Raw genomic sequence first — 267,590 nt, forward strand, 5'->3', positions numbered from 1 at the left:
CTCCTTGGAGGATGAGGGATTTGAGAAGGATGGAGAAGGTGTTTCAGGAGAAGGGGTAGCAAGAGGCAAGCGCTTAGGGGAGAGAGGGCTGGGGAAGGCACAGAGCAAAGGAGTGGGGGTGGAACTGGGACTTGAGGGAAGTTTGGGGGTCTCAGAAGAGCCATTGCAGAGAAGATGTTAGGAAGAGGCAATAAAGCACAGGAGCTGTGAGTGTAGACTCAAGAGCCATGCTGTCTTGGTTTGAATCCAGCTCTACCACCTAGTACCTGTGTGAATCGGTGCGGGGGGGGGGCATCCTTTAACATTTCTATGCCTCAGTTTCCTCATCTGTAAAGTGGGGGTAATGATAAAACCTGTGTCTTAGGCTTATTTGAAGATTAAGTGAGCTCCTACATATAAAGGATTTAGAATAGTGTCTGGCGCACAGTAGGTCCTGTTAATATGACGTCTTCCTCCCCCAGAAGCAGCCCCGGGACAAGGATTCAAGTGCACATAGTGCATTTGGGAAGCACTCCCAGGAAACATGGGTAGAGGAGTGGGAATGTGGGATAGGGAAGGAAGGCAACCAATGAAGTGTGTGTTATCAAGCGAACTTACCATTGCGAGTGAGTGGAGATTAGTCCCACTCAGGAACCCTGGAGTCGTGCAAAATATCAGAGTTATCCTGTGGTGGGAGCGAGCAGGCTGGGATATTTATATACCCATTCCAAGCAGTCACAGACTGAGGGCTGCTTTCAGGGAGCCTTAATTCTTTGGCATTTCCAGCTTTCTGTGCACACGTGGGATAGGACACCGGAGAAACCCTCAGGCAAAGAGATAGAGATGTTGCTATCGGAGGGCCGAGGCACAACCCAATGGTGAGGCCCAAGGGATGTGAGTGGGGCAAGGATGGATCCACTACAAACACAGAGAGGCTTGTTGAGTAACACTGAATCCTCAGCAGCAGGCTTTGAACCAGGCCAGGTCAGCCTAGTTTCCCAAACTGGGGGTTGATCTGGAAATGGGACTCAGCCCTGCAGTTGCCATGGGAGGTTGAGGGTGGCAGATCCTGGGAGGTCAAGTCCATGTCTAAGTGTCCATACTGGACAAGGAGTAGACTGTGACCAAGCAGAGACTATACTACCGTAGCTCTGCCTGTCTTAATGACCAACCACTTCTCCTAATGAAATTTTCAGCTTCGAGGCACTGAGCTCCCCATGGGAGTAGTAAGGCATCCTGAGAGGCTATCACGCCATCGTTTCCTTTTTCTAACCTGTGAATAGCAGATGAGTTGCAGAATGTGGACGTTGCTTTCTTCTCTTTGGAATTGGTCTCCTGGAAGTAAATATTAGAAGCCTTGAACTGATAAGAAGAAATTTGGACGAGAGGGAAGAAGCTGGCAGGAATGGAAGGTCTGTCATTTTAGGCATTATTTACCTTCCTCCTTCCATCTGGAGTGAAAATACAGGCTGCATTTGCCAGACTTTTTAATGGGGCAAAAAAATAGATAAGCCACCTTCACCTAATGGGGGTCTACTGAAAATCTACTTGGGAGCCTAGAGAGGGGAATAAAGATCTAGTGTCTTTAGCCCCAGAGTCTCTCAGGTCATGGCCCTTCCACATTGGACTGAGCCCCATGGAGAACTGGACCAGTGGACCAACTCTGGTGACTCACTTTCCCTTTGTTCACCTTGATTTGCCACCGTGCAATGTGATGCTCCCTTGGACAGTTTCCCATCAAAGTTGACCTCCTCTTGCACATTGCTTGTTGTCTTCCCAAATCCATTCTCTTCTTATATAGTATCAGAGTTCTAGTTGAGCTCATGATAGACAAACTAGAGACCACATTTCCCAGCCTCCCCTTTAACCAAGTTTTTGGCAACAGAATGTGAGTGGAAGAGTTCAGTGAATTTCCATGTCGTTACTTGCCCCCTGCTTCTTCTTTCATGACACTTCCTTGGGACTGGAATGCAGACTTGATGGAAACGTGTTTCAACCACGCAGACAAGGACAATTATCAATGGTTATGGCAAAGCCACAAGATGGAAGGACCCCTGGGGTCTTGAATGATGCTGATGAGCAACACTGCCCTTGCAGCCAGGGCCACCCTTTGCCATGTCAGCCCTGTCTGCTTACACTGAGGCTCTTATTTGAGAGAGAAGTAAACGTCTATCTTATTTTCTTTTTAAGATTTTTTTTGATGTGGACCATTTTTATAGTCTTTATTGGATTTGTTACAATATTGCTTCTGTTTTATGTTTTGGTTTTTTGGCCGTGAGGCATGTGGGATCTTAGCTCCCCAACCAGGGATAGAACCCGCACCCCCTGCATTGGAAGGCGAAGTCTTAACCACTGGATCGCCAGGGAAGTCCCCTATCTTATTTAAGTCACTATATATTGGGTTCTCTTTACTGCAGCAGTTTATTTATTTATTTTTAATTTATTTATTTAGGCTGTGCCAGGTCTTAGTTGCAGCATGCAGGATCTTTAGTTGCAGCACGCAGACTCTTAGTTGTGGTATGCATGTGGGATCTAGTTCCCCGACCAGGTATAGAACCCAGGCCCCCTGCATTGGGAGCGCGGAGTCTTACCCACTGGATCACCAGGGAAGTCCCTACTGCAGCAGTTTAGATTATACCCTGATAAACACATGTCTCTGGGTGTTTCCTTTGGCTCCCATGTTGATTTCTGGCTAAGAATATTAGATAAAGGTTTGGCTGCTAAAACAAAGGCTAGAATAACAATGGCTTAAATGGTCTGAGCATAATAGTTCCGGGGCATTTATGAGAGCTCTAGAGGACTGGGGAGCAGGGCTTCTGGAACTTTGTTGTTTGTCATTATCAACATGACTTCCACCTTGTTGTCTGGGGTGGCTGTTCCAGCTTCCACCAGTCGTCTGTATTCCAGCCAGTGGGAAGGGGAGAAGAAAAATTGAGGAGCACACCCCTTTCTCAAGAGCATACTCCATGGGTCCAGCAAAAAACTTGAGAGTTTTATTACTTAAGAAAGAAGGGAGGGACTTCCCTGGCAGTCCAGTGGTTAGGACTTCGCCTTCCAATGCAGGGGGTGTGGGTTCGATCCCTGGTCGGGGAGCTGGAATCCCACATACCTCGCGCCCAAAAAACCAAGACATAAAACAGAAGCAATATTGTGGCAAATTCAATAAAGACTTTAGAAATGGTCCACATCAAAAAAATCTTAAAAAAAAAAAAAGAAGGGAGAGTGGATTCTGACATGCTCTGCAGAGTTTATTTAACTCAACCAATATTGGGAGAAATTCATGAATTTCTGGCCCTTTCTTTTCAAGGCAGCTATTAGATATGAGCTGGGCAGACGTATTATTCTGCTTGGGCTGCCATTTAAAAAAAAAAAAAAAAAAGACTTCCCTGGTGGTTCAGTGGTTAAGAATCTGCCTACCAATGCAGGGGACACGGGTTCAAGCCGTGGTCCGGGAAGATCCCACATGCCACGGAGCAACTAAGCCCGTGTGCCACAACTACTCAGCCTGCCCTCTAGAGCTCGTGAGCCACAACTACCGAGCCTGCGTGCCACAACTACTGAAGCCCGTGTGCCTAGAGCCCATGCTCCACAACAAGAGAAGCCACTGAAATGAGAAGCCCGCACACCGCAACGAAGAGTAGCCCCCGCTCGCCACAACTAGAGAAAACCTGCACGCAGCAACGAAGACCCAACGCAGCCAAAAATAAATAAATAAATAAATAAATAAATTTAAAAAAAGAAGCACACCACAGACTGGGTGGCTTAAACAGAAATTTATCTTCTCATAGTTCTGGAGGCTGGAAGGAGGAGATCAAGGTGCCATTGTGGTCAGTTTCTGGTAAGAGCTCTCTTCCTGGCTTGCAGGCAATCCTCTGCATGGGGGCAGGCGGGATGTTATGTGTGTGGAGAGAGAGAGAGAGAGACAGGAAAGGAGGAAGGGCGAGAGGAAGAAAGAGGGAGGGAGAGAAATCTCTCTGGTATCTCTTAAAGGACATTTAGCCTATTAGATCAGGACCCCACCCTTATGACCTCATTTAAGGTTAATTACCCCTTTACAGGCTGTGCTATCTCCAAATATAGTCACATTGGGGGTTAGGTGTTCAACATACAAATTTTGGGGGGATACAATTCAGTCCATAGCAGCAGCTTTAAGAGGCACCCAAAATTCAGCGGTTTAAGTATTCAGTCAGGTGAGGATTCATTATGTCCTGATGACAACCCTCCAATCTTGGTTGCCATAGTGCCTTGAAAAATATGGCCATAAATCTCTCCTATTCTGGTGTGCATGCCTCTTTGCAACGTGACTTTGCCACTCCTCCCATCAAGAGGTAAAGTTTCCCCCACCCTTAAATCTGGGCTGTGACCAATAGGATGTGGTGGAAGTGATGTCATGTGACTTCTGAGGACAGGCCTCAAGAGACCTTGCACCTTATGCTTTGGATTTCATAGGATGCTGTCCTGAGACTGCCATGCTGTGAGGGGCTATGGGTGATAGACCATGGGTCCTCCTGTTCCCACTGCACTCAGCCCTCAGCTGACTGTAGCCGCATGGGTGAACCCAGCCCAGAACTGCCTGGCCAACCCACAGAATCATGAGAAAGGATAAATCATTTTTTTAAGCCCCTAAATTTGGGGTGGTATTTTTTTTCCTACAGCAGTGGTAATGCAGCAGATTAAAACAACAAAGGTTTATTTTTTGCTCACATTGCATATCTGCTGAGGGTCAGCAAGGGTTCTGCTTCTGGTGTCACCCAGGGCTGATAGAGCAGCCACCATCTCACACGTGCCGTAAAGAGGGAAAGAGAGCATGAGGAAGACTGCATTGGCTCATAAAGCTTCCATCTAGAAGTAGTCCATGTCGCTTACAGTCACATTTCATTGGCCAAAGCAAGTGGATGGGGAAGTTCAAACCTACTATGTGATTGAAAGGAGATGAAGCCAGAACGTCTCTAATGCTCACCACTCTGAAGGTAGTTTCTTTCTTTCTTGTAAAAATCCGAGCAGGTGGGCGGGGCTGGTATGACATCAACACAGTGTCAGGGACCCAGGCTCCTCTGTCTCTTTGCTCTATCATCCCCAGGATATTGCTCTTGAGTCACCATCAGATTTATATTCCAGCCCATGGGAGTGTGTGTTGGGGGGAAGTTACTTTACTTACCTTACTTGTAAGTTACACACATCAGTTCTACTCACATTCTATTGGCCAGAGTCTTGTCACCTGGCCATTAGCTGCAAGGGAAGCTGGAAAATGTAGTCTTTAGCTGGGTGACTGTGTGTTCTGCTAAACATCTCTTACTGTAGAAGGAGGGAGAACAGATACTGGGTGCAGGGGAGGCACCAGCAGCTCAGTTGCAGCGGCAGCTTTGGGACCCCCAACACCAGGGGTGTCATGGTCTTCCTGCATTCAGTTGATTCTGTCCAAGGAACTGACTTTGTGTATGTTCACTTTGTGTATGTGCGTTTCTGAGAAGTTATTTGTAAATCAAAAGAGTTTTCATAAACGTAACTGATCACTTCAGAGACGTTTCATCTTCATCTTTGATTGATCTTATTTACTTACACCCCACATTGTTTGACAAATATTAAAGAGACTTCTGTGGGATGGGGAGGCTAACACACTAGCTTAGAGTTTCTTTGCTTTCTGCATTTCATACAAAAGGCAAGTTGTAATTTAAAGGCACATCCCAAATCCAAAAATACTTTCATTCCTTTGAATAACCAACCCCAGATTTATTTATTTTATAAGTTGGGGATTTTATCTACTGGACTTCCCGTAAAAACATTCTCAATATTTTTCCAGTCTCTAAAACTAAATATTGATTTCATTTTTCTCCCTAGATTCTCTCTGCGGAAGGACTGCAGGGAAGAAAAAGATAGTGAATCCTCCTAAGTATCAAGAATTTCTAAGAATTTCTAGTTTAATCCCTTGGGGGTTTATGTTCAAGAAGACAGTACTACTCTAGACTTAGAGGAAGTAAAATCCACTTGGGAAAACCCAAAAGAAAACTGAAACTTTACTTAAATAAAATGTTTTGCAATATCTCGGTTGGTTGTGGGTTTGTGTGCTTTAGGCTGTTCATGTGAGAGCATGCGTGCACTTGTGTCTGTGAGGCGGTGGAAGTGGGGAGCAGTGTGCAGAGCCTGTGGTGCAGATCAACCGACTCTATGGATGTGTCAGGATTAGGGAGACAGACCGAAAGTTTCACCCCCTCAGCTCAGTCCCCAGTCCCTGATTATTTTTTCTCCTAATGAGAGAACATCCCCCCTACCTTCTGCCACTCCCTAGTTTTCTTTCTCTGGCAGCAGGCAAAGCAGCTGCTGAGCCAGCTCTGGTTTTCGGGAAGTCAGATGACCTTTTCCCTCTCCCGGCTCTCTGCCTCTCCGTGCCCTTAAGGCAGACACCATGGACCCACTGATGGCCGTCCTTTGCCTGCTGCCCCTGTACCCAGGTAGGAGCAGGGGAGGGGGGATGCAGGGGTCCTGTGGGGCAAGGCCAGTGCTACCCAGATTGAGTTTCCATGTGTGAAATGGACAGTCTCTTCTGCTTTCCTTTTCTTATCCATGCCTTCCTTCTTTTCTCCATTTCTGTGTCGTGTCCCCATGCTCACAGGCTTGGCTACGACCACTCCCTCCTGCCCTCAGAACGTGAATATCTCCGGGGGCACTTTCACCCTCAGCAACGGCTGGGCCCCTGGGAGTATCCTCACCTACTCCTGCCCCCTGGGCCGTTACCCATACCCGGTGGCGACAAGCCTATGCAAGAGCAATGGACTGTGGCATTTCCCGAGATCCACCCAGCGGACAAAGGCGGTCTGCAAACGTGAGGCTCCCCGCCAGCGGCCACCCCAGGACTTCTATTTAGTCTGCTCAGGGTGGGGCTTAATATGACTAGATGGGGTGGCAAAGCTTCTTTTCCACAGGGCTTTTCAAAATAGTGGGAAAATGTCAACTGCCCAATAGCAAGGCATCAGAGGCAGGCTCTGATGTAGATTGTGGGGTACCAAAGCCAGGGATGATTTTTTTAAAATAAATTTATTTATTTATTTATTTTTGACTGAGTTGGGTCTTAGTTGCTGCACGCGGGCTTTCTCTAGTCGTGGCGAGCGGGGGCTGCTCTTCGTTGTGGTGCGCGGGCTTCTAACTGCGGTGGCTTGTTGCGGAGCACGGGCTCTAGGCTCATGGGCTTCAGTAGTTGTGGCACACGGGCTCAGTAGTTGTAGCTCGCAGGCTTTAGAGCACAGGCTCAGTAGTTGTGGTGCACGGGCTTAGTTGCTCTGCAGCATGTGGGATCTTCCCAGACCAGGGATGGAACACGTGTCCCCTGCATTGGCAGGCAAATTCTTTTTTTTTTTTTAATAAATTTATTTATTTATTTTTGGCTGCATTGGGTCTTAGTTGCTGCACGCGGGCTTTTCTCTAGTTGCAGCAAGCGGGGGCTACTCTTCTTTGCGGTGCGCGGGCTTCTCATTGCAGTGGCTTCTCTTGTGGCAGAGCACAGGCTATAGGCACACGGGCTTCAGTAGTTGTGGCTCGCGGCTCCAGAGCGCAGGCTCAGTAGTTGTGACGCACGGGCTTAGTTGCTCCGTGGTATGTGGGATCTTCCCGGACCAGGGCTTGAACCCGTGTCCCCTGCATTGGCAGGCGGATTCTCAGCCACTGTGCCACCAGGGAAGCCCAGGGATGATTTTTAGAATACTGAACAATTAACTGCACAGTACTGACCATTCTGGATGGATGCTGAATGGTCCTGGCATCCCCTGTTGTACCAGGAGTCACCCCTCTAGTTATCCACTCATGGGACGTCTGAGGACCCCAGGGGAGGGGCTGGGGTCGACATGGCCCTCAGGGGGCTGAGAGAAGTGGCTGTTTCTCAATCTATTAGGTTCAACTGTGTGAAACTGCCAATATTCAACCAACTGCCAAAAGTAGCAATTTCACAGGCATCAACCTAATATTTTGACAACCAGATGGCTCTTCCCATGCATCCAAGCTGAACTTCACCCAGTTGGTGTCCAGCCCAGGTGTTATCCCTCCATCCTTATATTCTCATGCCCTTCTCTCCCTCCAGCTGTTCGCTGTCCGGCCCCTGTTACCTTTGAGAACGGCGTATACACCCCACGGCTGGGGTCCCACCCTGTGGGCGGCAACCTGAGCTTCGAGTGTGAGGATGGCTTCACACTGCGGGGCTCGCCCGTGCGGCACTGTCGCCCCAATGGCATGTGGGATGGGGAGACAGCTGTGTGTGACAATGGCGGTGAGTGCCCTGACAGATGGCTGCATGGGGGCAGGGGTCTCCTAGGAGGCCTGGAGCCAGATATGTGTGCAGGGAGCCTCTGTGGGGACAGGGGCCTGGTGTTTCTGGTGCCAAAATCATATTCCTAGATTTTGGTCAGTTGAGGTCTATAATCACACATCTCTGGCCTGTGGGGATCCTGGCTCAAGGAAGTTGGTGCTAAGCTTCAGATCCAACATAAAGGCTCCAAACACTCAGTCCAGCTTTTCCAAATGCCTCAAAGCTAGATTGGTATTTGGACGCCCTGGGCTATTGTAGGGAAGATATGATGAAGGGAATCAAGTGTTGCGCTTAGGTGCCTTGCCTCGAGAGCAAGTTTGGGTTCCAAGCCCGGCTCTGATTTTGACAGCCTTTGGGCAGGTTATTTAACCTCTCTGTGCCTCAGTCTTCACATCTGTAAAATGGGGATGGTAAGAGTAGTGACTGATGGGGTTGCCATGTGGATCAAGTGAGTTGCATCTGGACCAGCCCCTGGAATGTGCTAAGTGCCACATATACTTTTGTCATGGTCATTACTGCCCCTGTGAAAGATGGGGGGGCTCTGCTTGACAGAAGTGGGGTTCCTGGGATTCCCTGGAGCCACATTTGCCTGTGGGCTTTGGAAGCTTCCTGGATCACAGCTCTAAATACATAATACAGAAGATTCAGAGTCCACGAGATGGCAGGACCATACCCTCACCTGGTGCCCAGCTGTTGGCTCCCTATTTATGTCCTTGATTCTTTGACAATAGCCATTTATTCAAACATAAATATAATTCATTTGAAAATTGAGGTTTAAACTACCTAAAGCGTACAAATCTTAAGTATTCAGCTTGATGAACTTTTATACCCTCAAGTATCCTTTTATGTGTATCCACCCACGTAATCACCACCCAAGACCGAGGGTCCATTATCTCAGGAGGTTCCTTCCTGTCCCCTCCCACAAGGTAACCACTCTTCGGACTTCTGTCTCCACAGATTCGTTTAGCTTATTCTTACACCTCATAGAAGTGGAATCATACAAAATGTGCTCTTTTGCATCTGTCTTCCTTTATTCAGCATTCTGCCTGTGAGATGTATCCATGTTTTCCTGTGTATCAGCAGTTTGTTATTTTTTATTGCTTTGTAGTTCCATGACATATTACACTTTATCTATGCATTCTCCTGTTGATGGGCATTTGGGTTATTTCCAGTTTTTGGTTATTATAAGTAAAACTCTATGAACATCCTTATGTGTGATTGGGTGCACTAGACACTTATTTCTCTTGAGCATATTATCTAGGAGTGGAATTACTGGGTCACACGCTGGCATATGTTTTCTTTCAGAAGAGGCTGCAAACAGCTTCCTGATTGACACTCCAGCAACGTAACAGTTCTGGTTGTCCCACATCGTCTCTGACACTTGGAATTACCCATCTTTTCAGTTTTAGCTGTTCTGGCGGGTGTGTAGTGATGTCTCATTGTTTGCAGATATTCTCTGTGGAGTGGTAGGACTCCTTCCCTGAGGAAGCCAGCATCTTCCCTGAGGCTCTGGGACGGATACAGGCAGAGTCCCTGGGTTGGGATTGGTATGCTTTAGCTGGCAACTGGGCCACTGAGTTCTAAATCTTTTTCCCTACTTCAGGTTTTCTATCCACACACCTGGGAAGCACAGCTGTGGTGTCTCCCAAGGGAGAGGCCAAGGGACCCGCAGAGGCTCTGAGGGTCTGTAGAGGAGGAAGAGCCTGGTGGGAGAGGGTGTGTGAGCAGCACCCAGAGGCTGAGGAGGCGGGTCCCTGCTCACCTCCATCTTCCTTTGCTCCTCACAGCCAGCCACTGCCCCAACCCGGGCATTGCCGTGGGTGCAGTGCGGACGGGGTCTCGCTTCGGCCTTGGGGACAAGGTCAGCTACCGCTGCTCCTCGAATCTGGTGCTGACGGGGTCTGCGGAGCGAGAGTGCCAGGATGATGGGGTCTGGAGTGGGATGGAGCCCATCTGCCGCCGTGAGTAGCTGCTCTGACCCTCCTGAGACTCCTGGGCCCCCACCCCTCGCCCCAGCTGACCCCAGTGGCTCTCCCCACAGAGCCCTACTCTTACGACTTTCCCGAGGATGTGGCCCCTGCCCTGGGCACCTCCTTGTCCCACCTACTTGGAACTACCAATCCCACCCAGAAGAAGAAGGGTGAGTGCTTGAAGTGGGGGTGGCAGGGTGCTGGGCAGGAGCAGGGGAGGGGCAAGCTTCCGAGGGGCCAGGAGCCTCCGGTGGGCTCAGCGGGGCTGAGATGACTGGAGGGGAGGTAGAGGGGCCTGATTGCCTTGGCAAGAGAGTGGGTAGGAGGTGGGGTCTGAATCTTCCCCTTCCACATTTCTTCCAGAAAACGTGGGCCGCAAAATACAAATCCAGCGCTCCGGTCACCTGAACCTCTACGTGCTCCTGGACACATCTCAGAGTGTGAAGGAAGAGGACTTTGAAATCTTCAAGAAGAGCGCCTCCCACCTGGTGGACAGGGTCAGGAAATAGGAGCTCGCACATACCAGCAGCCTTCCTGCACTCACGGTCTCTGTCTCCTTCCCCTCCTCAGAATACCAATCACAGCCCACCTCCTCCAAGAAGTCTTCCCAGATTACACACATGCCATGCAGGAATCACGGATTTAATTTAGAGGATCCTATTTTTCATTCCACAAACACTGTTGGGGTAGCTACTCTATGTCAGGCACTGTTCTGGGTGTGGGGGGACCCCAAAGATGAACAAGGCTGAGACCCCACTTTCCAGGAATTCATCATCTAGAACAGTGGTCTTCACAGAGGGGTACCCAAAATAATCCTCTGGCGTGTGGCAGGAAAATACTGGTATCCATGGTGAATGATTGTAATTTAAATTAAGACCTTAATATTTAATAATTTCCTTTTAAAATTTCAATATTTTCTATATGTTTTAAAATGTGTACAATATATTTAAATAGTGATACACTTTATAAGTATGAGTATACTTTATAAATACATATACCTATATTGAGGTACGTGCTCAGAATGTTTCGACTGACGAGGTGCATGAACAGAAGAGTTTGGAAACACTTGGTTCAGATTCCTTGCCAGGACTTTGCTTGGTAGTTATGCTTTTCACAATAGTTTGTGTAGATATATGTTTTCCCTCCCAGCTACATTTGAAAGAAGGCAGCTTTTGTGCTCCTTAGTGTCTCTCTTAAGACGTAAAGTTAAGTAACTCACTAAGCCGTGAGGCTGCAAAACTCGACAGACAAGGGCCGATACGTTTGAATTCTACCTCCACCTCTTACCAGTGGTGTGATCTGGGGCAAGGTAACAAGCCTCAGCTTCCTCATCTATATAATAGGGACCATCACGACCCTTCACAGCATTGAGGTGAGGATTAAATGAAGAGTGAGCCAGTCAAAGAGAGGAGAGGACCAACAAGTGTCACCTTCCTGGCTTCTTCAAGCAACCGTTTCCCAGGAAGGGACTCTCCAAGGGCCTTGCATCTGTCAGACTCTGTCCAGGCTCTCTGCCTCCTCCAGGGCCTTTTGCTGGCTCCCTTACCAACTCCCCTTTGGTTTGGGAGCCTTTCATACTACCTCTCACTTGCCCTTCACAGATCTTCAGCTTTGAGATCAAGGTTAGTGTCGCCATCATCACTTTTGCATCAAAGCCCAAAGTTATCATGTCTGTCCTGGACGACAAATCCAGGGATGTGACTGAAGTGGCCCACAGTCTGGAAAACACCCACTATAAAGGTATGATGTCATCAAATGAAGGTGATGGAAGTGGGGGCAGGGGATGAGCTCTCTGTGCCTGCAGAGATACTGGACAAGTTTGAGAGAGAGTGAGGCTTCTTGGTGGCACTCAAGTCCCAGGGCTCTGGGACTAAGGTTCCTTAGGTGGGGTGGCTTCCAAGTCAGGTTCATGGTCGGGGAGTCCCAGCTCCTACCAACTCCGGGCTTACTCGCATGTGCTACATGTCCAAATGCATCATGCAGGTCTTTGGCTCCTCCCTGAAGCCAGAACCACATGGTCTGGTTTCCATAGTCTCCTCATGTCATTAGGAAACTACCTGGGTGGTAGGTAGCAGATGGCTGAAACAACCCACTTTCTTTGGAAACCCCATCTTTGAATCTTGGGATTTTAGGATGGCCTTTAGTGGGGTTATGCAATGAGCATTTCTAAAGGGAAATTAAGTCTGAACGGGCAATGATGCCAAATCTCTAACCGGATATCAAAAGTCTGTGTTTATCAAATCTATTGATAAATGCATTTCCAGTGTTTGGGGAAAATAGAGTGATTTCCTTCTCCCAGGTGGTAGGTGGGAAGTTTCTAAGAGAGTTTTTCGCCTTCACATATTCCAGACCATGAAAATGGAACCGGGACCAACATCTACGAGGCCCTAAATTGTGTCTATATCATGATGAATAACCAAATGCAACGGCTCAGTATGAACACGGCGGCCTGGCAGGAAATCCGACATGCCATCATCCTTCTGACAGATGGTGGGTATCGTCGTCTCTGTGAGTGAGTCTGGCATAGTAGAAGGAGCAGCAATGTGGGGTCAGAGACCTGCATTCTGGTTCTCTCCCTGCCACTTCGGGCCTTGGTTTCTTATTTATAAAGTAGAAATAGTGTCGATGATGACGGTAATGACAACCACAGCAATTATTGATAATGGAAGCTGCCCTCCTTTCCGTACACAGTTTTGTTGTTGTTTATTTTTAAAAATTTTTTTGGCCGCACCGCACGGCATGTGGGATCTTAGTTCCCTGACCAGGGATTGAACCCTCGCCCCCTGCAGTGGAAGCGCGGAGTCTTAACCACTGGTCTGCCAGGGAAGTCCCCTTACACAGTTTTTATGAAGAGCAATTTAAGTACTTTGTGTAAAAGTGCTTTATGATTATAAGTGTTAGTTATTGTTATTACCTGGGAGGTCACATAGAGGGAGCTGGATGGGGAGGCGTGGCTCTGGACCAGTGATGTCGAGGTCCACCGATGGAAGGGCAGACTGGCTAGTGGATCTGGGCTCTGCCATTTATCTCTTGATTTTGTCCAAATTACATGGCTCCTCTAGAAATCAGATTTCTTGTCTATAAAATGAGTAGACCCACACTTACTGGGGCTTCATGAGAATCAAATGAGATAAAGTGTAGGATGCCCCCGGCCCAGTGCCAAAGAACTTCAGTAAATAATGTATCTTGAAACTCGAGTAGGGAGTGTAGGTGTTGAGTTTCCCAGGATGAATGCTTCCCTTCTCCTCCAGGGCTGGGGGAAATCGTGATACATCACCCAGATGGACAATTCTTTTCCTTCCTTGTTCTAGGAAAGTCCAACATGGGTGGCTCTCCCAAGGTGGCTGTTGACAATATCAAGGAGGTCTTGAACATCAACCAGAAGAGGAAAGACTATCTGGGTGAGCCTCCGTCCCAGCCCCATCTGTGCTGCCCTGCAGGGGGCCCAGGGCCCACAGCCAGGGTTTCTAGCATCTTGGCTGTATTTCTATCGCGACCCCAGTCTGTATTGTTCTGTATGAAGGCAGCCGAGTGTCACACTGGAGAGTAGTCAAACTGCCCGTGGTTTCAAACTTGGGTTCATCTTTGATTGGCTGTGGCCATGGGTTGTTTCCTTACTTGTAAGGATATAGTACAAGGACCTACCTCACTGGCCGATAAGGGCAAATGCTCAAACATTGCTTGGCACAGACAAACACAGTGTGCGGTAGCGGCCACCACCATCGTCATCGTCTTTTTCATTTACCATCTTACGTTCCACAAACCTCTCCAGGAAGAAAAGGTCTGGATTCCTTATAGGGACTGTTCCTGGCCTTTCTTCCCTTAGCAGTGCAGATAACTAAGCCTCTGGCAGTTGCAGTCTCTGAAAGTACAGTTCCTCTAATTCAGACTAAACAAAAATGGCACTGACCTTTGACCGGAAAAGAACTTCAAAGAGAAATGCTCCAGATAAGGGAGGGCAGTTGGTTTTGAGGCCCCAAGTTTTACTTTACCCCTGGGTCCTCTCATTTCTGTTCATGCCACCCACTTCACCTGCCCCTTGGAGGTAAGCGTATTCCTCTTGAAAACTCTGGCCTAAGGAAGGCAAAACACAAACTCCACTCCCTAACTCCTTAGCGTCACTGGGCCAGAGTTAAATGCTTGAACACACCTCATGAAAAAGAGGCAGGAACTGCAGGGAAATAGAGAAAACACGTGGGGCGTGATAACTGTCCAGTTCCCATCATAACTGCAAAAAAGGCCCATGAGGGGTACAAAGGGTGGGAGAAGACCAGACTCTGTGGTCCACCCCAGGGCAGTTCTGACTGGCACCCACGCTGGCTCAGAGGCTGGTGTGGATGGCTGTGTGGGCCCAGGTTCTCCTGTGGGAAGAGATGGCTCCAGGACCCTCTCCTAGAGCCGACATTTTGCAGAGGAAGACCAGATCTGAAGTTTTGCCTCCATGCTACATCATGAGTTCCTCTTATTCATTTAGTCATTTGAAAGTACTCACTGAGAGCCTCTCCTGGGCCAGGCATCACTCTAAGAATACAGCTGTAAACAAAACAGAGGAAAATGCCTGTTACATGGGGATGTCATTCTGGAAGGGGGCAATGTATTAGTTTCCTAGGGCTGTGGCAACAAATTATACAAATTTGGGTGGCTTGAAACAACAGATATTTATTCTCTCATGTTCGGGAGGCCAGAAGTCCAAAATCAAGGTATCAGCCAGGCTATGCTCCCTCTGGAGGCTCTAGGGAAGACTCCTTCCTTACCATGTCCAGCTTCTGGTGGCCCCAGGCACTCCTTGGCTTGTTGTAGGATCACTCAATCTTTCCTTTTTTTTAAAATAAATTTATTTATTTTATTTATTTTTGGCTGCATTGGGTCTTCATTGCTGCGCGCGGGCTTTCTCTAGTTGCGGCGAGCGGGGGCTCCTCTTCGTTGCAGTGCGCGGGCTTCTCATTGCGGTGGCTTCTCTTGTTGTGGAGCACGGGCTCTAGGTGCGCGGGCTCAGTAGTTGTGGCACACGGGCTTAGTTGCTCCGCAGCATGTGGGATCTTCCCAGACCAGGGCTCGAACCCATGTCCCTTGCATCGGTAGGCGGATTCTTAACCACAGCACCACCAGGGAAGTCCCGGATCACTCAATCTTTGCCTCTGTCTTCACATCACCTTCTTTCCTGAGTGTATCTCTGTGTTGTCACACGGTTTTCTCTCTCTCTGTGTTTGTGTCCAGATTCCTCTATTGTTATAAAGGCATCAGATTATCCACCCCTCCCCACCCCTGCCTCCATCCAGTGTGACCTCATTTTAACTGATTATATCCACAAAGACACTATATCCAAACAAGGGCATATTCACAGGTCCTGGGGGTTAGGACTTGAACATATCTTTTGGGGAGACACAATTCTATCCACACTAGGCATCAAACAAAATAAATGAGGAAACCATATGGCACGGTAGATAGTGACACGTGCTAAGGTATAAAATGAAGCAGGGAAGGAATCGAAGTGTCTGGGGCATTGCAGTTTTACACAAGGAGGGCAGGGAAGGCCTCCCTGAGATGGTGACATTTGAGTCAAAACTTAAAAAGGTAAGAAAGTGAGGCATGTAGAAGTCTGGGAGGAGGAGTGAACCAGGCAGAGACACAGTTCATGCAAAGGCCCTGAGGTGGGAGTGTGCCTGTCAATTTGAGGAACTTCAGGGAGGCCATGTGGCTGGAAGAGAGTGAAGGGGGAGGAGCGGTAGGGAATGAGGTAGGTAGTGGGGGGAGGGAGGGGGATCCCGCTCATGTAGGGCTTTGTAGGATGCAGCGAGTTCAAAATTACAGTCTTCTGTCACGGAGTAGCCCCTCAGCCACAAGATTCCGGTGATTTCCTCTCCATCAGACATCTATGCCATCGGCGTGGGCAACCTGGATGTGGACTGGAGAGAACTGAACGAGCTGGGGTCCAAGAAGGATGGCGAGAGGCACGCCTTCATTCTGAAGGACGTGAAGGCTCTGAGCCAGGTCTTTGAGCACATGCTGGGTGAGTGTGCTTCGCCCCCTCCAGAGCGCTGTGGCCAGTGTGGAGCCGGCCAAGGGCACCGCTCACAGTGTCCCTCCCCAGCCTCCTTCACCATCTGCTCCTCACACCCACAGATGTCTCCCAGCTCACGGACACCATCTGTGGGGTAGGGAACATGTCTGCCAATGCCTCTGCCCAGGAGAGGACACCCTGGCATGTCACTATTAAGGTACCAGGAAGGAGGGATGGGGCTTGGATCCCAGAGGTGACAGCGGCCATGAGCCAGAGACACAGCAGTGCCTGAAGATCACCTGTTCCCCTGCAGCCCAAGAGCCAGGAGACCTGCCGAGGGGCCCTCATCTCGGACCAGTGGGTCCTGACAGCCGCTCACTGCTTCCGCAACGCCGAGGACCACTCCCTGTGGAGGGTCAGCGTGGGTAAGGAAGGGCCTGCACCCGCTTCCCGACCCCGTGGGCAGAGCTCCCACCTCTTGTCCCTAGCCTCTGGCCCCTTCAGCAGCCCTGGTCCAGCCTAATCTGCCACATTGTTTCCAGGGGATCCCAACTCCCAGTGGGGCAAAGAATTCCAAATTGAGAAGGCGGTGATCTCCTCGGGGTTCAATGTCTTTGCCAAGAAGAATCAGGGAATCCCGGAGTTCTATGGCGATGACATAGCTCTGCTAAAGCTGGCCCAGAAAGTGAAGATGTCCACCCACGCCAGGTGCCGGAGTCTGGGATGGGAGGGTGCCCTCTGGATGAGAGTGCTCTGGGGAGCGCTGGAGGAGGGGACACCAAGGATGGGCCTCTGTGACCCTTGTCCTTCTCCTCAGGCCTATCTGCCTTCCCTGCACGGTGGGGGCCAATCTGGCTCTGCGGAGACTTCCAGGCAGCACCTGCAGAGACCATGGTGAGCGCTGGGCTTAGGGTGCATGAAGAACTGGGATCAGGGCTTGGGGGTTGATGACGTGGGCTGTGCTGCAGTTCCCAAGTCGGGAGTCTGGATGCTGGGTAAAGGGACCAGCACTAACATCCTTTTCCTTGACTGTAGAGAGTGAACTTCTGAACAAATTGAGCATTCCTGCTCATTTCGTGGCTTTGAATGGGAACAAGCTGAAGGTTAACCTCAAGACAGGGTCGGAGGTGAGGGTCTCGGGTCCAGTATGCTGTGGGGGGATGGGATCCCCCTGTGGCAACTCCTGGAACATCTCTCTTCATCCCCTAGCTCTGACTGCTTTCTCCATCTGACTCCAAGTCACCCCTCCTCCCGGCCGAGCTGCACTGCCAGGTGTCCCCTGGGCCTGCTCACTCCATCCTTCTGTCCTATTCCACCCCTACTGCAGTGGACAAACTGTGTCAAGGTCGTCTCCCAAGACAAAACCACGTTCCCCAACTTGACAGATGTCAGAGAGGTGGTGACAGACCAGTTCCTATGCAGTGGGATGCAGGGGGATGACAATCCCTGCAAGGGTGAGCCCCCCCACCCACTTCTCACCCCCAGTCCCCACCCTGGAGTCTGGACTCCTGAGGGGAAGGCCACCTGTGTCCCTCTGGCCGGCTTGCATGCCAGGACACCGGTGCACCGCCCTGATGCAGTGATGAGAGTCAGGATGACAGTCTCTTGTCCCTCCTTTCTGGCAGGAGAATCTGGGGGAGCAGTTTTCCTTGAGCGGAGATTCAGGTTTTTTCAGGTGAGGAGAGAGGGGGGAAGCTCACAGGACTGGAGTTACATGATCTTGGCCTTGTGGAGGCACGAGGCAGGCCTTGGAAGGAACTAAGGAGGTTGGGGCTTGGGGCTGGGACCGGGGCAGCGTCCCCACCCCAACCTCTCCTTCTTCCAGGTGGGCCTGGTGAGCTGGGGTCTCTACAACCCCTGTGGCAGCTCTGACAAGAACTCCCGCAAAAGCGCGCCCCGTGGCAGGGTCCCACCACCACGAGATTTCCACATCAGTCTCTTCCACCTGCAGCCCTGGCTGAGACAGCACCTGGAGGGCGTCCTGAACTTTTTGCCCCTCTGATCATGGCCACTGAGCCCTTTGCTGTCCCGCCAGGACCTGCCATCTCTCCCGTCTCCTACCACCGAATGTCCACCCTCAGCCTACATGACCCATCCGCACGCCTTGCTCTGAGCGCATCCCTGCTTCCAGGATCCCGAAGCAGCGGCACATCCACGCTGGGGAACCCCTGGTTCTCCTGCCAGTGAGGACCCCACCCTCTGCTTTACTTACCTCCCTCTCCTTCCACTTTCACAGGGAATTACCCGGTTATGAAATTAATAAAAATCAATGATTTCCACATCTGTCTGTGCCTCTGCCTGGGGGCTGGCCTGGGGGGAGAGAGAGGCCAGAATGATTCCAGGAACGGCAAGAAGGCAGGTCAGAGACCCTGCTGGACAAACAATGGCTGGACTCTGCTCCATAACAGAGTCAACAGGGGAGCCCGTGAGGGCCTTATATCTAGTCCCCAAGGGGGAGGTCTGGGCTTGTTGGGGAGGAACTGGAGCTGAGAGGAGGTGTTGACAGGCAGAGTCCTGGACCTTGGGCAGCAAAAGGTGGGGTTTTGCAGTTTCTGTTTCCTTGATTGGCAGCTCAGTGGGGCCCTCCCGCTTGGACATTCCGGGAAGTGATGTGGGTAGGGTGCGTGGTGCGAACAGCAGGTGCCAGAACACAGATTGCATAAAAGGCTGGAGGCTGTGGGGGCAGGGGAAGGGAGCGTGACCAGGCTCAGGTCTGGAGTTTCAGCTTGGACATCGAGCCAAGCAGACACGCAGCAGAAGCCAGGAGAGGCCATCCTGCCACCAGCCCCAGTTTCTCTCCTGTCTTCCGTCACCATGGGGAGCAATTGCAGCCCCCAACTCTGCCTGGTACCCTTGATCCTGGGTCTCTTGTGTGTAGGTAAGTGAGGTCACAGCCCCCCTCCCCCCACCCTTGCTGCCCCCAGGATCCGTCCTTGGCCTTGTGAGGCTGGGCTTCACCAGCCTTTCTCTTTAGGTGTGAGCATGACGCCATTGCCTGAGGCCGGGCCCCAAAGCCCCTGCTCTCTGGAGGGAGTAGAGATCAAAGGTGGCTCCTTCCGGCTTCTCAAGGCGGGCCAGTCACTGGAGTACTTGTGTCCTTCTGGCTTCTACCCATACCCTGTGCAGATTCGTACCTGCAGATCCACGGGATCCTGGAGCACCCTGCAGACCCAAGACAAAAAGATTGTCAAGAGGGCCGAATGCAAAGGTTGGAGGGCAGTGAGGATGGGCACGGGCCAGCAGAGGGACGGAGCAGGTGGTGGCCAAGGTCCAGACTTGGATAAGATTAGACTTGTGTGGAGACCAGGCAGGCTGACAAGTTGGGCTGAGCAAGGGTAGGAGATGAGCAAGGGCTGGAGGTGGGATGGAGGGAGAATGAAGGGGAGCTAACCTTTACTAAGCGTTTACCCCGTGTCAGGCAGCCCTGGCAGTTCAAGGAACACTCAGAAATGGGGAGGGGGGAGTGGCAGGATTCCTCATGGGTTGAGGTACCCTCCAGGGGTCAAGGGTAGTAGCCGATCCTGTAGGACCGAGAAGGCGCTGTTTCTCAGTGACAGGGTCCCTGAGACCAGGAGGGATATCCTAAAGGGCAGCCCTTCCGTCTCAGTAACTTCTACTTGTTCTCCTCCCCCAAAGCAATTCGCTGTCCCAGACCACAGGACTTTGAGAACGGGGAGTACTGGCCCCGGGCCCCCTACTACAATTTGAGTGATGAGATCTCTTTCCGCTGTTATGATGGTTACAATCTCCGGGGCTCTGTCAATCGCACCTGCCAAGTGACTGGTCGGTGGGATGGGGAAACGGCCATCTGCGATGACGGAGGTGAGAAGCATCCCCTTTTCCCACGACAGTACCTTCTTCCTGACCACCCTCAGCCTGAGGAACTGGCACCATAGCCCTTGTGCTCTACCTTGCCCTTCGGGCCTCAGGCTTTGGCCCTTACCTCCATGTCTCATGCTTCTGCAGCGGGGTACTGCCTGAACCCGGGCATCCCCATTGGCACAAGGAAGGTGGGCAGCCAGTACCGCCTTGAAGACAGTGTCACCTACTACTGCAGCCGGGGGCTCACTCTACGTGGCTCCCAGCGGCGAACATGTCAGGAAGGTGGCTCTTGGAGTGGAACGGAGCCTTCTTGCCAAGGTGACCCTTCATCTGTACCCTCACGTCAGATCCTGCTCTCCCATCCTCACATCCCCACACCAGAGCACTGCCTTCTCCCCCTACTGCAACCCAGCTCCTTCCTCACTTCTAAACCTCCCCGAAGAACTTCTGAGCCCTTCCCACCCTGGAAACCCACCATCTCTCATCACTGTGTCCCTGACCCTCCCAGACATTTGACCTGCTTTCTGACTTCTCCCAGACTCCTTTATGTACGATACCCCTGCAGAGGTGGCCGAAGCCTTCCTGTCTTCTCTGACAGAGACCATAGAAGGAGTTGATGCTGAGGATGGGCACAGCCCAGGTTTGAAGACAGAGAGGGGAGGCAGGGTGGGGAATTGGGGGTGGGGGGAGGATGGAGAAGGGGCAGGAGAACCATGCATCCTGGAGCCTGAGTCTCTCTGGTGGCACCCAGGGGAACAACAGAAGAGGAAGATTATCCTGGACCCCTCGGGCTCCATGAACATCTACCTGGTGCTGGATGGATCAGACAGCATTGGGTCCCGCAACTTCACAGGGGCCAAGAATTGTCTCAGCAACTTCATTGAGAAGGTGGGGCCCCCTCCCCCTGAATGTGGGGACCCTGGATGGACCTCACTGCCCTGCCAGGACTAGCTCCCTGGTGCTCCCAGCCCCTCTGAGCCACAGGGTCCCAGAAAATCTCCAGGTCCTATTCTGTCTTCTTTTCCTTTTACTTGAAGCGCTTCCTTGATCTTTAACCCAGACTCCTCCATGAACCCCAGGGTGATGAGTCAGTCCTTGAGCCCTTCCCTGTCTGTCCCAGCAAAGCTGCTGAATTCTCCCAGCCATATATTCTACTTTCAATGCCATGACCCCTTGCTCCCCTCACCCACAGGTGGCAAGTTATGGGGTGAGGCCAAAATATGGTCTAGTGACATATGCCACAGACCCCAAAGTTTTGATCAGAGTGTCTAACCAAAAGAGCAGCGATGCAGACTGGGTCACAGAGCAGCTCAACCAAATCAACTACGAAGGTCAGAAGTCAGGGAAGGGAATGGTGGGAGGTTCACTCTGGGGTCAGAGGGGTCCGAAGTTTCAGGAGCGTTGTGGGGAGGGCAGTGAGACAAGGAGGACTACTTTTTAATCCACGGATGGGCGGCAGGGTCATTGGAAAATGGGGGTTGGTGGGAACCCTTTGGAACTGAGATGGTCACTTTGTTGTCAAAGGGAAGTCAGTGGGGTGACAGTTAACTCAAAAAGCTGACAGATGTGGATCTCAGTTGCTGCTAGGCCTCTGGGGTCAAGGATGGCTTGGAAGTCCAGGTGAGGTGATGATTTCTTCCCTTTCCACAGACCACAAGTTGAAGGCAGGGACTAACACCAAGAAGGCTCTCCTGGAAGTATACAACATGATGAGCAGGGAAGTGCACAACCTCCCTGAAGCCTGGAACCGCACCCGCCACGTCATCATCCTCATGACTGATGGTCAGAGGGACCTTTCTCCTGCCTCTGACTCCCCACCCTCTCAAACCAGCGTGTGGCCCTGAAGTCCACGTGTAACACTGGACTCATGGTTGGGGGCCTGAGTGCTGCTCTTCCTGTGAACCTTTATGAGGAGGGACCCTTCTCTACACCGTCTCTCATGTCCATCTCCTCCCCACCCTGCTCACTCAGCCATATATGTCACTCCTTCCAGCCAGTTTATCTTCCTTGACCCTCTTCCTTCCTTGTCTCCCACCTTCATGGTCCTGGTCTCTCCTGCAGGCTTGCACAACATGGGTGGGGATCCAGTCTCTGTCATTCACGATATCCGGGACTTGCTGGACATTGGTAGAAATCGCAAAAACCCCAGGGAGGATTATCTGGGTGAGTTTTGTTGCCTAGGACTCAGCACCCCACTTTCTTAGCTCCTGCCCCCCAGGGCCTGGACCCTCACGCTCCCTTTTTCTCTCTCAGACATCTATGTGTTCGGGGTTGGGCCTCTGGTGGACCAAGACAACATCAATGCTTTGGCTTCCAAGAAGGATAAAGAGCAACACGTGTTCAAACTCAAGGACATAGATAACCTGGAGGATGTTTTCATACAAATGCTTGGTAGGAAGATATCAGAAGGGTATAAGGAGATGGTCAGGAAGCTCAGCTCTCCCCAGACCCCTCAAGGTCACTCATTCTTCCACCCCTCCTGAAGCCCTGGCAGTCTGGAAGTCCTTTCTCATTCCTCCTTCTCTACCTCCGTGTCACTATTCTTGCTTCCTGGTACTGCCCACTCCCTGATCTTAGAATCACAGACTTCTGAATGATGCAGAGATCTTTCTTAAGTCCCTCGTTTTACAGATGTGGAAACTAGGGCCAAGAGAGGTCAAGGAATGGCAAGTTAGCAAGAGTTGGGCCTGAAAACATCCAGGTCTCTGATCTTTGTCCCCTGTTCTTTTCACGATACCACAGTGGTTCCCTGCCCTCAATGTAAGGAAACAAGTGCCCCTGCCTTCCCTTTCCTCCTATGGGCATCTGGTCCCCATAGACATGTAGGTGTCCCTCCCCAAAAGGCTGCTGCCATTTGGAAGTGAAGTGTTCCAGCTTTCAGTACAATCTCCTTTCTTGCCAGATGAAACCCGGACTCTGGGTCTTTGTGGCATGGTTTGGGAGCACAAGAAAGGTACTGACTATCACAAGCAACCATGGCAGGCCAAGATCTCAGTCACTGTGAGTGCAGTGTCCTGGTGGCGGGGACTTATGGGAGGGGAGGTCGGGGCGAAACGAAGGTCGGGGGAAGGGCAAAGTGTTCATAGATGTTGTTGTTTGTGAAAGCCGAGCTTTCCCTCTGCCGCTCTCTTCCCAGCGTCCTTTGAAGGGACATGAGAGCTGTATGGGTGCTGTGGTGTCTGAGTACTTTGTGCTGACAGCGGCACACTGTTTCACTGTGGATGACGAGAGACACTCAATCAAGGTCAGCATGGGTAAGGATGCAACCAGTCAATCCTGAGCTTCAGCCATGCCCTCTGGGCAGTACCTCCCACTCTTCAAGAGCCCACACTCCACCTGACCTCAACGCAGCCCCTTCCCTTGCACGCTGGACCAGTTAGGGATGGGGAAGACTTGAGTTAGGGATGACATGGAGGCAGCAGACTGCCTACAGAGAAGTGGGTGGTCTAGAGGTACCCATTCTCCTACTTCAGGAGGGAAGAAGCAGGAGTGGGAGATAGAAGAAGTCCTATTTCACCCAAACTACGACCTCAATGCGAAAAAAGCAAAAGGTATTCCTGAATTTTATGACTATGATGTGGCCCTGATCAAGCTCAAGAAGAAGCTCAAGTATGATGAGACCATCAGGTGAGCCATGTGGGTTCCCAAAGAGAAAAGGCTGGGAGAGGTAGGGCTGGAAGACTGGGGCAGGTCCAGAGTTCACCATCCCTGAATTTCCCCGTCTCTCCTCAACAGGCCCATTTGTCTCCCCTGCACTGAGGGATCGAATCAAGCTTTGAGGCTTCCACAGTCAACCACGTGCCGGCAACAGAGTAAGACATATTCAGGGAGAGTAGCATAAGGGTGAGGTTCTGAGAGACAAGGGGGGCATGAGAGGGAGCTGCACGAAGAGGAGGTGATGCCCAGCCCAGTCTCTAGCTCACAGGAAGGGGTGGAGGAACATATGCTGAGTGACAAAGGACAAGGACAATGGGGGAAGGGAGAGTGCTGAAATGACCCAGTCTGTCCATTTGTCCAGTGCAAGAGCTGCTCCCGGCAAAGGATATCAAAGCTCTGTTTGTGTCTGAGTTGTCTAAGGATCATAGGAAGACACTGATTCGGAAGGAGGTCTACATCAAGAATGGGGAAAAGGTGAGGAACGTGGGATCCTGAGGCCCTTTACGCCCCAATTCTTCCTAAGCAAGCTTTGTTCATCACTCCTCTCCTGCGTGCATCCCCACCTCACCTACAGAAAACTGGCTGTGAGAGGGATGCTCTACATGCCACAGGCTATGACAAAGTCAAGGACGTCTCTGAGGTAGTCACCCCCAGGTTCCTTTGCACCGGAGGGGTGGCTCCCTATGCTGACCCCAACACTTGCAAAGGTGAGAGAAGGCTCTTTGGTTGTGATCTAAGTTCCTGAGGCCCAAGAGTCTTTTCCCCTACAGCTTCTCCCTCCCTGTAGGTGATTCTGGTGGTCCCCTGATTATTCACAAGAAGAGTCGCTTCATTCAAGTGAGTTTCCCCTTTCCTCTCTGTGGGGAGATGCCAAGTGGTCAGCATGGCCCCCGAAGCAGGAAAGCTCACTGCATGTGGCTGGAAAGGGGAGGGTGGAGCCTGCCTCACCTTTGGACTTCTCCTTGAACTGGCCAACTTAGGGCTGTGTGTCTGATCTGTGTGCCAGGGTAAAGGACTGAGCTGGGCCCCTAGTCTAATCCTCCCAGGTCAGCTCAGATGCAGCTGGGAGTAGCTGTGCTCCCTGGGATTAGGAAGGAATTCTACCAAATGGTTCCTGGGACCCCCTCGCCCTCTCCAGGTTGGTGTGATCAGCTGGGGCGTTGTGGATGTCTGCAAGCGGCAGCAACAGGTACCTGCTTACGCCCGAGACTTTCACATCAACCTCTACCAAGTGCTGCCCTGGCTCAAGGAAAAACTCCAAGATGAGGATCTGGGTTTTCTATAAGGGGTTTCCTGTTGGAAAGGGGCATGAGAGCAAATTAAAACAACTACGACAACACCTGTGTTCAAGATCCTTTTGGGGTAAAGGAGCAGGGAGCGTGCACTGACCATGTTGTTACAACTGAGATCAAATCTAACAGCCGTTTTTAAAGGCTCAACCCCAATCCCAAGTGCTGAAAAACCAGAGGCTGAGGGAGATGTGTGAGCTTCCACCTCAGTGTTTTACTGAGACCAGCGTTGGGGCAGATGAGGCACACGGAATCCAGCTCCACTCCCTAGAAGCCGTCCACAAGGTTTTCCTTATAGACGTCATCACTGTAGACAATCTGGGTCCTCTTGTCCCGGTGGCAACCCTTAGGGCTATTCTGGACAGCTAGGGAGGGAGGAGAGTATTCATTAAGGTCTGAAGGAGGGCACTGATGAGACCTGAGGCCCAGAGTTTGACCACCTCAACTCTAGCCTCTGGCCCTTGGATGCCCAGTTTCCATGCTGCCCTCTGGTGGCCGGGATGGCCTTTCTATTAATACCTTTAGCCCCCTTAGGCCAGTGGCTACCAACCCATGGCCCCAGCAAAAAAGAGTGTACACTGTTATCATGGCACATGCAAATACCGTAATGAGTGTTTTGTTCTTAGAAAAACCCCATATGTTATTGTTGAGACGTGTAAATAATGTTAACCCACAACTTTCAGTCAGTACACCAAAAATTAAAAAATTAGAAAATCTCTATAGTCCTTTGTTAACGTGCTGGTCCTTTTTGGTTCCTTCTTGTACAGAGGGCCACGCTTGCTCTGAACTCCCTTGTGCCCACTCCTTTACACGAAAATCTATTTCAGGTAAAACGGGTTATTCACTCCATCAGGAGAACTCATTCTGGGTGTAGCTTTGGCCCTCAGCATTCTCCCTCGAGCCGTCTCTTCCCCTTCCTCTTTCCTCCCTACCCCTGGTGTGTCCCTCTCTTCACCCCACCTCCAAGGATTCCATCCCTGCCACTCTGGGCCTGGAGTGAACCCCCCATACAAGCCCCCATTCTCTTGGAGCTTTGTATCTTGACTCCGCTGATCACTTCCTCTTTCTCAAAGCTTGTATCCTTTGGCTGCAATGACCCAGGCCCCTCGGGTGCTGCTCCCGGCCCCATGACCTCTCCTTCTGTCTCCTTTGCAGCATCCTCAACTTCAGCCTAACAAGTCAGGATGGCTGGGGACGTGTGGGGCATGAGGAACGCAGCCCAGCTTCCCATCATATCCTCTAACTATTCCTCAAGCCCAGTCCCGGTTCATTTTCTCTTGAAATTCAGTCTCCCCTGCCAACACTATCGTTTTGCAGCTACCCCATGATACAGATGACTCTAGTCTACACTTTCATGCCTTACCTCACACCTGAGTTCCATATCCCTAATTTCAAAGGCTTACTTTATAAAACCAACTATACTGTATCTCAAAATGAATAAGGCCGCATGAGATGCTCACCTTCTTCACCAACCTCAGTCACTTCCACTTTTTCCCCGTTCCAGTCAGTGCCTTGGAAATTGTTTTCAATACTTTTCTCTCCTTCTCCTACTTCTAACTGACAGAAGGCCTGACGATTCTCCTTCCAATCCCCACAGCTGTCACACAAATCCAGACCTCTGTCACCTCTACAGAACCCAGGGGCATGCAGGGGAACAAAAAGGGGTGAGCTGTAGGGGACAGAATGAGAGAGGAAGAATCCCATTCTTACCCAGGGAGCCCCAGACAGACTTGCCAGTGGCAGCGTCCAGCATGGGCTGTTTTCGGGCAATGCTGACTTTGAGCTGTACGGACTCCACTTGGGTCCCGTTGAGCTGGGGCAGAAGAGGGGAGGGGGCAGAGGATGGGGGGAAACATTATAGACAAACCAAAGGAGAATTTCCAGGAGTTGCCATCCTAGGAACAGACTAAGTAGGGACTTGAGAATGCAAGGTTTCCTGCGTAAATAGGGAGAGACTGTCTCTGTCAAGAGGAAATGACTTCCTCCTGGCTCCCAGTATTTTAGAAAGAAAATATAAGGATGGCAGGAGGGATGGGAAGAACACATCTGGGAAGTCCCAACCTCAGCAACGGCCTGATCTGCTGACTCCATCTTTTCATAGGTGACGAAGGCACAGCTGGGATGAGAAAACACAGGGTCAGTAGAGGGCCTATGGGCTCCTCGGGACCCAATCAAACCCAGTGTTATAGGCTGTGGAGACAGGCTAGCTTCCGCCCTCAGGTCTCATACCCCAGGTCCTCCAAGGACTATCATCCTGCCCCACTGTCATCCTTACTTTCTGGGTGGGTCCATGGAGAGGTCAATGATGTTTCCAAAGGGAGAGAAGGCCCCACGGAGGAGGGTGGGTGTCATGTCTTCCCCATACACATAGAGAGTGTTCCCCTTCCGAGGGGCCCGGCGTTCAGGGAACGAGTCCGACCCTACAGGACAGAAATCAGTAACGAGACATAGTCTAGCTCACCCTCCACTTTAAGAGTCCAGTTTAGTAGGACCCACCTAAACCTCATCTGAAGTCACTTTCCCACCAGCCAAGCTCACTCACTGCGGAAAGGGCCCTCTCGGTCCCGGTCCCTGTCCCGGTCTCGGTCCCGGTCCCTGTCCCGGTCTCGATCGCGGTCTCTGTCCCGCTCCCGCTCCCGGTCTCGGTCTCGATCCCGTTCCCGGTCTCTGTCCCGGTTCCGCTCACGGCTGCGGTCCCGGCTGCGGCTTCGGGGAGGGGAGGCTGAGGAGCGGGCACCGCCACGTTCTTCGTAGCCCCAGTCAAAGCTTCGAGGGGGGGCATCACCAGCCCCTGGGCCCTCTGCCTCTTCTCCATCTGGCCCCAGTTCCCGAAGCCGATCACTGGAAGACACAAAGCTGGGGAGAGGTAGACAATGAGGATCAAAGGGGGCCTCTACCTTGTCTTCCCAGAGCCTGGGGAGACTCAACAATCCCTCTGTAGCCCCAGCTCCTCCCACTCCAGTCCCAAACCTCCTAAGGACCCAGGCAATCCCCTCGCCCCCGCCCCCCGCCAATGGGACCCAGTCCTATCTTTCTCTAACCTCTCATACAGAGATTTCCTCTGTGGACGTCTAGACGACTGAAAAGGAAACCAAGGACAGTTAAGATGAGTCCTAGTTGCTGGCATGTGGTCCCAAATATGTGGGTTTCTCATTTTTCTCAATCCCCAGCCCCTCAGAGACAGACAACTGGAAACCATTACCTCCTGCAGATCATCATCGGCAGATATGCTCCTCTGGAACGGTTGGAAAGTGGGGACTGGCCCCTTCTCAGGGTCCTGGGAAGACGGGAGAGACCCACCTCAGTGGGGGAGCAGGAGGCTGCCTAACCACAGGGCAGAAGGAGTTCCTCTTCCCTCGCCCTCTTCTTGGCTCCCCTAGCCTATCTTTTTTTTCTTTTATTTCCTTTCACATAAAAGATTTAATACACACTTAAAGCAGTTAGTTTACTTAAAGATGTCTTAAACCTGATGACATCCTCAGCCTGTTCAACTCCTCAGAGCAACACAATCCAGGAGCTCTTCTATATGATGGATTAGAGTCACAGAATGCGTAAAACGGAGGAGAATCTAGGAGTCATCCAGTTTCTTCATTTTACAGATAAGAAACCTGAAGCTCAGAATGGTATAGCAACTTACCCATGATTAAACTGGCGTTACTTTCCCCCTAAACTTACCTCCATTCCAACTTGGAAGGATGCCCTCTGAAGTCAAGGAGTCCCTGAACAATCTTTCTGCCTGTGCTCACCTTTAACTTCCCCTCTAGGGTCCGAGAACGTTTGAAGCCTGAGTTCTTGGTCTCAGCCTTGATGGCACTGATGGCTCCTGACTTCACCAGCTGCTTTGCCTGCTCTGTTGCCGTGGCTGTGTCCACCACAGGCTGCTCTGACAGTGCTGGAGTGGCGAGGGAAAGAGGCATTATGTTGGCCAGGCTGTGACAGAGGTCAGCCCGTGCTGCTCAGTTCCAGTCTATCCCCGCTTCCCCTGTCACTCACAGCGTTTGACACCGCCTTGGCTGGCTGTGCTGCTGCTGCTTTGCTTCTTCAGAGCCAGCAATGCCTTTTTCTGAGAACAAGAGTGAGAAGAGAGGAGTTGGTGAGGGCCAATCCCTGGCCAGGTCCTCTCCCAAGGCCCCTGGGCACATCACTCCGGGGACACCTTTCTGAGAGAAAATAATGCAAATGGTGCCCCTGGAGTGGTACATTGAGGCTGCCCTGCCTCTCACATAGTCCTCCAGATCATCTACAAAGCCAGCCATACCTAATCTATCCAAACCATGGCCTCCAGAGGCTTTCCACAGTCTCATGTTTTTCAAATTGAAAACAAGGCATTCAATCATAGACCAGAGCCCCCGGATATAAGCTGCACTTAAGTATAAGCCTCCGTGCCTTCTTAGAGACTTCATCCATCCACCCCTATATGTTTAATAAGAACACACCATTGCTTTGAAACAGGGATATGCAAAACTATGAGACATAGATCCTTCCCTCAAGAAGCTTACAGTCTGAGAAATAAGATGACTAGGTTGAATTTTCAAGACTGATCATAAGTGCAGATTGTAGCTGAGAGCAAGGAAGATTTTTCTGATGCCAAATGGTTATTTAACTGGGTCCTGGATACAATCTGCATAACACAGACTGAGAGGAAAGGGCATTTTAGACAAAGAAAACAGGGTGGCAAAGATGCAGAGATAAGAAAGCTCTGGGAATGCATGTTTTGGGATCAAGGAATAGTTCTATAGAAAGGGATGCCTGATTAAGGCTTTGTTTTATAGACAACGTGAAACCACTGGGTTTTGAGAAAAAGAAGGACAGTGTTTTGTGTTTTCAATGCACCATTTTAATAGGAGTGAAGAAGTCTGTCCAAAAAAAGAAACTTGTTGAGAGACCATTACGACAGGCTAGGTGAGCATCAGCAAAGACCTGATCTAGGGAATACAGAGGAAAAAGTAAACGGAAGAAATTACTTCAAGGGAAGAATCAAGACGACTTGGCAAATGTTTGGCTATGCAAATTGAGCAGACGACAGAGATAAGATTTTCATTCCAAACACGTGGGAGAAGTAAATGTCGTCAGCCCTATTTGGAAGACCAAGTTTAGAACAGACAAGATGATAGCTTCAATTTTGGATATGTGAAAGTTATCAGTAAAACACTAGATGGAACTGGAAAAACCAAGCTTGGGATCGCCAGCTCTTAGGTGGTACTAAAAGCCACGGAAAAGGAAGACAACTCCATGGCAGACTGCATAGAAAAGAGAGAAAAGAAAGTACACACTTGAGAAGGTCCATTCCTGAAGCTACACTGAGAGGTGGTATGTGTCCAGGTATGAGCTAGCTGAATCCCCACCCACCCCCCCCATCCCCTCACACTCACCCCAGGTGTTCTCAGTGTAGAGTCTTTGAAAGTTTGGGTCATACCCGCACACACTCCCTCACCTTTTTCTTGAGTTTGTTGAATTTCTTCTGCAGAGCCTCCTCCTCCTCGCTCAGTCCGGGGGGTATCACCAACATGGTGGCTCCTGGTTCAGGGGCAGGGCCCAAGACATCTTTCTCCACTGTCACCGCCCAGGGTTCACACGCCGTGCACACTGACCCCAGCCCCACCCCTCCAGGCCTGCCTACTCCTGTCTTCTGCCTCTCCCTACCCCTTGCTTAAACCAGGCTGCCGTCCAAACCCCCGCTCGTCGGGATCAACCAGCATTCCCTTCTCTCTTCAGGAATCACGGATACCAGCGCCTAGGCTGGCACCACGTGGCCCAGGAAGGGAGAAACACCTCCTCCGTCGCCAAGACGATGGCACCAGACCCCCCCTACCTCGCTGGGGTTAGTATGGCAATCGCGGGGTCCGAAAAGCAGAGGAGGCAGTGGAACCCGCGCAGCGCTTTCAGAGCAACCAAAGGGGCAAGAAGACAGAAGGAGCTCGGAAAAAAGGGACGAAGGCTGAGGAAAAGGCCTTACCTGAGGGGGCGGCAACCGGAGCCCCACGGTCTCGGGCGGCGCCCAAGCGGGCAGCGGATCGCGGGCTCGGAGCGATGACGTAGCGAAGGGCGGAGAACGCGGTAACCAAGGCGGCCCGCGGCGCACACACTTCCGCCCGGCATCCCACCAGTTTGGGCCCGCCCCTCGGCAGCGCTCATCCCCGCCCCCGGAGGGGTTGTGCCGGAAGTCGCTTCTACTTCCGCCGTTTCGGCTCCTCCCTACACTTCCGGGCTGCCGGGTAGCTGCCGTGGCTCCAGGATGATGGAGACGGAGCGAATCGGTGAGGGGCAGGGGGTGGAAAGAAGGAGTAGACAGGGAATGACCCTTGATCCCTGACCTGTGACCTTTCCCCCGTAGTGCTACCTCCCCCAGATCCTCTGGACCTGCCCCTTCGGGCAGTAGAGCTGGGATGCACAGGGCGTTGGGAGCTGCTGAATGTGCCTGGGGCTCCAGAGACCACCGTGAGTGACTTTTGACCCTAACCCTCATTGAACTTAAAACCTCCTTCACCCTCCTCACAGTAGGATGTAACTTGACCTGGCTCTCCTGTCTCTGGACGCCTGTCATCCGGGCCTAGACTGGTGCTGGACAGACTCCCAACCCAGTGGACCTGCTGTGGGTCAGAGCCCATGAGAAGACAGAGCTGGAAGCCCTGGGGATACCTTAACTCTGAGAACTGCTCTTTCAAATGTGTCTTTTCTCCTTGGAGTCTTTTTCTCTCTCCAGGGCACTTGTTGGTGGCTGAGATGCTAGCCTTTGAGCACCTGGCTCTTCATCCTTAGGTCTGGGACCCCTTTTCCTAAAACTAGTTATTCTGAAATATCAGTGTGCCTCATGATTAGTAGGGGACCTTTTTCATTTTTTATTTTTTTTATTGGAATATAATTGCTTTACAATGTTGGGTTAGTTTCTGCTGTACCACGAAGTGAATCAGCTATATGTATACATATAACCCCTCCCTCTTGGACCTCTCTCCCATCCCCCCCCCCGCCATTACGGCCATCTAGGTCATCACAGAGCACCGAGCTGAGTGGGGGAGCTTTTTTTAAAATACAAATTCTTAGGTCCATAGGTTCTGAAATCCAAAATCTGTATTATTAACCAGCACCCCAGGTAATTCAGTTTGCAGGCCGTTTGTCCTGTAAAGCAGAACCACCTTTGGAAGATAGTCCTTCAGCCTGATTGTCCTAGTCTGTCTGGGACATCTCCCATTTCTGATCTAAGTATGAATCTTATCACCTTCTCTTTGCTGTGTCTTACTCTCTTCTCTTACCTCATGTGTCTCATCTTGCCCTTGTTCCAGCTTCCCCACGGCCTCCCTCCCTGTGCCCCAGATCTGCAGCAAGAAGCAGAGCAGTTGTTTCTGTCATCGCCAGGCTGGCTGCCTCTGCACGGTGTGGAGCACTCAGCCCGGTGAGGGGTCTAGAGGGGCCTGGACTAGGGAGATGGGTCCCTGAAGAAAGCTGGGACAGAGGAGAAAGAAGACCTGAAAATTACTTTCCTTCTGTCCAGAAAATGGCAGAGGAAGATGGATCCTTGGTCTCTCCTGGCCACACTGGGGGCCCCAGTCCCCTCCGACCTACAGGCCCAAAGACACCCAACCACAGGCCAGATACTAGGCTACAAGGAGGTAAGAGGTCACGGGCCACGAGAAGCAGGGTTGGGAAAAGGGGAGTCAGGCAAGCTCAGCCTCACTGGTGCTCTGATCTCTTGCGTCAGGTTCTGCTAGAGAATACAAACCTGTCAGCCACTACCTCCTTGTCTCTTCGCCGGCCACCCGGGCCCATCTCCCAGTCCCTGTGGGGGAATCCAACACAGTACCCTTTCTGGCCAGGTGACTCTTGTGGAAATGGGATGGTAGGGAAGGAAGCCCTTAGTCTCCACCCCTCCTGTGTCACTCCCACCCCATGAATCCCTGTTTGTCCAACCTCTCCCCAGGTGGAATGGATGAGCCCACCATAACAGATCTGAGCACTCGGGAGGAGGCTGAGGAGGAGATAGACTTTGAGAAAGGTGAGGTGGTGCCAGGATGGACCCTTGGGAGGTAGGGCTCTGAGTCTGGGCCCTGAGGAAGAGGGGCCCGAGGCTGTCACTGGGTCCTTGCTAGCTCTTCCATTTCTCTGAGCAAATCAGGAAAAGGTACCCGTTCCATAACAACCTTTACTGTCATCTGTTGGAAAATTGTCACAATAAATATCCGCAACTGCAACGTCTATGCTGTGAAGGACGTCCTTTAGGTTCATGTACCATGTGACTTATACCAGCAGTGTGCAAGAGCCCAGATTCTCTCTCTCTGTCCCTGTCCTCCAGGTCTTCTTACTGTTCCACCTGGCTTCAAGAAAGGCGTGGACTTTGCACCAGAGGGTGAGTTTTCGTTTTGAGATGGGGGCATAGGGGAAGTGGTGCCCTTCTTCTTCAGAGCAGAGGTGGACATGACCAGGTCTCCGTTTTTGCCTTGCTCCTCAGATCACCCAGCTCCAGCTCCTGGCTTGCTCAGCCTCAGCTGTCTGCTGGAACCCCTGGATTTGGGCGGGGGTGATGAGGATGAGAGTGAGGCAGTGGGACAACCAGGCGGTCCCAGACGGGACACTGTTTCAGCCTCTCCCTGCAGTGCTCCCCTGGCCCGAGCAAGCAGCTTGGAGAACCTAGTGTTGCAGGTTGGTGGTTCTGGGCGGTTGAGGCAGGAAAGAAGGGTCTTGTCACAGACAGGGTGGGCTGGCCTGGTTGGGTCCAAGGGGAAGACTGAAGCATCTTTTGGGAGGAGTGGTAACAGACAGCTTTCTGACTGTATCTTTATTGACCCTACACCCCTTTCCCCTTCCAGGAAGCGTCCACAGCTGTAGCTCCCCCAGAGCCTCCCAAGCCCCCCCCTCAGGAGCAGTGGGCCATTCCCGTGGATGTCACCTCCCCTGTTGATGATTTCTACCGACTCATTCCCCAGCCAGCCTTCCGGGTAGTGTGGCCCAGTCCTCACATGCTCCCCCACCTCCTCCCAGCCCACTCCCTGTCTCCTCTCCCTACCAGAGGCCAGATGCCTTCAGGCCAGCTTGGACCTCAGTCCCAGACTTGCCTCACTCTGGCCTTCTCCCCGCTGCCCTGAATGTCCCATGAGCTGGAGGCAGGAAGACCCCTCTCCCTTCTCCAGCCCCCATCTATTTCTCTCTCCCACAGTGGGCGTTTGAGCCAGATGTGTTTCAGAAACAGGCCATCCTGCACTTGGAACGGCATGACTCGGTCTTTGTCGCGGCTCACACGTCCGCGGGGAAGACGGTTGTGGCTGAATACGCCATTGCCCTTGCCCAGAAACACATGACGCGGTACAGTCCCGTCCACAGCTTCCCCTTCACCAGCCCTGTTCTCTCCTGCAAACTTTCTAAGTCTCATTTCTTCTCTACCTCCCTACTTCATCCTTTCGATGAGAGTTTTGGGGGAGAAACTGAGGCAGGGGTCCAGAGGGAAATGAGAAAGTGGGGGGAGTTTAGTTAGTTTCGGAAGGGACTGGGGGACAGAATTTTTCCTGGGTAATTCCATGAAGGGGAACATGAGGGAAGTTAGGGTGAAGGGGGGCGCCTGAGCTCTGTGGCATGCTTCTGGGAAGGCTCAGGGTGGGAGAGGAGGTGCTGACCACGAGTCAGTGTGGAGGGACCGGCTAACTTCATGCTCTTCTCCCAGCACCATCTATACTTCGCCCATCAAGGCTCTGAGCAACCAGAAGTTCCGGGACTTCCGAAACACATTTGGGGATGTGGGACTTCTCACCGGGGACGTGCAGCTGCACCCAGAGGCCTCTTGCCTCATTATGACAACAGAGATCCTTCGGTGAGAGACGGGCACTCAACACGGGTGGATTTTTGGTCAGGAAGGTGAGGCTGCTCTGGAGAGCATGCTGGCTGAGTTGAGGGTAGAGACAGGAGCCACTGGGAAGTCAGCCTCGGGTCTCTTTCTTCCAGCTCCATGCTGTACAGTGGCTCGGATGTCATCCGAGACCTGGAGTGGGTCATCTTTGATGAGGTTCATTACATCAACGATGCTGAGGTAAGGGGACGGGGTCCCCAGGTCCTGGCAGTCCTCTCCCGTGGGGCTGGTTCAGCAGCTCCTCTATTCCACACACCCCGCGAACCTCACTGCCTCCTTTGCCCCGACACGGAACCCTGTGCCGCTTCCCAGGGGCAGAAGGGCAGCCCCCTCTGAGCTTGTCTGCCCTCCCTGTGCGCAGCGCGGGGTCGTGTGGGAGGAGGTGCTTATCATGCTCCCTGACCACGTCTCCATCATCCTGCTGAGTGCTACTGTCCCCAACGCCCTTGAATTTGCTGACTGGATTGGGTGAGACGTGTGTCCTGGGGTGCTTGGGTGAAGGGGGCTGTAGCATTCCTCAGTCGGGGCGGGGGGCGTAGACTATCACAGCAGGGCAAGTGGTCAGGCCTTGGGAGTGGGGATGAGAAAGGGGTGCGGCCGGGGAAACATGTCCAGCTTGGGAGGCTGAGGGATCCCACCTGGGTCCAGATCACTTTGCAAGTTGAGAGACAGGATGACGGAGACAGCCTTCCAGTCCGGCTCCCAGAAAAGACTGGGTGAAGCCAGAGTGGCGGAAGATGGTGGGGATGTGGGTTCCTTCCCGCACTCCCACCCCTGATCTTCTCTGTCTTCTCCTCCTCACTCAGGCGGCTGAAGCGTCGCCAGATCTATGTGATCAGCACTGTTGCTCGCCCAGTCCCCCTGGAGCATTATCTCTTCACGGGGAACAGCTCCAAGACCCAGGGGGAGCTCTTCCTGTTGCTGGACTCCCGAGGCACCTTCCACACAAAGGGGTAAGCCTGAGTCGGGAAGAGGCAGGGCCGGGCCCAGCTGGGTGTGACTGATCGCTGCCCCTCCCCTGCCCCAGGTACTATGCGGCTGTGGAGGCCAAGAAGGAGCGGATGAGCAAACACGCCCAGACCTTTGGGGCCAAGCAGCCCACGCATCAGGGGGGGCCTGCACAGGTGAGAGCTGGCAGGCTTTGTACCTGCCACCACCTGTTTCTCCCGTGTCCTTTCTTCCCTCATCCCCCAGGTGTTTGGAGTTGAGCTTTGAGCACTGCCCGCTTTGACTCGGCTTCAGTGCCCGCCACTTCGGCCCCCACTGGTTCAGGGACTCAGTCTCCACTCCCTTCTCCCCACTTCCCAGGACCGTGGTGTGTACCTGTCCCTCCTGGCCTCCCTCCGCGCCCGTGCGCAGCTGCCCGTGGTGGTGTTCACCTTCTCCCGTGGCCGCTGTGATGAGCAGGCCTCGGGCCTCACCTCCCTTGACCTCACCACGAGTTCAGAGAAGAGTGAGATTCACCTCTTCCTGCAGCGCTGCCTCGCTCGCCTCCGAGGCTCTGACCGCCAGCTGCCCCAGGTATGGAGGGGGGACTCAGAGACTGGTGGCGACTGGGTGTTCCATGACCCCATCCCTGATCTCGGGCCTCGGCCCCCAACAGGTTCTGCACATGTCCGAACTCCTGCACCGCGGCCTGGGTGTGCACCACAGCGGTATCCTGCCCATCCTCAAGGAGATCGTGGAGATGCTTTTCAGCCGTGGCCTGGTCAAGGTGCATATGCTGGTGGGAGAGGGACTCCCCAAGGCATTCGTTGCCCACTTAGGGGAGGGGCAAGCTTTTAGGCAGGACAGTGCAGTGGTTAAGAACTTGGGCTCTGGATCCAGGCTGCCTGGGTGTGAATCCCAGCTCCACCACTTACTCACTGTGTGACCCTGGGCAAATTACTTAAACCTCCCTGAACTGTAGATTTCACATTTTAAGACGGAGGTGTATGAGGTATGAACACACAGTATTCAGAAGAGAAACCCAAAAAGCTAGCAAACTTACGAAGGTCATTAGTCATCAGAAGAATGCAAATTGAAATACTCGCAAGATAGGACTTTACAGTTATTAGACTGGTAAAATATAGGAAAGTGGGTAATGCCAAGTGTTGCCCAAGACGTAGGAGACTGCAGGATTACAGGAACCCTTGTACAGGTGTGGCCAGTCTGAAGTGCATCCTGGCACTCTGGAGGCAAAAATAAGTATATACATACTCTTTGTCCCTAAATTCCACTCCTGAGTGTAAATCACAATGAAATTCTCACCCTGGTCATTGAGGGAACACGCCTGCTCTTCCTTTGTTGGCTGTAGTCTTGTGGCAGGGTGTTGGTGGTACCCCTTCACTGGGAGAGCCGGTAGGTAGATGTACAACACGCACCCCACAAAGTGTTCTGCAGCAGTTGGAAGCAGTGGATTAGATATAACCACAGGAACATGGATGGATGTTGAAAACACTACATGGAAGAAAAGAAGAAAACAGAAGGAGACACGTAATCGCCTTTACGGCAAATTGTAAATTATACATAAAACAAGACACATTTTATAAAACACGTTCATGCAAAAACGTACGCGTTAAATACAGCGGGATGATTGATAGTGGGGGGATGGGAGTGGGATATAGGGGTAAAAGGAAAGGGATAGGTAGCTAAATAAATACAACAAAGAAAACGATAGTACATACTGTAGATTTGCCTTGAGAGTTAAATGCGGTCCTGTGAGTTAACCGTCTGGGACTGTGCCCGGTGCCTTCTTAGCCTTGGCTACAAAGTGAGGTGGGCTTGGCCAGGGCTGGGTCACAGCTGCGTGTAGCCCCCTTGCTGATCCTCTCCCCCGTCCCAGGTCTTGTTTGCCACGGAGACCTTCGCCATGGGTGTAAATATGCCAGCCCGGACAGTGGTGTTTGACTCCACGCGTAAGCACGATGGCTCCACCTTCCGGGACCTGCTCCCTGGGGAGTATGTGCAGATGGCAGGCCGGGCGGGCCGGAGGGGCCTGGACCCCACAGGCACTGTCATCCTGCTCTGCAAGGGCCGTGTGCCCGAGATGGCGGACCTGCACCACATGATGATGGTGAGCCGGGGCAGCGCGAGGCCAGCTCTGGGCACCTGCTAGATTCTGCCGACCCTCTTCCCTTCTCCCCTCTTTCTACTTTCCTTTTGCCTGGGAGAAGCCAAGGTAGGAGTGAGCAAATCCAAGGATGAGATTGGATCTCCTCTTCTCTAGTCTTTTTCCACTGTGAATATGGAGCTAGGTGGGACCTTGGAGAGTCTATTTACTTAGTGTCGCTCCCTTGTTCTGCAGAGGTGAGCGAGCAGTTTAGGGCCCCGTGGTTGCGGAGCTGGGACTAGAGCTGCTGAGCAGCGAGAGCAGAGCAGCCGAGCAGCGGGTCTCCCCTCGCCTCACTGGCTTCTGTGGCCCGGCCCAGGGGAAGCCGTCCCAGCTGCAGTCCCAGTTCCGCCTCACGTACACCATGATCCTCAACCTGCTGCGGGTGGATGCCCTCAGGGTGGAGGACATGATGAAGAGGAGCTTCTCTGAGTTTCCATCCCGCAAGGACAGCAAGGTGAGGAGGTGGGCGTGACCAGGCTGCTGCAAAGGATGTGGACAAGGGAAGCCAGGCCTGGATGAGATGGGCATCCAGAGGCCGGTGGGTGAAAGTGGAGGGTTCTGGGCCTGGAGACTCTTGCTGCACACCCACACTGGCTTCTCCCAGGCCCATGAACAGACTCTGGCTGAACTGACCAAGCGGCTGGGGGACTTGGAGGAGCCTGATGTAACTGGCCAACTCGTTGACCTGCCTGAGTATTACAGCTGCGGGGAGGAACTGACAGAGACCCGGGGCCTGATCCAGGTAAGTGCGTGTGAGTGTTGGGGGCAGGGGTGGCAGACAGGGAGGAAGAGACTGTGACACTTTGGGTACTCCTGAACTTAGTCCTAGTGTCTCTGTGACACTTCCTCCCTTATCCCCTCTCTTCACGTCCCTGCCCTTCAGCGACGCATCATGGAGTCTGTGAATGGGCTGAAATCTCTCTCAGTGGGAAGGGTGGTGATTGTGAAGAATCAGAAGCATCACAACGCACTGGGTGTGATCCTTCAGGTGAGGGCAATGGGAATTTGAAGCCCAGAGGCAGGGAGGGAGGGGCGAGCCCTATCTCCATCTTCCCCACTTGGCGAGGGGCCGGTTGTATTCACCAGTGCTCTCATTTTCCCCTCGAGCCCTCCTTTCCATCCCATCCCCACCACTTTCTGCTCACCTCCTTGTCCTTCCCCCAAGCTCTGCCCCCAGAGTCTGCTCCGACCGCTTGACTTGGTTACCAGTCCATACTGGTGGGCTTTGCATGGCTGCACCACAATCCCTGCCTGAGGTTGGTGATCTGGTCTCTACCTTTGATGTCCACTCCTCACACTGCCCTGTCCTCGCCTCCCCGCCTCCCCTAGGTCTCCTCGAGCTCCACCAGCAGAGTATTCACGACTCTGGTCTTGTGTGATAAGCCCATGTCTGAGGACCCGAAGGAGAGGGGGCCAGCCTCCCCCGATGTGCCCTACCCAGATGACCTCGTGGGATTCAAGCTGTTCCTGCCTGAAGGTGAGAGTGGGACAGACGGCCGAGTTCCTGACAGCAGCACCGTTGGGACGCCTGGGCCCACGGCAAATTCTGACCCTGCTCTCCCCTTTTCACAGGGCCCTGTGACCACACTGTGGCCAAGCTCCAGCCAGGAGATGTGGCTGCCATCACCACCAAGGTGCTCCGGCTGAATGGGGAGAAGATCTTGGAGGACTTCAGCAAGAGGCAGCAACCAAAATTCAAGTCAGAGATGCTGGGGAGGGACCATGTGATGGGGGGTGGGGAGGTGTGGTTGGGCAGGCTCCCGCAGCCTGAGGAAGAGAAGCCTCTGCCCCAGGTCCCAAGACCTGCTCCTTTCTCAGGAAGGAGCCTCCCTCTGCGGCCGCGACAACTGCTGTCCAGGAACTACTACGTCTGGCTCAGGCCCACCCAGCAGGACCCCCTACCCTTGACCCTGTCAATGACCTGCAGCTCAAGGATGTGTCGGTGGTAGAGGCGGGGCTCCAGGTCCGGAAGCTGGAGGAGCTGATCCGGGGGGCTCAGTGTGTACACAGTCCCCGTTTCCCTGCCCAGGTAGGTCCCTGGATGCTAGCTTCCAAGCTGGGAGGGGGACTTTTCCTCTCGTCCCCTGTAGACTGGCCATGCCCATCGCAGCCCTTGTCCTCAGTGCACCCCTGCTGAGGGCGAGGAGGCTAACACGCTCCTGCCGGTGGTTCCCTGTAGTACCTGAAGCTGCGGGAGCGGATGCAGATACAGAAGGAGATGGAGCGGCTGCGCTTCCTGCTGTCGGATCAGTCGCTGCTGCTGCTCCCTGAGTACCACCAGCGAGTAGAGGTGGGAGGGCACAGATGGGGCTGGGGAGCTAGTGAGGAGGAGGTCTGCAGGCTCCCAACACCCACCATCCTTCCAGGTGCTCCGAACCCTGGGGTACGTAGATGAAGCGGGCACCGTGAAGCTGGCAGGGCGGGTGGCTTGTGCCATGAGCAGCCATGAGCTGCTCCTCACTGAACTCATGTTTGACAACGCACTGAGCGCCCTTCGGCCCGAGGAGATCGCGGCCCTGCTCTCCGGCCTGGTCTGCCAGAGCTCCGGGGACCCTAGTGATCAGCTCCCAAGCACCCTCAAACAGGTAGGGGACGCCCACCCCCGTCCCACCCTCGGCCGTGGCACTCCCAGTCCCCATGTATTCCCCACGTGCCCCATCCAGCCCTGTAAGTGCCCCTAAGAGCTGGAATTGTTTCTTCCTTGATCTGGGTCTCCTTCCTGGAGTAGGAAGGCAGGGCTTAACCTCTCCTCCCCATCTGCAGGGGGTGGAATGTGTCCGGGCTGTGGCCAAGCGGATCGGTGAGGTGCAGATGGCCTGTGGCTTGAACCAGACAGTGGAGGAATTTGTGGGAGAGCTGAATTTTGGCCTGGTCGAGGTTGTGTACGAGTGGGCCCGGGGCATGGTGAGTAGCTGGGGTTTGGGGCTTTGCGGACAGCTGACTGGGGAGAGGCTGCCCAGGCCCTACCATATTCAGTCCCCACCCTACTTCCCCCACAGCCCTTCTCTGAGTTGGCAGGGCTGTCGGGGACCCCCGAGGGCCTGGTGGTCCGCTGCATCCAACGCCTGGCCGAGATGTGTCGCTCGCTTCGGGGGGCGGCCCGCCTGGTGGGCGAGCCTGTGCTAGGTGCCAAGATGGAGACGGCAGCCACCCTGCTACGGAGGGACATCGTCTTTGCGGCCAGCCTCTACACCCAGTGAATGACCCCTGTGTAATAACGTAACAATAAAACAGCAAACCACCTGTGTGAACCTGAGGTGTTGGGCAGGGATGACTCAGCTCAAAAGACAGCAGGGAGAACCACCTAGAAATATGCCTTTATCTGTGCACACAGAAACAGGACCAGCCCCTGCGAAGCATCAGTCCTTGGGGGAGGGTGTCTTGGGGGGTGACAGGAGGTCCTGGGTCATGGCTTCCACGTACCACGTAGGCAGGAAGGCATGGGGTGCATCTCGATGTTCAGACACTGTGACCGGGCTGCCAGGCTCCCAGGAGAAGAGGTAGACGAGCCTGCGGGGCAGATGGAGTCCCGAGCTGAGGGCTGGAGGCCGAGCTTCTGGGACCCAGAGGGGAGGGGCAGAGCTGAATGCCTCACCTGGGGTCATCCTGGACAACTGTGTTCTGGGCAAAGCTAAGGAAGGCAGCACAGAAGTTCATGCACACGGAGGGATTCCAGCCATCACGGTCATTCTGGAGAAAGCCCAGGAGGAGGTGGAAGACTGGCAGTGAGGGCGAGGGTGGGAGAAGGGGAAGGGGGACTACAGGTCCCTGGACACTGGACCTGTGGTCTTGGCACAGGGGGATACAGGTGGGAGCTGTGACACCATTGCCTTACCCTGACGTATTCAAACATCTCCATGGTACGAAAGGTCTTGAGGGAACAGACAAAACCCTCTGGGTTACGGAAGCCAGCAACAACGTTTGGGACCCCTGGAAGGAACGACTGAGCCCACCATTTCAGGAGCTTCCGTCTGTCAGGAAAGGTGAGGGGTCAGTGGGACCCCTCCACCACCCTCCAGCCTCCTCCTCTTCCCCCAAGTCCCTTTCCCAGCTGTCAATCCTAGGCTCTCAACCTGCCCACCCCCATCCTGAACCTGTAGAAGCTCTTCCGTTGGCCAGGGCTGTGCATCTCCTTGGAGGTCTTGAGCTCCACATAGCAGCTGGGGGGCTGTGCAGTTGGGGCCTGGGGGTCTATGCAGTCTACCTCCCCGGAGAAGAGCAGAGGATGGTTTCCCAGGCGGCTGCGTAGCACAGAGCAGAAAGCCACGTTGGTGTTGACCTCCCCAGAGGGATCTGTGGAGCCTCCAGGTTTGTCTGCACAAGGGGAGAAAGAGCAGCAGGGCTGGGGTCTCAATCTCTGGGGAAGGGGGAGTGGGCCACAGAGCTGGGGGCAATTCTCACCTGCACACATGTACTGCTCGAACTTGTACCCCATGTACATAAGCTCCTGGAGGAGGGGTGGCCGGGTAAGCCTCTGATCCCGAGCAGCCGGCGTCTCTACCTCACTCAAGTACAGCGTCCCCTGGAACCGGGAGGCCGCCAGCTGCCAGCCTTCCTGCCGCTCATATGGTGTCGTCAGCAATTTTGTCAGGTGCCCCCGCCACGTCACTATGGCCCCTGCCAGCCAGCCTGGACCCCTGAGAGGGAGGAGTTACGGGCTGAAGGTCTGACACAAGCATTAGCGCACACGGCTCCCCCAAAGAATAGCACAAGGGCTGACCCCACTCCCGCTTCGGCTCTCCTAATTTTAGAGGGTAGGTGTAGGTCTCTAGAGCTACTTGTGTGCTATGCTTTGCTCACCCCTCTAGCCGGCCTCGGTGCTCCAGGACCCAGCATAGCAGGTGGTCCAGCCTCTCTTGGACCTCTTCATCCCGGGGCCGGTATCGCTCAGGGTATCCGTCTCTGAGGTCAAAGTTGGGGCTTTGACCATTAGTGGGAGGTGGGCAGTAGTACCGCAAGGCTCGAGCATCTCCATGGTACTGACGTTGTGCATCCAGGGAAAAGCAGCCCAGTTCAGAAGGGCGCCGGTAGAAAGGAAATGGTCCAGCGTAGAGGGCAGGGTTTGTGGGCAGTGAGGGTGCTAGGAGGGGGAGCTTGTTCCAAGGCTCAGCTACCTCTATCTTACCGGCTCCTCTCTTGGTCCCTCTGGACTCCATGAGGTCCTGAGAGACGACGGGGAAGTTCCCTTTTTAAAGAGAAGGGCTGGAGAAGAGAGACTTCTCGTCAGGACTAAGCGAGCCTCCTGATGGCCAGGCTCTGGCTTTGAATCATGCAGGCCCCATTTCCTCAAACAGAACCATGGCCAGGTGCACATCACACCTTTTCCCTTGACCTATTACCCTCACCCCCAGTTCCTCCAAACGCAGTGAGGTTAGGAAGGATGTTTCTCAGATCAAGGATCTGGTTACCTCAAATCCCGCCAAACTCGACTTCCACCTTCACAGAGCTATGACGTCATGGCAGGTACGTCACATGTCGAAGAAGGACGCAAAGGTAGTCCGCCCCCCGACCACCCCGCTCTCGATGACGCAATCACTCAGCGACAGTGGCGGCCTAGCCCTTCTGGGGGTTGGGGGGTCCTGTGCGCTTTACACCAGGAGGGAGATCACAGCGTGGCCACCGGCGCCCCTCCGCACCTCCCAGGCCTCCCCGGACGTGAGGCTCTCAGAGGAAGCCAATCAGCAGCGGACGTGGGGCCTCAGCCAATGAGGGTGGCGCTGGTATCTGCATTGGCACCGCCCCTCCTAGCAAGGGCCAAAGGGATGACAAGTTAACGCCCCTTTCGTAACCACGTCGGCCTACTAAGACCGGGCTGACTGGTCTCTAAGGAGGGACGCCCGGGGAGCCCGTGCGTCACTGCTCTGCGCCGGATGACTATTTTCGTGTTCTCTTCCTTCAATATCTATCTACCTCTTCCCCGCATCCATAGGATCCCGGGATATGAGCCGGAAGAGGCATCGCTTGGTCCCGGAGGCCTTCGGACAGAAGCGGCGGCGGGAAGGAGGGGATGTAGAGGCAGATCCTTTGAGGGGAGAGTCAGGTAACTATGACAACCCCGGGGCGAGGCTAAAGACCCCCAGCTGGGAGCGGGCCTCGCCTCTGGTAACCCTGTATGTTGGGACAACAGCGCCCCCAGAGTCGTACCCCCGCTTCTCCCCGCCCCCGTTCACGTCTCAGTGACCCGGTCTCTCCTCCCAGGGTCTGCGCGCGCGGCAGTTGCGGAGCTAGTGCAGCTGTTCCCGCGAGTCCTGTTTGAGGATGCGCTACCGCCCATCGCGCTGAGGAGCCAGGTGTACAGCCTAGTGCCCGACCGGACGGTGGCTGACCGGCAGCTGGTGAGGGGCGTCAGAGCGACCGACCGAAGGCGCTTCCGTGCCTTGCGGGCACTTACGAGGTTCTCCCCATCACTCACTCGGTCCAACAGCTATTCTGCCATTCAGCAAGCGTTGGGTCTTTCTGGGCCAGGCATTGTGCCAGGCACTGCGGTGCCAAGGAGAATGCTACAGAGAGCATGCCAAATCATGAAGGTGGAAGAGCGAAGCTTTTGGGGAAACTGAGTTACCGGGCGTGGTTCGAGGCTACAGCGCTGGGAATGCAGGCAGACGTCAGATTAGGACAGGCCTTGTACATCAGTATTTCTATCTTCCATTGAAGGCGGTGAGCTGGTAGAGAATGTTCAACAGGAGAGAGAACGGTGTTTTGCATGGATTGGAAGCAGTGAGATGAGGTAGGGAGATCAATTAGGAAGATATTGCAGCTGAGAACAGATGAAGGCCTAAATTAGGGCAGTGTATAGGGAGGGAGAGGATGGGTGAGGAATGTGGAGAGTGGGAAGAGGGAGGAATCCAGAATAACTTTCGGATTTTCTGGATGACTGAGTAGTTGGTGGAGTGAATAGAGTAGGAGAACATTGAATTGTTGGGGGCAGATGATGTGTTTGATTTTGCACAAGTTGAGTTGGAGGTGCTTGTGGGGCATCCAAAGGCAACTGTGCAGTAGACAGCTGGGTGAGGGTTTGGAGAATTCTGGGCCACTGATACAGAACTGGAAGTCATCGAGATGTGAGTAGTTGTTCAGTCTGTGGATGTGGGTGAGATTGGTAGGAAGAGGGAGGAGAGGAGCGGTTTTTAACCTTTTCACAAACTTGAGAAGATAATGAAAGCTATGGCTCTCTCTCCAGAAAAATGCATATATGCCATATATATATATGGTATATGTACAATTTGGGGGAGGGCAGGGGGTTGTTTCACAGATCATCTGAGGCCAAAGGTTAAGGACCCCAGGTTTGCAGTGACAGATAATAGAGCCAAATTCCCAATGCTGGGAGATACCAGCATTTAAGGCACTGTTTCTCAAAGTATGTCCTGAGTTCTACATGTACCAAATTACCTGGACTGCTTATTCAAAACTACGGGTTCCTGGGACTGTCTCAGTGCGAATGAATTAAGATTTCTTGAGGCAGGACCTTGGAATCTACATTTTAAAGCTACTGCCCCAAGTGATTCTTAATGTGCCTTAAAATCTGTGGTTCAGTGGCAGTGTTACAACCTGTGATTCAAGGCGGTGGTCTGTGATGAGGTCAAGTAAAATAATATCCAGTTGGATTTAGCAATTGGCAACCTGTCAGGAAGAAAGAAGAGAAGAAAAGGAAGATGGAGACTAGCTCCAATCTCTTAAGGAAGCAAGTCAGAACCACTCCTTATAGAGTATTTGTTGTTTTTAACCTATTGGTGTTAGCTTAAATTTTAGAGAAGCTTTAAAATTGTACAAAAGAAAATATAAACACACACAATTTAAAGAATGTTTATAAAGCAAATACTCACTTAACCATCACCCTAGTCAGACTGTACAACACAGCAAACAACCCGCATATATCGTTCTCTGATCAAAATGTCTTAAGTCCCTGGGAGGTGACATACTTGACTGGCATGATAATCATTCCCTTAGTTTTCCTTATACCATCTATATGTTTATCCATAAACAATATAGCTTAGTTACCTACTTTTGAACTTGATATAAACAAAATCATACCATATGTATTTATTTACATCTTGTTTCATTAGATGAATATTTTTGAGATTCATCCAAGTTGTTACATGTAGCTATAGTTAATTCATTTTCATAGATTTCCATTTTATGAATATATCCCATTTTGTCCACTCTAGTGGAAGAAATTGCATTTTTTAAGAATTTGTCAATTTCATCTAAATTTTCAAATTTATTGGCATAAAGTTTGTAATCTCATTTTATTGTCTGTAGAATCTTGAGTGATGATCCTTTTTCATTCTTTATATTGGTTATCTGCTTTTTCTAGGTTCCCCTTTCCCCCTTTTTTCTTGGTCAGTCTCACTAGGGTTTATCAATTTTAATAGTCTTTTAAAGAATTATCATTTAGCTTTGTTGCTCTCTCTTGCATGTATGTTTTCCATTTCATTTATGTTTCCCCTCTACTGTTGGGTTTATTTTACTTTTTTTCCCCATTAATTTTTATCCTCTATTCTTTTCTAATAGATGCATGTCAGGCTGTAGTTTCCCCCTAAGTACTGAAATATATCTATATCGTCTGTCAAGTTTTGGTATATGTTTTCATTATCATTCATTTCAAAATATCTTCTAATTTCCTTTGTGACTTTTTTCTTTGACTTACTGGGTTGATTAGAAATGTATGTCTTACTTCCTAAACATTTTCTAATTACCTTGCTGTTAATGATTTCTGGCATAAATGATATTATGGCCAGAGAACGTACACAATATGATTTCAGTCATTTGAAGCTTATTGAGACATGCTTTGCGCTATGTGGTCAGTTTTGCTACATATTCTATGTATTTGAAAAGAATATGCATTATTCAGTTACTAATTTCTTAGTAACTAAAGTTATTGAAATCTTTCATTTCCTCACTGATTACTATTTTGTCTGTTCTATGAGTTTATACGAGTTGGATTAATGTACTTTTGTGATTGTGGTTTTGTTATTGGCTCTTCAAATATTTCCCATACCTTATTATCTCTTTTCTTTTATTTTTTTAAAGTTTTGTTAATTTATTTATTTATTTTAGGCTGCGTTGGGTCTTCGTTGCTGTGTGCAGGCTTTCTCTAGTTGCTGCGAGCGGGGGCTACTCTTCATTGTGGGCTTCTCATTGCGATGGCTTCTCTTGTTGTGGAGCACGGGCTCTAGGCGCGCGGGCTTCAGTAGTTGTGGCTCGAGGGCTCTAGAGTGCAGGCTCGATAGTTGTGGTGCATGGGCTTAGTTGCTCCGCGGCATGTGGGATCTTCCCGGACCAGGACTCGAACCCGTGTCCCCTGCATTGGCAGGCGGATTCTTTTTTTTTTTATTTATTTATTTATTTATTTATTTATTTATTTATTTATTTATTTATTTATTTATTTATTTTTGGCTGTGTTGGGTCTTCAGTTCGTGCGAGGGCTTTCTCTAGTTGCGGCAAGCGGGGGCCACTCTTCATCGCGGTGCGGGGACCGCTCTTCATCGCGGTGCGCGGGCCTTTCACTATCGCGGCCCCTCCCGTTGCGGGGCACAGGCTCCAGATGCGCAGGCTCAGTAGTTGTGGCTCACGGGCCTAGTTGCTCCGCGGCATGTGGGATCTTCCCAGACCAGGGCTCGAACCCGTGTCCCCTGCATTAGCAGGCAGATTCTCAACCACTGCGCCACCAGGGAAGCCGGCAGGCGGATTCTTAACCACCGTGCCACCAGGGAAGTCCCCTAATTACTTCTGTGAGATCTTGTTTTCACTTAGATATTATATTAGTCTGGTAATTCCTTATTATCTTGTGAGCTCTTTAATGTTTAAACAATTTTTAAATAATATTTTATGCAGCATTTTACTTAATTTTCAGTGGGTGAGTTAGTCTTGCTATATTCCTGGAAACACAAGTCCTGGTTTATTTTTATTTGTTTTAAACATTTTATCCCATATTCCTCTCCACCTTCTCCACCCAAAATCTAGACTGTTAATCCTTGAGGGCAGGGCCCATGTCTTAATCACTATTTTATCTTAGTGTCTGCTTATGATTGGTCTTAGAAAATATGTATTGATTGTTTAACAGATAACTGATATGGTGGGTGGGTGAAAGACTAATTGGAAGAGACTATTTGGTGATCCACTTGATTCTATCCCCATAATTTTTCCTTTACTTAGAGAAAAAACTCCCCAATACTTGCAAACAAAATCTCCCTGCACAGAAGTGTCCAGAGTATGCTATAGCATCTGCTAGAGCATCTTACCCTGACACGCTTCTTTTCATTGTCATCTCTGTGGAGACAGAAGGCGCTTCAAGAGCAGGGGGAGATCAGAATCATCCAACTAGGCTTCGACTTGGACGCCCAAGGAATCATCTTCACTGAGGACTATAGGACCAGAGTGCGTGTGACTGTGTGTGTGTCATGGGGGCCGGGGAGGGGGTGCAGGGAAATTAGGGAATGGAAATAAAAAGAAGAGAGACAAGTCCCCCGCCTCACATCTCACAGAGAGGGCACAGGTCTCTGGTAAGTATTGGTATGAGGGAGAGGAAGAAGAGGAAGAGGAAAAGCATGAGAGGTAGAAGGACCTGAGCAGAAGGAAAAACATAGGAAGAGAAATGTTGTCTTGGGGATAGAGGTCAGTGGGGGGTGAAGGTGGGACCAGACCTTGTGTCTCATTTCTGGTTCCAGGTCCTCAAGGCTTGTGATGGCCGCCCATACGCTGGCGCAGTGCAGAAGTTTCTGGCTTCAGTACTTCCAGCCTGTAGTGACCTTAGCTTCCAGCAGGACCAAATGACACAGACCTTTGGCTTCAGGGACCCAGAAATCACGTGAGACCTGCGGGACCAACAGAATCAGGCATCTGGCTCCTCCCTACCTCCCTCCAGTCCCATCCAGCCTTGTCCTCTTTCTTTTGGTGAACCTGTTAAAAACGCTGACTCTTCTTTTTAATAAAATGACCTAAATTTGTGCTCCGCCCCCAAGAGCAGAGGCCTATCCCATCTAGGGCCTTGGAAAGAGCCCTGGACTAAAATTTAAGAGATCTGGGTGGCTAATCAAACAGAGAGAGAGGCCTGGCAGGAGCCATAAATGCCTGATGGGAATCACGCTGAGACCAAGGGAATAGAGAATGGTAGGAGCTGTGATGGCCCAAAGCATTCACGTTCAAAGGAACAACAACCGGGCAAGGGCTAAATAAAAATATCGTTTCAGGCGGCTGGGTCTGGCTCCAGCTCCCTACTTTGTAACCCATGGTATACATGAAAGCATTTTATAAACTTTTTGTCGGTGAGATGTGGGAAGAGCTATGGTGAGGTGTGCGTAGGTAGTGGCAGGAGCTTGGGAGAAAGGCCTCTGTTTCTCCCCTGGTGGCGGGACTGAGAGAGTGTCAGGGCACGTGGTCAAGGAGGGCTTCGGAGAGAAGGAGCTGTTTTAGTGAACACGTAATAATAACAGGAAAAGAAAGAGTCGGGGGAGGGCAGTCAGGTAGGAGAACAGAGCAAGCAAGGGCACGGGGCACTGAGCAGCGTGGTGTGAGCAGAGAACCGCTCCAGGCTGGGCTTCCGTCATCCAGTCCCTTTGCCTGGGTGCCCAGGCTTCTGGAGACTCAGTGTCCACACATTAGTGGGTGGGAGGAGAGAGGGTTCTCAGAGCCAATGCCTCATCTCCCCCTTCTTAGGCAGCTGGTGAATGCCGGGGTCCTCACTGTCCGAGATGCTGGAAGTTGGTGGCTAGCCGTGCCTGGAGCTGGGAGATTCATCAAATATTTTGTTAAAGGTATCCTGTCTGCAGCTCAGGCCCGCAGCCCCTCGAGAACACATTTTGGTGACTCCTCAGGCCTCCAGGCCTTACTCACCTTTCCCCTCTCCCATGCCCCCTCTCCTCCAGGGCGCCAGGCTGTACTCGGCATGGTCCGGAAGGCCAAGTACCGGGAGCTACTCCTTTCAGAGCTCCTGGGCCGGCGGGCACCTGCCGCAGCGCGACTCGGCCTCGCTTACCATGTGCATGACCTCATTGGGGCCCAGCTGGTGGACTGGTGAGTCTTGCCCCCCAGCCTCTGGCAGATGACAACGCAATGACCCAAGGTTGGATTTTCTTCCCGCTCGTGCTTCATTCACTAGCAAAGCCCAGCTCCTCTCTCGTTCTCCAGAACCCGGGAACATCCTCGGCCAGATTCTGAGTTCTCCTCAGACCTTAGGCCTAGGTATCTGGCTCCAGCCTTGTCTTTCTCTTGCACAGTGTCTCCACCACTTCTGGAACCCTCCTCCGCCTGCCAGAGACATGAGGATTCTGCTCGTCGTTGCATAGCTCCCCAGAGTGGGGAGCAAGGGGCCCAGGAGTGCTGGCCGCCCTGGCTGAGACAGGGTCACCTTGGGAAGGCTTGGGAGCCAGGATGAGTGTTGGGCTCGCGTCTGTGCAGAGGGTCAGGTGTGACTGCTGCTGTTTACCTGGGCTCTGACCCAGTGTGGGGTTTGGGCAATGCTTCTCTGCCCTTTCATGGAAGTGGAGCCAGAAATGGTGCCAAGGCCATGGCTGCTGCCTTTCATGCAGCAAGGTGCTGCCACTATCCTGTCTTGGGATAGGAAGGAGGGGTTTCTGGTGAGGCTGCCGAAGGAGGACAGGGTTCTTTTCCCTACATGTTGGGTTGAAACTGCCAAATAAAGTACTTCTGCCTGTGATATTTTCTGGATGTCTTTTGTTTAATGTGACACGTGTGTTCAGGCACCTCGTTTTGGGGGTAGAGGTAAAGCCAAAGGGGGGGCCTGAGCTTTGCCTCATTGTTCAGAGATTAAAAGGGACACTGAGGTCAATTCCCCCTCTGGGGTGCTGAGGATGTGCCTGATCTCCTAAAGTACAGAATTTCTGTTAGAGGCTTACAAAAAGCAAAAACCCAGCGTAGTTCAGTTTTTATGGGGGTTATAGTAAGAGGCAAGTCTCTTAGTACCTTGTTTGGTGGGACCAACAAAGGAGCCACGTGTCTCCAGCCGCTTGCTGAGCCATGTGGGGCCCTCCTGCACCTATGTACGTGTGTATATGCTATATGCATACACACGCCCAGATACATGCAGTAGGTGGAGGTGCCCAGGGCATTGGGATGAGAGGGGTTAACAGGCAAGGACTGAGTCTCTGGGCCATGATTTCTTCAGATTCCCTCAGAGACCCAGGTGTCCAGGGTGCCCCCCTCCCAATACTGGGCCTGGGGCCAGTTGCAATTCTTGGTTGTCACGTGGTTTCCCAGCTTAGCTGGGCCAGGGGAGGGGCAAGGTCCAGAGTCAACTCTGCTCCAAGCCCTAAGTTTACCAGAAAGGAGCAGGCGGACAGACGGGTCTGATCCCTCTTGGGTCCTCCAGCCATGAGGCTCCTCTGGGGGCTGATCTGGGCATCTGGCTTCTTCGCCTTGTCTCTGCAGAAGCCCAGGTCCTGGACACAGGGTGCTGGAGAGCTCGAGCTGGGCCAGGGCTGGCGAGGGGAGAGGAGGCGCAGAGGGACCTGATTCAGGGGTGGTGGTGGAGGGGCCTGAGGGGAGGCCGGCCGCTGACCCTCACCTGTTCTTCCCAGGTTGCTCCTGTTTTCTCCTTCTGTGGTTCACCTAGGGGTCCCCCTGTCAGTCGGGGTGAAGCTCCAGGATGCTCCTTCGGGACAGGTAGTGAGAGGATCAGTGTTCCTGAGAAACCCATCCACAGTTCATGAGCTCTGCTCCCCAAAGGTGGATTTCAGCCTCAGCTCAGACAAAGACTTCATACTTCTCAGCCTCCCGGTAACTGGCCGCCACTGCCTCCTGCTGCTGCCCAGCGCCTCCCCGCTCTCTTCTCCTCTGTCTTCTTGTAAACATCTTTGTCTTTTCACCGGTCCCTCTCCCTTCCCCTCCTCCCACCCCAGTTGTCTTTCCTGTTTCTATCTCAGTCTCTGTCTTTTTCCTTCTGCTCTGTCTCTGACCCACTCCTGCTCCCTCTCCTGACAGACCTCCCTGAAAGGCGCGGAGGACTGTCGCCTCCATCTCCTCCACAGAGCCCCCGAGGTCCAGCTGGTTGCCCAGTCGCCATGGCTAACAAACAGACAGACAAACAGGCAGGGTGTCAACCTGTTATTCTCCTCTCGCCGGGGACACCTCTTTCTGCAGACTGACCAGCCTGTTTATAACCCTGGCCAGCGGGGTGAGTCTCAGCCCCAGGGCCCTCACCTTTCACTTCTTCCCAGCCCCTTGAGTGAGAAAACCCGAAGGAAGCAGCAGAAAGGCTGCTTTGCAAATATTTGTTCTCTTCCCCATCGCTTCCTGGGAGGGATGGGGGGCCCAGGACCCCCCATCCCTCCCTTGGCCCATGGCCTCCTATTCATCTCCTCGCCCTCCATTTCCAGTTCGATACCGAATCTTTGCTCTGGATCAGAAAATGCGCCCGTCCACTGATACCCTCACGGTCACGGTGGAGGTGAGTCCCTGACCTCTGACCTTCCTGATCGGCGAGGGCTGCTGATCTGACCTCTGACCGTGACCCCTTCTACTCCCATCGCAGAACTCTCATGGCTTCCGCGTGCGGAAGAAGGAGGTGTATGTCCCCTCCTCCATCTTCCAGGATGACTTTGTGATCCCAGACATCTCAGAGTGAGCTCCCCACTCCTGCAGATCGCCCCCACCTACACCTCCCCAACTCCCACTTCCCCCAGCTGTCTGCCTCCAACACACGGTCCAATCCTGAGCTCCCTGAGCCTCTGGTTCACCCCCGCAGTCCTCTTCCTAGGGACCTGGGTCACTGACTCTCAGTGAGCCTCCTGCACAAGTGGGCTGAGTCCCTCCCTTGTCTGTCCTCAGGCCAGGGACTTGGAAGATCTCAGCCCGATTCTCAGATAGCCTGGATTCCAACAGCAGCACCCAGTTTGAGGTGAAGAAATATGGTGAGAACTGGAGACACGAGGGATAAGCAGCCTCTTTCCTGCAAGGAATAAGGGGTGGGAGGAGAGGAGGGGGGCTTGCAGGGCAGGGGCAGGGCGATGCGGCTGCCACAGCCCAAAGGGGAGGGGAGTTTTAAAGGGTCCTTTCACGAGAGTCTGACCTGCCCTCCATTTGTCCTGGGTCAGTCCTTCCCAACTTTGAGGTGAAGATCATTCCGGAAAAGCCCTACATCCTGACAACGCCTGGCTTTCTTAGTGAAATCCAAGTAGTCATCCAGGCCAGGTAACTCCTCCTCCGGTCCCTCACGCTGGGCCCTGCTCGCAGGGCTCCCCATTCAGTATGAACGTGCTGTGGAGCCCCACTTCCCTCCCTTGCCCCAGGCCTCCTCCCTCTATTCCATTATTTCCTCCAGCCCTCAGCCCAGCCTCCTCCAAATCTCTCTGTGGTGACAGGTACATCTACGGGAAGCCAGTGCAGGGGGTGGCATATGTGCGCTTTGGGCTCCTGGGTGAGGACGGTAAAAAGACTTTCCTTCGGGGGCTGGAGAGTCAGACCAAGGTAGGAAGGAGGGTGGAGGGTGCATGGGGTAGGTGAGGAGAGTGAGGGAGGGTGAGGAGGTGAGGTGGGAGATTCAAGTCTCATTCCCTGTCCTGTCTTCTTCTTTGCCCCAGCTGGTAGATGGCCAGTGCCGAATTTCCCTCCCAAAGGCTGAGTTTCAGGGTGTGCTGGAGAAGCTTAATATTAATATTAACGACCTCCCAGGGCTGCACCTCTATGTTGCAGCAGCGATCATTGAGTCTCCGGGTGAGTGGCTTCCCCTGATTATAACCCCAGACCCTCACCTCTGACCTCTGAGCTGACCCTCTGTTCTCCAGCACCAACACCACCCTTCTTCCCTTCATCTGAGACCCAAAGCCAGGAAAGACCTAGGAGACTATCTCTCTACAACTGATTTCTGGGTGGTTTCTGGGGAAGGGGGAGCTTCCCCCGTCTCAATGTATTTTTTTTCACCCATCCATCTATCCACCCAACCACCCATCCATCCATCATCCATCCATCATCCACCCATCCATCCCTCCATCCATCATCCATCCATCCATCCACCCATCCATCCCTCCATCCATCCACCATCCAACCATCCATCCATCCATCATCCACCCATCCATCCATCCATCATCCATCCATCATCCATCCATCATCCACCCATCCATCCACCCATCCATCCCTCCATCCATCCACCATCCAACCATCCATCCATCCATCATCCAACCATCCATCCATCCATCATCCATCCATCATCCATCCATCATCCACCCATCCATCCACCCATCCATCCACCCATCCATCCACCCATCCATCCATCCATCCACCCATCCATCCATCCATCCACCCATCCATCCATCCATCCATCCATCCATCCATCCATCCACCCATCCATCCATCCATCCATCCATCCATCCACCCATCCATCCCTCCATCCACCCATCCATCCATCCATCCACCCATCCATCCCTCCATCCATCCATCCATCCCTCCATCCATCCATCCATCCACCCATCCATCCACCCATCCATCCACCCATCCATCCATCCATCCATCCATCCACCCACCCATCCATCCACCCATCCATCCACTCATCCATCCATCCATCCATCCACCCATCCATCCCTCCATCCATCCACCCATCCATCCATCCATCCATCCATCCATCCATCCATCCATCCATCCACCCATCCATCCATCCATCCAGCAGACGCATGTTATGCACCATCTGTGTGCTGCGTCCTGTGTTGGCCTCAGCAAACATAGAGATGGATAGGAGGCGGCTTGTGCCCTGAAGAGTTCAGCCTTGTGGGCGGGAAACACTTGAGTGGCAACCCCCGCCCCGGGCTCTCCTTTTCCTGTCTCCCCAGGTCTCTGTCTCCACCTCTGTCCGCCCTGTGTCTTGCAGGAGGGGAGTTGGAGGAGGCAGAGCTCACATCCTGGCGTTTCGTGTCATCTCCCTTCTCTTTGGATCTAAGCAAAACCAAGCGACACCTTGTGCCTGGGGCCCCCTTCCTGCTGCAGGTTTCTTCTGGAAGGGGGAGGATGAGCAGTGGGGGGGAGGGAGCGGGGGTGGTCAGGAGGGCACAGGGTCTCACTGACTGTGCTCTTCCCATCGCCCCTCCCACCTACCTAGGCCCTGGTCCGTGACATGTCAGGCTCCCCAGCCTCTGGCATTCCTGTCAAAGTTTCTGCTACGTTGTCTTCTGGATCTACTTCTAAAAACTTTCAACAGAACACAGACGAGAGCGGCCAAGTCGTTGTTCCCATTATTGTCCCTCAGACCACCTCAGAAGTGCAGCTCTTGGTAGGATTCCCCGTCAAGGGAGAGGGTGGGCTAGGAGAGAGGGTTCCCAGGCTGGAGGGAGAAGCTGGGTGCCTGGGTCCTTGCCACTGACCCTGCCACCCCTGCCCCTCTTTCCAGGTGTCTGCAGGCTCCCCCTATTCTGCCATAGGCAGGCTCACCGTGAAAGCCCCCCTGTCCAGAAGATCCGGGTTTCTGTCCATTGAGAGGCTGGATCATCGACCCCCTAAAGTCAGGGACACTCTTAACCTAAACCTGCGAGCCGTGGGCATCAGTGGGAGCTTCTCTCACTTCTACTACATGGTGTGCATGAGCTGGGTTGCGGAGGAGGACAGGGGCGCAGGAGGGTCTCAGGCAGGAAAGAACCCTTGGCGTGGGGTAGCGGTTTCAGGGCTGAGGATGTGCAGTGAAGAAGACACTGCTCTCGCCCCAGATCCTATCCCGGGGCCAGATCGTGTCTGTACATCGAGAGCCCAGGAGGGACCTGACCTCTGTCTCCGTGTTTGTGGACCATCACCTGGCGCCCTCCTTCCACTTTGTGGCCTTCTACTATCATGAGGGTGTCCCGGTGGCCAACTCCCTGCGAGTGGACGTCCAGGCTGGGGGCTGTGAGGGCAAGGTAACTGGCATCGGGAGAGAGGTTGTGTGTATATGCTAGGGGGGTTAAGAGAGAAGGAAGACAGGGTGATTGCAAACAGGGCGTGGATTTAGTTTGGGGTACACTGAAGTTGCACGAGACCGAAAGATGTTCTCCCCACTCTGCCCCCCACCTCCTGCCTCTGCCAGCTGGAGCTGAACGTGGATGGTAGCAAGGAGTATCGTCCTGGGGACACTGTAAAGCTCAACCTGCAAACAGATTCTCCAGCCCTGGTGGCCCTGGGAGCTGTGGACACAGCTCTGTATGCTGTGGGTGGCAAGTCCCACAAACCCCTCGACATGGTCAAGGTTTGTCAAGCCCCTCTCCCTAATCCTCCCTCCCCTCCATGGCTCACCCTCCTGCTGCCCTGAGCCCTGGGCCCTGGGCCAGCAGGTCGATCTCACTCATGGACTCCTCCCAGTCCCCCCCTGAAGCCTTGGCCCCCGTGGCCTCTGTCTCCCCACTCTCTGTGTCTCTCGTACTTGTCCGTACCCTGCCCTCTCACCTGCAGCTGAGCGGCCAATCGTGCCCACAGCTACTCTTGTCTCTGCAACATCTCTGCCTTTTCTCGCCAGGTCTTCGAAGCTATGAACAGCTATGACCTTGGCTGTGGTCCTGGGGGTGGGGACAGTGCCCTTCAGACGTTCGAGGCAGCTGGTCTGGCCTTTTCTGATGGAGACCAACTGACCCCAGTCAGAAAGAGTGAGAACAGAGGAGGAAGGGGAGCGGGTGGTGGGAAGATGAAGAAGAAGGAGGGGCCTGAGGGGGTAAGACGGGAAGAGGAGGGGTGGGAAGGGCTGGGCCGGGAGAGGGGAACAAGGAGGGGAGGTGGGAGGCCCTGCACCCCACACCTGGCTGCAGTCCTGCTCTCCACCAGGTCTGAGATGTCCCAAGGAGAGAAAGGCCCGGAAAAAGAGAAACGTGAACTTCCAAAAGGCGATTAATGAGAAGCGTGAGTTGTGGGTGCCTGTGAAGCTCTCCCCTTGGGCCCAAGGGTCAGGATGCGGGTCTGCCTTTTGGCTCCTCTGCTCCTGAGAGAGCCAGGATATGGTGTCGGGGCCAGAGATCCAAGTTCTGGGGTTGACGGTGGGTGGGCCGGAGGCTCTCTCCTTTGGCCTCTCTCGAGTTCCCAGTCTCTCGGAGTGAGTCCTTGTGTATGTAGAGGTCAGGCTGGGCGAAGAGGTGTGTCTCGTTTTTGTTTCCTTGTGCCCACCCTCACCTGGCCCTGCAGTGGGCCAGTACGCTTCCCCCACAGCCAAGCGCTGCTGCCAGGACGGGCTGACACGGCTGCCCATGGCGCGCACCTGTGAGCAGCGGGTGGCCCGCGTGCAGCAGCCGGCCTGCCGGGAGCCCTTCCTGTCCTGCTGCCAGCTTGCTGAGGCCCTGCGCAAGAAGGCCCGGGCCAGGGGCCAGGTGGGCCTTGCTCGAGGTGAGGGGCTGAGTGGGGCCGGGGGGCTGGCAGGGGCACCTGGAGGGGCAGAGCGGCCCCCTCCTCATCGCCCTCCACTGTGCTCCCTAGCCATGGAGCTCCTGCAGGAGGAGGACCTGATCGATGAGGATGACATCCCCGTGCGCAGCTTCTTCCCTGAGAACTGGCTTTGGAAAGTGGAAGCAGTGGACCGCTTCTCCCAGTGAGGGCGTGTGGCGGGCCTGGCCTTGTCTCTGGGCTGTGTCTGGGGCAGCTCAGCGTGTGACAGGGCTTCTCACCTTTCCCACCACGCAGATTGAGACAGCTGCTCCCGGACTCTCTGACCACGTGGGAAATCCATGGCGTGAGCCTGTCCAAAAGCACAGGTGCGGTCACCCTGCCTGGGCCTATGGCCTCCCTCTTCCGTGCCCCCTTGACCCAGGCTCCCTGCTTAGTCCTTTGCTCTTAGTACAGGAAGGAGGAGCAGAGACCTGGAGAAGTCTGCACCCCATGCGCCGGGGCTGCGAGGCCAGAGTGCAGGGGCGGGCGGGGGTGGGGTGAGGGGGCCGGGGGGAGCTGGGGCAGCTCCTGGCCCTCACTCCTGGGATCCCGCGGCCGGGATGCCCCCAGGCCTCTCATATGTGCCCCCTCTCTCCATCAGGCTTGTGTGTGGCCACCCCGGCCCGGCTCCGAGTGTTCCGTGAATTCCACATGCACCTCCGCCTGCCTGTCTCCGTCCGCCGCTTTGAGCAGCTCGAGCTGCGGCCTGTCCTCTACAACTACCTGGATACAGATATGACCGTGAGGCCCCTCAGGGGCTGAGCACACGGTGTTGGTGGAGGTGGGCCTGGGGCAGGGGAAGGGTGGGGAGCCTAACTGGGCTGGCCCTTCCTGTCTTCCTGCCCCCAGGTGAGCGTCCATGTGTCCCCAGTGGAGGGGCTGTGCTTGGCTGGGGGCGGAGGGCTCGCCCAGCAGGTGCTGGTCCCTGCGGGCTCTGCCCGGCCCGTTGGCTTCTCTGTGGTGCCCATAGCGGCCGCTGCTGTGTCTCTGAAAGTGGTGGCTCGAGGATCTTTGGACTTCCCTGTGGGGGACGCAGTATCCAAGGTCCTACAAATTGAGGTGAATGGAACACCCCTGACCCAGGTCCCCGGGCTCCCAGACTTATCCCCCACTCTGGCACCCTCCCTGCTGGCCAGACCAGAGGCTCAACACCCAAACCCAATGCTTTGGTCTGTTTGCACCTTCTACAATTCTGATCCAACTCGGCCCCTGAAGTTCAAACTCTAAGTCCTGAGAGTCTGCACTGGGAGGGGCAGGCTGTAGCCTGTGTGATCTCTCACAGCTATGTTTCCCCCGAGACAGAATGAAGGGGCCATTCACAGGGAGGAGATGGTCTATGAACTCAACCCCCTGGGTGAGTGACACCCACGCCCAGCCATCAGTGTCCTAAGGGAGTTGTAGGGGGCAGGGGATATGGACAGCAGGACAGACTGCCAACTTCCCTCATCTCCCCAGACCCCCGAGGCCGGACCTTGGAAATTCCTGGCATCTCTGATCCCAATATTATCCCTGATGGAGATTTCAGGAGCTTTGTTAGAGTCACAGGTGGGAGTGTCCTCCAATCCCTTCCCAGTGGCCACCCTTGGATTCATGTGAAACCTGTGGACCCCTGTTAGATCCCATGACTCCATGACCCTCTGACCCTGGGCCCCCAGACCTGCTCTCTGATCCTTAACCCTCTCCCTCCCTTACAGCCTCAGATCCATTGGACACTTTGGGCTCTGAGGGGGCCTTGTCACCGGGAGGCTTGGCCTCCCTCCTGAGGCTTCCCCAGGGCTGCGGGGAACAAACCATGGTCCTCTTGGCTCCAACACTGGCTGCTTCCCGCTACCTGGACAAGACAGAGCAGTGGAGCATGCTGCCCCCTGAGATGAAGGACCACGCAGTGGATCTGATCCAGAAAGGTTCTGGGTGCAGCGGCAAGCAGGAATGGGGGCCAGGAGAGGGCGATTAATGGAAGATGGGCAGCCTAGGTGGCTAGAGTGGGGAAGGGAGGGGCTACCCAGTGGAAATGGGGAGCGTGGCTTCGGCACAAGTAGCGGGAGAGTCAGTGTCACCTCAGCAGCTGCCTCTCCTCTCCAAGGCTACACGCGGATCCAGGAGTTTCGAAAACCAGATGGTTCCTATGGGGCTTGGTTAAAGCGGGACAGCAGCACCTGGTGAGGTTGGGAGAGAGGTTCTGGGTATCTGAGAGGGGCCAGGGCTGGTGGGGGCAGAGGTAGGTACTATGGGGGGGGATAGGTAAATAACCAGGTGCCTGGGGGAGCGGGGCCATGTCCCCTACAGGGACCAGTCCCTATTCTTAGCCCTCCCTTCCTCCCCTCTAGGCTCACGGCCTTTGTGCTGAAGATCCTGAGTTTGGCCCAGGAACAGGTGGGCGGCTCACCTGAAAAGCTGCAGGAGACGGCCAAGTGGCTGCTCTTGCAGCAGCTGGCTGATGGGTCATTCCACGACCCCCATCCAGTTATACACAGGGGCATGCAGGTACAGGGCTGGGAGGCTGGGCCACGGAGCACGGGAGGGAAGGCGCTCACTGCCCCTCCCCCTCCTGGTTGACGTCTCCTTTTCTCCCCCCTTCAACCAGGGTGGCTTAGTGGGAAGTGACGAGACTGTGGCGCTCACAGCTTTTGTGGTCATCGCCCTTCATCACGGGCTGGCTGTCTTCCCGGACAACAATTCAGAGCAGTTGGAGAAAGTGGTAAGGCCCCCAACGTGTGTGCCCTTTGCTGATCCCCTTTCTCCTCAGGAACCCAGGTGTCCAGGCCGCAGACCTTCCTCCCCACTTTCTTCTAGGAAAACTCCATCTCAAGCGCAAACACCTTCTTGGGGGCAAAAGTAAGTTCTGGGCTCCTGGGGTCCCACGCAGCCGCCATCACAGCCTACGCCCTGTCGCTGACTGAGGCCCCTGAGGACCTGCGGGATGTTGCCCACAACAACCTCATGGCCATGGCCCAGGAGACTGGCGGTGAGGGGGCCTTGGCAGTGAGCCTGGGGCTCGGAGAACCTTGAGACCCCTGAGTGTGTCCAAAGGGAGAAACTGAATGAGTGAAGACGCCCGGAGGGAATCGGAGCATAAGCAGGGATGGCTGGGGTAGAATCAGGCGAGCCTGATGGGGGGAGCGTCAAAGGGCCAGGCAACTAACATCCTCCCCCTGTTCACCTGTGGGTCTCCTTTCACTCCCAGATAACCTGTACTGGGGCTCAGTCACCAGTTCTCAGAGCAATGTCCTGTCACCCACCCTGGCTCCTCAAAGCCCTGCAGACCCCGTGCCCCAGGCCCCGGCCCTGTGGATTGAAACTACAGCCTACGGCCTGCTACACCTGCTGCTTCGGGAGGGCAAGGGCGAGTTGGCCGACCAGGCTGCATCCTGGCTCACCCTCCAGGGCAGCTTCCAAGGCGGATTCCGCAGCACCCAGGTAGGGGCTGCCCTGGGGCTCTGGGGGTGGGTGGTCCTGAGACCAAGTGCCTGAGTCCTGGCCCATCCTCCCCAGGACACGGTGATGGCCCTGGACGCCCTGTCTGCGTACTGGATCGCGTCCCACACCACCGAGGAGAAGGGGCTCAACGTGACCCTCAACTCCATGGGCCGCAGTGGACTCAAGTCCCACGTGCTGCAGCTGACCAACCACCAAGTTCAGGGGCTGGAGGAGGAGCTGCAGGTGAACCATTCCCTCACCTGGATTGCCAGGACACCTGCGCCTACCTCGGCCAGATCAGAAGCCATCCCCTGTCCCCCACCCCTGCAGAATCCCCACGGCACCTCTTTCTGATATCTTTGTGGGAAGACTTACTGGCTCTGCTACCTGTAGAAAGTCACCTAGCCTCTGCGCTTCATTTTTCTGATCCGAAAATGAAACATGCAGAGTCTACCCAACAGGGGTTTTTAGGAGATGGCAGTGAGATAATGCAGGTGAAGGTCAAACTTTGTGGAAAAGCGAGCTGGGGAGAGGAGGTGGGGTTGTTTTTAGGGAGGAGATAAGTTGGAACAACAGGGTGCCATTCTGACATCTCTTTCCCTTTTCTGTTTCCAAAAGCTTTCCTTGGGCAGCAAGATTAATGTGAAGGTGGGAGGAAACAGCAAAGGAACCTTGAAGGTGAGAGCTGGCAGCACTGGCCGCCCGGGCCCAGCAGGGTGAAGCTGGGCTGTTCAGTGGGAGACCTACCGGCAGACCTCACGGCTGGGGAAGGAGGAAGAGACACCTGGGCTGGCGTTCCCTGTGCTCCGTCCTGGGCATGTCCCTCTCACTCTGGTCTCCACCCTCTCTGGGTGCCTGTCGTCGCCTTCACCCCCTCAATGCTGATGCTTGAACACCTGATGCCTCAGCCCAAGCCTCTCCCCTGAGCTCTGGGCCCCTGTGTCCCACAGCACCTCACACATGGTTGTGCCCCAAACTCCTTCTTCCTCCTGGGGTCCCTTCCCTGCAGGAGCCCAGCTGCCACTCTGGGGGCCATCTTAGTGCCCCCGCCATCCCGAGCCTCTCCTTATGACCCCACTAGCTCCTCCTCTGCTTTCACCCCAGCCCTGCCCACCTCCCCAGCCAGCCAGATCCACCCGTCTACACAGGTCTCCCGGCCTTGAATGTGCTTCCCCTGCTTCTTGTCCCACGTGACAAACTCATCCTCCTCCTTCAAGCCTCGGTTGGAAGCCTTTCCTGAACTTTCCATTCCAGCCTCCTCTGTGCACCACATACCGTGCTCATCCCCAGGCCAGGTCCCCGCTCCCCACTCTGTCTCACCGTCTAACCCAACACCTGGGCCCACTCGTATTTCTGGACTGGTCTGGGATGGGGATGAGAAGGGGCTGAGGGCCTCAAATCCCTTAGCCCAGGGAGGTGCCCTTCGGTGTGGCTGTGGAGAGAGGTCTGTGGCCCCAGCTGTCCCGTGTCCTCCCCCGACCCCTTGCTGAGCCAGGTCCTTCATACCTACAATGTCATGGACATGAAGAACACGACCTGCCAGGATCTTCAGATTGAAGTGACGGTCGTGGGCCACGTGGAGTACACAAGTGAGTGTCGGGGTCAGAGGCCGTGGGTCCCTGAGGGGCCGGTGCCAGGCCTGAGCCACAGTGCTGTCCCCGCGCAGTGGAAGCAAATGAGGACTACGAGGACTATGAGTACGAGGACCTTCCAGCCAGGGATGAGCCGGGGGCCCGTTCCCAGCCCGTGACGCCCCTGCAGCTCTTCAATGGACGGAGGAGCCGCCGCAGGAGGGAGGCCCCCAAGGTGGCTGAAGAGCAGGAATCCAGGGTGCAGTACACCGTGTGCATCTGGTGAGCTCTGGGGGCCGCACTGGGCGAGTGCGGTGCTGTGGGCTGGCCCAAGGCTGGGGCCGGGTGTCTGCAGCCCGACACAGGGCGACCCGGACGACAGGGCATGTGTCTCCACAGGCGGAATGGCAAGGTGGGGCTGTCGGGCATGGCCATTGCAGACATCACCCTCCTGAGTGGATTCCACGCCCTGCGGGCGGACCTGGAGAAGGTGTGGCCAGACACCCAGAGGCGCCTGTGCCCTCAGGAGCCCCGCCCCATCCCCGCAGCACCCCGGCTGCTGAGCCCCCTCAGTGCAGGGGGGCCCAGGGCTACCTCCCTGTGACCAGCTCCCCTTCCCCACAGTTGACCTCCCTCTCTGACCGTTACGTGAGTCACTTTGAGACCGAGGGGCCCCACGTCGTGCTGTACTTCGACTCGGTGAGCAAGGAGGGTGACAGAGGGGGGCACATACGGCACCGGGTTTTCTGAGCTTGCGTTAAGAGGTTTCCCAGGAGGCAGCTGTATCAGCGTCTAGTGCGCTTAGAGAGAACTTGTGATGTGAGCAGGGAGACAGGACAGGCGTGGGCCAGAGCAGAGGCCGGGGAGGCTCCCTGCTGCCTGTCGGCGGGCAGGGGCTGAGCCCCCTATGGCTTGGGGGCCAGTGCCAGTGCTTGGGGCTGAGCCTTTTGTAAAGCTGAACTTATTCAACTTGAGGGGCTGCTTTTGTTTTTTTGTGGTTGTTGTCTCCCTTCCCGGTTTTTGTGTTTGTTTTGTTTTTGATATTAAAGTGTATTCTGTTTTTTAAAATGATGGTGGTCCTAGACGAGTTGTTTTTGTTTTTCCACGGCCTTATTTGGCTAACACGAAGTTATCAACCCTCTGACGGCCCTCAAAAATTTTTTTTGAACATTTACTGTAACGTCTTGGAGAAAATGTGAAAGAGGCGTGTTAATGCTGTGATACCATTAGCCAAGTGTTTGTGGGTCAGGGGAGACCCTCCCTGCCCTGTGTGTGCAGAGGGGACAGACCCTATCAGCTTGAGAAGCCAGGCAGAGGAGTCTGGTTGAACACAATGGAAAATGAGGAACCAGGAGGATTTCAAGTCAGGGAGCTGACCATGCAGCTTAGGAGGGAAACCCGCGGTATACCAGGCTGGACTGGACCAGTGTGGGCATGAAGAGAGGGGTCTGGGCCTGGACATGAATGGCTGGGCCGCGGAGGACGGGCGGAGTGGTAGCACCTGCTGTCAGGTTATGGCAGATAAGGCAGGCCTCAGTTGTATCAGTGAAGGGAGGCTGTCAAGAGGGTGAGTGGGTTTGGAGGGCAGGCAGAGGGAATTTGGAGAATTTAATACATCCTGCAAAAATCCCAGTGCAAGAGTAAGGCTGAAAGTTTGGTTCGGGATTCGCCAGTCTGAAGGGTTTGGGGGAGAGCCAGGGAGTGGCGAGGCCTCCAAAGGGGAGCGCAGAGGAGGGGAAGGGCCAGGGCTGGGGACTGTGCTTCTGGCAGGGAGGGAGAGGGGCGTCCGAAGTGACCAGGTCAGAATCAGGGCTGGTCCGGAAGCTAACCCCGAGCTTAGGGAGCATTTCATGGAGAATGTGTCCGTGATGTGAGACTCTGCAGAGGGGCCCAGGGCTCTGGAGACTGGGATGAGGTCACCACGTGGGCAGTGAAGTCACCAGAGACCTTGGGGAGCAGTTTTTAGAAATCCGGAGGCCGGAAGGTAACAAAATGTGAAGGACACTGATGATAAGATCAACCGGAACTGAACAGGCCAAGGAAATACATCAGAGCAGCCTGCAGGGCCCAGAGGTGGGTGCCTGACGTCTCCCCCCTCCCCCCGCCCATGCCAGGTCCCCATGTCCCGGGAGTGCGTGGGCTTCGGAGCTGTGCAGGACGTGGCCGTGGGGCTGGTGCAGCCAGCCAGCGCCATCCTGTATGACTACTACAACCCTGGTGAGCACACCGGGGACACTCGGGAGGTTTGGGATAGGTGGCAGGGAAGTCCTGCGGCTCCATGGGACTGGAGAGCAGAGAGGGGGGCCTGCGCCCTAACGCCCCGGTCTGCTTTTTCTCCAGAGCACAAATGTTCTGTGTTTTACGGGGCACCAACTAAGAGCAAACTGTTGTCCACTTTGTGCTCCGGTGACGTCTGCCAGTGTGCTGAGGGTGAGACCCAGGGCCCAGGGGCAGGGGTGGGAGGACGGCGTGGTTGGGGGCTGCACTCGCTCATCTGGGCCCCTGACTTCAGGGAAGTGCCCTCGACAGCGCCGGGCCCTGGAGCAGGGGCGGCAGGACATGGATGGTTACAGGATGAAGTTCGCCTGCTACTTCCCCCGAGTGGACTACGGTCAGTCTCCCCGCCTGGGCCCCGGCCCTGACCCTGACCCACCCTCAGGGTCTCTGTGGTTGTGCGTGCTCCTCTCAGGCCCATGGGCAGCCTTTTTGCTCTGCACTGACTTACAGCCCTCTCAGCCTCGGGCTAACTAACCTTCCCTCCCTTCTCCTAAACCCCCATAGGCTTCCAGGTTAAGGTTCTCCGAGAAGACAGCAGAGCTGCTTTCCGCCTCTTTGAGACCAGTATCACCCAAGTCCTGCACTTCAGTAAGAAGGAGACAGATAAGTGGGCAGGGCTGGAGGGATACAGAAGAGCTGAGCTCTGGCTTTGGGGCCTTCGCGCCTGGAATAGTGAGAATTCAGTCATTCTGAGCTCAAATCCCCTCAGCCTCTTAGAAGTTCTGGGCTTGTCCATGAACAGGAAAGCAGTCGCACCTCCCCATTGGGAGAGGTGAGGGTCAAATGAGAGGCTCGGCGCAAAGCCCTTGGCCCCAGTGCTGTCTAACCCCTTCTCTTCCCCTCTGACAACTCTTGTGGACGCTTTCCCCTCAGCCAAGGATACCAAGGCCACTGCTGGTCAGACCAGAAACTTCCTGGTTCGAGCCTCTTGCCGCCTTCACTTGGAACCTGGGAAAAAATATCTGATCATGGGTCTGGACGGGACCACCCATGACCTCAATGGAGAGTGAGTTCTCTGGGCCCCTCGGTCTCTTGCTCTCCTCACACCTCACGAGGGAACTGATCCCCTGTCCACTCAGAAGCCAGGTGCCTCGGGCTCTTCCGCCTGACCATCCTCTTGACCCCTGCTGCCTGCCCCTTCGCCCCTGCAGCCCCCAGTACCTGCTGGACTCGAACAGCTGGATCGAGGAGATGCCCTCGGAGCGCCTGTGCCAGAGCACCCGCCAGCGGGCAGCCTGCGCCCAGCTCAGCAGCTTCCTCCAGGAGTACGGCACGCAGGGCTGCCAGGTGTAAGGGCTGCTCTCCCATCTTCCCCGGAGGAGCCGGAGCCAGGGAAGGATCACGCCTGGATCACTGCCGTGCCCGGCCCCCCACACACAGCCCCAGGCAGCGCCAGGGACTCAATAAAGGCCTTTGGCAGCAAAGTGTCAGTGTGTAGCTCCGGGACTGAGACCAGCGTCCCCACTGCCCCTTCCAGGGTCTGGGGGGCCCAGGCCAGGGTTTGTATAATCTTAGGCTCTCAGAGCCTGGGTGACCCTTGCAGTGTCCAGCTCTGCGTGAATCTCCCCCTCCCCCAGATGACCCCCTGGGAGCTCAGTCCCTCATAGTGACCGCCCCAGGCAGATCACCCTGCACTCCGAGGATCCAGTGCCCGCACCAAAGCCTCCCTTTCACTGTGCCTGCCGGCCACTCCCCGCGCCCATGCAGCCGTCACTGTGGCCTCAGGTGGGGCTGGTGCTCAGCCAGCACCTCAGCTCTTCTGCTTCGTGAGCAGCTATCCAGCTACATGTCTCCCACTCTGTCCTCATGCAGCTGGCAGTTCTGGGGTCTTGCTTTTAGCTGAGACCTGGTCTGTTGAAAGCCCGTTTGACACTTGATCCCTTTATCAGCGGTATTAGGTAACTTTCCCAGAATTGTGCAATCCTCACATCTGATGATGTCTTCGTCAAAAGGCCGACTGCTGTACTGGGGTCAACCCTCCCCACCCGCCTGCCTCGCTCTCCCCCTTTGGCAGCACCCCTTCGGTCTGCAGGGCTGACCTAGAAATTCATCTAGAGAAATTTGCTGGGATGAGTTTTGAGGAAAACTGAGACAGGTCAGCAGCCTGCCATTCAATCATTCAACAGAAATTTGTGGAACTCTCACTCTGTGCCATGCCCTGTGCCAGGCCCCCATCCTCTGTGAAAGGTGTGAAGATGGGGAGCTACATGGTCCTGTGGGGCACATAGTTTGGGCATCTGGCCCAGTCTGGGGGAATGTGAGAAGTGGGCAGGGGAGGCTTCCTGGAGGAGGTGACATCTAAGTGGGATTCTGAAGGCTGAGGAGTCAAGCAAAGAGAGTAGGGGTAGATGAGGGTGTTTGAGGTAGAAGAAAGCATATAAAAGACCCAGAGGCTGGCGGCAGGACAGAGCACATTCGGGGGCACTGCATGTCATTCATCATGTCTGGAATTTGGATTTGGAGGTGGTGTGGAAAAGATGGGGCTGGCAAGGTAAATGGTGTCAGTTTACGAAGGGACATTCACAGGCATGCCAGCATTCCAGGTCACTCTCCTTTTGAATGGATCCCCTCCTATTCCATGCAACTTTGAGAAGTTCTGACCTTCCCCAGTATTTCAGAGGCTTCCGAGGGCTACTGTCTACATGCCCTGGTCGTTGCCCATCAGATCTCTCCCAAAAGCTGGTCAGCATGGCGGTGGCATAAACCCACCTATGAGAGCCAGAGAGTCAGCTATAGTTGTCAACTATGAGGAAGGTGCCAGCTGTTGCTGCCCAATCCCAGAAGTCCCATGTTTTCTCCTTCCCAGTCCTGGGCATGGATCCAGGCTGAGCCTGAGCCTCCTCCATCAGGACCCCATCAGAAGTTAACTCTTCAAGCTAGTGGGTAGCACAGCTGGAATCTCGACTCAGGCGCTCTGGCAGCACAGCCTTGCTCTGGTTAAAGCTCTGAGGTTGGTTCACAGAGCCAAGGATGGGGAATTGGGGGATGCGTGGACCTCAGGTCATCTGCCAGCCCTCACCCCATCCCCTAGGTGCCCCAACCTCTCACGGAGCCCTGCCTCCCCTCTTTAGCATGACCTCTCCTAAGCCCCTCAACTGCCTCCTCACCCATAAAAGTGGCCCCTGATAGCCCTACTTGGTCCACTAGGACCCCACCCCTTGTGGCAACGGCTCCCAGAATAGGGCTGGACCCCTGATCCCGGCTGTGGCTATCAAGTTCCTTCCTGCGGACTTTGGAATCTATGGGGGGCATGTTCAATCATGCCGGGAAACCCCACTTGTCCTGGGGCTAAACCTGTAATCTGTGGACCCTAACCCGGAAGGCAGTCCTGTTCTGCCTGCACCTGGGAGCACAGTCAGCTTGACTTCAGAGTGGGAGGAGACAGCAGACTAAGAGGACGGAGGAACGAAGAGTGAGGAAGCAGTCCCGTCTCTAGGGCTTCTTTGTTCCCTATCCCTGGCCTTCCAAGGCCAGCGAGGTCCCTTCTACTTTCCTGCTCTTGGGTTCCGTGAGATACCCCTGTATTTGTATAACAATTCTTAATTTTGGCTCAAGCCAGCTCAAGTGGGTCTCTTTTCCTTGCAACCAAAGAGCATCAGGTACATGGTAAGAGCTCCAAATTAAGGGACCATTTACTCCTTCATCTTCAACTTTTGAGAGTGAAATGAGGCGCTGTTAGTGATTACACTGGGACTACAGGTATAAACTGGGATAACGCAGGCAAACCAGGACATCTGGTTCCCCTACCTGTAAGTGAAAAGAAAAACACACAGACCACTTTCATCTCCTTTTGTTCTTCAGGCAATCTGGGAGGGCGTATTAAGCAGGGGTTGTCACTTTTCTCTCCGAGACAAACTCCGTGGCAGTAAGCTGGTCTGAGGTGGCAGGGTTGGGGGGTGCGGTGGGGATCGGGAGAGGGCTCAGGCCCAAGAGTGGACATGTTTTCTTTCTTGCGTGGTTGATGTGGAGGCAGAAAGCTGGTTCTGGCTGTTGGAAGAAGGTCAGGGCTGTGTTTCCCTTCCTTTCTTCTTGACAGATGAATGGGAAAAGGCCTGCTCTTTGATATGTGGATTTTCGAAGGCCAAGAGGGCTGGTGCCATTCCAGGAATATACTATTTTGTGGGCGGGACAGTGGGCAAGGACCTGAGGGAAGGGGTCAAGGGAGGCCTCAGAACAGCCCAAGTAGCCAGATGGCTGGAGGTCTCAAGAGCTCTAAGCGGCCAGGCCTGGGCCCCTGCCTGCGTCTCCAGCCATGGTACCCGCGGGGCTGCTACTGCTGCTGCTGCTGCTGCCCCTGCTAGTCGGCACGCGCCTGCTGTGGGGCCGGTGGAAGCTCAGGAGCCTCCACCTCCCACCTCTTGTCCCCGGCTTCCTGCACCTGCTGCAGCCCAACCTCCCCATGTATCTGCTTAGCCTGGCTCAGAAACTCGGGCCCATCTACAGGCTCCGCCTCGGCCTGCAAGGTGAGAGTCCGCTCCCTCCCTCGCCCCACAGCGGTGTGGAGGTGGGGTCCTCTCCCTGCTGACACCCTGCTTTTCCTCTCCCCCAGATGTGGTGGTGCTGAACTCCAAGAGGACCATTGAGGAGGCCCTGATCAGGAAGTGGGTGGACTTTGCCGGCAGACCCCAGATACCGTCCTGTAAGGGATGGGGGGCATTGCTTGATGCAAGAAGCAGGGGCTATGGGAGGCAGGGAAGGTCAGGCCCGTGGCTTCCTTGGTCAGTTCGACCCCCTGCCCCCAACCCCTACTCACAGACCGGCTGGTGTCTCAGCACTGCCAGGACATCTCAGTAGGGGACTACTCCCTGCTCTGGAAGGCCCACAAGAAACTCACGCGCTCGGCCCTGCTGCTGGGCGTCCGCGGCTCCCTGGAGCCCCGGGTGGAGCAGCTGACCCAGGAGTTCTGTGAGGTGAGGCTCGACTCCCACAGTTGGCCCAGGTCAGCTTCACCCCTCCTGGCAGCCTCCCTATTTAGTTCATGCTCCTTCTCCTCAGCGCATGAAAGCCCAGGCTGGTGCCCCCGTGACCATCCAGAAGGAATTCTCTCTCCTCACCTGCAGCATCATCTGTTACCTCACCTTTGGAGACAAGGTCAAGGCTCTCTTGCCCTCACATAGGCTTGGCCCACCCCCCCCCCCCCAGCCCCTCCCTGACCCTCTCCTGGTCCTGAACCGAAAGGATTCCCTCCTTTTCCGGCAGGAGGACACCTTAGTACATGCCTTTCACGACTGTGTCCAGGACTTGATGAAAACCTGGGACCACTGGTCCATCCAAATTTTGGACATGGTTCCCTTTCTCAGGGTGAGGAGGTGGAGCCCCGACACACCTGGTCCTGGGAGACAGGGTGGAGGCGGGGACGAGGCTCCCTTCCCAGCAGCTACACTCTCTTGCTGTCTGCCCCAGTTCTTCCCCAACCCCGGGCTCTGGAGGCTGAAGCAGGCCATGGAGAACAGGGACCACATTGTAGAGAAGCAGCTGAGGCAGCACAAGGTGGGAACCGTGCGTGCACCGGGCTCCTCCTCAGCTCACAGCAGTCGTGCTGCTGCCCCCGAGCTAGGCAGCTTCTTTGGCATCCCACCAGTCCTGGACCTGTCGCCACCCGCTGAACCCCGGCCCCAAGCCAGGCGCTCAGGCTGGCTCCTCCTCCCCTCTCCAGGAGAGCATGGTGGCCGGCCAGTGGAGGGACATGACAGACTACATGCTCCAGGGGATGGGGAAGCAAAGAGTGGAAGAGGGCCCCGGACAGCTCCTTGAAGGGCACGTGCGTATGTCTGTGGTGGACCTTTTCATCGGTGGCACTGAGACCACGGCAAACACCCTTTCCTGGGCGGTGGCGTTCCTGCTTCACCACCCTGAGGTATGCCCTGGAGGCAGGCGAAAGGCTCCTTCCTGGCAGCCTGGCCAGGGCAGCGGGAACCCAGCTCGCTGAACCCGACGCAGGCTGTGTTGGGAGGGGGTTGGGGGGGAGTGAGTCTGGGGTGGGCTGGGAGGGGGTTCTCCTACTTGGCACAAAGTCTCCGGTGAGTTGCTCCAGAGAATGGTGGGAGGCTGGGCAGCTGTGGGTCGGCTAGCGGCAGGGCTTGGACCCCGGACCTCGGGCTTGCCCCCCTTTCCCAGATTCAGCGGCGACTGCAGGAGGAGTTGGATCGCGAGCTGGGCCCCGGAGCCTCGGGCTCCCGAGTCCCATACAAGGACCGCGCTCGGCTGCCCTTGCTCAACGCCACCATCGCTGAGGTGCTGCGCCTGCGGCCCATCGTGCCCCTGGCCTTGCCGCACCGCGCCACGCGGGCGAGCAGGTGACTCCCGAGGGGGGGAGGGCCGAGTGGCAAAGGCCCCAGCGGGGTCCTGGCGGGCCTCTAACTCAACCCTACCCCTCAGCATCTTCGGCTACGACATCCCCGAGGGCATGGTTGTCATCCCCAACCTCCAAGGTGCCCACCTGGACGAGACTGTGTGGGAGCGGCCGCACGAGTTCCGGCCCGGTGCGTGGCGGGGCGGGTGCCCGCGGCGCGGGGGCGGCGGAGGCCGAGGGCCGGCGGCCGCTGAACCCCGGGTCCGTCCTTCCGCCCGCCCGCAGACCGCTTCCTGGCCCCGGGCGCGAACCCCAGCGCGCTGGCCTTTGGCTGCGGGGCGCGCGTGTGCCTGGGCGAGCCGCTGGCGCGCCTCGAGCTCTTCGCGGTGCTGCGGCAACTGCTGCAGGCCTTCACGCTGCTGAGCCCCGCGGGCGCCCTGCCCTCGCTGCAGCCCCACCCCCACTGCGGCGTCAACCTCAAGATTCAGCCTTTCCAGGTGCGGCTGCAGCCCCGGGGCAGCGGAGGCCGGGGCGTGGGCGAGCGCCAGTGACCGGTGACGGGGCCGGGACTCACTGGCCTCGGTTTCTCCCTTTATTGCTCCCGTACAAACCCCTTCCCTCCCCCCTGTAAACATGGTGCTGTGAGATCGCGGGTGGAGAAGGCTTCCTCCGGTGGCTGGATGGTGAAGGTGGCCCCCGGCTCTTCTCTGAGCGCAACCCCTCAGTGCTCGGCAGTCATAGTAGGGCGCTGGAGGGGTGAGCAGCGGCTCAGCCTCCCCTGCCCGGGGGCCGGTAGCTTCTTGGTCTCAGCTTCATTTCCGTGAAGGGCACGGAGAAGTCAAAGCCCTTCCAGTAGTACCAGCTCACTCCCTGGGAAGGGGGTGTTGAGAGAGAGTCAAAGCCTGACATCCCATCTGCTCCCACCTCTGTTCCCCTCTGGCGAGATGGCTCCCAGAAATCAATCAAGTATCCTCCCTCCCCTTATCCTTCTTAAACCCTCAGCTACAAAGGACTGAGGCTGAATCCTGAGCTGTCCCTTTACATCCAATAAATCATCTTCTCCTCGAGAAAACTTGTAGAGATTGGCATTACTGTTCCATTTCACAGACGAGGGCCCTGGGGCGCTGGGCGGCTCAGTAACTTGTCACACTGTGCGTCACAAACACCCAGGCAGGCTGAGCCCCGCCAGCCCCAGCTCCGTGCTGCCTCCTGGACCTCTCACCTGGTGGTCCACTGTGCTCCCGTAGAGCCCGTTGAGGTTGGCATAGTGGCAGTTCCTATACCACCAGGCCCCTCGGTAAGAGACGGCACAGGAGATGAGCAAGTTGTTGGGGTCTCGGTCACGGGCAGAGAAGACACTGCCGCTGTGGTAGCTCATGGAGTCCCCTGGGCAGGGCGTGGAAGGAGCAGTGAGGGCCTCTCCTCCCCATTCCCACCCCGTCCCTGCCCTTCCCCCACCAGGCCCACCCCTCACCTGCGGTGCCATGGTAGCCTTCCAGGTGGAGGCGGTAGAACTCATCAGCCGAGCCTACTTGGAAGGAGTCGTACTGGGCAAACACGGCCTCGTCCCCATCCCGCAGGTCCACACGCAAGGAGTAGTCGCCGGCTTTGGTCAGGCCGTGCAGGGCCTCGTTGCCTGGGGGTGGGGAATGTGTGCTCATCAGGGTCCTTGTGTCCACAGGGCCCCCATCCCTCCCCTGGTCCCGCAATCCCTGGGAGGCACTAACCCAGCCAGAACTCCTCGGAGATGTTCCCAAAACCGTGGGCATAGTCCTCCCAGTCCCTCCAGAAGTCAGTTTTTCCATCCATGCGGCGCTGGAACACCTGGAAGCAGGTGGGGGCACCATCAGCCTACGGCCCCGGGCACAGCAACCCTGCCCTGTGCAGACCCCTGGGCTTCTGACTGCCACCCACCAGCCAGCCACCCCCATCGGTCTCCATGTCACAAAAGACGTTCAGGGGCCGCTCGCGGTTGCCGTTGAGGAAGACGGTGGTGGTCCTTGAGGTGCTGACCCCGTTCTGCACCTCCTCCCCACAGTCCCGGGGGAAGGGGATCCGAAGTCCACCTGGGGAGAGGAGAGTGAGGGGCCGGTCCTTTTTCCAGATTATAGACGCCCACTACACACTCAGCCCCCAACCTCAGGTCCCAGCGCCTGAGTACCAGTGGTGAAGGAAGTGGACACGGGTGGAGTGAAGCTGTGGTCCCACATGGCCCGGAGCCACGCGCTATAGGGGGTGGAGGGAAAGAGGCCGTGAAGCTGGTGAGAGGTGACCCCTCCTGGGAGCAGGATCTCCTGTGGAACAGACAAGGGGCAGGTCAGGGGAGAGAGAGGTGGGCCCCAGCTGGGAGGCAGAGGCAGCACTTCCCGGACTGGAGCCCAGGGAGGGAGCTGGCCGGAGTGGCAGGGGTGAGGGCACCTGGGTCTGTCCATCGGGGGTGTTGAAGCTGAGCAGGTAGCCAGTTGGGGGGACTTGGGGCGCAGTCCAAGTGAGCAGGGCTGTGCGGGGGGTCACCTCCTTGGCCTCCAAGTCCTGGGGGGCCTCCAACCCTGGGAGGGGGAGGAAGAGAAGATGGAGATGAGGCCCATCCTGGCTCTCTCGCTCCTTCCCCCCCCCCCCGCCCCCCAATGCACCTCACAGACCGTACCTGTGGTGAAGGTGATGCTGGCTGGGGAGGTGAGGTTGCGGCCCCGAAGGCCATGCAGGGTCGCCGTGTAGTTGGTGTGGAGCACAAGGCCTTGCAGGGGGTACTCCACGGCGCTGCCAGGGGCTGAGTCCTGTAGCGAGGGGGCTGGGAGAGGGCGTGGGGCATCAGCGGCTGCCCTGCCGGAGCCCAGCCTGCCCTCTGCTCTCCCACCCTGACCAGTCCCCTCCAGAGCCCTCAGCCCTGCTCACCTCCTGGGGCTGTGACCTTGATGTCATAGGTATCCACCGGGGCCTGGGGGGGCTGCCAAAGCAGCAGGGCGGATCCTTCCGTCAAGTTCAGTGCACGCAGCTGGGTGGGGCCGTCAGGAACTGGGAGAAGGGAGGGGGCCCAGAGCTGTTCCCTGCTGCTCTCCCCACTCCTCGCCTTCCCAAACTCTGCTGGACCTCTCGTCTGCCATTGGCGCCTCCAACACCCCCTTTCCCTTTCCCCATTCACTCTCAACTCCCACCGGCGCCCGCATTTTCTCCCCCTACTTCCTGCCCGGGTCCCAGACTGTCTCACCTGTGGTAAGGAAGCCTGTGAGAGGCTCACTCTCCTCAAAGCCACGGACGGAGACCACGGTCACGTCGTAGTGAGCGCCTGGGACGAGCCCCTCGAGTTTCTGGGTCCGGGTTCGGCCATCCACCTGAACGCTCTGTGGCTCCCCTGAAAACACACCGGGCTGGGGAGGCGGCCAGGGAAGCGAGGAGGAGCTGCTGGGTGGGCAGAGCGCAGGGCGCCGGAGGCATGGAGCAAGTGACACACGGGCAAGAGGGTATCACCTCCATCTGCCAGTTGGTAGGAAACTTTGAAGCTGTCCACCCTGGACGGCGGGGGCATCCAGCTGACCTTGGCTGACGTCTCCCCGATCTCGCTGAACTGGAGGTCACGGGGGCGCTCCAGAGCTGACGGGACAGATGAGCCAAGGAATCATGGTGAGGGCAGAGGGCAGGGAGGCTCCTGCCCCGGGCTTCCCACCCTCTTTCTTCTCCCTGGGCCCTGCGGCCTCCGGACGTGCTCACCACCCCGCCTCTCCTCTAGGCCTAGAAATGGAAGCCGCTCCGCAGACTCCAAGCTCGCCACCACTCACCAACTTCCCCTCTGGCTGAGGCACTAGGTGCCACCCTAGGGAGTACAGAGACCCCCACTTTGGGGCAGCACGTGTATGTGCCCAGCATGGGGCCTTACCGGGGCTGAGGGTCCGGGCTGTGCCCTGGACGCCGTCGGCCTTGTGAGGCCCGCGCAGCCCATACAACGTAAGGGTGTACAGGGTCCCTGGACTCAGGTCCCAGAGCACGGCCGAGCGCCGTGTCCCTGGCACCGTCAGCTCCCGCTGCAGCGGGGAACGCGGATGCAGCTCCAGAGCGCTCGGTGACGGGACCCCAAAGCGGAGCAGGAAGGAGTCAAAGGCCTTGGGTGGGGCCTCCCAGTTGAGCCGCAGCGAGTTGGTGGTCACGTCAGTCACCGACAGGTGGGATAGGCGGGGCCCTGGCTCTCCGGGTGTCTGACCAGCAGGAGCTGGCCCTGCAGAGTAGGTGGGAAAGAAGGGTTTGGAGACAGAAGCACACCAGCTAGGTGACCTGGGGCTGGATCCCTTCCACCACCCCACCCTGGCCCTCATTTCCTCATCTGTAAAATGGAGCTAATGAGGGGCTGGCACCCACGGGTCGGACATAATGACAACATGTATGTGTAGAGCCGAAGGCTGTGCACGCGCCCCTTCCTCCCTCCATGGCGCCCTCGCGGTGTTCTTTCCCTATGGTCACCGCTTCTGGGTACCCCCTTTCGCCTCTTCAGTCCCAGACTAGAGGCAGGCAAGGCCAGGCCCTACCCTGACGGTACCTGTGGTGCCCTCGGCTGAGACGGGCCCCAGGCGCTTCCCTTCACGCAAGCCGTAGAGGAAGAACTTGTAGGAGGTGCTGGGCTCCAGGGCTGACACAAGGACCTTGTTCTGGTCGCCACCCACGAGCAAGGCCTGGGGCTCCCCACCTGTGCTCTGATACTGGACCACGAAGGAGTCAAAGGGGCCCTGGGCCACGCTCCATGAGAGGCGCAGGGAATCCGGGGACACGTCCTTCACTGCCAGTGCCCCTAGGCGGGGCCCTTCAGGGGGCTCGGGGGCCTCCGTGGCCAGGTGCCAGGATGCTGGCATGTCCTCTTCTGGGGCTGCGTGGGAGAAGCCCAGAGAGCAGCTGAGCGGGGTTGAGGGGGGTGGGGTGGCGGGGCCCTCCCACTCCATCTCACCCTCCAGAGAGGGGATCGGGGCTGGCCGAGGTGGGGGACCTCACGGTCCCGGCCACGGCAGCGTGGAGAGAAGACAGGGACTGAGGCTCTCCTAGCGCCTTCCTTCTCTTGAATCTGCCGCATCCTTGCTTGGGCACTGACTCCTGCCACCCCTCGGCCTCTCTCTGAGTGCCAGCCCAGTGGCCCCAGGACCTCTCTGTGGGGCTCCTTTGCTGTCTGAATCCGGTGCTTGCTCTCTCCTTCTTCACCCCGATGTCTCAGCACGCCCCACTCTAGATGTCTGCACGGGCCCTGTTCCCTCCCCAACCTTCCAGGGCGCCTGCTGCCATGGCTTGAGGCAGGACTAACTCAGTCCCTCCCTGAGCTCAGGGCACGTGGTCCTCCCTGCTGAGAAGAGCTGAGGATGGAACTGGCTGGTGAACTCGAAGGGCGCATCCTGCCAGCCAGGTCGGCCCCGCCACCGCCAGGCTGATTTGAGGCGGGTGTTAGGAAATCTGGAAGGGGAACTCCATCAGTGCAGCCACTCCTGTTGGTTTCTATGCCCCTGGCCTGCTTTGTTTTCCAGTAATTTTCCATTTGAGAAAATGCTCCTGACTCATCCACGGGAGGGGGTTTGCCCTCATCTGGGCAAGGCCAGCGTGCCAGGAGGTAAGAGCCGCCCCAGTAGAGTAACGGGGAGCAGCTGGCAGCATTGGGGCTGGGCGAGGGTCGCAGATCAGGGACCGCTGCCAGGGCTTTGCCTCGCCACCTGTCCTGGCTCCTGCTTCTGACCGACCCCGCGATCACGCTGGTTCCGAGGCTCTTCCTCCCCTGAGCCCTGTGCAGGGCCCCCTTGCCGCTCTACCTCGTCCACTCCTGCCAGACCTTCAGCACAGAGCTGCGAGGACACCCACTCAGGCCGGCTGGCTAGGACCGAGCAGGACAGCCTCCCGCTCACCTGTCGTTCCCAGGACAGAGACGGGGCCCAGGTGCTGTCCTCTGAGGAGCCCGTAGAGCAGAAACTTGTATTTCCTGCCAGGCTCCAGGCCCTCTATGGTGACCTCCCTCTGGTCTGCGGCCACAGGCACCACCGAGGGCTGCCCATCTGTGTCCCTGTACTGGACCACAAAGGAGTCAAAGGGGCCCTGGGCCACTGTCCACAAGAGGCGCAGGGAATCCGAGGTCTCATCTGTCACTGTCAGCTCCCCCAGGCGGGGTGGGCGCTGCCTCTCCTTCTTCAGGGGAGCTGTAGGGAGAGCGGGGGCGGAGGGAGAAAACCTTAGTTAAGAGCTGCCTTTACCTCAGCCCTGGCAACTTCTGGAAGGAGGGAGGGTCAGCCACCTGGGGAGACAGGCAGGCTGCTCCAGCCCTGCCTTGTACGAAGGAGCCCAGTTTCCTCCTCTGGAGGTCGCTGCCCAAACTCCTTCCTGCCCCCACTCCCCCACTCTGAGATCAGGGTGCAGTAAATGCATAAAAGAGCACCTCATGAGACAGTTGTGGCTGGGATTGCAGGAAGGGCCTCAGTTTCCCTCTGACCCCCAGCCCCCCAGAGCAGGAGTGTGGCCAGAGCTGAGAAAGGGTCCCAGAGGGTGTCTGGGTCGTCAGGGAGATGCCCCCAGATAGTCAGAGCTGGGCGGGACAGCCAGCCAAGCTCACGGGCTCCCATTGCCCAGCCATAAACTCGCCCTCACTCACCGTCAGCCTGGGCCCTCCTTTCTACCTGCTTCCCCAGCCCTGCGCTAACACCACGAGACCAGGGCGGCTGGGTCAGGCACGGGGAGAAGCCAGGGGCAGAGCTGAGCGGACAAAGGGCAGAGCAGAGCACAAAAGAGACTTGTCTAGGTGGGTGTGGGTACTGACTGATGGGGGTTGGAGAAGCCTGTATCCAGTCTCCACAATGAAGGTCTAGGGAAGAGAATTACAGAGTCTGAGAGCCCCCAGGTCCCAACTGGCCGTGCGCCCCATCCTTGTCTGGCCAGGGTGACTCATGGTCCTGGAGGTGGAGTAAGGGTCAGTGACCCACCTCCACCCCTTCCTCGGGGGCTGAGTCATGGGCACAAGACACCAGATTTTTCCATAGTCTTTTTGCAGCCAAACCCTCCCATATTTTCCACTTCTTGCCATAGAGCTGGAATGAAGGGAGGAGGATGTGAACATTTATTGAACCCCAGTAGATTTTAGTCATAACCGTCATGCAGGTGTGGAAACTGAGGTTCAAGGAAAAGAAGTGGCCTGTTGAAGGCCACACAGCTGGCAATCAGAATTTGAACACAGGTCTGCTTGGCTCCAAAGTCTGAGTTCTTTTTATTACACTGCCAATCAGTGAATGAAGGAAATAAATGCTTGGAACAGTGCCTGGCATTCAGTAGGGACTCAATAAATATTTGCTTTTGGTGTTAGGATTGTCATGCCAAGGCTGAAGAGAGGAGAATAAACTTTGCGGGAAGGCCCCGGGGCCAACTCTGGGGGCTCAGATGAAAGGAAGCTCTGGAAAAGGCGGGGGGTGGGGTGGGGGGGGGGTGGGGGCGGAGTGGGGTGGAGGCAGGGCCAGGGCTCACCCGTGCTGCCTTCAGCAGAGATGGGGCCCAGTCGTTTCCTGCCTGCCAGCCCATAGAGCAGAAACTTGTATTTGCTATTGGGCTCCAGGCCGGGGATGGTGATCTCACGCTGGTCCGAGGCCACAGGCACCACGTGGGGCTGCCCGTCCCTGTCCTTGTACTGAACCACGAAGGAGTCAAATTCGCCCTCGGGGACCGTCCAGGAGAGGCCCACGGAGTCTGGGGTCACGTCTGTCACTGTCAGCTCCCCGAGGCGGAGAGAAGGTTTAGTGTCTGGGACTGGAAAAGAGAGAGGTGCATGGAACGTGACAGAAATGAAGCCGACAGAGCCTCCTCGGGGTGCTAGGGTTCTGGGCGCTGGTTCCGGGTGCTGGGAGGGGGTGACCAGGTCACATGTCAGGAAGAGGGAAGGCAGAGGAGTAGGGATAAAAGAGGAGCCAGGCAAGAAAGCAAGTGTCCCTCGGGATGTAGGAGGAGTAGGATGGGAATGAGGGGCTAACGGGCGTACTCAGGACCTGGATTTCACTGGACCCAGTAAATAAATGGGTCTGGAGTGTGGAGCACAGAAACGTGAAATTCCACAAGGGAGTGGAGGATGGTCAGGGGACTCCAGGGTTAAAGGCGGCCTCCAGCCCTCACTCACGGGTCTTTGCGTCTGCAGAGACTGGACCGTGTTGTTTCTCATCCTGGAGTCCGAAGAGTAGGAACTTGTACTTGTGGCCCGGGGCCAGACCCGAAACCGAGACCTCTCGGAGGTGTCCACCCACGGACACTGCCTGGGGCTGCCCCTGCACATCCCTGTATTGGACCAGGAAGGAGTCGAAGGGGCCCTGGTCCACTGTCCAGGAGAGGCGCACTGTGTCTGAGGTCACGGCTGCCACAGCCAGCTCCCCCAGGCGGGGTGCCACGGGGGGCTCTGTATTCAGGGAGGCTGGAACAGAGCAGAGGAGGCTGAGGTCAATGGCAGGACCCTGGGCCAGAGAGGGAGGGCTGTCCCCTGGCTATGGAATGAACATTTGTAGCAAACTCTTCTAACTGCTTAACATGTCCCAGGCATTGCTGTAAGCAGTTCACAAACAGTACACTTAATCCTCACACAACAGATGAAGTAGATGCTTTTATCCTTATCACCCTCATTTGACGGGCATCTGTGGCACAGAGAGGTTAAGAAACATTTGAAAAACACACAGTGCCTTCAGAGCAGGATTCAAACCTAGAGAACCTGATTCTGCAGCCACGCTCCGAGCCACTAAAATGCTTGGTTAGGGAGACTGAGGAAGCCACACATGAACAATTGAGCAAGTTTGAGCTGCCAGATCATGAAGACAGGAAGAAAGCTGAAACGTATGAGGCACAGGCTACTTGCCCAGCTGACCCTGAACACACTGTCCATCAGCCCTCACTCAATTCAAGGATGAGGCGGGATCGTCAGCAACACGTGAGAAAAGAAAGGGACCCAGAGGCCCATTTGTGAGGAGTGCTAAGATCCAAAGGGGGAAACAAGAGAGCAACAGAGGGAAACCTGGGAGTCAGGGCCTGCCCCCTCACTCACCGGTCACGCCCACGGTGGACACGGGGCCCACACGCCGCCCCCCGTGCAGGCCGTACAGGTGCATCTTGTACTTGCGCCCGGGCTCCAGGCCCCCAGCGGTCACCTCACTCTCCTCGCCCCCGACACGCACCACCTGGGGCCCGTCCCTGCCCTTGTACTGGACGGTGAAGGAGTCGAAGCGGCCCTGGGGGACGGTCCAGGAGAGGCTCAGCGAGTCCGGCGAGGATCCTGTCACCGTCAGCTCCCCCAGGAGGGGCTCCTCGGGGGCCTCCGAGGCCTCTGTGCTGGGCTCTGTGGGGCTGGGGGTCTCCTCCATCTCTGTGGGGCTGGGGGTGTCTTCCTCTGCAGCTGAGAAGGAGAGACACAGACAGGGTGAGGCAGGGACCCCAGGTGATGTCCTTGGGTCTCCTCCCAAGCCTTGGCCCCGGCTCCGGGCCCTAAAGTCAGTTCAGAGAAGCCCGTCCTTGGGGCTGGGTGGTCCTGCTCAGCTGACATCTCATAAACATGCCTGGAGCCTCCGGGGTCAGCTGTGGGGGACCAGGGCAGCCACCAGCATGGCTCACGGAGGCCCTTCTCTGCCCAGGGGGACACACTGGTCCTCAGGGAGCCTGGAGGAGGCACAAAGGGCACCATGGCTCAGCCTCGAGTAGAGGGGCCTCCTGCACCCCACTCACCCATCACCTGAGAGGGGGGTGATCCTCCCACTAGGTCCCACCCTGGGGCTTCCACCGTCCACTCACTTGTCACCCCGATGACAGAGACGGGGCCCACGCGCTGGCCGCTGTGGAAGCCGTACAGGTTCATCTTGTACTTGTGGTCTGGCTCCAGGCCCGAGACGGTGACCCCGTCCTCGTACCCCGGCACCCTCACTGCCTTGGGCTGCCCGTCCCCGTTCTTGTACTGGATCAGGAAGTGGTCAAACGGGCCCTCGGGGATGGTCCAGGAGAGGCTCAGGGATTCGGGGGTGGCGTCTGTCACTGCCAGCTGCCCCAGGCGAGGCTTGACAGCAGTCTCGGGGGCCGCAGTGGACGGGGCTTGGGTGGTCATGGCTTTGTAGTCTGGATCTGGACAGAGACATACAGGACAGGTGAGGTCTCCTCAGTCCTCAGTTCAGCATATGAAGTGGTGTATTACAAAAATAAAATAATAAGGAACAGGATGTGTCCACAGTAGCTCTAACTCTTATTCTTTCTGGTCCCTATAATGTCGGCCTTCCTGTCACCGTACCCTCATCCGCCCTGCCCTCACCCCCTACCTACCAGCACCCCTCCTAGGACACAGGCTCACATGGCCGCTGTGCTCTGGGCCTCCCTCCACCGGGGTCTCGTTGGCATCTTACTCCCTTTGGCTAATGTCTTGCCTCCCAAACAGCTCAGAACCCCTGCCCCACTTCTCCAATCAGAAACCTGGAGTCTTCCTGGATCTGTTCCTGTCCCCAGCTGCCATCAGACTCAGAGCGTCCAATTCTCTCTCCCAAGTTCCTCCTGTGTCTCCTCACTCTCCACACCCGCAGCCCCACCGTCCCTGTCTGGGCCGCCCTTACCTGTCACCTGGGTTATCGCCTCCCCATGGGTCTGCCTCCCTCCTCCAACTGTTCTTCACAGGAAGCCAGAATGAGCCTTTAGATGCACATCTGATGGTGTCAGTCTCAGCTTAAAACTGTGCAGCAACCCTCTTTATCCCCTGGAGAAATCCCTGGCTTCCTGAGCTCTCCACCGCATCTCTTCCTACCTCTCCACCCCCATCTCAGGACTATCTCCCCCACTCAGAGGATTTCATACAAAATCCTCTCATGTGCCGTGATGTTCCTAGTTTCCAGGCTTTGTACCAGCTGTGATGTTGATCTGATGCACCCTTCATCTTATCTCTAGGTGTCACCAGGCAACGCCTGTGCGACCTCAGGTCTCAGCTGTCCCGTGGGGACCCGTGGGCGGGCAGGTGGGCGTAGGCATCGCTGCCCAGTCTTGGCCTGGCCGCGGGGCTTCCTGTCATACACGCATCCCCCTTTGCTCCATTTGCTGGTTCACAGCCTGTCTGTGAGCCCCAAAGGATAAGAACTGGTTTCTCTGCCGTATCCAAGGTTTCTCTCAGTGAACTTCCTCAGTACTTGGCTCAGGCCACCCACATCTTTGCTGAACCATAGGCGTCATAAGTCTGTTAATACCCAAACGATGAGGCCAGGGGGCGCTTCAGTCAAGACACTGCATTCTGAGCATGCTCTGTCTTCCTCCACAGCCTCCAGTCAACTACATAGAGGCTGAGCCTCTGAGAGGACTCAGGGATGCAAGTCTGATTCTGTTCAATAGATTCTAAGAAAGTGTCCAATTCCTTCGTTGTGAGGAGCTTTAGCAAAGTGTGGTCCTTGGACCAGCACCATCAGCATCATGGAGGATTTTATTTGCTTTTTTTTGGCTGCATCGGGTCTTAGCTCTGGCACGTGGGATCTCGTTGCGGCATGTGGCATCTTTCATCGTGGCACACGGGTTTCTCTCTCTAGTTGTGGGGCGCGGTCTCAGTAGTTGTGGCACGCGGGCTCTCTAGTTGTGGCTCGTGTGCTCGGTAGTTGCAGCACGCGGGCTTACTTGCCCTGCGGCATGTGGGATCTTAGTTCCCTGACCAGGGATTGAACCTGCGTCCCCTGCATTGGAAGGCACATTCTTAACCCCTGGACCACCAAGGAAGTCCCTCACGGAAGATTTTAGAAATGCAGAATCTCTGGCCCCAGCCCAAATCTGAATCTGAATCTGCCCTTTAACAAGATCCCCAGGCCATCTGATGTCCTAAAGAAGACGTGCTGTCTAGAATATTTATGTTTTCACAAAGATGGTAATAAAGGGAAACTCTTCCAGGACCTGTCTTCCCCACCCTGCATCCCACTCCCCCAAATTCACTTACCAGTCACGCCCACGGCGGACATGGGGCCCACACGCTGCCCCCCGTGCAGGCCGTACAGGTGCATCTTGTACTTGCGCCCGGGATCCAGGCCCCCAATGGTCACCTCACTCTCTTCGCCCCCGACACGCACCACCTGGGGCCGCCCATCCTTATCCTTGTACTGGACGGTGAAGGAGTCGAAGCGGCCCTTGGGGACAGTCCAGGAGAGGCTCAGCGAGTCTGGGGAGGATCCTGTCACCGTCAGTTCCCCCAGGAGAGGCTCTCTGGGGGGCTCTGGGGCCTCTGTGCTGGGTTCTGTGGGGCTGGGGGTCTCCTCCACAACCTCCTGGAGGGCTGAGAAGAGAGATTGGGGGTAGAGGCTTAGATGGTGACTTGCTTTGCTGGTGATGTCAACAGGGACAACCAGGTGCATCCAGCAAAATACTCCTCAAGCTGTAGGACTGGAGGCTTGCTCAGCCTCTGGGTGCGCCATTTGGTGACTCCATGCTAGAGAGACTGAGACGGGCTTGACCCCATCACATACTGGCTGGCAGGCACCATGAACCTTCAGAAGGCAATTCGGACATACATGTCAGGAGCCAAAATACTGCTCATTTCCTTCGACCCAATAATCTCATTTCTGGGCAGCTATCCTAAGAAAATTATTAAAAAGCAGGAAAAGTTGTATCACAGGAGTTCATTTTGGGATTATTCATGACAGCAAAATGTGTCAGGGCTCCAAAGGAACCACAGAAGAAGATTAATTTTGTTATGGCACTTTCACCATGAAGCATCAAATAACCATTAAAATGATGATTAATGCAGGTTGTGTAGCCACAGGATAAATGCTCTCAGTGTAACTTGCGTACAAAAAAAGTAAGAGCCAAGAATTATATGAATACTCTGCAATCTTAAAACATGCGCTGCATGGAAAATGCAGAAAGAGAGGATGTGTTACGTCCATTGTTATGAATGGTGGTTCTTGGGTCAGAAGGTGGTCCAGTAAGAGATTTTTTTCCCTACCTTCCAAACTTTCCATCATGTTGCTATATTCTTTTCACAGAAAAATACAGACTTAAAAAGAAACCCTGGGGCTTCCCTGGTGGCACAGTGGTTGAGAATCTGCCTGCCAATGCAGGGGACACGGGTTCGAGCCCTGGTCTGGGAAGATCCCACATGCCGCGGAGCAACTAGGCCCGTGAGCCACAACTACTGAGCCTGCGCGTCTGGAGCCTGTGTTCTGCAACAAGAGAGGCTGCGATAGTGAGAGGCCCCCGCACCACGATGAAGAGTGGCCCCCACTTGCTGCAACCAGAGAAAGCCCTCGCATAGAAACGAAGACCCAACACAGCCAAAAATAAATAAATAAATAGAGAAATTTAAAAAAAAAAAAAAAAGAAATCCTGAGTTATAAAAATTAGTAAGCTGGTGGAAGATGTGGAGTGGGGACATGGGTCCCTCTGTACTTTGCATGTGCTTGTGATTTGCACGATAGAGGGTTCCTCTGTCTGGAGTATCTTCAGGAGAGGAGAATGAACCTCACAGAGGCAGCGACTCCCCCCACAAAAGACTGACTCACAGAGGGGCTGTGTTCTTCCACATGCAGAGGAACTCTGGTGAAATACTGTCACCAGGCATAAGAATCTGGCTGACAGTGACTTAGAGAAGCCGACCTGACTGCAATTTTGGAATTTAATTAACCTTGTGATTTTTTTCTCCTAATTTCTTAGAGACTAGAAACTGTAACTTTTTCATAATCAGAAATGAAATAAGTTGCAAGAATGATGAGGGGGAAAGACAGAAGGAATACAAGAGAGGAGAAGACATTTTGAAAATTTTTTTTTCCTGATTATAAAAGAAACGCTTGTCATTTAAGAAAATGTAAATGACACATAATGGAATAAAACAGAGAAAACAGTACTGGAACATTCTATCCTGTCTCACAAACCATGCATCCCACGGGTGTTTCCTTCCAGTTGTCTTACCATGCAAGTTATTTTCAAGTGGTTGTGATTAGCCTCCTTACAAAAATTTTAAACTCTTTCTTCATTGTAATAATATAAAGTAATTGTCTTATGTTGAAACATTTCAATGATGCCATAATACGTCATTTTAGAGATGTTGTCTAATTAATCATCTCAATGTGGTTCGATGTTGGGTTGTTTTTTCTTCCTTTTTTTTTGGTTATAACAAAGAATGCTGTGATTTGTGATTAAGATGGAAAGAAAAGAAAACTCTAGTAACGTCACGCTTGGTCTGTGCCTGACACATTTCACCCTTGGAGGGAGCCAGTGATTGACCATCAGAGGAGGCCGCATTACTGTGAACAATGAGGCTGTAGGTTGGCAAAGGCCAGGGCACTACACAAGGGTCATGGCCCAGGGCCATGGAGGGAGGGCATAAAAGGGGACCAGAGGCTGGTGAAAGAGCAGAACAGTCAACCAGCTCACCCATGAGGAAAAGGTAGTTCTACCCCGAGACCGCCTGAGCCCCGCCCTCACTCACCGGTCACGCCCACGGTGGACACGGGGCCCACACGCCGCCCCCCGTGCAGGCCGTACAGGTGCATCTTGTACTTGCGCCCGGGCTCCAGGCCCCCAGCGGTCACCTCACTCTCCTCGCCCCCGACACGCACCACCTGGGGCCCGTCCCTGCCCTTGTACTGGATGGTGAAGGAGTCGAAGCGGCCCTGGGGGACGGTCCAGGAGAGGCTCAGCGAGTCCGGTGAGGATCCTGTCACCGTCAGCTCCCCCAGGAGGGGCTCCTCGGGGGCCTCCGAGGCCTCTGTGCTGGGCTCTGTGGGGCTGGGGGTCTCCTCCATCTCTGTGGGGCTGCGGGTGTCTTCCTCTGCAGCTGAGGAGAGACACAGAGAGGGTGAGGCAGGGACCCCAGGTGATGTCCTTGGGTCTCCTCCCAAGCCTTGGCCCTCCTCCCAAGCCTTGGCCCCGGCTCCGGGCCCTAAAGTCAGTTCAGAGAAGCCCGTCCTTGGGGCTGGGTGGTCCTGCTCAGCTGACATCTCATAAACATGCCTGGAGCCTCTGGGGTCAGCTGTGGGGGACCAGGGCAGCCACCAGCATGGCTCACGGAGGCCCTTCTCTGCCCAGGGGGACACACTGGTCCTCAGGGAGCCTGGAGGAGGCACAAAGGGCACCATGGCTCAGCCTCGAGTAGAGGGGCCTCCTGCACCCCACTCACCCATCACCTGAGAGAGGGTGATCCTCCCACTAGGTCCCACCCTGGGGCTTCCACCGTCCACTCACTTGTCACCCCGATGACAGAGACGGGGCCCACGCGCTGGCCGCTGTGGAAGCCGTACAGGTTCATCTTGTACTTGTGGTCTGGCTCCAGGCCCGAGATGGTGACTCCGTCCTCGTACCCCGGCACCCTCACTGCCTTGGGCTGTCCGTCCCCGTTCTTGTACTGGATCAGGAAGTGGTCAAACGGGCCCTCGGGGATGGTCCAGGAGAGGCTCAGGGATTCGGGGGTGGCGTCTGTCACTGCCAGCTCCCCCAGGCGAGGCTTGACGGGAGGCTCAGGGGCTGTGGTGGGCAGGTCTGTTGGCGCTGGGGTCATTTCTTGGTCTTTTTCTGAGGCTGGATCAAGAGACAAAGAGAATGGGTGGACATGCTTTGTGGGTTCCCTCCTAACAGGGGATGGATTTCTCCCAGACACACCAGGGCCCCTGCAGCCTGGAAGCCAGTGCCCCAGGATTAAGATATCATTTCCAGGACTTCCCTGGTGGCACAGTTGTTAAGAATCCACCTGCCAATGCAGGGGACACGGGTTCGAGCCCTGGTCTGGGAAGATCCCACATGCCGTGGAGCAACTAAGCCCGTGCGCCACAACTACTGAGCCTGCACTCTACAGCCCACGAGCCACAACTACTGAGCCCGTGTGCCACAACTACTGAAGCCTGTGTGCCTAGAGCCCGCGCTCCTCAACAAGAGAAGCCACCGCAATGAGAAGCCCGCACACCGCAACAAAGAGTAGCCCCCGCTCGCCACCACTAGAGAAAGCCTGCGCGCAGCAACGAAGACCCAACGCAGCCAAACAAATAAATTAATAATTAATTAATAATTAATTAATTTTTAAAAAAGGACATCATTTCCCTGGTTTGAATGTTCAGTTTCTAGGGGACAGAGCACACACTTGTGGAGACGTCAAAATGGTAGGGTGGGACCCCCATGACCTCAACATGTGCAGCATGGAACCTGTAGGAGCTGCTGAGTAAATTCATTTAGTGGGACAGGACTAATGCTTTGTAATAGCACCACACCTAACCGACACGTCGCATCAGGAGGTACATGTGCTCAGGTTCCTATTTTCCTTTAACACCTCCTCTGGTTTAGAAGGCTTTTCTGAGCATTTGAGAAACTAATTTAGATTTCACAGTTGAGGGCAAAGAGGTGAGACCACACGAGATCATCTTTGTAGTTGGGTTGCTTTTGGACCTTGTATTAATTCTCTTGCCATCTTACAGCAGGGATGACCCATCACGCCCGCAGATTTTTTTTTGTCTTTTCTGTTCTGCATAGGGTTTTATTCTGCCTTAATAGCTGAATTACAAAATCATCGTGTTTCACATCTCCACTGTGTTTGGGAACCAGGTTTTAAGCATGTAGGGGGTAACAGCTACAAAAGAGCTTAACAAAAGCAACCAACAGCCATGTTAGGGAGTAATTAATGAAGAGAAAATGCCTTGTTAAGTTGCACATATGACTAATATTAACTATTGAAGTAATAGTATCCACGTTAGCAGGATTCCATGTTGATACAGCATACATGGGTGTCAGTTTGGGAGTTGGGGAACAAATACAATTGTACCCACTGAAATCAATGATAATTATAAGAATTCACCCCAAGGGTTTTCAAGAACTAATCTTCCTCCTCAGAAGGGGGAGCCTGTAGTTACCAAACATTGTGTGTGAGACAAGCCACATTCATGCCCACCCTGCCAGACAGGTGTGGTTATTCCTTCTGTATGGATAAGGAAAGGGAGGCACAGAGAGGTTGAGTGACTCCCTCGAGGTCACACAGCTCTAACGGGCTGAGGCTAGGGCCAGCCCCAGGTCTGCCTGAGTCTGTGCTATTTCTCTGGCACCCTGCCTCTTCAAGGACTCAAAAAGCCCACCTGTAAAGGGTGAGACAGCTAAGGTGACACCAAAGGCTTGGAGTGCAGACAGGCACAGAACTGCTCCCAGAAGCCTGGGAGGCTCAGTCTCAAGAACAGTGGGAGAAAAACACCTGAGTACTGGCAATAAAAGGGAAACTGAGTCCAGCTCAGGGCAGGGCCAGTGTCCTATTGTACACTCACCAGTTAAACCGACAGTGGAGACGGGGCCCACGCGCTGGCCGCTGTGGAAGCCGTACAGGTTCATCTTGTACTTGTGGTCTGGCTCCAGGCCCGAGATGGTGACCCCGTCCTGGTGCCCCGGCACCCTCACTGCCTTGGGCTGCCCGTCCCCGTTCTTGTACTGGATCAGGAAGTGGTCAAACTGGCCCTCGGGGACGTTCCAGAAGAGGCTCAGGGAGTCGGGGGTGGCGTCCGTCACAGTCAGCTCTCCCAGCTGTGGCTTCAAAGGGGGGCTGGCAGGGGGCTCCTCTTTAGGGGCTGGGAAGAGATGCAAACAGAATCGTTCCTATTGCTGGAAGGAACTGTTGAGGCCCTGCTCTCCTGGATTCAGGCCAGAAGGTGGGCCAGCTCTGTGGGCCTAACTTAAGATGCATTTCTGCTTATGAGCATCAGAATCTCTTTGTGGCCTCCTTATGGTCCATCAAATGTGCCAGGCAGCTTCTTGCCTCAAGGCATTTGCACTGACTGTTCCCTCTTCCTGAATGTTCTTTCCCCAGATGTCTGCACGGCTCATGTTCACACTTCCTTTCATTCAAATGTCTCCTTCCCTTTAGGGCCTTCCCTGACCACCCTATTTAAAATCCCAGTTCTCCCAATTGCATCCTATCTTTCTTACTTGGACCTGACTCCAACAACAAATTGCAAAACAACAATTATGACACAATCAGGAAACTGTAGCACTATCTGGATATCTGATTTTTAAAGGTACAATCATTGTATCACGGTTATTTCTAAATAGTCTTTTTGAAAAGAGCAGTACACTTAAATATGTAATAATGGGGACTTCCCTGGTGGCGCAGCGGTTAAGAATCCACCTGCCAATGCAGGGGACACGGGTTCGATCCCTGGTCCGGGGAGATCCCACATGCCGCGGAGCAACTCAGCCCCTGTGCCACAACTACTGAGCCCGCGTGCCACAACTACTGAAGCCCATGTGCCTAGAGTCCCTGCTCTGCAACAAGAGAAGCCACTGCAATGAGAAGCCCATGCACCACAACAAAGCCCCCTCACTGCAACTAGAGAAAGCCCACGCGCAGCAGCGAAGACCCAACGCATCCAAAAAAAAAAAAAAAAATGTAATGATGAAGTAAAGAGTGTATGGAGTAAGTTTTAAAATATTGCAGCAGTATATCCATACAATGGAATATTATTTGGCTATAAAGGAATGAAGTACTGCTACACGCTACAACATGGATCAACCTCAGAAACGTGCTTGGTAAAAGAAGCCAGACACAAAAGAACACGTATTGTATGATTCTAGTTATATGATGCATCCAGAAAAGGCAAATCTACAGAGACAAAAAGTAGATTAGTGGGGACTGGAACTGGGCATGGGAATGGGTCTGGACACCAGGTTTCTTCTTGAGGTGATGGAAAAGTTCTAAAATTAGTTAGTGATGCTGGTTGTACAACTCTGTAAATGCACTAAAATTGGTAAGTTGTATACTTAAAACAGGTGAATTTTATGGTATGTAAATTATACCTCAATAAAGCTGTTAATAAAGAAAACATTCTAGTCGGGGAGGGTGGGAAGTGAGTGGGGTCTGGATGAGCTAGACTGGCCAGGAGTTGATTTTTGGTTGAGGCAGGGTGATTGACACATGGCAGTTCATTATGCTATTCTTCCTCTTTGGGTATACGTTTGAAATTTTATGTAATAAATACTGGTTGAGAATTAGCATTTCATGGCATTTGTCCCAACACCCAAAAAGAGCTCTTTTCAGAGTTCCAGGCAAAGCAGAGAGCCACAGACAGGTCAGTGCGTGACTGACTTGGAGGCCTCAGTCGCCAGTGGCCTCTCTCAAATGGGCAAAGCACTTCCCTGGAACTCGTTCTTCCTGCCTCCAGATCACACCTGTCCTGAGGTGTTGAATGGACAATGGATAGGTTAGAGGTTCAGGAGTTTTAGGGTCCTGGGTCTTCAGTGGAAGACACTCAAGAGGCTCTACTATCAGACCTTTTCTGAGACCTCATCCGGAGGGCCCTCACTCACCAGTCACGCCCACGGTGGACATGGGGCCCACACGCCGCCCCCCGTGCAGGCCGTACAGGTGCATCTTGTACTTGCGCCCAGGCTCCAGGCTCCCAACAGTCACCTTACTCTCCTCGCCCCCGACACGCACCACCTGGGGCCCGTCCCTGCCCTTGTACTGGACGGTGAAGGAGTCGAAGCGGCCCTGGGGGACAGTCCAGGAGAGGCTCAGCGAGTCCGGCGAGGATCCTGTCACCGTCAGCTCCCCCAGGAGGGGCTCCTCGGGGCCCTCCGAGGCCTCTGTGCTGGGCTCTGTGGGGCTGGGGGTCTCCTCCGTCTCTGTGGGGCTGGGGGTGTCTTCCTCTGCAGCTGAGAAGGAGAGACTCAGAGAGGGTGAGGCAGGGACCCCAGGTGATGTCCTTGGGTCTCCTCCCAAGCCTTGGCCCCGGCTCTGGGCCCTGAAGTCACTTCAGAGAAGCCCGTCCTTGGGGCTGGGTGGTCCTGCTCAGCTGACATCTCATAAACATGCCTGGAGCCTCCGGGGTCAGCTGTGGGGGACCAGGGCAGCCACCAGCATGGCTCACGGAGGCCCTTCTCTGCCCAAGAGGACCTGCTGGTCCTCAGGGAGCCTGGAGGCGAGGGGTGGCGGGGAGGCACAAAGGGCACCATGGCTCAGCCTCGAGTAGAGGGGCCTCCTGCACCCCACTCACCCATCACCTGAGAGAGGGTGATCCTCCCACTAGGTCCCACCCTGGGGCTTCCACCGTCCACTCACTTGTCACCCCGATGACAGAGACGGGGCCCACGCGCTGGCCGCTGTGGAAGCCGTACAGGTTCATCTTGTACTTGTGGTCTGGCTCCAGGCCCGAGATGGTGACCCCGTCCTCGTATCCCGGCACCCTCACTGCCTTGGGCTGTCCGTCCCCGTTCTTGTACTGGATCAGGAAGTGGTCAAACGGGCCCTCGGGGATGGTCCAGGAGAGGCTCAGGGATTCGGGGGTGGCATCTGTCACTGCCAGCTCCCCCAGGCGAGGCGTGACCTGAGGCTCAGGGTTGGTAGAGGGAGATTCTGAAGGTTCATCCTCTTCCTCATTTTGGGCTGAACACAGACACGGAGAGAGAAGGACCTGAGAGAGGGGCACGGTGTCCACGGGAACTCTGCCCTCCTCTGGGCCCTCACAGCCACCTGGAAGGAAGCCGAGTGGGCAGAGTTATTTTGCTCACCTGTCAGGGCCTCGACGTGCGCAGGACCCACACGCTGCCCATCGTGGAGACCGTACAGGCTCACCAGGTATCTGTGGTCGGATTCCAGGCCAGAGAGGGTGATGTCATTCTGGTTGCCCCCTAAATGGACTACTTGGAGTTGCCCATCCTCGTCTGTGTACTGGACCTCGAAGGAGTCAAATTCTCCCTCAATCACGGTCCAGGAGAGATGCAGGGTGTGTGGGGTGCCCTCCTCCACAGTCACCTCCCCCAGACGGGGCTCAGATGCTGGAGGGCTGGGGGCCTCAGTCTCGGCTTCGATTTCTTCCCTGGGGGCTGGTTCAGAGAGACAGGTAGAGATGGGTGACTGGTTTGTCACTGCACCAAGACTCTCCAAGAGGATGGAAGGAGGGGAGGAGGTGAACACAAGAGGTCAGTAATAAGAAGGACCAACTACTGATACACAGTGATGAATTTCAAAAGCATTAAGTGCAAGAAAAACACAAAAAACTGTGTACTGTATGATTCTGTTAAATGAAAAGCTTAAAAAGGAAAAACTATAATGATAGAAAGCAATTAGTGATTGTCAGAAGCTGCGGGTGGGGAAACTGACTGCAAATGAGAATAGGGAAACTTCTGGAGTCAATGTTTTATATCTTTGTTGTGGTAATGGTTTCATGGCTTATACATCTGCCCAAACTCATTGAATTATGAGCTTAAAATGGGTGAATTTTATTGTATGTAAAGTATGCCTCTATGAAGTTGATCCCTTCCCCCAAAAGAAGGAGTGTAGGAAGCTCTGAATTCGTGTGGCTCCACCAGACCAGGAGAGCCAGGCGGGCAGGAGGGACAGTGTGTTCCCCCCAGCTGCACTCACCGGTCATGGCGATGGTGGAGATGGGACCCACACGCTTGCCCTCGTATAGCCCGTAGAGCAGCAGCTTGTACCTGCGGGCAGGGTCCAGGCCTGGGACACTGACCTCCCTGAGGCTGCCCTCCACGGGCACCACCTGGGGTTGCCCATCTCTGTCCTTGTACTGGACCACGAAGGAGTCAAACTGGCCCTCGGGGACCGTCCATGAGAGGCCCACGGAGTCTGATGTCATGCTGGTCACCTGCACCTCCTCCCCCAGACGTGGTTTTGTTCCAGCCTCGTCCACAGCTCTCCGGGTCTCTGAGATGGAAACACAGAGAGCAAATGGTTGCGTTGTTTCTGGAAGGCTGGGTGACGCTGAAGGGAAGGACTGAGAGACCTATGGACAGGGCTGTGCCATGGCTGCACCCTGCAGGGCTGGATCTTTGGGCTTGTGCAAGGAGAGGGGGCGCTGGAGCCCAGCCACAACAGCTGGAGCCAAACAACAATCCTGATGGCAGCCACCACAACTGACCGCAAGGACCTTCCCCGGGGGAGCCTCCAGATCAGAGATGCCCGCCCGCAGGGGCTGCCCTCACCTGTGGTGCCCTCGGCGGTGAGGGGGCCATGGCGCCTCTTGCCCAGGAGGCCGTAGAGGAGGAATCTGTACTTGCGGCTGGCGTCCAGAGGGCCGATGGTGACTGAGCGCTCGTGGCCCTCTGCAGGCACCACCCGGGGCCCGTCCCTGTCCTTGAACTGGACCACAAAGGAGTCAAAGTGGCCCTCGGGGACTGTCCAGGAGAGGCGCAGTGAGTCTGGGGTGGGGTCTGTCACCCACAGCTCCCCGAGGCGGGGTGGGGCTCCTGGGCTGGTGTCACCTCGAGCAACTGACAGAGAGAAAAGGTTCTTGTGTTTATTTTTTTTTCCAAAACGACTCCTTGACTGCCTCCCACTTGAGAATGGAAAAACCCAGAACTGCCCAAACGATCAGTGCTTCCCCCAAATATTTCCAGCACCCTCCCATGCCTGCCAGCATCCCCAACTGGCCATGCCTCTGTCCACTTAACCAGCGCAGGGAGGGGTCTTCTGTCCTGAGACATCTCTGGGAGAAGAGATTCCCTAGCTACCTATTTATCTTATTCCTCTTGCTGTCCAGGCTCTAACCACCTAGTAGAGACTATTTCCTTAGCAGGGTGCAGCTTATCACAGACTTGGTCTGCTTATTTCCTATGACCAAGGAACCCACTCTTTGTGATCTGACTGGTCCCTGGGGAAATCCAAGGGTCCTGGGGATGTCAGAGGGGGCACAGGATCCCTGATGGGGGCAGACAGCTGGTGGGGAGGTAGGATATTATGATGGAGGTGACCCTCATAGGACCCAGTGGAGGAGTGGGGGCTGCCTATGTGTGAGGGGGGTATGGGGAGAAGAAGGGGAGCTCAGACGGGAGAAGGATCTGGTGTCTGCCCAAGAAGCCATCCCGAGGCCTGAGAAGGAGCTGGCCTTCTGCATTCTTGGACAGCAAGGATGCTGACGGCATTGTTATTGTGAGAGTTTTCTGGCAACAGGGAGCCCCCAGGGGCAGGGGAGTGCCTGGACCAAAACCCAGGAAAGGGGCACAGCTGGGCTGGGCCTGACTGGGCAGCCAGTCTTGGGCTCCTCTGGTCCCCAGTTTCTGAGGCTCCAGGAAGAGGGCAGAGGAGGAAAGGGGTCCCTCTGGGGAGGCAGATATGGGACCCAGTGTGTCTGGGCCAGTAGGTGGGAAACTGGGTGAGAGTCAGAGGGAAGACTCCTCAGGAGGTGATGGCTACACAGGGCTGAGGACTCACAGGCCAAGGGAGGTGGAACGGCTCCTGGCTCCCTCCCCCGCACCTAGCCCTGCTGTTTCTCCTGCTCCACCTTCCAGGAAGGGGTCTGAAGGAGGCTCCCCCGTTCAACAGAAGGAGGAATTATGAGAAGAGGGGAAAAGTCAGCAGGGGAAACTGACCCAGGAACTGGCCCCATTTTCCTGGTTCTCATCTGCCTGGGATCGGGGCAGGCAGTGTGGCTTTTCAAATAAAACAGAAGAGGTGGATGAAGCGGAGACCGGGCGGAAGGGAGAGGTGATAGGGCAGCGTGAGGAAGGGCAGCAGGGCTGGGGCCTCAGGCTCAGCTTCGTGGGGGTCCCTCTCACCTGTCTTTGCCTCCACAGAGACGGGGCTGTGGCGTTTCCCGTCCTGGATCCCAAAGAGCAGGAACTTGTATTTCCTATTGGGCTCCAGGCCGGGGATGGTGACCTCACGCTGGTCTGCAGCCACAGGCACCGCCTGGGGCTGCCTGTCCCTGTCCTTGTACTGGACCACGAAGGAGTCAAATTCACCCTCGGGGACTGTCCAGGAGAGGCCCATGGAATCCGGGGTCACGTCCATCACTGTCAGCTCCCCCAGACGTGGCTCAAGGCGGGGTTCTGTGCCTGGGGCTGGAGAGAGGGGATCTAGGATCCAGGAGGACAAAGAACATGGCTGAGACCTCTGGCGGGAGAAATTCCCCCTCACAGGGCTCCTGGGCTCCAAGGGCCTTACAGGGCTTTGAACTGAGATGGGAAACAGTTACATCTCTTTTGCACTGATCTCTAAGTGAAATGTAGCATTTCTTTCAATGATGAATATAGGAAACCAACCACGGTGGTACTAGCAGTGCTTGTAACCCTGTCACCAATAGGAATCACAGAGATTGTCACATCACCTTAGAATTACTGCAGAAACTTCAAAATACTTTTTACAGAGATTGGTTCAAGATGGCGGAGGAGAAGGACATGCGCTCACTCCCTCTTGCGAGAGCACCAGAATCACAACTAACTGCTGAACAATCATCAACAGGAAGACACTGGAACTCACCAGAAAAGATACCCCACATCCAAAGACAAAGGAGAAGCCACAGTGAGACGGTAGGAAGGGCGCAATCACAATAAAATCAAATCCCATAACTGCTGGGTGGGTGGCTCACAAACTGGAGAACACTTATACCACAGAAGTCCACCCACTGGAGTGAAGGTTCTGAGCCCAATGTCAGGCTTCCCAAACTGGGGGTCCGGCAATGGGAGGAGGAATTCCCAGAGAATCAGACTTTGAAGCCTAGTGGGAATTGATTGCAGGACTTCGGCAGGACTGGGGGAAACAGAGACCCCACTCTTGGAGGGCATGCACAAAGTAGTGTGTGCATCGGGACACAGGGGAAGGAGCAGTGACCCCATAGGAGGCTGAAACAGACCTACCTGCTAGTGTTGGAGGGTCTCCTGCAGAGGTGGGGGGTGGCTGTGGCTCATCATGAGGACAAGGACACTGGCAGCAGAAGTTCTGGGAAGTACTCCTTGGCATGAGCCCTCCCAGAGTCCTCCATTAGCCCCACCAAAGAGCCCGGTAGTGTCCAGTGCTGGGCTGCCTCAGGCCAAACAATCAACAGGGAGGGAACCCAGCCCCACCCATCAGCAGACAAGTGGATTAAAGTTTTACTGAGCTCTGCCCACCAGAGCAACACCCAGCTCTACCCACCACCAGTCCCTCCCATCAGGAAACCTGAACAAGCCTCTTAGATAGCCTCATCCACCAGAGGGCAGACAGCAGAAGCAAGAAGAACTACAATCCTGCAGCCTGTGGAACAAAAACCACATTCACAGAAAGATAGAGGAGATGAAAAGGCAGAGGGCTATGTACCAGATGAAGGAACAAGATAAAGCCCCAGAAAAACAACTAAATGAAGTGGAGATAGGCAACCTTCCAGAAAAAGAATTCAGAATAATGATAGTGAAGATGATCCAGGACCTCGGGAAAAGAATGGAGGCAAAGATCAAGAAGATGCAAGAAATGTTTAACAAAGACCTAGAAGAATTAAAGAACAAACAGAGATGAACAATACAATAACTGAAATGAAAGGTACACTAGAAGGAATCAATAGCAGAATAACTGAGGCAAAAGAACGGATAAGTGACCTGGAAGACAGAATGGTGGAATTTACTGCTGCAGAACAGAATAAAGAAAAAAGAACGAAAAGAAATGAAGACAGCTTAAGAGACCTCTGGGACAACATTAAACGCAACAACATTCGCATTATAGGAGTCCCAGAAGGAGAAGAGAGAGAGAAAGGACCAGAGAAAATATTTGAAGAGATTATAGTTGAAAACTTCCCTAACATGGGAAAGGAAAGAGCCACCCAAGTCCAGGAAGTGCAGACAGTCCCATACAGGATAAACCCAAGGAGAAACACGCCAAGACACATAGTAATCAAATTGGCAAAACTTAAAGACAAAGAAAAATTATTGAAAGCAGCAAGGGAAAAACGACAAATAACATACAAAGGAACTCCCATAAGGTTCACAGCTGATTTCTCAGCAGAAACTCTACAAGCCAGAAGGGGGTGGTATGACATATTTAAAGTGATGAAAGGGAAGAACCTACAACAAAGATTACTCTACCCAGCAAGGATCTCATTTAGATTCGATGGAGAAATCAAAAGCTTTACAGACAAGCAAAAGCTAAGAGAATTCAGCACCACCAAACCAGCTCTACAACAAATGCTAAAGGAACTTCTCTAAGTGGGAAACACAAGAGAAGAAAAGGACCAACAAAAACAAACCCAAAACAATTAAGAAAATGGTCATAGGAACATACATATCAATAATTACCTTAAATGTGAATGGATTAAATGCTCCAACCAAAAGACACAGGCTCGCTGAATGGATACAAAAACAAGACCCATATATATGCTGTCTACAAGAGACCCACTTCAGACCTAGGGACACATTCAGACTGAAAGTGAGGGGATGGAAAAAGATATTCCATGCAAATGGAAATCAAAAGAAAGCTGGAGTAGCAATACTCCTATCAGAAAAAATAGACTTTAAAATAAAGAATGTTACAAGAGACAAGGAAGGACACTACATAATGATCAAGGGATCAATCCAAGAAGAAGATATAACAATTATAAATATATATGCACCCAACACAGGAGCACCTCAATACATAAGGCAACTGCTAACAGCTATAAAAGAGGAAATCAACAGTAACACAATAATAGTGGGGGGCTTTTACACCTCACTTACACCAATGGACAGATCATCCAAATAGAAAATTAGTAAGGAAACACAAGCTTTAAATGGCACAATAGACCAGATAGATTTAGTTGATATTTATAGGACATTCCATCCAAAAACAGCAGATTACACTTTCTTCTCAAGTGCACACGGAACCTTCTCCAGGATAGATCACATCTTGGGTCACAAATCAAGCCTCAGTAAATTTAAGAAAATTGAAATCATATCAAGCATTTTTTCTGACCACAACACTATGAGATTAGAAATCAATTACAGGGAAAAAAACATAAAAAACACAAACACATGGAGGCTAAACAGTACGTTACTAAATAACCAAGAGATCACTGAAGAAATCAAAAAATACCCAGAGACAAATGACAATGAAAACACGATGATCCAAAACCTGTGGGATGCAGCAAAAGCAGTTCTAAGAGGGAAGTTTATAGCTATACAAGCCTACCTCAAGAAACAGGAAAAATCTCAAGTAAACAATCTAACCTTACACCTGAAGGAACTAGAGAAAGAAGAACAAACAAAACCCAAAGTTAGTAGAAGGAAAGAAATCATAAAGATCAGAGCAGAAATAAATGAAATAGAAACAAAGAAAACAATAGCAAAGATCAATAAAACTAAAAGCTGGTTCTTTGAGAAGATAAACAAAATTGACAAACCATTAGCCAGACTCATCAAGAAAAAGAGGGAGAGGACTCAAATCAATAAAATTAGAAATGAAAAAGGAGAAGTTACAACAGACACCACAGAAATACAAAGCATCTTAAGAAACTACTACAAGCAACTCTATGCCAATAAAATGGACAACCTGGAAGAAATGGACAAATTCTTAGAAAGGTATAACCTTCCAAGACTGAACCAGGAAGAAACAGAAAATATGAACAGACCAATCACAAGTAATGAAATTGAAACTGTGATTAAAAATCTTCCAACAAACAGAAGTCCAGGACCAGATGGCTTCACATGTGAATTCTATCAAACATTTAGAGAAGAGCTAACACCCACCCTTCTCAAACTCTTCCAAAAATCTGCAGAGGAAGGAACACTCCCAAACTCATTCTATGAGGCCACCATCACCCTGATACCAAAACCAGACAAAGATGCTACAAAAAAGAAAATTACAGACCAATATCACTGATGAATATAGATGCAAAAATCCTCAACAAAATACTAGCAAACAGAATCCAACAACACATTAAAAGGATGGTACACCATGATCAAGTGGGATTTATCCCAGGGCTGCCAGGATTCTTCAGTATATGCAAATCAATCAATGTGATACACCGTATTAACAAACTGAAGAATAAAAACCATATGATCCTCTCAATAGATGCAGAAAAAGCTTTTGACAAAATTCAACACCCATTTATGATAAAAACTCTCCAGAAAGTGGGCAGAGAGGGAACCTACCTCAACATAATAAAGGCCATATACGACAAACCCACAGCAAACATCATTCTCAATGGTGAACAACTGAAAGCATTTCCTCTAAGATCAGGAACAAGACAAGGATGTCCACTCTCACCACTGTTATTCAACATAGTTTTGGAAGTCCTAGCCATGGCCATCAGAGAAGAAAAAGAAATAAAAGGAATACACATTGGAAAAGAAGAAGTACAACTGTCACTGTTTGCAGATGACATGATACCATACATAGAGAATCCTAAAACTGCCACCAGAAAACTACTAGAGCTAATTAATGAATTTGGTAAAGATGCAGGATACAAAATTAATGCACAGAAATCTCTTGCATTCCTATACACTAATGATAAAAAATCTGAAAGAGAAATTAAGGAAGCACTCCCATTTACCATTGCAACAAAAAGAATAAAACACCTAGGAATAAACCTACCTAGGGAGACAAAAGACCTGTATGCAGAAAACTATAAGACACTGATGAAAGAAATTAAAGATGATACAAACAGATGGAGAGATATACCATGTTATTGGATTGGAAGAATCAATATTGTGAAAATGACTATACTACCCAAAGCAATCTACAGATTCAGTGCAATCCCTATCAAATTACCAATGGCATTTTTTACAGAACTAGAACAAAAAATCTTAAAATTTGTATGGAGACACAAAAGACCCCAAATAGCCAAAGCAGTCTTGAGGGAAAAAAACATAACTGGAGGAATCAGACTCCCTGACTTCAGACTATACTACAAAGCTACAGTAATCAAGACAATATGGTACTGGCACAAAAACAGAAATATAGATCAATGGAACAGGATAGAAAGCACAGAGATAAACTCACACACCTATGGTCAACTAATCTATGACAAAGGAGGCAAGGATATAAAATGGAGAAAAGACAGTCTCTTCAATAAGTGGTGCTGGGAAAACTGGACAGCTACATGTAAAAGAATGGAATTAGAACACTCCCTAACACCATACACAAAAATAAACTCAAAATGGATTAGAGACCTAAATGTAAGACTGGACACTATAAAACTCTTAGAGGAAAACACTCTTTGACATAAATCACAGCAAGATCTTTTTTGATCCACCTCCTAGAGTAATGGAAATAAAAACAAAAATAAACAAATGGGACCTAATGAAACTTAAAAGCTTTTGCAAAGCAAAGAAAACTACAAACAAGACGAAAAGACAACCCTCAGAATGGGAGAAAATATTTGCAAACGAATCAACGGACAAAGGATTAATCTCCAAAATATACAAACAGCTCATGCAGCTCAATATTAAAGAAACAAACAACCCAGTCCAAAAACGGGCAGAAGACCTAAATAGACATTTCTCCAAAGAAGACATACAGATGGCCAAGAAGCACATGAAAAGCTGCTCAACATCACTAATTATTAGAGAAATGCAAATCAAAACTACAATGAGGTATCACCTCACACCATTTAGAATGGGCATCTTCAGAAAATCTACAAACAACAAATGCTGGAAAGGGTGTGGAGAAAAGGCAACCCTCTTGCATTGTTGGTGGAAATGTAAATTGATACAGCCACTATGGAGAACAGTATGGAGGTTCCTTAAAAAACTAAAAATAGAATTACCATATGACCCAGAAATCCCACTACTGGGCATATACCCAGAGAAAACCATAATTCAAAAAGACACATGCACCCCAGTGTTCACTGCAGCACTATTTACAATAGCCAGGTCATGGAAGCAACCTCAAGGCCCATCAACAGATGAATGGATAAAGAAGATGTGGTACATATATACAATGGAATATTACTCAGCTGTAAGAAAGAACGAAATTGGGTGATTTGTGGAGACGTGGATGGACCTAGAGTCTGTCATACAGAGTGAAGTAAGTCAGAAAGAGAAAAACAAATATTGTATATTAACGCATATATGTGGAACCTAGAAAAATGGTGCAGATGAACTGGTTTGCAGGGCAGAAATAGAGACACGGATGTAGAGAACAAAGGTGTGGACACCAAGGGGGGAAAGTGGCAGGGGGAGCGGGTGGTGGTGGTGGGATGAACTGGGAGATTGGGATTGACATGTATACACTAATATGTATAAAATGGATAACTAATAAGAACCTGCTGTATAAAAAGATAAATAAAATAAAATTCAAAAATTCAAAAAAAAAATACTCTTTACACTCATCACTGCTTCCAAATGTGGGTAGGTTATTAAACATGCCACTAAGTCTTGCTATTTAATGAACTAATTATGAAGTTCCTGTATTACTGAATCATAAATTCGAGTTTTAAAATATTTTTGATAATTGGTTAATCAATAGAATTGGTTACCTTTGTAATCCTATGCATTTTACTTTATGGATTTTAAGACATTGCTCTGAAAGGGGTTCACTGGTTTCACCAGGCACCATAGCACAAAACTGGTGGCAACCTGTGCCCAGGAAGCATGAGGGGTGGGAGAGGCTGAGAGCCACGAGCAAGGGCCAGTCCCCTGAGGGAGGAAGATTCTGGCTTGGCCAGAAGGGAACACAGCTCAGGCCAGGGGGCTGAGGGCCCCTGAGAAGAGATTCAAGGGATGTGTGTTGTTTAACCCCAATGAAAAAGGGCAGCAGGGGGAGGTGGTAGCTGGGTCCAAGTCACAGCAGGGTTGTAAAGAGAGGGAAGGAAACAGCTGTGGACAGTCAGAGAGATAGCGTTCGGCTAGACTCAGGTCAGATGGGAGGAAGACAATCCTGCCTGGGGGAGGAGACAGAGTGGAGATGGAGACTGGAGGGTAGGGAAGGTTACAGCTCAGGAGAGGAGCCAAGGGCTCCGGTAATAGACTGGGGAGGACCTGCGGGGGCCACTGAGGCAGGACCTGAGAGAGAGGCTAGGGGAGGGGGTGGCCCCGGGTAACCAGGGATGGGAACTACCTTTACCCACGCTCACTCACCGGTCATGGCTACCACAGCGAGGGGGCCCACGCGCTGCCCACCATGTAGCCCGTAGAAGTTCAGCTTGTATTTGCGTGCAGGCTCCAGGCCGGGGACCGTGGCCTCTCGCTGGTCTGCGGCCACAGGCACCGCCTGGGGCTGCCCGTCCCTGTCCTTGTACTGGACCACGAAGGAGTCAAACTGGCCCTCAGGGACTGTCCACGCAAGGCCCACGGAGTTGGGGGTCACATCTGTCACTGTCAGCTCCCCGAGGCGCGGCTCCATGGGGGACTCGGTGGCTGGAGGAGTCTCTTCTGGTTGTGGAGCTGAGATAGAAACGGTGGGAGGCTGTTAGGAAAAGCCCCTCTTCCCCTTGTAGTAATTATGTGCGTTATTTTTGTGGTGCCCACCGGGTGGTTCTGATGTAAGACCACACTGATTGGCGACATCTGTCTGGCCAACAAGCCTTCACTAAGTCCCTGCCAGAATCCGGGGCTGTGCTTGCGGGGAGGGGCGTCAGCCACCACTGAGACCCTGGGAAAGTGGCTGAAGTTCCATCTGTGCATCTCTGGCTCCAAAGGCCTCCCATCCAGACCTCCCTGCTGACCCCCAGACTTGTGTTTGCTCAGCATCTTCCTTGGGTGCCTAATTGATGTCTCAAACTCAACAAGTCCAAAACCGAGCTCAGGGGCTGCTCCCACACCTGCTCCCTCCCCAGCTTTCCCACCTCAGCAAAACCACAGCTTCATTCTCCGAGTCATCCCTGGGTCCTCTCTTCCACCCCTCAGCCGGCCTGTGAGGAAATCCTGTCTGCACTATCTTCAGAAGCTGACCCCCTTCCCCCTGCCCAACTCCACCGCCACCATCTCTAAGCACAAGTGCTCTTACTGGATTATAGCACAGTCTCCTAAATCCCCTCCCTCCTCCACCCTCAACCCCTTTGCTCTGTTCCCCACTGTTAACACATTAGTCAGAGTCTGTTCCTGCAATGGCTTCCATCTCACTCAGAGAAAAAACCAGGTCCTTACAATGATCTCCAAGGCCCCACCTGTTTATCTCTCATGTCACCCTCCCCATTCCAAAACACTTCTCACTGGTCGACAGACATTCAGGCACCTTCCCTCTGCTCCGGATGCTCTTCCCCAGAGGCCTGCGTGGCTTGTCCTCTCCCTCCTGCGGATCCTTTTCTCAGGGAGGCCCTTTCCTGCCTGCTTCCCGCCCACTCACCATCTCACCTACTGGGCTTTGCTTTTCTCCCCAGCTCTTGTCACTGTCACATACGGTCCCACTGACATATTTGTGCAATTTGGTGCCTGTCTCCCTCTGACAGAATGTGAGCTCTCAGCAGGAGCTTTGCCTTGTTCACTGCTGTGTCCCCAGCACTGGCACCCAGTGGGTGCTCCACAAATATTTGTTACATTAATGAATGGTCTGCACGTCTGGAAAAGGCCAAGCTCAGGACCTGCTGGTCCCCATTGCCCCAGAATGAGCTGAGTCTGGGAAGCCCTGCTCATTAGTGACCAGCCTGGAAGGTGGTCCCAAGAGGCAACTGGCAGAGGGGTAGCTGGGTGGGTGGGGTTCCCAAGAGCTTGTTTCTTTGGCTCCTGTGGGAGGACAAAACTAGGCTCTGTACTGATAAAACGTGCTTTAAAAACAGGCTGGCATGGGACTTCCCTGGTGGTCCAGTGGTTAGGGCTCCACGCTTCCACTGTAGGGGGCACAGGTTCAATCCCTGGTCAGGGAACTAAGATCCCACCAGCCGTGTGGTGTGGCCAGGCTGGAGATGAGGCCTCAGGAGGACAGAAATAAGTCTGAGTGGGGAGGGCAGGGATGCAGGCAGCTGAAGGCGGGCCAGAGCAACCATCACGTACTGAGCTTCTCCCAGGTACAGGTGCCAGGCCACGCACTGTGTTCCATTTCATTTGCCTTCTAGCTCTGCTGGTTCCTTTAGCATCCGTTTCCTGCGTCTCTGTACTTCTTTCCATGAGAGAGAGAAACTGTCCCTCACCATCAAGCCTTATCATTGGTGGTTTGACTTAACTGGGAAAGGTGGAATGATAACTACCCATGAGTACCGCAGGCCCTATGCTGCATTTGGCATAATCCTTTCCCAAGTTAGCCATGTTTCTAAAGCTGCACGTTAGTTCTTCTCCTAGCAACGGTTCACCACACGCTGTGTGCCAGGGACCGGCCCTGGGTCAGCTCAGCGGGCTCCAGCTGCCTATCACCTTCCTGCTCGGATGATAAGCGCCATCGCACAGCTAAGAACTGAGAAGCCGGGAATGGAACTCAGTTTCTCCGATTCCAGGATTCAATTTTCCTCTACTGCACCACCTCAGTCAGCGCCCGACACTGTCCATCCTTACCCAGGGACCAGTGTGGCTGCCCCGGACAGATGGACGGACTGAGGGTGACTCCAGGAGAAACCTCGGCCACATTTTCTGGGCCTGGCACGAGGCTCCATCCTGCTACTTCAGGCCTGCAGGACAGGAACTCAGGGAGGATTTCCCCTCTCCCTACTCTCTGTGCTGACTAAAGAAAGAAGAGAAATCGGGAGTGGAAGCTTCTGGAAACTAAGTCAACCAAGTCCCTTTGAGAAGTACAGAAACCATGCTCTGGAAACCTGTTTCTCTGCTTTTTAAAATCTTTCCCTTTATATTAAAAGTTGCTTTTGAAAAAGCTGTGTCTTTGTTTCAGTGAACACAGGGGAAAAGGGATGCCCCTTGCTGGGGCCAAGCTGGGCGGATTAGCAGGAGGGTCCCAGAGGCCTGTCTGTGATCTGGCCCCTCACGCTGGGGCTCTGGACAGTAGGTGCCCAGGCTGGTCCTCTGTGGTGGCTGAGTGGCCCTGTACCCGGGTGGAAGGGACATTCTTCCTTGCTATAACCACTCACTGGATGAGTAGTAAAGAAAGTTTCCAGCTGCACTGGTGAAGAGGGCAATGTCTCATGCACATTCTGAACATCTAAGCTGAACCAGCCAAAGGGGACAGAGAAGACCCCAGGGTAAGGACAAATATAGTAACCATAGCAGCAAACACTGCCAGCATGTTTACTTGGTGCCAGACCCATTCTTAGGTCTGTTAACTCATTTAATCTCACAACAGTTCTGTGAGGTAGGTGTTACTATCCCCATTTTACAGCTGAGGAAACAGGCACAGAAAGTTTAAGACTTGCTCAAAGTCGTGCAGCTGGTTGTAGCCCAGTCCCCCATGAACTGTTCTTTCTAGGTCTTCCCCAGGCAGGTGGGGAAGGCAAGGGAGGGCAATGCCACAGGGAGGCTGGGGGCCACCGGTGGGAGGAAAACAAACAAGGCCCCCGCCCTCACTCACCGGTCACGCCCACGGTGGACACGGGGCCCACACGCCGCCCCCCGTGCAGGCCGTACAGGTGCATCTTGTACTTGCGCCCGGGCTCCAGGCCCCCAGCGGTCACCTCACTCTCCTCGCCCCCGACACGCACCACCTGGGGCCCGTCCCTGCCCTTGTACTGGACGGTGAAGGAGTCGAAGCGGCCCTGGGGGACGGTCCAGGAGAGGCTCAGCGAGTCCGGCGAGGATCCTGTCACCGTCAGCTCCCCCAGGAGGGGCTCCTCGGGGGCCTCCGAGGCCTCTGTGCTGGGCTCTGTGGGGCTGGGCGTCTCCTCCATCTCTGTGGGGCTGGGGGTGTCTTCCTCTGCAGCTGAGAAGGAGAGACACAGAGAGGGTGAGGCAGGGACCCCAGGTGATGTCCTTGGGTCTCCTCCCAAGCCTTGGCCCCGGCTCTGGGCCCTGAAGTCACTTCAGAGAAGCCCGTCCTTGGGGCTGGGTGGTCCTGCTCAGCTGACATCTCATAAACATGCCTGGAGCCTCCGGGGTCAGCTGTGGGGGACCAGGGCAGCCACCAGCACAGCTCACAGAGGCCCTTCTCTGCCCAGGGGGACACACTGGTCCTCAGGGAGCCTGGAGGAGGCACAAAGGGCACCATGGCTCAGCCTCGAGTAGAGGGGCCTCCTGCACCCCACTCACCCATCACCTGAGAGGGGGTGATCCTCCCACTAGGTCCCACCCTGGGGCTTCCACCGTCCACTCACTTGTCACCCCGATGACAGAGACGGGGCCCACGCGCTGGCCGCTGTGGAAGCCGTACAGGTTCATCTTGTACTTGTGGTCTGGCTCCAGGCCCGAGATGGTGACCCCGTCCTGGTGCCCTGGCACCCGCATCACCTTGGGCTGCCCGTCCCTGTCTCTATACTGGACGGTGAAAGAGTCGAAGTGGCCCTGGGGGACGGTCCAGGAGAGGCTCAGCGAGTCCGGGGAGGATCCTATCACCGTCAGCTCCCCCAGGAGGGGCTCCTCGGGGGGCTCTGGTGCCTCTGTGCTGGGCTCTGTGGGGCTGGGGGTCTCATCCACGCCTTCCTGCGGGGCTGAGAGAAGAGATTAGGCTTTACAGGTGATGTGCTTTGTGGTGATGTTAATCGTGACAATAAAGTACATTTGGCAAATATACTCTTCAAGCTGTCAGCTTAGGGGTTCCTGTAGCCTTTGTATTAGCCATTCAGTAACCCATCAAAGGAGACAGGGCTGAGACAGGCCCCTAAACCTCGTCAGTGCTGGACGACTGCTCTGTGGGGGTAGGGGGCCGCCTCTCACGTCTGAGAAAGGAGACGAGATGGGAAGAGAGGGAACACTGAGGGATGCTTCTCTGCTGTGTTCATGGACAGTGCTGACCACAGGAGAGCGAGGGGGCAGTAAGGCTTCTTCCCACTGTGTTCCTCCCTTTCAGCTCCTGCCCCTCCCCAGGGCTTTCCAGCTTCCCCCACCCCACTGACCAGGACAGGAAATGGGATGTGCTCCGCTAAGGCTTCCCGAGACAACCCTGCCCCTCCCTCCACTTCAGACAAGAGTGGGGGGTTGGGGGGTGGGCGGGGGAGATGTTGCGGATGGCGCTGGGGGCTGTGGAGGGCCGTGCTCTTGCCCGGCCTGGGCTAGAGTCACAGCCCCGAGGCATCTGCCCACCGTCTGCAGCAGCTGGGTCTTTGCTGAGGCTCCATGGGGCGGGGAGACTGGCACAGGGAAGCCAGCCCTTCTGTGACCCACTCCACGGTCCATGGGGGACTGCTTAGGAGACAGGAGATTGAGGAGGCAGCAGGCAAGAATGATAACCCAGGCAAGGATGGGGAAGGTGGGGAGGTGAGGAGAGAAAAAGGATACTGGGAAGTGAGAGGGTCAGGGAGAAATAGTAGCTCACTCTTCAGTAGCAGTTTTGATGTGCCAGGCACTGTTCTAGGTGCCATATGTATATTAACTCATTTAATTCTAACAACTCTGTGAAGCTGTTACCATTATCATCCCCATTTGACAGATGAGAAAGCTGAGGCCCAGAGAGGTTCAGTAACTTGCACAAGATCCCAGAGCTAGGATTAAAATCCAAGCAGTTGGCTCTAGAACCCATGCTCCCAACCGCGATGCTACACAGCCATGGAAATGGTGCTGGATGGGGGAGGCTGGGCCCTTGGAGGAATGCAGGGCAGGGGGCTGAAAGTGAGCCCTTTGCCCTGCTCCAAGCTGGATGGGAGTCAGGCAGTCAGGGGGCTGGGAGGAGGCTGGGGAAACGTGGAGCTCATGTCCCTTGGATTTGCCAGCTCTGAACAGAGCAGCTATGGTGGGAGGGTGTGGGCAGCAGGCAACAGAAGCTCAGAAATGACCACAGCCTGAGCCAGGGGAAGAAGGCCAGCAAAGACCGCGGGGAAAGAACACAGTGGCTGAGGACATCCATGGGGAGGACAGCCCGGGACGAAGGGGTGATTCCCAGTGCTCAGAATGTGGGAAATGGGGTCTGTTCTTGGAGATGGAGAAGCAGGGCCAAGAAAGTTTGGTCAGGGGCTGGCGGCTGGATGCAAAGTCCTGGGATGTCGGGAAGTAGACTGTGGAGGTTTGGCAGAACTGGAGCCGAGAAAGAGAAGGTGGAGGGAAGTGTGAAGGATCCCGGGTCAGGTCCTGCTCACAGGGCTGGGTGTTGGCCAGGGAGGGAGCCCCGTGCAGCCCTGACTCACCTGTGGTGGCCACCACGGACACAGGCCCCACGCGCTGCCTGCCATGAAGCCCGTAGAGGTTCATCTTATACTTCCGGTCGGACTCCAGGCCGGGGATGGTGACCTCATTCTCATGCCCCCTGATGGGCACTGCCTGGGCCCGCCCCTGCGCATCCTTGTACTGGACCATGAAGGAGTCAAAAGAGCCCTGGGCCACCGTCCAGGACAGGCGCAGGGAGTCTGGGGTGGTGCCGGCCACTGTCAGCTCCCCCAGCAGGGGCTGCTCAGGGGACTCTGGGTGGCGGGGCTCCTCTCTCTTCTCTGGGGCTGTAAATAAGAGGATCCAGGCAGGGCTGAACTGGCAGAACCCAGGATTGGGGCCTGGGGTTTGGACAGGTTGTCACACCTGTGCGAGTCTCTACGCAATTAGCATGAGTTCATCACTGAACTCTGAGAAATCTGGCACAGCCAGGGTATGACACACCTTCTGGGCCTTGGGGAGCAGCTGAACAGGATGAAAGGGTCCCAGCAGTGCGGGGGAGGCTGGCTGGCCCTGAGCCCAAAAGCAGGGCCAGGATTCAGAGTCAGCCATCTCGCTGGGAGGCCCCAGCTGGTTCATGGCTGGGGGCAAGCATGTGGAAGACTGGGAGGGGTCACATGGGGGCTTAGGTGGCTGCTACTCACCAGTGGTGCCATCGGCCGTGAGGGGGCCATGCCGCTTCTTGTTGGCAATCCCAAACAGAGTGAATCTGTACTTGTGGTCAGGGTCCAGCGGGGAGACAATGACCGAGCGCTCGGGAGCTTCCACGGGCACCACCTGGGGCCGTCCATCCCTGTCCCTGTATTGGACCACGAAGGAGTCAAACTGGCCCTCAGGGACAGTCCAGGAGAGGTGCAGCGAATCTGGGGTGGGATCTGTCACCCACAGCTTTCCCAGGCGGGGTGGAGTCACTGAGGTGGAATCAGTCGGAGGCACTAGGAAGAGCAGGTAGAGAGAAGGGAGGGACACAGGTCAAAGGATAAGGAGGAATCCATCTCCCACCTGGGGATGCTGTGTGAGGTTGTGCAGGCTGTTCACTACACGAAAGGTGCACGGTGGAGGGAGCACTGAGGGACTGAAATCCAGCCAGCACTCTGCTTGCCAAGCTGTGTATCCTGGCAAAGGGCTATGCCCACCTGGAAGAAGGGGTGCTTTCTTTGATGGGGCACAAAAGCACCGTATGGACTAGTGTGGCCCTGACTCATTCTGCAGCCTGGAAAGGGCTTCAGAGAGAAGGGAGCCCAGCCAGTCCCTTCCACATCTCCATGGCCAGGGAAGTCTTCCAGGACAGCCTCTACTGTTTCCAGGCCTAACAACTAGTTGGTATCTTCTCCAAGAGAGGGAAGCTTAGTCCTTGGCGCGTTTTAACGTGGGAGAGCCCCCCACACCTGTGCTCTGGGCCCCACTTCCTCTTCTCCTACCCTCACTCCCTCGGCTGTGCCATGAGCATTTACACAAGCTCCTCCACTCAGCTGCATTGCCCTCTAGCCTCCACCCTCCCTCTTTGCTCTCTAGTCCCAGCCCAAATTCCAGAAGATGTCTACACTGCTTGTAGTCATGTCCTCACCTACATCACCCTCCCAACCCAGCTCCACCCTCCACCAGCCGCTCTCACCAGGGTGAGTGGTGACCTCGCCATTGCTAAGTTCTGTGGACACTCTGTAGCCTTGAATCACTCTTACGGAATCTGACATGTCTGACCGCGCCCTTCATTTTGGCATCCCTCTCCCCAATTCACCCTGCAGGCACCCCTTCCTCTGCTCTTGTCCTGAGAGTTAGCCATCTCCAGGGTTCCAGTGGCCATGTCTCTTCTCCCTGCCCCCCATCCTGGCTTCTGCCTGTTGGGACACCCACACCCTCTTCAGGCCTTTCCTCTGCTCTCCAGGCCCATGAGGGCAGCAGGATGACCCTATGGCCCCATCACTTTCTGCTTGAGTGACCTCGCCCTCTCTGCGCCTCAGTTCTCCTCATCTGTGAAATGAGCATGCCTCACAGGGCTGCTTATGAGGATTAAGTGCGACGATACACTTAGAACATCTTGACCACATTTGACACTTAACGAATGCTCGAAAGATGTTTAACTAAGTGTCCCCCGCTGCACTGCTCCTCACATCCGTTGCTCCTTGCCTCAGGGAATAGGACTGCCTTCTCCAACTATTCTCTGCAGCAGTCTCAGTGTTATTTGTAAGATAAATATTGAATTATGTCATTCTCTCATGTAAAGCCCTTTGGCGGCCCCCTAGGGTCCTCAGGTGAGGTCCAAGTGACTCAGTCGGACACATGAGATCAGTGAGATCAGTGCCCTCAGCTCCCAGGTGCCCTGACCCTCGCCCAGAGGAAAGAGACTTTGATTCTCTTACAGGGCCACACTCTCTCCTGCCTCACTCTCCCTCTGTTTGCTCTACTCTCCTGCCTCACTCTCCCTCTGTTTGCTCTACCCTCCTCAACCTCCCTGCCTGACCACCACAATTTTCCCTTCGGGATTCATCTCCGGCACCACTGCCTCCAGGGAGTCTTCCTGGAGTTGCGGAAGCACTGGGCAGACCCCCTTCAGGACTGTGCAGAGGGCAGAGGCAGGGGTGTGTGTGAACCCTCTCACTTACAGATCTTGGCTTCAGCCACCAGGGGGCCATGCCTCTTCTTGCCCACAAGCCCGTACAGAACGAATTTGTACTTGTGGCCGACGTCCAGGTTGGAGATGAGGGCTGAGCGCTGGGGTCCCTCTACAGGCACCACCTGGGGCCTGTCCCTGTCTTTGTATTGGATCACGAAGGAGTCAAACTCGCCCTCAGGGACCGTCCAGTGCAGAAGCAGGGAGTTGGAAGTCATGTCCGTCACTGTCAGCTTGCCCAGGCGTGGCGGGGCCGAGGGCTGCCCAGGCTTCTCCCCATCCCTGTCTGGGGTGTGGGGCAAAGCAAAGCACGTGGGCTCAAGCACTGCCTTGTCCCCAGTCTCCTTCCCTCTCCTCTGCCCACTGGCGCACTCCATCCTGGACAGCTCCTTTCCTGGAAGCCTCCATTCCCCGCCCTCTGTTCTCCGGGACCAGCCTTTCTAAGAAGGTGGGCATTTCTCCCCAATCTCTGGTTTGGAGTGAGAGCTTTGGCTCTTCCCTTGCGATAACTTCCTCCCCACTCACAAAGGTCCCAGTCCCTCTTCACACCAAGGTCTCTGGGGGAGTTTCAGGTCCCCTGTGGTTTTCCCTGAGAGTTCAGAACCTTGCCATTGCTGTTTCAGAGCAGTCTGAAGGCGCCTCGGTCCACCTGAACTTCTCTCTCCCTTATCGCCCTCTCCCCAGTGGTGAGCTTGATCTGGAATTGCAGGGGGAGCTGGCTACCCTAGTCCCATAAAGAGGGACCAGGAGGAAATGTGAGAGCCAGGAAGCCCAGGCTCCTACGCTGGTTCCACAAACCTCACCCGTCTCTGAAGTCCTGATGCCCGTGGAGCGCCCTACCACAAGGAACCTCCACCCCTAGTGGAAATGGCTAATGGGACCATGGGGTGCTGTCCACTGCAGGCTGGGCTCGCAGGGTGAGGGGCAGCACCACTGTCCCAGCCTGTCCAGTGAGGGGATGGCAGGGGCTTGGGAGAAGGGAAAGGGAGGAGAGGGCTGAGGGTCAGGATCCTCAGGGCCAGAGGCCTTCCCACACCCACCCTGAGAGACATAGTGGGCGGGCTGGGGCAGAGGAGTAACCAGGAAGTGGGGGCAGGGCGATTCTGCACAAAGAAAGCTGTAAGCGGAGAGCCAGGGGGCCAACAGCCTCTCTCCTTGAATCCTTGTCCCATCCTTTGACTTTTGCCCTCTCATCTACTTTGCCTGGAGTACTCCCCTCCCCGGCCCACCCGACCATTGTGCTAAGACCCCCTCCATCCCTCTTGCCTCTGAACCCTCAACTCCTTTTCTCTCCTTGTTCCTCCTACCACCCTGACCGAAACACCAGCCCTGCCCTTCAATCTCCACCCCACCTCTGAAATCCTAATGGCCCAGCCCCTCCCCCAACCTCAGGACATTGGTCTTGAGCAGAATCCAGGATGTACCCATAATGCCTTGGTAGATGAGAGGGGCAGAGGGCTCGCCCCCGGTAGGGACCCCACGAAGTGACAGCTCATAGGGGGATCCAGGAGGGGGTGAGGGCACCAGAGCCTGACGGACATCCCCTGGCAGTAGTTCCTCATGTGCCCCAGGCCCTTCGGGCACCCGTAGGCGCAGCTGGAAGTGGGCAAAGGTGTCAGGCTGGGCGGTCCAGGCCACGCGGAGGTGCCCTGTCTTGTCTCTGCCCAGCACCCTCAACTCTGCCAGCTCCTGGGGTCGCTGCTGCAGGACAGGGGCCTGAGCCCCTTGGGTCGTCGAAGGGCCTGAGGGAGGAGGCTCATCAGTGGCCCCCAGGAGGTCTGAGGGGGAGGACCCTGGGAAGAAGCAGGGGGAGAAAAACAGGAGAGTGGAGTATGAGAGTCAGAAAGGAAACCCTGGCCCCCAGGCTCTGCCCTCTAGCCTCTAAGAGCCTACAGACCCTCCCTTTTCTGCTCCCGGATCACCCCCTGCGTCACCTCATCGTCCCAAAGGTGCACCACAGTCCTGCACAGACAGGCCCGCAGGTAATAAAGAAAAGAAATAAAGTCTGCCATTCCTCCTCCCACAAGGCTCCTGTGACCTCCAGCCCCGACAGACTACCATGTCCCTCCCCACAGGAACCCCTTCCCCACTGGGTGGTGGTCGTGACTTCCAATAGTGCTGCAGGGACAAGCCTGGAAGAAAGGAGGAGACGGTGGTGTTAGGGGAGGAGGGTACAGAGAGAGTGGGTAGTGAGAAGAGAGAGATGAGGGGATGGGGGGGTGGACATCCAGCTCAGGTGGCATCTGGGCCCTATGGGGGAAGAAGAGGTCCAGAACCCTCCCCATGACAGCCACAGAGCGCCCCTTCCCCGAGCCAGGACATCGTTCCTGTGGGAGAGACAAGTGTGAAGTGAGCCAGGAGGTCTGGAAAGGCAGCTCAAGAAGCAGTGGTTTCACCTCTCACACACACATGCTGCCTGATGGCTTCAAGGCCACCTGCAAGCAGTTCCGATGTGTCCCTTTGAGGTTGGGGCCAAATTGTGGAAAATAGTAACCACTGACCACAGTCTTCAGCCACTCTCACCACAGTGAGTCAGAGTGGGGAACCACTAGTTTCTCTCCCTACCCCACCCAAACTGCTCCAGACACTGCCCCTCCCACCAGATGCCCCTTCTGTTGCCTAGAACAGGATTCCTGGCAGAAGTGTCCTAGGAACCCAAGTGAAAATCAGACAGTCCCAAAGAACAGGTCTCCTTGACCTTGGGTATCCACCAGGACCCTGAGGGTGGAGGTGGCGTCTAGGGACACGAGAAAGTGCGCTTTGTTGGGGGGTTCTCTTGGAGCCTGGGCCAGGTAGGGCTTGAAGACAGAGCGTGCGGTGGGGTGGCAGCCTGAGCAGTGAGGCAGCGGGAGGAACTCATGGATGCTGACTCCAGTGGCAGGTGAGACTGGGCAGGAGATGGGTGGTCCCGCGGCCCCACCCACACTACCTGTGGTGGTGATGAAGGCGTAGGACTTGGAGGTCTGCCCTGCCCGCACCCCGTGGACCTCCACGTGGTAGGTGGTGCCGGGCTTGAGATCTGGCAGGCTGACGGTGCGCGTGGTGCCCGGCACGGTCAGCTCCCCGCCGGGGCCCTCTGCGGGCGGCTGGGGCCGCCAGCGTAGCACCACGCGCTCGAAGTGGCCGCGGAGCCCGTCGAGGGACACGAGAAGTGCGCCGTCGGCGGAACTGCCCAGCACCTCGGGCTTGGGGTGGCGGGGAGCAGCTACCCGGTCGACGCCTTCGGGCGAGAGGCCGTAGGTGCCCTGGTTGGAGTCCCGCTTCCAGGTGCCCGAGTCGGGGCTGGAGGTGGGGTGGGGGCGACGGGCCGGGGGTGCGGGGGAGCTGGTGGGGACGGCCGCCGCCAGGCGACGCCGCTGCAAGTATTCGTGGATGTGGCGCGCCACCGACGTGTAGGTCTGGTTGGCCCGCAGTGGGTAGCCGTGAGCCCGCAGGTGGTGCTCCAGGTCCTGCGCGGTGCCGCGGAAGCGGCCCAGCTCGGCCGTCAGGTTGCCCCACGCCCGCCGAGGGGGCTGGGGTAGGTTCGGCCCGGGCCGAGACTCCGCCTCCCCCTCCTCCGCCGGCCGCGAGGGCCGAGGGGGGACGGGTGGACGCGGGGGCCGCGGGGGCCGCGGGGCCGGGACCGGCCGGGGCCGGGGCTTGGGGGACGGGGCTGGGGCGTGCGCCTCCGGGTGACTGTAGTGGCCTGGTGCTGCCGGGGCGGAAAAAGGGGGAGGGGGAGAGCCGGTCAGTGGCAGCCCCCCACCAATCCCTGCACTCCTCCCCGTGGCAGTTCCTCCCACCGTCCCTCCCACCGGAGCCAGAGGCCTCTTCCTGCGCCCCAGCCCCACCTGGAAAGAGAATCGAGAGAAAGGAGTTAGTGTCCCAGGATTCCCTCACCCCTTGCCCTCCAAGCCCGCCACTGTTGGTGCCCTAGAGAGAAGAAACCAGCGGGAGGGGCCCTGTGTCTGAAGGAGAGAAAGGGGCGTGGGAGGAGAGACTGTGAGCTACAGCGAGGTGGGCGTCCCTCTGTCACAGGAAAAGAAATCCAAAGCATCTGTTAAGAGACCTTGAGGGTTAGTGGAAAATTACTGCTGAGACCTAAGTCCCCCAATCCCCAATCCTAAAGTCAACAGGAGTGCCGATCTCTAATCTGCCTAATTCCAATCTCTCCAAGATCTGACCACTGACTGAGCTCAAGGGCTGTCCCTGTGTCCAAGTTTGGATCAGAACCCCCCCCATCTGGGTGGGTCGGACAGCACCTCCTATTTACTGCTTCTCTCCATGAGGCAGCTCCTCCCAAACTCCAGCCCACAGCCTTCCTACAGTACTCCAAGCACCTGAGAACTCCATCTCTGCAGAGCCCTTGGTGCACAGCAAGGCCCCCCAGCAGGTGCTTTGGGACTGCCACACGCCCTGTCAAGTGCGTTCAGAGCAGCCTGTGAGCCGGACATGTGGGCTCCCTAGGAAGTGGCTCCTACGCTCAGAAACTTCCCTAACCCTTGGCCAGCCATACCTGTGTTGGCCCTGACAGAAGCCGGGTAGCTTACTGCCCGGCCCCGCTCGGCAGTGACGGTCACCACGTATTCTACGCCTGGCATCAGGCCAGTCAGCAGCGTCCCGTCTGCCTCAGAGGGCACTTCCAGCCGCACCCTCTGGTTGCCGGCACTGACGTAGGACACCACGAACTGGTCCACCTCGGCCTGGGGACGCAGCCAGTTGAGCTCCAGCGTGGTTGGTGTCACAGCTGCCACTCGGAGGTCCTGGGGGCCGTCGATCACTAGCCAGGTCAGAGAGAGGAGGGATCAGGTGGGAGTCTGGATCTGCAGTCACCAGCTTTCCTTCTACGATCCTTGCCCCCAGCCAATCCCTCCCCTCTGCCCTCTTGGAGGGCATATTCCCAGCCACCCCTCTCAGATCCAAATCTCCACCCAGGACCCCACCCCACAGCCCCAGCTCTCACTGGTGGTGATGGTCTTGGAGGCAGGAGGGCCCCAGCTAGTCCCTCGAAGGGCACGGACAGTGACCTGGTACTCCTGACCGGGGGCCAGTCCTCTCTGGTCATAGGCTGAGGCAGAGCTGGGCACTCGTGCTGTGAATGGGGGGCTCGGCCCCTCTGTCTGCAAGAGAGAAAGCACCAGGTAGATCAGGGCTGCCACTCTCACCCCTGCCGCTGAAGCCCCCTTATCCCTTCTTTCTCCAGTTCCAGGCAGGGTCAACATGGGACTGTGTAGAACTGGGCCCTATACAGCTGGGGAGCGTGGGTGGTATCAGCAAACACATCTAGAACACCTACTCCATGCCACGTACTGTTCAAGGCGATTTATATATATGAACTCACTTAATCTGCTTAAGAATCTGATGAGGTGGGTCGTATTATTCCCAACGGACAGATGAGGAAACTGAGGTACAGAAGGATTAAGTGGCTTGCCCAAGGTCACCAACACCAAGAAAGTGGCAGGGATTTAAACCCAGGCAGTGTGACCTCAGAGTCCCCTCTCATGGGCACTACCTTTTTTAGCCTGTTCATCAGCTGTCTGCCAGAATTCTGACACATGCCAGGACTCTTCTTCTGGCTTCCCCCCGGCAACCCTGACTCCCTGGGCACGAGGAGGCTTCTCCTAAGCCCATTCCTGTCATAACAGATGAAGTAGATGAGGGATGCCACTTCAAGTCTCACTTCCTCCTTAAAGCAGCTGTCCCAGCCTGAGCCTCCCCACAGACACCTGCCCCTGTGACCCACGTCATGACATTTCCTTTCAGGTACTTTTCTTGGGTGTGACCCATGTCATGGCATTTCCTTTTAGGTACTTTTCTTGTATCCTCAGAAGGGTTGTAGGTCCCTCAAAAACAAGGCCCACCTGCTCAAAGTTCCACAAATATGTTCCCTGATTTTGTGCCTGGCATCATTCTGGGCACTGGAGACATAAAAATAAAAGATATGATCCCTGTCCTCAGATAGCTCATGCCCTAGTAGCTAAATGTGTGGCCATGTCTTAAGTTTTATTAGATCCCTAACCCAAATCTCTATGTGTAGTACCTGCCTGTGAGAAAACAACCCTCCTTCAAGTATACATGTAAAGTATTATGATTATTTGTGGTGACCCCATAGAAAATCTGCCAGCCCCTGCTCCAGGCAGGGTCTCCTGGAGTGCCAGCCACTGGGGAAACAGGAGGAATGGACATTTGTGAGCAGTCTAACAGCCCAGCATTTCGCCGGGCTGTCCATCTAGGACAGCTAATAAAGACGTTCTGTTCTGTTTAGCTATGTTGGCAGTTATGGGGACACCTCCATTCAGCCAAGTAGGATTGGAAATTTCAAAAGGTACTCTCCTAAACCAAGAGAATTGTGGGGAAATCGGCATAGTAAACACCAAAGTATAAAACCAGATGAGAGTCCACGTAGAGACTTCTGGGTTGAGGATGAAGTAAAGCTTTGTCAGAGTTTTCTTGGCTGAAAAGTTTTCCTGGGCACACAGGATCCCCGTCCCTCTCCTACTCACTCTGCCCTAGGATACCCCATCCTGGGAGGCCTTGGACTGGTCTCAACTCAAGACCTGTGTGCTCCTCCTCCTTCCCAGAACTTATTCTCTGTCCCCTTATTCCCCCAACACACACACACACACACACACGAATACACGTACACACACTCACGTACACTTTGAGTGCTCCCTGATGATGTCTGGTCCTTTCAGCAAGACAAGCCCATCCCCAGAGTCCTCCTTCTCCCTTCAGACCACCTACATGAACCTTTTAAACGCTTTGTAGTCCCTCCTGAGATCCATTTGGGAACAGTCCCCTGAAAAGTCCCACTGTCAGTCTAACCCACATCTCTCAGCACCATCTGTCTGGTCTGAGGCAGGCTCTCTAGCCAGATGCTAGCAGCTGGTTCTGCCCCTCGGTGAGAGTTTTGGCTGCTTCACTGATGTCCTTGGCAAGATTCTAACTCTATTCTCGATACCCCAGAGAATAACCTCATGGCCCCAGGTGGGCGACTCCACTTTGGCTGGTCCCTGGAGCTTACCTCATCCTCACCCTGCTTTTCAGACCAGACCAAACAAACTTTTCTCAGGCTGCAAGGGCCTGTGTCCCAATGAAAACGTGGCATAGCCCCAGTTTCCAGGCTGCAGAATACACCCAGACAGGGAATACTTGAACGTCTTTCTGTTCGGGGGTTCACCTCCCTCAGTTTCTTCATGCTTTCTCTCACATTCATAGAAGACCTTGCCTTTTGCAAAATAGCAACATTTCTTAAGTTAGTGGTCCTTGGGCTTGGGGTGCATCAGAATCACCTGGAGGGCTTGTTACAACACAGCTTACTGGGCTCTACCCCCTAGAGCTTCTGAGTCAGTAGATCTGGGGGTAGAGTCTGACAATTAGCATGTCTAGTGCTCCAGGTGACGCTGATGCTGGAGGTCCAGGGAACACACTTTGAGAACCACTGAGTCAGAGGAACAATGCCACATATGCAGGGAAAGCAGGAATGTTCCTCTTCTGTGTTCTGAAAATCATTCCAATAGCTAGGCGTGTCCCTTAGCCAGGAATAGTAGAGTCTGGGCTTTGAGAGAGAAGTGGATCTAGAAAAGGGGTGGGGATAAGGTAGAGAGAGGCTTCTAGGAAGATGGCAGTGGCCAGAGGACAGCCAGCTACTGAATGTACTCTGTGCCAACAGAAATGGATAGAGAGTACTGGCCAAGGCAAGAGGCACAATCGCAGGGGCCAGCCACAAAAAGCATAGAAAGCACAGTCAGAGGGCCAGTAGCACAGGCTGATGTGGAGTCCAAGGGAGGTGTCTGGGGACCAATCTTACGGGAGCATTTTCCACACCCAGGCTCACAGAGAACCCAGAATGTGACAGAGGCCCATACCCAGAGCAAAGCAGATGAGCTAAGAGCATGGCCAAGCTAGACCCAGGCCAGCTCAACACCACCCCGGCCCCACGGAGAGGGAGAAAGCCTAGGGCCTCAGCTGGGAGGCTGCACCCCCTGAGAACACCAAGGATAAGTTCATATTTACTAAGAGCGGGAGACGATGCTACCCTGTAAGCTCCTTCTATCTCAAGTGTTTATTTTACTTCTTCTTTCCCTGAAGTTCCTTAGGAAAGTTCTGTTTAAAAGTCCTACCCTCTCAAGATTAAAACGATGCAAATAATATACACACTCTCCACAGAGAGTGGGAGAAACACTTTACAACGTTAACAGTGCTTGTTTTAGTGCGAAACAGCCAAGGATTATTTGTTTTTTTCTCTAGTTGCCAAATTCTTGTCTTGTGATTACATTATTTTTATAACTGAAAATAATTTTTTTTTAAACAGAAGAAAAATCCAAGCTCTCTTGGTTGTGCAGCAAAGTAGGGATTTCTGCCTCTGCTTCTACCAGGGCGTAAGGAGAGACAGAACATGGCAGGGGTCTGGCCTTGAGGGGATAATAAGAAGACTTAGAACGACTAGGCCAGTTGGGGTGGGGGTGACAGCCAGCATCTCTGAGCTGTCCCTTCTGTCCTAGAGGCTTCCTATGTTTAGGCCCTGGGACTTACTTATTTTTCCAGAGTCCTGACTGGGTAGAGATGAGAATGACATGGCCTACCCACCAACGGCATTTGTGGGATGATGCAGGAAAACATTTGGACAGTAGAAATGTCAGATGATTTGAAACTAGGAGACCAAACACATCATAAAAGCCCGATCTGCATAAAGGGAAATCTTTAATGAGAGGCCACAGTCTTTGTCCTTAGGGTGCCCCCAAATATTTTAAGAGTGAGTTGGAAGGAGACAGAGAAAGGAGGCTTTGCAATGCACCGATGACACGGAGGTAGGGGAACCAGCTCACAGACTCAGAGTGTTGCAACAGCCTGGACAGGTTGGCCCAAAGCAAAAATGATAACACTGAAGAGAGCCAGATGCAAAGGCTTATATTTAGGCTTAAAAAAAGGGTATGTAGTTGAATGTCTTCTTTTTTCCTTCCTTCCTTCTTTTTTCCTTGTTTATATTTTCTAAAGTTTCTACACTGAGCCTATATGACTTTTATCATTAAAAGTTACTTAAAAAATCAAATGTGATCAAAATAACTGACAGTTTGTCAGTTATGAACTGACCACAAGTTCCTATATGTCAACTCTGAGAAAAGTGCCAGGGTAGCCAGAGTTAGCCAGGGGAACGACTGGGCTCCTCTTTGCTCCCACATTTTGATGGGGGGGGGGCACATGCAAAAAGCAGGAGGCATTAGAGGAGGAAAACCAAAAAGTGAAGGATTCAGAGAACAAAGCATTAAGGAAAAGGGGAGAAGAAACCGGTGGGTTTGGCCTGGAGGGAATGAAGGGTGACGTGATGGCTGATGTCTCCAAATAGTTTAAAGCCTATGGTGTAAGACGCAGGGAAAGCAAAAAACACGTTCTGACGGCTGGCGAAGGCCCAGCTAGGGCCGAGGGATGGATGTCAGAATGGGGCAGATTTGGATCCAGCAATAACAAAAAGAATTGACTACAGTGATGGACAAAAATGGAGTTGGCAGCCTGAGCTGCCAGCAGCAGTGGGCCAATGCTGCAAAGGCTTCTGCACCGGGGGTGGGGCAGAATGAGCAGGCCTTTAGAACAGCTTCGGGAATCAGCCAGCTGGACGCAACCACTGGTTACCTGGGACTCCTGCTTGAGGTGAGCAGGAGGGACCCCCCTCCCCGCAGTCCTGCCCACTCAGCCCCCTCTTGGAGCTTGGCTCTCACCGTGGGGATGAACTGAATTTCGTAGGCATCCACGTTGCCAGGAGCCCGGGTCCACTCTGTCCGAACCATTGTCTCCTCCAGGAGGTGCATCCTCATGCCCTCAACGGCTGGCACCTCTGCCCAGGAGAATAGGATATGAGAAGCTGCTTAGCCCAAGGCACCCCGACCTTCACCATCACAGGCTCCTCCTACTCAGGGCCGCTCTGAGAGATCCACCCAAGCTCCGACTCCTCTCTGGGGGTGGGGCAAAGCCGGCAGCGGCCTGAACAGACCTTGGGTCTCCTTTACTGCCCCCCATCTCCAGGAACACGAAATCTCCCTAAAAGCAACTAAAGGGGCCCCCAATCGGCTCATCAGAGACCTGAAGGCAGGTACCGCCTGCAGGCATGGCCCCCGCGGTTCTGCAGCCCCTGGTGGACACTGGCTCCCTGGCTCCTCCGACTGCCCCGCCCCCCACCCCAATATATGACCCCCCCCCTTCACTCTTCCTCCAATTCCCTGGGCTCCTAGGCCTCAGACTCAGGCTTTCCCACTGGCTCCAGTTTTCCAGTCCCTGACCCAGCACTTCGGGAGAGGCTGCCCGCTCACCTTCCCCGCAGTCCTCCCCTGCATAGCCATCTTGGCAGACGCAGCTGCCCTCACGACACTCTCCCCGACCGCGGCAGTCCCCGGGGCACGTCTGGATGGCGCAGTCGGGGCCTCGGAAGCCCTCGACGCATACACACTGGCCTGCGCGGCACAGTTCCCGAGGCCCGCAGCCCCCGGGGCAGGCGCTGGCGGGAGGCTCTTCCTGCCCACAGTCCTCGCCGCTATAGCCCGCGTGGCACACGCACACGCCCTGCACACAACGTCCACGGCCCCGGCAGTCCGCCGGGCAGGTTCGGGTGGCGCAGTAGGGGCCGGTGTAGCCGGAGTCGCACACGCAGCGCCCGTCCTCACAGCGGCCGCGCCGGTGACAGTTGGAGGGGCAGGTACGGAGGCTGCAGTCCTCGCCCGTGTAGCCCTCCCAACAGGCGCACACACCGTCCTGGCACACGCCGCGCTGGCTGCAGTCGCGCGGGCACCGTCTCACGCCGCAGTCCTCACCCTCGTAGCCGTCGTCGCACACGCATCGCCCCTCCAGGCACTGGCCGCGACCTTGGCAACCCCTGGGGCAGCTGCGCCCGCCGCAGTCTTCGCCCTCGTAGCCCACGTCGCACAAGCACACGCCATCCTCGCAGCGGCCGCGACCGCGGCAGTCCCCGGGACACCGTCGGCTCCCGCAGTCCTCGCCTGTGAAGCCCGGGTTACACACGCAGCGGCCGTCCACGCAGCGCCCGCGACAGTCGCCAGGGCAGGCGCGCGTGCCGCAGTCCCGGCCTGTGTACCCGGGCCAACACACGCAGCGGCCGCTCTCGCAACGGCCCCGGCCGCGACAGTCCCCGGGACAGCTGCGCACGCCGCAGTCCTCGCCGCTGTAGCCCGCGTTGCACACGCACACGCCGTTCTCGCAGCGCCCGCGGCCCCGACAGTCGCGCGGGCAAGCGCGGGCGCCGCAGTCGGGCCCCGAGTACCCAGGCCAGCACACGCAGCGGCCGTCCTCGCAGCGGCCCCTTTGGTTGCAGTCGCCCGGGCAGCTGCGCACTCCGCAATCGTCCCCGCTGTAGCCTGGGTCGCAGATGCATTCGCCTTCCTCGCAGCGCCCTCGGCCCCGACAGTCGCGGGGACAGGTCCGCGTGCTGCAGTCCTCGCCCGCGTACCCGGGCCAGCACACGCAGCGGCCGTCCACACAGCGCCCGCCCTCACCACAGTCCCACGGGCAGCTCCGAGAGCCGCAGTCCTCGCCAGCGTAGCCAGGGTCACAGACGCAGCGCCCGTCCTCGCAGCGCCCCTTCTGGCTGCAACCTCGGGGGCAGCTCCGCACCCCACAGTCCTCGCCAGTGTAGCCTGGGTTGCACACGCAGCGCCCGTTCTCGCAGCGTCCCCTCTGGCTGCAGCCCCGAGGGCAGGAGCGCAGGCTGCAGTCGTCCCCGGAGAAGCCCGCGCGGCACACGCACACGCCCTGCACGCAGCGCCCGCGGCCGTGGCAGTCCCCCGGGCAGGAGGGCCAGCTACAGCTGGGGCCGGTGTAGCCAGGGAAGCACACGCAGCGACCACGGACGCAGCGACCCTGATCATTGCAGTCATCTGGGCAGGACCGGGAAGCTGAGGGGGGAGGGGAGGGGGGCGCCGCGGCATCTGTGGGGTCTGAGCAGGTGGGCCCACCCCAGCCTGGCTCGCAGGAGCAGGCACAGCGGCTCAGGTCAAACACGCCATGGAGACTGCAGAGGCTCCGCACGTCCGTCTGGCCTGGAGTAAGAGCAAGAGGTGGGCCTCAGTCTCTCTGGGGGAGCAGCTGACCCTGTATAATGCTTCCTCTGAGTCAGCTTCTCCAGCAGAGCCAGCCTCATTTCCTAAGGCCATCTTAGTTTCCAGCTGCAACTTGTCAATATATGTGGCCTCCCAGTGCCCTAACATATGCTGGGGAGGAGAGGGCTGACATCTAGTCACGTGGCTCCTCTCTCAGAGTTGTGCCCTGAGCTGCACTCACCGCCCCCAAGGGGGAGGCAGGCATGCCTTTTTCTAACTCATACCAAGGTCCTTTATGGACTAGCGATGCCCACCCAACCCTAACCCACTCCTCCACCTTCCTCTTTTTCTGTGCCCCTTCCTGGGATCACCCGCTCACCTGTGCCAGCCTGGGCAGCAGCAGGACAACATCCCCCAGTGCACTGTTCCTTGAGCCCCTTCACCAGCTCCTCCAGGATCTCCAGCCGGACCCTCAGGGCCTGCACCTCTGAAGCAGGGACAGGGGGCTCAGTGCCTGGGGGACAGCCACAGCTACCTGAAGTGGGCAGGTTAATGCGGTGGGTGAACACCACCTGCTTCTCCCCTCCTTCCACGGTGTGCTCATAAAGCTGAGAAGAAGGGCCTCCCCCTCCTGGCTGCTCTGTGCGGCCTCCTGGCTGGGGAGGAGGCCGTGGGGCTGGGAGTGTCACATTGGACCTTGGAGAGAAAGGGCCTGCTCTGACTGTGCCCAGCAGCACCAGGATGGCCAGGTTGGAGGTTAGGGAACCTTGGGCTGGCATCGTTCAGGAGGCTGCAGAGAGAGAGGGCACATATGAGAGCAGCTTCACAGAGGAGACAAGATGAATGCCCTCCTTCCCCAACACACACACCCATAGTCCCACCACCCACAACTAATCTACCCAACTCACATGCTTGGAAAATCCACGTTCAGCCCAACCCTAACGGATACCCTCCTTGGGCAGATCTGTCTCTACCATGTTTTCTGGTATCATTTGGTCACCCTGCTCCACCCCCTCCACCTACACTGGTCATTTTTGTTTGTTCCACAGACACTACAAGATTACATTAGACTAAAGGGCCTTTGCACTATATGTTTCCTCTGTCTGGGATGTTCTTCACTCAGCTCTCGGAGGCTGTCTCCTTCTTGTTCAAATCTTAACTCACATGTCATTGACCCCCAGAGGTCTTCCTTGATGCCCAGTTGGAGCAGTCTTTCATCACTCTCCAGCACAGGGTCCTGCTTATGTTCTTCATGGCATTTACTGCTGCCTGAATCAACTGTTTGTGTGGCTACTTGTTTGTTATCTTTCTCCCACTGCTAGGATGGGAACTCCGTAAGAACAGGGACCTCATCTGTCCTGGCACTGCTGTATGCCTGTGCCTGGCACACGGGGGCTATTCAACACATTTTTGTTGAATGGATCAGTGGATGAATATAAAAGACTAATCCTTCCACAAGCACCTGGATCCCAGCTCCTATTGTCTTTCAGAAACCTTAAGGTGTAGATTATCCTCTCTCTCTTTTATTAAGCCCCTTACTCTCAACTAGATCCTTCCCATCAGCTTCCCTTATGAGCTCAAAAAGCTCCTGTTTAAAACAAAAAACAAAAAACAAAAAAACTCTCTTCCTCAGGACTTAAATTACCAAATACCAAATATCAAAACATTACAAAGGTGCAAGGATAGAGAGAACAGAATAGGGTCCAGAAACAGACCTACACATATGTGGTCACCTGATTAATGAAAAAGGTACCACTGCAATTAAGAGGAGAATGAATTGTCTTTGTGCTAAATGGTCCTGGGTCAAATGAAGATCCACATGGGAAAAAAAATCTATCTCGACCTTATGTCCACATACAGAAATTAATTTAAAATGAATATATAGGGACTTCCCTGGTGGCGCAGTGGTTAAGAATCCGCCTGCCAACGCAGGGGACACGAGTTCGAGCCCTGGTCCAGGAAGATCCCACATGCCGTGGAGCAACGAAGCCTGTACGCCACAACTACTGTGCCTGCGCTCTAGAGACCGTGAGCCACAACTACTGAGCCCACACGCCACAACTACTGAAGCCTGCTGCACCTACAGCCCATGCTTCGCAACAAAGAGAAGCCACCGCAATGAGAAGCCCACGCACCACAACGAAGAGTAGCCCCCACTCACCGCAACTAGAGAAAGCCCGCGCGCAGCAGCGAAGACCCAACGCAGCCAAAATGAAAAAAAAAAAAAAAAAGGATTTCTTAAAACCTAACCGCAAAACTTAACCATAGAGGTCATCAAAAGACACCATTAAGAGAATAAGAAGGCAAGCTACAGAGTGGGAGAAAATAGGTGAGATATGTCAGAATATGAATATATATATATATAAATTATATATGAAGGGGAGAGAGAGTGGGACACAGTTATTGAGAGTGAGAGAGAGGATTAAAATCTAAACTAAAGAATTCCTTCAAAACAAAGACAACAAACAAAAGGCAGCCAACCCAGTTTTTTAAAGTGGCAAAAGAAGCAGGCTCTCCAGTAAAGAATATAGCCAAAGGGCCAATTAATGTATGAAAAATAAACATATGTATGTGCAGAACAAAACCAGTAATCAGGGAAAGGCAAATGAAAACCGCAACAGGATGCCATTAAATATCCACCAGAACGGCTAAAATTAAAGGGACTGTTGTTGCTGGATATTGGCAAGAATGTGAGGCTACTGGAACTCTCATTTATTGCAAGCAGGAGCAGATATTAGTGCAACCGGACTTCCCTGGTGGCGTGGTCGTTAAGACTCTGCCTGCCAATTCAGGGGACACGGGTTCGAGTCCTGATCCGGGAAGATCCCACATGCTGCGGAGCAACTGAGCCTGTGCATCACAACCACTGAGCCTGCGCTCTAGAGCCCGCGAGCCACAACTACGGAGCCCATGCGCCACAACTACTGAAGCCTGCACGCCTAGAGCCTGTGCTCTGCAACAAGAGAAGCCACCACAATGAGAAGCCCGTGCACCACAACGAAGAGTAGCCCCCACTCGCCACAACTAGAGAAAGCCTGCGCGCAGCAATGAAGACCCAACGCAGCCAAAAATAAATAAATAAATAAAATTAAAAAAAAAAAAACAGAAAGAAATTAGTGCAACCACTTTGGAAAACCGGTAAGCAGTTTCTACTCAGGCATACAGCCTATAACTTAGCAATTCCACTTCTTGGTAAATATCCAACAGAAACGACTGCGTACATCCTCCAAAAGACATGTACAAGAATGTTCATGGGATTTTTTTCATATTAGCCCAAACTGGAAGCACCTCAAGTGTCCATTAATAGTAGAATGGATAAATAAATTGGGGCATAGTCATAAAATGGAATACTATACAAAAACACCCTCTTGGGACTTCCCTGGTGGTACAGTGGTTAGGACTCAGCACTTTCACTGCTGGGCCCCAGGTTCAATCCCTGGTCGAGGAAGATCTGCAAGGCGCACGGTGAGGCCAAAACCAAAACAAAACAAATGAAAAAACACCCTCTTGTTACATGCAACAACATGGACAAATTTCGCACACATAACGCTAGGCAAAAGAAACCATACACAAAAAAAGAACGTTGTGAATGATGCTATTTATATGAGGTTCAAAAACAGGCAGAGCTAATACAAGATAGGATAGAATTACTAGAAATATTTTGTACCTGGAACTGGGTGGTAGTTAAACATACGTATACATAATCAAAAATTAATTGAGCTACACACTTAAGATATGTGCATTTCACTATATGCACAAAAATATACTTGATATGCAAAATATACTTAAAGATTTTTTTCCCCAATCTCACACTCCCTCCAACCACCACATATTTTTCTTCTCTACTTCATGGCCATAGTTGTCAAAAGATTTATCTGTACTCGCTATTTCTATTTCCCCATATCCCATGCATACCTCCATCTGTTCCCACCTGACTTCCCGATCTCCTTTCAACCCAAAGGTTACCAAATAGCCCTCCCAAAGGTCTCCCAATGATCTCAGTGTCACAAAATCTAAAAGACGTTTGTCTTCACCTTACTTGATCTCTCTCAAGATCACCGGATACTGTTGACTACATCCTCCATTTTAGAGCATTCTGTATCTGTGCTGTCAATAAGGTAGACAGGAGAGATCACTGACTCTCGAACAATTGAAATGTGGCTAGAGTGACTGAATTTTCTTTAGTATTTTTAACAGCTCCCCAGGTGACTGCAGCGTGCAGCCAGAGTTGAGACCTACTGCAGTAGTCGTCCACCCAGGTACCTTCATCCAGACCCATGACTTTAATTTCCAAACTATACCCCAACATACAAACTCTCTCCTCTTAACTCCAAGCAATATATCCAACCTCCTATTTGGCATCTCCTCTTGGGCACCTCAAATTCAACATGTCTGAAACTGAACTCAACGTTCATCCTTCCTGTACTGCATCCCCTCTCAGTGTTCTCTACTGCAGCTCACGTCCCCATCAGTCATCCAGCCTCACAAGCCAGAAACCCAACAGCCTGTTCAACACCACTGTATTTCATCATATTTACCCATCTTTTATTGTAAACGTCTCTTTAATCTGCTTATATCTCTCCCTCTAAGCATCATTATGGTCCAAGCTACTATCTATCTTTTGCTTGACAACTGCAATTGCCTCCTAGCTGGTCGCTCTGCTTCCATTCTTGCCCCCTTATAATCTTGCGAAGGCAACTAGAATGTCCCTCTCCCCCTAAAACTCTTCAGTGTCTCCTTTCCGAATACTCTTCAAACACTGACAGACAGCCCTGCATCATTCGGCCTCTGCTGACCTCTCCCACCTCATCCCCCATAAGACTTCCCTCCCTCTCTCCACTCCAGTCTCACTGGCCTTAAGTCCCCCACACTCTTCACAGCCGCAGACCTTTGTACCTATGGTTTCCTCTATGTGGAATGCTCTTCCCTTTTTTCTTGGCTTCCTCATCCTTCAGGTCTCAACCCTACATCACTTCCTCAGGAAACCTTTCCTGCCCAGGTCAGGTTCCCCCTATCACGTGACATCACAGCACTGTGTAACTCCCATTTGTAGTATTTATGACAATTTATAATTATATATTTATTTGCGGGATTATTTTATTACTTTCTTGCCCACACTCAATCTTACCTGCCAGACTGTAAGGTCCATGGGGGCAGGCATAGCACCTGCTTCTTTTCTTGGCTGCTATATCCTTGCATCTGGCACATAGTAAGTGCTCGATAAATACTTATTGACTCTATAAATATTTAGTCAATTTACATAGCTCAACTTAAGCCCAGAACTAGCATCAGGGCTGGAACCAAGGACAGGACCAAGGTCAGGGCTAGGACCACGGACAGTGTCTGGGGCTGAAAGTTGGTTAGAAAGAGCAGCTGGGGCAGATGCTGACCAGGGAGCAGGCCAGGTGTGGATCCTGGCAGGGCTGCATGGTACAAGCACTTTGGAAAACCATTTGGCACAATCTACCAACTCTACTAGAGCCATATGCCAACCCTATGACCTGGCACTTCCACTCCGAGGAATATACCCACCACAGCAGTACTACTCGTAATAGCCTCAAACTGGAAACTACCCAAATGTCTCACATCGGTAGAATGGATTAAATAAAGTGTGGTTTGTTCACACAGTGGAATAAAATAAAGCAACGAGAACAAACTACAACTATATGCAATAACATGGATGGGTCTCACTAACATGGGGTGGAGCAAAGAAGTCAGACACAAAAGAGAATGTGCTGAAACATTCTATTTATGTGAGGTTTGAGTCTAGACAATGTTAATCGTCAACTGGTAGTGTTACAAGTCAGAAGTGCGGCACTCTCGGGGGAGTAGTGACCAGAAGGGGCATGATGGGGAAATTCTGGGGTGCTAAGAACATCCTGTTTCTTGATCTCAGTGCTGGTTACCAAGTTGTGTTTGTTTGTGGAATCCACTGAGGCAAGAATTGGGGGGCACAGGGAGACAAGGGTTAGAGAGGAAAGGTAGTGGGGCGCTCGGGGTGAACCAGGAGAGGGGGCTATGGTAACAGAGGAGTGTGCAGGGGGCAGGTTCAGGCGAAGGGTTAAGGAGAGGTGTTAGCAGGTGCCCAGTTCTTCCAGACCAGAGAGGCTGGAGTGGGAAGGAGGGCAGGGTGAGTGGTGGGAATGCTGACTGGTGAGGAGGGAAGGGACTGCGACCGGCACCGCCTTGCAGCACGCACACGTTTCCTGGCTTCCTACACTTAAAATTCTCCTCTGGGTCTGAGAAAAAGGAGTTTTCGGGGCTACCAGCCATCACACCCCGCCACCACCCCATGAGAGATGGAAGGGAGCTGGACTAAGGGACAGAGCGTTTCCACACTGAGAGGCACCCTGCCCGACAAAGCCTGGGCAGAGAGACCTGGCAGGCAGAGAGCTGCCCTTCCCTCGGCCCCTCAGCCCTTCTCTCAGCTTGGAGTGTAGCCTTGGGCACGAGGTGGGCTCTGACCTACCTTCAAATCCTGTTGCCCTGTGTCTAAGGCCGTGCACATCACCGGGTGCGTGCACACACAAATATACGTACACAGACAAATGTACTCATGTGCGCTCCTCCACAAATACAAATATGAACACACTTCTTATATACGTATACTCATATTTATCCAAAGAAGCTTGAATCTTTGCAGGCACACACATTTGAGCATGTGCATGGGCACACACACATAATCTTCTCTTCACATTTCCTCCACACCTAGTCATTGGGTGATGCCTAAAAAAAGCTGATTTCTCATTGGCTCAGAGGGCAGCTATGTGAGTCAAAGAACTTAGTTGGAGTGAGGGGAACCACACAGGAGGCCCTTCTCCAGTGGGGAGGAGAGGATACAGGGTGCCCCACACCCCTGGAGGCCTTTGGGAGCTGTCCAGTCTCCCTACCCCGACAATCAAATCCTGCATCTCTCCCCACGTGGTGGGGGGAAGGGGGAAGGTCTCTGCAGCAGGAAGGAAAGAAGCAGGAAAGTAGTGAAGCTGGCCTGAGAGGAGAGAAGTGGCCCCCACAGGCCACACCCCCAGAGCCTCCTTCCCAGTACCCCTCTCCGGCCGGGTCTCCACCACCCCCCAGCTCCCCATTCCCAAGTCTTGGAAGAATCCCGCTCTTCTCTCAGCACTAGGAAAGCAGAAAACTTGGGTGTCCCTTGTGTCTCCCCCTCATCACCCTCCCCTGCCGCTGCATCTGGGGTGCCTGTGTGCTGTGGGGAAGGAGGGAGCACGTGGCCTCATCTTCTCGGCATCCTCCCCAGAGTTGGAGGGCTGGCAGGGATGGGGGGCATCTTCCCAAGCTATGACTCAGCGTGCAGGCGATACATGTTGTGGCCAACTTTGACACTTCGCTCATCAGGGACTGTAGGTCCCAAGAAGTGGGGAGAGGGGCTGGCTTCCGTGAGGGATGTTCCAAAAGTGGGGGATTTTGGCCCCATCCCCGTGCTTTTCTCTGCTCCTCATGGCACAAGAGGAGTGAAGGTAGAAGGATTCCAGGACCACGAGATGAAGGAGGGAGATGAGGGCGGGCTCCAGATACTGGGTTGGAACCAGGTGGCAAGGAGATACCGGGAGAGGGGGGAGTTGGAGGATCCAGAAGCCCCTTATTCTGGGGAGCTAATGGGCCAGAGAAATGGGAAAATTAAAAGAAAGGACTTCCGGACCCCCAGTGGGAAAGAGTTTTGGGGGCAGTGAGAGATAGAAGGTGGGTTCTGGTCCTGCACTGAGAGACCAGGACTGAAGGGAAAGGAAGGTTGAGGAATTGAGGTGCTGGGTCCCCAGGGGTTTGGAGGCAGGGCCAGGGAAAGAGGGGAGGGGCCGAGGGTCTGGGAAGTGGGCGGGGATTGGAAGCCGACAGACGGCAGCTGCGGTGTTTCCATGTTTCCGAGTTGCTTCCCAGTAGTTCCTCTCAGTTCCATTTCCAGTTGTTTCCAAGCCATTAAATTCTTTCCAGGCGAGATAAGGGTCCCGCCCGTCCCACCCAGGGTGTGTCACGTGTAGGGGGGAGGTTCAGACGAACAGAAGCAGGAGAGCCTGGAAGGGGGATGGAGCGAAGACGGAGCCCCTGTGCCCCTGGGGCCATCTCTCAGTCATCACAGCCCCGCTGAACCGTGAGTCATGGGTGCAAAGCTCTCTGCCAAGAACAAGTTTTAGGATTCTCTCTGCAGACTCCATGCCCTTCCCAGACCTGAGAGTCCTGACTCTGCTTCATTTCAGCACTTCCTAAAGGCTCCAGACCCCCAGAACTCCCTCCTGGACCTTGCAATCCACGTGCTGCCACCTGGGGAGTCCCCATCTGGGTGCTCAAAGAAGCTCCCTCGGGCACCTTCCTGGAGCTCTGGCTCAGCGGCTCCAGCCAGAGCACTTGGGGTTCCACCAGCACTTTCCTCCTGAGGTTCAGCTGGCCACCAGCTCCGCCTGGGCCCTGGCTTCTCCAGCCCCAGCAACTCCAGGGTCCAGAGCCCCCGCTCACTGATAACCACCTCCACCTTGGTGCCACGCCTGGTCCTGTCCAAACCCCAGCATCCACCCCCAACCCTCACCAACACCCACACTGACTTGTCCTCCCAGACACACCCTCCACAGGGAGTCCAGTCCCCAGCGCATGGTCCTATTCCTTCTGCCCCAACGGAAAGTCCCCGCTCTGGGAGGCTCTCCTGCCAACCTTCACCTGGGGTGTGGGGATAGAAGTCCCCGCCTCTCCCGGCTCTTCCTTCCTTCTCCCAGAGTGCTGTTCCTTACCTGAGTAACAAGCGGCTGCAGTGTCTCTGCACCTGCTCTGTCCCCGACCTTGGGAAGGGGGTTCTCGGGGCAGGGTGGGTGCGCACCCCTTGGCAGCCCTGGGCTCCTGGATGTCCCTTTGCTTGTTCCCTGCAGCAGGGGCTCACTGAGCCGCCACCCGACCGTCGATCTGGGCTGCGACAGTGAGAAGGAGGGAGTCTGCAGCGAGCAGGGGGAGGAGAAGGGGAGGACCAGCATGAGGTCAGGGAGGGGAGCGGAGATAGGGCAGGTCCTCCCACCCTCCCGCCCCTGCCAGGCCCTCCCAACGTCATCACATGCCACCCCTCCTCTCCTCCCGCCGTCATCCCGACACCCCCCCGACCCCCCCCATCTGGGATCTCTGGTCCCACAATACCCTCATCTCACCCCCTCCAGCCCTCGTCCAACCTCCCACATCCTTTCCTTATCCCATTTTTACCCTTCCTCCTCACCCTAATTTCTGTCCAACTTGACAGCCCCATCCTCATGCCATTTCTCCTTTTCCTCCACCATTTCTCCACCTGTTGCCCCTGTTCTCTGACCTGTTTTCTCCTCTCTTGCAACACCCTTTCCCATGTCCAGGCCCTCTCCCTCCTCCCTCCCCTGCACCTCCCCACCTCTTCCCAGCTGCCACATTGCTCCAGCTTGGATCTTGCCCCATCTGTCTGTTGCCCAGCACCCACTCCTTCATCCCCCAACCAATTATCTCCCGGCAGGGCAGGGAGCATAGGGGACGGGTGGCAGGAGGAAACCTCCCTCCCAAGCCTACATCTCTCTCCAACAGGGGCCTTCTCCTTGTCCCCACCTCTGCCCCTGCCCGGCCCCATTGCTGCCACCTGCATTCTCCCCTTTTCTTGCCTTGTCCCCGCTGCCTCTCCCGATCTGTACTGTTCAGTCAATCTCTGGCTCTCAGCTCGGGATCAATGACCCCTTTTCATTCTCTCACCTCAGCAAATTCCTAGAGAAATGAGGGATGAGGCTTGGGCACTGGCTGGACAAGGGCTTGGCTGAAGACCAGGACATAGAAGACTTGGGAAAGAAGGTGGGGTTCAGGGGAGACAGGGAAGGGAAGCCTGAAAGTTAGGAGGTTTAGGGATGGAGAAAGAGCGAAAGGCAGGCGCAGATATGGGGGTGGGGGCACAAATGGTGAGGTGACGTTCTGGAAAGTAGAAGAGGGCTAACGTCTGGGTGCTGCAGGGGTGCAGGAGCAGGGCTAGGGAGAGAGTCATGGGCTGGAGGAAGAGGTCACTTTGATATCGGGCAGAGACAGGAAGACTGACCAGAGGGCAGGGTGGCAGACACACCCACATCAGGCTGCTGGGCTGCTTCTCTGGTCTCATTTCCCCATGTGCTTTGCCACCCTGACAAGGGGCTGAAAAGGAGACTTTGGCCAGATGAGAAATATCCAGGCTGAGGGAGACCCCATCCCAGGCTTCACACTGAGGATAAAGTTCTTGCCACCCAGCTACAATCCTCACCATTGAGGAGTAGCTTGGTCAAGTCACAGGTCATGGGTGAAAGGGACGTGCAGGAGCCTGTGTGTGCCCGATTCTGCCGCTTGTGTTGGGGCACAGGTGTCCGTACCCTGGTCAGGTCCCCAGGGTCGTGGGTGTGGTGATCCTGGGTCAGGGCGCGCTGGTCCAGCACATGGCTGTGCCCTATGCCCCGTGAACTCCCAGTGGCTGAGGGCGAAGGCTCGCACGTTCCCTCGCGTGGGTGTCCCCGTGTGTCCGTGTGTCTGGGTGTGTGTGTGGCTGTTTTTTTTTTTCCTGGCTTTGATGGGAAGGATGAAGTCAGCTTCTTGGATGGAGCTGGGCTCAGCTTCCTTCCTCTGCCTTGGCCCGAAGCCCCCAGAGCCTGGAATAGGTAACAGCTTCCCTCAGATCTCCAGGCAGGGGTTGGGGGAAAGTAGATGAACGGATGAAGGAGGGTCTGACACAGCATTATGTGGAGAGAGCAGACTGCTGAGAACAGATATTCTCTGATACCCCCAGATTCTAGTAATTCTAATGGTCATATCCTTTTTTTTTTTTTTCCTTTTTGGTCCTATACCCTTTGTTTTATTTATTTTTTGTTTATTTTTATTTAAGTTTTTATTTTATTTATTTTTTTGGCCACACCACACGGCACGTGGGATCCTAGTTCCCCAACCAGGGATCGAACCCACGCCCCCTGCAGTGGGAGCACGGAGTCTTAACCACTGGACCGCCAGAGAAGTCCCTTGGTTTTATTATTTAGGAAGTATGGTCACCATAGGTATACTTGGCCCAGACAGTGGCCAGAAGACCCTGGAGAGAAAGAAGCAAGAGCTGAAAGGATAGCCCTGGGGTGTTTTGGAAGTCCACTTCTGGGGAGAGACGGGATGCCAGAGTCAGAGAAGGGTGCGGGATTCCAGACATTCACAAGCTCACAGGGCATTTGAAGAAGCCACTGGAGGCCTGACAGACATAATTCCAGGTTCTGAGATAATCATTATCTAAAATGTTATCCACACCCTGGATTTCAGGCTCTTGGAGGAGCTTATGTCTTATATATGTCTGCATTTTATCAGAAAAGCACTGGGCCTCGCATAGAGCAGCTGCTTCATAAACGCCTGTCAAGGGCTCCCCTGGTGGCACAGTGGTTGAGAATCCGCATGCCATTCCAGGGGACACGGGTTCGAGCCCTGGTCCAGGAAGATCCCACATGCCGTGGAGCGACTAAGCCCGTGCGCCACAACTACTGAAGCCCGCGTGCCTAGAGCCCGTGCTCCGCCACAAGAGAAGCCACCGCAGTGAGAAGCTCACCCACCGCAACGAAGAGTAGCCCCCGCTCTCCACAACTAGAGAAAGCCCGCGCGCAGCAACGAAGACCCAACGCAGCCAAAAATTTTATAACTAAAATAAATAAACAAATGCCTGTCAATACTGAGTTGTGAAATGACTGGGAGAGGAGGGTGTCGCAAGAGTGCCTGGCAGGGAGCCCCAGGGCGAAGGCAGGGAAGTCCAGTGGTCAGAGCCAGCTTGCCTTCACTGAGGTGTCCCAGGCGATGGGCAGAAAGAAAGGCTGGGGTCTTATCAAGAGCTGTCTGCATGCTCTGGCTATTCCCTGAATCCTCAGTCCAAGTGTCTTCAGCTCTGGGCCTCCATCCTTGAATGAAGCTCCAAGTTCCTGTCCTACCCTCAGGAGGATAAGGGATAAAAGGTACAGCAAGGAAGGAAAGGGAAAGCCAAGGAGGAGTCAAGGAAGACAAAGAAGAGTAAGGGCAATTGAGGGCAAGGGCCTGAAGGATAGAGAGAGGGAGCAAAGAGAGGCCAGGGGCTGCGATCCAAGGAAGCAGTCCCAGACAGGGGAAGATAGAAAACAGTTGTACTGGGCTTCCGTTTACAAAGCCCTTCCTACACCGCAGCACTTTATTAATCCCACTTTGTGCTGAGGAAACAGAGGCTCTTAGACATTAAGGGACTTGTCCTGGGGACTTTACTAGTGGTGGTGAAGGTGGGCCTCAGCCCAGGTTTTCTGATTTCAAAGCCTGTATTCCTCCCCTCCCACAAGAACAGCTCCAGAGAGACTGAAGACTTAGGGAAGAAATAAATGAAGGGGCTCCCGGTGGACTTGTTTGAGAAGAAAGGGTGGGTGATGTGGATTTTTGAAACTTTTTTCCACATCCAGTTATTATGTAGATTCAGAAGAAATTGCCAAGTATAAGTCAGGGGGCGGGCAACGCTCCATTATTGAGATCTGGGGGGAGGGAGGTGGTGAGGAAGGGGAATGTGGAGAGAAAAGATTGAGCCTGAGATGAAAGATGGGAGAGAACTAAGAGGCTGGGGCTGAAAAGGGGGCAAGAGAGCCACAGGAGGAAGGGTTTGGACCCTTAGAACTTCCTTTGCCTGGAGACATGGGTGTAGGGAAAAGGGAGGGGGGAGGACATTTCTATCTCATGACAAAAGAAAGTCACACAATTATTTTGTTCTCTGCTCTGGGGCGGGTGGGCGCCCATATTTACCAGAGGGACCGAGGTCGCTGTAGCAACCACACATCTGGGCCCCGGAATCCAGATGTGCTATATCCAGAAGCCATAGCAGAACGATGAGGCAAATGTGTGAGGCTCTCCAGTGCTGGCCCCACAGCTGGGAAGAGGACAGAGGACTGGAGTGGGGAGGTGAAGGGAGAAGGGGGGGCAGAAGGAGGAGGAGAGGGCTGAGGCGGAGGAGAAGAGAGGAAGTCATGGAAGGGGACAGGGAATGTGGACAAAGGAGTGGAAAGGGCCATGGAAACGGGGTGGTGCACACAGGGTTAGCAGCAGGAGGAGATGAGAAGACCCAGAAAAAAGAAAGGGAGCAGACAGTGAAGCAGAGGGGGAGGAAGGGAAAAATACAAAAACCAGGAGAAACAAACAGGTGAACAAAGAATAAAGGGTCTGAAAGAGAAGGTGATGACTCGTGGTGGGTAGAGGGCAAAGAAAGGCAGGAAAGAAGTCTAGAGAAAAAGAAGAGGGAGAGACAGTGGGTCAGGGGTGATAAGAGGAACGAAGGGCAGACTCTGAGGAAGGAAAGCAGCAGAACTGAAAGATAAAGAGGGGCTGAGCCAGGAAGGGGCCAACAGGAGGTGCAGGAGTGACAGTGGTCGGCATGCCGCGGTGGCCTTCGATGGGGCTGCAGCTGGAGATCCACGTGGGCCTGGAGGGCAGCAGACTGACCTGCCTTCCCCCTCCACAGCACACCCACTCTCCACACCTCTCCTGATCCTTCCCACCACCCATGCCCTTGGCCAAGAGATCACACCACAGTGCCAGCTGTCCCTTGCCACTAAGCCAGAGGAGCTGTATGCCCCACCCCAGAGCCCCCAGTCTGAGATGCCAGTACTTCAAGCACTTTCCTGAGCTGGGGTCAGGAAACAGAAAAAGCGATCAGACAATGAAACAGTGATGGACCCAGATGGGAGAAAAGCAAAACTGAGGAGAATAGGACAATGTAAATGGAGGGAGAAAGGAGCAGGGGAGGAGAGAAAGGTGTGTCCACTAAGGACCAGGCACCCTGCACATCATCTTTCCTCCCCACATCAACCCTGAGAAGCAGGTAGGAGTACCCCATTTTACAGATGAGGAAACTAAGGCTCAGAGTGTTTGTCACCTACCAAGGACACCCACTAACGAAAGGCAAAGCAGGGACTCCAACTCAGGTGCTCTGCCTCCAAAATCCCTGTTCTCCTTGCACTCCTTGCTCTGCCTGGATAAGGCTGGGAACAGCTTGAGGGACCTTGGGACAGGAAGTGCTGGCGGAGGAGCCAGGGTTGCCCTCTGGAGGGAGGAGAGGCCTAGTTCCTGGGGGCCCTAGGTTCCAGGTTGCCATAGTTACTTGGTCTGTTTTCACCCCAAACACAGTAATTGGGAAGCGGGGGAGCCTGGCTGAACACGTGAGGTTCTTCCCGCTTTCAGCCCTCGGCTTGTGGCCCGGGCAGCCCCTGTCCAGCCATCTGGGCATTGAGCCCAGGCCTAGCCCACACCCTCCTGCTGACCCAGGACACTCCTGCAGGGCCAGGCCCGTGGTGCTGCTGGACAGGAGCTGCTGATGGGGATCTCCCCCAGGTTGAGTGAGACTCGGCCCCTCACCCGTTGCCCTGTTCCCCTTCCTCCTAGTTAGAAAGCACAGCCTTTCCTGCTGGCCCCGTGCTCCTCCTTTTCTTTCAACTGGACTCTCAAGTTTCAGTCTCCTCCAGTTTAGGGCTAAGGAGATGCTCCTCAACGTGCCCCTTCCCTCCAAACACTGCCCCCTTCTCCACTGTGGCTCCTCCTTTCTGGGCTCACAGCCCCTGGCCCCAGCTCCACTGTTAGTTCAAGCTGCTAGTCCTGGAAAGCAAGGGGGGGAGAACCTGCAAGAATGCAGAGGACCCGGGGAGGACGCTCACCCTGAAGGGCGTGGGGCCCCCTGTCCTTCCTGTTTACTCAGACACATTCTGGGATCTGCATCCTCCAGCCTGTCACGCCACGGGACAGCCCTCCCCCACTCCCCCGCTCCCCCCTTAGACACCAGACATACCCGCGTTGCAGGGGTGGGGATGAGGGGATGACGTGAGCTCTGTGATCGCACACCCACCCCACCCCAGAGCCAGCCATGTCTTCAGTACTTGATTCTCTGAACACTGGCCCTATGCAAGTCACTTTCCCCCAAATTCCCCGTCATGAGCCAGTTAGGCAGGCGCCATTCCTTCAACTCCCTCCAAGTTGTTTATTTAATAATAAAAAAGAAGATATGCACATACATACACCTGACCTCCCTCCACCTCTCCTCCTTGACTCTCAGGAACTAGCTTCAAAATGTAAAAACTTCCCTAGTCCCGCCTGGGGACTAAATTCCCACCTCCACCCCCCAAACAGAAACAAAAGAATAAAGAGTGTACAGGAGCCCACCTACCCCAAAACTTAAGCTCATTCAACACCCTCAAAGAAAGAAGCAGGGACACAGGGTTCACAGAAATGAGAGGAGCCCTATATTCCAAAAAGGGGTGAGAAGAGAGGAAAACTTCCCCCCACCTCCAAATAAGTGCTTAACCCCCATACCCTGTCTTTCCTTTACCAATTGCCCCAAGCCCAGGGATCAGGAAAATTCGAAACAGTCCCACTTGGTCGTCCCCACCCTCTGCCCCCCCAGTTCTAAGTCAGTGTGAGTCGTAGAGGTCAGGGATGATTGAGGTAGAGGGCTGACGGGCGGCCTGGTGGGCCTGGCTGGCTGCAGAAGCTGGCAAGGGGCCACCTGTGGCATTGCCCGGGGTTGAGGACGGCTGTTTTCGGAGCGAGGGGGGCACTGTGGAGGTCTTGATGTGAATCACCCTGGTGTCCATGACCTCACACTCGATCTGCATCATCTCCTCATAGTCCCCCGGGGGCCCCCGGCCTGACAGGGTCTCTGTGAGAAGGGGAGAGTTAAGAAAGAGGAGAAGGGGGAGGCAAATGGAGAGGAGGGGTCAGAACAGTAGAGGTGGACAGGGAGGAAAGGGCAGTGATTAGGAGGCAGAGCCCCAGTGGGAGTTAAATGAGAGGGGAGGGAGGGAGTTGGTGCAGGGAGAAGGAAGGAAGTAGGGGAAAAAATGACATCGATGAGTGTGAGGTCACAGAGGAGAGGACAGCAAGAGAAAAAAAAGAAGAGTCTGGCAGGTTCCCAGCCCACACCCCTCTGCCCAGCACACCCTAAGCAGCTTCACCTAGGGAGGACCCGCACCCTCATCTTCCTCCCAGCAGTCTCCTGCATTTTGTTTTTCTCTCCAGTCATTTCTGGCTTCTTCTCACCCATGCATCTAGCATCTCTCTAGAATTACCGCTCCTGTCCCCATCTCCCCCCTCAACTCCTCATGCTGGGTCTCCCCACTGGAACTTCCTTATTCCTCAATTTCAGGACCCCTTCCCACACTGGGCAGAGAAAGAATTACCATTGGGGGCCATGGCGGGCATCACCAGGGACATCTTGGGCCGAGAGGTCTTGTTGTGGCTGATGGCTGGGAGCAGCAAGTGGTCCTGGGAAAAAGAGGGGCCAGGCTGGGAGGGTGGAGGAAAAGATGCTGACAGGCTCCCCGGCCCTACTCTACAGCCTCAACCTGCAGACAGACTGCTGGGGAACCCAGGGTGATGGGGATGGGGCCAGGAGGAGAAACTCACCCTTCGGAAGGAGACAACATAAAATGTGTCTTCCCGTCGGTCAATTGCATCCAGGAACTCCGGCTGCGAACGGTCTGGTTGGCGATATAGCTGCAGCTGGCCCACAGAATCCCTAGGCGGGCAGGGAAACGGGATTGGCAAGGAACTAAGCCCAGTGCCCAGTTCCCAGTGGGGAAGGGGGGAGAGGATGAGAGAAAGACAGGAGACCCCCAGGGGATAAGGGAAGCATCATGCCCTTGGTGGCAGTGATGATGAGCACAGGACAGCTCCTGGGGGTACAGCTCTTTAGAGTGGAACCTCACTTAATAAATAAGTGCCTCCCCAAGACTCACCTTTCTGGGGGCCCAGGGGGTTGGGTGGGGACTGCCTTAACTGGAGGCGACTTCTTCCATAGCTGAGACTTCTGGAAGGAGAAGTATCTAAGGATTTGAAGAGGGTGAAGGGAAAAGGGAAAAGAGACAGACAGCCCCTGGAAGCTGACGCCACCTCACACCCACCCTTCTACTGCCCCCAAACCCCCATAACAAGATGCCCACTTAAAATCCCCAGGACATTTAGTCCTTGTTTTCAAGTGGCCTTCCTTGAACCAGCCCCACCCCCTCCTACCTGTCTCTCCTGGGGCCTCTGGGGGATCTTCCGCCGGCCTCTCTGGTGGCGCTGGACCCAGCCACTCAGCTCATCAGCAAGCCTGGGGAAGCAGAGGGCGGGTAAAACCTCTGTGCCAGGCCAAGGCTCCCACTCTCTCGCCCACACACAGGAGGGAAGAGGGAGCCGGTGCTTCAGCACACAAGGAGAGCCAGGCCGTCTGTGGAGGGGCCTCGGGGCAAGAGGGAAGGCGCCCCAGTTGTGAATGCCCCACACCTCAGGGACTCGGTTCGGTTGAAGTGCCGGCAATCAGAGGAGAGGAAGAGCTGGTCCAGGTCTCTCAGCAGCAGCTCCTTGGTGCCCCCAGGGAAGGCTGTCAGGTTCCTGGAGTGAGGCAGGGACGAGGCAATGACCTGAGGCTGCCCAGTGCTCTCCCATCAACGGAGAAGGTCATGCTGGCAAGAGAGCAGCTCCAGCTCCCCTCAAAAGGAAAGGTAACTCTGGGGGAGAAGACACACTCAAAAGAGAGAGGGCCCTCTCCTCACCTGAAACTTGGGGGGCCCGCGGAGCTGGGCTGGGTCTCCTTGGGACCCTGGGAGGGATGCTGGGGGTGCTCGACTCCGTGAACTGGCTCTTGCGCCGAGAACTCCAGCAAGTGTCTCTGGGGTCGAGGCTCCTCTCTGCTCATCCGAGGAGAGATGGGAGCTGGAGGAGGCTCACTGATGCTGTGGACAGGAAAGGACAGAGCACGAGGAAGAATTCCAGCTTTACTGAGGGGCTAGTTAAGAGGGAGGGCTCTACAGATAGCCCACCTGGTTCCGATCTGTTCTACAAGACTGAATCTCTTCATCTGTAGGACGGAATGAGAACAGTCCCTACTCATCGAGCCAGAAAACATGAGAAAAGGAGAGTGCTTAACCGAGGGCCCAGAACTCACTAAGCACTTAATAGTCACTATTTTTATCAATGTTCTCAGCACCATCTCCTCCAGGACATAACACTTATGAGAGAAATGATGGAACAAGAAGGGACTGGATACACCCACCATCAGTGCCAAGGACACCAGAGCTGTCTGTGTGCAAGTAATGAGACTGACTGTGCCAGAGCAGGCAATCAGGCAGCCGGGGGGGGGGGGGGTGGGCTCCACCCAGAACGCTCTGGGGAGGGTCTCACCTGACAGGCCCGAAGTTGAAGGCAATGAAGAGAAGGAAGACCATGATGCAGACCACCTTCCTGTTTCCAGACCCTAACTTGAGCTCGCTGTTCTAAGACGCAGAGAAAGAGAGAAGCCAGAGAGGGTGAGTCATCCCAAGGAGCCCGTACCCCCACGGGTCTCCCAAGGACACCCAGGTCTTACCTCAGCCAGCAGGGCCTCCAGCCGCCGGCGGAGGGCAGCATTCTCCCGCCGGAGCTGCTGGTTGTCGGCCAGCACCGCCTGCAGCCGAGCTTCCAGCCCCTGCAGATACTCTTTCTTCTTCCTCCGGGACTGGCAGGCCGACTCCCGGTTCTTGATCATTCGCTGCTGCCGCTTCAGCAGCTTTGCCTAGGCACAAAAGGGTCAGAGAGCGAGGGAAAGAGGGGCGGGAGAGGGACATCACACCCTCCAACTCCAGGGGCCCATTACCCAAAGCTCACACGGGCCACTCTCCTGCCTTCCTAACCTCTACCTACAGAGCCAGAGAGAGGTTCTTCCTCTCTGCCAAAACATTCCAGGGAAGGGGCCCTTCTCTCAACCACTCCCTAATCCTGTTCCTCAGAGCTGAGAGAAGTCAGACTATAGGAGGAACTTCCCCCATCCTGGTTCTTGGTGGAACCTCAGTTCCTTTCCTTGATGGGTGGTCTTCCTTCTCCTCAGTTCTCCTTTTTAGGACCCGAAGTTGAAGCTTGCTAAAATTAGAGAACAGTTTACCTGGTTTTCCCCTAGGAAGCAGCCTCCCTCTTCTCTAACACAGTAGGACTCCCCTGCCTTTGACTTACTAAGACCACGCCCACTTCTCCATCTGCAGGGATAGCAAACCTAAGGATCCTAAAACTACATGAAGTAGATACTCATCCGTAAAAGAGGTCCACTCTAACCTTCAGGATCATCTTACGGGCCTGCTTCCTCACTTTTCGCTCCATTCTCACTCCACAGTTCTCTCCCACGACAGTTCTCTTCCCTTCCCATTACTAGCCCTACTCCTCTCGTCCCCAGTAAATGCTTACATCCACCTCAGGCGGGCAGGAGTTCCCAGGCATAGGAGCTGGAACAATGCTCTTCCTCTCAGGCCGTGGAGCAGGGGGGGTCAGTCCCTCAGGCTGGACTCGAATAGCACCTTGGATGAGAACAACTGGGGACACTGGGGCAAGTGGACAGGAGAAGGAGGTCAGAGAGCTGGAAGTCAGGTGGGTTCCTTGTGTCCACACCCACACCTGAGCACCCAAGCGTCGGGAGGCTCAATGGCTGGGAGCCCCCTGAGAAGGTCAATCCAGGCCACCTCCTTCTCTCCTTCTTTAGTACCTGGGGGTGGCTGGACAAGGGGCTGCAAAAGGACAGTGGTGCTAGGAGGCACGGCTCTCGGTGGCATCGGGACAGTGGTTATCACCACAGGTTTGGGCTGCAGTGGTGGCTTCCGGGCGGGCAGGGGTTTGCCTGAAGGAAGGTGAAAGGAAGGAAGGAAGAAGAAATGTCAGGACTATAGGCCTCTGGCGAGGGACTCCAGGTGTCAGGAGGCCTCATTACCTGAGGAGCCATCAGAGGACAGGCCCATGCTGATCTGCACAGCTCCAAGTGGGGGGCCTGAGACATCCCGCAAGAGACACCCTTGAGGGGGTGGGGACTCTGTCTTCACTTCCAGTACCTCCTCTCCTATAAAAGCCTACGTGGGGCATTCCAGAAGACATGTGAGTCAGGAGGAGTGCTGAGGAGACGGAGCTGAAGAAGAGAAAGCTCTCACACCTCTGAGAGTCAGAAGGAACGCGCCGGCGTGCTGGAGGGGGGAAGGAAGTGGAGGCTCACCTGGCTGGGGGACTCTGCAGAGAGCAGGGAAGCCTCCGAGTTGATGGAGGAAGACGGAGAGACAGGTTCTATCTTAATCTGGACATCTGCGGGACAGTGGGATGAGACAGAAAGCTGCATATCAGACAGACACTGAAGGAGAGGAGGGCTAAGATGGGGAAACGGGAGACATGGTCATTTCTCCTTGTACCTGCAAGGAAAACTCTTCTGGCCCAGGAGGGCAATCCAGAGGAGGGGCACCATGGAGCTGCTAATCTGCTGCCTCTCCTCCTGCCTCTTTACGCAGGACTCCCTTTCTCCTTCCGTGGCCCCATCAGTTGTTTTCACCACTGCTCAGTTTCCCTCAAGGCTGTCCTTGCGCTTCTGCTCTCCCTCTTTCTTCCTCACACACCTTGTCCATTCACATGGAGGAGGCCCAAGCAGGGGGATACGGCATTCGTATGGGCCCAGATTCCTGTCTGGCTGGATTTCCACCTCATCCCGGCCCAACGCGATCACGCCTCGCCACACTGACAACTGCCCAGTCTGCGTCTCTACCCTTGACTGCTCCCCTGCACCCTGATCCTGACTCCCAAGCTGCCTGCTGGTCACTTCCATTCTCATGCCTCACCGTTCACCTAAATTCAACTGGGCTTAAACAGGGCTCACTGCTTGTCCCTTCATACAGATTCTCTTCCTACTGTCAGCCTTCAAAGCTCAGTCACCTCTGAGCCTTCATGGCTTCTGTTAAACCTATCTATAAAAAACAAAACAAAACAAACAAACAAACAAAACCTATCTATAAGACTTGTTGATTGCCCCATGGAGGTGAACCCGTCTGAGGGCCAGATTCAGCCCCGAGGTCAATGGTCCGCTACTACCTCTGGTCCACAGCACGCATTTTGATACTTGATTATATGATTGCCAACACTGCTATTTCAAAATTTTATATCTACTTATATATTTCGATAGGTAATACAGTCATATGATACAAAATCCCAAAGGAAGGAAGGGGAATTCAGTGAAAAGGGAATTTCATTCCCTTCCTTGTCAACCAGACACCCAGATCCCCTCCTCAGAGGTGACCACTATTTGAGCTATTAACCAGAGGTGACCACTGTTTGAGCTATTATGTGTTATAACCCTCATGAGACTCTCCAAAAGCAAGGACTATGTCTTATGCTTCATGTCTATCAAAGTGATGGGTAAAATACAGGCCCTCAAAAAATACCTAAATACCAGGGGAGAATCTGACTCCAAAAACACTATCCTTTGCAAAATTATCAATAATCTTTTCGCTGTTATAGATTTTTTAATCCCTATTTTGTTTGTTCTCTTTGTAACATTTAATCGTATGCTGGATATGAGCTGTTTGTCCCTCCAAACCCACTCTCCATCTTTCCCTGCCCTACTCTGAGGCCCGGGGGAAAACATGAATGGAGTGCACCATGGGGCTCTCTTGCCTTCTAGCTTCTGGTTAAAGTTCAACCAAAGGCAGGAGGCGCTAGGAAACCCTGAAGTCGCTTTGAAATCAATCATCAACACGTCCCACACTGAATTCACCATGCTCCCTGACCAGGGGGCTCCTGCTCCTGCAGTCTCTATCCAGCGATCGGTACCCTCACCCACCGGGTGGCTGCCCTAGCCAGAAACCCAGGCACACTCTTTCACCCCTATCTCTCTTCAACGCCCAGGGGGGGTCACTGCACTCATCCACTCTAATTCATGCTTCCTCAATCTGCCTTCTTCTCAGCAGCTGAGTATCTTACTTGATTAACCGCATGAACCTCCTTCTTGGTCCTCCTTCTGCCTCCAGTCCTGTGTCTCTGCAATCCACTCTCTACTCTGCCACCAGAGTCCTCTTCCTAATCAGATTGCTCTCCTGCTTGACTCTTCAAAGGCTCCCAACTGCCCACAGGAAAAAAGCTAAGAGTCCCTTAGCAGGGTTCCTACCTGGCCCTGCAGCCTCTGCATCTCCTGGCCCTTCTCTACTCCCCCTCCTCACGTCCTCTCTAAAGAGATGCAGGTTCCTTACAAACACAACCAGTGTCCACGTTCTTCTTCTGGCTGATTCCTATGTGTCCTTTGAAACTCGGCTCGGGAAGCCTCTCCACCAAGAGTACACCCTTAAGCCAGCTCCAATCGGGTGAGAGGCCCCCTCTTGTGAGCTTTCAGGGCGCCTGTGACAGTCTCTACCCTAGAATTAGCACACCTTGCTTGGCTTTCTTCCCCCCACCACACTACAGCAGCCTGAAGTCAGTGTGGTGGTAACATGTTCTGCACCTTTGCAATTCCAGCACCCTGTCCCGTATCTGGCATGGAGTAGCTGCTCAATAAACATATGAGAGTAACTAAACTCAATAACGCTTTTCAAAATAGCACAAATAACGTTACTTGTAGAATCCAGGAGTTGGGTATATGGTATTCCAACTTTTCTGTATGTTTGAAAATTTTTATAATAAAACCTTCAGGGGGAAAGTCACATAGATAAAAATGCCCTAAACTGTCCGCAAGTTTATGCAAAGCAACAGGAAGCTAAATCACACAACAGGTGACTAGGAACAAGAAAAGAAAGAAAAATCATCCCCATTTCTTCTGTGCTTCCCTGGCTGTGATTTCCTGAAATCCTCCCTCCTGCTCCTGGCCTCTCTCCTGGTTATCTGCCATTTCTCCTTCCCACCTTTTCCAACTCGTCCTGCTGACTGCACTCCCGCTTCCCACACACACATGCGCACGCACGTGTGTACACGCATACATACACTCTACCTTGGTAAAGCCTGAGGATGGTGCAGGCTGTTATTACCTGAGGGATCATCAGAGGTGGGGCCCACATTGATCTGGACGGTTTCAAATGGGGATGTTGGATCATCTCCCAGGAGGCAGAGTGAGGGTGTCAAGGACTCTGACTTCACGACCAGCACCTCCCCTACGCCAGAGGCCTGGGTAAGAGTGGGGGTAAAGCAGGGGGGCAGAAACAAGGAAAGAAAACAAAGGACATGTTGAGAGTAAGAGCAAGAACAAAAGCTTTCGAGCTTACAAACCACCAATTACTTGACATTCATACTCAGCATCTCCCTAGGCTGTGTCTGGCCTCGTGTTCTCTCTTTCTATTTTATTCCTGGGAGGGGTGATGAAGTCTCATGATTTCAAATATTGCCTTAGAGTGGACAACTTGGACAAGAACAGTTCCAGAATTCTCAGCAGTTAACAACTCTCTTCTTCCCAGGCTTCCCATGGCTGCCACATTTCTCTGTATATTAAAAAACTCCACTTTCAATTCTAGATAACCGAAGAACGGAAATGTAAAAAATGAGGATATAAAAGAAACGGCAAAGGCAGAAAGGAAGCCCCCCACCAACACCCCATGACTCACAGCACACAAATCATTCCCTCAGCATCTATAGGTGAAGTCGAGGGAGCTGAGTCCCTGCCACAAACAGTAGGAGGGAGATAACTCTCACCTGGCTGGAGGGCTCTGTAGAAAGGCGCGACGATTCAGAGCTGAGGGAGGAGGAAGAGCAGGGGGAGGATGGCTCAGACTTCACCTGAAGATCTGGAGAGAAAGGGGTTAGAAAATAACCTGGAAGCAGAGCCTGACAAGAGTCCAAAGAGTGCCCAAGATTATGGGGTAAGGACCCCTCACTGGGGCAAGGGGGAACAAGCACATATAAAGAATCAAAGAGGGAGAAGAGTACACAGGCAATCAGGTGGAGGAGGCATGAGGATAAGAGGAATTGCAGTTTCTGGGAAACAAGGGAAGACCAGGGTTTCTGGATGAGGGAATCACACAGGGTAGCTTACCTGGGAAGATAGGCAGAGAGTCCCAGGGGGGTTCAGGAGGGCTGACATCCATCCCCAAGTCCAGGGAACTGCTGCCAAACTGAATAAGGGAGGATATTAGATGGCAGGAGTGTGAGGATGAAGGGGTGGCTCCAGATGAGCTCAGGCCTGGGGATGAGTCCCGGTTCTGGGACCACCCTCACCCACCAAGCGTAAAAGACAAGGCTGGGGAGCGATACCGGGACATCCTGCTCCGGGCAAAGGAAGAGCTGCGTCTGCTCCTCGGCCGCTTCATCCAGGCCGGCGTATAAGGTGCTGTCTGCAAGAGGTGCGGAGGGTCGGGGGGTCTTCCGGCAGCACAGCCTTCGGATCCACACAAAGCCCTCGACCCATCCCTCATTGGCTCGGCTCGGCCAGACCCACCGCCCGCCCACTTGAAAAGTGATATAGCCAAAGAACTTCAGCCCCTCCCTCCCCGACCCCGGAACAACTCCATATTTCCGCAGGAGCGGAGGTCTTCCCCAACTCCCGTATCCCCCGAAAGCACAACTAGCCTCCCGTTCCGCCCTCCTTCAGGTGGTGCATTCCGTATTTGCCCAGCCTTCCTCTTTGCGTCTCCGCTTCCTCCTGCGTGCCTCAGGGTCACAGTACGCCACAGCCCTCTCCCCTCCCCGAGGCCTCACCCCGCGCACCCCAGTCCTCCGGGCTCAGCAAATTGTCGGTGAAAAAGCGCGTCGGGTCCGCAATCTCGCTGAGGAGCATCAGCTCCGCCATCTTTCCCCCCCGCCCCCCCAACCATGAGACGGCTCCCAAGGCCCGCCTCTCCCCATCATCAACTAATCAGTTGACTCTTAAAAAAAAGGGGACGTTCCGGAAGCTCTACCGACCAGTAAGAGACCTGGGCACTGAGCACATGAGTCAATAGAAGAGGAGGCTGTACAGGCCGGGCCAATGGGAGTGCGGCAGGAGGCTAGCACCTCCGCAGAACCGGGCAGTGAAATTTGCGCATGCGTCAAACAGGACCCAGCCAGAAAGCGCCTAGGAAATGTAGCTCACGGGTTTTGGAGTTCAGCCGTCTCCCCCAGCGTGTCCTAAATTTAGAAGTGTAGACGGCTTCTATTCATCTTCGGAGATGGATAAGCCACCCAAAACATAGCACACGTGACCATATGGCTTTTTAATGGTAAAAGGGTAAAGAGGGACACTGAGACCACTGCTACCTCCCCTAGGAAGGCAAAAGCTGGGAGTGGGATATGGGTGAAACCCTCCCTCTGGGCCCCCCCACCCCCAAATCTCACAGCATAGACCACACTTCACAGGTTCCTATTTCTTTTAAGGTGTAACTTTTAATCAGCCAAACATCTTGCGCAGTCCCTGAGCCAGCCCTGCATCCTGTTTCTTTCCCTGAATGATCACCTTTCCCAGCTCCTCCTGGGCTGCCCGGTTTTTTGGGTCTACCGCCAGCACCTTCTTCAGGTCAGCAGTTGCTTTTTCCAGGTTCCCAAGAGCAGCCTGGGCAACCCCCCTTCGGTACAAGGCCTTTAAATGGCCAGGCTCCCGTTCCAGAACCCGGTCACAACTCTGGGCTGCCAAATGGGGCTGCCCTAGCAGCAACTGACAGGCAGCTAGGTTGGCATGAAGGACAGTTCGTTCCGGAGAGCCAGGTGGGGGTAAAGTCAGCAACAGCCGAAGAGCCCGTCCATAGCATCGGGCAGCCAATTCAGGGTTCCCGGCTCGGAATAATTCTGTGCCTCTTGCACGTTCTTCCCTGGCCAGGGCCTCCTTCTCAGTGGCCTCCAGTTCCCAGGAGTCCCGGCCCTGGGTGAAGGAGGCCAGTGTGAGCCTGATAGGAGGTCCAGAGCGCCCAGGGAGCTGAAGCTCTGCCTGCTCGCCTTGACACATGGACTCCAAGCATTTCTCTATGAGCTCCCCCCAGGTTTCTTCCCTCCATGGGCCTAACCCCATAGTTAGCTCTGTCCAGCCCTCTGGCAGCCCTGACCCCAAAGTAAATCCAAAAGCCTGTACCCGGCAGCGGGAGCCCAGCTTGGGTTTGTCCAAGCCATGGCCACGGATTATGATCTTCTTGACAAAGCTCCCATCCGGACAGTACCAGAGATCAGAGGCTTGAAGGGGCTCTGGCACCTCACTGGCTGATCCATGAGACTTATCAGAGTCTCCTTCAAGTCCAGTGGCCAGTTTTTCAGTTTCTTGAGGATTCTCTAGAATTTGGCTGTCTGGATCTGGGCTCACTCTTAGCTCAAGGATTTCAGTAGGAGGGTCTCGGGGCTGCTGCCTAAGCTGAGTAGTTAAATCAAGGTTCTTTTCCCATTGTTGTTGCGGTTGAGAGGTGTCCTTCTCTCCCACTGGATTGACTGGTGGAGTCTCCATTTAGGTGCCTGGTCCCTTCCAATGTGGGTAAACAGTTTTGGTCAGAAAGGGATGGACCAGGTTCAGGTCCGCACCTGATTAAAAAATAAAAATAAAAACAATGTTATTGGCAGGAATCTTATTTAGATTCCTTTCCCGGCTCGAGCCTCCGTTCCAACCCCGAACTAACCCAGAACTATAAGTTCCACAATTCCCTGCGGCTTGGGTAGCCGCCCCAACTACGGGCACCGATCGAGTCAAAAAGTACCTGCGCGGTCGAAGCGCCTCGCCTGGCGGCAATAGCCGGACCCTTCGAATCACCTCTCTTTCCGAAGCTAAGTGCTACTGAGGTACTGTCCTCGGAGTCTTGCCCCAGGCGGAGAGGACGGTCGGGAGCGGGGTGGGCAGGGGACAGCTGGACAGAGACACTGACGGCTAACCCTGGAGCCCGCGAGACAGCGAATCTAGTTAAAATCCTGGCAGCCAATCGAGAGGAGGGAGAAGTCTGGTTAGCCCGCCTTTTGGCCGTGACGTCATTTCCCCCACACGCTCACCCGCCACGCCCCCGCAACCGGGAAGCTCCAGGCCTTAGCAACCGAGCTCGGCCAAATCAAACCTAACTAGGCGAGGTACGGCTGGCCAGGCTACTGAGAGTGAAAATCTAGGAAAGGCCTGGAATGGGAGATAGGGGCGAATGAGAATGTAACGGGGAATGGTGGAGCTGGTGTCACACGGCAGCGACCAGTCCTTATATCTGGCGACCTCAGGCCCCCCTGTGCTATTCTCCTTATTCCTACATTCGGGGCTCCCAGCCAGAGTCAACCCGCCTGCTTCTTCACCCATTCAATCCAGGGTGCTTCAAAATAAAACCTTTCTCCCCAACCGGCCCTATTCCCTTAGGGGACCACCTGAAGCTTGCCTTACCTTTCCCCTCATATTCATTAATGCCTTTCGAGCTCTTCTTCCTCAAGAAATCTTAGACAGTGCTTTTCAAACTTTGATGTGCCTACACGCTATCTGGGGAGCTTGTTAAATTGCAGGTTCTGAATTAGGGGGTCTAAGGTGGGCCCTGCAATTCTGCATTTCTAACAAGCTCTTGGCTGCTGCTGCTGCTGGTCCATGGACCACAGTGTGCATAGTATGATTCTAGAATAACCTCATCCCATTCTCTTCACCCTTTGGTCTGTGCCCCTTTAGTTTGTCATATATTTTGTACATATAACTGGTATAACCTGCTCCACTGGGCGTACCCGTGGAAAACTTGTCCTCCTCTTCCTAATAAAAGATGTAGGTCCGCTTTGTGATTAAGGCTTGCTCATCCAGCTCCCTGCACAGGCCGGGCTACCACAGCTCTTCAGAGAAGGAGAATCCCACTCTCCGTCCTCACTTTGGCTCCCTCTTCAGTTTGCTCTCTAACACCCTGCCCTTGTGCCCCAGACTACAAGGACCATGCCAGGACAGCCAGGAGGGGAGGTAATTTCATCATTAGCCACAGACTTGTGTCAAAACAGTCCTCCCCGTTTTGTGTTGTGTCTCAGATCACTAACTTAGACTTTTTTTTCTCAAGTTTTATTTCTAGGTTCTGTACCCTAGTAACCTTAGTCCATTGCAACTAAGCCTTAATACTCTGATGCTTGGAATGCTTATATTCCTATTGAAAATTAATCTACCTTTTCTCCCTCCCTTTTCCCTGTTCCATTTCAGGGATTTCTGGGAAAGGCAGATAGTCTAGAATGAGTCGCAAAAGATTTGATTACATCCTAATCCCTGGACAAAGATTGCTAATTTGTATTATGTGTGCCTTAACTGAGAGGTCCACTCCAATGACCCTTCAAAGATTAGCTTCTCTCAATTAAAAGAAACTGTACTCTGCTACAAATGTATTGCTTTGTAATGTCTCTTACTCTTTTGTGTGTGTATGTTTCAGTTCCAACTGAACTGAAGAGGCAAGGACCTTGCCTCTATTTCTTTTGTGTTTTATCTCCTTCTTCATTCATTCATTCAACAAATATTTATTGAGCACCTGCTATGTTCCAGGCAGGATGTTAGGAACTGGGGATACATAGATGAATGAGACAGAGACAGTCCCTGCTCTCACAGAACTTATAGTTTGGCCATGGAGAATAAGTAATTACAGTGGTATGAAGAAACGTGAGATGCTATGAGAGTGAATGAAGGATGAGGGAATATCCCTTGAGGATGAGACATTTTTGCTGCCATCTAAAGAATGAGTTAGAACTGAACCTCTGAGAACACACCAATAGACCCCATACTGAGAAACACTGAATTAGATGGTCAACTTTGTCTCCTTAGGTAACCCCTTGTCACCATTTGTGACTATATATAAAAACAAACATAGGCACCAAACCCCTAAAACCAGTAATCCAGGGACTTCCCTGGTGGTTAAGACCCCATGCTTTCAATGCAGGGGGCGCGGGTTTGATCCCTGGCTGGGGAACTAAGATCCCGCATGTCTGTGCGGTGCTAAGCGTGCCATGTGGTGTCAGGGGAAAGGGGGGCGGGGGGAAGACAGTAATCCAAATCATCTAGAATGGAAATATTTTTATTTTTAAAACGATGACCCAGGGACTTCGCTTGTGGTCCAGTGGCTACTCAGACTCCACGCTCCCAGTGCAGGGGGCCTGGGTTTGATCTTTGGTCAGGGAAGTAGATCCCACATGCTGCAACTAAAGACTCCACATGCCACAACTAAAAGATCCCACACGTGGCAACAAAGATCCTGAGTGCCACCACTAAGACCTGGCACAGCCAAATAAATAAATAAATAAAACAAAACAAACAATAAAAAGATGACCCATTAAAATGAAAACACAAAAGTTAAGTTTTATAAGAGGACTGAATAGTCCCCAGAGATGACATTCATGGATCTGTAGATTCCCCCGGGGGTCTCAGCTTGAGAAACACAGGTCTAGGAAGGGGCCAAGATGTGAAAACTCAGAAATGGGAAATAGCATAGGCTGTCCCCCCAAAGTGTTAACTGCATGAATGTTGACTGACTCACACTGCTTGCTCTCTCCCAGTTCCCTGCCCCTGAGTCCTAGTATTCTACGGCTCAGTTCTCTGGAGATAGTCACCAAGGAATCAAAAAAAAAAAAAAAAAAAAAAAGGGAAACAAGCCTGGAGGATTATATCCCCAGGCCTGTCTAGAGAACATGGGATCTCAGAGGATCTGGCCATATTCTGCTGCTCTCCTTGCCCTACCCCATAAAGGCGTTGTTTTGCCTTCATTAAAGATCTAATCTGGGGACTTCCCTGGCAGTCCAGTGGTTAAGACTTCACGCTCCCAATGCAGGGGGCACAGGTTCGATCCCTGTTCGGGGAACTAAGATCCCACATGCATGCCGGTGCAGCCGAAAGAAAGAAAGGAAGGAGGGAAGGAAGGAAGGAAGATCTAATCTGATGGCAGAACCCAAGGAGAGGTTCAGGAGCTGGTGCAAGGTAATTTGTGAGCTGGTGGTTGTTCCATGTTGTCTCAGCACACACAGAGCATATGACACTTGCCCTCTAAATGGGTGACGTAACATTCTGTAAGCAGATAGAGTGGGGTGGGGGGATCCCCAGAAGAAAAGAACCAGATAATAGCTTTTTAACGTAAGAGAAGCCATTTTAGGCCTAAGCCGTTTTGTGATCTAAGCCTTGCCACAATGCTTGCCCTTGAACAGGTCTCAGTATTGATGATCTTAAGAAGTAACAATACTTGGACTTCCCTGGTGGCGCAGTGGTTAAGAATCCGCCTGCAATGCAGGGGACACGGGTTTGAGCCCTGGTCCGGGAAGATCCCACGTGCCGCGGGGCAACTAGGCCTGTGCACCACAACTACTGAGCCTGTGCTCTAGAGCCTACGAGCCACAACTACTGAGCCCACGCACTGCAACTACTGAAGCCCGCGCGCCTAGAGCCCGTGCTCTGCAACAAGAGAAGCCACCGCAAGGAGAAACCCATGCACCACAATGAAGAGTAGCCCCCGCTCGCGCAACTAGAGAAAGCCAGTGCGCAGCAACAAAGACCCAATGCAGCCAAAAATAAATAAATAAATAAATTAAGTAATTAATTTAAAATAAAAGGAAGTAACAATAGCAAAGATAATAAATCAGTTGTAAAGACTCCCCGTTCTGTTTCAATGATAAGAATTAGCCAGAAGCACTTTCTTGAGCCATTTTGCAGAATTTAACACCCCTCATAAGCGCTCAACCACCAGATCAACTAGAACCTGAAGGATGCTGATGTTTCTGACCCTAATGACTTCAAACTAAAGCTTGGACTCTGTCGACCTTTGCCCCAGTTCTGTGCTCCTCTGCTCAAGCCCCTTCAAGAATATGCGTACTATGCCCAAGCCCCTTCATGAGTATGCACCCTTAGCTGAAAACTTCCGCAGCTTTGCTGTTTGAGAAGACACTGCTTTGGGAAAGATCCCTGGTGTTCTCCTTACTTGCTGTAAGTAATAAATCCTTCCTTCCACCTCTCCTTGGCTTGGTTGTGTCTTTTGGCTCAACACACCAAGAGGTGAACCCAGTTGGGGGGTAATAATTCTTTTCTTATCTATTCAGTAACCCTTACTGAGTACTCAGGATTAGTCAGTGAGACATGGAAATATATACAGAACTCCCCATCAGTAGGCTAACAAGGGTAAAGAGTTATAGTTAACAAAACTCCAGATGCAAGGGCAACATTGATAAATGGAAGGGAAGCTATTTCCAACTGGGGGTGATCTAAAAAGGACTCCAAAGGGTTGAGCCTTGGAGGATGGCCATAATTTTGACGTGTAGAGATTGACGGGATTTATTGCAGGTGGAGGAAGCAGCACAAAGCAGGATATATAAGGAAAGGAAAGGAAAGCCACTTTATACCCATGTTATTCATCTCTGGCTTGTCAGTTTTAGCTTCTCCTATACCCATTCCTGCTGCCCTGTCACCAGGCATCAAGCTGGTTGGAACTTTTTACACCCTCACATTCCCCTGAATTCCATACTCACCACATGGAACCATATGCTGCACTTATTTTCTGCCATTTATCATAAGCATAAGAGACAAAAATTCTAGCTTTCCAAAGGCTAAATAAATTTCCCCTTCTGTTTAGCTTTGGTGGTTTCTGTGGTTTTTAGTTCTGCTGGGATTTATGTCAGAATAGTTCCTCTCCCCTCTCTTTTCCCAAACCATTTTGCTTGTGCTTTCCTTATATGCAGGGTTTTCAGGCAGGATGAGGTAGTGAAAGGCAGCCTTTTCCACAGTGAAATGTTTAATTATAAGAGCTGGTCTTTACCAACCCCTGACCATGCGTTATGACCACAATACCAGACATTTCTTTAAGTGTCTTATGTATATTACCTCATTTCTCTTCACACAACTCCATGAGCTACTTATTCAGTCATTCAGCAAATCTTTACTGAGGGCCTCCTCTGTGCCAAGCACTGTGCTAGGTTCTGGGAATAAGGCAGTGGAAAAAAGCCCTGGATCTCTTGCAGCTTATATTCTAGTGAAGATAATAGGCAATAAAAATCAACCAATAAAATATAATGTCAATTTTGTACAAGGTGGTATTAGATAAATAAGTACACCAGAAAGGAAAAAATAAAGTAGCAAGTGCTATGAACACAATGAAGCAGGGTAAGGGAATGGACAGAAAACGCCCCCAGGTGTGCATGGTGCTGTTTTTAATCATATGACAAGGGAAAGTCTCCTTGTGGAGGTGATATTTGTGCAGAGACATAAATGATGTAAGGGAGCAGGCATGCAGATATCTGAAGGAAGAGTGCCCAGAGTGAGAAAAACACAAGGGCAGAGGCCCTGAGGCAGGAAGGAATTAGATTTTTATGCTAAATCATAGCAGCTAGAAGAGCAGCAAGGGGGCCAGAGTGGGTGAATCAGAGTAAGCAAGGGAAAGAGTAGGAGGGGATGAAGTCAGAGAGGTGGGGAGAAGGAAGGTCAGGTAGGCCTCATGAGCCAAGGAAAAGGTTTTGTTCTAAGTGTGATTGGGAGCCATCAGAGGGTTTGAGCAAGGTGAGTGATATCATGTGGTAAGTTAAAAGATTACTGTGGTTTCTTCATGAAGGAAGGACTGTATAAGGCAAAAACCCAATTAAGCAGAAAATCCAATTAAGGGGCTAGCCAAGGGACAATGGTAGCACAGGAGCTTGGATTAGGGTAGAGGAGAGGGCCAAGGGCAGAGTCCTGAGGCCCTCTAATATTTAGGAGCCTGAAAGAGTCAATGAAAACTGAGAAGTAGCAGCAAATAAGGAACTAGGGAATACTTTCTTAAGCTGGATCCAGAAAGAGTAGAAGTGAAGAAAGCATTTCAAGGAGGAGGGAGTGATCAACTGTGTCAAATGTTGCTAATGGTTCTAGACCAGAGTTTCTCAACCCCGGCACGTATATATTCCGAAGTAATTAAATGAATATCTTGCAGCTTAAGAAATAAAATCTTTCTGCTATTGTTGACGCTCTCTGTGTATCCCTCCCACTCAGAATTCTCCTGGGGGAGGGGCAGGTGGGAGAGGGATGGATTGGGAATTTGGGGTTAGCAGATGCAAACTATTATATATAGAATGGATAAACAACAAGATCCTACTGTATAGCACAGGGAACTATACTCAATATTCTATGATAAACCATAATGGATAAGAATATTTAAAAAAGAATGTATATATATGTATAACTGAATCATTTTGCTGTACAGCAGAAATTAACACAAAATCAACTATATTTCAATTAAAAAATTGAAAAACAGAAGAATTCTCCTCCTGTCATGAGGTAACCACTATTCTGAACATTGTGCTTTCACTACATAGGTGAGTAGCAAAATAGTTTTTGGGACTTCTCTGGTGGTCCAGTGGTTAAGACTCCACGCTCCCAATGCAGGGGCCCTGGGTTCAGTCCCAGGTCAGGGAACTAGATCCTGCATGCCGCAAAGGAGATCCCGCACGTGGCAACTAAGACCCGTCACAGCCAAATAAATATATATATATATATTTTTTTTTAAAAAAGAGTTTTTTCCCCTTCTTCTCAAACATGAGCTGTATTATTGCAGCATGTTTGTATGGTGATGGGAATGTTTCAGTAATGAGGGGAAAGCTGATTATGTGGGCGAGATAGGGGATAATTTCAAGAGTCCCATTTCTGTGCAGGTGAAAAGGGATGGGATCCCAGTGCACAGATGGGGTGGGGACCGTGAGCAGGTCAGCTTCTCTGCAGTAACAAGGGGAAGGCATTGAATTCAATAGAGATGCAGGTGGCCTGGGAGATTTGGGGGTGGGACCATGAGGAAGTTGTTTTCTGAGAGTTTCTGTTTTCTCACTGAGATAGGAAGAAAGGTTGTCATCATATGAAATTGTGGTCTCAGATTTGGGGAATGTGGGAAAATGCAGGCCTGCAGGCCACACTGAAGGCTGAAAGGAAGTGAGACCAGTCGGTATGACTGTGTGTTTTTCCCCCAGACACATTCAGCTCTTGGGTGCAGGTGTGGTGCAGGCAGAGTTGGATTTAACCAGGGATAAAATGTGTTGAAGGGAGAGGGACCAAGAATACAGTGCAAGGCCTGAGAGGCAATTACAGTGTTGAAACTTGGGATCTGCTATTGAGGTAGGTATTGAGGTACTGAGTAGGTATTGAGGTAAGTAAAAAATGAGGGTATCTAGCGGCAAAGAAGAGTGAGAGAGTCAATGAATGGGAGGTCCAGGTGGGGTTGAAGAATTTTTGGAACAGGGGTACTGGGTGAAGGAGGAGGGGTGACATGAAAAGACTGAAGAGATTTTGGAGGGGAGGCAATTATTTGTGGTAATCAAGTCTCAAAGATGTGACACAGGGAGACAGTGGCTGGGGAGGGGGGAAACATCATTGGAGGTGAGGAAGGGAAGGAACTGATGAGGGTGCTGTATGGTTATCTACGTGGATATTGAAGCCACCAAAAATAATGAAATGGTAGAGGTAGATGGCAGAGAGAAAGGCAGTAAGCTAGATACTGAATCTTCACTGAGGATTCAACAAGAGAGTGATGATCCAGAATCGAATCATGGGGGAATCAGAGCTCCCAATAGCTGTTAGAGGGTCCAAAGACGCTCCTCCTGGAGGATGGAATCTCTGTTGATAGGAGGACAAGAGCCATGGGCATCCTTGATCTTGGAGGGAGTTGAGGTAAGGTAGGAGGAGAAATGAATTGGAATACGCCTCCTGAGGGAGGAATCTGAGTGAGGTGATGAGATCTTGGAGAAGTCATTTTCATTCACTTCTTTCTCTGCTTAATTCCTTTCCATTCAATGGAGTTCAAAGATTGGTAGAAGAGGTTTTATCTGTCAGGGTCTGAAAACCAGAGATAAGCCAGATTTGGCTCCTGTCTTCAAGTAGCTGACAAGGTAAGGTGAGTACATCAAGATCTCAGCGGGAAGAGATGGGAAAAAATCCAGATAAAGTGAACAATGGGTATGTTTTAGACCCAGATACTTTCTGCTAAAGAAATTTGCTCTGGTTGAAGCCACACCTTTCGGCCTCTCCTCTCTGCGGCGGTCCCTAAAGTGCCTCCAAGCTTGTGATTCCCAACCTTGGCTGGGATCCCAACCTTTGGAATCACCTGGGGATGTCTTTAAAAATATTGACACCTGAGTCTCAAGAGATTGTGATTTAATTGGTTTAGGATGCGACCTGGGGTTTGGGATTTTTAAATGCTCCTCAGATGACTATAATGTACAGCCAGGGGTAAAAATCACTGCTTTAGTCCAACCCGTAATAGAGAGAGATTCCTTCTTGCTGGAGTGAAGGGGTCAATTGATCTGAGCCTTGAAGGATAGGTACATTTTAGCCAAGTGAAGAAGCAGATGTGAAGGGAAGGAGAATATCATGAGCAAAAGCTTAGATGTGGTCTGAAACACATGACAAGCAGCAAGACAATTTGGTTTGTAACAGGCAGAGATTGGAGTAAGAGGTCTTAGATTTGAAGAACAGCTGGGTAAAGATCTGAAGTGGGAATGATGAATAATACAGTTTGGTTCCAGAGAAAGCTGGATGATTTCAAATTATGGCAGAGATTGAAGGCCAGATTAAAATTTTGTAAACAGGTGCGTAAACAATAGGGAATATTGAATGGCTTTTGAGCAGTGTGTTAAGGGGCTATGAGAAGTGTATTTAGGGAGGATAATCTGACAGCAGTGTCACGGGAGACTTGGGGTAGGGAGAGGTAGGAAAGAGGGAGACCTGTTAGGGGAGCTGTTGCAATAATCTTAGATGAGGTCATTTTTCCAGCAAGAGTTGGGAAAAAGTTACAGATTCAAAAGACATTGGTGATGGCAGAATTGACTGGGCTTGACAGCTCACCAAAAGTAAAGGCAGGAAGGAGATGGAAGAGGCGTCACATTTTCAGATAAGGGCGCCCAGGAAATGGTGCTGTCTACAAAGGTAGGGAAGCAGGTTTTCAGTGGCATTTCCTCTGTTTGGTTTGGAACCTGCTGAGTTTAGAGAACCAGCAGCATTGTCCAACCAGCCGTGTTCCACAGGCAACAGAAGAATGTCTGCCTATAAATACATAGGTTGGAGAATGTCTTAGTCAACTTGGGCTGCTGTAACAGAATACCATAAACTGGCTGTCTTATAAACAACAGAAATCGATTTCTCACAGTCCTGGAGGCTGGGAATTCCAAGATTAAGGTGCTGGCAGATTCAGTGTCTGGTGAGAGCTCCTTCTGGTTCATAGACAGCCTTCTTCTAGCTATGTCCTCACATGGTGGAAGGAGCAAGAGAGCTCTCTGGAGTCTCTTTTATAAGGGCACTAATACCATCCATGAGGGCCTACCTTCAAGACCTAATCATCTCCCAAATGCCCCATCATCACATTGGGGATTAGGCGTCAACATATGAATTTTGGGAAAACACAAACTTTCAGTCTGTAGCAAAGAAGCATCTGGTTACAAATGACATCTGAGTTTGCAGTGGATGAGATTTTTTCAAGGGAAATTCTCAGAGAAGGGAAAAGAAATCCAGATATAGACACTTAGGGCACAGGAGGTGAAAAAACAGGCCAGGAGAGAGGAGGAGGGATGACTTGAGGTGTGCATATAGGTAGAGGGGAGGAGATAACATGTCCCTGAACCTGGGAAAGTGGGGAATCCAGGGTCAAGGGACAAACGTGGGAGGGTTCAGAGAGGCAGTGTACTGTGAAAATGCCATTGATTTTGGCTCCTGGTAACTTTTGGTCATTGTGTACTGTTTGAAAGAACAATTTCAGTAGAGTTGGGAATTGAAGCGTATTTCAAAGGGTTAAGAAGCAGTGGGTATGAAAGAAAGACATTTCTGACAACAATACACCCTATTCAGCAGGGGGAAAGTGAGTAGGTAGTGAGGAAATGCAAGCTGCAGATGTCAGTTCTTTTTTCACGAAAGTGGGTAAGGAAGGCACATGAAACCTGAAACATCCAAAGGAGAACCCATGATTTCCATACTCCATCCCATCCTCATCCCATGTCTCCTATCACAGTGCATGGCTTTCTGTCTAGATTATAAACTTCATGAGCTTCAGTGTTCACACCTGCTGTCTCAGATGATGTCTCACCAGTATCCTGCATGGAATACAGGATAGGACCCTGTCCTGCAGGTGTACAACTGAAGATACCAAGTCCACCGCTTGTGCCCCCTCCCCCTCCCCAAGAGGTCTCCTGGTTGACCTCAGGATAGGAGAGAGCAACTAGCCCCAGGCAGACTTGAGAGGCTATGGACTTCCTCCCTGGCACTCAGCTTTGGTCAGAATGTTTGTGTGCCTTCCCCTCTCCAATTCATATGTTGAAATTCTAATGTGCAATACAATGGTATTAGGAGGTGAGGCCTTTGGGAGGTACTTAGGTCATGAGAGTAGAGCCCTCATGAATGGGATTAGTGCTCTTATAAAAGAGACCCCACAGAGCTCCCTAACCCTTTTCGCCAAGTGAGGATACAGTGAGAGGTCTACAGCCCGGAAGAGGGCCTGCACCTGACTGTGCTGGCACCCTGATCTCAGACTTGCAGTAAATTTCAGTTCTTTATAAGCCATCCAGTGATGGTATTTTTGTTATAGCAGCCCGACTCCCGCAGCTCTTTGCTCCCTTTGCCTTCCCTACACTGGTACAACACACCAAGTAGGGCTAATCCAAGTTGTCTGCCACCCTTAAGCCTGCAAGCAGGAACAGCTGTGGGCAGCTGGCATCTTTTCCCTGCCCCATGCCACCCTATCCCTGGCCATCTTTTTCAGAATGGTCTGCCTTCTTTCCTCCTGACTTCCTGGAGTTCTGGGGATAGATCCCTGGATCTGCTTGTAAATCTTCCCTCTCCAAAGCCTTAAGCCCAGTCTGGTAGGGAGTGGAAAAGGTGTGCTGGGTAAAGAAATCCCTACCAACGATGGATCCCAAGGTCTTCCCCAGTAGGATTCCCAGGGAGGCCCCTTTCCCCCGTATTTGCGTTTGTCTCTCTGGTGTCCTGGGAATCTGTCTCCTCTCACTTTTGTCTCTGTCAGTTTTCTTCCCCCACCTTCCCCACGCCCCCAGAAGGGGAGATGAGGAAAGGTGAAAGGGGAAACCAAAAAAGCAGGGTCTTTGCAAGGCTGCAGTCTTCGGAGTTGCGGGTGATAAATCCACTTAATCTATTTAATATTGGCTTTCAGAAATTCACACACACACTCACACACAGATCAGAACAAGGTGAGGACTACCGAGGGGACGGGGAGGGACCGGCTCCCTCCGGACACTGGAAGGTTTGTACCCTAGGTTCCCTTCTGCCCGGCTGCCCAGGAGTTGGGATAGGAGGAAGGGAGTATTTACAGAGAACGGGGACGTAATCTTCATCCCACGGTGAAGGTTCTGAAACCGGTAACCTCCCAAATCTCATTCCAAAAAAATCAAAAGTAGACAGAGGTTCCGAGATTAGCAAGAAAAGAGGCGGGGATGAGGTGGAGGAGAAACGGAACTGTATTCGCAAAAAAGAGAGTGAGCGTGGGGGCGTGGCTACCCTGGGGCTCGGCTCTCGCGCCGGGCGAAGGGGAGGAGTCTGTCAGTAAGCGGGCGAGGCCTGGCGCCACAAACCCAATCACCGGACTGAATCACCCCGCAGGGAAGAAAAGAAGGCGGAGCCTGCCGACCTGGAGGCGGGGCTTTATCAGAGCCGGGGCGGAGCCTATACAGGAGGCGGGGCTTTAGGGACAAGTTTCCAGGCTGGGGAGCAGTGACCGAGGGAGTTCGGCTGGGGGCGCTGTATTTAGAGGGGGTGGGGGCCTGGAGCTACTGAGGGGCCCGGCATTTGGCCGGAATCCCAGGAAGCGGCGTCCCTGTTAGTGTGGGTTTTGGCGGGGTTCCTGAGGAACTGGATTTGGAGCGTGCTCGCAAGGCGAGAGTTTCCGTAGAGGCCTAGTTTAGGATGTAACCAAGTCCGGTGGCCCCAGAAGCGGGTGTGCAGGGCGCCCGCTGGATCCGCGGCTTGACGGCAAAACGCGCTTGGGAGGTCGAGGGGCGCAGAGTGGGTCCGGGCCGTAGGCGTCCTTACGGATCCCAATAGTTCTCGTGGTGCTGTGCAGCAATGATGATGACTACGGTGAGGATGGTACAGAGCACCATGGCTGCTATGCCCACGGCCAGGGAGATGAAGGAGAAGTTCCGGGCCTCGCGTGAAGCGATCTCGGCTGACACCATGTCTCCGCGGGCCAAGGCCGTGCGCACCTGCGGGGGAGGGTGGGGGAGAGCAGATCAGAGAGCTGCTACCTCGGCCGCACGCCTCAGCCTTCCTCTAAGGTGCACCCCAAAACGTCCAACACTCCCTGGGACTAAGAAAGACCCAGTGAGCCCTCCTCTCCATACTCCGCCTCCATTCCCTCCCCCACCCTACCCCCCACACACACCTGCACTGCCTTGAAGATGGCAATGATGCCCGTAGGCCAGAAGCAGCAGATGGTGGTCAGCACCGCGATGGGCATGTAGTCATGGGGCGGGCGCCTCGGCTCCAGCAGGGCCAGCCCTGGGCCTTGGGGCGGTGGGGGGAGCGTGGAGGTTACTCCCGTTCCCCCCGGGGTCCCGCCGGCATAGGGCTGTGGAAGGAAGGTTGTGGGGAGAGGACGTCACTCTTACCCTCCTTGAGCCCACCAACTTTCCACGTCTGGCAGAGAAAGAGGGTTGTTTCCTGCTTTCAAACCTCCTCTGGACTTTTAGGCTGTTTCCCCTGCCAGGCCTTGATCTTTGACTCCAGCTGACCACCAGACCACTCCCTCCCCCCCGTCCCCCCCCCCCCCCCCCATTCCCAGGCTTTCCCTTAGTCTCTCCTCTCCCTTGGCCCCAGAACGCCGCCTGGTCCCCTGGCCCTGTTTCTCTATCCCACCAGCCCCCAGTGTGTCCCCAGTTCCAGGTCCTGTTCCATCCCTCCCTCCCCCCAGGTCCCTGTCCGCGCCGTACTCACCGCGCCCACCGGGTAGACTGGCACGTAGGCAGTGCAAGGCTGCAGCTGTAAGGGGTAACCGGGGGCTACGTAGCCCCCCAGTGGCAGCGTGCCTACCGCTCCAGTGTGCGTGGGCACCACGAAGCCCGGGGCCTGGGCAGTGTGAGCGGGCGCCGGCGGGGGCGGGGCGGCGGCGGCGGGCGGCGGCGGGGGTAGTGGGCCCTCGAAGCGAGTCTCCTGCAGGTAAGGGTCGGGTGGCATGCGGGGCAAGGTAGCGCAGCCGGGTGGGGGTACCCCAGCGGCCGGGCCGGGCGGGATGTGATGTGGAGGCCTCGGCAAGGTGGCGGAGGACGAGGGACCGCGCTGAGCGGCGGCCCCGGAAGCCAGGCCCCCTGCCCCTAAGCGCGGGAGGGTGGCGGTGCCAGACTGGTGGTAGTGGTGGTGGTGGTGATGGTGCGAGGAAGGGGCTGTCTGTGGGGGCGGGGCGGGAGGTTCGGCCGGGGGCTGGGGGGCATTGTAGGGTGGTGGAGAGGTGTGAGGGACTGAGTCGGGGAGGCCTGGGGGCGGTGAGCAGAGGTGTGGGGAGAGATAAGACAGACGAGATAAGGAGGGGCAGGGGGAGACACAGAGGGTCAGGGATGGAGGAAGATAATGGGAGAGACAGAGAGGAGATGGGTGAGAAGCCATCTCTCATTCTTGGGGCAGCAGAGAGGTTGTATCTAGGCCATCAGCTCCCCCCCCCCCGCCCCCGCTTTTCAATCTAGTTTTGAGGTCATAACTCTCTTCTGCTCCTCTCCCTTCTTCAGCAATGGGCACACAGCTTTAACCTGCAGACCCAAACTCATATGCTCCTTGGCTTATGGCTGCCTTTGGGCTAGCCTATGCGAGCTAGCCCTGTGTGTGCACGTGTGTAGACATGCAACACTGTGTTAACATGTGCTCAGTTCAACAGTTGTATAAACACATGTAGGATAACACGTTCCTCTCTGCCCTTCCTTCAGTGGGGAGGGGGTTCCCTAGTCTCATTGGGAGTCTCAGTACCACTTTTAGGACAGATTAAAGAAGGGTCCTCTGGATTTTACTCCCCTGGCAAGCCCCATCTGATCATCTCTCCATATTTCCCCATTGGATGTCTCCATGCGAGCCAGTGTCATCTGTCCATCTGTCACTTGCAATGATGCTACCCATGCAGTACCTGGCTGATGCTACTCCACTCTTGTACTTCCCTCACCCTCTCAACCTGCCCCCCTAACCCATGTTGTTGGCAAGGGACTGAGGCTGAGACTGGCAGGAGGAAAGGAAGAGAAGGGAGGGATATAAAAAGAGGAGGGGGTTTGGGGGTCGGGGTGTGGAGAGCTGGATACAAGGGGAATGAAACAGAACCAACCGCTAGGGAGGGGTAAGGGAGGTGGGGGGGGGGGAGAGTCAGGAGACACTGGAGAGGGCTGGAGGTTTTGTTGTTGTTTTCTACCTGACTTTTCGGATGACATGCCTGCTGTCTCGCTGGGACAGGATCCGTGCAACCGGAGTCTGGAGTCAGGGTCCCTGGCTAGCACCGGAGTCTGGGTGCGCAGATTGCGCAGCCGGCAGCAGCGCAGAGATGGAGAGATGAAGACTGTGGCGGCGGGGGGCGGAGGGAAAGCAGGGAGGGGGGGAGCTTAAAGGGACCGAGGCAAGGGAGGGGGAAACCTCCAGACGTGTCCCCACTCGGTCTCTCTCCGCTTTTGGACTACATCTCGCCTCCTCTCACCCCGGCATTCAAGCCCCCAGTTTGGGCTCCTTTGGAGTTGTCATGGAAACTGGGAGGCAAGCAAGACCAGGCAAGGCGGGTGGTACTAAGGGAAGGAAGGAGGGAGAAAGAACTCTCTAGAGTCTTCCCCTCCAAGACTGGCCGTAGTGATTATATTGTGGGAGGCAGCGAGCAGGTGCTCAGTGGATTCAATACCCCAGTTCCATCTGGATCTTGTTCACCCCAGTCAGGCCTCCCCCTCCTCAGCTTCCCTCAGAGTCTCTGTAAGATCTCAGGATCTTCTCCCAAATCCTTGGCTCTTAGTTTTCCCCTGTAGGAGAGATGACTGTATGAGAGAGAACCGTAAAAACAAAAACAAACAAACAACAAACAACAAAACAAAACAAAACAAAATAGAGAGAGAGAGAAAACCGTGTGCAGAGTTGAGGCCGGCCATGGCCTGAAAAGTTCCCAGGGTTATGACCTCGACCTGCCACCCTGGCCTGGGATGAATCGAGAGGTAAAGTGAGAGGCTCTGGTCTATAGCAGTTCAGAGGTAGGAGGCCTGTGGTGTGTTGGGGGCTGGGGGTTGCAGGGTAGGACGAAGAGGAAGCTTGGGGGATATATAGATACCTTTCCTCTCCAGGATGAAGGAGCTGAAGCCCGCTGGGAGGAGGGGATGGATCAACTGCTCATTGCTGGCAGCTCGGTTTGGGAATACGTGCTTGGTCCCCCTTCCCCCCTTTACTTATTGGGCTTCTTAGGGTTTCCAGGGCCCTCAGTGTTCAGATCCATTCCTGAAATCCCACCCACCCACCACCCCCGCCAAGACGCAGCGCCATTGCCTGAGTCGACCTGGGGGCACAGCAGTAACTGCAGTCTTTTTATTTTGCTTATTGTATCTTGGGAGCTTGTACGTGGGGATGGGGGCTGAAGATCAGCAGTCAGCCAAGATTGACCAGAGTTGGGCTTTTTGCAAAAACGTAACTGGGAGTCATTATTACCCACCCCACCTTCCCGCTTTAGACTAGTACTTCCCGGCCCCCGTCTGAGGCAGTCGCTCTCCGGAGCTCTGTCCTTCCCCTCCGACTCCAGGCAGAAACTACAGAGCTGTAAGAGAGGCGCTTGCCAGGGCGATTCCCAGGCCCCAGAGATTTAGATCACAGCCCCATACCGCTCACTCTGGCTTCTAAGGCGTTCGCGTGAGCCCCTAACCCACTACCGCCACCCCATCCTCTACACAACTCGGGGCGAAAGTTGGTTTTATTGGGAGAGACTTAGACTGGCAAAGACCTTGTGAATAGAGAGAGGAATTCAGAGAAGCTGCGATTTTTTTTTTTTAATTTTTTAAATCAAGGGAAACGTCTTTAAATGCTAAGTAAAAGCCCTAACCCGGGCAACTGGGTATCGGTAGGGGTCACAGGTGGAGAGGTGCGGGACGCCTGGAGTTCAGAAGTCCAGACCGGGTGGGAAGGTCTGAGTAAGGAGCCGCCCACAAGGAGTTCCAAGTTCAGGGCGGGGTTGTGGAGTCGCTCTGGTGGAAAGACTCATCCGAAAGCAAACGAGCCCGTCAGCGCTGCCCTAGGGGCCCTCCGCCTCTGGGGGGCGGGGGGTGTGTGTCACAGATGGGCCCCGGAGTAGAGTAGGGCAGAAGAAACTGGGCCAAGCTGCACTTTTACCTCGAGGGGCCTCGAGGGCTCTCCGTGACTCTGGAGACAAGGGCACTACACGCACTTCAGGATGAAGAGTTGTAAGACGCAGATCCTGCGCGGGCGGGGGGGAGGGGCTTAGGAGTAGGGTCCGCCTGGGCTACCTTCAGCCCTCATCAGACGGACGAAGAAATGCGAAGGACTGCCTTTCCCCAGTCTGTTCTCCCAGCGCCTCCCTGGGGAAAGAGAACTCCGTGTTCCGTTGCGGAGCCGGACGCCTGAATTGGGAAGTAGGGCGAATCAAGGCCGGGAAATGGGACCCTTGGGTCTCTGCTGCCGCAGGGACTGAAGAGGCAGTCTCTCAATTCCCAGGACATGTTTGCTGCTTCTGCCTCTCCCCGCCGGTCTAAATGGATCACTCCACCTATTTCCTCCCCCGCTCTTTGGGTGCAATGGATTGTTCCATTGCCCCTCCAGTCTCCGGCCTGCGTTGCGGGGGACACTGGCACGGTTGGTAGGGAAAGCCCCGGACGTGACGGCTGAGTGCGACCCTGAGCAGCCTCCCCTCTCCCATCCGGTCATTCCCCTGCGCGCGTTCTCCTTACACCCTTCCCCTCCCCCACGTGGGTTCCAAGCTGCAGGGAAGTAAACAGCGGGCAGAGCGAGGCTCACGGACCCAGGCCTGGTGGGAGTTTGCACTCTCCAGGGGTCCTGCGCTGCTGCTCAGGGGTCTTTCTTGCAAAACCCCGGTCTTGCATGGCTGGGATGATGCATTAGGAAGATGCTGGCCTGGGGACAGAGTCCCCGCTGAGTTAGGGACGGGGCTTGGGTGAGCGTCAGTGCGTCTACAATATGGTTGGGGGGTGTGTTTGTGGGGAGAGGACTAGAGTAAAAGTAGGATATTTTGTGACAAGGACCTGGTGTGGGAACGGGCAGGGGAGGCTTGATTGCCGGCGTCTGTTCGGAAGGCAGGGGGTGTTGTCATCTCTCTCACAGGCCCTCATCGCCCCCTTCTCAGGCGGGAGCATGCTGGGGCTCCCGGGGCTGCGGCTCCCCCCGGCGGGGTTCCTGCTCCTGTTGCCATTCCTGCTGCTGCTGCTGCTGCCCGCAACCCCCGCGGCCCATCGGGCTTCCTACAAGCCGGTCATCGTGGTGCATGGGCTCTTTGACAGCTCGTACAGCTTCCGCCACCTGCTGGAATACATCAACGAGGTCTGGCAGGGGACCCACGGTTGTGGGGCGTTGGTGGCGTCTTCAGAGGCTGGGGAAGGAGAATGGGGAACTGAATGCTGGGCCTGCCAACTTCCTCGGGGAGCTGGTGCTGGCGTGGGGAAAGTCTGGGGACGAGAGATCCTTGGTTCTAGCAGGGCACAGTAGGCATGTGGGCGCTGGCCAGGGGGCGGTGTGGAGGGGCTTCATCGTCCATCCCCGGTTGGGGCATTGCCCCCTTCCCACAGACACACCCTGGGACTGTGGTGACAGTGCTCGATCTCTTCGATGGGAGAGAGAGTTTGCGGCCCCTGTGGGAACAGGTGCAAGGGTTCCGAGAGGCTGTGGCCCCCATCATGGCAAAGGCCCCTCAAGGGGTGCATCTCATCTGCTACTCACAGGGTAGGCACCCTCCCCCACCCCAGCTCCTAAGCCCTATCTGAGGCTTGATCCTTATCTGAGGGACACTGCCTGGTGTTCCCTTTTTTGAGCCACATTGCTTCAGCCAGAGCCCTGATACTTGAGCCCTCCTTTCCTGACTTCCCTCAGTACCTGGGTCTTACCTCTGTGTGTGTCCTGAGTGGGAGGGAGGCTCCCTGCACTGCTGCCCCTTTCTTTGCCCATTACCCATGGTTCTTGGACACAACAGATAGTGGGACAGTAAAAAGCACCCTACAGTTAGTCGGGACACCCGGTATCGAATGCTGGCTCTGTCACTTACATGACGTGGATGTTTTGACACAAGGTGTGTGCCTTCTCTGGGCCTCAGTTTCCTTTAGGTACACTGTGTGGGGGGGGGGTGCGGACGGGGGGCAGTGTTGGCCCGGCTGTCCCTAAGTCCCTGCCCAATGTGGTGTTCTGCCTGCAGGGGGCCTGGTATGCCGGGCACTGCTGTCTGTGATGGATGAACACAATGTGGATTCTTTCATCTCTCTTTCCTCTCCACAGATGGGACAGTATGGAGGTGAGTGGGCACTGTGGGCTCCATAGGGGGGGCCCTGAGTCTTGAGGGCACAAGTTTGGAGCCACCTGGCACTGCTGTTCTCTTGCCAGACACGGACTATTTGAAGTGGCTGTTCCCCACCTCCATGAGGTCTAACCTCTACCGCATCTGCTATAGCCCCTGGGGCCAGGAATTCTCCATCTGCAACTACTGGCATGGTGAGTAGGACCTGCCAAACTGGGGCCTCCATGGAAAGGGCATCCTGGAGGATAGGGCCTGCTGCTCCCACCTCTACCATAACCAACAGCAATGATAATGATAACTTAACCGTTACTGAGCACTTACTATGTGAACAGGCATTGTTCAAAATGCTTTACGTTTATCACCTTATTTGCCTTAGAGAGTATAGCCTGCTGCAGGGGTTGGCCGACTGTATCCTTAAAGGGCCAGATAGTAAATATTTTGGGTTTTGCAGGCCGTACAGTCTCTGTCACAACCACTCAGTTCTGCCACAGTCATGTGAAAGCAGCCATATATTGTATGTAAATGAATGAGTGTGTCTGTGTTGGCGATAAAATTTATTTACAGAAACAAGCAGTGAACTGGATTTGGCTAATGAGTCATAGTTTGCAAACGCCTGGTATAGTTTTTAAGACCATGGATGCTGCTGGGTCCAGACTGCTTGGGTTTGAAGCCTGGCCCTGCGGCATGACTTTGGGCAAGTTACTCAACATTTCTGTGACTCAATTTTCCTCATCTGTATAATGATATAGTACATACCTTATAGGGTGGTTATGAGGATTAAATAAATTAATGAATGCAATGTACTTGGAACAGTATCTGGCTCATAGTAGGTGTTGGAAAAAGATGTTTGCTATTATGTTTACAATTATGGCTACTATTATATTACTATTCGCCTTGTCTATTACTTTAGCCTCCTGATTGGTCTTCCAGCCTCTGGTCTTGCCTCTTCTCCCTGCTTCTCTGACAACCTTTCTAACTGCTGTTTGTACCCAGACCCCCACCATGATGACTTGTACCTCAATGCCAGCAGCTTCCTGGCCCTGATCAATGGGGAAAGAGACCATCCCAATGCCACTGGTAAGACCCCAGACTCCTACCCTGGTCCCATTTTCTGCTTCTCTGACCCCCTATGTTCCCCTCTCCAACCTGGCCTGACCCCTGTGACTGACTCAGGCTCTCTTCTTCCCACCCTGCAGCTTGGCGGAAGAACTTTCTTCGTGTGGGCCGCCTGGTGCTGATTGGGGGCCCTGATGATGGTGTCATTACCCCCTGGCAGTCCAGGTAATAAGGGACTGTGTGGCCTGAAGATTGGCTAAGGACACCCCAGCCCCCACCAATCTTTATCTCATTTCTAAAAGTGGCCTGCTCCTTCCACTGTTCAGTTAATACCCCTACCCTCCATTCATCTTGTCACCCAAGACCAAAACCTGGGAGTCATCTCCTAGCCTCGTATGTAGCCAGTCACTAAGCCCTGCTGACTCTACTAGGTAGAGTCTGCTTGCTCTCCATCCCTACCAACCCCCCTTTGTAAAAACTTTTAACTTTGAAATATTTACAGATTCATAGGCAGCTGCAAAGATAGTTTAGAGAGGTCCCGTGTATCCTTCACCCAGTTCCCCCCAATGGTTGCATCCTATGTAACTATAGCACAATATCAAAACCAGGACTATGACATTGGTACGTGTATATAGTTCCATATGCCATGTAATCACATTTCCTACCACCTCTTTTACTTGCCTGGACTACTGTAATAGCCTCCAGCCTCGTCCCCTCTATCCTATTCCTCAGGAAAATCCATGGCTTCATGGCACTATGTGCCTGCCTTTGATCATCATGAGTGATCTGAAATGTCACCTGATCTACTTTAGTCACTCAACAAATACTCTGTGTGCCTAGGCACTGTTCTGGGTCCTGGGGATGCAGTAGTAAATGAAAGAGAAGTCCATGGTGTTATGTAGCTTACATTCTTGTGGGGGAGACAGACAATAAATGTAAATCTATATGCCAAGTGGTGATAAAATAAGGCAGGGGAAGGGATTAGAGGATGGCCAGGGCCTATATTAGCTGGTGGCCAGAGAAGTCCTTCTGGAAGAGTTGCCATTTGAGCAGAGACTGAAGGAAGTGAGGGAAAGGGTTGTGATCAAACTGGGGGAAGAACAACCCAGGGGAGAGGAGTAGCACCTGCAAAGGCCCTGGGGCATGTCTGAGGAATAAAGAGGCCCATATGGCTAGAGTGCAGGGAGCTACGGAGAGGGTGGGAGAGGAGGTGAAAGAGGTAGCAGGGAGCCAGTTACAGAGAGCTTTTGTGGGGCAAAGTAAGCCCCCCCCCCTTTTTTCCCTGAAATATACACAACATAAAATTTTACCATTTTTAAGTGTATAGTTCGGTGGCATCAAGTCCATTCACATTCTTGTGTAAGCATCACCACTATTTATCTCCAGAACCTTTTTTTTCTTCAAATTGAAACCCCATACCCTTTAAAGACTGGTAACTCCCTCATCCCTGCCACTCCCTGGCCCCTGGCAACCATGGCCCTTGATTTTTGAAAATTCTGAATGAGACACATTGAACACATTGGAAGGTTTTAAGTGAATGAGTAACATGCCTTATAATAGTTAGAGATGGGATTTATTTTTATCTCATTTCAAACTATCCTGTGAAGATAATAATGGCTCAAGGTTATATAGCACCTTTTATGTCCCAAAGCATTATTCTAAGTACTTTTCAAATAAAGCTCATTTAATTCTCACAACAACCCTATAGGGTAATTACTATTATCCTCTTTTGACATATAAGGAAACTTAAGTACAAAGAGATTAAATAACCTGCCTACATTCATAGAGTTGGTAAGTGGTCAAGTCAGGCTGTCTGACTTAACCACAATGTTTTGCTTCCTCTCTACAAAGGAGGTGTTCTTATACAGGGCAAAGAAGATAAGCAACATGATCAACCACACACAGTGGGGAGTGTGTGGCAGAGCCGGAGTTTAAATCCAGGTCTTTGTGCCCCTACTGCTTTCCTACCGTATGAAATCCAGCCCTTCAACAAGGGCTCCAGGCCTCCAACCCAGCACCCCACGCACCCAGCTGTGCCTTACCTCTGTGCTGCTCTTGCTGTTCCATTTGCCTGGGACAGCCTTCCTTAGTCCAGGGTAATCGCTGGGAAGCCTTTGTTGATGCTCTAAAACTAGGGTAGTAGCCTCTCCTCTTTGCTCCCATAGCCCATATTGGCATTTGTTCAGTTATTTATGGCCTGTGTCCACTCAGTGCCCATGCCAGTTAAATATTCTTAATTTTAAAAAAATTAAGAACTTTTTATTTTGAAATAATTTCATACTCAAGAAATTACCAAAGTGGTACAAAGCAATCTTGTATCCTCTTCACCTAGATTTCCCAAATGTTAACATCTTACCGAGTTTACATTAGCATCCTCTCTCTCTCCCTCCCTCTCTCTCTCTCTCCATATATATATATACACACATAAATATGTACGGAGTATGTGTGTGAACCATTTGAGAGCAGGTTGCATGATATCTCTTCACCCTTGAAAACTTCAGTATGTCAGTGTCTATTTTCTATGTACAGGACATTCTTTTACATATCCACAATACAATGATCAAAATCAGGAAATTAACATTGATACAGTACTCTGTAGACCTTATCCAAATTTTCCCAATTGTCCTTATAGAAAAAAATCCAGTGCAAGATCCAACCCAGGATCCCGTGTTGCATTTAGTTGTCATGTCTCTTTAGTCTCTTTTAATCTGGAATACTTCCTTGGTCTTTGTACACGACCTTGATATTTTTGAAGCGTATGAGCCAGCTATTTTATAGAATGTCCCTCTGTTTGGGTTTGTTGGCTATTTCCTCATGATTAGATTCAGATTATGCATTCTTGATGGGAATTCTGCAGAAGTGATGCTGTACCCTCAGTGCATCACCTCATGAGGTACATGATACCCAGTTAAATATTGGTATTTTGAGTGTCCTCCTTGCTGCTTGTGTCCTCAACAGGCCATGAGTTCCTGAAGGACCCTAGCCCACCCTGATTTTCTCCAGTTCTCCTGATAACCTCCCCCTTACCCCCCCAATCTTTTTGTAGCTTCTTTGGTTTCTATGATGCAAATGAGACGGTCTTGGAGATGGAGGAGCAACTGGTGAGTTCATTGGAATTACTTTCCCTTTCTGCGCGCACTGTCCCAGCTGTCTGTGGCTCTCTCTGCCACTGACACGGGAGTTGAAAGGTTCACCCTGTGGGGAGGGGGTCTGGGACACCAGCAGGAACTTACTTTGTCCTCCCTATGTCTTTCTTCCATGCCCCTTTGCCCACCTTGAAGGTTTATCTGCGGGATTCTTTTGGGTTGAAGACTCTCCTGGCTCGGGGGGCCATAGTGAGGTGTCCAATGGCTGGGATCTCCCACACGGCCTGGCACTCCAACCGTACCCTTTATGAGACCTGCATTGAACCTTGGCTCTCCTGAGGGATCCCTCAGGAACCCCCCAGCCCGGAGACCAAGTGGTAGCCTTGGATGTCAGGCCCTGGTGTGCCCGTGACCACCTCATTGCTCCCCCACTGCCCCCACCAACCAGGGCTCCCAGGGCCCCTTCCTCCGCCCCTCTGTGAACGACAAATCCTGGTTTCCGCCATCTCGTGTCCTCTCGTCTGGGGCTTGCTCCGAGCTCTCCCATCCTCTTAAGGCCAAGCGTGGCGAGTGAGAAAGCGGGTTAACTCATGGCTGCTCCTACTGCTGCTCTGCGTCTCTGGCTGGAGACGGAGGACCCAGCCCCTGCCCACCACAGGGGTCTCCTTCCAGGCCACTCAGGACATTTTTAGCTTCTGTTTTCCCCATGTTCGCTGTTCGTCTGAACTCCCTGTTGTGAGCCCTCCCAACCCCCAGGAAGGACCACCCATGAGAGTGGGGTTCCGAGGCTTCCCTATGGGGACATTTCCGTTCTTGAAGTGTCAGTGTTGGGGAATATCTGTGGCCTGTGAGGCCCATCTCAGGTTTGGGGATCCCCCAGTCCCTATGTTCAGTATTGGGGTGCCCTTGGGGAGCCCAGTTTCTTTGAGGCTCCAGCCCCTCTTTTAGCTACCCTTGAATGGGTGTTACCCCTGTATTTATGGAAATAAAGTTCCATTTACTCAGTTTGGCTTGACTCATTTCCAGGTGAGGGAGACCTGGCTCCCCAAGGAGGGTGGGGATGGAGAGCCTGAGGCTCGGGTGCCCGGATGCCTGGTCTGGGGTGGGACCCCCTTGGTGTTTCCGCTCTCTCAATGCCCATTCTGTGTGGGTTCCTGATTCTCTGCGGGTTCTTTCCTGCTGAGGACAATTCTCTTCCTGTCCCAGCCTGTGATTGGGGGGCTGAGCCCAGGGCTCTAGTGGTTTGGGCCCCAGCCTCATGGGTGGAATGCGCCAGCCACCCCCAGGCTAGACGAGGGGGCTAAGGGTCAGGGTGGGCATTTGTAGTGCCCCTTTTTGACCTTTGTAGGCCAGAGCTGGGTGAGGGGCTGGACAATGAGCCTCCTCTTCCTCGAAAGAAGGAATCTTGGTGGAGACAATAAGGCCCTGTCTGCTCTGGCATGGGGGGCGGTGGCTGACTCAACTTTGCATACCCCCCACCAGGCCCTAACAAATGTCATCAAGAAATGGGGGCAATTTTCCCTTTACTGCCCTGGACAGTCCCCACCACACCCTTCTTTCTCTCCTCATCTGATCTTGCCTTTTCTCCCATGACTTGACCCCACTTAGTTCTCTGCCAGCTCTGCCTTTTCCTGCCCCTCAGCTCTTCCCTAGTCTGTGTTGGGTTGAAGCGTGGAGGGCAAGGGCCAGGGGTACTGCTGGTGTTTAAAGCTAGTAGTCTCTGCTGATTTGGGGGAGTTCCAAAAATAGGGGGCCTCATAGGGTTGAGAAGAGACTTCTAAGGGGCCCTTTGCTTGGCTGGGGGGGGTGAAGGTAGTGGGATCTGGACCCCACTGAACTGACCAAGCTCCAGCTGTGGAGGAGGCTTGTGGGAGGGGGCAGGAATGGGAGGGCTCTGTCTGGCCCGCCCCTCCTCTCCTTTGCAGCCCGCCCAGCCCGCCCACCAGTCTGAGCTGCTGCTTCTGAGGCTGGTGGCCTGAAGTCTCCAGGAGAGGGGGAAAGACAGGTGGGGAGAGAACGTCAATGGGGAAAGACAGGGGGTCACTCAGAGTCTTAGAGTGAGTGTGAGTTGGGTGTGTTGTCTGAGTGAGGGGAGTGGGTCCAGGGTGTATGTGGTGGTGTGGGTGCGTGAGGGTAGCAGGAATGTGTTTAAGGTGGGGTTTCCAGGTGTGTGGGTGTGTACAAGGTGTAAAGGGGTGTAATGGTGCATATCTGATATTTTGAAGGTAGGAGGATTAGGATGGAAGAGGGCATGTCAGAGACAGGAGGGTCATGAGGGGAGGTGGAGGGAGTGTGTCGGGCTGTGAGCTTGTATGGTGCCGCATGGACCATGATGTGCTAAAGGAAGGGGGGGTGTTAGTTAAATGTACCTGCAGGTGTAGACAATCCTGGTGGCTAGTGCAAGCGTGCAAATGAATGTCCTGCCCCACTTAAAGGGCACCAGCAGACTGCTCTTGGGAGGGCTGGAACTGGAGAAGTTAACAGGAGAGGGGAAGGGCCTCCATTAACCTCTTCTTGCCTGCAGCTGGCAGAGTCTGAAGTCAAGGAGAAACATGGGGTCCAGGGCTGAGCTGTGCACTGTCTTAGGCGGACTCTCATTCCTCCTGCTACTGATGACAGGCGAGGGGGCCAAGGGTGGATCCCTCAAAGAGAGGTGATAACAGAGGGGGCAGGGCCAGGGGTGAGGTCTTCATGAAACCTGCTGGGGGTGGGGCTTCACAGGTGGCAAAACAAAGTTTAGAATGGCGGGGAGGCTGTCATTTTTAGGGAGGGTGGGGTCTCAGTGGAGCCTGAAGGGAAGTGGGGCTCCTGGCTCCCCAGGGCCTGGCCCACTCAATGCCTCTCACTTTCCCCCGCATGCGTGCAGTCAGGGGGTCTGCTCCAAGCAGACGCTGGTGGTCCCACTCCGTTACAACGAGTCCTACAGCCAACCCGTATATAAGCCCTACTTGACTCTGTGCTCTGGAAGGCGTGTCTGCAGCACCTACAGGTGAGGGGTGGGGAGCCTGGGCTCTGGGGTCTCTCAAGAGGAACGAACCCCCAAAACCGGGACCAGGACCCATATGCCAATGTCCAGAGCCCGGCGCTGTGTTCCAGGACCACGTACCATGTGGCCTGGCGGGAGGTGAGGAGGGAGGTGCCGCAGACCCACGCCGTGTGCTGCCAGGGCTGGAAAAAGCGGCATCCCGGGGCGCTCACCTGTGATGAAGGTGAGGCTGGGTCTTCCCAGGCCTCGGGGGAGGTGCGCCCCGCCGGGCTGGAGAGCCAGGCCTTCCGCTCGGTTCTGAACCCCGCTTCCTGCGCCCGCAGCCATCTGCGCCAAGCCCTGCCAGAACGGAGGCGTCTGCGTTCGGCCAGACCAGTGCGAGTGCGCCCCGGGCTGGGGTGGGAAGCACTGTCACGTGGGTGAGTTGGCTCGCCCTCCCTCGGGGTGGCGCCAGGACCTCCCTACCCGCCGTGGCGCCCCCCTCCGCCCCGCCCCCCTCAGCCCCCTCCTCTTTCCGGTAACTAGACGTGGATGAATGCAGGACTGGCGTCACTCTCTGCTCGCACGGATGCTTCAATACAGCAGGCAGCTTCACCTGCGGCTGCCCCTGGGGCCTGGTGCTGGGCCCGGACGGGCGCACTTGCGCAGAAGGGGCCCCAGAGCCCCCAACCAGTGCCAGCATCCTCAGCGTGGCCGGTGAGTGGGTGGGTGCGTGGGGCATGCGGAGGGCCGGACCAGAGGCAGGGCCAGGGCAGTGGTCACGCTCGGCTCGCTCCTTTGTCCCAGTTCGGGAGGCTGGACACGATGAGCGTGCCCTGAGGCGGGAGATTCGCGAGCTGCGAGGGCGCCTGGAGCGGCTGGAGCAGGTGAGTGCAGATGCCTGGGGCCAGGTCTGGGTGGCAGACCCCACCCCCAACACCCTGAGGTGTCTCTTCCTTTGTAGTGGGCCAGTCAGGCTGGGGCCTGGGTCCGAGCAGTGCTGCCCATGCCCCCAGAAGAGCTGCAGCCCGAACAGGTGGCAGAGCTGTGGGGCCGAGGCGACAGGATTGAGTCTCTCAGTGACCAGGTTCTGCTGCTGGAGGAGAGGCTAGGTGCCTGTGAGTCTCCATGCCCCTCTCTGTGGGGACCCCCATCTCCCAACAGCTGCCCCCAGCTCTTCCAGACACCTTTTCCCAACTCGGTTTTCTCTTGTCCAAAATCTCTGCTCCTCCACTCACTCACCCCATACCTTCCCCAGATTTCCGCACTTTACCACCCCTTCTCCTGGTCTGTCTCCAACTTGGTGGTTCCACTTATTGGTGAGTGAGACTGTCAATCCTTCAGTGTCCAGGGCCCACTCCAGGCCTCCAAGAAGCCCACAGTCAATGTGTCTGCCTGTCTCCTTGTCATTATCCAGGCTCCTGTGAGGACAACAGCCTGGGCCCAGGCCTCAATCGGCGGAGCTAAGGAGCCTCTGCAGAGCCCCTGCCCCACTAATTTATACAGAAACTGGACCCACTAATCCTCTGGGATTGGCCTGCTGGGGAGCTGCAGATAAGGTAATCTGCCACTAAAGAGCAATGAACAATGGAAACTTTGGAAAGCTGAAGAAAGGAGGAAGGCGGGTTGTCTTGGCCTGCCCCTGAGTCTTCCGGCTGGGGCAGAGGCCTGGAATGAGAACTGCTTTTTTAACTCCTTAACAAACGCAGCCAGAAAGTGCCCAGATCTCTCAAGCTTTATTCTCGGTTTCTTGCTGTTATCCAGATAATGAATAAAAATCAACCACGCAAAACTGGGTCCCACCCTCTCCTTTTGCTCCCAGCCCACCTCTGTGGTTGTGAGCACAGATCTGGGGTGGGAGGCAGGGAGTGGCTAATGCCACAGGGAGGAAATGAAAACTGGCTCAGAGAGGGGAAGCCTCAAAAGAAAGAGAAATAAATTAAAAGCCCTCCCATCTCCTCCAGCCAGGGTTCAGTTCCTTTCCCCAACTCCCCAGGGTGAAGTGAGTGCAGCACCTGATGTCTGCCTCTTCCCCTTGTGTCTGGTTAGAATGGTACAGCAGGGCTGTAGGGGGCTTGGTGGGGCCAGGACCACTGAACAACTATACCCAGGGGATGAGGGGAGGCAGAAATGTGGCATCCAAGTGTGTGCTCAACCCTGGGCACTTGGACGAGGGCAGGGATGAGACCTCTGAGTGACAGAGTCCAGCCCCCACTGACAGGAGGCTCCACGGGAAGGAGGGAGAAGGTGCTGAGGAATGTTTCCAGGATGAGCCTGGGAGAAGTATTCCAGGCATCAGCTTCCAGCCACAGCGTGAGGAGTCGCCCTCACAAATGGATGAGTCCACTGAATCCGTGGACATGGGAGTGAGAAATTGTTCCACAGAATGGATGAATCCACTGGCCAATGTGGGGTGGAGAGGTAGAGAAGACCACAAAGGAAGAGGGTCCACTGGGGACAGAATGGAGTGTTCCTACCCTTGTGTAGGCTGAACCACTGAAGATGAGGGGGAGGCAACTGTCCCACAGACAGGATGGCACAGAAGGTGGGGTTCAGGGTGGAGGTTGCACCTAGACAAGAGTCTGTTGGGGGGCGGTGCTGGGAAGGGGGCAGGGAGCGGTGCTGTAACCACATTCACTTCAGAAGTTGAAGATTCCAAAGAAGAGAACAAGTGGGGAGAGGGGAAATGAGGAAGAGGGCTTGGCCCAGCTTCAGGCCCACTGGGCTGGTAGGTGTGGAGACGGTGGGGGGGTAGATGGGAAGGGAGCTCAGAGCTGGGCCTCGCCCACCCCTCCAGGCTTCTTCAGATAGTCACCACCACCCCTGCCATCAGTGGAGATTTCCCGGAAAACGGTGAGCATGGAGTGTCGGACTGTGTCGGCCAGAGCTGGGACGTCATCTGGTGTCAGTCCTTCTGTGGGCACTGGGGGCAGCACCCGTACCTGACATCGCCCTGGGAGAGGGGTGAGCACCATCATGGCCTGTCTACCGGGAGTCTGCCCACAGGTTTCTGAGCTCTCCTGATACTTAACTCCCCTCCTCAACCTTTCAGTTCTCTGCCCTGGACAACTCCCCCTCAGCTTACCAGCTGCCAACTGTTCTCTGAGGTCCTCCCACACAAAGCCTTCCCCAGCCCCAGTCCAGACACCTCAGCACCCTGCCAGCCCCACCGTCTGGGGCTTAGTGTTTACCGCCGAATGCTGTAACTGCACACACAGGCTTTATCTTTCCGGCTAGACAGTAATGGCCTCTCTTGGAGGGACCAAGTGTTACCCATCTAGCAGGGTATAGGGGGTGCTTAATAAATAATAAATACTTACTGGCTGATGTGGGGTCACATCAGATGATCCTGTGGACATCTCAGTGCTGACGCTGACTGAAGCTCCTGCCCCATGGCGATGTCCCTCTAGCCTCTCCCATGGCCCTTCTGGCCACCCCCCAACCCCAGATCTGCACAGAGTCCTCACCTGAAGTGAAGCGGCGCTCCTTCTTGCAGTAGAAGTCTTGATAGGAGGACATGACTATAGGAACGATGGGAACCTGAGGGAAACGAAAAGCGATCAGCCCACGGCTCCCTTCTGAGGTCCCAAGGACCAGCCTCTGCCAAGAGAGGAAGGGATGGTGGGGGCTTGAGGGTCAGCAGTAGACGGCAAGGAGTAATCACCTGGGCCTGAACTGCGAGGTGGAAGGCGCCACGTTTGAAGGGCAGCATGGAGCCGTTGTGGTTTCTCGTGCCCTCAGGAAAAACCCAGACCCGTACCTGGGAAAGAAAGAGTCAAGGAAGACACACATATGGAGGGATCAGAGAATGGTTGTGATGCTGTAATGGGACTTCCGAGGCCTGGTGGCCCTGCACATCAGTTCATTTACAACTATTCTACTCCATAACCCCCATTTCCCCAGGGTGACTCACATCCTGTGTGATCAGGGTCTGGGCGACCTCAGACATGACACTGATGGCATCCCCAGTGCGCTTCCGGTCAATGAAGATGACTCCCGCCAGCCAGCAGGCCAGCCCGGCAGAGCCGGCCCACAGTAGCTCGCGCTTGGCAATGGGCACACAGCGGCCTGGCAGTACCTCCATCATCCCTAGGGTAGAGGTGGGGGCGGGGTGAGGATCAGTGTCACAGGAAGCAGCCCACCTCACCCGGGTCATCACCCAGGGACTAGAGCTAAAGGAAGAGGCAGACCTGGGGGCGAGGGGTGGGGGAAGCCCCCGAAAGTAAGAGAAGGTGACTAAAGGTGTATTATCTTGCTTATGAGGGCAGCTCTACCCCAGGGAAAGAGGCCTGCAGAGGGAGCAAGGGGGCAACGCCCCAGATGAGGGAGGGTGGAGGACCTCTAGGGGAGGCGACCCCAGGGAGGGCTGCAGGAGGATGGGCGTGGCTAGGGGAGGCGGCTCACCAAGCAGGTCGAGGGAGCTCTGGTGGTTGGAGACGACCACGTAGGGCTGTGAAGGAGGGAAGTGGTGAGCCCCTCGTACCTCCACTCGGATCCCGTACAGGTATTTGATGTGGAGCAGCATCAGACGCAAGATCCTGTGGAGGTTCCACATGGCAAGGGGTTCCAGCGGGACCTGCTGAGGTCCACCTGCAGGCCTCAGCTCCCCTACCCCGCCCCTGTCTTCCTGGGCATCTTTGCAGTCTGCTCCGCCTCCTTGTCCCTGGGCTCGCTCAGTGTCTCCTGCACACTCAGTGCCCTCCCCATCCACTGCTTGCTTCTGACCCTAAGGTTCCCTCATCACCCCAAACCCCTTGCCCCTCACTTCATGTTCTCGACGTTGCGTCCTCGCACGGCACACACAGGGATGGCGAGCACAGCCAGGAAGAGGATCCAGCCGTTGTAGAAGCCCATCTTGAAGAAGTACTTGGCACTGGGGCTGCAGAACCACAGAGTGGGCAGCAGGAGGGCGAGCAGCAGCAGGAGAGTCCACAGCCCTGGCCACAGCTCCATTCTGGTCACCTGCAGGGGACGGGGCGAAGGGCAGTGGGCCTGGTTCCTGGATGGGGGACGGGGTGGGCAAGGTGCAGAAGGCAGGGTTTGGGGGGGCTCTGGGGGCCAGGGCTCCCATTAAAACCTGTCCAGAAAGCCTCTCGAGGATGGGGGCGGTGGGGATGGGAGCTCAGGACTGCTCTCCCACCCCTCTCCCTGAAGGATCCAGATACATTCAGACATGAGACACAAGATATGGACATCCACGACTCACAGACACATGACAACAACAGGACATTAATAATAGCTAACGCTTGTAGCTGGTAAGGATCTTACAACGGTCTATCCCTCTGCTGTCCAACATGGTAGCCACCAGCCACATGTGGCAACTGAGCACTTGCAATGTGGCCTAGTCTGCATTGAGGGGTGCTTAGAGATATAAAATACACATCAGATTTCAAGGACTTTGAATGAAAAACAGAATGTAAAATATCCCATTAATAATCCTTTATATTGATTACTTTGTGAAATTATAACCTTTTGGACATACTGGGTTCAATACACTAAAATTAATTTTACCGTGCTACTTTTACCTTTTTTATGTAGCTACCAGAAAATTAAAAATTACATATGTGGCTTGCATTACAGTTCTGTTGGACAGGGCTGGTCTATATACTATGTTAAGTTCTTAAATATGAAACACACGATTTACGTTTTAAAGGAGATAGGCCCAGAAAGGTTAAAAAACTTACTTGAGGTGATATGACTCCTAAGAGGCACTTCCTAGCTTAAAGCTAAGCAGCTTGTGCTCCTAACCACTTGGTTATGCTGCTGCCTGTATATATACACACAAGTGCACACATAGCACGCAGCAGATACAGTGGAAATGACAAAACACTCACAGACATTCTCCAGGGGCTGACTGGCAAGAATAAAGGCTCTGTCACTAACACAAACTCGGACACACACAGTCATACAAAGACTGACCTGTTCACACACATACGCAAATTTACAATCACACCCATGACCGGTAAAGGATGGTAAATTCATACCCAGTAAAACCCCTCTCCACCCAGGCAGGCTCCCTGTTCCCAGATAAACCCATGGACATACCTATATCTATTAATCCTGCTTCCACAAACTGGCAAACAAATCCGACCACCCACTTCCCTCCCTCCCAGCAACACTGCAGGCAATGTGGTCAGGCATGCAGTGTGTAAGGCTTCACCAAGCGAAAAAAGGAGGGCAGAGAGTAAAAGGGTCATTACACCACCTGCCCTGGGAGAGGAAAGAGCTCGGGAGGAAGAGGCACAGGCATGCGGAATCTGCTTTTTAGGCTCTTCCTCCTTCCTCCACTCTGCCCCACGGTTTGGAGCAGGGTCACAATTCACAAAAACGGTGTTCAGGCAAATATCTGTTACTCGTATTAAGGCCAAAGGCACTCCCTTCCAATGACAGAAGGGCTGTGCTCCAAGGTAAGTCCATTGCCAAGGGTGAAGGTAACAGGTGATAGAGGAAATGGGACTCTGCCAGCTCTAGGACAATAGGCTTTCTGAGTTGCTTCATCCTACTGCCCCCGCAAGTTGGAACAAGCGTTTCTCCCCTGGACTATTTGCAACGGGCTCTTAACTCTTCCCCTTCAATCCATCTTCCACATGGCAACCACAGATGTTTCTGTGACACAAATGTGAGCATCTCTCTTGCCCAAAGGCCCTTCTTGACAAGTTGACTTCTCCTTACACCTTTGGCCACATCCCTACAAAAGCCTTTTCGCTCTAGTCAAATTGATTTACTTCAGTTCCTCAGACACACCATTATCTTTCACGCTTCTGTGCCATGAACATGCTGTTCCCTTTGGGTGGAATGTTCTTCTGCCTCTTCACTTGCCTGATACAGTTCAGTGTCACTTTTTGGAGGTCTTCCTGAACCCCTCCAGGCCTGTGTTTTCATTACACTTTTACCTTGATCACTGATTCTCCAAGTGCAGAAAAATAAATTCTTGGACCTCACCCCAGACTACTGAATCAGAAATTTTGGCCATTGGCCCCATGAATCTGTATACTATTTTAAACAAGCCATCCAGGTGAGTCTGATGTGCACATAAGTTTGAGAACCACCCATCCTGACACTAGACAGGGTGTAACCGCTTGAGGTTATCTTTGTTTCCCTCCCTAACGTGTAAGCAGCTTGAGGACAGGGATTGTCTTATTCCCAATGCCCAGGATGGAAGGAAGCAGAGAAGATGCTCAATAAACATTTGCTGAACAGATTATAAGGCTGTGTACATACCCACATAGCCGTAATTAACGAGACAACAGTTCTGAACACCAATCAGAGAGCTACCCTCTTGAGGACTATTAACTATGAAAAGAAAAGCCACCAAAAAAGCAATGAACACACCAGGACTAACAGTAACCTACTCTGGATATACACACACAATACAGGGTCACGGTGAAGGCAGAGCAACAGCAATCTAGACAAGATGGCACATACCATCTTGCACACAAGAGAAACATACAGAAAGGGGATTAACATGCCACAGGGGAAAGATGCCGCTGTCATCAAATACATGCCAACAGTGCAAAGAGCGGGGGACAGATAATGTACGTGGCAGAGGTGACGCTGTGCTATGCACTGAGCTCCATGGACAGACTGTTCACAGGCACTGGATGTAACATGTGTGAAGAGACACAGGCCAGCGGGGTCAGCAAGGTAAGGCATATGGGGATGGTTCTTTAGGGACATGGAGGCCCAGTTACCTTTTTCTCTAATATGTGACATTAAGTGACTCTCTCCAGAGCAGGGATATCCGAGGATTTATAAGCACAATGGAGTGCCAAGTGAGTTAATGAGCATACGGCTCACAAAATATATTGGCAATAAAATTATGAAATAAATAGTGTATGTAACCAGAAGCACACAAGCTGTGGACGTGTCACATCAGCACATCATGCGAAGGGGCACACGTGTGCGGTGTGAATTGGGACTGGGAAAACACATGCAGTAAACAGGCCAATCCGATCACAACATGAGTGTGGGCTAGTCAGCTAAGCCACGAGATCCCACACACGAAGATGACTGCATATGGTGGGACTATGCACATAACCTGTGAGCCCAAACAAAATAAGGTGTGATCTCTACATGCTAAAGTAAACATGCAAAGTAAACATAAGATGTGCAAAAACATGAAACCACATAACAGATGCAACAGATGAGAACACACACATGTGAACACGTCAAGACTGGCCACGAGACACGGACATATGAGAACAGGCAATTCTGATGGAAGATAACACATCATTTCTCCACAACCCATGAAGAGCACAGGACAAACTAGCCGCACACAAGCCATTAAACACATCAAAGGCACACCCACTCAATGTAGAAAACATGGCCCCTCACAAGGCATCTGTATGTCAGTAAGGGTCGAACACAGCATGGAAGGCCACTGAGAAACAAGAGGTCCTGTGCCTTGAGAGAAACAGGTGTCTCAGGGCATCCCTAGGAAGCAAATTCTGCCGGGGAAAGGAGGGCACTAAACTGCCTTCTGCCTGCCACTACCCCCCAAGGGTCACATGGGGCCAAAGGGCAAGAAAAGGAACTGGGGAAGGTGTTGGGGCTTTCCTCTCCAAGATTCCCTGTCCACACCCTCATCTCAAGTTCACAGGGTCTCCATCTCTCCTCCCTCGTATCTCTTCCATCCTTCTTCCCTCTCAGGCCCCCTCTCCTTTCCCCAGCAACCCTCTCCCAAGTCGGCCCGTATCCTTTTCCCACCAAACCTCTCCCCAGCCCGCCCTCCCAGACCCAATCTTTCCCCCATCCCCTCCTCCACATCCCTTTTAGCCCCTTCCTCCCCCCTCCTCCCATCCCTTTCCTGCCCCCACCTCAGTGGGGTGGGGGGCCTGGGGGGCTGGCCCCCTCCCCAGCCAGGCTGCGGCAGCGGTGGTGGCGGGTGGCTGTGTCTCTGCCTCAGTCGGGGTGTCGGTGCCAAGGGGGCGACAGGATTTGGGGGTGTCCTAGCCCCGGCCGATGGAGGGGAGGTGAGAATGGGAGGCTGGGCCCATAGCGGTAGGAATGGTGGGGGGTTGTCCCCCCAGCTCCCTCCCTCCCTCCCTGCCGTCTCTCTGAGGGCTGGGGCTGCTACTGCCGCTATCCCCCACCACCCCTCCCCACGCCCGCTGGTTTCCGGGGCTGGCCAGGAAGTAGGGGGCGGTGATGGGCGCCCTGTTTTGCCAATCGCCTCCCGGGGACCCAGGCATCTCCTCCCCACATCTTTCAGTCTCCTCTTGCTAGCTCCACCCCACGAGAGCTCAGCTGGGCTCCGTCTCGGTCTCTCTGGCCTTTTCTGGCTCCAGCTGCATCTTCTTTTCTCCAACTTCCTTTCAGCACACATGGCTTGCGTGTCCCTTGGTGCTGTATTCCTTCCTTGGCCCGTTCCTTCTCATTCTCCATCAGCTCTCCTCTTATTGTCAACTTGTTTCTTTTCTTCTCCTTAACTCCCACATCTGCTGCTTATTCCCTCCAACTCCAACCCTTTTCCATCTCCCTCTTCCTGTTCCCCCATTCAAGTCCAAATATTTATCAAGCACCTACTATATGCGAAGCTCTGAGTTCTTCACCTCTCTTCTTTTTCTCTCCAGGACTCCATCTCACCCCACCTCACCCTCCAGCCCTCTTGTCTGGTTTCTGCCCTTTGTCCCTGCCACTATCTCCCAGCAGTCCAGCTCCCTCCTCCACTGACCTCCCCCACCCTCCCCCTTCCTGGTCTTTGGAGAGAAGGGACACTCTCAGGCCCTCTCCCTGCCCTTTTCCTTCTGTGATGTACTTTAACCTCAGTACCTTTTCTTTTCTAGTTCCTTCCTATCAGTCTCCTTACTCACCCAAGCTGAGACTACCCCTCTCCTCAACATAGAAAAAATGTACTCTTCTTCCAATGGAAACTGGGCATTAGGGTTGCTTTCTTGAAAAAATAAGTGAGGAAGAATGCTGATTCCTCTGGGGTAAGCATGCCTCCTTAATTTTGTAGTATGTACCTAGCTCTCTCTTCAGCCCCTGCTGCCCTCTCCCCCATACTCCCATCATCCCCTTATCAGGATCATTCCATCACTCCTCCCTTCTTGGTCTCCACTTCTGCCTCTCAATAAGGTTTTTCCCTAAACCTCTACACGCTTCCCGAACACTAACCTCCCCTGCCGTAGGCAGCTCCTAACTTCTCACCATCCCTCACTGAGTCACGTAGGAACTTTTACCAGGATGTTGTTGAAGAACCCTCAGCTTGTGTCTGGCCTCCACCCCCACTAGACACCTTTGCCCTGAAAGAGTTTACATGCCCTGAGGAACAAGATGTAAAGAACACTGGTAATGGGAGGACTGTTACCTAGTTCTGCTCCTTGAGCCACAGTGAGGGCCACTGACTGTAGAAAAGGCCCAAACTCGTACGAAAGGCCCAAACTCTGAAGCAGCTTGCCTAAGTCCCAGGGGTCCAGCCCAGGAGGAAGACCCCAGTTCTGCGGAGCACAGTACAAGAAGGAAGGGGCGGGCCTAACCCCTTTCCGCCGCGGGTCGCCTAAAAGGGGGTGGATCTTGCCTCTTCACCCACTCACAAAGGGGTGGAGCTAGACCTTTTCTGCTCTTTAAGGTTTAAAACGGTGTCTAGGGCAACTCTGTTCTACTCTGTGTCACATTAAAAAGGGGATGGGCCTTTACTTCATTTCTGCTCTGTAAATCACCTAAAGAGGAGCGGGCTGAGTCGTCCAGCCGAGGGAGATGGGTTAACACCAGCGCCGCAGATCGATGTTCGCACCATCCAAACGTCGGGCTAATCCCAGTTCTGCTCCCTTCTTCACTAAGAGGGAGGCGTGGACCCAAGTTCTGCTCTTTACGTCACCGAAGGAGGCTGGAGCCATTTTGAACCCTGCGACCCTAGCGTTTGTCCTCTTTTCCGAGCTCTTCGCCGTCTTTTCCGACCTCGGCCAATCAGGGGCGAAAAAAACGGCCCAATCAGTCGAGAGAGACCGCAGTCGGAGGACCCGGATGAGGCCGAGACAAGGCCTTTGAACCCCAAACCCCGCCAATTGTAGAGCAGTCACCATGGCGACAGTGTAGAGGTGAAGGGGTGGGACCAGAGAAAGCTCAACTCTCATAGGATTGGCCCACCCCTTCCCTCCGTCTACTGCGCACGCGCGCTTTACCTCGCCTCCATTTTCCGTCGAGTTCTAGCCAATTAGTTGCTTTGGAGCTATACGCTCCAAAGTCCAAAGGAATCCGGACGTCCTCTGAAAGAGGAAGTAAAAGAAAGACAGGGGCTTGTAGTGGGCGAGGTCTAAGTAGTCTTGAGCCAATTGCTTCTGGCCTTTGGTTATGACTGGCAGCTACTCAGACGAATAAAGCCCTCCCTAGCCGGGGCGACAGGACGTATGGAATATTTACCAATCCCATGGCACTGCAAACTGACTGTGACTGTATTAGCCAATAGTCATTGTGCAAGGGCGGGACCGCGTAAACCTCTTTCCTCCCCCGCCCTTTGGACCAGTCCTTTATTACGATTCTGTATGATTGGCAGGCACTGAGACCAATAGTGATTAGAAGACCTTGAAGCCTGCCGAAAGATCGTGGGCAGGAGGCGGTTTCTCGTTTGTTGCGGCGTCTGTATGTGTGTTTCGGGGGATTAAGGGGCACGCGGGGGGCGAAACAGTACCGGCCATGGCAGCAGCGGAGGAGGAGGACGGGGGCCCTGAAGGGCCAAACCGCGAGCGGGGCGGGGCGGGCGCGACCTTCGAATGTAATATATGTCTGGAGACTGCTCGGGAAGCTGTGGTCAGTGTGTGTGGCCACCTGTACTGGTGAGAATCTGAGAGGGGTGCGAAAAGGAGTGGGGCTCAGATTTATACTGGGGAGGCTGGGGGCGGGGGGGACCATACAGTCATACAAATAATCGGAGGGCACATTCTCATAGGTGAGGCCTGAGGGGGGTTCTTACGTGTTTTTGGGTATGTGTGGGCGAGAGGGTCACGTCTGTACAGAGGAGAACTGTGGAAAGGAAAATCATAGCAACTAGGAGCCAACCTAGTTGTGTTAAGAGGTGCGTTAAAAAAAAAAAAAAAAAAAAAAAAAGAGGTGCGTTAAGAGGAAGTGGGACGCAGGGGGTGGGCACTGCACATCTGTGCAGGCGAGACGCGAGCCACCTTACCCCAGGGAAGGGAGGGGTCTTAGCTGTACAGGTAGGATGGGATTAGACTCAAAGGTTAGGGGAGGCACGCATCAGTTGAGTAGGGGGAGATCTAGGGAAGGTGGGATCACATGCAGGTGAGATATGGCAAGGGGTGGTATGAGAAACTTGGGGACAAGGGCACTGTGGAGGGGCAGCCCCCAAAGGTTAAGGAGTTGTGGAAATAGGGACTTTGTTGGGCATAGGAGAGAGGAAAAGGAGTAGCGGGAGAAGGTGCTGGTAAAGGGGGTTTGGTCTGGGAGTGATGGGGGCAAGGATAGGGCTGGGGCTGAAAGAGGAGACCTGGAAATGGGTGGTTGAACAGGACTGGAAATTAAGTCGAAAGGCAGAGAAGGGAGGGGTGAGGATTTGTGTGTGTGTGTGTGTGTGTGTTTGCTGGGGGAGAGGAGAGGGGAGAGGGTTGAGCATGTTGAGGATGGATGTAGCTTTAGGTATTGGAGGATCAGAGAAGCAGCAAGGCCAAGTTGGCTAGTATGGTAGGGGTTGTGGAACATATGAAAAGAAACAGCAGGTAACACCTGGTAAGAGGGGTAAGATGGGACTCTGAGGTTGGGTCTGTGTCTCTCTTTTGTGTAACTGGTTTGACCTTTCTCGTTCCCCTTCCAGTTGGCCCTGTCTCCATCAGGTGCGTACGCAGAGGAGATGAAGAGGGAGATGGGGAGGTCTGAGGAGCTGGAAGACCCTTCTGTGTACTGGAAACCACTACATTTTTTTCCCCCAGTGGCTGGAGGCACGGCCAGAGCGGCAAGAGTGCCCAGTGTGTAAAGCTGGGATCAGCAGAGAAAAGGTTGTCCCCCTTTACGGGCGAGGGAGCCAGAAGCCCCGGGATCCCAGGTGAGAGAGGGGAGGTGGTGCTGAGGGAAGGTGGAAGGTTCTGCTTGGGGAGTGGTGTATGGAAGAGGAGGGACTACTTCCTGCTGATAGTCCCTCTCTTCCTCAGATTGAAAACCCCACCCCGCCCCCAGGGCCAGCGACCCGCTCCTGAGAGCAGAGGGGTGAGTCTTGTCTGATTGTATTCCTTCCTTGCCAAAGACTTGCCCCGTTCCCCACTGACTTTCTTCACCTCCCTAGGGATTCCAGCCATTTGGTGATACTGGGGGCTTTCACTTCTCATTTGGTGTTGGTGCTTTTCCCTTTGGCTTTTTCACCACCGTCTTCAATACCCACGAGCCATTCCGTCGGGGTACAGGTAAGAGCCTTCCCTCAGCTACTACCAGCGAGCCCTCTGAATCTCCTCAGACCCGCTTCTAGCCTACGAGTGGATACTTCTTCCACAGCTTTCCTCTCTTCCACAGGTGTGGATCTGGGACAGGGTCACCCGGCCTCCAGCTGGCAGGATTCCCTCTTCCTGTTTCTCGCCATCTTCTTCTTTTTCTGGCTGCTCAGTATTTGAGCTGTGTCTCCTTCCTGCCCACCTCCAGCCAGAGGAAAATCAGTATTGGGGGTCCCCGCTGACCCTTCCTTACTCCTGGACCCTCCCCTGTAAGCCCTCCATTTTTGTTGGCTAAGGCCAACCCTGGCCACTTTCCAGGAGGGTGTGGGGAGGAGGAGTGACACCTGTGCATAGAATGGGAGAACCTTTGCTCTGAACTGTTCGCTCAGTAGCATCGTAACTCCCAGCTCTGGGAGAGGAGGACGGACTGAAGACAAGGTCTGTCTCCCCTCTCTCCTGATCCTTTGCTTTCCCCCACATTTCTTGATTTGATGTTGAAAGGTGGGCAAGGCCCCCTCTGACTCTCCCCCATATTCCCCTTGTTGATTTAATTTAATTTTTCTCTCCCCGGTGTCTAATGTGGGTCCTGACTCTTAAGTGCTTCCTTTCCCTCACTACCTCCCTTATTACAAATTCAATAAACAAGGTGAGATGTATTCACGGGAACTCTGCCCACCTTTGTCCATCCCTCCTTCTTTCCAAGACAGGAGCATTTCTCTCCAACTTCAGTAGATGTTGGTGTGGTGTGGCGAAGCATGGGGGTGAGACCCTCTCCTTCAGGGCTCTCGAGGGTGCAGGGGGTGAGGGCATCACACATACACAAGAGCAAATGTGTCAGGTGTTTACTCATCACTGTTTGTGAGAGGCTCTGGTTGTGGAAGAAAGTTTGGGGAGGTGGGGTAGAGATTATACAGGGGAGAATTGGTCTGGGGCCAGAAAAGAGGGTGGGAAAAAAAAGGGAGCTGATGGATGGGGTCCGGCTGTGGGCTTCTCAAGGCTCTCCCGCACTGCTTTCTGCCGCCTCAGGCTCCTCGGGCTGATTCAGCTCTGTGCGCTCCTCCTCTTCCTCCTCCTGGTTTTCTGGGTCCTTCCTGGGGAGGAGGATTGGGGAGAATTCTGCACATGGTTCCCAGCACTCCGTCATTTCTCCCCCCGACACCCCTCCTTGCTGCCTGGAAGCCCTTAGTCTGAGGTGTCTGGCTTCCTCCACTCACCTCTCCTCTCCTCTGCGTTGCCGCCTTTGCCACATGATGACCCCAATGAGCAGGGCGGCTGTCCCCAGGCCTCCCAGGATCCCCAGGGCCAGGGCTAGAGTTCCCAGCTCCGGCCCTTCCACAGAGCCTGTAGGGAGACGGGGAGAATTGAGGGCACAGCCGTCACAGTTCCTTTCTTGTTGACCATCCCCTCAGTCATGCTGAGGTCTGTCTGCTTCTCTCTGACTTTATCCAACCCCTCACCTGCAGTCAGCCCCTCCTCGCCTGTTTCTGGAAAACAAAATCAGAAGGGAAGGCTTCAGTTTGGGAGAAGGCTAGTGGGAGCCCCGGCGGAGCCTCTCCCTTTCTTCAGTTTAGAGGGGAGAGGGGACAGGCGGGGCTGTTCTCTTGGGCTGTGTGGGGCAGAGAAGGCCTGGGCGTGGCTGCCCCGAGGGAAGCGTGGGGTGGCTCTCGGGGACAGTGTTCGCGCAGGGTAGGGAACTGGAGCCTGCACTGTCCCTCAGCCGCCCCCAGGGTCCCTGGGATTTGGAGAGAGGTCTCCTCACCGATGATGCTGACGCTGACAGCATGGCTCTCCTGGGGCCCATGGCTGGGGTGGGTGGCCACACAACTGTAGGTTCCCTGGTCCTCAGGCCCTACCTCAGGGAGGAGCAGCACGGAGCTGGGGGGAAGGGGCAGGGGCATGCCCTGGTGGGGAAAAGGGGACAGGAGACTATTAAAACCCCTGCCAACACATCCCATACTGCTGGCTTTGCCTCCACATCATCAGGTACCCTTGTACCTCCTTGCCTGCCTCGCTCTCCATGAACCCCCTGCCCTCCTAGTTGCCAATGACATATCTCGCTACCTGCCAGCCCCCTCTCCAGGTCACTCACATCCTTGATCCAGTGGATTTGAGGAGGGGGCTGGGCAGGGGCTTCACAGGTCAAGGTCACGGTACCACCAGGAGCTACTGCTCCACCTTCTGGCTCCACCATCAACAGGACTTCCTCCAGTGGCGCAGGCTCTGGGGGTGGGGAGGGGCATGAGGTTGAGGGTTACACCTGTCTATGGTCCCCGTGGCCATGGGCTTAACCCTCTCCTTCCTGAGGGTCATACCTTCCGACAGGTGCTCACCCAAGTTGGGGCCCTCCCCAGTTCTGCGCTCACCCCAGACCCTGAGCTGGATGGGGGCCGTGTGCAGGGCTTGGCGCCGGGGAAGGCCAGGGCTGAAGCTACAGGAGAAGGTGGGGTGGGGAGCTCCTCCCCGGGCTGGGGTCACCATCAGCTCCGAACGGAGTGTGAAAAGCCCTGTCTCAGGGTGTCTCTTGGTCTCTTCCTTCACAGACACTCCTATGGTGGGGGGAGGACAAGGCAAGACATTCCAGGGTGGGTATGGGAGAGTGATCAGAAAGAAGGCAGCCAGGAGGGGAGACGCTGGGACTCACCTTTGCCATCAGGTATTAGGGTTTTCCCATCCAAGTGCCAGCTAAGAGTCCCTGCAGGGTAGCCCCCCTTGGACACACATATCCCCACCTGGGGAAAAAGTGACCTCATCATCTTTGAAAATAAGAGAATCCATACACATACACACAGCTACACTCCCCTCGCATTCTCAGGATCCCTTTCCACATCTCGCCTCTTCTTCTCCTACCTTATCGGGGACACCAGCCATGAGTTCAGAGGCAGGATCAACAATTTCTGGCTTCCCAGGAATCTCTGAAGGAGGAAAAATTCCAATCAGAGGCTGCAGCTTTGAAGATACACCCCAGCTGTGGGAATGGGGGCAGCTGAAGTCAAGTTCTCACATGCCAGGGCCCAGGAGTCAAGGGCTGGGGTAGAAGGCTTTTCCTTAGATGAGAGGTGGGCTGTGAACAAGGCCCTGGAACCCTTACGATAGACTCGGACTCGGTAGTTGGACTTGGTCTCCTTTCCCTTCCGGCTCATTGCCCGGCACCGGAAAGTCCCCTCATCCTGGATCCCAACAGACGGCAGGAGGAGGGAGCCGTTGGGGAGGACACGAGCCACGCTATCCCAGGGGCCTCCCTGGGGAGATAGGACCTTCCAAGCTTCTGTCCGGCCTGTGTTCTGGGGACAGAGGAGAGGGGCCTCAACAGTGCAAGCCCTTTGGGAAAGGGCTGATGAGGTAGGGAGGTAGGGAGGTGGGGAGGAGGGGATTCGAATCATCACTGGTCTCTCCGGAAGTGGGGAGACAGGAGCCCCACTTACCAGTTTCCATTCCAGCTGCTGGGGTGGTTTCTTGGGGGCCCCCTTACAGTTCAGCACCAGTGGCTTCCCGATCCTGGCTGTGATGTTTTGATCCCCTACTACTGCCCCTGGGAGACAGCACCACAATGGAGGGGCAGGAAGGGAGATGGGAGCTAATAAAACTAGAACAGGGCGGATGAGGGAGATTGAAAAGCAGTACCCAGGTTCCTGGGAAGTTGTGGGGAGTTTCTCGGGGACAGGGGCAGAGTGCTTTCTGCGGGGAGGATTGGTGTTGGGGGTGGGGCAGGGCTCACCCCACAGACTGAGGACCAGCACCCAAGCTCCAGCTGCTGCCCCTGCTGCCATCCTGCTTCCTTCCCAGGCTCCTGGCTCTGTCTGCCCCTTGCTGCTGGGGCCACCACCCTAGGTGGGGCTTGTACCCTTTCCCCTGCCCCCATCTCCCCCATCTTGTCCCGTCACAGGGAATGCTAGGAATTCATGCCTCTCTCGGACAAGAGTCCTTCAGGTACTGGGAGAAACAGCTGTCACCCCACCCCTGGGCACTGCCAGCCTCTGGGTACAGCCACATCCATGGGGGTGGGGAGTGCATCTCCTAGGGTCTCTTATCCCCTCAGGACCCCCAACCTATTGCACCAGACCACCCAGGGCTACTGGACGACTAGGTGAGGTTGCTAGGCAACAGGGTTCAGGTCTGGCTGTTTCCCATGGAGAGGAGGCAGGGGTGAAACCTGGGGCCTGGGTGGTGAGGGCAAGGCCGGGGAACTCGGGGGGCGGGGGGGAGAAAACCCGTTTGGGGCTTTATGAGAGAAAAAAAGTTCTCATGCTTTTGAAAAGAATTCTCAACTAAACCCAGGGAAAAAAGAAATTTCTTTATTTAAAACTGCGTTTTTTGTTTTTTGTTTTTTTCTGTGAAACTACAAGTTTACAAGTGAGGAGAGAACTGCCCCTGGCCCATGCCTCCCACCCCCACCCATCACACTCCCAACCTGCCCCCCAGTCCTGCCTGGATCTTTGACGGGAGGGGTTCCCTACTGACAGTCTTGTGAAATCCTGAGGATATTTGAGGGGTTCAGATAGTAGGGTTCAGGGCCGAGGGTGGGACAGTGGTGATTTTACCTTCCCTCATACCTGGCTTTTTGCAACCTCCCTCCTCTCTCTCCCCACCCTCTCGATTTTGGACTGAGAAAAAAAAAAAAAGATACCTCGTTTCTGGGGAAACTGAGGGAGATACATACACAAACACCCCAACCCATATTTAACATATTTGGCAATAACCCCCTCCCCATTCTTCCCCGTCCAATCTGCAAATAGTGGTTTAAAAGAAAGATATTAGACGTGTCACTCACAGGGGAAGGTGACATTTGCTCAAATTACCGAGTCTAGCCCTGCCCAAGGGTGGTGGGGAACAGGCTGGCAGAGCAAGCCCTGACTGCTTCCACAGCAAATGCAGCAGAAAGCTGCCTGCACAAGCAAAGAACACCTCAGTGACTCTGGAAGCAAAGGAGGACACCTAAGTGATGTCAGGGGGGCAGGCTTGGTGCCCTGCTAAATGTACTTCCTGACGAAGAGGAGTGGAGCCAGGCAGGCTCTTCACCAGTTCTATTTGTTCCCCTTTCTCTTATCATGACCCCTTTGGCTATCACCCTTAATGTGGGAAAGCAAGAAATGAAAAAAAAAAAATCAACATATTTATAAAAACATCTACTTCCCCAAACTAAATTAAAAATTAAGAACCACCACCACCACCAAAAATCCCCGAAATAAAAATTAAAAAAAATACAGATGGATCCCAGGGTTAATTTTTCTTTCCTTTAAAAAAAAAGTTCAACCCCAAAGCCCAGTCAACAATTCCCTAAAGTAGCAGAAACTCCCTCCGAGGTAGATATCTGAGTCAGACACTCCCGTCCACCGAGCGATTCTATTGGTTTAAGATGAGCTGCGTATGAGGTAATAAAGCCGTCTGGAGGGGCAGGGGGTGGGGAGGCACAGGGGGCGTGGCCCACGTCCTCTGTCCAGAAGTCATGTCCCCATTTTTGGCATCTCTGGCTGGGCAGGGCTGGCATCTCCACAGATCCCAGAGCAGATAAGTGGGGTGAGGGAAGGAGAGTTGGGGAGCCCAGAGAGAGAGAGAGAGAGAGAGAGAGAGAGAAACAGAATAGTTGTACGTGCGTGTATGAGAGAGGAGGAGAGGAAAGATCTGAAAAATAGGATTCTGGGTGCGTGTGTTTTCTATGTGAGAGATAAAGGGGGAGAAAAAGAATGAAAAAAGGAAAAAAGGGGGAGACAGACCCCACTTTCCCCTTAAGGGGCCCCATCTTCCCTGCCATGTAGTCAGCACCCCCAGCACTGAGAGAGTCTGGCCAGGGAGGGGATTGACTCTGTTTGCCCTTCTCTATCTTGTGCTTCTCCTTTGTCTGGGTTTTGTCCTCTGGATGCCTGCGTCCTCTTCAAGAGGTGCCTTGTGAGCCCCTAACCCCTGTGGCCCTGAGGGGCGAGATCAGTTGGAAGTGTCAGAATGAACGCTCCCTGGTCCCTCTGTCGGGGATGTCACTGAGGACGGGGTCACAGCCTCCTGCCAGCCACCGTTTGCCTGGAAAAAGAGGCAGACAGTTGGGGTAGGGCTTTAGGAAACCCAGCACAGGGGACAGCGCTGCCAGGGAAAAGGCCCTCCCATCCTGGTGAGAGGTGGAGAGAGGGGCTTCAGGTACTCACCCTCATTTCCCGAGGGCTATACATCTGGCCTCCCCCGAGGTTATCCCCGTAGCCCCCTGGCCCCATCGCGTGTCGGAGTGATTCCACCTGCAGGCAACAAAGGAGGATAGGACACAGTGAGAAGCCTCAAAAGAAAAAAAGTCTCATATCCTAAAGTAGGGAAACTGAGTTTGGGAAAGCCCTACTCAAGGCGAGATGGACCACCTGACCTGGGAGGCAGAGTAGGAATCTCCGTTGAGCCCGGGCATCCCCAGAAACATGTCACCGGATCCTGAGAGATTGAAAGAGCCGCCAGAGCCTTGGGGGAGCAGAGGGGGAATTAGGGAAGAGTGTAACAGAGCCTGTGATGGCAGACGGGAGACTCACTACAGCTCTCAGTTTTCAAAAAGCCCCCTGAACTAGCTCTCTGGGGGTGGGCCACCATACGCAAATTCTCCACCAAACAACATTGCAACACTCAGAAGGAGCAGTTTGTTCCTGAGCCTCCCCTGGCCACTTGCTGGAAGAAAGGCAGAAGTAACTTCACTAGGGTGGCCTCTGTCCCCTGATATTCCCACCCCATCTCAGCTTGGTCCCTCTCACCCCAGAAGGCCCCCTCTCTGCTATGATCCTGCCTAGATAGGAAGCTGGAACAAAAGCAGGAAGCGTGCAGAACAGCCAGCCAGGGTGGCAGCGGGATCCACCTGCGGAGGAAGGGGGTGTCGGGGAGCTGGTGCGGCTGTGGCCTCCCTGGGTGACTGACACAGCGGTCTTGACAGCGTAGATGTTTGCCTCCTCTTGGAACTTTCCAATATTTTTCTTATAGCGAATCCGCTTGTTGCCAAACCAGTTGGAGACCTGTGGGGTGTGGGGCAGAAAGGAGGGTCAGGTGGGAACCTGCCCCTCTGTAAACACCTTAGTCAACAGGATGGGAGAGCGCCGTGCCCCCAAAACTCCTGCCCACGCCTCCCCAGTACCTGAGAGACAGTGATTCCACACTTCTTGGCGAGCTCCTCCTTGGCCTCCTCACTAGGATATGGGTTACTCAGGTGGGAGTAGAAATACTCATTCAGGACCTCAGTGGCCTGTTTGCTGAAGTTACGGCGTTTCCGTCTACAGAGGAGAGAGGGGGTGGTGAGGAGGATGTGGGTGTCCCGGCAGGGCCACCAAGCTGATTAACTCCAGAGAGCGCCGCTGTCACGGAGTATAGTGCTGTGCTGCGCAACCTGGTGGCCCAGAGGCTTGGAGAAGAACGTGAAGGAGCTGGGTGCTGGGGGCTGGCCTGGGGCCCTGGGCCCCACCTGGCATCCAGGAAGCGGGAACGCAGGATCATGACGGCCTCGCAGGTGCTCTGCTTGAGCTGCATCTGGATGGCGCTGAACTTCCGGTGGATGATGCTCACCATGCGCTCCATCTCCTTGGGGGCCACAGGCCGCGTGCGGCTCTGCTCCCTCAGCAGGTTCATGACGTGGGTTGTGAACTCGTTACACGCCTGCAGTGGGGGCCCGTGGCCTGGTGAGGAGGAGCCCCCTGGCCTTGGGATTCCCCCGAAGGGCCTCTCCCTCCACCCGCTCCAGCTTCCTCTCCTCACCTGCTCATACTTCTCCAGCTCCGAGTGGTAAATGTGGCGGATCTGGGCAAGTTTGCTGCGATAGTCCGAGTGTTCGATGGAGTTGTCGGGGGACACGCCGCCTCCGGAGGCTGCGGCGGCCGCAGCTGCTGCCGCTGAGCCGCCCCCTTTCTCAGGCCCAGCCACACCCTCTGCCAGAAGCATGTTGTCCAAGCGCATCAGCTGCGGGTCCACAGGCTCCTCCTCTTGGGAGCTTCGAATGCTGAGGCCTAGCGTGCAGGCGAGTGGACTTAGGGACCCCGGGACCCCACACCCAGCTCTCAGCCCTCCTGGTGCCTCCTGGAGACCCAAGTCTCCAGGCCTGGGTTCCCTCCCAGGCCCCCCTTAGCAATCTTCCTGACCCACACTTCCCTCAGGGCCCCAAGTTGTCAAACTCGTAGCCCCAGTTCTGTAGTGAACAGGGTTCTGTCTCCAGAGTTGAGGAATCAGAAGGGGGGGGGACCCACGTACCGGTTTTCTCCTTGATTTCACACAGGACGCTGAAGAGAGCAGGCTTCATTCGGTGGCAGTTTAGGGCGTGTTTCCTTGGGAGGAATGGGAGAGAAAAATTGAGAGGCTACAGAAATGGGGGAGTGGGAAAGACAACCACAAAACGACACACCCATGAGGGTGAGAGAGGGCAGCCTGGGAATAAGGGAGGTGGTGGGTAAATGTGTGGCAGGGGAAAGCAGGATTGGAGGCCGAATGGAGTTGGGGGGTTCTTGGGAAGAGCTCAGCTCCCAGAGTGTGGAGACGTGGGGAAGCTGCTTGGCTCTGGCTGGACGGAGGAGGGAAGGTGCAGTAGGCTAAAGGCACCGTGGCCGGGTGGAGGCTGTGGGAGATGGTCTAGAAGGGTACAGAGGGGATTTGGGGAATGGCTGCAGAAATGAGAGTGACTAGGTAAATTTCAGCGGAAGACAGAAGGAGGCTGGGGAGAAGAGTCAGAGTTTGAGGTGCCAGAGGGGGTTAGGGGTGCTGAGCTTAAGTGGGGAGTTCAGTATAGAGGTGTGTGAAGGGTCCTGGGACTGAGCAGGCTGGAAGGCTCTGATGCTCCTAGTGTCAGCTGAGCAGGGGCAAAGGGTGAGTGAGGACCCTTGGAGGCTGGGCCATACATGGAGAGAAAGGGTCGCAGCCCGGGGAAGGGGTGTGGAGGCCCCTAGGATGAGGGTGGGCTGGAGAGTTAGGGGAGAAGACAGCATAGCTGTTTCTTAGTCTGGGAGCCAGAAGAGGGCTCTGGAGATGGAAAGATGTTCCAGGGGCGTGTGTGTGTGTGTGTGTGTGTGTGTGTGTGTGTGTGTGTGTGTGTGGGCGGGGGTCAGTGAGAGACGGGGGGAGTGAGACCACCTGGGGGGGAGTGAGACCACCTAGCGTTCCCCTTTTTGAAGGTTTCAGGGACTGGGGGTGAAGGAAGGTTTGAGAGGGATCACTTATCTTGGGGCTCCCGGGAGTAAGGAGAGGAGAGAAGAGCTGTAGTATCCTGGGGAGGGTCCTGGAGTTGGGGGGCTCCCAGAAGATTCAGAGCTTGTGAATGGGGCTTCTGCTGGGTCTGTGTGGGGACCGGGTTGGGGGCACTCACTTGGCCTGGGCCTCGTCCAGGCTCTGGTCGGTGATGGTCATTATCTGCTGCAGAATGTCCCCGATGTCTTGCTTCCCTCGGCCTCCCGGGACCCCCCCGCTACCCCCACCGGGGTCTCCACCACCGGGAGGTTCGCCAGGGCCCCCAGGCTCCCCACCCACCAATCCAAGGCCCCCCCGGCCCCCGCCTGGAGGGGGCGGCCCCAGCAGCCGCTCGTCCATAGTTGGGGGGGGGGCCCTGAGGCCCCCTCCCTGCTCCGCCCCTCCCCCCCGCGCCTGGTTACTTCCCCCCCAAACTCGCTGGGGCCGCTGCTCCCTCCGCCCCAACCCCCGCCCGTCTCCCCCGCTCCCGGCTCTCCCGGGGGTTCACCCCGGCCCTGAAGGGACACCTGGGGTACCGTCTGGGCCCCCCACAGGAGACCCCGGCCCCCGGCGGCGGAGAAAATGGAGCCGGAGAGAGAGAGAGAGAGAGAGAGAGAGAGAGAGAGAGAGGGGGAGAGAGAGGGAGAGAGAGAGAGGGAGAGAGAGCGAGAGGAGGCCCAAGCGGGGGTGTGTGTGAGAGAGAGGGAGGAGGGAGGAGAGGGGGGGGGGAGCGAGGGAGGGAGGCTGGGGGAGGGGAGCCGGGGAGGAAGAGGAGGGGAGAAGAGAGGAGGAACAGGGAGGAGCTGGGGGCGGAGAGAGACACACAGAAACGGAGGAACGGAGACGAGTGGAGGAGGGGAGAGGGGACGAGGGGAGGAGACTAGCCCGTGGGGAAAATAAGGGAAGGTCCCAGGGTCTGGACTTCTGTGGCCTTGAAGCGGGGGGCGTGTTGGAGGCTGGGGGGGCCTTGCACCTGGGTTCTGAATCCGAGATCTAGCTGATGAGGACTCTGGCCGCTGGAATGCCTGGGTTCACAGACAGCTTAGTTCATATTTCTTATCCTAATGACTCCCCTCCCTGTTCTACTTAATTAAAACCAGGAGAGGGGGGCTGGGGGAGATAATTAGGGAGGTCTCCAGCCGCTGCTTAATGAGCCAGTAATTAACCAGCCAGGGAGGGAAGCTGGCCTCTGGCCAGACTGGGGAGAGTGGTGGCCTCCGGCCTCACCCTCCTACCCTCCACCCCGCCACCCGAGACACCAGTCTTCAGTCCAGAGGGGAATTACATTTATTCATATAACCAAACATCAGACAGCTCAGAACAGCAGTGGGAAGGGAGGGTGGGCAGGGCTAAATGTCCATTCACAGCCTGTAGGCCCCTCAGTCCAGGGGCTGGGTGTGCCGGTGATGGAGGTGGGAGAACAGTCTTTATGTCTTTGCTGTGCCCTCTCTTCCTTTCTTCTTACTGAGAAGGAGGGTGGAACTGCCTCTCAGGTGAAAACCTTGGGAGATTTGCCTTTCCTCTGGGAAATGAGCCCCTCAGATCCTGCCTGGTGGCTTGACTACTGGGGGTGTCCCCACAGTTCAGGACCAAGACTCCCAGCCACTCCCTGAGATCAGAGGAGAGGGTGAGGTGTCCCACTGTGGCTGGGATCCTCTCATGGCCTCAAGCTCCTACATACTTGGTCATGGAGGGAGTTGAATGTCCATCCTACCTTGACTATTCCCAGGGTTTGAGGACTTTCACCCGCTCCAGTTCCCAGGAAAGGTGGATGAATATTGAGATTTCTGCTGGGTCTTCCAGTCTCTGGTGCCCCTGCCTGGCAGGGTTGAGGGCATGCAGTGGGCTGCCCAGCTTTTGAGCCCCAGGAGTGCAGAGGGGCTGGTGGGGCTCAAGTCTCAGCAGGTGTGTGTGGGGGGCTGGGACCTTTGCTCCTCCATTCGACCCCCACCCTGAACTCTCAGCAGCAACTCCAGGAGCTCCTGTCCCCCTGGGGGTAAGGGAGGCTCTGACCGCTGGGCTTCCATCCGCTGGCTCTGGAGGAGTGGAGGGAGGGGAAGTTGTTGGTGAGGTTCTAAGAGGAGCAGGGCTTGAAAGAAGCCAGGGCTGGTGTGAGGGGCATATAGGACAACTGTGATGGGGGTAGGGGGAGTAGGACCTGGCGGGGCAGTGGGGCAGATGCCTGGGGAGAAGGAGGGGTAGGACCCCCAAAGAGAACAGGGGCCAAGAGACCAAGAAGCCTGGGTCTTGCCTCCTGGCGGGGAGGGGATGGGTGTCTCACCTGGTGACTGAGGATGGTGCTGTAGAGCTGTTCTCTGTCCTCAAGAGGCCGGGGCGGGGCTCGGCCTAGGCTTGGACGGTTCTGGGGGGGATGGAAGGTGGCCCTCTGCTCTTCTAGGCGGCGGGACTGGGCCTCAGCCACCAGGTCCAGAAGGAGCTCAGTCTGCAGGGAGAGCAGGGAGGCCGAGCGGGGCCCCAGGGCTGGGGAGAGGAGGGGGAGGGCTCAGAGACCCAGAGAATTTGGCAGACAGCAGTGGTGGGTGTGTGTGTATGGGGGCGTCAGAGCTAAGGGGGTGTGATGGGGAGTCCGGAGGAGGTGGGGAGAGAGCCCATGATGGATTGAGCCTTGGTCATGGGATCAGGAAGGATGTGGGCACCAGGGTCAGGGAGCTCCTTGGGTGGGTGGGGGTACCTGTGTGGCGGGACCCTGGAGGAGGAGGGGACGGAGGAGCAGATCGCCAAGGCCGATTGCTGGTGTTCACAGGGGGCCAGCCATGCTCATCCTGATGGGGGCCCTGATGCTGAGAGACATCCGTTCCAGTCAGGTGGGGGTGGGGTGGGCAGAGGGCTAGGCCAGCAGCCCATTTCCTCTCTCTGCGTCTCTGTTCCTGCCTCTGTGCCCAAGCCTGTCCAAGTCCCTTGAGTCCACCATTACTCAGTCTCTGACTCAGGTCCTCTCACCTCCCTCTCTCCCAATGCCAGCCTCCCCAACCCGGTGCCGAGCTCACCTGCTCACCATCCTCTTCTTCCTGGGGTCTCTCAGCCTCCATCCCCTGGAGGGGAGAAACCGATGGGGGAGGGGTAGCTGGGATTTGGGAGGAGGGCCGGAACCCTGAGTTCCTGAGGGGAGTAGGGGCTGAAAGGGGTGGGGGTGAGCCGGGGGCTGGATGCCTGGGTACTGAGCAGGAAGCTGGGTTCCTGGTCAGCACCCCCCCCCCGGGCCCCGCCCATCCCTGTCAACTTCCTCCAGTTCTCTTTTCCCACCCAACGGCTTGCTTGACCTCTCTCGCCCCAGGGGAGCACAGAGACTGGAAGAACTCCTCCAGCTGCAGTAGGGTTGGGGGTTCAGAGGGGGAAGGACTTTTGGCTTTCTCATCTCCAGAGCCTCAGGAGCCCCCTAACCCCCTGCTCTGTTCCCTCCACCCACCTCCTCTCCTTCAGTTCTGTCAACACAGGAACTAGCTACAGAGGAAGTGGTTTCACTCCTCAGAATCCCCCCCACACCCCCACTCCTTACCCCAGGTACCTTCCCTAAGAAGGACCTGCCCCCTGCTTCCCAGCTTCCCTCAGACTTATTGGGTTGGGGCGGGGCATGTTTCCAGCGGGAAGCAGAGGCCTCAGATCCAAGGATGTCAGGCCCTCAAACATACATATACCCCTAGCACTGTGTCTAACAAATATGTGTTGAATAGTTATCATTGCCCTATACGTGCTTAGAGTCTATTTAGGGCACAAAATATGCACCAAATGTAAGAGATGCAGGGGAAGCTTTCCTCTCGTCATGAAGTGGAAAAGGGAGAGGACCACAGCCTGGCTTGGTCTTTGATCAATGCTGGTCAGGCTAGCTGGCACCAAGGTGGGAACAGGACAGAGACATTTGGGACCTCTAAATGGCAGCCTGTCATGTTAGCTGAGTGACTTTGAGCATGAAATATGATGAAGAGGTCAGGTTCTGCCACTTAATGCTTTGCAATCTTGGGCAAATACAATCTCTGTGCCTCAGTTTCTGAAAGAGTAAAATGGAGGTTTTTTTTAATAGCGTTGATATGAGGATCAAATGTGATAAAGCATTTGGCACATAGTGAATGCTCATAAATGGTAGTTATTATTAGTTTTCAATATGCTTCATGTCTCCGTGTCTCAGGTCTATTGCCATGAAAGAGGTATAACCATATTGCTGAATGGTGGCTAAAGTTTGAGATGCTCTCTCCATCTCCCTCTACATGAGGCCTCAGGAATCTCCCCAGTGGCTATAAAAAATGCCCTTGGAAGAGGGACAAAGGGTATGCATGGTTTAGTGTGTGTGGTTTCTCATTGGGCTACTAGAGACGCTTGCCTTTAGATGATACCCTAAGTTAACATAGGACCCCAAATCTACTTATTCCTGCTCTTAAAACTATACTCAAAGCTTCCATCCAAATGTTGAACCTAGGGCACAAAATTCTGAAAACACTCTGCAGTCAACCTCGTGTTTTTTCCATTCCCCAACCCCTCCAAAAGATGGTAACACTTCAAATCAGCTTTATTATGGGGTGACAGACTTGGGGTTCTTAGATATAGTGGTGGCTAGAAGAGTGGCACTTCATCCCTGCAGTGGTTTGTTTGGGGGTGGGGTGAGGTGGGGAGAATGCAAGGAGTCATCAGCTGGAGTGACCCTTGGCCCTGCCTTCTGTGCCTACACAGTGCCTGGCGCACAGCAGGTGCTCAATAAATATCTGTCAGCCGTTTGTGGGTAGTGGGGGTTACAGGCGATAGAGGCTCCCTTTGGGAACAATGTACAGGAAAGAACATCTTACATTCTATCTGTCTGCAGTTCTTGGTTCAGGGGTACTTCTCCCATTCCACTCCATCCTCCTGTAACACCTCATCCTTATTTTCTGTGAGAGAGGCTGGGCCTGCTTCATCCCAGCACCCCGAACTCTCTTTCCAGGGCTGCAGTTTCTCCACGTGGAAGACGATGTGGCATACACCATTTTGGGAGAGACACTACACCCATGACCCCTCACTTTTGAGGCTCAAGGATTTTAAAATCTGGAGGCCTTCCATACTGCTTGTCATTTAATGAGTACTCACTTTTAGAATTCCTCCCTGACATGCAGCCTTTTATTTCTGACCCTCGCCTCCCGCATTTAAGGGTATTACTTGGTGGCCTGGGGGACCCCATGCAACTTGAGGGGATCCCCGCTCAGGGGACGGAGTAAGGCAAGGAGGCGGGATTGGAGTGTTGGAGGCGGGACCGCAGGCTCCTAGAGCCACCCAATCGCAGGGCCAGTCAACAGCTGAGGCCACACCCCCGCTCCCGGCCGCGACCCCGGATCTTCCTCGCACTATTGCAGGGTTGGACGGAGGCCCGCGCATGCCTGCAGAAAACCTACGGCCGCGGAGGGGCGGGCCTTCTCCTGCTCCTTTCGATAGGCTTCGGCAGTGCGAATAGGCCCCGCCCCCATGGGCGGCCAAGTCTACGGACAAAGTCCGGGCTTGAGGATAGGCTCCGGCTGACAGCGTCCGGCAGCGCGGCTGAGCCCCGCCCCCACGCGGGGGCACGCTTCCTGATGCGGTCCGCGCGCGCTGCAAGGCGCCGGCGCCGCGGCCCGGCGTGGCTTTGTGACGAGCCTCCGGTGGTCCCGCCCCTTCCAGCAGCGTCAGCAGATCCCAGTGGTTGCGTTGGCGGGCGATGTCCCCGGGCGCTAGCCCGGCTTGGTCCCGCAGCCCTCGGGCGGCTCCCAGCCCCAGCAGCAGCTGGGCTACCTCCATGGCTCCTTCTCGGGCCGCCAGGAACAGCGGCGTCTGCTCCTGCCCGGGAGGAAACAGCCAGGGGGGGCGGTCAGGGAAGGCCACGCCCACAGGACTGGCCCTCCTACTTGACCGGTGGTCCCTCCCCCTTCAGGTTTTTCGGAGTTCCGGCGCTTTGCACCTCTCCCGCGTCAGCTTAATTGTGGGGGACGCCCGCTACCCGGTCTAACCCTGCCGTCCAGTGCGTCTTTATCGGCTCCGGCCTGGAGAAGGGAGCGGGCGGCCCGGGCGTTGTTCACGGCGGCGGCCCAGTGCAGCGCGGTTTTTCCTAGGGCACCACGTGAGAGGTTGTTACCCCGAGGCTGGGGGCCCGACGCCTGGGTTCCTGTTTCCCACGGATTCTGGACTTGGGGGAAGGGCTGTTCAGCCCGCCGGGTCCCTCCAAGGCGGAAGCGTTGCCCGGGTGACCGCCGGCTTGCAGGAAGCGTTGCTCCAGTGACGTCACCGGCGCGCGGGAGGGACAATGGGGCATTGTTCTGGGGTCGATGGGACCGGCAGATCACGTACCTCCCACGAGACCCCCTTCCTTCTCACACTCTTCCCCCATCCTAGTTCCCAGCGGACTAGGGTAGTGTGTGTGTGTGTGTGTGTGTGTGTGTGTGTGTGTGTGTGTGTGTTTGAGGATGATGAGGGAAGACTCACGTGCTGCCTACTGCCACCACACTGCAGATTTACCACCTTGACAGCAGGGTGGGAGGGAATGACCCAGCTTCCAGTTGGTCCCTCTGCTGACCCCTCTTTTTTGCATCTTATCTCACACCCCATTTGCTCAACTTCTTGATAACACAACATCAACTTCCCCAGATCCATACCCCATTTGTCTCTGGCCCCCACATCTGCTTGGGCTGCAATCAGTTCTTCAACCAGGTCCTCAACAGCTAGCCTGGCGGCCAGCATCAGGGCTGTGGTCCCATCCTCTGTCCGCGCATCTACTGCAGTCTGTCTGCTGCGGAGTAAGAGCTGGGGCGGGGTGGGGGGCGGCAGAGAGGGCCAGTGACCCCTGGTATATCTAGACTGCTAGCTAAGGTCCCTCACACTGTTAACCACCTCCCAATCCACATTCATCCATCTGTTCTTGTTTCTCTTTTCAGTCCCCAGTCTCACATCACCTTCCTCTCTGCCAAACCCAGAGGATGCTATTGCCCAGCCTTACTTGCAAGTTTGCCCCGTTTCCTTTAGCAACCCCAGTGGGCACTGACCTGGCAAACCTCCCGAGCATCAGCAGCCACAGCGGTGTGAAGGGGGGTGCGCCCTGCCCGGTCTGGCTGGTTGGGGTCGGCTCCTGCCTCAAGGAGGCGGCGGGCAGCGGTTGGCCGGGAGAATCGAGCAGCCAGGTGCAGGGGGGTCTCTCCAGTGCCCACGGTGTGAACCTGGGGACAGGCCCCTCCACCCAGCAGAGGTTCCCAGGGCTCAGGGCTTCCCAACCATGTCTCCTGATAGGTCCTGGACTCCACTCCCCCACAGCAGACTGCTGACATCAGGGGTGTCACCCCATCTGTGGGTGAGAGACATGAAGAATGGGAGACAACTGGGGAAGGGGGAGAACATGGAGGCTCAGGGAGAATCACAGCTTGAGGTGTCAGGAAGCCCAGCTTGGGTTCTTGATTTTCTGTGGCTTTAGTCAAGTGACTTTCTACTTTATTTTTCTCTGGGCTTTGGTTTCTTCATCTGTAAAAGGAAGCATCAGGCCTTAATACTCTAACATTCTAGGGCAGTGATTCTCAAACTTGAGTCCTGGATCAGACTCACCTGCGGAGCTTGTTAAAACACAGATTCCCCAATATTTTGAATTTCTGTATCAGTAGCTCTGGAGTGGAACCTGAGAATTTATATTTCTAACAATTTCCCTGGTGATGCTGATTTTTCTGTCCTGGGACCACTCTTTGAGAATGGCTGTTTGAAGCACTCACTCTAGTATTACTTTCTCCAGTTCTGATATCAAAGGACTTTCTGATTCTAAAAGGGTCAAAGGGAGTTTTCATTTTCTTAGTCTGGGTTGGCTCACATACCAGGCCCACGGGTGTCCACATCAGGGACATCCATCTCAGAGTCCTGGGGAGGAGTCAGCATGGCTGCCTGGGGGAGCTCCTGACAGTCACTACTCAGAGGCCAGAGCTGGCACTTGGAGGGTGAGGCCATTTCTTCAACCTTGAGGATCAGAACAAGGATCAGTGAAGGAAGGTTGACTTGTCCCTTCAAGCCCTCCATCACTTTAGGACCATTCCTGCCCCAGTGCTTTCACCTGGTCCGCCTCTTCTCCTTCCTTGGGGCCTGCGCACATCACAACTCCATCCTCATCAACTTCTGCCTCTGGTTTCAGTGCCCTGGAAGGGGGTGGGTGGGTAGAGGACCTTCAGGGTCCCTAAGATTTCCAGCAGGCTTCCCACCCCTCTCCCCCTTCCCGTGTCTTCAACTTCTGCATAGCATCTCTTATTGCTTCTGATCATAAATATACCTCCACAGGAACGAGTCCCCTCCCTGAGCCCCAGTTCTTTCTCACTCTCACTTGAGGCCGATGCTGTCCTCGCCCAGGGGGGGCCGGCGTCGGCGGGGAACTGGCTGAGTCTGAGACCTTCGAGTGAACCCAGGGGGCAGCCAGAGGGCCCCATGCTCTCGGCGCTTCCGGCGGATGAGCTGGAGGACGAGAAGAGCCCCGAGGGCCAGGAGAAGCACCCCGGCCACCGGCGAGCACAGTACAGGCCAGGGAAGCTGGTTGGCGGGGGGCTCTGGTGGAAGAGACACAGTCAGAAGAAGAGGCCATTCGTGGTGAGGCTGGGTACTCTGGTGAGACCTTTGGGTAAGTGCAGTAACCTCTTTTTGCCTCAGTTTCCTCAACTGTAAAATGGGAATAATAATAGTACTTGCCTCATAGGGGTCATTGGGAGGATTAAATAAGTTAATACTGTAAAATGCTTAGAGCGAGGCCTGGCACATAGTAAGTGGTATATAAGAGCTATTATTCTTTCATGTGCTGTGAATTGTTTGATACGGGGATGGTTGGATACTCTCGGCTTAGTAGAATAGACCAGAACCCAAGGTTTGTGGGCGGTCTGTGATAGAGGTTAGAATAAAGTACTGAGGGAAGTAAAGGAGATTGCAGAGCAAATGGGCCATGAGGAGATCTAGCTGGAGAAGAAGGTTAACAAAGGTAAGTCTCCACAAAGAACATTTGGGGTTCCAGTGCTTCTGTTTCATTTGACTTCATTGCTGGTTGCTGGCCTGAAAGCTGGCCTGGGAGCAAACTCAGGGGAAGTGATGGGGCCACCTACCGGTGCCTGCACGAGGGTGGGCAGCCAGCAGGGGTCCTGGCAGTAGGGGCTCCAGGGCCCCCACTGCGGCCATCGCAGCAAGGAAGCGGAGCAGGAGCCCAGGGTCCCAGGGACAGCGGGATGCAGGATGGTCGGGGCCACAGCGGGACAAGTCCACATCCATCACCACCACAAACCTGCGGGGAAGGCACCTCAGAGACCTTTCGGTTGGTCCCTGGTTCCCTTCTCTCTGCTGGTTAAAAAACTAATGTCTGCCCCCTCTCCCCCGCCTCCCAGCCTTCTTACCCAGTGCTGAGGGAGTCCGTCTCCTTGCCTGTAGGCTGTGTTTGAGGGGCTGCTCTCTCATGGTGAGAGGGGTCTGGGGTTCCTCCTAGCTCCTCTTCGGCCTGGGCTCCAGGATAGGGGTACACCATGTTCCTGCCATCACTATCCTTCCTTACCCAAAGCCCTACCCTCAGAGTCAGGGACAGCACCCGGGCCAGGGCAAGCAGCTGCTGGTCCAGGGTTGAGGGGCTCAGCACCACCAGCAGGGCCAGGGAGGGCCCCCACTGCGAATCCCCATCTTCGGGCCTGCAGTCGCCCCCATCCCAGCCACATTCTGCAGTGTTGCAGCCCTTCTCACAGTGTCCATTGTGGAAGTGATCACGGCAGTACTGGTCATAGGCTGGACTGTGGGTTGAGGAGACGGGGACTCAGGACCCCAAAAGAAACCTGACTTCCTCATCCCAGAGAGGATCCCTGATATTCCACAGCCTCTAGGGCTCTGGTTGCTAAGTGGGGGCAGCTCTGGAGTAATGGGCTTAGACCCTGGGTGGTAGGTAGTCCAGACACCCTAATGTCTGACACCTTTGTTTCCTAACACTGTCCCCGCTCTCTACCCTCCCAAACTCCTGTCTCCCTGAAGGGAAGCCCTTTTCCCTCAGGGATGCTGGTTGCTAGGGGAGATACTCCATGGCAACAGGGCTTAGAGAGAGAAGCTTGAGGCCAGAGATCCCACAGCTCTCAGAGGGTAGCTCTGAAAGAGGCAGTGCCCTCTTTCTTGGTCCCCACATTAAATATTCATGCTGCCCCATTCCTCTGGGTTGGAGTCTAGCATCTTATACCCCTAATTAGCAATGGTTATTAGGGTGGAAATTCCCTGAAGCTCGAGGCTGTGGTCATGCTGTAACTCGAGAGACATCTATGTCCTTCCTTCTGCCCTCACCCTGCCCCCGCCCAGCCCATCAGGGTTTCAGACTCACGTGCAGGCTGGAGGAGTCTCACAGTCATAGCCATCAAACAAACACTCTTCAGAGTCACATTGCGGATGGCACTGCCCATCCCGGAAGAGAAGCCAGCACCGAGAATGGGAGGGGCAGCCTTTCCAGGGGTCTGGGACCCCCAGGGAGCAGTCCCCACCATCCCAATTTCCTCCTGGGCCGCTGCAGCCAGCGTCGCAGGCCCCATCTCCACTTCTGCCCTCACATCCCTTTGCTCCAGGCCTCTGACACCGGGGCCCTGGAGAGCTGGGAGGGCAGGAGCATCGAAAGCCTGGGCCCCCCAGCCCAGGGGTCTCTGAGCAGCTGCCATTGTGTAGGCATGGAGAAGGAGGGCCACAGCCTGGAGGAGCGGGTGGGGTTAGGCAGTCAGGGCCCCCATAGCCATTGAGGCAGGCACAGTGGGGTGGGAATCCAGGCTTGGGGGAGGGCAGACACAGGCCACCGTGGTGGCAGTGATGGAGACCGCAGGAGGGGGCTCTGTGGCTGCAGGTGGGGCCTTCAAAACCCTGCGGAGAGGAGGAGAGAGATTGGGGGAAGGACCTTGTATTATTCTCCCTGCCTCCCCTTAAGCTAACCCCTGCATTAAGATAACTCAGAGGGTCCTAGATTCTCATATCTGGAAGGGGCCTCAGAGAACATCAAATTCATCATTTTACAGTAGTTGAAACCATGTCTCCCTTTTTTTTTTTTCACACAATGACATATTGCATAGTGGGGAGAATGGATGAACCACAGCTGTTCGCAAGAATGTGGGTGAAAGAATGAATATATGTACATGTATAACTGAATCACTTTGCTGTACACCTGAAGCTAACACAACGTTGTAAATCAGCTATACGCCAATTTAAAAAAAAACCCAAAAAAACATGGGTGAACTGTCATCATGATGTGAGTCCTGGAAGAGGAAACTGTTAATAGAGTAATAGTAATTGAACTAATACTATATTATCTTGATCCTTGGAGATAGGATTATGTACTTCACTTCCTCTGGGAAGGGAACAGCATACAGGAGGACATAAGTACATGAAAGTTATTATTAATATTGTAATTATTGTTTTAGGTTCATGGGTGTTATCTTGTAAGGATAATTAAAAGAAGGCAGTACATAAACTAATGTTAGTTTGTATGTTCGTGTATCATGAACCAAGGCTTAAGATTAACCCACTTTCATGCATCTGAGGTCTATAAACAAATACACACATGGAGTTAAAAGAACTTATCCAAGCTCACCCAGCTGGCCTTGGGGGACCTTCCCAAATCCCATGATTTGGGGATCTTCCCAAATCCCATGATTTCTGAAAGTTCCATTCATGCTACCACCTGATCCTGCCTTTCCCCACGACTGCTGCTGAGAACCACGTACCACTGTGGACATGAGATGGCTTTCTCCAGTAATTCCCACTCCAGTGCTCCCCCAGGTTCCTGGCTCAGGCATTCTCACCTTGCGTCAGCGTTGGGGGCAACAGAGAAAGCAGCTTTGTGGTCACTCACCTGGGGGCAGTGGCAGGTGAATCCTGGGGGTGGTCCTGCTGTGGCCTCACAAGACCCTCCATGGGAGCAGGGCTGGCTCTGGCAGGGGTCTAGCTCCACTTCACACTGCTGGCCTGTGGCAGGGGTGGGGTTAAACATAACACTCTGTTTCAGTCGCTGCCTCCTTCCGAGCTCATTCCCGGGAGACGGCCCAGCACTAGCCGCACAGGCAAAGGGGTGGTGGGCATGTTCTCTGGCGTGGGGCGTGGAGGCAGGGGGATGGACCAGATGACTAGGCTGCCCCACGGGCGGGGATTGTCTGGGTTTCCATGGTCAATTCAGCCGTGCCCAGAAATGCCCATACCCGCTCTCTCAGACCTTACCTGTGTGTCCAGGCAGACACTGGCAGTAGAAGGCATTGGCCAGAGAGTGGCAGGCTGCAGTGCCTGTGGGGTGACAGGGCTGGTCCAGACACTCATCCACGTCCCCCTCACAGCGCAGCCCCACAAAGCCTGGAGGGCAGGCACAGTGGAAGCCTCCAGGTTTGGGGGTGCACGTTCCATGGTTGTGACAGGGCTGGGATTGACAAGCGTCAGGTTCCTTTGAGCAGTTCTGTCCACTGTAGCCTGGTGTACACTTGTAGGCAAAGAGGGTCAGACAGGGAACCAGTAAATGAGCCCATCCTGGCACTCTAGGGGACCCAGCTCCAGATAGTCTGCAAGCACCCCACCTTCCAACTCAAAGCATCACTCAACTCACCATCCATCACAGCCGCGTGTAGCTTAACCCTTTTATCTCAACTCCACATGATACACAATTATTTGATAATACACAACTCAACCACTTCCCAGTCCCAAACAATCTCTTTGATTCATTGCCACTAGATATAGCTCCGTTTTTGAAAAAACCTTCTTCCCCCAACCACACATCCACTGGGTTCTGTCACGCTTAATTAATTTATAAGCATTTATTGAATGCCTGCTTTGTGCCAGGCACTTTTTCAGGCTCTAGGAATACAGAGAAAATTAAAACTCATCCCTGCTTCCATGAAATTCTCAGTCAACCAGAGGAGAGACAGCTGGCATTGATTGCATGATTATATACATAACCTCATAAAACCCTCCTAACAACCCTCTATGTGGATCATCTCATTTGAGTCTCACTTTGCAGAAAAGGAAACTGATTCCTTGAAAGATGAGTGACTTGCACAAGCCACACAGCTGGTAGGTGGCAGAGCTGGGATTCGATGCAAGTCTATGACTCCATAACTGATGACCTTAACCATTTTCTGATTATTTCATATCATTTTGCTAGTGAGAGAAGAGTCATTGATGAGGTCTGTATCATGTGCCAAGTTCTTGCATGAGGAAGGAGAGTATGCAAGAATGGAGTACTAGGAAGGCTTCAGAAAAATGGAGGAGAAGGGATTCACAAAGCATCCGAGGAATGGCCAGAGGGCTGGAAGAAGCAGACAAGGGGTGTGTTTGGAAACTTCTGGAGGAAGGAGTTTCACGAAAGAGGAAATAGAGCTGAGTAATGGGTACACGGGGGTTCACTACTAATCAGTATGCTGCTTTTGTGTATGTTTGAAAACGCTCGTGATAAAAAGTTAAAAAATAAAATTTAAGAGTTAAAGAAAGAGGGTGGTTAAAGGATCATGCCTTCTATCCAAACGCGTGGTTGTGAGCACAGGCATCAGGCTGCTTGGACTTGAATCCCAGCTTTGCCTTCCTGGCCTGCTCAGTGACCTGAACCACCAAGGTAAGGCCCTGACCCAGTCTGGAGAGAAGTTAGGGACATTCCCCTGAGGCAGACGCCTCCTGGGCACCATCCAGTGGAAGAGGGGTGAGGAAAGCCCCCAGAGAGCTAGTCTGGGGTGCAGGGAAGTCAGCTGCAGTTTTGTGTTGCTGGAGCAGGGTTAGGGGTTGGCGGGGAGAGGTGAGGCCTGAGAGGCAGGCAGGGCTGGGTCGCGCCGGGCTTGGGACTTCATTGTGAAAGAGGTGGGCAGCCACTGAAGGGTTTTAAGCAGGAGAGTGACAGGCCAGCTTAATATTTCCAACAGAGCACCCTAGTGGTGGAGTAGAGGCTGAACCTTTAGGAGGACAAGTGTGGAGGCAGGGATGATGGTTAGGAGGCGGATGCAGGTGTCCGGGTGGAATGCAGCGAAGCCCTGGACTAAGGCAGTGGGATGAGGGTGAAGGGGCAAGGACAGAGTTGAGAAATATTGAGGAGGTAAAATGACTTGGTGGTTGGTTGGATGTGTTGGGTAAATGAAAAGAAAATGCCCTCTCCCCCTCCCCTTTCTGCCCCATGACTGCTGTTTCCCACATCCAGCCCAACTTTGTCTTCCCCCACCTCCTCTAGACGCTCTCACCTGGCAGAGATAACCATTAGGTTGGGCTACGCAGGTGGCCCCGTGCTGGCAGGGCCTGGACTCACAGGGGTTCACCCTCTCCTGGCATGTACTGCCTTGGAATCCAGGGGGACAGTGGCAGAAATGGGAGGGGCCGCTGTCGATGCAGATGCCTCCATTCTGGCACAGGGAAGAGACTTCTGTGCCTGGGAAGAGAGACACACAGGGATTGATAAAGCTAAGTGGGGTGGAAGGATGCTCAGGGGCTCCAGACCGTGAGCAGAGAGGTCCATGGAGGGGCCACTGACATTCCTAGGGTGGGTGGAGGGCACTCAGAGCCTGAGGAGTCAGTAACTCTTGACCCCGAAGAGATTAAAACATCAAGTTCCCAACATGGATGGACCTAGAGATTGTCATACTGAGTGAAGTAATTCAGACAGAGAAAGACAAATATTGTATGATATTGCTTATATGTGGAATGTAAAAAAAAGGGTACAAATGAACTTATCTACAAAACGGAAATAGATTTACAGATGTAGAAAACAAACTTATGGTTACGAGGGGGTAAGTGGGGGAGCGATAAACTGGGAGACTGGGACCGACATATACACACTGCTCTATATAAAGTAGATAACTAGGGCTTCCCTGGTGGCACAGTGGTTAAGAATCCGCCTGCCAGTGCAGGGGACACGGGTTCGAGCCCTGGGCCGGGAAGATCCCACATGCCGTGGAGCAACTAAGCCTGTGGGCCGCAATTGCGGAGCCTGCGCTCTAGAGCCCACGAGCCACAACTACTGAGCCCATGTGCCACAACTACTGAAGCCCACGTGCCACAACTACTGAAGCCCGCGCGACTAAAGCCCGTGCTCCACAACAAGAGAAGCCACTGCAATGAGAAGCCCACGCACCACAACAAAAAGCAGCCCACGCTCGCCGCAACTAGAGAAAGCCCGCGTGCAGCAACAAAGACCCAATGCAGCCAAAAATAATTAATTAATTAATTAATTAATTTTTAAAAATCGATAACTAATAAGGACCTACTGTATAGCACAGGGAGTTCTACTCAATATAGTAATGGCCTATATGGGAAAAGAATCTAAAAAAGAGTGGATATATGTATATGTGTAACTGATTCACTTTGCTGTACACCTGAAACTAACACAACATTGTAAATCAACTATACCCCAACTAAAAAAAAAAAAAAAAAAAAAAATTAAGTTCCTCCTCCTGCCTGTTTTGTCAGAATGGAGAGAAATACCTCTTCTTTGGCTTATCAGGGCATTATAAGCAACTATATTCTTGGCTTTAAATGTCTCAAGCAAGAAAGAAGTCAAGAGAAACTTCAGGTGGGGACACCTGAAGTGCCTTAACTAATGGTCTAAGTCCATCCCCTGGGTTTTGCATCCTCTGATGTTCTGTCACAGTGATTCCCATCAGCCATCCCCTAACTTCACAATGGTCTCTTTCCTAAGTTTGTCTCATAACAAAACTTATTTGAACAAGGAGGGTATTCTTTCACCCGGGGGTTGGCATAACATCCGAGTGAGTGGGGCATGGCGAAGTGTGTTGAGTGTAGTTGGTTAAGCGTGGTTCACTCTAGTTGAGTTATGATGGTAAAGACAGTGCTGAGTTGTTCCACACTGGATCACTGGGTTATGTCCCTGGTGGTTGTGTTCAACGGGAGTCTGGTTGACTGGGCTGGGTGGTGTTGCTTGTGTTGTGTTGAACGTGGTGCTAGGAGTTGAGTTGTGTTAGGCTGTCCTGGGTGTTGAGCTGCAGCATCAGTAACTGGTTGTCTGTGTTGCTTTGACTCTTGGTCCACTGTTTGCCCAGATGTTGTGTGTGGATGTCCTTAGGGGTGGGGTAGGGGAGGACACTCTTTTGCTCTTCATCTGCTCCATAGTCGGTCCTTGGGTCAGTACCTTGGCTCAGAGCAGCCTTCTGGCAGGAGGACAGCGGCAGGTTGCAGAGAGGTCCGGTCCATCCCTGGAGGCACAGGCACTGGAAGGAGGGCCCAGTCTGGAGGCAGTGGGAATTGTGTGGACAGGGCTTCTGAGCGCATGAGTCCATCAGCGTCTGAGGGTTAGGAGGGAGCGTGAGGCAGGAAAGACCATCAGCTTCCCAGGCCTAGAGATGGTCCTCTGCCAGTGTCTCAAAATCCCTTACCTTGAAAACTCTCTCCTGAATGGTCTGGGACTAGGTCACCCTCCCTGGTTTCCTTGGATACCCACATCCCAGAACAGTCGCTGGGATCAGAAATCCTTTCAGTGAACCATACAAATCTCAAGCTAGACCTCAACTCCTAGACTTCCAAACCTCCTTTCACGTGGATACCTCTCCTAAGCTTCCCTGCTGCCACCTTTTAATACCCGAGGCCCTCTCACTGGAGCTCTCCTGCCCCTCCCTCCTCAGCACACCTGGCTCAGTGCCCCTCACCTGGCAGCTGCCTCCTGTGTAGCCAGGGGGACAGAGGCAGCGGGGACCCTGAGGGCCATCTTGGCAGGTTGCCCTGTTCCTACAGGGGCTGGATAAGAAAGAGAGAGGGCACAGTAGGAGGAAGGCCAGGGCAACAAGGGGATGGAGTGTGTGATGTGGTGGCAGGCAACCACTGGGGAGACGGGGAAGCAGGAGGGAAGGCAGAGTGAAGGGATGTGGGATGTGGGATGAGAGGCAGCATGGCGCCCCAGAGGAGATGGAGAGGAAGGGTGGGGAGGGCTCCCTCCGGGCTCCCTCCCTCCCTCCAGGGGTCTTTGTGCCCTGCTCACCTGTCCGCACAGCTGGGACGGATCCTTGCCTCGCAGCGTGGGCCCTGGAAGCCCGTGGTGCAGAGGCAGGAGGAGGCGCTGGGCCTGTTCACACAGGTGCCCCCATGGAGGCACGGTGCTGGAGAGAGGAGGCTGTGAGGGGTTGGGTTCCTCGCCTGTAACCTGGCCCGCGGCCTCAGTCACACCCCACATGGGGCACCCCCCGCCCCCCGCAACTTCCCCACCCAAACAACAGCTCACTGTGTCCAGTTAATTTTTTTTTAAATGTGGTACAAACATACCCTGACCAGTTTCTCCATCCTCCTGTGGCCCAGCCCCAGGACATGGTGGGCACTCACCAGAGGCACAGTGGTCAATGCTGGTCTGGCAGCGGAGCCCGGTGTGGCTCGGAGGGCAGGTGCAGGAGTAGCCCTCAGGGCTGGGGCTACAGGAACCACCGTTGAGACAGGGCCCTGAGTGACAAGCTGTCAGCTCCTCGCTGCAAGTGGGCCCTGAGGGAAGCGGGTGGGGTCTGAGAAAAGGAAACCTCCTTTTCCTTCTTTTCCTCCTCTTCCCTTTCCTTCCCTTCCTCATCCCCATCCCCCAACCTCTTTTCTTTTCTCACCACCTCCTGCACGTCACCTGTGCCCTCTGTAGCCCGTGCCCAGTTTTTTTTTTTTTTTTTGCCACACCGTGGGGCATGTGGGATCTTAGTTCCCCGACCAGGGATGGAACCTGCACCCCCTGCAGTGGAAGTGTGGAGTCTTAACCACTGGGCCACCAGGGAAGTCCCAGCCCGTGCCCAGTTCTTCTTGGTGGTGACTGAGACCCAGAGCCCTTTGGACACATGTCTCCACTGGCCTTGCCCTTGATTTAAATGGTGGTCAGCCCAGGGTATATATGGTTTAGGGAGCGCCTCACCTGTGTAACCTGTGGCGCAGGTGCAGTTGTAGCCAAAGGGCTGGGGGTGGCAGGTCCCTCCGTGGGCACAGGGTGTGGAGATGCAACCCCCCAGCTCTGTGTCACACTCTGGTCCTGTCCAACCCACATCACACACACACGAGGATCTGGTCATAAAAGGAAAGGGGGGTTTTCTCTTCTCCCCTCCCCATTGGTCAGACCCCTATGACTTCTTTTTTGGCCCTGAGACTCTGGCCCCTTTCTCAGCGTCTTTGCTCTCAGCATTGTCCCCCTTCTGCCCTACCTGCCCCACTCGTTTTCTCCAACTAGATCTGTCTGTCTATCTATCTATTCATCCATCCCTTCTATAACTTGTTTATTGTCTGTCTTTCCTCATTAGAACCAAAGCTCCATGAGAGTAGATACTTTGTCTCTTTTGTTCTGTGTTGCTCCCCCAATGCCTGGAAATGTATCCACACATAGTAGATGCTCAATAAATATTTGTCTAATGAATGATGAGATGAATTGGTCCTGGGATTTAATACTCTTCTTTCTGCTTTGACCTCCCTAGTCCTCTGTTTCCCTCTTTATTTATGAACTCTCCCCTCATTGGATAACACTCACCAGTCAAACCCTCCCATTGGTTGTGATCTCAGAACTTTGCCATCTTCTTCCTATTCCCCATTGGTCATTTCCTACAGACTCACCCCTCACTGGCTCTTTTCTCCTGCCCTAGCTGAGGAGGACCCAGAGGAGACTATAAATGGGGAGGGCCTGGAAGATGTTACCTCTGGCAGTGCCCATGGTGGCAGGTGCAGTTGTCTTCAGCTGGGGCACAGCCAGGGCTTCCACTGGGGCAGAGGCAGTGGGCCTCTTCCTCCGGATCCTGGCATCTTTGCTTGGGCTGGCACAGGTTGGGGGCACACAGGGGAATTTCACAGAGATGACCTGGGGTGGGGAGATGGGTCAGAGAGAAAACAGAGTCCCTCCCTGTCCTTGACGGGACCAAAGGCCGCTTCTTATGCATGACTTGCTCACTCCCCATGAACCTGTCCTTCAGTGGCTCCCTAATGCCTCAGGATACCAACTTCTTCAGAATGACACATGGGGTCCTGCCTGTCATGGCCTTCCTACAATTGCTATGTTTCTGACCTTTGCCCCATTGTAGCCTAAGCTCTGGATGTCCTACACTCCCTTTAGCGGGGTGTGCTTTTCTTCCCTCCGTGCCTTTGCACATGCTGTTATCTGCAGTTAAAACACGCTGCCTAGCATTCTGTCTTGACAAACTCCTACTCAGTCTTTAAGACTCTGTTCAGCCAGCCTTTCTCATCTCTAGTCTGGGTTGGCCAGTCCTTTGTGTTCCTATAGGATCCTGTGCATTCCCCTCTCAGAGCACGTCCCTGGGCCATAATCAACTTGTTGGTCTCTCTACAGTAGATTTAAATCCACTTGAGGATAGCAACTCTTACTCAACTTTGTGTCTGTGTCTGGCATAGTAGACACTTAATAAATGTTTGCTAAATAAGCAAATGAATGGCTTGCCTTTGAACCTCATCCTCTGGTCCTGATCCCCAGTCATACCACTCATGTTGGGCCTGATGTGGGTCCTACAGTAACACCCTCAGCTCCTGTACGTTTGTGCAGGTTTTGCACTGCATAAATTTAAGGGATTCCATTCTCATTCTGTTCTCACATCCCAATCCTCAAATGCCCATCAGTGACCTCTACTGTACCCCAAATGGACTCAAATACCCCTCCAGTTCTTTCCAATGCCTCCCCTGCTGACCTGTGAAGCCAGATGGGCAGAGGCAAAGGAAAGCTCCTGGGAGGTCAAGGCAGCTGGCTCCAGTGGGGCATGGGCCACTCAGACACTCGTCCACCTCCGCCTGACAGCGTGGGCCTTCAAAACCTATGGCACAGCAGGAGGGTCAGGGACCTGCATGGAAGTCTGCCCCTGCCCTCACTCTCGCCTCCAGTGTTTGAGCCCCAGTTTACCTGGGAGACACTTGCAATGGAAGGATCCAGGCTGGTCCTGGCACTGCCCACCGTTGGCACAGGGAGAGCTTCTGCACTCGTTGATGTCCTCCTCACACTGGGAGCCGGTGAATCCTGGTGGGGTTGGGAGTGAGAGGGGAGAGATGACCAAGGTCTTTTTTTTTTTTTTTTTCTTTTCTTGACTTTCTCTAGATTTATGAGGGAGTTTGTTATAAATGTTTGAGCTTTACAGGCATGATTTCATGGATTCAAACAAGAAATTAAGAGTTAACACTGGTATTTAGCCTTCTCTTTACAAATACAGAAATAACATTGCTACAAATTGCAAGGGAGAGAATCTTGTTTCAGATGGTTTGGTTTGGGGTTTTGTCTAAACGTGTCATTATATAATGAAGGCCCCAATATGGGGGCTTCTCAAATAGTGATTTGGATTTCAGGACAAAATAGAGCATAACTTGGTAACTTTAGCCTTTATATAAATAAGGCATAACTGGATATGTGTACTAATGCTGAAAATACATTTTATCAAAAGAATAGATACAAGTCCTGGCCCTTTCCCTTGCTAGGAAAGGTGAACCTGGAGGACTTCCAGAGGAGACACCTGGGGCAGGTGGAGATGACAGGAGGGTGGTGCAGAAAGGTGAAACAGCCACCTGCTAGCCGTGTGACTTTGGGCAAGCTACCCAACCTCTCTAGGCTACACTTTATTCCCCTGTAAAAGGGAAATGATAATATAAACTACTCATGGTACCACTGAGAGGATTAAATGAGATAATGCCTGAAAAGTACATAGCCAAGTGCCTGGCTTAGAGTAAATATTCAATAAACATCGGTTATTATCATAACAGGGAACAGAGGGATGTCCCGTGAAGCTGGAGAAGGAAGGCCTGGGGCGACTTTCCCTGCCTCCATGCCGAACAGTGCCAAGACCAGCCAGGGACCCCCGGCATGCAGGGGGAGAGTACAGAGGACTCTGCAGGAGGGCTGGAGAGGAGGGACATTTGGGTGACTTAGCAGGACTCAGATGAGGGTGGGCGAGTAAGCAGGGGAAGATTTGGAGGACGTAACAGAAGAGAGTTTGGAGAACAGAGAAGGAGTTGGAGAAACGGGGCGCTCCTCGGTCTGGCCCGAGAGAGCTTCAAGAGGCCACGGGCGATTGCCAGGCTGGAACCGTGGAGTGGAATCTGCACTCACCGGGCCGGCAGACGCACCGGAAGCCATTGAGCAGGTCGTGGCAGTCAGCCTCGTTCAGGCAAGGGGCAGAGGCGCACTCGTCTGTCTCTACCTCACAGAGCTGCCCTTCTAAGCCTGAGGAGGGGTCAAGGGCGAGGCTCAGCCAGGCCAGCCTTGCCTTAGCTGCTCACCACTTCTGCCCAGGAGGCCCGGGTTCTAGAACCAGCCCTGTCCCTGACCTGACCTGTGCCCCAGCAGGCAGCCCCTCCCAGGGGGCCGTCTGCGTGTGGGTTGGAGAGACGAACCCGAGGCCCTGCTGCTCTGCTGTGTTTGGCTCTGCCCCCCTCAGGTGTGAAAGCTCAGGGAGCAGGGCACCTGCCGGGACATGTGGGAGGGCTCTGGGGAAGTGCATTTTGGGGCCATTCCTCTGTGCACAGAAGGCAGGGCTCACCCGGGAGGGCTGATCAGCCTGGAGGTCCTCGAGGTACCAATGTGACAAATGGGCATCTGCTTGGAGGTGATTCACTCCTCTTGTTCTACCTGGGCAGACCTCTGTGCCAGGGAGACCAGGGATCCCCAAGGTGGGGATTTGAAGGGCGTTTGGGGACCTGTGTCACTCCCATACTTGTCCTGCTTCTTCGGCCTCCTCCTGGTCTCCACTGTCTCACCCTGAACTGAAGCTGGATCAGACTCTGGACCTCGACTGCCTCCCTCTTCTTGCCTGGGGAACCTGCCTCTGAAGCTCCTTGAGTTCTACAACCTTGTCCCTTGGATTACTGGATAGTTTTCTCAGCATTTTTCTTTGGATACTTCTCAGCTTAGGAAGGCTGTGTAGTATAGTGGGTAAAACTATCAAAGCTTTGGGGTTGAATCCTGGCTCTGCCACTTACAAGCTGGGCAATCTTCAACAAGTCACTTAACCTCTCTGTGCCTCAGTTTCTTCATTTATAAAATGGGCATAGTGACAATGCTGACTTCATAGGGTTATTGTAAAGATTAGATAATGCATGTAAGATGCTCAGGCACAAAGTAAGCTGTTATTTTTCTGGTTTTATTCAGTTCCCTGATATTGGCTCTATCACTGTCTCCCTGGGGAGAGGTTTACCCCTCTTAACACTAACTTGTAGGTAGGTGCAGCCTTGCAGCATTCCTTTCCCCTTGTACCAAATTCAAGCACACAGACCCTTTGGGATTTTAGAGGTTTACTCTCAGTCTCTACAGGGGAGAGTTTCTGTGATTAGGAGGAGCATTCTGGGTTGGCATAAGCAGAGGCTGCAGCATGAAAAGTTTATTAACTGCTGCTCTGCTCTCCCTTGATGGGCCTCTGTGTACAGTGGACCAGTTTGTGTACCCTGCGGTGTCTATGAAATGAATGCAGAGTTGAGCAGTGCACAGCCTCACTACCGTCTGTGGCAGCCCTTCTCTCAGGGGCCGTCGGTTTCCCAGAGTTTTCATCTGGGGGGTGAGGGGAGGAGGAGAAGCATTCTTGCTGTCTGACCCCAACCGGCCTGAGGCTGTCTGTGCTCTGGAGGGGTCACGTCCAATGGGTTCGGGATTAGTCTCCCGTCTCCTCTACCCGAGGGCCCATTCAGCTGGTACCTGGTGGGCAGAGGCACTGGAAGGTGGCGAGCAAGTCCAGGCAGGTGCTGCCAGGGTGGCAGGGCTGCGACAGGCACTCATTGTGATCGGCCTCGCAGCGGGATCCCGTGTAGCCAGGGGGACAGAGGCACTCAAAGGAGCCGGGCGTGTTGAGGCAGGAGCCGCCATGTTCACAGGGACTGGGGCCTTGCTGGGCTAGGAGGAGAGAAGATCCGGGAGTCCGCAGGGGTCAGTGGTGGAAGGGCGAGGAGGCCAGAGTGGCAGGGCAGGTGTGGGCACCCTGTTTGTGGCTGATGAGATCAAAGTGGGGAAAGGGATTGTGGCTTTAAAATGGAGGAGGACTAAATGGGGCCCCGAGGGCTGAGGATTGGTGAGAAGACCGTGTGAGGCAGAGATGCCAAAAATGGACAAATTCAGGAAAAAGAGATGTTTGTTTATTTACGTGGCCACCGTGCGGCTTGCGGGATCTTAGTTTCCCAACCAGGGATCGAACCCAGGCCCTTGGCAGTGGAAGTGCGGAGTCCTAACCACTGGACCGCCAGGGAATCCCCGAGATGTTTATATTTTTAATTTGGAAAACAATTTGCCTGCTTCCCTCTTCAGTGCAGAGGCTGTCTGGGGGCTCAGAGAGGGTCTCATGCGGAGGTGCCTCACCCATCTGACACTCGTCCAGGTCCTGGTGGCAAGTGGGCCCCGTGTAGCCAGGCTGACACACGCAGAATGTGGAGCCCCTCAGGGGGTTGGTGTTGCACTGGGCTTCCTGGTGGCACGGCTGGCTCAGACACATGTCCTCCATGTGGCACAGGAGGCCTGGAGGGCAGGGTGGAGGCGAGGCTCTCAGAGGCCGCTTGAAGCTCCCAGCTGCCCTCCTGGTGCTTCTGTCACGTACCATCTCCACCTCCCACCTCCCGCCTCCCTGTACCCCGTGTCACACCTGTGCGGCCAGGTGGGCAGAGGCAGGAGAAGGCGCCCACACGGTCGATGCAGGTGGATCCTGGGGCACAGGTGGCGGCAACACAGTCGTCCAGGTTCTCCTCGCAGCCCGTGCCTCCCCAGCCGCTCACACACACACAATGGAAGCCGCCAGCTGAGTTCTGGCAGGTACCCCCGTTTCTGCAGCGAGGGAGACCCTGAACCTCACATTCGTCCACATCTTCAGAGCAATCCCAGCCTGCCAAGGGGAAGGGGACAGGTGCTGGAGCTGGGGGCCCTGTGAGGAGTGGAGAACAGGGGCTGACCATCTGGGCCACTGGTGCCATCAACTTGGCTGAAACGACTCACCTGTCCAGGCCTCTGGGCAGAGGCAGGTGTAGGTGCCCAGCCCATCCTGACAGGTGCCTCCGTTCTGACACTGGTGCCCGACACAGTCATCTGGATTCACCTCACAGCTTGGGCCTGTGAAACCTGACAGGGTCATGCGATCAGCTGAGGAAAGGGGACCCATGGGAGGCAACCTCCGTGCCCAGAGAGAGGGGCTGCAGGAGGACCCCTGCGAGGACACACCTGCGGGACACAGGCAGAGGTGGAAGGTGGAGTCTCTCCCTGGAACCACTTGACAGGTGCCCCCACTGGGACAGCCCCTGGGGGGGCAGGGTCCTGGCCGGAGCTCACAGCGTGGACCCCCCCACCCAGCGGGGCAGAGGCACTGGAAGGACCCCAGGGTGTTATGGCAGGAGGTGCCCTTGGGGCAGGGTCCTGGGTCCAGGAAACACTCGTTGACGTCGCGTTCGCAGGCGTGGCCCTCGAAGCCAGGTGGGCAGCGGCACTGGATCTGGGGGTATGTGGCCAGACACAGCCCTCCGTTGACGCAGGGGTTGGCTGAGCAGAAGTCCCGGAGCTGGCAGTGCTCACCTGAGGCAGAGGACGGGGGGGCGTTTTCCTAGCACTGCACAAATTCCAGCTCCTCTGAGATGACCCAGCTCTCACTCTGGATTATCTCTGTGTCTAATTTCCATGTTTTCTTCCCTTCCCTCCCATACCCTCTCTGCCCTATTCCAACACCCTCACTTTTATCATTCTTTGGGAGAGTTATATCTGGAGTGACCACATTTTTCAAGCTGAAAACTGAACAGGTAGCTGTTGGTGGGAGTATTGTGAATCAGCCCTGCTTGGGAAAATCTGGGACGTAGGGTTCCTTTAGTGGTGACCTTGGTGGCGAATTAGAAAGCACGCAGCCTCTGCAAGCAGGAGACTTAGCCCCTTGCCTTGGCCCGGCCAGTTGGGTGCCCTCGGGCAGTCGTCTTGCCTCTCTTATCCTGATTTCCTGAACTTCAGGTGGGTGTAATGGTCCGGATAACGGTAGAGAGACTCACTTCACAGCCGTGTGCACCAGTGGGAATGGCGGCGGTGGCGGCGGTGGCGCTGGTACTGAGCTAAGTAAGCACTTCCTGAACATCGCCCCCTTTCTTCCCCACACCAGCCTTATGAAGTGTGGACATCGGCTGACAACCGAGGACCCAGACAGCTTAAATATCTTACGCAAGGTCACATGTCTAATCAGTGGCAGAGCTGGCAATGGACCCGAGGAGGGGGCCGCCCAGAGCCCCTACTCTGAAGCACAAGGCCTGGCTAGTTGCCACTGGCCATCCTTCTTGTTGTCACGTACGCTGGTCTCTCACACCCAGTCTCAGGCCCAGTTTCCTCAGAATTTCCTCGTCAGTTAAAAAATCTCCATGTCCTGGGCCCACCCCAGATGCACTAGGGCAGGCTCTCTGGGACAGGGCACCGGTATGTTTAAGGCTTTCCAGGTGACTGCTATGCCTACCCAAGTTTGAGAAACTTTGTCTCTAGTCCACCGCCTCCTGGATGCACCCACATCCCAAGCACTCTCTGGCCGCGTGGCCCTTGCTGCCCGGTCCAGCCCTCCCCATCCTGGTGAGGCGCTATGGATCCTTTCTCTCCAGGGCCTCGCAGCTCTGTCCAGGCACCCCTGACCACTTCCTCATGGTAGCACACCCTGCCCGTCATGTGTCCTGCTCTCTCGCTCCAGGGCTGCACCCCCTCCCCATCACACCGCCCATCACTGCAGTCTTCCCAGGTGACAGTATGGGCTCCCACCACTCAGAATAGAAGCCATTCAGGTGCTCAGAATGCAGAGTCCTGGAAGTCCCCTGCTGTGCTAGGCATTAACCCTCTAGCTAGTGGACCGAGGGGAGGTTGAGGGGCTGGGAAAGGGGTCAGGGTGGTGTGCGAAGGGGGCTGCGGCAGTAGCTATTTACCAGCTGGCTTGGAAATACCTCAACATCTTAGCAATCAGTACTATCCTGTCGGTGAATGTCAATCTTGGGTAAATGGTTCACCAAGAATTGGCTTGTTGATTCTCTCGGCCTCTCTCCTCAAAGGGCTCGCAGTCTCTCAGGCTCTAGTTCCACCTTTCCTACCCCACAGCCCAGCCCGTGGCCCCTGCCTGTCCCCCTTCCTCGCCGCTCCCATCAATGCTCACCTGTCCATCCCGGCATGCAGGAGCACTGTGGGCGGCCCGAGGCCTGGATGTGGCAGTGGCCCATTTTGGAACAGAAGGAAGCACAGGGGTCCTTGAGCTGGGCCTGGCACCTGTCACCAGTGAAGCCAGAGGGGCAGGTGCAGAAGAAGCTGGGGGCCAAGGGAGAGGGAGGGCTGGGGGAGCTGGGAAGGGTGGGAAGCAGGGCTTGACAGCTGCCTCCATTCTGGCAGAGCTGGGCATCCTGGCAGGGGTCCGGAAACTGGCATGTCTCACCCAGGAAGCCAGGGGCACACCTGGGCAGGGGAGGAGACAGGAGAGCTTACTTCCTGGCCCTCTGCTTTCTCTCCTCCCTCCCTCCCTTGCCTTCATTTGTTTCCCTTCATCTGCTTCACCTCCTCCCTTTCTCCTTTCTTCCCATTTCTCCCCGTCCCCTCCCCTACTCCCCTTCCCAGTCTCCCACTCCCACAAGGTACACTCACTGGCAGGTCCCTTGCCCCTGAGATAGGCTCAGGCAGGTGCCTCCGTTGGCACAGGGTTCTGGGAAACTCCCGCACGGCAGCCCTAGAGATGGAGATGAGGATGAGCCGGGAGCAGGGAGCATTACGCTCCACTTTTCCTCCCCTGGACGCTCCGGAGGGACCTGCCTGCAGCAGCCCTGCACAGGTGCTCTAAACCACCATCGCCTTGATATTCCTGTCCCTAGTCCCCACGTGGTGCTCACTCCCCAGCCCCCTAGATCCCAGGCCTCTCAGTTACTAATCCCCACCCCTCCTTTCCTGTTTATTCTCTGGCCTCCCAAGTCCAGCTTCAGGCTCCATCCCTCGGAAGCAAGACAACAGGGATCAGGAGGGGGGCTGAGGGGACTCCTGGGAGGTGAATGGCTGAAACATTGAAGGGATTTCCTCCCGGAAGGGCCCAGCATTGAGCCATCGGGGGATGGGGACAGCTGGACTGGGAAAGGGACTTGGTGGGCCCTTGACCTTCCCGTGTCTCCATCTCCTGTTCCCTCTCATCTCTTCCCCTAGCAGGTGGTCCCTCTTTTCCCCGCTCTTCCTCCTAAACGTGACTGTAAGAGCACGCTGTCCCCCAGTTCCAGGGCCAACTTGGTTCTCCCTGGGGGTGGGCACCTTCTCACCCATCCCCCCTACGGTCACCACCCCTGGCACGGGGCCCATAGCCTGGGTCTGTGTAGCTGCAGAGTTGTCTCTCCCTGCCGGCAGTCCCATTTGGGGGGGTGAGAATCTTCTCCATCCGGTGTTGCCTCAAAGCATGGGGCTTGACCCTCTGTCCCCAACCCACTGGACATCCTCCTAAGGAATGTGGGTCCCCTCACTTCTCCCACCCCACGCCTCACCTCTGGTCTGGACGACTGACCGACACAGCAGCAGCAGCAGCGGCAGCAGCAGTGAAGGGGGCTGCATTCCAGAGCCCCTGCCCAAGCCCAGATCCCCCCCTGCCTCTTCCAGTGGGACCCTCAGAGCCCTCACTGAGGCAATAACCACCTCCTCTGCTCCCACGGCCCCTTCTTCCTCCTCTTCGGCCTGCTGCGAACCTCACGTCTGAGCTGTTTCCTGAGTCACACAATGTCCTGGACACCCTAGTGATGGGGGGGGGGGCGGAGTGGAGGAACATTGAGGGGGATGAGGGAGGGGCCTTCTGTCCCTGACAACCCCTGGGGAGGTGGCGAGGAAGAAGGGCAGTGTGGCTGGAGTGCAAGTGATAGACGGGGGAACGGGGCCCCTGGAGCAGTCCCAGTCCTTCTGTTGTGGTCTCCCCTTTCTAGAGACGGGAACTGCAAGGCGGCTGCCCTATGCCCTGGGGGCGGGGTCGGGTCAGGACCTGGAAACAGAGGTGTGGGGTGATGAGACATCTCCTATTCCTCTTGCATGGAGAGGATGCTTGTTTTGCGAGGTCAGTACAGATGCTTCTCAGAGAATCCGCACGCTTCCACCCACTCATCTTGGCAAAAGGAACACAGGGGACTTCTGGGTCTACCCTTGGCCCTTGCTGGGCTGTTAGTTTTCCCCTTCTGGGAAATGGGGAAGATGCTGGGCTGGTTTGGGGGGAAATCTCGGCCTTCTTTTGGAGGGGAACGTGTAAGATCGTCATCGATGATAAATGAACATTGTCTCCACTAAATTTTGCAGTCTGGATTATCCATAGCAAACGCTGCGTTTGTGTGGGTTCCCCTCCTCCCATGTCTCCTTCCCTCCACCGCAGAGGTCCCTGGGATGCAAGGAATGGCAGTCACTGAATTAAAAATTGGAGTAAATAAAATCACAAAAGCGAGAATGCAGGGCCCTGACTCATTCAACCTTCTTGAGTCAACCCAGGACGGCTTTGGGGTCAGCCACACACCCAGTTCCTCAAGTAGCTCAGAGAACTGAGAGTCCAGGGTGGTTCGAGGTGTCGTCAGCAGCTGTGCACAGCCCCAGCACTGAGGCGCTCACGGCCGAGCCTGGTGCACCCTGAGTACCTTTCCACGTCAATAAGTATACTTTGCCAGCACAATTTTTTAAAATTACTAACTTTTTATTTTGAAATAATTTAAAACTCACAGAAAAGAGGCAAGAATACTAAAAATTATTCCAGGATATTCTTCACTCAGATGCACCAATTGATATCATTTGACCACATATGCTTTATCATTATTTTTCTAAATACACATTAGTATTTTTTTCTGAACAATTTGAGAGTAAGTTGCACACAATATATCCCTTTCCTCATAAATACATCGGTGTGAATTTCTTAAGAACAGGAACCTTCTTTTTTTTTTTTTTTTTTTTAGAGATTTTATTTTTATTTTTTTAAAAGAAGGTTACTTAATTAATTAATTAATTATTTTTGCCTGCGTTGGGTCTTCGTTTCTGCACACGGGCTTTCCTCTAGTTGCGGCAAGCGGGTCTTTCTCTTCCTTGCAGTGCGTGGGCTTCTCATTGCGGTGGCTTCTCTTGTTGCGGAGCACGAGCTCTAGGCGTGCGGGCTCAGTAGTTGTGACTCACGGGCTCTAGAGCGCAGACTCAGTAGTTGTGGTGCTCGGGCTTAGTTGCTCCGCGGCAAGTGGGATCTTCCTGGACCAGGGCTCGAACTCGTGTCCCCTGCGTTGGCAGGTGAATTCTTAACCACTGCAGCACCAGGGAAGTCCCAAGAACCTTCTTTTACATAACCACAGTACAGCTATCAAAATCAGGAAACTTAGAGTGATACAATACTATTAGCTAATCTACAGTCCATGTTCAAAATTTGCCAATTGCCTCATAATGTCCTTTTTTTTTTTTTTTAATGCATAATGTCCTTTATAAAGCTTTTTTTTCTTGGTCCAGAATCTAATCTAGGATTATGCATTGCATTTATTTGTCATGTCTTTTCAGTCTCCTTTATTTTAATAAGATAAAAGGATACAGTTCCTTAGATTTTGTCTTTCATTATATTGATACTTTTGAAGGATACAGTTCAGTTACTTTGCAGACTGTTCCTAAATTTAGGTATGTCTGCTATTTCTTCAGTTTATGCATTTCTGACCAGGAATACCACAGAAGTGATGTTGTGTCCTCAGTGTATCACACCAGGAGACACGTGAGCCAACATCATTCTTTTTTTTTTTTTTAAATTAATTAATTATTTTATTTTTGGCTGCACTGGGTCTTCATTGCTACGTACGGGCTAAGCGGGGGTTACTCTTTGTTGCGGTGCGTGGGCTTCTCATTGCGGTGGCTTCTCTTGTTGCGGAGCACGGGCTCTAGGCGTGCGGGCTTCAGTAGTTGTGGCTCGTGGGCTCTAGAGCGCAGGCTCAGTAATTGTGGCCCATGGGCTTAGTTGCTCTGTGGCATGTGGGATCTTCCCGCAGCAGGGCTCGAACCCGTGTCCCCTGCATTGGCAGGCAGACTCTTAACCACTGCACCACCAGGGAAGTCGGAGCTAACTTCATTCTTTTTTTTTTTTTTTTTTTAAATATTTATTTATTTATTTATTATTTTTGGCTGTGTTGGGTCTTCGTTTCTGTGTGAGGGCTTTCTCTAGTTGCGGCAAGCGGGGGCCACTCTTCATCGCGGTGCGCGGGCCTCTCATTGTCGCGGCCTCTCTTGTTGCGGAGCACAGGCTCCAGACGCGCAGGCTCAGTAGTTGTGGCTCACGGGTCTAGTTGCTCCGCGGCATGTGGGATCTTCCCAAACCAGGGCTCAAACCCGTGTCCCTGCATTGGCAGGCGTATTCTCAACCACTGCGCCACCAGGGAAGCCCGCTATCTTCATTCTTAATGGTTGTCTAGTATTCCACTGTTTGGTGAACTCTAGTTCACTGAAACCAGTTTCCTATTGTAAGGGCGGCACTTAGGTGGCTCTCAATCTTTAAAAATATGAGAAACTATGCTGCAATAAATATTCTTGAACTTACATACTTGAGTGGTTGTCTAGTTATTTCCTTAGGCTAAATTCCTAGAAGAGAATACTGAGTCAAAGGGTCAAAGGATAGACTTAAAATTTTATTTTGGCTTTGAGAAGAATTAGGACATATATCTATTTGTAAGTCCCCTCCATTTTTCAATACGACATATTTTAAACATTCACTGTAGTTAAATACACAGTGTCTAGCACTAGTTACATCTTTCTAAAGCTACAGTCATTTGTGACCACCCGCACCATACCTGCACACCACAAGTACTATAATTTGTTTTATATATTTAAACAGTCTACTCCCTTTTTTTTTGGCTTCGCTGCGCGGCTTGTGGGATCTTAATTCCCTGACCAGGGATCGAACCTGGGCCCTCGGCAGTGAAAGCGCCGAGTCCTAACAACTGGACCACCAGGGGATTCCGCCCATTTTTAAACTTAGATTTTAAAGGGAATCTTTTTCTGTCTGATTGTAAATAGAGAGTAGGCATCAAAAAACTTCAGTGAAAGCAAAACAATGTTAGTAAATTCCAGACTGATTCTCTTGCCTGCAGAAGGAGGCTCCAAGTGAGGATAGACTTATTTTTAAAGCTTTTGGTACCTAAGTGTCATTCTCCAGAAAGCAGTGCAGGGCTTTATATTCTTGGTAGTAGTGTCTGCACATGCCCTTACTCTCACCAACCCTGAGAATCAGGGTTGCCATCTTCCTGACCTCACACTTTTTGTGGAAAAGTAGGCTGGGGCACTAGGCTGGGACTTGAGAGAAAGAAGAGGAAATGGTAACGGAGCCAGAGAAGGAGTGGTTAGGTAGCAGGGGAATCCAGAGAGTGGTGGGCAGAAACTAAGTTTAAGGACAATGTCAGGAAGGTGCAGGGCCCACTTTGTGCCTTATCTCTGCCTAAGATCTTGGGTCAGACAATGATTTCTTACATATGACACCAAATGCACAAGCAACAAAATAAATTGGACTTCATCAAAATTAAAAACATTTGCTCTCCAAATGACACCTCAAGAAGGTGAAAAGACAAACAACAGAACGAGAGCAAATATTTGAAAATCATATATCAGATAAAGGACTTGTGTCCAGAATATATAAAGAACTCTTTTAACTTGGGACTTCCCTGGTGGCGCAGTGGTTAGGAGTCTGCCTGCCAACGCAGGGGACGCGGGTTCGAGCCCTGGTCCGGGAAGATCCCACATGCCGCGGAGCAAGAAAGCCTGTGCACCACAACTACTGAGCCTGTGCTCTCCAGCCCGCGAAGCACAACTACTGAGACCGTGTGCCACAACTACTGAAGCCTGCGCACCTAGAGCCCATGCTCTGCAACAAGAGAAGCCACAGCAATGAGAGGCTCGTGCACCTCAACGAAGAGTAGGCCCCGCTCTCCGCAACTATAGAAAGCCCACACGCAGCAACGAAGACCCAACGCAGCCAAAAATAAATAAATATAAATTAAATTTAAAAAAAAGAACTCTTATAACTCAATAATGACAATTTAAAAATGGGTTACAGTCCCATAAATCTCTGAACCTCTGCTCATTTTTTAGTCTATTTTTTCTCAGTTGCCAAGATTGAGTAATTTCTGTTCATCTACCTTTAAGTTCACTGAATCTTTCCTCTGTCTTTTCCACTTTCCTGTTAAGCCAATCCATTGAGTTTTAAATTTTGATTATTGTATTTTTAAGTTCTAAAGTTTCTGTTTGGTTCTTCTTTATAACTTCTATTTCTTTGCTAAGACTATTAATTTTTTCATCTGTTTCAAGAAAGTTTGTCCTAGGGACTTCCCTGGTGGTCCAGTGGCTAAGACTCCACGCTCCCAATGCAGGGGGCCCGGGTTCGATCCCTGGTCAGGGAACTAGATCCTACATGCTGCAGCAAAGAGTTTGCATGCCTCAGCTAAAGATCCTGCATGCTGCAACTAAAAAGATTCCACATGCCACAACTAAAAATCCCGCATGCCACAACGAAGATCCCGCATGCCGCAACTAAGACCCAATGTAGCCAAGTAAATATATAAATAAGTAAATAAATATTAAAAAAAAAGAGAGAGGTTGTCCTTGCTTGTTGCAGCATTTTTAGTACTTACTTTAAAATACTTGTCTGTTGTAAATATGTGTCATATATTCCAACATTTAGGTCATCTTGAGTGTTGGTGTCTGTTGAGTGTCTTTTCTTATTCAATTTGAGATTTTCCTGGTTCTTGGTATAAGTGCTTTTCTATTGTATCCTAGACATTTTGGGTATTACGTGATGAGACTCTGGATTTTATCTAAATCTATTTTAACAGATATCCTCTGATGCTGTGCCAGTGGGAGAAAGAGGGTGCTGCCTCATTGTTGTCAGGTGGAGGTAGAAGCCCAGTTTCCTCACTTGGCTTCTGTTGACATCTTGTTACTGCTGGATAGGGTTGGGAGTTCAGGCTCCCTGCTAGGCCTCTTCTAACACACATTGGCTGGGAGAGTGTGAAACACATTATTACTGCTTCCATTTGGTTTCCAGTGACATTGTGATGGAGAGCTGAAAGTCCCAGGTCAAAGTCCCAGCTCACCAACAGGGAATAAACCTACCTAAGGGGGTAAAAGACCTGTACACAGAAAACTATAAGACACTGATGACAAGAAATTGAAGACGACACAAATAAATGGAAAGGTATACTGTTCTCATGGATTGGAAGAATTAATGTTGTTAAAATGACCATACTCCCAAGGCAATCTACAGATTGCAATCTCTATCAAAATACCAATGGCATCTTTCACAGAACTAGAAAAAATAATTCTAGAAGTTGTAGAGAGACACAAAAGATCCTGAATATTCAAGACAATCTTGAGAAGGAAGAACAAGCTGGAGGTATCATAATCCTTGATTTCAGACTATACGACAAAGCTACAGTAATCAAAACATAATGGTACTGGCACAAAAACAGACACCTAGATCAATGGAACAGCATAGAGACACCAGAAATAAACCTATGCTTATGTGATCAATTAAGCTATGACAAAGGAGGCAAGAACATACAATGGGGAAAAGGCAGTTTCTTCAATGAACTGGGAATAAGATGACACAGGAGTTACTGTTAATGCTGTGATCTGGACATTGTGATTATGTCAGAAAATTTACGATTTTTTAGAATAGTATACTGAAGTTTGTGGGGGTAAAATGACAAAATGACCAGGATTTGCTTTAAAATACTTCAGGGAAAAAAGAGGGATGGATAAAGCAAAAATAAGAAAGTTGAAAATTCTAGAATCTGGGTATGAAGAGTTGATTATATTGTTTTTATCTATTTTTATGTTAGAAAAAATTTTCATAATTATCAAAAGGAACCAGATTAGAAAGAACCCAGATACCGAAAAGGTAGTTTTCAAACTAGCAGCATTGGCATCACCTGGGAGCAGGAATATCAGACTTAGCAAATAACAATACAGGATGCTCAGTAAAATTTGAATTTCAGGTAAACAATACATAATTTTTAGTATCAGTATGTATGTTCCATGCAATATTTTACTTACACTAAAAAATTGTGAAAATAGTTTGGCAGGTTTTTTTGGGTTTTTTAAATAAAACTAAACATGTAATTACAACCCAGAAATTGCACTCCTGGGCATTTATTCCAGAGAAATGGGGTCTTACTTACACTCACATAAAACCTGTACAAGAATGTTTATAGCAGAACTTCCCTGGTGGTCCAATGGTAAAGAATCCATCTTCCAATGCAGGGGATGCGGGTTCGATCCCTGGTTGGGGAACTAGTTTCCCACATGCTGCCGGGCAGGTAAGTCCGCGTGCCAGAACTATTGAGCTTGTGCGCCTCAACTAGAGAGCCCACGGGCCACAAACTACAGATTCCACGCGCTCTGGAGCCCACGCACCACAACTAGAGAAGAGAAAACCCGCTCGCCACAGCTAGAGAGAAGCCTGCGCACCACAAGGAAGAGCCTGCGCGGTGCAACAAATGATCCCGCATGCCTCAATGAAGATCCTGCGTGCTGCAACAAAGACCCAACGCAGTCAAAAATAAATAAATAAAATAAATAAATTTTTTAAAAAAAGAAATACATTATTAAAAAAAAAAATCCAGTAGGAGGGGGAAGTTGGTGAGAGTAAATATGGTTGAAGATGGGAGATGGGTAAGTGGCTATTTATTATACTGTCATCTTTATACTATTCTGTCTACTTTCTACATGTTTAAAACATTTTATAATAAAGGTAAAATAAAGCAATCCAATACAATGATATAAATCTGATTTAAAAACTTCAAAAGGCTCTCCATCTCTCTGAGGACAAAAACTTCAGGCCATGAGGCGTAGAAAGCCCCCATCTTTGTGCCCGGGGCCCACCCAGACCAGTTAAGTCTGAATCTCTGTGGGTGGAATCTTCAGCAGTGGTCCCCAAAGGGTGGTCCTCAGCCCAGCAGTATCAGCATCACCTTGAAACTTGTTAGAAATGCACATTCTTGCGCTCTGCCCCAGACCTGTTGAATCAGAACCTCTGGGGTTGGAGTCCAGCAACCTGGTTTTTCAAAAACTCTGCAGGTGATTTGGTTGCTGATGCAGAGCTGGAGGGTCCAAGAGTCAGGCCTGAGGAAGCTGACGGAGGTGGTCTTGAAGGACAAGCTGGTGAAGGAAGCGCAGGTCTGGGGTCCACAGATCCTGGGAGAGAGACTAAGGTCATGGCCCTGAGCCCTCTGCTCCCACCATTGTCAGTGTGGATGGTGGGGCCTGTGGGGCTGACTGGCTTGCACTCTCTTCAGAGAAGGAGGCTGGGTGTGCACAGGACTGTGGTGGGTTGGGGATCCCCACGGCCAAACAGGCTGGGAAAAAGAAGAGCGCCTTCTCCCCTGTGAAGGTTTATAGGGTGCTAATGAGACACCTCAGGGTGATGGCTCTCGCACCGGGTCCTAGAGCAATGAGCTGAAGGCCAGGGTTTGCACCTGAGTCTCCCGATTCCATGCCCAGGGCTGCTCCTCTCTGCATTCTTGTGCTTGTCTACTGGACCCCATTATTAGTACCCTCTACATCCTGTGTTCTGGTTTCAAGGGGAGTGGGATGGGGGTTCATATGTCTGGGGACCTTAGATTTTTAAAAAACAACTCTAGGTTCACTCCACCCATCTTTTAATTTTACTTCTTTAATTAATTTATTTTTTATAAGTCTTTCCCACAGACAGATGTTTCCTTGCTGGTCTCCCCTTGGCTCTGCCCCCCACCTCTTTTTTCCATTTCTCCATTTTTGAATGACTAAGTCTCTACTATGGAGACCACCTCTCTCTGGGGCTTTGCGCCTTCCACAGAGGAGGTGGGAGCAGTGGAGAGACCCCTTCTCCCCAAAGGAGTGCTCTAGGCTGGACGTGGGCAGAGGTTTTCTGAATCTTGCTCCTTTGGGTGCAGGAGCTCCTTGGATGCATTTGAAGCCTGAGGACCCTCCCTCCCCTTCTGTGACTTGGAAGATTGGGGAGACCCCTAGGAAGGTTCTAGAAGACTTCCCACCCTCACTCCCATCCTATCCTTTGGTGAATGTGACCTGGCACCCACTCCCTGGGGGAAAGGCCTCTTTGATGTGTGGACACTGGACTTCCACCCACCTAGGATGTCCAACTCTTGGTTGTGGGAAGGGAGGAGCAGGCCGACCCCTTCCTGCCAGGAGGTGGAAGTGTGGCTCTTCAGGAGCGATGGCGGAGCCTGGCCCCTGGGAGAGGAGCTGCATACATGTGCTGGGTGCAGCTCCAGGGTGAGACGGGACCCTCCCCTGCAATGAGGAAAGCAAATGGGAAAGACCAAGGCCAGGGAAGGCCAGGTCGCCTTGGGGCGAGGCAGCCTGCTCTCCTGCATTTTGAGCCAAGGAGAAGGTATCGTTTCTGAGGAGGGAAGGGATAGAGTGGGAAATGGTGACCAGGGGCAGTGGACAACTTGAACCTCTGGATGTGAACTAGAATTTTCTAGTACCCCTTTGGGCCTCCTACCTGACACCTGATAGCAGGGGGCTGAGGCACTGGGCTTCCGTGAGCGGGCAGGTGGGGCAGGGAAGTCCTCAGGTGACAGAGGGACACCTGCAGAGAGAAATGGGGAAGAGCCTGGGAGTTCACTGGAGTCAGCTATTCGGGGAAAGGAGTATGTCCATCTCTCTGTGGGGGGAGGGTTGTCTTCTGGCAGAAGCAATAGGTGGGTCACCTGGGAAGGTGCTTGTGGTAGAGACATCAGGGTGGGAATTCTCATGTTACCCCCTTCCCCAGGCCCCTTTGTCCTTTGTTGTGTTACTCTCCGTCTGCACCCCCCCACCCCCGCCCTTTCTCACTTTTCCCTGCCCTGCTTTGTAACCTGGGAGACTGACCTCCTTGGATTGATCACTGGGAGGGGGATGAGGGAGGGGGGACTTGCTGGCGGCGTCTCATTGCGTTTGGCTAGTGGGAGGCACTAGGGGGAGACCTGCTGTGGAAGGAGAGAGGATGCGATGCTTCTCTCACATTCCTTCCCTGTCAGTGTCGGGGTCCTCCCCTTGTCCCCTCAGGTCTGGTGTGTGTGTGTGTGTGTGTGTGTGTTTACGGGGTAAAGGCTCCCCAGTGCCTCCGAATCCCCCGCTGTTCCCTTCACCCAGTCCTCACCCACATAAATAGCCCCCTGTTCACAGCTCTGTCCTGGAACCGGCTCAGTGGAATTCTGCTTCCCGCTGGGACCCTCCATCCCTCGTTCCTCTCTTCTCCTGCCTGTCCTCACAGGGGCTGGACGAGAACTGAGTTTCTCACGGGCTGGGGGCGCCGGGTGAGGGTGGGGTGGGGAGGCCCGCCCCCCGCTCAGGACCGTGCTCTTCCTCAGCGCAAGCTGGCGGGTGGAGTCTTCCGCTTCAGCCTCACCTTCCAGCCTCCTGGGAGTCAGCCTTCAACTCCTCCCTCTACCTTTGAACCGCTGGCTCCAGCTCTCTGAGTCAACGCCTTGTCAGCAAGGAAGACGTCTCCTCAGAGAGGTCAGGCTCCGACCAGCCATTTTCAGCTTCGTCCCAGGAATTCAGAATTTCCCCCGAGGAGCCAAAGCTGTAACTGAGGGCACTTCTCCAGCAACTGTGCCCAGGGCCTCCCTTAGCTGTGTTTTATCTTTGGTGTACCTGAGGGGGTCTCTTGTTTTGTGATTTTCTCCACTTCTTCTGTCCTGTCAGGTGGCCAGGCTGTGAGGCTGCCTGAAGCAAGAGACTTTCTTTTTCTTCCCTAGATGCTGTCAATAAATGCCCACTGAACCAGTGAGCGTAGGGAGTGTCCTATAACCTTTTAGTACGGATGCCAGGAGAGGTGAAAGGGGAGGGGGCAGGTGGAGGAGGAAAGCTTTTGATTTGGGGGAAATGGCAGAGCCGAGGCTGGGCCTTTTGCAAAGTCAGGATGTGTGTGTGTGTGTGGGGGAGGGGTCCATGAAGGGGGAGATCCTCACCTTCTCAGGCTTCAGGGAGCAATGAGATTGGGGAGCGTCGTGGGATAGACGAGTGAGTGGGGTCTGGGCTGGGCGGAGATGCTGACGTTGTCCCAGCACTGTCCTGTGGGAACTCAGTTTTGTTCTTAAAACGAACACTATTTTATTAAAAATAAATAAATAAAATAAAAATAATAGACAACATGAATAAGAGCTAACTCTTCAGTGAGTCAGTAAATATTTGAATTAAGTCCCCCCACCCCAGGACCCTCTCTGGTGTCCCCTCCTGTCCTAACTACCCTTTAGCAAGGCAGGGAACCCCTCATCTGACTTCTGCCACCACAGACGCATTTGCCTGTGCTTTAACTTTGTATATCAGGGATCCTGTAGCGTGCAGTCTTTTGCGTCTGGTTTCCTGTGTCCCGGTCCACTTTTCTAGGATTCCTTGTCTGCTTCTCCGTTCCTCCCCTCAGTGTCTCCACCCGGGAAGCGCTGTGCCAGTCCACGCCGCTGGCCACAAGGGGGCAGCAGAACCCGATGGAATCTGGGCGGACCCAGCGGGGCAAGCCTTCTCTTGGCCCCTGGGCTCCTCCTCCCACCCAGGTAGCACCCTCTTTCTGGGCTGCCTCCCAGGCAGCTGCTGCAGATGGTCCTGCTGCTTCCCTCTCTGACACCTGCTGCTTTAGAGAGGATTTCTGGACTGGAAGTTTGCAGCTTGGGTCTCCAAACTCTTTGGATCACCCACTCCTTCTGGTAATGTATTTTGAACATGCAGCTATCAAATACACACAAATGTTGTACAGATTATAAAAACAAACACAAGTAACACATGAAAAGAGATAAGACTAAAGCATTTATAACAGAACTTGGAATATTTCTTCTGCCTCCCCTCCTGCCCCCAGATCCTTGGAGCACCCCTGGGGCTGGTTCACCCCTACCTGGTGGCCCCTGTTTAGAGCTCAGCTGAGCTTTGTTGGTGGGGGGGTGTGTGTGTGTGTGGAGCCTGTGGGTTTGACACACAAAGGTCTGACCCTGGGCAGGTCCCCTCATATTGTTGAACCTCTATTTCCCAGCTGTAAAAGGAGGAAAGTTAAACTTTCCTCTGAGGATTATAATAAAGTATGTAACGTTCAGAGTAAAATGGCACTGGGTGAACAGCGTGCCTGAGTATTTGGTGACACTCATTAGAGAGCAGGGCCCGGCCTCAGGGCTTCAGCCTACAGCTCAGCCTGTGGAGACAAGTCTCCTGACACGAAGGAACAGGGCGGGCATCCTGGGGGCTGTTAGAATCGGCCTCTGAGGGTTGGTCAGGGCCTCTCCTGCCTTTACTGGCCAGGTCTCTCTCCTCGGATTCTCTCAGGGACAGAGGCCACAGTGCCAGAACTCCAGGCCTTTCCTGTAAGTTGGCACTCAAATCCCTCCGAGCAAGACTTGCCTGGTTAACTCTTGACTGTGGGTGGGCCTGACCTATGGGATTGAGAGAGTGAGTAAATACTTCCCAGGTTGCTGAGTGGGTCACCCATGTGGGCAGTACAGTAACTTTCTCTGCAAAATTCACTGCCATCTCAGTGACTGGGGAACGTGCTTGAGACACTCTGGGCAGATGTGTCCATTCAGATGTCTTGTCCCAGATGTGCCAGGGCTGAATGCTAGGGGGATCCTACCCCTTCCTTTTCCCCCCTCCCTCCCTTCCTTCCTTCCTTCCTTCCTTCCTTCCTTCCTTCCTTCCTTCCTTCTTTCCTTCCTTCCTTCTCTTTCCTTTCTTATACTATCTTTTTGTTTCCTTTCCTTTTAATCTCTTATTATCTTCTTTTTATTCATTAATGTAATAAAATTTATTACATTTTCCGTAAGAATGTCTTTCTCCCCAGTCTCCCTCCTTTACCTTTACACATCTCAGGGCTTGGGCGGGAGTGATGACTCTTCATGTCCCCAGGAATCTCAGACTTTGGAAGCAGAGTGGATTGTCTACTCAGAGGGTGGTGGGGTAGGTGCTATGGTCCAGGTGGGCTCTGCAGCCAACCTCTGGGTGGGCCCGGGCAGCACCCACTCTTGGGAATGAGTAAGGGACCTAAGGAAGTCTGTGAGCCACCTTTGGTTGGATATTTCAGTTTTGGAGATGACAGCCTATTCTGGGAGGGGCTGTCCTTCCTCAGCAGAGGGGCAGAAGTGCAGGTTCAGAGGAAGGTCATGGCCCCAATTGTGCCCTTGGGGCTCTGCTCAGCAGGCTTCCAGGGCAGAGCTTAGCCCACCAGCCAGGGTCATTGTGGTTAGAGAAGGAAGGAAGCACTTTAATGTTGAAAAAAAATCATTGCTTCGTGTGTGTGTATGTGTGTGTTCCTATTTTTCAAAAAAATAAGTATCAAAGGAGTTGTTTAAACTTTTCCTACAGTGTAAATTAATCCAGTGAACACTTCAACTTAACAGTGTCAAGTAAAATAAGCTTTACCAGATTGCATGTTCAAAAAAAAGGGGATTAATTCTTTCCATCTACTGTGACATTTTTTAAATTAATTTTTATTGGAATATATTTACTTTACAATGTTGTGTTAGTTTCTTGCTGTACAGCAAAGTGAATCAGTCATACGTATACATATATCCACTCTTTTTTAGACTTCCTTCCCACTCAGGTCACTACAGAGTAATGAGTAGAGTTCCCTGTGCTATACAGCAGGTTCTCATTAGTTATCTGTTTTGAACATAGTAGTATATATATGTCAGTCCCAATCTCCCAGTTCATCTCACCCCGACTTCCCTTCTTGGTAACCATCAATGTATTCTCTACATCTGGGACTCTATTTCTGCTTTGCAAATAAGTTCATCTCTTACATATAAGCAATATTATACGATATTTGTTTTTCTCTTTCTGACTTACTTCACTCTGTATGACAATCTCTAGGTCCATCCACGTCTCTGCAAATGGCACTATTTCATTCCTTTTTATGGCTGAGTAATATTCCATTGTATATATGTACCACTTCTTCTTTATCCATTCATCTGTCGATGGACATTTAGGTTGCTTCCATGTCTTGGCTATTGTAAATAGTGCTGCAATGAACATTGGGGTACATGTATCCTTTTGGATTATGTTTTTCTCCGGATATGTGCCTAGGAGTGGGATTGCTGGATCATACAGTAATTCTATTTTTCGTTTTTTCAGGAACCTCCATACTGTTCTCCATAGTGGCTGTACCAATTTACATTCCCACCAACAGTGTAAGAGGGTTGCCTTTTCTCCACACCCTCTCCAGCATTTATTGTTTGTAGATTTTTTGATGATGGCCATTCTGAGCAGTGTGAGGTGATACCTCATTGTAGTTTTGATCTGCATTTCTCTAATAATTGGTGATGTTGAGGAGCTTTTCAGGTGCCTCTGGGACATCTGTATGTCTTCTTTAGAGAAATGTCTATTTAGGTCTTTGACCCATTTTTGGATTGGGTTGTTTGTTTTTTTGATATTGAGCTGCATGAGCTGCTTGTAAATTTTGGGGATTAATCCTTTGTCAGTTGCTTCATTTGCAAATATTTTCTCCCATTCTGAGGGTTGTCTTTTCCTCTTGTTTATGGTTTCCTTTGCTGTGCAAAAGCTTTGAAGTTTCATTAGGTCCCATTTGTTTATTTTTGTTTTTATTTTCATTACTCTAGGCAGTGGGTTGAAAAAGATCTTGCTGTGATTTATGCACTGTAACATTTTAAGAATCACAGTTCATTTTACATCACGGTTGTTTTATGGCTTAGGTGTTTATCTGAAACTCTTCTGAAAGCACTTGAAGCAAATGAAAGATAAGAGGTACCATGTGGCTGTTAAAGAAGAAAGTAAAATATTAAGCCCATTAGCATTAGGATAATTTATACTTTGAGAAAGAAAAATCATTTGTGGCTACTGAGCTGTCTTTCTTGTTAAAGCAGCTGGAACATGACCCTGATGTCTGGGAGAGGGCAGTGAAGTATGTTGTGTGATATCCATCTTGCCAGTGTGTTCCAGTGTCCGTCCAGCGTGCTTCCAGAAAATCTTCCCTGTACTTTGTCATCCGTACTGCTCTTCCCCTCCCAGTATGGAATCAAAGGCTGGCATTCAGGGTGAGATAAGCTTTCTGGCCAGATCATCTTGTGGCATTACGGAGTCCAAGGTCCCTTCTTGCTCCTGCTTCCTGTGGAGTTGTGTGTGGAGCTGGGGGCTGGGCTGGGCTGTGTTTGAGGGCTGGAGGTGGGGGCGGGGCAGCCTCCCTGCAGCTCTAGCCCCCCCTCCTCTGTGAGGGGCTTGGATTAAGTGTCCTCAGTGGCAGGGCTCTTGTCTTACTTCATGTCTGTGTGCATGTGTGAAAATGAAGTGGCATAAATTCGATTTGTGTGGCTCAGTTCCTGGCACTTAGTAGGTATTCAGTAAAATTTGGTTTTCATAAAATTCCTCTAATGTTTCTCAGGCCTTGAAAAATCTCCTTGTGGGGAAGGGATTGGTGGAGGTAGTGGGGGGTGAAGGTTAGGCAGGCCTGGAGGCTAATATTTGTTCTTGTCTAATTAGGTACTTTTGTGTTAATGTGGATTTTCCAAATATTCCCGAGTGTAAGTAGATATTAGCAAAAATGGGCTTTTGGGGGATGACAAAGTGGGCTGTGTTCAGGTATATCCAGAAGCTCTGGGTAATGGCTCACGCCAGACTTCGGGCAGAAACCAAGCATCCCAGACATAAGCGGGTCGGTCAGTCCTTGTTCCATGAAGACAAATATAACAGGCCGTTCAGAACAAGCCAGAGTGAACACAGGTTGAGAGAGATTTGCTGGGTGTGTGGTTGTCAGTCTGAGATTTGATTTCCTCCACTGTAGAATGAGGCTAATAATGCCAACCACCAGGCAGAAGTGAGGTGGGAGAGACACTAGGAAAGTCACTTTACTGTGAAGCCCCGACACTGGGCAGGCTTGAGGAAGCATCAGAAGTGGTTGAAGCTGATGTTTCTGGCCAGGGCTGTACTCAGTGATGCGTTTATTTCTGGGGTAGGTAAGAAAAAAGAGGGGCAGGTGGTGTGGCTCTTGCATCTGCCCAGGGGCTGACTTTCAGGGTTAACAGTCTTTGTGTTTCTGTGGACTAAAATGTTTTCCGAAAGTGGGCGAGGCTGAGTAGCCCCTGTGCTGCTGAAGAGACTCCTGAAAATGAGCTCAAGTAATGTTTATTGAGTGTTTACTACGTGCTGGACAGGTGAACAGGACACCCAGTGGCTCCTCTCCTGGATTCCCCAGACATTCCTCACCTGAGCACAGGTCAGGGCTGTGGAGGAGACAGGGTGCCACCAAAACCCCAGAAGCATGTGTATGGGGCACATAATGGGGATCAGGAAGTCAGCAAAGGGTCCCCTGAGCAAGGTCAGTTTAGGTGAGAGCTGGGCAGTGAGGAGTTTGGGGGAGGAGGGGGAGGGCAGGAGCATCCAGTGGCTGGTGAGGAGGTCCTCGGCTGGGAAGGCTCGGGGAACTGGAGGATCTCACCTGAGGCCAGTGAGGGAGCACCTGGGAGAACCACGGGATGAGGTCAGGGAGGACGTTGGAGGCCTGGGAGCCACAGAGGAGAGGTTAAGCAGGGAGGTCCCTTGAGGGGTGAGCCAGAGAGTTGACAAAAGACGATGTGAGAGGATCATGACCTTGGAAGGCAAATGAACTGGAGGAGGTGAGGCTGGAGGTGGGGTGGGGAGACCCATGAGGAGACCACTGCTTGAGCCAGCTGAGAAATGAGGGTGGCTTGGAAGTCGGTGCTGGCCGTTGACGTGAATTTGTGAAAAATCTTGAACTTTTTGGAAGTAGACTGGGTGGGAGAGTGGGCTATGAAGAATGCCTCTCAAGTTTCTGGCAGAGGAAACTGGGTGAACACAGGTGCCCTTTACTAAGTAAGGAAGCTGCAGGTAAGGGAGGGGCAGGAGAGGAAGAGCCAGTCTTCTTGGCTTTTTTTTGGAGACCGGCCTTTCCTGGTGTTCACTGCAGCCTGTCGGGGAGGGGTCTGAATGGCTGTACCCAGGCCACGGGTGATATAAAACCTTAGCAAGCCTTAGGGCACTGTCCATTCAGCATGGGCAGGGCCAGGGTCCCGGAGCTGGTCGTGGAAGCTCCTGAGGCCTGGGGTTAACCCCTGGCTTGCCAGGTTGTGGGGAGCTCCTGGGTCATCTGTTGGGGAAGAAGAGGAAACAGCCACACTGGGGGCTGTGTTCCGGGGCAGTTTACCAGCTGACGTTGATGGTCTCCGCAGCGAGCCCCTGGTGCCGACAGGCCAGGCAGGGGGCCAGCGAGTAGTCCTGGCTGTGCCACACATATAGTCCCCGCTCCCGAGGTTAGGAGCCAACCTGGAGGGCAGCACTTGTCCAAAGTATGGTTATCGAGCCTGTGAGTCTATCTGTCCCCCTCAGGGTGGTTTCAGCTTACTTGTATCTACTCTCTTTTGCTGCTCTGATCCTGCTGTTTCCTTCTTGATCACTGGCTGACTGTCCAGAGGACAGGGCAGAGTCTGCTGGGATTGCTTTTTCCAAGTTTCACTTTCAAATAGTGGAAGGAACCAGAGAAAGGTGGACTCAGCTGTCTGGGATCGTTTCAGCGGGGTCCCCACGGTCTGGTCTCTGCAGACACCCCTGTGCCAGGCTCTGCTGCTTCTCCACTCTCCTGGGAGCCGCCTGCCCCTCAGACGGGAGGAACTCAGATTTGGATCTGGAATTAGGGTTTGGGGCTCAGAGTGACGAACTTCAGGTGCAAATTTTGAGGGCAGATTTGGGGTCTGCTGGGGTCCCTGCACCTTCTCACGCTGCCGAGTTTAGAGACGCTTCAGAAGCCCCAGCCTTTCAAAGCAGGTAGGTTGGTTTTGAAGACACTTGTGGGCCAAGAAGAGAAAGCAGGTTGCAGCTGGCGGTGAGGAGGCGGATGAGCAGGAGGTGGGGCTGGGGGCAGGGGTGGGCGGTGCTGGAGGACCGTGTGGTTCTAGGAAGACCCAGGACAACTGCGGTGAGGGGTGTGCCTTCCTTCCTTCACTTTAATGTTGTATCTCTAGCACTTACTAGTAATAGGCCCTGTTCTAATTACATGTAGTGACTCTAGAAATATAAATTCATGTGATTCTCATTAAAACTCTGGGCTCTAGATGCTGTTAACATGCACATTTTGTAGATGAGGAAACAGGCAGAGAAGGTTGAGAAACTTGGTTAAGGTCGTCACACAGACAGTGCCCCAGCTTTCGGGGACTCAGCAGTCAGCCCCAAGAATCTGTCCTTCCCAGGACCCTAAGCTGCCTCGTCCCCCACCCTGAACACTAAGTCATTTCTCTGACCAGGACTCATTTATCTCCTTGGCTGCTCTGTTTCCACTGGGATCTTCTACCCCAATGCAGAAATCTTCTTCAAAGACAGTGAGGTTGAGGATGAAGCTGTCAGTGGGGATTGACTGGGCACCTGGGTGCAGGGCCATGTCCTTGGTCCCTCTCAGGAAAGGGCTGGGTGGGATTGAAGTTCAGGTCAACTAAACAAGCAGCAAAGGCAGCACAGGGTACCTGTGATGGACCCACAGTCTCCTTGAGGAGGACGTAGTTTGTCTCTGAGGTGTCTCAGTGATTCCTGGTCACTCTGGGGGCCACAGAAGGACAACAAGTGGGAGCTGGCCTGTGCTTCGTGGTGAGGGACCCGAGGATGGGTCTCTGTCCCGGGGCATCACCGGTGGTGGTGAATAATGGGGAGATGGAGGACGTTTCCACCACGGGGCCGCTGGTGCTGAGAAAGGAAACACCTGGTTTTCTGGGCAGAGTGGGTTGTGCTGCAGGTGCCATTGGGGTGGGAAGGGAAGGACTGTGTTTTTCCCAAGCAAACCTAGTGGTTGTCTAGCCCCACAGAGGCCTGCTACAGGGGTGGGACGCTCCAGACCCAGGGCTTTCTTGGTGTCAGGGCTGTGGGAGGCCATCACCTCACCAGCATAGTGATCCGGTAGGGGGGCTGTGCTCCTGGGGGGACTGTTGCTGGCCCTGAGCCCTGCCTCCCCTCTGGGCCCCCAGAGCTCCGGGCTGGCCCTGCCTCCTGCCCTGTCTCTCCAGCTCTGAGGAGATGGAGGATTTCTCCAGCTGCTGTGTGCTCTGCCACCTCACCTCCCTGCTCCTCCTCATCCAGCTGCCCACTGGGGGGTCCGCAGGTGAGTGTACCCCACCCCTCATCCTGTGTTCTCTTGGGTGAGTGGATCCCTGGGAGCTGGGCTGGTTCAACTCCACCAACCATCAGGAGTTGGTTGTGATTTGAGGAGTCCCTTGTCTAGAAAAATCATGATGCTTCCCCAACCAGTAATTGTTATTAAATATTTAACAAGAGTCTCTAAACCATATAATAAGGGTAAGGGACCTTGACAGTCGTTCAGTTATGAACTTATGATGTTTTAAAACATCAACTGTCAAAAATATGACCATACTTTTCCATTTAACTTTTGTTTCCCAGCTTTATTGGTATTGAAGTTCTTATTCATCCATTAATTCATTTCATTCTACATATATTTATACGGTGTCGACTACGTGTTAGGTGCTATACTTGAATAAAACAGAGAGAATCCCTGTCTTTTTAGACCTTACACTCTAGCAGGAGGCCATGAATAATAAATGCAAGAAACAGCTATACTAGACAGTTTGTTAAAAGAGATGAGAAGAGGACTTCCCCAGTGACACAGTGGTTAAGAACCTGCCTGCCAATGCAGGGGACTCGGGTTTGATCCCTGGTCCGGGAAGATCCCACATGCCGCGGAGCAACTAGGCCCGTGCACCACAACTACTGAGCCTGTGCTCTAGAGCCCACGAGCCACAACTACTGAAGCCCGTGCACCTAGAGCCTGTGCTCCGCAGCAAGAGAAGCCAACGCAGTGAGAAGCCCGTGCACATCAATGAAGAGTAGCCCCGCTTGCCGCAACTAGAGAAAGCCCGTGCTCAGCAACAAAGACCCAACGCAGCCAAAAATAAACAAAAAAAAGAAGAGATGAGAAGAGGGGGGCAGTGAAGCAGTGTGCGGGGCTGGGGGGGAGTCAGGGGTGTGGAGGTGGGTAGCAGGCAGCAGCGTGTTCAGTGAGGTGGTCAGTGAAGACGAGATGAGAGCAAAGACCTGGAAGAGGGTGTGAGCCTGTGAGGGGTCCCTTGGAAGGATGGTTTCTGCAGGAGAGAACAGCCAGTGCAAAGCTGCCCGTGTGCCTGGGATGTTCAAGGGACTGTGGAGGCAAGTGTTGGCTGGAACAGAGTGAGCGAGAGGGAGAGAAGCAGGAGTTGGGGTCAGAGAGGCCCTGGGGGTCCTCCCCACCCGGCCTGTGGTCCACTGGGGGGACGAGAAGCCATGGCAAGGCTTTGAGCAGAGTAAGGCCATGGTTTCCAGGTTGAAGAGCCGCAGACGTGGGAGTGGGGAGAGGAAGACACAGGGAGGGAGTCTACTGCCATCCTCCAGGTGAGAGACGATGGTGACTCAGACCAAGTCTGAGCAGCTCAGGAGTGAGAAGTCGTTCTTTGGAGATCCAGCGGGGCTGTGCTGCAGAAGGGTCATGCCGTGGCCCATCCACGAGGCCTCAGAAGGCCAATGGCTCTGAGAAGATATCGGTGGGGTGAATATGGGCTCCTGTGGGCGACGAGAGTAAAGGCAGGTTTTTAATGAAAATAGCATTTGCGTCCAGTTTTTAGTGCACTTGTAGTTCAGCGGAGGAGAAAGTCATGAGCACAAATAATAAAGTTAGGGGTGGCAGTGGGGATGTTTCTGGGTGCGGCTGAGTGATCAAGGAGTTCTGTCCTAGGCCACAGGTATTCTCTTTGGTCAGGGTTCACTCCTGTCCAAGAGGGGCCAGGATAGAGCTATGGTTCTCAAAGTAAGGTCCCTGGAACATCAGTATCAGCATCTCGGGGAATTCTTTAGAAATGCAGATCCTTAGGCCCACCCCAGACCTATTGAATCAGAAGCTCAGGGCGGGGGTGAGGGGGCAGCACTGTGTGTTTTATAAGCCCTCTTGCTGATTTTGCTGCATGCTGAAGGTTGCCAACCACTGACTTGGAGTTTTCCATGAAAGAGTGTGAAAACAGCAGTACAGATGGATGAAGGATTCTCTGTGACATCACTTCTGGGTCATAAAATTGTGGTCAGAATGTCTTGCGGAGATTCAGAATCATCACAGCTCAGTCCCTCAGGTCATGATGGCTCATGTTATCCAACACCTGTCCCCAGCCTGCCCGGGCCTTCCCACCAGACTGTGTGTGTTTCCGGCCCTCACTCTGTGTCCCTCTGTCTTTCTCACTCCTATGTCTGGGTCCACAGAGGAGTTCTTCGTGACTGGCCCCTCGGATCCCATTGTGGCAGTGCTGGGCGGAGACACCGTGCTGCCCTGTCATGTGTTCCCACCCATAAGTGCAGAAGACATGGAGCTGAGGTGGTTCCGCTCCAAGTTTTCAGAAGCCGTGTTCATCTATCAAAACCGAGTCGAGCGGAATGAGGAGCAGATTGCTCGTTACGTAGGGCGGACCTCGCTGGTGAGGGACTTCCTTGCCCAGGGGGAGGCTGCCGTACGCATCCAGAAGGTCCAGGTCTCAGACAATGGGCTGTACACCTGCTTCTTCAGAAAGGGAGGCTTCTACGAAGAGGCGAGTTTGGAGCTGAAGGTGGCAGGTTGGTGACTTGAGTTATGTTTTTGATCCTGGAATATTGGAGTTGGGAGGAACTTCAGGGACCATGTAAATCGGCCCCTCATTTTACAGATAACAGGAGGCTCATCCACTCATTCCGTTATTCAGTACAAATATATCGAAAGCCTACTCTGTGCCACATCCTATTTTGGGCACCTGGGATACATCAGTGAACCAAACAATGTTCCCTGCTCTGTGGAGTTTATATTCTAGAGGCAATCCATAAATACTAGATAAATAGGTTTTAGAGGATATTAGGAAGTGGTAAGTATTTAGGATAAGAGGCCAGGAAAAAAGTGGAAGGGGACCAGGGGTGAGGAGGGCTTCAGTGTTGCATGGGGCCTCAGGCTGGGCTTTTTTGACAATTTGAGCAGAAGCTCAAAGGAAGTAGGAATTTAGCCATGTGGATATCTGTGGGACCAGAGTTCCCAGCAGAGGAAACACCCGGCGTGAAACCCTGAGGTGGGAGTGTGGCTGGTGTGTTCTGAGCACACAAGCCGGCCCTCATGGTGGATAAGATGAGTGAATGGGAGGGTGGTAAGAGGTGACGATAATGGAACGAAGAGATGTTCCTGGCCGAGGGTGCACAGAGAAGGGGTTGGTTAATGCTCTCTGGGGCGATCAGGAGGAGTTCATAGGTAATACACACTTGAGCAGGCACTTGAGTTCACCAGACCAGGCTCCAAAAAGCCCTTGATGATGATGGACTGGAACATGAGAAGGCAGGGGCCACAGAGAGCATGGTGATCGCAGTTACTAGCAGTTAATCAAAGGGTCCTTGGGGCTGGAGTGTGTGGTCCCTGAGGGGCATAGGTAGTGGAAATTGGGGGGAAGAGGAGAGGAGTCTGGGGGGGGAAGGCAAATTCCAGATCATAGAAGAGTTTGCATGCTGTGCTATGGGATGTTGATGGATTGCTGAGGAAATTTTAAACAGAGCAGTGCCTGGAACGTTCCCTTTGTCAGCTGTGAGGAGGATGGATGAAAGGTGAGCCAGGCTGGAGGCATGGGTGCAGTGATGAGGTCAAGAGGATGACCTCACATAGAGGCAATGGGATCACATAGAGGGACCGGGGGATCAGACATCAGTGGGGTTTAGAAAGCCGACCCAACTGAGTGAGTGGATTTGGGGACACAGTTTGGAGGGGAAGAGGGGACTGCAGAAGCTCCCAGGGTTTTGCCTTGGCTGTTTGTTGTTTAGTGGTAGGAATATTGAAAATTTTGTGTGTCGACTGAAGAAACACACACAACCTAAGAGCTATAAGCTGAGTTTTATTCAGGGTCTTACTGAGGGCTATATAATCCGGGAAACAGTCTCTCAGTAGCTCTGAGAAACTGCTCCAAAGAGGTAGGAGGAGAAGCCAGTTTATACAGGATTTTGGCCATGAAATGTGTGCAGACAAGCATACATCTCGGTGAACGTTTACTGCTAGTCACGAGGATCAGACACCTCAGTTAATGATTTTAGTGCTTTTCTATGTGTGAGAAGATGCAAGAACCTGGGTTCATTAAATTTTTTTTCCCTGAGATATCTCTAACTATCTAAGGGACCTGTTTTTCCAAAGCACAGAGTGCCTTATCCTATTTTTTTTGTCCTGAATTCCTTTTGGGGTGTACTGTCAGTGAGTGGCTACAGTGCTAATGACTTGATCCTTGTAGAATTGCGTGGTGGGCAACATTCTTTGTTTTAGATGTGTTATCTGTTGCCATGATAATGCTGTGTAACAAACAGCCACAAAAATCACAGTGGCATATAACAATAACCATTTATGTAATTCAGGCATGAAAGGAGTACAGCTAATCTGGACTGTAATTGACTAATCTTACTTGGGATTATTTATACACCTTTGGTGATGTTGGGGAAATACAATTAAAAACAAAATCTCCCAAACCAGAAATCATCCTCACAAAGTTAGTAGAGAAAGAATACAGTTTTATTACTGAATGGGCATTAAACCAGAGTCTGATACACATCACAGGACAGATACACAATCTACTAAGAGATCGCAAAGACAAGAGAGAAAGCTCCCCCTTTTATAAAGTCAAGCAGATACATCCCATTACATACATGTTTTCAAGGTAAACACTAACTAATCCTCAGGTCAGAGGACTTGATAGCACCATCTGTCACATAGTTCACCCTAAATTTTCCTGGTAATTGAGGTGACTATCTATGTTAGCTAATTGGCTTTATCCAGAGGAAAAACAATTTCTTATGCCTTTATGACAGAAGGTGGTTTTACAGCTTGGAGTTCAGTGTCCACTGAAGTTAGGCTCCTACCCTTCCACAGGGCAGGCAAAGATTGGGTGCTATCTCCCTTAACGTTTCTATTTCAAAGAGATGGCTCCCAGGTCCTAGAGAAAGGCATTCGTGGGTCCCAAAGCTGGCAAGAGGCCTATCTAGTTTTCAAAAAGGATTTATATACATTTCAAAGTGGAGGGGGGGACTTCCCTGGCGGTCCAGAGGTTAGAACTCCACCCTTCAAATGGAGGGGCTGCAGGTTCGATCCTGGGTTGGTGAACTAGGATCCCACATGCCGCGTGGCGTGTGGCCAAAAAATTAAAAAAAGAAAAAAAAAAAGGAAGTAGGGAGAAAATACCTACAATGACAGGTTTTCTAAAGCAAGTGTTCTAAGGAAAAGGATGGGAGAGGAATCTCTTCCTTTATTTTCAACGCGGAGAATGACGCCTCTTAATTTTAATTCTTATTTGTCCTTACAGTCAGCTGAGGAGGTCACCATAAGGACCTTTGCTGGGTTTGTTCAAATGGGTATTGGTTGATCTAGGAAAGCTTCAGCTGGAAAGGCTGCACCAGACCAAACATGTCCTCCCTGTGGCAGAGGGTAGTCCAATGGCACAAGGATGTTACAACCTCTGCTTGAGTCACATGGCCTAGCCTCTCACTGGCTAGTTGAGTCACCTGACCCGGCCCAGAGGCAGAGTGTGAAGGCATCAAAAAGTGTGTGGCCGAGGGCCAGCTGGATATAAAGAGGGAGTGAAGATTTGGGAATCTTTTTACAATCCATCTATCACAGATGGGGCAAAATCACGTATTCAGTTCTGGAATTTTAAGTTGGAAATGTATGTGAGGAATCCTGGCGGAAATAACCCACTGGATGCGGATATACGGGAGGGGAGTTCAGGGGATAGGGTTGTCATCTGATCTAATTTTGGTGGTGATTTTCAAAGAGAGGCAGTGGGTGTGGAAGCCGGTGCCCTGGGAGAGTGTGTGAGGTGAGGAGAGTCGAGGATAAGGATGGGACCTGGGACCACATTCCTCCTGTTTCCACTGGGCGTCAGCCCTTGCACCTGCATGACTGGGGAGAAGAGCCCCAGCCCTCTGAGCCCCCGGAAGTCCCCACACTCCTTCCTTGTGTTCCCCGTGGCAGGGCGGCTGCCTTTCTCCCTGCAGGGGACAGCCTCCCCCAGAGCCCCAGAATGCAAGGCGAAGGGCTCCCACTGGAGTTGTGCACACGTAGGCACTGCTGGGGCCCCCAGGACCCAGGCGGCCCCCCTGGGCTCTACATCTTGCCTCCCGCAGGTGTGGGCTCTGCCCCTCAGGTGCGCATCACAGGGCCCGAGGAGGATGGGGTCCGTGTGGTGTGCACGTCCTCAGGGTGGTTCCCGAAGCCCCAGGTGCGGTGGAGAGACCTCAGCGGAGAGAAGTCCCTGGCGTTCTCCGAGACGCACACCCAGGACGCTGAAGGGCTGTTCGGCGTGGAGGTGGCTCTGGTGGTGAGAGACAGCTCTGCAGGGAACGTGACCTGCTCCGTCCTCAACACTGTCCTGGGCCAGGAGAAGGCCATGGCCATCTTCATCCCAGGTCAGCGCTGCTCGCTGGTCCCCGCAGGGCTGGCGGAGCGGGCCGGGCGCTCCTGAGTGTGCTGGGCTTGGGTGTCCCGGGTGGTGGCCCTGACGGGGTCTCTGGCCGGGCCGCAGAGCCCTTCTTCCCCCAGGCCTCTCCCTGGAAGCTGGCTTTCTCAGTGAGCCTGTCTGTGCTGATGGTCCTGCTGCTTGGGGCTGGATGTTACACCAAGAGAGAACATTCCATGAAGTTGCTGGCGATGCGAGAAAAGGAGCGTCTGCGCCTGGTGAAGGAGCAGCACCGGCGGGCAAAGGAGGAGGTGCTGAAGGACGCAGGTAAGGCAGGACAGTGGCCAGGGCTGGAGAGCACGGCAGCCGCACTGAGATGGATGACCGACCGCAGGGCCTGCCTGAGTCCAGGGCTCCGGGGAAATCCGGGCCCAGGGCCGGCGGCTGGGGAGACCCAGGGTGGATGGCTGGAGCCAGGGAGGCCCCGATGGGTCTGGGGTTGGAAGCTCCTCCAGGTTACACACAGAGAGGTGGTATTTTGTGGACTCTTTTTCTTAGGGATGGGAGCTCATGCTTCTTCTGCACTCTCTTTCAGATGAACTCCAGGCAGAACTCGGTAAGTTCTGCTTTTCCCCCTGAGCTCTCTGCATGCCCTTCGTAGGAGACATTCTGGTTCTTAGTTCACCCGCTTCCTGTGTGTTGCCTTTCAGACTGGAGGAAGTCGGCTTACCTGGCTGGTGAGTGACTCTCCTGATGTCCTTGGGTTTCCTGTCCTCCTGTGACAAGGCGTCCCTCTCCTTGCTTCTGTCCAGACACAGCCGTGTGGACCCCCTCCCTGGGGCGGAAGTGAAGGCTGCTGGGAGGCCGAACCCAGCTGCAAAGGCTCTCCCAGATCTGGGCCGCTGATTCCCACCCAGTGCTTGGGAGCCTGGGTGTGACGGTGACCCCAGGGTCCATCATGCACCCTGGGTCTTATTCCAGCCATGACTGACCCACTATATTGATAGTTTTCTAGCCTTGAATGCCCCTGGTTTTCAGACAGTACCTGGAAGCAAAAGTCATGTGCTCTGAGATTGCATTAAAGGAGCTATCCAAATCAGCGGGGTGATTCAGTTTAGGAGTGGGACCTCCTGTCTCCACCCCAAAACAGCATCCAAAGAGGGTCTGTTCCCTCTAGTTTCTTTGGGTGATGATCAAAAAGTTATGGGGGCATAGCTGGGCTGACCATGCGTGGGAATGTGATGGGAAGGGCTGTCAATGCCCCAGAATAGTGATGTTTATCTCTAGAAATATTTCATCTGAGAAAGATTAACCACTTTTATCCCAGAACTCATCTCACATTCCTGTCCTTAAATAGTTCCCATTTCAAGTTATTTCCCAAATATATCTTTGCCAGAAAAAAACTGAATATGATGATGCTTTCTTAAAATTATAGAATAATTTATATTGTATTCCCTAAAATGTTTTCACACATAGTAGAAGTTTTGATCCTTAGCGGCAAAAGTCAATGTAAGTAGAATAAGAACTTTTGAGGTTTTTGAGGCACAGAACAGCTAAGTGACTTGCCAAACATCACACAGCAGCAGCGGGACAGTGGTGTAAGTCAGCCTGTAATGCAGGGCTCCTGACCTGTGGTCCAGGGAAATTCCCACAACACCCGCTGTCTGCACATAGCAGGGGGTCACCTCCTCTCCAGCCTCTCCACGACTGTAGTTAGTCTCACCTGCAGAGCAGAGGGGAGGCACGGGCCAGTGGATTCACAGCACGCAGGCTTGTTCTGGCTGAGGTCTCACCAGGGTGTGTTCCCTTTCAGCCTGGAGGAAGGCCCAGCTGTATGCAGGTAAGTGGCTCTGAGTTCCTGCAGCCTCCCCTCCCCAACCTAGACTCTGCCCTCTTCTCCATCAGGGGACTCATGAGGGTGGGCTTGGTGTCCCTGGTCTCCTTGTCACTTTTGTAACCTCCATCCAGAGACCGCAGGGACTCCTCCTTGGAACACAGATCTGCCTCCATTCCGGCCTGTCCTCTACTGCAGGGCACTGTCAGGGTTAGCCACGCCCTCCCCAAACACCTGGCCCAACTGGAACTGCTCACTGGTGCAGTGACCATGGAGGGGTCAGTTGTGAGGAGGGACGGCAGCAGAGAACGACTGTGTGGATCAGGGATCGCTCAGCCCTGGAAGATTTCAGAAGTCATGCTTGCCTGCTTAGGACTCAGGCCTTCCCAAGGGGGCCCTTGGTTCTTGATCCCTCTTGCTCCCAAACTCCTACCCCTTTCGGCTCTAGCTTTGGTTTTCCCGCTTCTTCCTGGTCCTCTGGGATATTGGTCTTCTCTCTGCTTCCCCGTGCTCTGACTCCCTGTCCAGACTCAGTTTCTTCCTCCAAGCCTCCTTGGTTGCTGAGGAATTAGTTGCTCTAGAGCAGGTGTTCTGGATCTGGGGTCCAGAACTTCTGGGATGTTGATGGACTCCTGGGGTGAGGGTCTGTGAAAGATCTGAAATTATATGAAAAATCCTGTGTAATAGGAACAAAAATGTAATAACCATTATCTCTCCTTTTCAGAGAACTCTGTGTTTGCTGATAGGCCCATTCCTGGTTAGGTTTATTAGGGGCAATGTGTGAAGAAACATAGAGGAGTCACAATTGTTTCCCAGAGAAAGGGTGGGGAGCAAATCAAGGAAGACAAGACCAGGAGGAGGAAGAGTGGAGGAGATGAGGAGGAAATAGTGTGTCTGAGATTTGTCTTATAGAGATTGGGGTTGCTTGTAGTGGTGGAAGAGAGACCACAAGACACAACCATGGTGGTTTGAGTTGGGGGGCACACAGAGGTTGTGCAAGTTATTGGGGTGCATGAAGTGTAATCTACTCCTTGATACCGCTTTGAGAAATTTCAGTCAAGACATTTATTTTTAAACCATTTTGAGGTAACCCTCGAATTGAGTTGGCCTCTGATAACGAGACCATCTCAACCTTCCCGTAGTGGTCAGGGCAGGAGTGTGGTATGGGACATCCTAGTGCAATGTAAGGTTGTCCCAAGGACCCTTTAACTTTGGGGTGAGTTAAAGATCTATACCCTCAAAGCCTGTGTAACATGCCCTTTCCCTGCTTGGAATGTTTTTGTTTACAGTCAGGAATATAGATCGTGAGAGACAGAGAGGGTTAAACCAAGGGGTGAAAAAAGCATGAGGAGTGAGGATGTCGTCTTAGGGATTCTTACCGATTCTCCCTGGGATTTATATGTTAAACATGAGGATCAGATAGTCCTCTTTTACCATCTCCCCCTTACCTGCTAGATTAAAGAGCTTGTGTTTTAATGTATATCTTGTATACCCTTCTATTTTGTAAGGACAAATCCCATTACACTAGAATCAACATTTCCATATTGACAGGTTCATAGTGTGAGGTGGACAAATGTTTGATCTCTTTTTATTCATAAAATTGGAAAAACAATTTATAATTTAATGATTTGTTGTGGAAATTAAGTGAAGAATAGCATCACACTCGATACATTGTGGAGTCTCACAAATGCCCACTCTCTTTTCTCCTCCTCCCCCTTCTTCTTGTTAATCTCGATCACTTGTGATACAGAAATTTATAGCTGGGTGTCAACTAGTGTCTTGGTGAAGAGCAAGTAAATTAAAGTTCATTTTTTTTCTCAAAGGGTCACATGGGTCAGGCCAGTTTTTGTGATCTTATTTCCATCAACCAAATCAACAGAGACGGAAATGTCAACTTCTGCATGAACCTGTATTACGTGGGGATGGTGGTCACAAATATGCACCCCAAATGTGCACGGAAATGTCATTTACTTACTTCTACAAATGTTCTAATCTTGTTCCCGAGTCTTCACCCTGTTGGAGGCAACAGCTCTCCCTGTGCAGACATTTCAGGGTCCCATGACTCATATAGGCTCTGCTTTGGCTGGCGGCGAGCTTCCTTTCTTCTTCCCAAAAGGGAGTATGGAGGTTGGAAGAGATTATGTGGCCTTGGGTCAGTGGAGAAAGGGGTCCCTCTGCTCTCCCTTAGTCATATCAGGCCATCACCCTGGAGGGACTAGCCTGACCTGGTCCTTACGATCCTTGGTCTGGGGTCAGCTGAGGAGCGGCAGGTCCTGTCTAGCTGTTTAGGCACTGTTGTTTCCCACCTACCCTTGACCCCATCCCAAGGTTCTTAATACATCCATAAAGTTCCCTTTACCACAAGATATTTACACATTTTGGGGTTTAGAACATGGACATCTTTGGGGGCCTCTCACTGAGGTTCTCCTGGAAGCTTACAACCTCTCTGGGTAACTATAGGGGGAAGCAGATGACTAGATCCAGTATTTTGGGTTCTCCCTCACATATAGGGATGTTTTTGCTTCACTAACCCTGTGAAAAGGGGGAAGAGAATTCATTAGTGTCTTTCCTCTTACTGAATGTATGTCTTCCTCATTTTGAACACCTGTCTCCCTTCCTTGAAACCTTTCCGTTGCCTCCTAACTGGGCAAGATTTCTCTGATGCTGTATCCCGAATTCTCTCCACTAATGGTTTATAGTCATCCTTTGAGTTCAGTTAAGCCAAGTTGTATTCTCTCTACCGCTGGCTTGGAGGTAACCTGCATGTTCGGCTCAATTAACCCTTTTTTTTTTTTTAAATTATGCCATATTTTACTTCATAAAAATAAAATACTTCCCTCATCAAAACACCATAATACAACAACAAAATACAAACAAACAAAAATGGCAAAAAGGAAGAATACTTGCCCTGGATGTGATATACAAAGGCTTAAAATGCTAAATAGAGAAAGACCTAGTGTAAGTCAGTATAAAATTACCCCCCCGCACTGGAACTGGCACAAACATACAATTCATAAGAGAAGAAATTCCAAATCAATAAACACATGAAGAAACATATATCTTCACTACCTATTAAAAGATGGGATGAAAAGGCAGTTTTATAACTGACGACAGGTTAAGTACAACATTTTAGAGGGAAACTTGACATTCCGTGTCATAAGCTCTGTTTTTTAAATTTTTATTGGGGTATAGTTGTTTTACAATGTTGTGTTAGTTTCTACTGTAGCTCAATTAACTCTTTTTTTTTAAATTAATTAGTTTATTTTTGGCTGTGTTGGTTTTTCGTCTCTGTGTGCAGGCTTTTGTTGCAGCGAGCAGGTGCTACTCTTCCTTTCTGTGTGCGGGCTTCTCATTGCAGTGCCGTCTCTTCTTGCAGAGCACAGGCTGTAGGTGCGCGGGCTTTGTTAGCTGTGGAACATGGGTTCAGTAGTTGTGACTCGTGGGTTCTAGAGCACAGGCTCAGTAGTTGTGGTGCACGGGCTTAGTTGCTCCGTGGCATGTGGGATCTTCCCGGACCAGGGCTCGAACCTGTGTCCCCTTCATTGGCAGGAGGATTCTTAACCACTGTGCCACCAGGGAAGCCCCTCAATTAATTCTTGGTAATTACATGAAAGCCTTGGATATTTTGATATCCCCAATTCTTTCTCCAGAAAACCTAGTTTTCAGGATGGATGAGTGGCTAGGGACTTGAGAAAGCTTTATTTTATAGTGAAATCTGGGCAGTGACCTTTATGTTCAAATTAATATCAAGCCTCTGAATCCCTCAGTATTAAGGTCTATGGCTTAGCCTTCAAGGGAGGCTGAAGCATGATGGTTCTGTGTGTGTGTGTGTGTGTGTGTGTGTGTGTGTGAGAGAGAGAGAGAGAGAGAGAGAGAGAGAGAAGAAATACATGCATCAGTTGAAAGTTTCCAAAACATTTTCCTCTATAACTCTCACATCAGTATGCTTCAGAAGACTAAGCACTGACCCTGATATGTACAGTCTCTGCAAACCCCTGATATGAAACGTGTGGTTCTCTTGTAGATTGGCGGAAGGAGAAGTTCCAGGCCTGTGAGTGACTTCGTGTTCTTTCTGGATGTTCCTACTGCTGCCCCTGTGGCTTCTCCTTCAGTTCTCAGTGGTGATGTAGATGCTGGCACCATCAATGGTGGTGGGGCGTCGTGGTGCTGATAGTCACATAGGTGGGGCTGGTGGGTGTGGCTGATATTGGATGCTAAATAGATATTTTTCAGTCTTTGAAGTCCAGGCTGGTCCTCAGGGCCCTGTGACATATGTAACTCTGAAATTATCTTGTGGATCCGTTTCCTGCTTGGAAGACTGTGAACTTGAGTCACAAGTTTCTAATCTTGGGGGGCTTAGCCTTCTCCCCATGCAGCTGAGAGTCCAGGTTGCGGGGTGGTTGTGTGCTCTTATTATGGGGCAGGGGAGGGCCTTGCATGATAGGCAACTTTCTTTGCAGGGCCTGTCACTCTGGATCCAGGATCTGCCCATTCAGACCTTGTCGTCTCTCATGAAAACACGACTGTGGCCTGGAAGGACACCAGTGTGAACTTAGGAGGCACCTGCAGCGTATTGGGCTTTGAGAGCATTACGTCAGGGTGCTGTTACTGGGAGGTGGAGATCAGGGATGCAGACCGAAGCGAGTGGGCTCTGGGGGTCTGTAGGGAAAATGTGAACAGGAACGACTGGTATGTAGAATCCCCAGAAAAGGGGTTCTGGGTTGTGGGGCAGTTTGAAGCTGGATGTTGTGCCCGTACTCTACCTCAGACTCAGCTATCCCTCAGACAGGTTCCCCGCAGGGTAGGGGTGTTCCTGGACCACAAGGAAGGGGATGTCTCCTTCTACAACATGACTGATGGCTCCCACATTTTCTCCTTCCCTCGGGCTTCCTTCTCTGGGACCGTCTTTCCATACTTCATGATCAGGTCAGGAGATGTGTCCCTGACCGTCTGTTCCAAGGAGGGATGGTCTGAGGGGCACCCTGTGCCCCATAACAGTTCTTTTCTGGAGGAACCTGTGAGCCTCCCAGGGGAGGGGTTCAGCTTAGGCTCAGGTGCTAATGCTCCCCCAGTGGCTGAGTCTCCATTACTCCCCTGCAAACCGGAGGCTGTGTCCCCATAGGGCCCGTCACTGTCCTGGACCCCTCGCTGTGGGTCTTCATGGAGCTGCAGACTCCATGTGACAGAGGCCTCTGCGATGGGTCCTGGATGGCTGGGAGTCTTGCCCTGTTGCTGTGGAGGCAGACTCCTGGGTGTGTGGTTACGAGAACCATCAGTTCCTGCCTTGTGCTCAGGAAGCAGATGATAAAAGCTGACCCTGGGCGCGTTTCGGGGTAGCCTGAATTTTACTATGGGAAGTTGTTTTTCTTTCGGTAATAAAAAATATTTCATGAGGTTTTTATACTGTTTGGATGTGATAGATGGAATTACTCTGCAGAATAAAGTGGTGTTTACTTTATCCAATGTGAGTTTGTGCAGAAGAACCCAGAGGCTGATGGTTGGTCCCCAGATCTGTTTTGGGGGATCTGTACTATTAAGCCAGAAAAGGTGGTCATCCAAAAATTTCCAGGGAAATGGGTGGCTGATGGACTTCTAAGAAGTCTAGTATTTTATTTTATGTATTTCATATTCTGAGATGGATAAAACACACCCATTTTTCCAAACCTCAGTAAATTTCTGTTTCCTGTGAAAAACTTGTGTTGTGTTCATTTAAGGAATTAAGGAGAAGGATCTGGGTTTTTCATTTCTGCCAACAGCAGATGGAAATAAAAGAATTGCTATCCGAATTAAGATGTAAATGAAGAAGAGAATTTTCAGGGGCAGGATGAATTGTAGAAAACTTTGACTATGAGCATGGAGCCGGTTATCAATGTATTGCCTCACAGTACTTCCAAGTCCAGTGGTAAAGGTTAATGGAAAACCACAGCAAACTAAAGGACGCAGGACAATTAAGGACCCAGACCTTTGGGAATGAAGTTGCGGTCACTCGACCAGGTAGAGAATCTGACCTGTGGTCCTGGGTGAGAAGACAGAGAGTTAAGAAGTGGAAGAAGGCAGTCATGGATATTGATCTACCCTGTGATCAATTACAGAAAGAGGACTTTAATAGCTTTGCATATTTTCTCTTTCTTGTCATGTGTATGTGTGCGTGTGTGTGTTGATTTCTATTTATTATCCATTTTCTTCCTCTTTCTTCTTCTTACCCTTGTGTTTTTATTCAAGTTGTTGGAGGTTATGTTTGTAAAACAGTCTTCAGGTAACAGAAGAGTCATAGGTATTATGATTGCATTTGAGGAGCAGTGTGGATCCAATGTCTGGGACCGTCTGTCTCCTCGTCTGGGGGAAAGGGTGAGAACATCTTCCCTTGCAAGGCTAGCTTTGTCTTGCCGGGTGAGAAGGCAGAGCTGTGGTGCAGTTACGTGGAAGTTCAACTGTGTATAAAACGGTGTGCGGGGAAGCTGAGTGGCCAAAGGTGCAGGGTCTGCCTCAGCCCTAGAGGTAGTGTGTTTTCCCCATATCTGCTATTTCTGTGTTCCTTAGAGCTTTCTTTCACTTCTTTATAAGCTAACTACCTTTTGGTAGTTAATAGTTCTTTATCTCAATTTTCCCCTTTCAATGACTGATGTGGTTTTTGTCTCCTGACTGGACTCTGATATAAACATCTCAACTGCAGTGTGGCTTGGAGGAGGGCCCTGCCCCGCCCCCAGTGTGTGGGAAAGAGTAGTTGAGGCATTGGCAGATTCATTATAATGGTTACCCCAACACTGAAGTCACACAAATATACTCTTTGGGGTCCTCATGTGGATTTTAAGTACTCTTTATGTTAATATATTTTCTGTTATATTTATCCCCACTTCCATTTATCTTATACCTTTACGACACTATATTACTTTTGGATGAGCTACGGGCATATTTCCTTTGAAATGGAGAGAAAAGGAAGGTGTTCCTGTGATATGAATTATCCACACAACAGAGGAGTAATTTTTTAAACAAGGGGACCGGCTGCCTAAGTATTTCCAGAAAGAATGATTAAGGTCATCAGTATGGTAGAGCTTTGCCAGAATTGACTGATATAAATGTTATGTAGATGTATAATTTTGTTATCAGATTTTTTGAAGTTATATTGGTCAAAGTTGCAAAGTGCTTTTCTGGGCTTTTTATTATGTTGTTTAGGAAGACATTTAATTAAACAGAAAGGGGTTTTATTCTTGGCTAATTTAAAAAAAAATTTATTTGTTTTTGGTAGCGTTGGGTCTTCGTTGCTGAGCGTGGGCTTTCTCTAGTTGAGGGGAGTGGGGGCTACTTTTAGTTGCGATTCACAGGCTTCTCATTGCGGCGGCTTCTCTTGTTGCGGAGCACGGGCTCTAGGCCGCGTGGGCTTCAGTAGTTGTGGCACACAGGCTCAGTAGTTGTGGCTCGTGGGCTCTAGAGCGCAGGCTCAGTAGTTGTGGTGCACGGGCTTAGTTGTTCTGCGGCATGTGGGATTTTCCCTGACCAGGGTTCGAACACGTGTCCCCTGCATTGGCAGGCGAATTCTTAACCACTGCGCCACCCGGGAAGTCCCCCCTTCCCCATTTTATTAGCTTGCTCATCCACACAGCTGAGTACTGTCCAGCATCCATTTAGTCAAAGAGTCCTTGGCTGGCATTTCCATTGCCTCATTCTCTCTGTTTGATTTGATCGTTGCCTATCACCTTGTACACTCACCTGTCTGACTCTGTGTGGTCTCAGTGAAGACTGTATGTGATGGAGTGCGGAGTTCTTTAGCCAGAGGGAGAGGAGCCCCCAGAAGGAAGGTCAGGGTGTTTCCGCATGAGGCCACGTCCCCAAATGACTTCTGCTTCCCCTTATTGAGACCCCCTGTGTGTCCTCCCACCACACAAAGCTCTGTGGGGAAAAACTCTCTCTCTCAGGTTAGGCTCAGACTGGACATCTCTTCCTCGGCACTGGGGGAGTTCCCTGGCTTATCTTTCAATTACAGAGTCCCACCTTCTTTCCTCTTTTCTTTCTCTCTTTTTCTTCCTCTAATTTTCCACCCCTCTAATTTTCCATACCAAATGGCTTTTCCCATGGAGGTGGAGGGATGCTGTAATAATCCTGTGTTGATCAAGATTATCACCCATGTGTCAGCTAAAATCATCCTCTCAGGTACCACCAGAGACATGAATCCCACATTTGGGAATGACTGGGAATACTGCCACTCAGTACTTTACAAAAGCTCCTCTGAGAGGAGCACTGTGATGAAGGGCACACACCTATCTGGTCCTCTATACACTTACGTCTGATCAAGCCAGGTTAGTAGAAAGCTAGGTCCCTGGTCCACTTCCTCTCATTCTGTCTGGAGATTGCTCCTGTGACCTGGCTTTTGGCATTTGCCCTGGTCCACACCAGGGAATGTCATAAAGGATGACCTGAGTGGACTTATGGCTGGGCTTAGTGTAGGGATTTTTAAAGGTACCTTTCTCAACCTATTAACTGGTATGTCCTCTTTCTGAGGAACCACTAGGGTTTCTCTGGCCTCAGAGTTTGGAAGCAATGGTTGAATATCATAGGAATGCAAAGAAGTTCAACTATGAATTTTCTGCAAAAGAAAAGAAAAAAGAACCAAGCAGAACAAGGCAGCAATGTAAATGGAAAACTATTTCACTTGACTCAGGACATGTCAACCTTCGTTTGAGTGTGAAAAGGGAGATGCTAACTCTTGTTTGCTAATGAGACCTCTGTTCCCCAGGGTATCTCACCATTTGAGCCTGTTCAAGCACTGAGTGTGATTTCAATGTTTAAAATGCATTTTTTCACTTACTGCAACCCTGTTTATAATATTATGTCCATTATTGTGAAATTATACGTTCACATGTTTACTTTATGCATAGGGTAGTCCAATCCTAGCCATGGAGCTGTACTTGATGAGTAACATAAAGGATTTTCAAGGGTTATTTTGAACATGCGTAAGTTTTACCTTCCTGAGAACCAAACTCTTTGTGTAAGATGGGGCTACATACTAGTGGCATTGCTATGGAGAAACAAATTTATTTTTTAATCTTACTGTCTCCTCTGAACTTCTCTGGTTCATTGCTACTTATTCAGTTGATCCTCAGGCTCTCTCTCCAGTCTAAATGGAATGCATTCATTATTCGGTCTCACAGAATCCCTTTCCTTTATTTTGGAGCAGTGATTTCAATTTCTAGTTAGTCCTGGTTACTTGATTGATGCCCAAGTCTCTTCCAGAGTATAAGTCTCGTAAGGGATATGGATCCCCAAAGCCTGGGGTTTCAATGCCTTTTATATCATGGCTGCTTATTAAATATTTATTGAATGAATATAATTGATCATGTTTCCCTCCTTGTATTCACTGCTAAAAGTTCAGGTCCATTTGTGGGTTATATATTTCTAATAATTGTGCATTTTGGATATAAACTCTTTTGATTTTATTTTACATTTTAATTCTTGTTCTTCATTTTTCTTAATTTCATTTCTTTAGTATTGTATTGTTGTTTTGAAAGAATTTTTAAAGAGCTGTTCAAAATTGTTGTTTAGAATAAGGTAGCATATAAATAAATATGTAAGCATACAACCAAACAAATATGAATGAAATAACTCATCTAGCTGAGGAAAGGGACTTTCCTGATCACAGCGTTCTCCTTGTCACTTTCTCCTTTTCGGCTTTTGCAATGTCAAACCCTTCCACTCATCTGTCTCAATCATTTCTTTTTCCTTGCAGACGCTCCTTATACTGACTTTTTTTTTTTTTTTTTGACCAGGATTCATTCTTTCTTTCTTTCTTTCTTTCTTTCTTTCTTTCTTTCTTTCTTTCTTTCTTTCTTTCTTTCTTTCTGGCTGTGTTGGGTCTTCGTTTCTGTGCGAGAGCTTTCTCTAGTTGTGGCAAGTGGGGGCCACTCTTCATCATGGTGTGCGGGCCTCTCACTGTCGCGGCCTCTCTTGTTGCGGAGCACAGGCTCCAGACGCGCAGGCTCAGTAATTGTGGCTCACGGGCCTAGTTGCTCCGCGGCATGTGGGATCTTCCCAGACCAGGGCTCGAACCCGTGTCCCCTGCATTGGCAGGCAGATTCTCAACCACTGCGCCACCAGGGAAGCCCTGGAATTTTCCTTTTTAATTGCCTTCTTTTAGTTGGTTGTCCATGAAAGAGATTGGAAAGGAAAACAATAACAGCTGGAAATGGAGTGGTAGCCAGCAAGATCATGTCTAAGATTCTGAGACAGAGATAGGTACCTGAGTGTGGTTCTCTCACCTACCAGCAATTGCCTGGCGGATTGAAGGAGACCTAAAGGATTCCATGCTTCTCTCATTTTTATGCTCCTCCTTGTGAGGAAAATGTGATGTCAGAGAGTTCTCTGGGATTTCAGAAGGAAGAGAAAATTAGAAAAGGCTTGGTTATCCCATGCAATAACCAAAGATGGTTTTCTTATGATATTGGTAAAAGGAACACTCTCTTTGCTCTCTCTCTGTTCCTTTTTAAAAAGTTTTTTTATTTTTATTTTTTTATTTTTTTATTTTATTTTATTTTTTTTTTAGCATTATTCATTTTTTAATTAATTAATTAATTTATTTATTTTTGGCTGTGTTGGGTCTTCGTTTCTGTGCGAGGGCTTTCTCTAGTTGTGGCAAGCGGGGGCCACTCTTCATCGCGGTGCGCGGGCCTCTCACTGTCGCGGCCTCTCTTGTTGTGGAGCACAGGCTCCAGACGCGCAGGCTCAGTAGTTGTGGCTCACGGGCTTAGTTGCTCCGCGGCATGTGGGCTCCTCCCAGACCACGGCTCGAACCCGTGTCCTCTGCATTAGCAGGCAGATTCTCAACCACTGCGCCACCAGGGAAGCCCTATTTTTATTTTTATTCATTTATTTTTTATTGTCTTTATTGGAGTATAATTGCTTTACAATGTTGTGCTAGTTTCTGCTTTATAACAAAGTGAATCAGCCATGTGTATACGTATATCCCCATATCCCCTCCCCCTTGTGTCTCCCTTCCACTCTCCCTATCCCATCTCTCTAGGTGGTCACAAAGCACCGAGTTGATCTCCCTGTGCTATGCAGTTGTTTCCCACTAGCTATCTATTTTACATTTGGTAGCGTATATATGTCCATGCCACTCTCTCACTTCATCCCGGCTTACCCTGCCCCCTCCCTGTGTCCTCAAGTCCATTTGCTACATCTGTGTCTTTATTCCTGTCCTGCTCCTAGGTTCATGAGAACCATTTTTTTTTTTTAAGATTCCATATATATGTGTTAGCATACGGTATTTGTTTTTCTCTTTCTGACTTACTTCACTCTGTATGACAGACTCTAGGTCCATTCACCTCACTACAAATAACTCAATTTCATTTCCTTTTATGGCTGAGTAATATTCCATTATATATATGTGCCACATCTTCTTTATCCATTCATCTGTCGATGGACACTTAGGTTGCTTTCATGTCCTGGCTATTGTAAATAGTGCTGCAATGGACATTGTGGTACATGGCTCTTTTTTTTTTTTTTTTAGCATCTTTATTGGAGTATAGTTGCTTTACAATGGTGTGTTAGTTTCTGCTGTATAACAAAGTGAATCAGCTATACATATACATATATCCCCATATCTCCTCCCTCTTGTGTCTCCCTCCCACCCTCCCTATCCCACCCCTCTACGTGGACACAAAGCACCGAGGTGTGCTATATGGCTGCTTCCCACTAGCTATCTGTTTTACATTTGGTAGTGTATATATGTCCATGCCACTCTCTCACTTCGTCCCAGCTTACCTTTCCCCCTCCCTGTGTCCTCAAGTCCATTCTCTATGCATGACTCTTTTTGAATTAATGTTTTCTCAGGGTATATGCCCAGTAGTGGGATTGCTGGGTCGTATGGTAATTCTACTTTTAGTTTTTTAAGGAACATCCATACTGTCCTCCATAGTGGCTGTATCAATTTACATTCCCACCAACAGTGCAAGAGGGTACCCTTTTCTCCACACCCTCTCCAGCATTTATTGTTTGTAGATTTTTTGATGATGGCCATTCTGACCAGTGTGAGGTGATACCTCATTGTAGTTTAGATTTGCATTTCTCTAATGATTAGTGATGTTGAGCATCCTTTCATGTGTTGGTTGGTAATCTGTATATCTTCTTTGGAGAAATGTCTATTCAGGTCTTCTGCCCATTTTTGGATCGGGTTGTTTGCTTCTTTGATATTGAGCTGCATGAGCTGCTTGTATATTTTGGAGATTAATCCTTTGTCAGTTGCTTCCTTTGCAAATATTTTCTCCCATTCTGAGGGTTGTCTTTTCATCTTGTTTATGGTTTCCTTTGCAGTGCAAAAGTTTTAAGTTTCATTAGGTCCCATTTGTTTACTTTTGTTTTTATTTCCATTTCTCTAGGTGGTGAGTCAAAGAGGATCTTGCTGTGGTTTATGTCAAAGAGTGTTCTTCCTATGATTTCCTCTAAGAGTTTCATATTGTCTGGCCTTATATTTAGGTCTTTAATCCATTTTGAGTTTATTTTTCCATATGGTGTTAAGGAGTGTTCTAGTTTCATTCTTTTACATGTAGCTGTCCAGTTTTCCCAGCATCACTTATTGAAGAGGCTGTCTTTTCTCCATTGTATATTATTGCCTCCCTTATCAAAGATAAGGTGACCATATGTGCGTGGGTTTATCTCTGGGATTTCTATCCTGTTCCATTGATCTATATTTCTGTTTTTGTGCCAGTACCATACTGTCTTGGTTACTGTAGCTTTGTAGTACAGTCTGAAGTCAGGGAGCCTGATTCCTCCAGCTCCGTTTTTCATTCTCAAAATTGCTTTAGCTATTCAGGGTCTTTTGTGTTTCCATACAAATTGTGAAATTTTTTGTTCTAGTTCTGTGAAAAATGCCAGTGGTAGTTTGATAGAGATTGCTTTGAATCTGTAGATTGCTTTGGGTAGTAGAGTCATTTTCACAATGTTGATTCTTGCAATCCAAAAACATGGTATATCTCTCCATCTGTTTGTATTGTCTTTAACTTCTTTCATCAGTGTCTTACAGTTTTCTGCATACAGGTCTTTTGTCTCCTTAGGTAGGTTTATTCCTAGGTATTTTATTCTTTTTTTGCAGTGGTAAATGGGAGTGTATCCTTAATTTCACTTTCAGATTTTTCATCATTATTGTATAGGAATGTAAGAGATTTCTGTGCATTAATTTTGAATCCTGCTACTCTACAAAAGTCATTGATTAGCTCTAGCAGTCTTCTGGTAGCATCTTTAAGATTCTCTATGTATAGTGTCATGTCATCTGCAAACAGTGACAATTTTACTTCTTCTTTTCCAATTTGGATTCCTTTTATTTCTTTTTCTTCTCTGATTGTTGTGGCTAAAACTTCCAAAGCTATGTTGAATAATAGTGGTGAGAGTGGGCAACCTTGTCTTGTTCCTGATCTTAGAGGAAATGCTTTCAGCTTTTCACCATTGAGAACGATGTTGGCTGTGGGTTTGTCATATATGGCCTTTATTATGTTGAGGTAGGTTCCCTCTATGCCTACTTTCTGGAGAGTTTTTATCATAAATGGGTGTTCAATTTTGTTGAAAGCTTTTTCTGCATCTACTGTGATTATCATATGATTTTTATCCTTCAGTTTGTTAATATGGTGTATCACATTGATTGATTTGCCTATACTGAAGAATTCTTGCATTCCTGGGATAAGCCCCACTTGATCATGGTGTATGATCCTTGTAATGTGCTGTTGGATTCTGTTTGCTAGTATTTTGTGGAGGATTTTTGCATCTATGTTCATTGGTGATATTGGCCTGCAGTTTTCTTTTTTTGTGACATCTTTGTCTGGTTTTGGTATCAGGGTGATGGTGGCCTTGTAGAATGAGTTTGGGAGTGTTCCTCCCTCTGCTACATTTTGGAAGAGTTTGAGAAGGATAGGTGTTAGCTCTTCTCTAAATGTTTGGTAGAATTCGCCTGTGAAGCCATCTCGTTCTGGGCTATTGTTTGTTGGAAGATTTAAAAGCACAGTTTCAATTTCAGTGCTTGTGATTGGTCTGTTTATATTTTCTGTTTTTTCCTGGTTCAGTCTCAGAAGTTTGTGCTTTTCTAAGAATTTGTCCGTTTCTTCCAGGTTGTCAATTTTATTTGCATATAGTTGCTTGTAGTAATCTCTCATAACCCTTTGTATTTCTGCATTGTCAGCTGTTACTTCTCCTTTTTCATTTCTAATTCTGTTGATTTGAGTCTTCTCCTTTTTTTCTGGTTGAGTCTGGCTAATGCTTCATCACTTTTGTTTATCTTCTCAAAGAACCAGCTTTTAATTTTATTGATCTTTGCTATTGTTTCCTTCATTTCTTTTTCATTTATTTCTGATCTGATCTTTATGATTTCTTTCCTTCTGCTAACTTTGGTTTTTTTTTGTTCTTCTTTCTCTAATTGCTTTAGGTGTAAAGTTAGATTGTTTATGTGAAATATTTCTTGTTTCTTGAGGTAGGATTGTACTCCTATAAACTCCCCTCTTAGAACTGCTTTTGCTGCATCCCATAGGTTTTGGGTGGTCGTGTTTTCATTGTCATTTGTTTCTAGGTATTTTTTGATTGCCTCTTTGATTTCTTCAGTGATCTCTTGGTTATTTAGAAGTGAATTGTTTAGTTTCCATGTGTTTGTATTTTTTACAGTTTTTTTTCCTGTAATTGATATCTAGACTCATAGTGTTGTGGTTGGAAAAGATACTTTATATGATTTCAATTTTCTTACATTTATCAAGGCTTGATTTGTGACCCAAGATATGATCTATCCTGGAGAATGTTCCATGAGCACTTGAGAAGAAACTGTATTCTGTTGTTTTTGGATGGAATGTCTTATAAATATCAATTAAGTCCATCTGGCTTATTGTGTCATTTAAAGCTTGCGTTCCCTTATTTATTTTCATTTTGGATGTTCTGTCCATTGGTGAAAGTGGAGTGTTAAAGTCCCCTACTATGATTGTGTTAATGTCAATTTCCCCTTTTGTGGCTGTTAGCATTTACCTTATGTATGGTGGTCCTATGTTGGGTGCATAAATATTTCCAATTGTTATATCTTCTTCTTGGATTGATCCCTTGATCATTATGTAGTGTCCTTCTTTGTCTCTTGTAATAGTCTTTATTTTAAAGTCTATTTTGTCAGATATGAGAATTGTCACTCCAGCTTTCTTTTGATTTCCATTTGCATGGAATATCTTTTTCCAGACCCTCACTTTCAGTCTGTATGTGTCCCTAGGTCTGAAATGGGTCTCTTGTAGACAGCATATATACGGGTCTTGTTTTTTGTAGCCATTCAGCCAGGCTATGTCTTTTGGTTGGAGCATTTAATCCATTTACATTTAAGGTATTTATCGATATGTATGTTCCTATTACCATTTTCTTAATTGTTTTGGGTTTGTTTTTGTAGGTCTTTTTCTTCTCTTGTGTTTACTGCCTAGAGAAGTTCCTTTAGCATTTGTTGTAAAGCTGGTTAGGTGGTGTTGAATTCTCTTAGCTTCTGCTTGTCTGTAAATGTTTTAATTTCTCCGTTGAATCTGAATGAGATCCTTGCTGGATAAAGTAATGATCATTGTAGGTTTTTCCCTTTCATCACTTTAAATATGTCCTGCTACTCCCTTCTGGCTTGCAGAGTTTCTGCTGAAAGATCAGCTGTTAACCTTATGGGGATTCCCTTGTATGTTATTTGTTGCTTTTCCTTTGCTGCATTTAATATTTTTTCTTTGTATTTCATTTTTGATAGTTTGATTAATATGTGTCTTGGCGTGTTTCTCCTTGGATTCATCCTGTATGGGACTCTCTGCGCTTCCTGGGCTTGATTGACTGTTTCTTTTCCCATATTAAGGAAGTTTTCAACTATAATCTCTTCAAATATTTTCTCAGTCCCTTTCTTTTTCTCTTCTTCTTCTGGGACCTCTATAATTAAAACGTGGTGCATTTAATGTTGTCCCAGAGGTCTCTGAGACTGTCCTCAATTCTCTTCATTCTTTTTTCTTTATTCTGCTCTGTGGTAGTTATTTCCACTGTTTTATCATCCAGGTCACTTATCCGTTCTTCTACCTCAGTTATTCCACTATTGATTCCTTCTAGAGAATTTTAAATTTCATTTATTGTGTTGTTCATCATTGTTTGTTTGCTCTTTAGTTCTTCTAGGTCCTTGTTAAACGTTTCTTGTATTTTCTCCATTCTATTTCCAAGATTTTGAATCATCTTTACTATCATTACTCAGAATTCTTTTTCAGGTATACTGCCTATTTCCTCTTATTTGTTTGGTCTGGTGGGTTTTTACCTTGTTCCTACATCTGCTGCATATTTCTCTATCTTCTCATTTTGTTTAACTTACTGTGTTTGGGGTCTCCTTTTCTTAGGTTGCGGGTTCGTAGTTCCCATTGTTTTTGGTGTCTGCCCCCAGTGGGTGAGGTTGGTTTTGTGGCTTGTGTAGGCTTCCTGGTGGAGGGGACTGGTGCCTGTGCTCAGGTGGGTGGGGCTCAATCTTGTCTTTCTGATGGGCAGGGCTGCATCTGGTGGTGTGTGTTGGGGTGTCTGTGAACTTAGTATGATTTTAGGCAGCCTCTCTGCTAATGGGTGGGGTTATGTTCCTGTCTTGCTAGTTGTTTGGCATGGGGTGTCCAGCACTGGAGCTTGCTGGCAGTTGGGTGGAGCTGGGTTTTAGCATTGAGATGGAAATCTCTGAGAGAGCTCTCACTGATTG

At 52.8% G+C, this 267,590-nt stretch overlaps 21 protein-coding genes and 2 long non-coding RNA genes across 52 annotated transcripts; 11 read left to right on the plus strand and 12 right to left on the minus strand.

The window, feature by feature from the left end:
- Positions 1-6,335: 6,335 nt before the first annotated feature.
- C2 (complement C2) lies at positions 6,336-18,522 on the plus strand. 3 transcript variants are annotated; one of them, XM_059938427.1, is made up of 18 exons: positions 6,336-6,428; positions 6,590-6,799; positions 8,048-8,233; positions 10,060-10,233; positions 10,314-10,412; positions 10,606-10,739; positions 11,844-11,982; positions 12,592-12,732; positions 13,554-13,643; positions 16,112-16,252; positions 16,366-16,460; positions 16,557-16,668; positions 16,786-16,951; positions 17,061-17,137; positions 17,279-17,370; positions 17,571-17,697; positions 17,869-17,918; positions 18,069-18,522. In XM_059938427.1, exons 1-18 carry the CDS (start codon positions 6,383-6,385, stop codon positions 18,243-18,245), a joined length of 2,256 nt encoding a protein of 751 aa, XP_059794410.1. In that variant the 5' UTR covers positions 6,336-6,382; the 3' UTR covers positions 18,246-18,522. The 3 variants fall into 3 exon arrangements, with proteins under 3 accessions (XP_059794410.1, XP_059794412.1, XP_059794411.1); XM_059938428.1 differs by lacking the exon at positions 6,590-6,799 and having other exon boundaries at positions 6,337-6,428; XM_059938429.1 differs by lacking the exons at positions 17,571-17,697; positions 17,869-17,918; positions 18,069-18,522 and adding an exon at positions 17,453-17,492.
- A 358-nt stretch (positions 18,523-18,880) lies between these two features.
- Positions 18,881-25,061, plus strand: CFB (complement factor B). Its single transcript, XM_059938431.1, has 18 exons — positions 18,881-19,121; positions 19,218-19,451; positions 19,880-20,065; positions 20,210-20,383; positions 20,604-20,705; positions 20,817-20,953; positions 21,258-21,396; positions 21,716-21,847; positions 22,127-22,228; positions 22,319-22,456; positions 22,968-23,065; positions 23,202-23,319; positions 23,539-23,692; positions 23,801-23,877; positions 24,084-24,196; positions 24,297-24,429; positions 24,510-24,559; positions 24,861-25,061. The coding sequence occupies exons 1-18, from the start codon at positions 19,058-19,060 to the stop codon at positions 25,005-25,007; spliced, it is 2,298 nt and encodes a 765-aa protein (XP_059794414.1). The 5' UTR covers positions 18,881-19,057; the 3' UTR covers positions 25,008-25,061.
- A 2-nt stretch (positions 25,062-25,063) lies between these two features.
- On the minus strand, positions 25,064-31,095 carry NELFE (negative elongation factor complex member E). 2 transcript variants are annotated; one of them, XM_059938440.1, is made up of 11 exons: positions 30,968-31,093; positions 30,446-30,528; positions 29,005-29,074; positions 28,758-28,903; positions 28,214-28,288; positions 28,053-28,090; positions 27,554-27,867; positions 27,287-27,431; positions 27,073-27,127; positions 26,722-26,824; positions 25,064-25,376 (listed from the first exon to the last, which is right to left on the minus strand). In XM_059938440.1, the coding sequence occupies exons 2-11, from the start codon at positions 30,518-30,520 to the stop codon at positions 25,279-25,281; spliced, it is 1,119 nt and encodes a 372-aa protein (XP_059794423.1). In that variant the 5' UTR covers positions 30,521-30,528; positions 30,968-31,093; the 3' UTR covers positions 25,064-25,278. The 2 variants fall into 2 exon arrangements, with proteins under 2 accessions (XP_059794423.1, XP_059794422.1); XM_059938439.1 differs by lacking the exon at positions 27,073-27,127 and having other exon boundaries at positions 30,968-31,095.
- A 78-nt stretch (positions 31,096-31,173) lies between these two features.
- Positions 31,174-41,188, plus strand: SKIC2 (SKI2 subunit of superkiller complex). 2 transcript variants are annotated; one of them, XM_059938425.1, is made up of 28 exons: positions 31,174-31,268; positions 31,346-31,449; positions 32,292-32,401; positions 32,501-32,618; positions 32,708-32,822; positions 32,927-33,001; positions 33,299-33,352; positions 33,455-33,645; positions 33,813-33,941; positions 34,160-34,305; positions 34,661-34,807; positions 34,939-35,023; positions 35,205-35,311; positions 35,650-35,796; positions 35,871-35,967; positions 36,152-36,364; positions 36,447-36,557; positions 37,668-37,898; positions 38,254-38,391; positions 38,542-38,679; positions 38,821-38,925; positions 39,267-39,414; positions 39,510-39,636; positions 39,756-39,966; positions 40,117-40,227; positions 40,304-40,522; positions 40,701-40,841; positions 40,937-41,188. In XM_059938425.1, the coding sequence occupies exons 1-28, from the start codon at positions 31,247-31,249 to the stop codon at positions 41,135-41,137; spliced, it is 3,741 nt and encodes a 1,246-aa protein (XP_059794408.1). In that variant the 5' UTR covers positions 31,174-31,246; the 3' UTR covers positions 41,138-41,188. The 2 variants fall into 2 exon arrangements, with proteins under 2 accessions (XP_059794408.1, XP_059794409.1); XM_059938426.1 differs by lacking the exon at positions 32,292-32,401.
- On the minus strand, positions 36,846-39,077 carry LOC132374586 (uncharacterized). Its single transcript, XR_009505689.1, has 2 exons — positions 37,510-39,077; positions 36,846-37,282 (listed from the first exon to the last, which is right to left on the minus strand). It is a non-coding gene; the product is annotated as an uncharacterized LOC132374586 (long non-coding RNA).
- A 47-nt stretch (positions 41,189-41,235) lies between the features above and the next one.
- Positions 41,236-43,605, minus strand: DXO (decapping exoribonuclease). 2 transcript variants are annotated; one of them, XM_059938434.1, is made up of 7 exons: positions 43,346-43,604; positions 42,738-43,139; positions 42,339-42,574; positions 42,032-42,251; positions 41,773-41,908; positions 41,533-41,627; positions 41,236-41,447 (listed from the first exon to the last, which is right to left on the minus strand). In XM_059938434.1, exons 2-7 carry the CDS (start codon positions 43,091-43,093, stop codon positions 41,297-41,299), a joined length of 1,194 nt encoding a protein of 397 aa, XP_059794417.1. In that variant the 5' UTR covers positions 43,094-43,139; positions 43,346-43,604; the 3' UTR covers positions 41,236-41,296. The 2 variants fall into 2 exon arrangements, with proteins under 2 accessions (XP_059794417.1, XP_059794418.1); XM_059938435.1 differs by lacking the exon at positions 41,533-41,627 and having other exon boundaries at positions 43,346-43,605.
- A 126-nt stretch (positions 43,606-43,731) lies between these two features.
- Positions 43,732-50,592, plus strand: STK19 (serine/threonine kinase 19). 2 transcript variants are annotated; one of them, XM_059938436.1, is made up of 7 exons: positions 43,732-43,977; positions 44,136-44,272; positions 48,219-48,314; positions 48,605-48,744; positions 49,593-49,690; positions 49,802-49,949; positions 50,153-50,592. In XM_059938436.1, exons 1-7 carry the CDS (start codon positions 43,878-43,880, stop codon positions 50,196-50,198), a joined length of 765 nt encoding a protein of 254 aa, XP_059794419.1. In that variant the 5' UTR covers positions 43,732-43,877; the 3' UTR covers positions 50,199-50,592. The 2 variants fall into 2 exon arrangements, with proteins under 2 accessions (XP_059794419.1, XP_059794420.1); XM_059938437.1 differs by lacking the exon at positions 48,219-48,314 and having other exon boundaries at positions 43,733-43,977.
- Positions 50,593-50,850: 258 nt separating this feature from the next.
- LOC132374577 (complement C4-like) lies at positions 50,851-65,943 on the plus strand. The gene is made up of 41 exons (XM_059938424.1): positions 50,851-51,331; positions 51,473-51,671; positions 51,876-52,068; positions 52,271-52,341; positions 52,426-52,514; positions 52,722-52,804; positions 52,988-53,084; positions 53,255-53,360; positions 53,474-53,606; positions 54,754-54,869; positions 54,982-55,152; positions 55,270-55,452; positions 55,583-55,768; positions 55,936-56,094; positions 56,362-56,488; positions 56,664-56,738; positions 57,018-57,215; positions 57,306-57,417; positions 57,510-57,580; positions 57,856-57,995; positions 58,104-58,313; positions 58,557-58,608; positions 58,710-58,799; positions 58,949-59,158; positions 59,338-59,413; positions 59,582-59,738; positions 59,839-59,952; positions 60,048-60,219; positions 60,439-60,671; positions 60,747-60,914; positions 61,290-61,349; positions 62,167-62,260; positions 62,338-62,524; positions 62,642-62,732; positions 62,867-62,941; positions 64,357-64,459; positions 64,583-64,672; positions 64,755-64,853; positions 65,024-65,107; positions 65,393-65,525; positions 65,671-65,943. Exons 1-41 carry the CDS (start codon positions 51,267-51,269, stop codon positions 65,810-65,812), a joined length of 5,214 nt encoding a protein of 1,737 aa, XP_059794407.1. The 5' UTR covers positions 50,851-51,266; the 3' UTR covers positions 65,813-65,943.
- A 2,828-nt stretch (positions 65,944-68,771) lies between these two features.
- Positions 68,772-71,802, plus strand: LOC132374588 (steroid 21-hydroxylase). The gene is made up of 10 exons (XM_059938443.1): positions 68,772-68,982; positions 69,069-69,158; positions 69,275-69,429; positions 69,515-69,610; positions 69,719-69,820; positions 69,923-70,009; positions 70,176-70,376; positions 70,637-70,815; positions 70,898-71,001; positions 71,097-71,802. Exons 1-10 carry the CDS (start codon positions 68,772-68,774, stop codon positions 71,360-71,362), a joined length of 1,491 nt encoding a protein of 496 aa, XP_059794426.1. The 3' UTR covers positions 71,363-71,802.
- TNXB (tenascin XB) lies at positions 71,390-131,069 on the minus strand. Of its 2 annotated transcripts, none has more exons than XM_059938442.1 (42): positions 130,901-131,069; positions 122,545-122,955; positions 120,426-122,165; positions 119,838-119,953; positions 115,085-115,241; positions 114,638-114,901; positions 113,072-113,833; positions 111,567-111,935; positions 110,135-110,428; positions 108,176-108,466; positions 107,513-107,818; positions 105,551-105,883; positions 104,812-105,159; positions 101,502-101,807; positions 94,257-94,556; positions 92,685-92,972; positions 92,110-92,406; positions 91,254-91,568; positions 90,805-91,128; positions 90,051-90,392; positions 88,019-88,315; positions 85,965-86,297; positions 85,210-85,557; positions 82,726-83,058; positions 80,571-80,894; positions 79,831-80,178; positions 78,922-79,209; positions 78,279-78,557; positions 76,679-76,966; positions 75,340-75,663; positions 74,686-75,021; positions 74,280-74,402; positions 74,020-74,163; positions 73,707-73,826; positions 73,459-73,602; positions 73,230-73,360; positions 72,973-73,105; positions 72,726-72,877; positions 72,539-72,635; positions 72,286-72,447; positions 72,034-72,197; positions 71,390-71,681 (listed from the first exon to the last, which is right to left on the minus strand). In XM_059938442.1, exons 2-42 carry the CDS (start codon positions 122,942-122,944, stop codon positions 71,580-71,582), a joined length of 12,522 nt encoding a protein of 4,173 aa, XP_059794425.1. In that variant the 5' UTR covers positions 122,945-122,955; positions 130,901-131,069; the 3' UTR covers positions 71,390-71,579. The 2 variants fall into 2 exon arrangements, with proteins under 2 accessions (XP_059794425.1, XP_059794424.1); XM_059938441.1 differs by having other exon boundaries at positions 90,051-90,398.
- Positions 130,031-133,822, plus strand: LOC132374589 (uncharacterized). The gene is made up of 2 exons (XR_009505690.1): positions 130,031-130,269; positions 133,566-133,822. It is a non-coding gene; the product is annotated as an uncharacterized LOC132374589 (long non-coding RNA).
- Positions 133,823-137,104: 3,282 nt separating this feature from the next.
- ATF6B (activating transcription factor 6 beta) lies at positions 137,105-146,674 on the minus strand. The gene is given in 19 exon segments (XM_059938444.1): positions 137,105-137,593; positions 137,596-137,802; positions 138,323-138,407; positions 138,549-138,660; positions 138,881-138,951; positions 139,155-139,236; positions 139,410-139,517; positions 139,679-139,858; positions 140,307-140,398; positions 140,491-140,676; positions 141,339-141,472; positions 141,634-141,765; positions 141,856-141,991; positions 142,132-142,217; positions 144,914-145,049; positions 145,572-145,663; positions 145,912-145,990; positions 146,130-146,209; positions 146,583-146,674. Coding segments are annotated over 19 exon segments (2,100 nt in total). The 5' UTR covers positions 146,665-146,674; the 3' UTR covers positions 137,105-137,573.
- A 542-nt stretch (positions 146,675-147,216) lies between these two features.
- FKBPL (FKBP prolyl isomerase like) lies at positions 147,217-148,720 on the minus strand. The gene is made up of 2 exons (XM_059937419.1): positions 148,526-148,720; positions 147,217-148,352 (listed from the first exon to the last, which is right to left on the minus strand). The coding sequence occupies exon 2, from the start codon at positions 148,276-148,278 to the stop codon at positions 147,241-147,243; it is 1,038 nt and encodes a 345-aa protein (XP_059793402.1). The 5' UTR covers positions 148,279-148,352; positions 148,526-148,720; the 3' UTR covers positions 147,217-147,240.
- An 11,366-nt stretch (positions 148,721-160,086) lies between these two features.
- PRRT1 (proline rich transmembrane protein 1) lies at positions 160,087-163,200 on the minus strand. Its single transcript, XM_059937420.1, has 4 exons — positions 163,118-163,200; positions 161,668-162,203; positions 161,117-161,302; positions 160,087-160,937 (listed from the first exon to the last, which is right to left on the minus strand). Exons 1-4 carry the CDS (start codon positions 163,134-163,136, stop codon positions 160,761-160,763), a joined length of 918 nt encoding a protein of 305 aa, XP_059793403.1. The 5' UTR covers positions 163,137-163,200; the 3' UTR covers positions 160,087-160,760.
- Positions 163,201-164,883: 1,683 nt separating this feature from the next.
- Positions 164,884-172,347, plus strand: PPT2 (palmitoyl-protein thioesterase 2). 9 transcript variants are annotated; one of them, XM_059938456.1, is made up of 10 exons: positions 164,884-165,125; positions 165,397-165,534; positions 166,021-166,236; positions 166,482-166,635; positions 167,102-167,197; positions 167,287-167,394; positions 168,194-168,277; positions 168,397-168,481; positions 171,303-171,357; positions 171,538-172,347. In XM_059938456.1, the coding sequence occupies exons 2-10, from the start codon at positions 165,400-165,402 to the stop codon at positions 171,679-171,681; spliced, it is 1,077 nt and encodes a 358-aa protein (XP_059794439.1). In that variant the 5' UTR covers positions 164,884-165,125; positions 165,397-165,399; the 3' UTR covers positions 171,682-172,347. The 9 variants fall into 9 exon arrangements, with proteins under 9 accessions (XP_059794439.1, XP_059794445.1, XP_059794442.1 ...); XM_059938462.1 differs by lacking the exon at positions 165,397-165,534; XM_059938459.1 differs by lacking the exon at positions 165,397-165,534 and having other exon boundaries at positions 166,043-166,236.
- An 85-nt stretch (positions 172,348-172,432) lies between these two features.
- On the plus strand, positions 172,433-176,099 carry EGFL8 (EGF like domain multiple 8). Its single transcript, XM_059938471.1, has 9 exons — positions 172,433-173,347; positions 173,867-173,995; positions 174,209-174,331; positions 174,439-174,551; positions 174,652-174,747; positions 174,854-175,024; positions 175,115-175,194; positions 175,272-175,425; positions 175,725-176,099. The coding sequence occupies exons 2-9, from the start codon at positions 173,895-173,897 to the stop codon at positions 175,772-175,774; spliced, it is 888 nt and encodes a 295-aa protein (XP_059794454.1). The 5' UTR covers positions 172,433-173,347; positions 173,867-173,894; the 3' UTR covers positions 175,775-176,099.
- AGPAT1 (1-acylglycerol-3-phosphate O-acyltransferase 1) lies at positions 176,025-185,510 on the minus strand. 7 transcript variants are annotated; one of them, XM_059938469.1, is made up of 7 exons: positions 185,431-185,510; positions 179,073-179,269; positions 178,712-178,845; positions 178,221-178,396; positions 177,972-178,067; positions 177,775-177,847; positions 176,025-177,260 (listed from the first exon to the last, which is right to left on the minus strand). In XM_059938469.1, exons 2-7 carry the CDS (start codon positions 179,258-179,260, stop codon positions 177,076-177,078), a joined length of 852 nt encoding a protein of 283 aa, XP_059794452.1. In that variant the 5' UTR covers positions 179,261-179,269; positions 185,431-185,510; the 3' UTR covers positions 176,025-177,075. The 7 variants fall into 7 exon arrangements, with proteins under 7 accessions (XP_059794452.1, XP_059794447.1, XP_059794450.1 ...); XM_059938464.1 differs by lacking the exon at positions 185,431-185,510 and adding an exon at positions 184,969-185,266 and having other exon boundaries at positions 179,073-179,306; XM_059938467.1 differs by lacking the exon at positions 185,431-185,510 and adding an exon at positions 184,969-185,053.
- A 406-nt stretch (positions 185,511-185,916) lies between these two features.
- On the plus strand, positions 185,917-188,336 carry RNF5 (ring finger protein 5). 2 transcript variants are annotated; one of them, XM_059938472.1, is made up of 6 exons: positions 185,917-186,081; positions 187,074-187,092; positions 187,189-187,301; positions 187,408-187,462; positions 187,539-187,656; positions 187,763-188,336. In XM_059938472.1, exons 1-6 carry the CDS (start codon positions 185,942-185,944, stop codon positions 187,858-187,860), a joined length of 543 nt encoding a protein of 180 aa, XP_059794455.1. In that variant the 5' UTR covers positions 185,917-185,941; the 3' UTR covers positions 187,861-188,336. The 2 variants fall into 2 exon arrangements, with proteins under 2 accessions (XP_059794455.1, XP_059794456.1); XM_059938473.1 differs by lacking the exon at positions 187,074-187,092 and having other exon boundaries at positions 185,998-186,081.
- A 171-nt stretch (positions 188,337-188,507) lies between these two features.
- AGER (advanced glycosylation end-product specific receptor) lies at positions 188,508-191,544 on the minus strand. Of its 8 annotated transcripts, none has more exons than XM_059938451.1 (11): positions 191,396-191,544; positions 191,103-191,209; positions 190,769-190,961; positions 190,528-190,592; positions 190,322-190,409; positions 189,993-190,226; positions 189,770-189,900; positions 189,440-189,581; positions 189,138-189,164; positions 188,895-189,021; positions 188,508-188,771 (listed from the first exon to the last, which is right to left on the minus strand). In XM_059938451.1, exons 1-11 carry the CDS (start codon positions 191,445-191,447, stop codon positions 188,672-188,674), a joined length of 1,266 nt encoding a protein of 421 aa, XP_059794434.1. In that variant the 5' UTR covers positions 191,448-191,544; the 3' UTR covers positions 188,508-188,671. The 8 variants fall into 8 exon arrangements, with proteins under 8 accessions (XP_059794434.1, XP_059794432.1, XP_059794436.1 ...); XM_059938449.1 differs by having other exon boundaries at positions 190,044-190,226; positions 191,396-191,462; XM_059938453.1 differs by lacking the exon at positions 189,138-189,164 and having other exon boundaries at positions 190,044-190,226.
- A 1,244-nt stretch (positions 191,545-192,788) lies between these two features.
- On the minus strand, positions 192,789-197,228 carry PBX2 (PBX homeobox 2). Its single transcript, XM_059938454.1, has 9 exons — positions 196,979-197,228; positions 195,874-195,947; positions 195,385-195,632; positions 195,095-195,285; positions 194,771-194,906; positions 194,498-194,651; positions 194,024-194,112; positions 193,815-193,901; positions 192,789-193,692 (listed from the first exon to the last, which is right to left on the minus strand). The coding sequence occupies exons 1-9, from the start codon at positions 197,197-197,199 to the stop codon at positions 193,600-193,602; spliced, it is 1,293 nt and encodes a 430-aa protein (XP_059794437.1). The 5' UTR covers positions 197,200-197,228; the 3' UTR covers positions 192,789-193,599.
- An 880-nt stretch (positions 197,229-198,108) lies between these two features.
- On the minus strand, positions 198,109-199,975 carry GPSM3 (G protein signaling modulator 3). The gene is made up of 4 exons (XM_059937421.1): positions 199,848-199,975; positions 199,532-199,640; positions 199,121-199,320; positions 198,109-198,875 (listed from the first exon to the last, which is right to left on the minus strand). The coding sequence occupies exons 1-4, from the start codon at positions 199,887-199,889 to the stop codon at positions 198,738-198,740; spliced, it is 489 nt and encodes a 162-aa protein (XP_059793404.1). The 5' UTR covers positions 199,890-199,975; the 3' UTR covers positions 198,109-198,737.
- A 1,363-nt stretch (positions 199,976-201,338) lies between these two features.
- NOTCH4 (notch receptor 4) lies at positions 201,339-224,383 on the minus strand. The gene is made up of 30 exons (XM_059938475.1): positions 224,191-224,383; positions 223,316-223,397; positions 222,837-223,129; positions 220,898-221,245; positions 220,676-220,798; positions 220,329-220,565; positions 220,049-220,204; positions 219,395-219,589; positions 217,817-217,930; positions 216,623-216,736; positions 216,414-216,536; positions 215,416-215,575; positions 214,649-214,794; positions 214,087-214,239; positions 213,749-213,866; positions 213,420-213,507; positions 212,906-213,059; positions 211,005-211,189; positions 209,014-209,266; positions 208,652-208,764; positions 207,143-207,666; positions 206,187-206,570; positions 205,902-206,077; positions 205,139-205,358; positions 204,875-204,956; positions 204,642-204,780; positions 203,832-204,127; positions 203,445-203,592; positions 202,803-202,900; positions 201,339-202,632 (listed from the first exon to the last, which is right to left on the minus strand). The coding sequence occupies exons 1-30, from the start codon at positions 224,255-224,257 to the stop codon at positions 201,943-201,945; spliced, it is 5,979 nt and encodes a 1,992-aa protein (XP_059794458.1). The 5' UTR covers positions 224,258-224,383; the 3' UTR covers positions 201,339-201,942.
- A 20,387-nt stretch (positions 224,384-244,770) lies between these two features.
- On the plus strand, positions 244,771-256,022 carry LOC132374366 (butyrophilin-like protein 1). The gene is made up of 8 exons (XM_059937978.1): positions 244,771-245,239; positions 248,795-249,076; positions 249,193-249,393; positions 249,662-249,682; positions 249,777-249,803; positions 250,880-250,906; positions 254,925-254,951; positions 255,361-256,022. The coding sequence occupies exons 1-8, from the start codon at positions 244,771-244,773 to the stop codon at positions 256,020-256,022; spliced, it is 1,716 nt and encodes a 571-aa protein (XP_059793961.1).
- The last annotated feature ends 11,568 nt before the right edge of the window (positions 256,023-267,590 follow it).

The sequence above is a fragment of the Balaenoptera ricei genome, chromosome 11 (genome assembly GCF_028023285.1).
Source record: "Balaenoptera ricei isolate mBalRic1 chromosome 11, mBalRic1.hap2, whole genome shotgun sequence".
NCBI classification, from domain to species: Eukaryota; Metazoa; Chordata; class Mammalia; order Artiodactyla; family Balaenopteridae; genus Balaenoptera; species Balaenoptera ricei.

What these genes read in the sequence shown, in the direction of transcription:
- C2 (XM_059938427.1), top strand. Translation starts at nt 6,383, where the DNA reads ATGGACCCACTGATGGCCGTCCTTTGCCTGCTGCCCCTGTACCCAG. An exon ending in AAGATGTCCACCCACGCCAG is followed by an intron (nt 16,952 to 17,060) that starts GTGCCGGAGTCT and finishes CCTTCTCCTCAG; the next exon opens with GCCTATCTGCCTTCCCTGCA. An exon ending in GGATGACAATCCCTGCAAGG is followed by an intron (nt 17,698 to 17,868) that starts GTGAGCCCCCCC and finishes CCTTTCTGGCAG; the next exon opens with GAGAATCTGGGGGAGCAGTT.
- CFB (XM_059938431.1), top strand. Translation starts at nt 19,058, where the DNA reads ATGGGGAGCAATTGCAGCCCCCAACTCTGCCTGGTACCCTTGATCCTG. An exon ending in CTCAATCAAGGTCAGCATGG is followed by an intron (nt 23,320 to 23,538) that starts GTAAGGATGCAA and finishes CTCCTACTTCAG; the next exon opens with GAGGGAAGAAGCAGGAGTGG. An exon ending in AGAAGAGTCGCTTCATTCAA is followed by an intron (nt 24,560 to 24,860) that starts GTGAGTTTCCCC and finishes CGCCCTCTCCAG; the next exon opens with GTTGGTGTGATCAGCTGGGG.
- NELFE (XM_059938439.1), bottom strand. Translation starts at nt 30,520, where the DNA reads ATGTTGGTGATACCCCCCGGACTGAGCGAGGAGGAGGAGGCTCTGCAG. An exon ending in CCGAGAGGGCCCTTTCCGCA is followed by an intron (nt 27,432 to 27,553) that starts GTGAGTGAGCTT and finishes TCTGTCCTGTAG; the next exon opens with GGTCGGACTCGTTCCCTGAA. An exon ending in GTCTGTCTGGGGCTCCCTGG is followed by an intron (nt 25,377 to 26,721) that starts GTAAGAATGGGA and finishes CTCCCTCCCTAG; the next exon opens with CTGTCCAGAATAGCCCTAAG.
- SKIC2 (XM_059938425.1), top strand. Translation starts at nt 31,247, where the DNA reads ATGATGGAGACGGAGCGAATCG. An exon ending in ATGACAACAGAGATCCTTCG is followed by an intron (nt 34,808 to 34,938) that starts GTGAGAGACGGG and finishes TCTTTCTTCCAG; the next exon opens with CTCCATGCTGTACAGTGGCT. An exon ending in TCAGCCGTGGCCTGGTCAAG is followed by an intron (nt 36,558 to 37,667) that starts GTGCATATGCTG and finishes CCCCCGTCCCAG; the next exon opens with GTCTTGTTTGCCACGGAGAC.
- DXO (XM_059938434.1), bottom strand. Translation starts at nt 43,093, where the DNA reads ATGGAGTCCAGAGGGACCAAGAGAGGAGCCGGTAAGATAGAGGTAGCT. An exon ending in CAACGGAAGAGCTTCTACAG is followed by an intron (nt 41,909 to 42,031) that starts GTTCAGGATGGG and finishes CTTTCCTGACAG; the next exon opens with ACGGAAGCTCCTGAAATGGT. An exon ending in AGATGTTTGAATACGTCAGG is followed by an intron (nt 41,628 to 41,772) that starts GTAAGGCAATGG and finishes GGCTTTCTCCAG; the next exon opens with AATGACCGTGATGGCTGGAA.
- STK19 (XM_059938436.1), top strand. Translation starts at nt 43,878, where the DNA reads ATGAGCCGGAAGAGGCATCGCTTGGTCCCGGAGGCCTTCGGACAGAAG. An exon ending in CTGAGGACTATAGGACCAGA is followed by an intron (nt 48,315 to 48,604) that starts GTGCGTGTGACT and finishes TTCTGGTTCCAG; the next exon opens with GTCCTCAAGGCTTGTGATGG. An exon ending in TTCAGGGACCCAGAAATCAC is followed by an intron (nt 48,745 to 49,592) that starts GTGAGACCTGCG and finishes CCCCCTTCTTAG; the next exon opens with GCAGCTGGTGAATGCCGGGG.
- LOC132374577 (XM_059938424.1), top strand. Translation starts at nt 51,267, where the DNA reads ATGAGGCTCCTCTGGGGGCTGATCTGGGCATCTGGCTTCTTCGCCTTG. An exon ending in TCGTGCTGTACTTCGACTCG is followed by an intron (nt 62,942 to 64,356) that starts GTGAGCAAGGAG and finishes CGCCCATGCCAG; the next exon opens with GTCCCCATGTCCCGGGAGTG. An exon ending in CGTCTGCCAGTGTGCTGAGG is followed by an intron (nt 64,673 to 64,754) that starts GTGAGACCCAGG and finishes CCCTGACTTCAG; the next exon opens with GGAAGTGCCCTCGACAGCGC.
- LOC132374588 (XM_059938443.1), top strand. Translation starts at nt 68,772, where the DNA reads ATGGTACCCGCGGGGCTGCTACTGCTGCTGCTGCTGCTGCCCCTGCTA. An exon ending in CAGACCCCAGATACCGTCCT is followed by an intron (nt 69,159 to 69,274) that starts GTAAGGGATGGG and finishes CCCTACTCACAG; the next exon opens with ACCGGCTGGTGTCTCAGCAC. An exon ending in ACATGGTTCCCTTTCTCAGG is followed by an intron (nt 69,821 to 69,922) that starts GTGAGGAGGTGG and finishes TGTCTGCCCCAG; the next exon opens with TTCTTCCCCAACCCCGGGCT.
- TNXB (XM_059938441.1), bottom strand. Translation starts at nt 122,944, where the DNA reads ATGCCAGCCCAAGGTTCCCTAACCTCCAACCTGGCCATCCTGGTGCTG. An exon ending in CGCTGTGGTAGCCATGACCG is followed by an intron (nt 94,557 to 101,501) that starts GTGAGTGAGCGT and finishes CCTGGATCCTAG; the next exon opens with ATCCCCTCTCTCCAGCCCCA. An exon ending in CACAGGCTTCCTTACCACAG is followed by an intron (nt 73,827 to 74,019) that starts GTGAGACAGTCT and finishes CCCTTCTCCCAG; the next exon opens with TTCCTGACGGCCCCACCCAG.
- FKBPL (XM_059937419.1), bottom strand. Translation starts at nt 148,278, where the DNA reads ATGGAGACTCCACCAGTCAATCCAGTGGGAGAGAAGGACACCTCTCAA.
- PRRT1 (XM_059937420.1), bottom strand. An exon ending in CAGTCTACCCGGTGGGCGCG is followed by an intron (nt 161,303 to 161,667) that starts GTGAGTACGGCG and finishes TTCCTTCCACAG; the next exon opens with CCCTATGCCGGCGGGACCCC. An exon ending in CCATCTTCAAGGCAGTGCAG is followed by an intron (nt 160,938 to 161,116) that starts GTGTGTGTGGGG and finishes CCTCCCCCGCAG; the next exon opens with GTGCGCACGGCCTTGGCCCG.
- PPT2 (XM_059938455.1), top strand. Translation starts at nt 165,877, where the DNA reads ATGGTTGGGGGGTGTGTTTGTGGGGAGAGGACTAGAGTAAAAGTAGGA. An exon ending in CATCTGCAACTACTGGCATG is followed by an intron (nt 167,395 to 168,193) that starts GTGAGTAGGACC and finishes GTTTGTACCCAG; the next exon opens with ACCCCCACCATGATGACTTG. An exon ending in AGACCATCCCAATGCCACTG is followed by an intron (nt 168,278 to 168,396) that starts GTAAGACCCCAG and finishes CCCACCCTGCAG; the next exon opens with CTTGGCGGAAGAACTTTCTT.
- EGFL8 (XM_059938471.1), top strand. Translation starts at nt 173,895, where the DNA reads ATGGGGTCCAGGGCTGAGCTGTGCACTGTCTTAGGCGGACTCTCATTC. An exon ending in GGCGCTCACCTGTGATGAAG is followed by an intron (nt 174,552 to 174,651) that starts GTGAGGCTGGGT and finishes CTGCGCCCGCAG; the next exon opens with CCATCTGCGCCAAGCCCTGC. An exon ending in GGAGGAGAGGCTAGGTGCCT is followed by an intron (nt 175,426 to 175,724) that starts GTGAGTCTCCAT and finishes GTCATTATCCAG; the next exon opens with GCTCCTGTGAGGACAACAGC.
- AGPAT1 (XM_059938464.1), bottom strand. Translation starts at nt 185,045, where the DNA reads ATGGTGCGAACATCGATCTGCGGCGCTGGTGTTAACCCATCTCCCTCG. An exon ending in GAGCTCCCTCGACCTGCTTG is followed by an intron (nt 178,397 to 178,711) that starts GTGAGCCGCCTC and finishes CCTCTACCCTAG; the next exon opens with GGATGATGGAGGTACTGCCA. An exon ending in AGACCCTGATCACACAGGAT is followed by an intron (nt 178,068 to 178,220) that starts GTGAGTCACCCT and finishes TTTCTTTCCCAG; the next exon opens with GTACGGGTCTGGGTTTTTCC.
- RNF5 (XM_059938472.1), top strand. Translation starts at nt 185,942, where the DNA reads ATGGCAGCAGCGGAGGAGGAGGACGGGGGCCCTGAAGGGCCAAACCGC. An exon ending in CAGAAGCCCCGGGATCCCAG is followed by an intron (nt 187,302 to 187,407) that starts GTGAGAGAGGGG and finishes TCTCTTCCTCAG; the next exon opens with ATTGAAAACCCCACCCCGCC. An exon ending in GCCATTCCGTCGGGGTACAG is followed by an intron (nt 187,657 to 187,762) that starts GTAAGAGCCTTC and finishes TCTCTTCCACAG; the next exon opens with GTGTGGATCTGGGACAGGGT.
- AGER (XM_059938445.1), bottom strand. Translation starts at nt 191,447, where the DNA reads ATGGCAGCAGGGGCAGCAGCTGGAGCTTGGGTGCTGGTCCTCAGTCTG. An exon ending in CTACCGAGTCCGAGTCTATC is followed by an intron (nt 190,593 to 190,768) that starts GTAAGGGTTCCA and finishes TTCCTCCTTCAG; the next exon opens with AGATTCCTGGGAAGCCAGAA. An exon ending in GGGTGAGCACCTGTCGGAAG is followed by an intron (nt 189,901 to 189,992) that starts GTATGACCCTCA and finishes CCCCACCCCCAG; the next exon opens with AGCCTGCGCCACTGGAGGAA.
- PBX2 (XM_059938454.1), bottom strand. Translation starts at nt 197,199, where the DNA reads ATGGACGAGCGGCTGCTGGGGCCGCCCCCTCCAGGCGGGGGCCGGGGG. An exon ending in TGAAATCAAGGAGAAAACCG is followed by an intron (nt 195,633 to 195,873) that starts GTACGTGGGTCC and finishes CCTGCACGCTAG; the next exon opens with GCCTCAGCATTCGAAGCTCC. An exon ending in ATAGCCCTCGGGAAATGAGG is followed by an intron (nt 193,693 to 193,814) that starts GTGAGTACCTGA and finishes CTCTTTTTCCAG; the next exon opens with GCAAACGGTGGCTGGCAGGA.
- GPSM3 (XM_059937421.1), bottom strand. Translation starts at nt 199,889, where the DNA reads ATGGAGGCTGAGAGACCCCAGGAAGAAGAGGATGGTGAGCAG. An exon ending in AAGAAGAGGATGGTGAGCAG is followed by an intron (nt 199,641 to 199,847) that starts GTGAGCTCGGCA and finishes GATGTCTCTCAG; the next exon opens with CATCAGGGCCCCCATCAGGA. An exon ending in TCCAGGGTCCCGCCACACAG is followed by an intron (nt 199,321 to 199,531) that starts GTACCCCCACCC and finishes TCCTCTCCCCAG; the next exon opens with CCCTGGGGCCCCGCTCGGCC.
- NOTCH4 (XM_059938475.1), bottom strand. Translation starts at nt 224,257, where the DNA reads ATGCAGCCCCCTTCACTGCTGCTGCCGCTGCTGCTGCTGCTGTGTCGG. An exon ending in GTCAGTCGTCCAGACCAGAG is followed by an intron (nt 223,398 to 224,190) that starts GTGAGGCGTGGG and finishes CTCCATCTCTAG; the next exon opens with GGCTGCCGTGCGGGAGTTTC. An exon ending in GAAGGCTGCTCTGAGCCAAG is followed by an intron (nt 211,190 to 212,905) that starts GTACTGACCCAA and finishes CTCTCTTCCCAG; the next exon opens with GCACAGAAGTCTCTTCCCTG.
- LOC132374366 (XM_059937978.1), top strand. Translation starts at nt 244,771, where the DNA reads ATGGCTCATGTTATCCAACACCTGTCCCCAGCCTGCCCGGGCCTTCCC. An exon ending in GAAGGCCCAGCTGTATGCAG is followed by an intron (nt 250,907 to 254,924) that starts GTAAGTGGCTCT and finishes GTTCTCTTGTAG; the next exon opens with ATTGGCGGAAGGAGAAGTTC. An exon ending in GAAGGAGAAGTTCCAGGCCT is followed by an intron (nt 254,952 to 255,360) that starts GTGAGTGACTTC and finishes CTTTCTTTGCAG; the next exon opens with GGCCTGTCACTCTGGATCCA.